Genomic DNA, 288,358 nt, shown 5'->3' with positions numbered 1-288,358 from the left:
TCTAAAATTGGATGCAATAATCCTAGGAAGCTAATTGATACTAATTAATAGTTTATTAAGCATGAAAAGAATAATATTCCTTCAATGGTGGTATAATACATGCCTAAGAGTTGGTAGGAATGTAGTAGATGTCATTCAATCATAGATAGACGGCTCTGGTGCTCTCTACCAATATGTATTTATTTGTATAGCACCATCTGCCTATCCATGTATCACTGTTTTGGCCAAACCTGGGGCTGGATCTCAGCACCTGGGAACCACTTGCCAGCTTCATTGACTAGAGGCTGCCATGCTCACACTCATCCATTCATGAATTGGGCCTGCTAGGCCCTGAGTTCAGATCTTAGCACTGCCAAATATTTAATTTTGGAGTAAGAAGCCGAGTGTAACACATGATTTCCTTTTCTGGGAAAGTCCTGGGTGTCAGATATGATAGAGAACATATCTACAAATCTAGATGCTATGTGGTAGGATGTAAACAATGTAATAAATGGTAGAGGTGTCATCCGAGTCAATAAAATAATTGGTAAATAAATGAATAAAACAAGACATAAAATGAATAACCACACCAAACACAATATGGACTGAATATCTGTATGAAAATATAAATTCTATCTTTAAAATGGTTATAAGGAGTATGTTTTCCAGGCCTGAGGCTTGAATTCAGGCCTAGGGAACAGGACTGACTTTCTTGTCTTCAAGCATGGTCAGATTCCCATCCCGCACAGTACTGCATATTTACCCAGACCTTGAGTACAAATCCTTGGCCTGGCAGAAAAAATGTCACGAATTGCGAACCAGGGAGCTAAATATTTTTTTTTTAATTGTGGGCTTTTGAGGAAGTTCCCGTATAGCAACATAGGCCTACAGTGTGAATCCCAGTCATGCCACTTCTGGATGGTGGGAGATCCTGAGAGACGCATTCCCATTCACAGGAATAACGCTTGAATGTTATCAATTTCATGGATGAATAGGTTGTTCATGAATGATACTTGAATAAAATTAGACTTCATGATTTCAGTCAGCTGATTGATTTTATTTAATTATCTTATGAAGCATTAAAAGAATACTATTTCTCACAGGGATGCAACAATTTCAGGACACTGATTTACTTAATAGTTTATTAAGGATGAAAATAATAACATTAATTACATGGAGGCATAATAAATATCCAAGAATTGATAGGAATGTAGTCTTTATATCTGAATTATGGATAGACATCTCTGACACTCTATAAAGACATATATTTATTAGCATACTACCATCTGGGTGTCACTCTATTCTTATTTTTTCAAAACCTGTGGCTTGTGTTAAGGTCCTAGGAAATGCCTGTCAATACAATTTGCCACAGGATGGTGTGTTGACACTCACCCATTTATGATTTGGGCCTTGTAGGACGTGAGTTCAGATGCCAGCCCTCCCACAAAATGAATCGTGGAGTAAGAAGTTGATGGTGACACATGTTTTCCTTTCCTTTGAATGTCCTGGGTGTCAGGTATAAGTGTAATACGTATGCAGACCTATATCCTATGTAATAAATGTAATCAATGTTCTATGTGCCATAATAATCAATAAAATAAACAGTCACTACATAAATGAAACAAAACATAAAATGAATAACTGCACTGAAAGCAATATGGAGTCAACATATGTATGTAAATATAAATCACATATTTAAAATGTACATGAATAGGATGTTTTCTAGTGCTGGGGATCGATTTCAGACCTGAGGTGTACACATGAATTTCTTGACTTCAAGGAGGCCAGCTTCCCCATTCTACACTGTGCAACAGAGTTACCCAGACTAAGAGTTCCAATCTCAGTCCTGGCAGAAAAAAATGACACCTTTATACTATGTGAGGCCCAATTCTTAGGTATTTCATTATGCCTCCATTTAATGAATGTGATTGCTTAAATGCTTCATAAAGTATTGAATAAAATTCAGTCTTCTATAATAAAATTGTGTATAATTTTATCGTAGAATCATTCAAAAACTGCCCATTCAGTCATAACATACATCACATTCCATTGATATTCGTATAGATAGGAATGAATTTCTAAGGCTCTCCTGCCATTTGGAGGTGGCAGGACCAGGATTCAAACTGTGAGCTCCAGCTCCCACCACTTAAACCCAAGGATAGGGAACTCACTGGTCTGTCCAAGAACAGCAAGATCAATGATTCAGCAGGAACCAGTGGCTCTCAGCAGTCCTCCTTGATATTTACAAGGCTGTGATAGGAAGATCATGGTCAAATTCACCCTAGGCAGGAAGGTCCTTGAAAGCCAGGTCCAACTTCAGTGTCAACAAAGCCAGAAGTAGAGCTGTGTGGCTCCAGTGGTAGAGTGGTAGTGCTTTTGCCTTCAGCAAAAACAGCTCATGGAATGTGCCCAGATCCTGCGTTCAAGGTCCAGGACTGGCAACAAACAGACATACACAACAATCTGTGCAACCATCCAGCTAAAGCAGGTCACCCTCTTGTACCCAACTGAATTGGACAGAGTTCCCTGGGAAAGGGGCTGGGGCCACCGCTGTCATCTTGACTCCGCCCATGCTGCCTGCATCACAGAATTCTGGCCACACCCCCATTTTTTCATGGTTCTTTCTGACCAATGCGATACAAGAATTGTAGCCATGCCCACATTCCATGCTGCCCAGCACCAAGATTCCCTCAGTTGGTTGACACTACCACCAGCAGTTGAGGAAGGTAGAGGCTGCTGAGTGGTGAGCAGGAGACTCAAGGAGGAGACTTTGGAGTAGAATAGGAAAGTGATGACCTAGTCAGTGAGTGGGAGAATAGAGGATTTCCCAGAGCCTGGTAATGTGGCTAGCCCATCTTTTCCATCCCAGTGCTCAGATGTCTGAAACAACAAGACTCCATGAGAGAGCTGCAGACAAGAAACTACTGCCAGAACACCGGCAGAAGAATCCTCCCATCAGACCTGCATCATTCAAAAAAAACAAAGAACACAAAAAAGGGAGGGATCCCCAAGACAAACACCACTGAAGAGCGTGATTCAACGGAGCACCTGGCCAAAGCTGATGCTGATTGCGGGCCTCCCTTGCCTTTGGACACAGTCACAGTCACCAGGGTCAGAGTGTCAATGTTCCCGATACTACCAAGGATCTGCAGAGGTGCTGGCCACATGTGATGCTCACCTGGATTGCAACAAAAGAAACCAGGAGCTCTATGCCAAGGTACAACCACTGAAGCAGGAAAAGACAGACCTGAGGGACTGACTGGAGAAAGAGAGGGAGAAGATAGCTCAGGTGCAGGAAGCACCAAAAACAAAGCTAGAGATCCACAAGCCACCCATACAGAGGTTGGTTTCAGCAGAAAGCGATTTACAATCTGCACCGGCCCAAGTCAAGCAGGCAGCCAATGGCAGAAAAATAGAGCAATGAGATCTCACCAGCCACCTGTAGGTCAAAAGCGGTGCATGGCAGAGCTGGAGATGGGGGCTTCTGTGGTCACTACTGCACAGAAGGAGATAGAAATATTCTTCAAACTGCTGAAAGATGTGACACTTCAGCTCGAGGAAAAGACCAGTAGTTTTGATGACCTGGAGCAAGTGAACACAGAATTTCAGGAGAAGCTGGAAGTGCTCTGGACACAGAAGAGTAACAGGAAGAACAGAATCTGCAAGTTCCAACAAGTGCTGGTGGGGCGTGGGTACTGAAGAGACTATTGGACAACCTGAGCTGGATGGTGAACTCAGCAAATCTGGAGAGAGACTCCTTCACGGAGGAGCTGAGCATTGACAGGTCTGCATGGAAGGAGGAGGTTCCTTGGCTCACCGACCAGGTGAACCAACTGACAGAAGAGAAGGAGCAAAGGATGAGGCAGGTTCTGGACCTAGAGAATGAGCTGGGGGAACTGAGGAGGAAGCTGGCAGAACCATCTCAGGCTGAGCGGCAGTTGCAGGCCCAGGAATACCATAGAGAGATGGAGTTGAAAAACCTGGAGAAACAACTTCACATCCAGGTCAAGGAAAACCAAAGGCTCTGTCTCCAGAATGCTGAGCAGCAGGAGCAATTATAGAGCCTGGAGGAGAAGTCCAAGGATTGGCAGGAGATCCCCGAGACCCCAAGATGCACATGTGTGTGCAACCCATAGCAAGAGGAACAGCTGGCTCTGTTGTGGGATGCTCTCCACAGGGTAAGTGGTGAGAAGTCCAGCTCATCAGCATCCTGGACTCAGAGTAGCAGGTGAAGAAACATCTGTGGGAACAGCTAGTCCACTCAGAGGATAAGATAGACAAATGTAAAGAGGTGGCTGAGAGAGAGAGAGAGAGCCAAGCATCTTGGGAGCTGCAAGAGCGGCAGGAGCAGTCCCAGGCCCATCTGCAGGAGCTCAGAGCCACCTGTGAGCAGCACATTGCCTCCAATGAGTGGCTGAACTCTGAAGAGGCCCTACAATAGACCCTGCAGAGGCAGACCCAGCTGCTGGAGCAGCTGAAGCAAGTGCATGGCCCAACCAACAGGGTGGACCAGGTGGTGCCCCCAAAGTGGCAGGACACTTTTAAGTGCCTGGAAGTGACCAGACTACAGGAGGAGAGGCTGCAGGCCCTGCTGAGCTTCCTGGCTTTTCTTGGGGAGGGGAAGCTGTGAGCCCTGGAGAAGAAAAAGGTGAGGAGGTGACTTCTCCCAACGTGACCATCGCAGAAGATGGAGACATGCCCCAGACCTAGAGTGACATGGCTCTATGAGCACTCTCAGAGGCTGAGTTCCACAGGGGGAAACTCCTGCAGGAGCGGCAGCCCTATCGCAGGCACCCTCCCAACACAGCAGCTCAGTGCAAGGTAGAGCTGGAGCCACAAACACCCCGCCCCATGAGCTGCTACCACAGCAGGCATGAGGATGGGAAGTGGGACACGTGGGCATCCGAGAAGAAAATCTGCTTCGTCCATGACCTGCATGATGAGGTGTACTTCCATAGTCCAGCAGATTAACTCCACCATCGATGCAGCTAGCTGTCGGCAGACATTTGCACCATAGAGGAGTCCCTAGTGGCGTGTAAAGAGCAGCTGTTCGTCCTGTATGAGCTGTGTTTAGAGAAAGCCAAGCATGTGTGCCAGCTCTCCCAGAAGATGGAGAAAGAAGAGAGAGCTGTGAGAGCTGCTGTTGGTCCTCGCAGGGGAAGGGGCTGACAGAATGCTCCAGATGTCTGCACAGGCTGAGCCCCCTGCCACCACGCTCCTTCAGACGCCTCAGGCTCCGGAGTGGGTGAAATGAGGCTGGAGCAGAAAGGTTTTGAAGAATTGCAACTTCAAGACAGCTTGGAAACTGCCAAAGGAGAGGTCGGGGTTCCCGACCACATAGAGGACTCCCCCACGGAGCACGTCTTGCGGCAGATGCCCCACAACCAGAGCAGCCTACAGCTGTAGGCTGCTGGAGGGCTTGGGCAAGGAGCACTCCCTCCTTTTCTTCTGTAGACTCATGAGGATGATAACTCTCTATGTGACATAATGACTCTCAAAATCCTCAGCAGTCACCAGAAGTAGGTTGCCAGTTTGCCTTCTCTCAGGCCTCAATCTGCTGGGTCATGGGAAGGGTAAACTGCGGGTCGGGTAGGGCAGAGGCAGCCAGGAGGTGGCCCAAATTCAAGGGACATCTAATGGACCATTGGTGGCCAGGGAAGAGGCCCATATTATGCTTATCACAAAGAATAATTTGTTTTCAAAGGGAAAAAAGCCTCCAACAAAGATTTGTTCTTCCAGTCCTGGGGCTTGAACTCAGTGCCTGGCCACTGTCCCTGAGCTCTTTTTGATCAAGGCTGTTGCTCTACCAGTTGAGCGCCACCTCTCCTTCTGGCTTTTTCTGTGTGGAACCAAACCCAGGGCTTCAGGCATGCTAGGCACACACTCTACAGCTAAGACACATTCTCAGCTAGGATGATACCCTGTCCTCCCAAACCCATATGGCCATTCCTCAGATAAATAGGAAGTAGGGGCTAGGATGACTATGAAGCACAAGTCTGGTTCACACAGAAATATTCCTCTGCCCCCGCTTTCTACACTCTTAGTTGAAGTTTCTCTTCTACCATTGGGGGATGAGAGAGGGAGAGGGGAGTCCTGAGAGAGGAGTACCAACAACAGTGCCCCCCTGAGCCCCACATCTTTCCCCAAACAAATGGTTCTCCAGATTCCGATCTTACCTGACTCTATGTGGAGTCTACACTGACTCCCCACCCCTGCAAGGCTCAGGATGAAATAAAGGTCAGTCCTGGCCTCAGCCCATACTTAGGGTGGAAGGTCTTAGTCCCAGACCCACTTCCACCTCTGACTGCCCGTGTTAGCCTGGACCACCACCACTCACCACTATGTTGGTGGTGATGACCTCACAGATGGATTCCAGGAAGAAGGTCTATGGCAAAGAGCAGAAACAGCAGGGTGAGCAGGGCAGAAGGAGGCGGGGAGATTGTTCTGGGATCTTCCTCCTTGAAGTACTCCTGTCCAGCCAGGACCAAGCTGACCCAAAGCATGGCCAAGGTCAGGGGGTGAGATGAGATGGAGGAGCATGGGACTAAAGGAGGTACTGCTTTTTCTTGGGGCACTTGAAAATTCCAATTACATTTGGCCCATGCTAATCCCAAAGCCAACATGCAATACCTCTCCTTGTTGTTGGCTGTGAGAATTGTCCCTGAGCTCTTTTTCTCGAGGCTGGCACTCATCACGAGCCACAGGGCAACTTCTTGTCTTCTGAAGGTTCAGCGAGGATAAGAGTCTCACACACTTTCCTGCCCATGCTGGCTTGGAACCATAATGCTACATATCTCAGCTTCCTGAGTAGCTCGGATGACAGGAGTGAGCTACCAGTGTCCAGCATGTGATACCATTTCAAGGCTTCTTGGCGTGTCTGTAAAAGGAGCCCCAAAGGGCCTGGAAAAACCTTGACACAACCAAGGAGCTGGGATGGGGGAAGGCTGACTTTCTATCCATTCTGTTCCCTAAAATCAAAGCTGCCAGGTGGTGTTGTATGCATCAAACTCTTAGGCCAACAACCACCAGGCTTAGTGGGGAAAAGGTAGAGAATACCCAAAGATTGCAGTGTAGAAATCCTTGATTTTGCATGCATGTGGTGTGTGTGTGTGTGTGTGTGTGTGTGTGTGTGTGTGTGTGTGTGTGTGTGTGTGTGAACTCCGGGCCTAAGCTCTACCCCTGAGTTTTCTTGGTCAAGCCTAGTGCTCTACCACTTGAGTCACAGCCCCACTTGCTTTTCTATGGTTAAATGTAGGTAAGAGCCTCAAGGACTTTCCTGTCCAGGATGGCTTTGAAGCATGATGGGGGCCCCAGGGAAGCAAGAGTAAACACAACACAGGTACAATCCCTATGGTGGGAGACTCCTGCTCCCTGGTGGCCAGACACGGGACATCGCCACCCCCCCACCACCGCCATAGTCCTCTACAGTTCAATTTGGGAAAGTGACCAGGTCCAAGCTGATTTTTGATCACCATGAATGCTGATGCCAGAGCAGGTCTGTTCCACCCTAGGCCAAGAGAGCTCCAGGAGGCCCGGCTCCGAGGGGCACAAGGAAGGGAGATGTCAGCTCCAGGCCAAGCTAAGAGCCTTTGCCCACGGACACCCCTACTTAGCCTTTCTGATCACTGTAAGGCCTGTCAAAGAACAACCCCCACCCCCCAAAAATCAAAATTGGAGCTGTGTCTCAAAATGGTAGAGCTTTAGCATTGAACCAAATAGCTCAGAGACAAGGCTCCCAAGCTTTGACTTCAAGACCCCCAGCTGACCCTCCTCCATAAAATACAGGTTAGCTAAATGTGAACTAGTAGGATTTATGAAGTATTTCTGAAGAATGGTGATACTGAAGAAAGCACACTAATTCTAATGACAGCTGAACTTGTGACGTTACAGCTATGTGCTGATTCCTTCACAGGGTGCTGTTTGCTGGGTCCTTCCCCCATGGGGGTTTTGTGCTGAGTCCTCAAAAAGGTGCTGTTTGCTGAGTCATCACAAAAGGTGCTATGTGCTGAGTCCCTAAGAGGGTTGGGCTGTTCTGGGTTTTCCAAAGGTACTGTGTGCAGAGTCCATTACACAATGTACTGTATGCTGAGTCCTTCAAACAGTGTGGTGTGCTAATTCATTCCATTCAGCACATAGCAGCACCCTTGGGAAGAGAGGGATGAGGTGAGTTTTTCGAGTGCTGTGTGCTGAGTCCTTTACACAGGGTGCTCTGTACTGTCCTTCAAATGGTGCTGTGTGCTAAGACCTTCCACAATTTGATTGTGCTGAGTCCTTAAAAATTGTGCTATGTGATGAGTTTTTCAAAGGGTGCTGTGCACTGAGTGTTTTACATAGTGTTCTACGTACTCAGCCCTTAGAGGGTGCTGTGTTTGGAGTCTTAACCCAGGATGCTATGTAATGAGTACCTGGGAAAGAGTGCTACATGCTTAGTTTTTCAAAACATGTCATGCACTGAGTCCTTTACACTGTGGGCTATGGTCTCCCTCCTTCAAAAAGTGCTGTGTGCTGAGTACTCTACAAAAGATACTATCTGCTGAGTCCTTCAAAGTTAACTGTGTGCTGAATCCTTTACACAGGGTGCTTTGTGCTGTTTTGGGAATTGTGCTGTGTACTGAGTCATTCCAAAGGTTGCTATGTTCTGAGTTCTTGAGTGGTAGTTATCCCCAACAATCACACACACACAAACACAATCACAAACACATATACACACACGAGGGTCACCATGCACCTGCTTGGTGTGTAGAGTGGGCGGGCATGGAAGAGAGTCTCCTCCAGCCATGGGGCTGAGGGGAGATTAGTTCCCCCCAGGCAGGTACTGGGGTTGGTGGGGAGTGCTATGCTGAGGCTGCAATTGCCATGGCCAGGAAGCTTCCTTGGCCTGGAAGGTTCAGAGCCCAGTCAGAGCTGGGATTGCAGTCAGGGGTGAGGGGGAGAACCCAGGGGAAGGGGGGTCCCAGGGGCACAGTGCAGTGGCAGCCAAGGCCAGGGACCTGAGGGGGTGGGTGCAAATGCACGGGCGGGGGTGGGGCAGCTGAGGAGAGGAGTGGAGGGCAGAGAGTGAGGTCAGAGAGAAGAGCAATCACATGCAGGAGGGGAAGCGGCTTCAGCAGCTGGCGTCCACTTGGATCATAGTGCAGATCCTGGCCAGGAGCAGACAGCACGTGGAGCCAACACGACAGGAACATTGCCGAGCAGCCCCATAGAGAAGAGGCGGCCATGGCGCCCCTGAGTCTGAGATCCTGGCGGGGGGAGCAAGGTGATAGTGGCTGAGGTGCAGCAATGGAGATGGTGGCTGCTTAGGCTGTGGCGGTGGTGGAAGTACTGTCTCCTGGGGAGGAGGCCGCTGAGGTGGTGGCAGAGTCTGCTGAGGAACAGGCAGCAACAGCATCTGAGGAGGAGGAGCAGAGGAAGCTCACAGCCTTGCCAGGCATCCTCAGACGCCCCCGCCCCCTCCCAGCAGTGCCGCATTTCACACATGGTGCTGCCAGCTCGGATCCTTGGTGCCTCTCTCAGTTGCCTGGCAGAAATGGCCGGCCCTAGCCTGCTTGCAGCCCCGACCTCAGACTCCAGGGCCCTCAAGCACCAGGTGCCGCCACCTACATCTTCTGCCCAGTAGCATACATAAGTGGCTGCCCCTTGGGGCCACACCCCGTGACCCCTGTACCTCATGACTCCCTGTCACCCCCCCCCAGTGGATCCAGACCTGCGCCTCCTGCCTCCCCTCTCCTGTCCCACCCACACCTGCCTCGTGTCCCACAGTCCACCCTGGCACTGCCACAAATGAGACCTAGTTGCTGGGGTGGGGTGTCGACCCTGGGATCCCACCCCCATCCCTAGTGGCCAGTGTCCCCAGGAAAAGGGGAGATGAAGAAATGGGTGAGGAGGAGACACCACAGAGCCCCTAGCCTGGAGCAGTGTGAGCCACACAGCCGCATATCTGCACCCTTCTTCTCCCTGGTGGGAACCTGATGGCTTTAGTCAGAGGTGGTTAGCAGCACCTCTCGGGGCTTTTCCTTTTTTTCTGGGGGTGGAGGGTGTTGGATGCAGAAGATAAGCCCCCTTATTGCTGTGGGAGCCCTTGTCTGTCTTCTGTGCTCAGTCACATCATCTGAGGAGGTTCCAGAAGAGCCCAGAAGGGAGGTGAGGGCACTGGGGGTCAGATAGGAGGTGAATATTTGGGAGGCGTGTTCCTACAACACACATACACCTGTCCTGCCCCCCCCACCTCAGGTGTTAACAGTTTTCCTAGGGTGATCACATTTCCCAGCTCTGCCAGCTCTGCTAGTGCTCCTGGTTCATCTGGTCTCCTCGTCCTCCTCAAGAATCCACCAAGTCACCCAGAAGCATCTAGGCTGGAAGTAGGGAGGTCCATCCATGTATATAGCCCTTAGGAACCCATCAAATTCCCCAACAATGCCCCCACCCCAGGTCAGACACCCCTCTGGAGGCACCATGACCCCTTCTTTGTTTTCTCTCCTGGTTCTGAGGAGCCATCAGTCTCAGCACGCCTTCACCCAGAGTCTTAGCATAGGGTTTTAATGAATGGGGACTCAATGCTGGTTGTTCCCAATGGGAAGGGTCTGTCCCTGGAGAAAGGGAGAGGCAGGGTGGTTCTGTGTTTTTAGAGCAATGTTCCCCTTGGTGGGATCCCCTGGTTCTGACCAGGGACCCCCATGCTAGAGCTTGTACATTTCCCATATGAGGAACCAACTAACTCGGGAGAGACAATGCTCTGAGTCTGTGTGTGAGAGAAAGAGAGAGAGAGAGAGAGATGGGGGAGAGAGGGAGAGAGAGAGAGGGAGGGAGGGAGGGAGAGAGAGAGAGAGAGAGAGAGAGAGAGAGAGAGAGAGAGAGAGAGAGAGAGAGAGATCATCTTTCTCCTTGTACAGACTGAATGTGCTCAGGTGAATGATCAGGTGGTAAATTGCAAGTGCTGCATGGATTAGTCTTCTGTCACCGGTTTGGATTTGTGTGTGTGTGTGTGTGTGTGTGTGTGTGTGTGTGTGTGTGTGTGTGTGTGTGTGTGTGTGTGTGTGTGTGTGTGTTGGGACAGTAAGGAGATGAGAACAATGAAAATATATTTAAGTCACCGTATCTAAAAAGAGCAAATGCATTTTATTTGTGTGTATGTGTGTATTTGTTGTTCTTTTATCATGAATGCCCAGTACAAGCCCAGCCACAAATTCTGTTTTCTCCTTCATCATTTTGGAGAAGGTTTCAGTAGATTTCCTTTCCACTTCTTTCCACCTCCCTCCTCCCCTTTCCTGTAGCCAACTGTAGCTGCTGGGCCTGTGTAGGTCTCCACTAGGAGATCTGTGGGAAACACAGACCAGAGTGGACACCTGTCCTTCTGTCTTCAGCCAGAAGGCTCATGAGTGTGACCACAGCCGCACTCTTCCATCCAGACACTCTGCTCTCGTGTGTATAGTTGGAGCTAATTCAAGGCTTGGGAATGTGTCTGCCAAACATAATTAGGGAATGAGATGTGGGGGAGGAGAGCAGGGGCTGTGAAGCGAGGAGGGTCTGGGAAGTGGTGAATGGTGTGATATGGCAGATGGCTCACCACGACAAAGGATGAGAGGGGAACCGTACCCAGGGCATTGATGGTGTCTGTGGGCATCTGGGCAGGGGGCTCCAGGCCCCCACTGGTGGCGTGGATTCCCTTCCGGGTCAATGCACTGTTGTGGAGTCCTCCCTGGAGTCCTGCAGGCTCCAGTCTGTGTCCCGCCTGAGCCATTTCCAGCTGAGCAGTGGTAGGCAAGTGTGTTCTCTCTGCTGGAGCCTGCTCAGTTTCAGGACATGGCAGTTATCTAGGGCTCTCTGACTGCCAGTTTCTGTAACCTGCTGTAGGCTGTCTGGAAGGAAAAGGGTCCACTGACTTTGGAACCCTTTAAGTTTGATTGGGACAAGTGAAATGTCATCTTTTCCAAAGTTTTTTCTTGAATTTGTTAATTTCCACTAACACCTGGGATTATAGGTCAAATTAGACAGACCATTTCAGCTGCCAAACAATGATGTTCAAAGCAGCACAGGTAGAGTTCCCTAGCCAGATGGTCTCCTGCTATGAACGTTGTGCCCTGACTGCCTTTCTCCAGCAGTTACTGATTAGCTCCGGCACTCTCTAGGGTGGACACCACAGTCTAGAATGTTGTGGGGAGCAGAGATTGTGACCTCACCATCCCCAGCCTGCCAGCTGTGAGCAGAGACAATTCCTAGCACCTGTACTGGACTATGGGAGATTCAGAGACCTGGGATGTCTCAAGGATCCTTTCTCTGCAACATGAAACTTGGGGGCCGGATATGGTAGACCATCCTGTCTGGCCCCAGGTAGTGGAGAGTATGCCCCTTGAGCCAGGCGTTTAGCTCACTGGAGCCTTGTTCACACCTGAGTGGGGAATTGAGTGCCACAAAGCTGGTCAGCAACTGGACAGAGATCTTTGAGAAGCTAGGCATCCCAGAGGCCCCAGAATCCAGCGAGTACATCGTGGCTCACGTCCTCAGAGCCAAAAGAGTTAAATGCTTTGCACGAGAAGGACAGGAAGAGGGAGTAGGGAGAACTGTTGGAGAGCTACATCATATTTTGCCCACCCAAGATGCTTACCAGAATCAGATGGGACTTTTCTGTAGTATTGTCGTAGACAGACGCTTATTTTTTTATCCAACACAGAGTTAGAGTGTGCGCCAGGCTCTGGGGGGGTGGGGTGGTTATAGATGATGAAAATTTCCAGTGCTGGTTCCACAACACATAAAGAAACCTTTGTTTGAGCTGGATGCCTGTGCTTCATGCCTGTCATCCTAGCTACTTAGGAGGCTGAGATGGGAAGATCGAGGCTTAAGTTCTGGGCAGGAAAGCCTGTAAGACTTTATCTCCAACTAACTACCAAAAAGAAAATGCCAGAAGTGGATGTGTGGGTCAAGCCTTAGTCCATTGGCCTTGAGTACAAAGACTCAGGGGCAGCACCCAGGCTCTGAGCTCAAGGCCCAGGAGTCAGAGAAAGGAAGGAAAGAGAGAGGAGGATGGTGGGAGAAAAAGAAGAAAGAAAGGGAAGAAGGGAGAATGTGAGCCTTGGTTTGGAGTCCCTGCATCAAGGCAGCCAACCATTCACAATCTCTGTGGGGACAGTTTCAGAGCTTAAAGACAGTATGTAGGACCAAGCCAATGACCCCTCAGCTACTTTATGACATCCAGGAGCTTTGTGGTCACAGACTGCAAAGGGAAGCATCCTCAGGTAGACCGTAGGGCTCAGGGTGTGTCACCAGGTTTCAAACATCCCCAGCCCCAACAAGTTTATTTTCTGGTCCAAGATCTAGGGAGGTTTTGGGGTGAGGGAGTGTCAAGGTGGGGGAGGTGGAGCAAGGAGGATGAAGAGGGACGACGATCCCAGGTCAGGTGTGTCAGGACATTGGAGCCATGACCTCGCCTGACAACCTCAACCGTCAGTGATAGAGCCTTCGACCCAGCCACATGGCTATTAAAAGTCCTGGCACCTTGGGTTCACCACTGACCACCTGGCTGTAATCTGCCACAGGATGCTTGTGCAGTACATCCTTGGGGACTTGGACATTCCTGGGCTCAATCTGAAGATGATACTGAGAAGACTGAGGCCTGGGTGACTCCATCTTGAGCTAGTGAGCATCTTCTGAGGTATGAGTTATGCAGCTGACAATGAACCCGACCTGGGAATGAACAGAAGAAGCAATTCCCAGGGGACTAGGAACATAAACAATCCTTGGGAAAACCGGAGGCAGGCAGGTGCTGGAGTGCTTGGTGACCCTGCAGTCAGGCCACAGGTGGTGTTTGTTTAAAAAAGGAACTCTGCAGTTTAGCACATATCCTCTTGAGACTCTCCTGTGGTGCATGCCAACCAGTTGAAAGAACGTCGACCCCCTTGATCTAACCAACAACTTGTTTCTGGTCCTTTCCCACTTTTTAGCGTGCCAATCATACTATAGAGTTATTTGGTGATTTTCCTGGGGTTTGTAGTGATTTGTTACAAGAAATTATGATGTACACAAAGCCCTACCTTCCCGAAAAAGTGTATGAAAAGTGTTGTAACTATGGGCTCGGGGCCTCTCAACATCATGGGCTGCTGCCATGGACACTGCGGGGACCAAGCTCAAGCTTCCAATAAAGACTCCTTTGCTTTTACATTGGTGATAGTCTCTGGTGTTCTTTTGGGTAAGGATTTCCGAGTTAGGCTTTACACAACACCCCCGGTGTTCATTCCTCCACCAGAGACAGAGGTAAGTGTGCCACTGGCACAGAACAGACAGGGAATGAGGATGGGAGTAGGGACCCATGTAGCCCCGAGACTTCCTCTAGGGGGCACTAGGACCTCTTGACTGCCATTCTCAGATGCAGAGGTGGGTTTCTCTTCTGGCTCAGCCTTTAGTCTAGATGGCAGATCTGGGATTCAGAGAGGGCCAGCTGAAAGTGGTGCAGGCTTGGGTAGAGGCTGGTGGGAAAACCAGAGGCCCTGCGCTCTGAGCAGTGTTGTTTTTGAGTATACTCACAACCCAGGAACATTACTGGGATGGATCAGGCCTTTTCTCCTTCCTGAGAGAGAGGGACATAGAGCCCTCCTGTCTGCTTCCCTTGGCTGTGAAATCCTTTTGTTGCCACATCCTGTGGTTGGATAACTAGACCTCACCTCACTGCCCAGTGTCAATGCAGGACAGTGAGAGTTCCTGAGTCTCTTATAAGGTCAGGGATCCTCAGTATGAGATTGTACTTGAACGTCCTAACTTGGTGCATGGTCAGTTCCATCTAAGATTGCCATGATGTAAGAGATAGAATCTAGAGAATCAGACCAGGATTGGGTCTGTTCTGGGAGTCTTGAGTATTATGTGTGAGCTTTGAGCTCCAGTGTGCCCATCTGCTTCCTTTTCTTGGGTGGGTCTTTGCTAGAAAAAGCTTGAAACTAGATACTGTGTCTTATCCCTTGTCTTTGATGCTTAAAGCTAGCACTCTACCATTTGAGCCACAGCTCCACTTGCAACTTTTTTGGGTGTTTAATTGGAGATAAAGAGTTCTCATGTACTTTGCTGAGAAGGATGCATCCAAATGCAGTCCTCAGATCTCAGTCTCCTGAGGAGATAGGATGAATGGTATGGAAAAGTATCTTTGGCCGGCTGCCAGTAACTCATGGGTGTCATCCTAGTTATTCAGGAACTGAGATCTGAGGATCTCGGTTTAAAGCCAGCTTGGGCAGAAAAGTTCTGTGAGACTTGATGTCGGTGGACCACCAGAGAATAGGAAGAGGCGCTGTGGCTCAAGTGGGAGAGTGCTCACCTTCAGCTGAAGAACTGAAGGACAGTGCCCTGGCCCAGAGTTCAAACCCCATGACCAACAACAACAACAAAAGAAGTGACTAAGTTTTCCACATAGCAGTGTGTACAGTAGGAAATGCCATGCTGGGCTATGAGACATTCCAGGTATGTGAGAAGCTCAATGTTTTGTCTACAGTGGGTCTGAAGTCGGAGTGCCATCTTCTCGGGGGTGGGATGTCATCTTAATGGAGGGAGTTCATGGTTCTCTTCTCAGAGACTGCTGAAGCCTTGGGCTGTCCATCTGTGTGTGTGTGTGTGTGTATGTGTGTGTGTGTGTGTGTGTGTGTGTGTGTGTGTCTGTGTGTCTGTGTGTGTCTGTGTGTGTGACTGTGTTTGTGTGTGTTTGGAGGTAGAAGAACTGGGCTTTGAACTCAGGGCCTAGGTGCTGTTCCTGAGCTATTGTGCTCAAAGCTACTGCTCTGACACTTGAGCCACAGCTCCACCTCTGGCTATTTGGTGGTTCACTGTAGATAGGAGCCTCACAGACCTTCCTGCATAGACAGGCTTTGAATCATGATCCTCAGATGTCAGCCTCCTGTGTAGCTAGGATGACAGACATGAGCCACCCGTGCCGGCTTTGCGTGTATGTGTGTGTGCGTCTGTGTGTAGAAGTGGGTTGTAACACGGAGCACTGGACCCTTTGGTAACTTATAACTGCTATCTTTGGGGGATGCATGGGTTTCTGGGCAGAGGTTTAGGGGCCTGGAAGGGTGGAACACGTGAAGGGGACTCAGCACCATTAAATTATAAGACCAAAGGATCTGTGTGCCCTGGAGATGTCTACTCCCTTAGGCCTGGTTGGTGGCAGAGAGAGTTCAGGAGGACCTTGGGGTGGGGCTCGCAGGGGGTGACTCCCCAGGGGGACAGACAGCATAGTCAGCCCTTAGTAAGGATGTAAGCCCTGTTAGTATGGAGTGCACTGGTATGGGTCAGAGACCGGTTCTTCTCATAATGACGTCTCATGTGTGAGGCTAACCCTATTTTAAATCTTGACCTGTGATCTTCAGATTTCAGTATCCTGAGTAGCTAGAATTACATGCTTGAGCCTCTGGCACAAAGCCTCTGATTCTTTTTGGTATATTAGGTTTTGTACTCAAAGCCTTAGGCTTGCCAATCAGGTCTTCTACCATGTGAGCTAAGCCTTTCTGTCTTGGGCATCTCCGAAATAGATAATATATGCTCAGGCTGGGCTGGATCACAGGCCTCCTATCTGTGACAAGCATTCACCAGCAGGCCTGTTCTTCTTTAGTTGGAATGCTAGACATGTAGTGCCATGCTCAGTCATTGGTTTAGATGGATTGTCCCAAACTCTTAGTCCATGGCAGCCGATTCTTGACCTAAGGTGAAGCTCTGCGTTGGGCCTCGACCATTGGTCCTCAGTCTCCTCCCGCGACAGTTGTGAGGAAACAAGGAATCAATACAGGGGGATCTCTGGGGCAGAGCCAGGCATAGAGGGAGAGGCTGTCAGATATGGTTCTTGGAAATTCTATGAGCATATGACAGGAAGATACCCAGAAAGCGCTCAGTTGGGGCCTGTTATTTATCGTGCAACAGGTACGGGATTATGAAACAAAACATGGCTCTCTTTCATCCTTACCCTATCCCCATGAGAAAAAGGATCTTTCACTGTGCTCAGTTTTGTAGCTGGGGAAAATGAGGCATGGAGATGCTAGGTGACCTACTCATGACCCCCAGCTGACAGCAAGCTCAGCCTGACTTATCTGCCATGTTCACTAGGACAGTGAATGTTATTCAGTCCCCTTCTTGTGGTGGCAAGTCCACTTCTTGTCAGTTGTGAGGCTTGAACTCTGGACCTGGGCACTGTCCCCGAGCTCCTCAGATCAAGGCTAGCACTCTACCACTTGAGCCACAGCATCACATCCAATTTTCTGGTGGTTCTTTGGAGATAAGAGTCTCACAGACATTCCTGCTTGGGCTGGCTATGACCCATGATCCTCATATCTCAGCCTCCTGTGTAGTTAGCATTATAGTCCTGTGCCACCGACACACGGCTAAAGTGTAATTCGGATTTTCTTTCTTTCTTTCTTTCTTCCTTCCTTCCTTTCTTTCTTTCTTCCTTCCTTCCTTCCTTCCTTCCTTCCTTCCTTCCTTCCTTCCTTCCTTCCTTCCTTCCTTTCTTTCTTTCTTTCTTTCTTTCTTTCTTTCTTTCTTTCTTTCTTTCTTTCTTTCTTTCTTTCTTTCTTTCTTTCTTTCTTTCTTTCTTTCCTTCTTTCTTTCCTTCTTTCTTTCTTTCTTTCTTTCTTTCTTTCTCTCTCTCTCTCTCACATTCTCTGTCTCTCTCTGTCTCTGTCTCTCTCCCTACCTATCTCTCTCACACAGGAACTGGTTGAATGGGTGCTGGAGGAGGTGGCCCAGGGTCCCCATGTGGCTGGGTGTCAAGGTGGCCCTCCCATTCTGGAGGTGGACTGTGGGTCAGGAGCTGTCTCGCTCAGCCTATTGAACTAGCTCCCTGAGGTAAGCCCTTCTGTGCCTGGGTTAGACTGTGTCGGATATTCATCGTCTGTCCCTCCCGCGAGTCCTTCCCCACTACCTTCTGCTAAGACAGTTAAAGGAAAGTGGATATAAGGAGGTGTCACCTTGTCTTCCTACCCAGCACGATCCTGGGCCTCTGATCCTCCCCACCGCTTATCTCGCCAGACCCTGGTTATAAGAAAATGAATCCACTCTATTTCTACTTTGCTTTGCTGGAGTGTGTTGTTTTGGGGTGGATGGGCAGTATGTAGAGGAAAGACCCTAGGCCTGATACCTCTTGGGGAACATTTGTTCTTGTGCCAGAGCCAAGTCATTGCTGTCAATAAGGAGGAAGCTGCCATCAGACTGATCCGGAACAATGCTCACAGGCTGTTGATGTATAAAACCCACCCATGTCGGCTTCCCACTCACCACAAGGGGGTGCAGTGTGGGTAGCCCAGAACTGGCCCTAGGAGATTATAAATGGAAGGTGGCAGTCAGGTGCTGGTGGCTCCTGCCTGTCATCATGGTTATTTGGGAGGCTGAGGTCTGAGGGTTGTGACTCAGAACCAGCCCAGGCAGGAGAGTCTGTGAGATTCTTATCTCCCATAAACAATCTCTCCCCATACACAAAAAAGCCAGATGTGGTGGTGTGGCTCAAGTGGTAGAGCCTTAGCCTTGAGAAAAAGAAGCTCAGGGATGACAACCGGGCCCTGAATCCGAGACCTAGGACTCACAAAAAATAAAATAAATTAAATGTTATCTTACCTGTTATCTTACTACTGAAAAGGATGAATTCAGTCTTCTCTCTGGTACTTGTAGCCAAAGATAAGGGGCTTCCTTTGATGTTCCTCTAAACCTCTCCTTCTCTTCATTATCTCTCCAGGCTTCAGTTGCAGGATAGAATTCAGATCATTCCACTCGATGTGACCTTACATACCCTCCCTACCCACCTTCCTTGGGGTGGGGATCCACGATGGACTCACCACTGAGAGGATAAGTCACCACAGAGATGGGTGTAGGTATCCCTGAAACTCATTCTCTCTCTATCTGTCTGTCTGTCTGTCTGTCTGTCTGTCTGTCTGTCTGTCTGTCTGTCTGTCTGTCTGTCTGTCTCTCTCTCTCTCTCTCTCTCTCTCTCTCTCTCTCTCTCTCTCTCTCTCTCTCTCTCTCCCCAGCAAAGATGCTGTAGATAAAGGACAACATAGCTGGTCATGATCATTTCCAGCCATGGCTGCTGCTGTGAAACTCAGTACAGATGTGCAAGACTGTCCTGAGACAGGCCCAAGGAGTCACAGAAAAACAGCTATCCATGGTTGGGATTGTGTCTTAGCAGTATTGGGCTCGCTAGCACACAGGAAACCCTTGATTCAATACCTAGGTACCACATACACAGAAAAATTAGGAAGTGGCACCTTGGCTCTGGTGAAAGAGCGCTCGCCTCCAGCAAAAGAAGCTCCTACACAGTGCTCAGGCCCCGAGGTCAAGCCCTAAGACTGTCAACATAAAACAGCACTCCAAGGGTCCTTGGTGATGGGTGGATGGCTATGCCCTGTAGTTTTTAGTAGATCCATCCATGCTTTGTGTCTCCTTCTTTGACAGTGGGGAACTGGACACTCCTTCTGCCCTGAAAACCTGGACCCGGTTATCAGCAACCCTCCCAACATCTTCCACCAGGACATGAAGCAGCTGGCTCTAGAAATACTCAGGTACCTGTTGGGTGGGGCAGGGGGATACAGGCAGGTCCCAGAAGTCCTAGTGGGTCTGATCTGCTCCGGATGACCAGACCATCCACAGGAGGCAGATGGGAACTTAGAGAGGGGTAGAGATGTGGAGGGGACCCTTTAATGCCCATGGCCCTAACCAGATTCCAAGCCTCCCTTTGCTGTCCCTGAGGGCGGTAGAGGAGTATCTAGTTGGTAGTGTCTAGAGGAGGACTAGGAGGAAATTCTAAAGAATGAGACACCATAAGCCCTGGGCTGGTGTCCAACACCTGTCATCCTGGCTATTTGGGAGGCTGAGATCCAGAGGATCCCGTTTCCCAGCTCAGGCAGGAAACTTCTCATCTCCAATCTCCAACTGGTTGTGGTTCCATGGCACAAATGGTAGAGCACTGGCCTTGAGCAAAAATAATCATCAGAGACAGTACCCAATCCCTGAGTTAAAGCCCCTCAACCAAAAAAAAAAAAAAAACCCAAAGAAAAGACACCCCTTGCCTGCAAGAGATAGTGAAGGAGTGGGAGTGCTGTGGTTGGGAGACCAGGTGCTGGCCTCAATGTACAGAAATTTCTAAGATATCCCCAGTTTTGCCCGAGTATGAAATCACAGCAGGGTGGGTGTTGCCTTACCAAGAACTCCAGAGGATGTTTCCTGTCTTAGGCAGGGAGTGGGGTGAATGTGAGCAGGGGTGGGAGGGTAGTGTCAATTTTATTCTCTCCATCCATGGAAATATGGTTTTGGATGCTGGTTCAAAGTCCGAAGCAAAGGACTGCATGTGATTTATAGCCTGACAAGTTGGGTTTCCCTGGGTATAAGAAGGTAACTGAAGCCGGGTGCTGCCAGTGGCTCACAACTGTAATCCTAGCTACTTAGGAGACTGAGATCTTAGGATCGCAGATCAAAGCCAGCCTAAGCTGATAACCGGAAGTGGTGTTATGGCTCCAGTGGTAGAGCGCGCACCTTCAGCTGAAGAGCTAAAGGACTGTGTGAAGGCCCAAAGTTCAAACCCCATGACCAACAACCAAAAATAAGGTAGCTGAATTTTCTGCATAGGAGTGTATAAAGTAGGAAATGCCATGCTGTGTTATGAGCCATTCCAGACTTGTGAGATGCTCTGTGTTTTTTCTACAGTTGGTCTGAGGACGATAGTGCTACCTTCTCGGGGGTTGGGATGCTCAGGGACTGCTGAGGCCTTGGGCTACTCCTGTGTGTGTGTGTGTGTGTGTATGTGTGTGTGTGTGTGTGTGTGTGTGTATTTTTCCCTCATCTTTCTCTGTCCCCTTCTTGGGCACCTGTCTGCCTCTTCCTGACTTCAGAGGGAGCCCTTCCTCCATGGCACCCTGCCTATAGCCCCCTATCTGTGTCTACAATGAGTCCTAAATTGCCAGAGACCTGTATATTCTAGCTTTTTGTTGGGGCCCAAATCTGGCTGTCCATAACTTTGGCCACCACCAGAGGCTTCTGGGTCAGCAGGGCCAGCTGACATAGATTCTCCCCTGCACATGGAGGAGAGGGGCTCAGTCACGCATGTCCTTTCCTTTTCCTCAGCTGGGCCTCTGGATGCATGTCCATCCTAGCAGGCTGGCAATGGAGTGGGGGAAGGGTGGTTGCCAATGCCTCTGGCCAACATCAGCCTGATAGCTGACTGAAGGCCGCCCAAAAAAGAGGACCTGGGGCTACATGGAAGGTGAGGCCAAGTTGTCTTCGAAGTACCCATTGGTGTCTAGGAAACGTAAAAGTACCTTATCGCAGGAAAGTCTATCTCCCCTCCCCCCCCCCCCTGCCCAGCTGAGCCTCTCAGATCCTTCTAAACAATTCCGGATAACCATAATACAGAGGCACAGACTAGATTCCAGGGTCAGGGTAGAGGGGGTGAGAGACTGGTATGGCCAGTACCTCAATGTTCTGGGGCATGAGCCTTGACCTGGTTACGTCCCCCTTGTGTAAGTTCAATTCTTAACCCAGAGCTAGCCACACACAGGCTACTTGTGACAGTGCTGTGGAAGTAGCAGGAACGGAAGTGAGATCTAGGATGACCAAAATCTGGATTTATGGCCTGTGGGGTTGGGGATGACAAAGGGTATTTATTTTTTAAAAAATCTCAGAGGGCTTGGAAGGTAGCTCAGTGGTAGAGCGCTTGCCTTGCATGCCTGAGGCCCTGGGTTTGATTCCTCAGCACCACATAAGCAAAAAGGAAAAAGCCGGAAGTGGCGCTGTGGCTCAAGTGGTAGAGTGCTAGCCTTGAGCTGAAGAGCTGAGGGACAGCGCCCAGACCCAGAGGTCAGGCCCCATGACCGGACCTCCCCCCCCAAAAAAAATCTCAGAACTGGAACTCAGGGTCTAGGCACTGTCCCTGAGCTAACACTCTACCACTTGAATCACAGCTCACCTTTCATCTTTTTTAGTAGTTTAGTGGAGAGAAGAGTCTCACGGATTTACTTGCCTGGGCTGGCTTCAAGCTGCCATTCTAAGAGTTCAGCCTATTGAGTACTTGATAGCTGGTATGAGACATTGGCATCTGCTAAAGATGTTTGTGTGTGTGTGTGTGTGTGTGTGTGTGTGTGTGTGTGTGTGTGTGTGTGTGTGTGTTTACCGGGACTTGAACTCAGAGCCTAGGTGCTATCCTTTAGCTTGTTTGCACAAGGTTGGTGCTGTACCGTGTGAACTAGTGTAACTTTCCTTCCCAGCTTTTTGATGATTCATTGGAGATAAGAGTCTACCCAGGCTAGCTTTGAATCTTGATTGATCCTCAGGTGTCAGCCATGAGTAGCTAGGATTACAGGCATAAGCCAATGGCACCCAGCTGCAAGGATGTCTTTTCATACACTCTTCTGTTCTACAGCTGTCTACTTGCCCTGGCCTAGACTTCTGATCTCTACATCAGCTCCTAGCAGCCCCTGACTGTGTGGAGAACATAAAGCTCAAACCTGATCCCATTTCTTTGTGCTCAGTGGAGGGTATGTTTTGTCTGAAGCCTGGGTTGGAGAAGTAGCTGAACATGGGTTCTCGGCTGGGACAGAGAGGTACTCTATTTTATCCAAGAAGGAAAGTGTGGCCAGTTAGATACTAATAGCTCATTCTTTCATATTCCTATCTCCTCAGAGGCTGAGATCTGCAGATTGCCATTCAGTGGCAGCCCAGCTAGAAAAGCCAGTGAGACTCTCTTCTGCAAATAACCACAGAAAGCTGGAAGAAAAGCTCTGGCCCAAGTGGTAAAGTGCTAGCCCTCAATGAAAAAACTCAGGGACAGAGCCTGAGTCCTGAGTTCAAACCCCTGTACAAATATGTGCACGCACACATGCATGCACACACACGCACACACACACACACACACACACACACACACACACACACACACACACACACACACAGAGGTGTTAATGATGAGCTGAGGTAGAACTGTGGGCAGTCCTGAGGCATAATCACAGTAAACTCTCAAGGCAGATCAAGTTGTTTCTCCCTAAGTCCTTCTTGAGCTGAGGGGTCTGGGTCATGGCAGTAAGTTCCATGGAACCTGCCCCTCCATTCATGCACGGGGCCACAGGACCAAGAGAAGGACACTATGGATGCTCTTTGTAGTTGGCCCACGATTTCAGACCTTCATCTGCCCCTGAGCACTGGTGAGGAAAGCAAGGCTCCAAGCCCTGGGACTCCAGGGGTAGTGACTGCTACAAGCAGCAACCAGCCACCCGTGGATTCCTAAGCCTACAAGTCTTTCATGAGCCCAACTCAACACCCGTCAAAGGTGTGCCTGACAGATTCACACTTTTGTGATACTTGTGTGAGTGGGCATTACCTGTTATGTCATCTTGCAGCTCCTGCCCCTCCTGGCCCAGAACCCTGGTATGAGACGTAGATTTACTGCTCAGATCCATACTGCACCCATGATAGATGCCATTGTGATGACTCGACTGATGACCTCCGTGCCCCAAGGTTTGACCCTTCTCTGATACTGTGGCCTACTCTGTAGGGAAAGATATCCAAAGAGGCTGCTCTGAAGACTGGTGGGACACCTAGACATTGCTAGTCCATCAGGGGCCCATTGGAAAATATTCTGCCACAGAGTGAGGTCCAAGCAGGCCAGTTGTTGGTCATGGGGCTTGAACTCTGGGCCTAGTTGCTGTTCCCCAGCTCTTCAGCTTACCACTTGAGCCACAGCGCCACTTCCAGTTTTCTGGAGGTTCTCTGGAGTTCAGAGTCTCCAAGACTTTCTGGCCTGGGCTAGCTTTGAACCGTGATCCTCAGGTCTCAGCCTCCTGAGGAGCTAGGAAGACAGGTGTGAGCTACTGGTGCCGGGCTGATCTGGAGTTTCACTACAGTGGACTAGGAGCTCCTGAAAGCTTTTTTAAAATTTTTTTAGGTGCCAGTACTGGGGCTTGAGCCACAGCTCCATTTCTGGCTATTGGTAATTCATCGGCAAGAAGAGTCTCAGTAACTTCATCCCTCTGATCTGTTTCCTGAGTAGCTAGGATTTACAGGGGTTGAGCCACTGGTGGCATTAGGCTAGAAGTTTTTGTTTTTTGGGGGGGTGTCCAGTCCTGGGGGTTGAACTCTGGGCCTGGGCGCTGTCCCTCAGCTCTTCAGCTCAAGGCGAGTGCTTTACCAATTGATCCACAGCACCACTTCCAGCTTTTTTCTTTTTGCTTATGTGGTCCTGAGTAATCGAACCTAGGGCCTCAGGCATGGAAGGCAAGCGCTCTACCACTGAGCCATCTTCCCAGCCCCTAGAAGCTTTTCTTAAGCAAGATTTCTTCCCTGCATTTGCCCTGACTCCTCCATGCAAAGGAGGTCTGACGGTCAGGAGCTGTGAAAAATAGGCTTCCAGCCACAGGAAATGGCTGGGGTCCATGGTGAAAAGACAAGATAATCTTCCCCCTGGGCCCCATTCTGGGACCCCAACCACTGCCCTACCTGAGACTCAAGTACAAACCTTGACACAGCCTTGAATGTCCTGCCAGACTTGTTTGAAGCCACAGAATCTTCATTCCACCCACACCACTTGCTCTAAACCACACCTCAGGACCGTTGCCCATGCTGGACCTTCTGCCTGAGGCTCTCTGTCCTCTTTCACATCTTAGAACTCCTGTGGAATTTTGGCACTGGTTATATCACCTCATGGAGCAAGTCTTTCCTTCCAATCTCCCTCTATTTTTTTTAGTATTAAGTTTCTTGAGTGGAACTTGTGCAGGCTGAGTGGCAAATGCTCTATCTTGATGTGTGTGTGTGTGTGTGTGTGTGTGTGTGTGTGTATATGTGTGTGAGGTTGTGTGTGTGTATGTGTGTGTGTGTGTGTGTGTGTGTGTGTGTGTGTGTGTGTGTGTGTGCATGTGTGTGCCATTCCTGGGGTTTGAATTCATGGCCTGGATGCTATTCTATCCCTGAGCCTTTGTGCTCAAGGATAGCGCTCTACTACTTGAACCACAGCTCTACTTCTGGCTTTTTGGGTGTTTAACTGGAGAAAAGTGTCTCATAAAGACTTTCCTGCTTGCAGTTGTCATCCTCAGATCTCAGCCTCCTAAGTAACTAAGATTACAGGGGTGAGCCACCAGCACCTGCCCTCTACCCTACCTCTAACCTATAACCTCGACCCTCCTCTGAGTCCCAGAACAATATATCTCACCAGGCTAACTTTTTTTTGCCAGTCTTGGGGCTTGAACTCAGGGTCTGGTCATGGTCCTGAGCTCCTTTTGCTCAAGGCTAGCACTCTACTACTTATGCCCCAGTGCCACTTTTGGCTTTTTCTGTTTCTATGGTACTGAGGAATAGAACCAAAGGCTTCGTGCATGCATGCTATCTAAGCACTCTACCACTAAGCCACATACACAACACAAGGCTCACTTCTAATGGGAGTTATGAAGGTGGGGTTTATTAGCTTACTCCTTTTGTTGTAGAAATCACTGACTATTTCATATCTTTGCCAATATTTGGGACCAGCCTGTGACTTGGCAATGAGGAATGAGCCCCGGAGGTCTAGGCTGACATCATACAGAGGGATAGAGAATATGAAGCCAGAACCTTCGACAACTCCTATAGCCTAGAACTGTGGTCTCCCTGGAGGTAGTGTCTGGCTTCTAGGTGTCCCAATGGGACACCTCGGCCAGAACATAATGCTTCAGTTCTTTAAATGGCAGAGAAGGATGCTTTGTTCAAGTTGCCAGCTCAGACTTAGTACTCTCTGAGGGCTTGTCCCAGCTTGCCCAGATTGGGTGTCTGGGCATGGGCAACCTGCCGAATGTTCATCATCCATACAATGATACAAGGAGTTATTGCCTCCTCTTTTTTTTTTTTTGGCAGGTCTGTGGTTGTACTATGAGCCTAGGCTCTGTCCCTGAGCTCCTTTTGCTCAAGTGTAGCACTCTGCCCTTGAGCCATAGACCCAATCATGGTTTTTCTTCTTCATGTGACCTCTTAGAAAGAAGGGTATCATGGACTTTCCCACCCGGGCTGAATTCAAATTGGCATTCTTTACATCTCAGGCTCCTAAGGAGGTAGGATTACAGGCAGGAGCCACTGACACCTTACTTTCTTTTCTTCTTGTTCTTTTTTTAAATCATAATAATCTGAAATCTTCATGGTGTCCTTCCAATGTTTTGCATTCAAATTAAATTACACGGGCTTGGAGTTTGAATGCTAGGTCTGCCACCCACAAATGGAGGGACATCCTGACAAACTCATTCTTGTTCATGTGAATGCTAATGGAATGCTATAAAAGTAATAATTAAATGTGCAGTTGCTTCATGATTCTATTTTAGAATGCCACAAAATAATTATTGGATTTATATCTTCCGTTCTAGCATCATGGTATGATTGAGGATATTGACTAATTTTTAATTAATGACTTCATAAGTATTCAACCAGGATACTTCATTAAATGGAAGCACAAATAACTAATAGTTGGAAATAATATATATAATTTAATATCCTCACAGTCCCTCTCTCTCTCTCTCTCTCTATATATATATATATGTATTATATTTATATATACATATATATCTCAATCTACACATCTATCAACATATATGTATATTTGTATATAATATACATAAATCATGATTCCTATGATCAAGCCACACTAGTCCCATATATATATATATATACTAGTCCCATATATATATATATATATATATATATATATATATATATATATATGTACTAGTCTCATTAAAAAAAAATATATATATATATGTACTAGTCCCATATATATGGGACAAATGTGGCTTGATCATAGGTCCTCAGAACTTCCTGGCAGCTCAGTTTGCCAGAGTCCGATCTGCTAAGACTGTGACCCCATTCATTGATTGGGCATTGTAGTCCATGAGTTGAAATCCCAGGATGGCTAAAAATTTATTCCTTGTAATAAGAAGCCAATTTTGACACATTGTTTTCCTTCTCTGCGAAAGTCCTTGGTCTCAGTATGATGTATAAAATATATCCTATGTGATATGATATAATAAAAGGAAAATGTTATATGTGTAATAATACTAAATAAATAAGGGTAATAAATGTCAACGCAGTAAACCCATGTATGTAAATAGATCTCATATATGAACATTATTTTTTCCAGTGCTGGGGCTTCAATTCAGGCCCTAGGAATTGGTCTGAATTTCTTGTCTTCAAGGACAGTGAGCCATTCCCCTTTACCCACAATGTCGCAGAGTTACCCAGACCCTGAGTTCAAATCCCGTGCCTGCCAGAAAAATTGTCCAAATTCAAGCCAGGGTATTATTATTATTATTATTTTTATTGCCAAGTACGGGACTTGAAGTCAGGTCTTGGCATCTCTGCCACTGCCAGCACTGGAATCCTAGGACCTGAGTTCAAATCTCGGGACAGGCAAAACCTATAAAAAATAAAAAGGAGAATCATAATACTGAGATGTTCAAGAAGGTAGTTTTACATTTTTATTTCTTTTGTATTGTAACCATCCTGGGTCTAAACGCCAAAGGCCAGAAAGTGTACATGACCTTGCATTGCTGATGTTTGGCAGCTATTAAGGAAGCCATAGCTGAAACAGGCAAATTAGGTCTGGAGGTCAAATCCCAGGACTGCCACTAATGAATGGCGGGAGATTCTAAGAAACCCTTTCCTATATGCATCCATAGGAATGGAATGTTATAAAAGTAACAATTAAATTAGTAGTTAGTGTACGATTATATTATAAAATTATACACAACAATTATACTACATTGACTATTTTTCAATTAATATTTTATTACGTATTCAATCATGATCCTTTAAAAAGGAAGGAATTTAATTACCAATAATCAGTAGTAATATGCTATATGCAGTTACATAGTATACAGACATCTCTCTCTTGTTGTATACATATACATCCATTTATGTGTCAACCAATCTATACATTTATCTGTTCATACTCTTGTCACTCCTGGGGCTCAGTGGTAGGGTGCTTGCCTAGTACGTACAAAGCCCTGGGTTTGATTCCTCACACTACCACGTGCACAGAAAAATCTGGAAGTCATGCTGTCCATCAAGCAGTCGAGCACTAGCTTTGAGCATAAAAGCTTAGGGACTGTGTCTAGACCCTTACTCAAGACCCAGGACTGGCACCCCAAAAAAGAAAATAGAATGTTCTAACTGCAACGATATAAGGATAGGACTGCAAATACCTCATCACAGAGCAAACAGGGAGTCTGGTGCTGAAAGCTGACATCTAACTTGACTTAGCCAGAAGTAAACCACTGCAACCTAGCCCCATGCAGCCCTGTCATCCAAGATACTCAGGGGCTGAAATCTGATACTGGTGGGTTTAAAACCCAGCCCTTGAAGGAATTCTGCAAAACTCTGGGCTGTGGCTCACAGTGGTAAAGCTCTCGCCTTGAGCAAATGATCTTACAACAATACCCCCAACCTTCCAGTGCATTCCCTGTGGCTGACTCCCAGCCCTCCCCAAAAGACCCATCCCTCTAAATCATTAGATGTGAATTTTGTGTGGTTTGTGACGTGTTTCTGAAAGCATGGTGATACCGATGAAAGCACCCAACTTCTAATGACTGCGTGTGGGATACAGCTATGTGATGAGTCCTTCATGAGGTGTGTGCTGAGTCCTTCATGGGGTTCATTCTTTCATCTGATCCTTGTAAGAGCTCCACAAGTAAGATGATGGTGCAGATGAGAAACTTGAGGCTCACCAAAATTACGTATGTATTGAAATCTAGTGAGTTGTCTCCTACAGACAATTATTTATTTTCCTCAGTCGTGAACCTTGAACTCAGGGCCTAGGCACTAACCCTTACCTGTTGGCTCATGGCTAACGCCCTACCATGTGGAGCCAAGGACCCTCTTGCAACAGAGAGTTAGATCTAGGCATCTGTAGCTGAGGTCTGTCACCCTGCCTACTCAAGAAGCTGAGATCTGAGGATCTGGGTTCCAAACTATCCCAGACACAAAGCGTCCCATGAGAATATTATCTCCTATTCATCACTTAGACACTTGAAGTGAAAGCTGGGCACCACTAACACACACCTGTCATCTTAGCTACTCAAGAGCCTGAGAGCTGAGGATTAGGGTCCAAAGCCAGCCTGGCAGGAAATTCTTGAGATAGATGCTACTCTCCAGTGACCCAACAAAAACCTGAAGAAATGCTGTAGCTCAAGTGGTAGCGCACTTGGCTTTAGCTGAAGAATCAAGGACAGCACCCAGGCCTAGACCTTCAACTCCTCCAACATACAAGAAGAGAAAGAAAGAAACCTGAAGAGGAAGCGTTAGACTGCTTTGCATGTATGAATCTTTGGGTTTTGATTCCTCAGTGCCACATCACTAAAACAAAAGCCTGAAGTGGCCCTGTGGCTCAAGTGGTAGAGTTCTACAGGAGAAACTCAGGTACAGTGCTCAGGTCCTCAAGTTCCAGGACAAGTGTATGCACACACACACACACACACACACACACACACACACACACACACATATATCAGAAGTGAAGCTGTTACACCAAATTGTGGTAAAGCACTGAGCTTCGGTTCTGAGCTCATGGTTAGCACCTAGGCCCTGTGTTCAACTCCAAAAACTAGCCATCCAGGGCTCAACTAGGAGGGGTCAAAGGTTTCAAAACCTGATGAGCTTCACCAGCCCTAGCTGACAGGAAGCATTGTGATATTACCCATGTTCTTAGATTCAGTGAGCTTCTGGAAACCTAAGGAGGCAACTTTGCCAATTAGGAATCTTTTAATTCGTTTCAGCTCTCTAGTTGTCTGCCAGAAGGACCCTTGAATTAATTGTAGCAGTTTGTTTCAACACTGGGACATAGTCTAACAAAGACAGGATAAGTACAAGGAACTTGGCCTGCCAGAGGAGGTGGCACAAATGAAGGTTTCTTGTCCAAAAGGAGCACTGGGGAAAGAGATAGTTTTGGATACAAAGAGGTCTTTTTCTCTTGGCCTTCAGAGCCCGCCCACACTCATCCTCACTAATTGCCCCAGATGGAGTTGTTTATTACACAGCTGTACAGGAGTGAGGTCTTTTGTCTGCCTGTTTCAACAATGAGGCAGACTTCCTCCAGCAGCCTGAGGTTTGCAGAAACCCTCAGGTTACACTGGGGACAGTGAGGGGAGCCCCAGAATATGCACTGTCTTGAAAGCACTCTCTGTGCTATGAAAAAATTTTATTCAAAGCAAATTTCCTAGCTGAGTGCCTTTCAACATAGGGACTCTGTATCTTCACGGATAGAAATACATGCATACATACATGGGTAGACATGGAGTTACTGTTTTTGGTTTTTGGCAAGTCTGGGGGTTATACGATGAGCCTAGGCACTGTCCCTGAGCTCCTTTTGCTCAAAGGTAGTGCTATGCCCTTGAGCCACAGCCCCACTCATGTTTATTTTTTGATTCCTGTGATCCCTTAGAAATAAGATTGTCCTGGGCTTTCCTGTCCCGACTGAATTTAAATTGTCATTCTCTACCTCTCAGACTCCTGCAGAGATAGAATTACAGGCAGGATCCACTGACACTTGGCTTTCTTTTCTTCTTGTTCTATTTTTCTCATGACAATCTGAAGTCTTCACATTGTCATTCTAATGGTTTGCATTTCTGAGTAAACTACTCAGGCCTGGAGTTGAAATGCCAGGTCTGCCACCTACAAATGGAGGGAGATCTTGAGAAAATCATTCCTATCCATGGGAATGCTTAATGGAATTTATAAAAGTTACAAATAAATTGAGAGTTAATGATTCTCTTATAGAATACCACACAAAAATTATTGGATTATGTCTTCCATTCTAACACCCTGGTTTGGTTCTCCTAATTAAAGAATACTGACTTCTTTTACATTAATACTTTAGTAAGTATTCAACCATGAGACTGCATTAAATGGAGACCTAATTTAATAACTAATAATTCTTAATATATATAATTTAATATCCTCATATTGTCTCTCTCATATATATAGCAAACTACACATCTATCTATCTATCTATCTACTGTCTTTCTATCTATCTATCTGTCTGTCTGTCTATCTATCTATCTACTGTCTTTCTATCTATCTATCTATCTATCTATCTATCTATATCTATCTATCTTTCTATGTCTATATCTATGATTATATCTAACAATCTATCTATTTATATATATATATATATATATATGTATATATATATATATATATATATATATATATAGCCCACTACTATGGCTTAATCTCAGGTCCTCAGAACTGGCTGGCAGCTCAGTTTGCCAATGGCTTTTGTTCTACAACTGACCCATTCATAAATTATGCATTGTGGCCTGTGAGTTCAAATCCCAGCATTGCCAAAAGTTTATATGTGCAGTAAGAAGCCAATTTTGACACATTTTTTCCTTCTCTGTAAAAGTCCTGTGTCTCAGTATGATGTATAATCCATATGCAAATATATCCATGTGATAAGATATAATAAATGAAAAAAATTATATATGTAATAATGCTAAATAAAATAAGCAATGAATAAAGAAGGGTAATAAATGTCATATGGAGTAAACCCATGTATGTAAAAAGATCTCATATATGAGTATTATTTTTCCAGTGATGGGGCTTGAATTCAGGCCCTTGAAACTGGTCTGAAATTTTTGCCTGCAAAGACGGTGAGCTTCCCCTCCCTCACAGTGCCACAGAGTTCCCCAGACCCTGAGTTCAAATCCCAGGCCTCCAGAAAAATGGTGCCAATTCCAAGCCAGGGCCTTAATTTTTTTGGCCAGGCCCGGGCCTTGAACTCAGCTTGTGGCAACTCTGCCTCAGCCTTGATCACTCTAGGCTGGGGTGCAGCCTCTAGACCCACAGCCCATCCTGAGATCCTAGGACCTGAATTCAAATCTTTGGAGTGGCAAAAAAGGTGAAGTGTTGGGAAGGTGGCTCAGTAGTAGAGTGCTTGCCTTGTATGCATAAGGTCCTGAGTTCAATTCCTCAGCAACACATAATCAGAAAAAAGCCGGAAGTGTTGCTATGGCTCAAGTGGTAAAATGATAGCCTTGAGCTGAAGAGTTGAGGGACAGTGTACAGACTCAGACTTCTGCCTGACAACTGACAAAAAAAAGAGGGTGAAGGAAGGAGAAGGATAAAACTGGGAAGTTCCAGATGGTGGTTTTACATAGTTTTTTTTTCCATTGAATTGTGACCATCTTGGGTCTAAATGACAGGGCCCGGAAAGTGTACGTGATCTTGCACTGCTGAAGTTTGATGGGCTACCAGGGAAGCCATAGCCCAAACCAGCAAACTAGGTCCGGGGTTCAAATCCCCGCCACCTACAAATGTCAGGAGATCCTAAAAAATGCATTCCAATAGACAGCCATATGAATGGAATGTTGTAAAAGTAACAATTACATTAGTACTTAGTGTATGTTTATATTATAAAATTATACACAATAATCATAGTACATTGCCTAATTTTCAATTAATACTTTATGAATTCAAACATGATACCTCAATAAAGGAAGAAATAATTTAATTATTGATAATTGGTAGTAATATAGTATATATAACTTAATAATATACAGACATCTCTCTCTTGTTTTATATATATATACATATATATATATATATATGTATATATATATATATATAAAACAAACCATATCTATTTCTACACTTGTCACTACTGGGGCTCAGTGGTAGAGTGTTTACCTAGGATGTATGAAGCTCTGGGTTCATTTCCACACTATCACATGCAAAGAAAAAGCCAGAAGTGGTGCTGTCACTGAACCACCAAAAACAAGTTAGAATGTTATGACTGCAACTATAGAATGACAGGGCTTCAAATACCTCATGACAGAGCAAGCAAGGAGTCTGAAGCTGATGGCTGATGTCTAACCTGACTTAGCCAGAGGTCAACAGCTACAAACCAACTCCATGGAACCAGATGCTGCTGGCTCACCCCTAACTGCTCGGGGATGAGTTCTGAAACTGGTGGTTTGCATACTCAGCCCTGGCAGGAAGTCTGTGAGACTTTGAGCTGAGGCTCAAAGTGGTAGAGTCCTAGCCTTGAGGAAAAGGTCTTAGGAGAGCACCCTCAACCTATGAGTGCAATCCCCAAGGCTGAGGACCCTCCCCTCCATTAACCACATCTTTAAACCATTAGATGTGAACTTTTGTGGTTTGTGACGTTTTTCTGAAAGAATGGTGATACTGATGAAAGCACCCGAATTCTAATGACAGCTTTTGGGATAGAGCTATGTGATGAGTCCCTCCTGGTGCGCAGGCTGCTGAGGTGTTATGTGCTGAGTCCTTCATGGGGTGTATTCTTTCATCTGGTCCTTGTTAGAGCTCCACAAGTAAGATGTTTGTGCAGATGAGAAAGTTGAGGCTCAGATATGTCCCCAAGGCAGGGCCAAATTTATGTATGTACTGAACTCTAGTGAGTTGTCTCCTGCTGACAATTGGTTTGGTTTCGTTTTCTCCATCATGAACCTTCAACCCAGAGCCTAGGCGCTTGACTTTCCTCTTGGGCTCATGGCTTGCACTCTACCATGCGGAACCAAAGACCCCCTTGTAGAAAGTGTCATGGCTTAGTTGTTTTTAGCTGAGGTCTATCATCCTGCCTGCTAAGGAAGCTGGGATTTGGGTTCCAAACTATCCCAGAAACAAAAGGTCCCATGAGACTATTATCTCCTATTCACCACTTAGAAACTTAAAGTGGAAGCTGGGCACCAGTGAATCGCACCTCTCACCCTAGCTATTCAGGAGCCTGAGAGCTGAGTATCATGGTCCAAAGCCAGCGTCGGCAGGAGATTCCTTGAGATGGTTATCTCCAAAGAAACACCAGAAAGCATGGAGGAGCACTGTAGCTCAAGTGGTAGAGTGCTAGACTTGAGCTGAATTGCTCAGAGACAGCACCCAGGCCCAGGCTTCAACTCCTCCAACTTACAAGAAAAGAAATCAAGAAACCTGAAGTGGAGTGATGGGAATGTGCCTTAGGGGTAGAATGCTTTGCATGTATGAAACCCTGGGTTTGAATCCTCAGTACCACATCCCTAGAAAAAAAGCCTGTGTGGCTCAAGTGGTAGAGTGCTGTCCTTGTACAGGAGAAACTAAGGTACAGTGGTCAGGTCCTGAATAAAAGCTCCAGGGCTGGTGTATGCACACGCACACACGCATGCACGCACACACGCACGCACACACACACACACACACACAAAAAGATACAAGAAATGAATCAGTGACACCAAATGGTAAAGCAAAGAGCTTCTCCTCTGAGCTCAAGGTCAGCACCCTGTCCCTGTGTTTAACCCAAAATCTACCTACCCAGGGCCCAACTCCGAGAGGGGAAAGGTTTCAATACATGATGAGCTTCACCAGCCCTCGATGACAGGAAGCATTATGATTTTGCACAAGTGCTTAGATTTAATAAGCTCCCAGAAACCTAGGGAGGCACCTTTGCCAATTAGGAATCTTATTAGGTTCAGCTCCCTAGTTGTCTGCCAGAAGGACTCTTGAATTAATTGTAGTAGTAGTAGTTCTTTTTCAACACTGGAACATAGTCTAACAAAGACAGGATGAGTGCAGGAAACTTGGCCTGCCATGGGAGATGGCACAAATGAAGGCTTCCAGTCAAAATGGAGCACTGGGAGAGGAAGAGCTTGGGGTGCAAAGAGGCCTTTTTCTCCTAGCCTTCAGAGCCTACCCACACTCATCCTCACTAATTGGCCCACATGAATTGTTTGTTACACAGCTGTACAGGAGTGAGGCTTTTTTTCCTGCCTGTTCTAACAATGAGGCAGATTTCCTCCAACAGCCTGGAGTGTGCAGAAAGCTTCAGGCTACACTGGAAACAGTGAAGGGATCCCAGGAACACGCACTGTCTTGAAAGCACTCTCTGTGCTATGAAATCATTCTATTCAAAGCAAATTTCCTAGCTGGGTGCCTTTCTTCATAGCGACTCTGGATGTTCACCGATAGAAATACATGCATACATACACAAACAAACAGACTTAATGGCTCATTTTTTGTTTGGCCGCTCCTGAAGCTTGAACTGTGAGCCTAAACATTGTCCCTGAGGTCCTTTTGCTGAAGGAAGCACTTTATTGTGTCTTAAACCATGAATACTCTAGGCTGGGGTGCAGCATTTACACCCACAGATGATCCAGGGGTCCTAGGACCGGAGTTCAACTCCTAGCACTGGCAAAATTCTATCAAAGCAACAAAAATGGAGGAGGAAAAATCAAGGAAGTTTTATACAACCATTTTACCTTTGTTTCCTTTGCACTGTTGCCATCCTGGGTCTCAATGACTCAGCTTGAAAATTGTACATGACCTTGCTTGGCCGAAGGCTGGGGGCTTTCAGTGAAGCCTGAGCCCAACCCAGACACCTAGGCCCTGAGTTTGATCCTGAGACTGCCACCTACACATGGCTGAAGATGCTAGGAAACTCATTCCTATCTATTCCTATCTATAGGAAGACAAATAGAATGTTTGGCATGTACTAATTGAATTACTAATTAGCTAGTCAATCTAGTATAAGATTGTACACAATAAATATAGGTCATTGATTAATTGAATTAATACTTTATTAAGTCTTCCACCATGATTAATTAATTAATGGATGCATAATTTTAGACCAAAAAATTGGTAACAGTAGAATATATAAGAATAAGTTATAGACATCACTTTATATAGAGAGTTATGCAATAGAATCTACACAAATATCTATCTGTCTCGGTATATATTTATTTATAGATGCATCTACATATGTAAATACACACACACACTGCAATCTACACATCTGTCTGTTTATATATTGCCACTCCTAGGGCTTGATCTCTGGTCCTCAAATTTGCCCGCCAACTTCACTTGCATCAGACTGGTGTGCTAACATTGACCCATTTATGAAGTGGGTCTTGTAGGCCCAGAGTTCAAATCACAGAACTGCCAAAAATCCTGGTGAAAGAAGCTAATTTTCCCACTTGTTTTCATTATCGGCAAGTCCTGGGTCTCAGGAATGATGGATAATACATAGGCAAATCTGTGTTCTATGTAATAGGATGTAAAATATATTATATGTGTAATCATACTCACTAAAATACACAAGAAATAAGTAAAACACAAAATAAAATCAATAACTATCTGAACCACAATATGCAGTAAACCTGTAAATATAAATCATGTATTTAAAATATATACAAATATTATTGTTTTCAAGTGCTAGGACTTGAATTCAGGCCCTGGGAGCAGGCTTGACTTTCTTGTCTTCCAGCATAGTAAGCTTCCCCTTCCCCCACAATGCTGCAGATTTCCCAGACCCTGAGTTCAAATCCCAGGCCTGGCAGAAAAAATGGCGTCAATTCCAAGCCACAGCACCTCATAATTTTTTAAATATTTTAATGTATTTATTTATTTATTTCTATTTTGTCAAGCACAGGGCTTGAACTCAGATAATGGCAACTCTGCCTCAGCTTCGATCAATTCAGGCTGGGTTGAAGCCACTGGACTCACAGCCGAACCTGGGTTCCTGTGCTCCAAAGACTGACAGGAATAAAAATAAATAAAACGACACAGATAAGGTTTCCCTTATTTGCAATAACTAGTATATGTCTGAGTCAAGCAGAAAAGGTCAGATAAGTTGATGTTAGGGAAATGAACCCAAAGATAAGTATTCAAAAGGTTTTTTTTTTATTTCATTCAATTGTGTCTAACATATTTATAAGATGATTTCTATGTTGCTTTGTATGTCCCTTCCCCACAGTATAACCCGTGCTTTCACTGTATTTGATGGTGGTATAATTTGTGTAGGGGAAGGGAAAAAACAAATCGTTTAAATAGGGATACAGGTGGACCTATTACAACAATGATATGTACAAGTCATTATGTCAAAAAACGAACTTTACAACATTGGTGGGGGGGAGGATCTGGTGGGGAGGCAGGGAGGGTATGGGAAGGGATGGGAAGGGGAAACGTAGGAGGAGGCAACAATGTTTGAAAAGAAATGTACTCATTATCTTGCCCATGTAATTGTAACCCCTCTGTACGGTATTTTTACAGAAAAAATAAAAATAAAAACAAAAAACAAATCGGCAACTTTCAGATGGCTTCCGGTTTTACATTTGTTTTCTTTGCAAGGTGACCATACTGGGTCTGAATGACATGGCTGAAAAGTGTTTCTAACCTGGCATTGGTGCAAGCTGGCAGGCTACCAATGAAGCCATAGGCCAACACGGCCACATAGGCCCTGTGTTCGAAGCCCGGTCTTAACCCCTACTAATGCAGGGAGATCCTAAGAGTCTGGTTCCTATATATAGGAATACCGATGGAAGGATATGAATGTCAAGGTTGAATTAGTTGTTCCTGAATGATACTACTATAAAATTAAACAGAGTGATTTTAGGAAGCGATGCATTTTAATGGATATTTTTTTGACACATTAAAAGAATACTATTAATTATATGGATGCAATTGTTTCAAGACAGTAGTTGATTTAATTAATATTTCATTAAGGATGAAAACGAAAATATTAATTACATGGAGGCATAATAAATACCCAAGACTTGCTAGGAATGTAGTTTATATAACTGAAGAATGTATAAACATCTCTGGCACTCTTTAAAGATCTATATTTATTTGTGTAGTACCACCTGCATGTCAATCTGTTCTTATTTGTCAACCCCTGGGTCTCGAGCTCAGGTGCTGGGAACTTCTTGTAAGCTCTATATGCCCCAGGCTGGTGTGCTGCAACTCACCCATTCATGTATTGGGCCTTGCAGGCTATCAGTTCAGATGCCAGCACTCACAAAATTGAATGGTGGAGTAAGAAGCCTAAGGTGACACGTTTTCCTTTTCTGTGAAAGGCCTGGGTGTCAGGTGTGAAGTTTCATACATAGGCAAAGCTATATCCTATGTAATACATGTAGTAAATGTTTCAGGTGTAATAAGAGTCAATAAAATAAATGGTAAATAAATGAATAAAACAAAAAAATAAAATGAATAACTACACTAAGTGCAATATGGAATCAACATACAGGGCTCGATCTTAGGGCCTGGGAACTGCCTAGCAGCTGAATTGGCTAGAGGCTGCTGTGCTGGCAGTCACCCATTCATGAACTGAGCCTCTAGGCCCTGAGTTTAGATCCCAGCACTGACAAAAATGTAATCATGGAGTGAGAAGCCGAGTGTGACATGTTTTCCTCTTCTTTGAAAGTGTTCAGTGACAGGTAGGATGTATAAATTTTATTCAAATCTATATGCTATGCAATAAGATCTCATAAATGTAAGAAATGAAATAGGTGGAAGAAAAACAGATTGAATTAGTAGTGAATCATTCTGGGATAAAAGTAGATGCAATAATTGTAGGACTTGGATTAAGTTTAATTAATATTTTATTGAGCATTAAGAGAATAAAAATTATATGGAGACATAATTAAATACCTAATAATTAGTAGTAACACACGATACATAAGTTAATTTGTCTCATTTATGAAATATGTAATTATATGTATGGATGTATGCACATATATGATAAATAATAACAGGATATTGAGTAATTATTCATTAATGCTTTATTAATTGTTCAACTGGGACACATCATTAAATGGAGACATAATTTAAAACCAATAATTGGTAGTAATATTATCTATAATTCAATAATATACAGACATCTCTCCTTTTCTGTATATAATACTTATATACAGGAAGCTCTATCTATTTATACCTCACTTACTCCTGCGGCTCAGTGGTTGAGTGCTCGCCTAGTAAGCAAGAAGCCCTGGATTGGATTTATCAGTGCTACATAAACAGAAAATCCAGAAGTTCTGCTGTTTCTCAATCTGGAGATTCACCTATAGGGATATATCCATCCATGTACAATACATGGAGCTACACGGTATTTTTTTTGGTGGGGGGCAGGTCCTGGGGTTGGACATTAATCCTAGCTGTTGTCCCTGAACTCCTTTTGCTTAGAGGTAGCACATTAAAATTGAGTCACAGCCCCATTTCTGGGTTTTTCTCTGATCTCATAGATATAATATTGTCAACTTTCCTACACTGGCTGGATTCAAACTAAGGTTCTCTACATCTTAGCCTTCTGAGTAGTTGGGACAGTCAGCAGCCACTGGAACCTGCCTTTCTTTTCTTCTCCATTTTTTACTCTGGACATCTGACTTCTTAACAGGGTCATTCCAATGGTTTGAATTTATAAGTAAACTACCCAATGTTCTTTATAGGCGCAATCTCTGAGAAGGATTTTCTCTCCTCATCTTCCCCTCTGGCCACAGGTTTGAAGCCAAAAATGAGAAATGAGTGTCCCAGGATTTGGGAGCAAATGTCTACAGGACATGCCAGTTCGGTCACTTAGCATTGAGCTGCAGTGAATTTACTATCTCAGGACGAGAAGACTGAAACCTTGAGCGATTTTCAGACGGTCTGCATTGCTCCTTTTGTCTATAAAATGACCTAATAATTATGAATGTTTTTGTCTACACCCTTAAGTATCTAGAACACACTAAAAGCATCTTCCTGTTTCTGTTTTTCTCTAGTTCCTCTCAAGATTTAGACTAAAGGTTTTGTGGAGTGGCATCTCAGCGAATCCCCAAGGAAAGGTGCTTAAATCCTCCTCAGGAGATAACCATTCAAAGCCAGCCTGAGCATGAAAGTATGTGAGCCTCTTATCTCTAATAAACTACCAGAAAACCAGAAGTGGAGCCGTGGCCCAGAGGGTAGAGCTCCAGATTTGAGAGAGAAAGCCAAGCAGGAGATACTTTACAGAGCAGGCAGGAAAGCCTGGGAGGCACTTATGTCCAATTATCGACCAGATGGCTGGACGTGGAACTCTGGCGGTGGTAGAGCCTCAGCCTTGAGCAAAACAGCTCATTGCATTGGGCCCTGTGTTTAAGCCTTGGGATGCCCACAAAAAATTCAAAGAGAGTGGAGTTCCGGGAAGATGGCTGAGGAGAAGCTGGAATCTGAACAAGCTCTTGCATAGAAAACAGTTTCAGAGTTCCAGTGAACAGTCCCAAGCCAGAGAATCACACCAAGTGTGCCATCACAGGACAGAGAGTTAGTCAAGAGAGGGGAAGCCAAACAGACACATCTGAGCGCCTGCCAGCAGCTGCTGCTGCGGTGGCAGGGTCGCGGCAGCGACCACCGCCGCCGCGGGGGCATACCTGAGACACAGTCCGTGACGAAGGAGCCAGACGCATTGGACGAGCAGATTCTACTCAACACCAGCAAGAACCGACAAGGAGCGGACAACTTCATCCTGCACTTTGCAGGCCAGAGACGACCCGGATCCAAGACTCGGCGTGAGTAGAACCCAGACTTCCTCACTCCTTCTCAGGGAGCAGAGGAGGGAAGGCCACCCCTCCCCACCCAGCGCCGGTGATCTCCATCTTGGATACCGACAAAGCTCGGAGGAGCGGCTAGCTCCAGCTCAGGCCTTGGAATAAAACTAGTCATTTAGCAGGTCACAAGAACTTAACGGCGAAGTGACCTCACAGACTCAGTTCCATCCAGGGAAAAGTCACCCAGCTCAGGCGCCAGCCATTGGAGTGGCTCTCCTCACCGGGTAACCAGAGCCAGAGGCTGCCCCTCCCTCTAGCAGCCACCACAATCAATTGAAAAACAGAAACCCTGAGAACGGCTCCAGGCTGGGTGCTGTGAGTTTTTTTTTCACAAAATAGCTCCAGGGAAAAGCTACTGTTTGTTGAAAGGCCTCAACTCTACCCAAAACCTAGCCTCATCACTGCATCCCCCTCTTGTGTGATTCTCAAAGCAGACCACCCTCCCAGTAAACTAACCTGGGAGGGGGATCTCAAAATCTTGGGTAAAGCAGAGCATTTTTCTGTCTGTTCCAACAAACTGACTTAAGAAACCAATCAAGCCACAGGACCTAAAGCTGACCAGAGACTCCAACCAGACTCTGGTTACAGACAAAAGGGAGATACAGGACTCTTTCCACCCCTCCCCCCCCCCCAAAAAAAAATCAAAGAACTTTTTTTTTTCTTCTTCTTCTTCTTTTCTTTTTTTCGTTTCGTTTTTTTTTTTCATTTTTTGTTACCTTATATATATAAAAAAATTTTTTGCTTCTCTAAAGCTTTTATTAATCTTTAATTTTTGCCTCTTCTGAAAAAATAATTGTTTTCCATTAACTATTTTTTTTCTCCTCTTATAATTTTTATTTTAGGAATACGTGAATGTGTGTTTTCCTTTCTTTTCTTGTCTTCTTTCTCTTTTTCTTTCATTCTTAATTATCTTTTTGTTTTTTGTCTAGCTCTACTGAACTTCTGATCTTTTCTTCTCACTTTCCTATCCTTTCCATCTTTTCCTCTTTGTTCTTCTTTATGTGACTTAACTCTTGTCCTGCACATCCTCAGATAAACCCGTAGTTAACCAGTAGACCCTATCCCCCATTGTGTACACACTTAATCCACAAACTTATTACTCAATTCAAAACCTCTGAGACTTAAATTCATTAATAGCAGTACTACCTTTTTATACCTATATAATATTTTAAGCATTTTTTTAAAGTTTTTCACATCTCCTCTATGTCCCTCCCTTTCTCTCAACATATTCATATTCCTCTATAAATAGATGGTCTTTTAATCTCTAAAATAACATTAATTTTTACGTTTCTATTTTTTTTTCTGGTCTCTTTTCATGCCCCTTTCCCTTTCTTCTTTTTCTATCTCTCTCTACTTGCATCCTACCCAACCTATTTCCTGCATTGTGATTAGGACATAGTTAACTCTCCCTGTGCCTCCCCACACCAATCTATTCCTATATTTACCCACATCTCTCCTTAACCCTAATAATTTCTGGTTTTCCAAATTCTTCTCTGCGGTTCGAAGCCCTTTAACATATAGTTGTTTGATGTCGAATAGATGTATCTGTTGAACTAGATTGTATCTGTAGACTATTGACTGTACAAATGCAAACTTTGGTTGATGGTTGCCTTAAGATAGTGTTCTAGCACAAAACTGGTGCTATCTTCATCTCAAATGGGCAGAGTAAGACGAAAAAACACAAGAAAAATGGCAAATTCGGGTATCTCAATTCCCAATCTTGATAATCAGGGGTAAGAACAGATAATGAATAATCCAGAGGAGAGTTCCCAAACAGCTCTACAAACACTGCTGGCAAACATGATAAATGAAAAGTTTGACAACGTACAAAGGACTCTGTATGAGCGTGATAGGGAGAGAGAGGAGGCATCCCAGAAGTTTATACAGGAATATCATAAGCGTGAGGAAGCTACTCAAAAACTGATACAGGATTTGCGTGAACAACTTGAGAATACTCAAAGAGAAAGGGAGGAATGGCATGAGCAGGCTGAGAACACTCAAAGAGATCTGCAGGAATCCCACGAATGGGAGGAAGCTAATCAAAGAGTAATACAGGAATTGAGAGACCAGGTAGAGAACACACAAAGATCACTAAAGGCATTCATGGAATCCATTAACAAAGAGCTGAAGGAAGTCAGGGAGACCTCAAAGGGAATGCTGAATGGAACCCAACAGAAGGAATGGGAGCACAAAGAAACCATAACCAATCAACTAAGTGATTTGAGGACAAACACTGAACACCAAATTCAGGAAGTAAAGAAATTCATACAAGACCTAAAACAGAGCTTCAACAAAGAACTTGAAGCCATCAAAGCTGACCAACTAGAAGGAAAAGAGATAAAAAACAATGTAGAGAGTCTTGACAGCAGGTTAGACCATGCAGAAGATCGAATCTCAGGAATTGAAGACAGCCTAGATATTATAGAGAAAGAACATACAACCATCCAAGACAAGTCCAAGAAATATGATAGATCTATCCAACACCTGGAAGACACCATCAGAAGGCCTAATCTAAGGATAATGGGTGTAGAGGAGCACCTAGAAACAGAAGTTAATGGTCTAGGAAATTTGTTTAACAGGATCCTAGCAGAGAACTTCCCAAACATGCAAAAAGATAGGCCTGTCCAGATACAAGAAGCCTTTAGAACCCCAAATAGACCAGACCAGAATAGGACATCCCACCGCCACATTATAATCCACACAGGATCAACTCAGAACAAGGAAAAGATCCTTAAAGCTGTCAGAGAGAAAAGGGTAATCACTTATAAAGAGAAACCAATTAGAATCACCTCAGATTTCTCAGCAGAGACAATCAAACAAGAAGAGCCTGGAATGATGTATTCCATGCCCTAAAAACAAACAACTATCAACCAAGAATACTGTACCCAGCTAAACTCTCCTTCATAACTGAAGGCCAAATAAAAACCTTCCATAGCAAAGAAAAATTGAAACAATACATCTCCACCAAACCAGCCCTACAAAAGATTCTTAAAGATGTCCTACACATAGAAAACCAACAAGACCGCAACAAAGGCCAAGAAACTGCACCCAAACAGAGAATCCAAGAACCATAGGAAGAACCCAGTTTTCGCAGCCCCCAAGAAGGTAGATAACATGGCAGGAACTCCCAAATACCTCTCAGTCCTATCTCTTAATGTTAACGGACTGAACTCTCCAATTAAGCGACATAGACTGTCTAGTTGGATTAAAAAACAAGACCCTTCTATCTGCTGCCTGCAGGAGTCACATCTTGCCTGTAAAAACAAACACATTTTCAATGTTAAAGGCTGGAACAAAATCTACCAAGCAAACGGACCGCATAAACAGGCGGGAGTTGCAATCCTAATATCAGATAAAATAGACTTCAAATTAAAATTCGTGAAAAGAGATAAAGAAGGTCGCTACATACTAATTAAAGGATCTCTCCTTCAGGAGGATATTACAATTCTAAATATCTATTCGCCAATCAATGGAGCACCCAAATTTATCCAAGAAACACTACTTTCCCTCAAATCCCATATAGATCCAAAGACATTAATTGTTGGGGATTTTAACACACCACTCTCCCCACTAGAGAGATCAACTCGGCAAAAACTCAACAGAGAAACCGCAGATCTAAACAGCTGCATAGATCAACTAGATTTAACAGACATTTACCGCACATTTCACCCAGCAGCATCGGAATACACGTTTTTCTCAGCAGCACATGGAACGTTTTCTAAAATAGACCACATTTTAGGCCACAAAGCAAACTTGTCTAAATTCAGAAACATTGAAGTTATACCTTGCATTCTCTCTGACCACAAGGAAATAAAATTAGAACTCAACACCAAAAGCCACCAAAGAAAGTCCGTTATCACATGGAGGCTGAACAACACACTGCTGAATCATGAGTGGGTCATGGAAGAGATTAGAAAGGAAATTCAAATGTTCATGCTATTCAACAAAAATATACACACAAAATACCAGCTCCTCTGGGACACAGCAAAGGCAGTACTCAGAGGCAAGTTTATAGCTCTGAGCTCCTACATCAACAAATTGGAGAGATCTGAAACTAACAATTTAATGACACATCTAAACCTCCTTGAAAAAGAGCAGCAAGATAAACCCCAATCCAGTAGATGGAAAGAAATAATCAAAATTAAATCAGAATTAAATGAATTAGAATCCAAAAAAACTATAGAGAGAATCAGCAAAACAAAGAGTTGGTTCTTCGAAAAATTTAACAAAATTGACAGACCCTTAGCAAATCTTATCAGAAAAAGAAGAGAACACACCCAAATTAATAAACTCAGAGATGAGAATGGAAACATCACCACGGAAACAAGCAAGATTCAGAACATTATAAGGGAATACTTCTCAAAACTTTATGCTAATAAGTTTGAGAACTTGACAGAAATGGACCTCTTCCTAGCAAATATTGACATGCCAAAACTAAACCAAGATGAGTTAAACTATCTTAACAGGCCCATATCAAGCATTGAAATAGAAACAGCAATAAGAGACCTCCCAGCTAAGAAAAGTCCAGGACCAGATGGTTTTACAGCGGAATTTTACAAGGCCTTCAAAGCAGAGCTCACACCAATTCTCCTCCAAATCTTCAATGAAATTGAAAGAGAATGCTTACTACCGAACACATTCTATGAAGCCATCATAACCCTCATCCCCAAACCAGGCAGGGACTCATCAAAGAAAGAGAACTATAGACCCATTTCTTTGATGAACATTGATGCAAAACTTCTCAACAAAATTTTGGCCAACCGACTTCAACAATTCATCCAAAAAATCATACACCACGATCAAACAGGATTCATTTCAGGGATGCAAAGCTGGTTCAATATACGCAAATCAATTAATATTATTCATCACATCAACAGGAGCAAGAATAAGAACCACATGGTTATCTCAATAGACGCAGAAAAAGCATTCGACAAGATCCAACACCCCTTCCTGATGAAGGTTTTGGAAAAATTAGGAATCCGTGGAACATTCCTCAATACAATAAAGGCTGTATATGACAAACCTACAGCCAGCATTATACTCAATGTTGAAAAACTAAAGCCATTTCCTCTTAACTCAGGAACAAGACAAGGATGCCCACTCTCTCCACTTCTCTTCAATCTAGTATTAGAATGCCTAGCTACAGCAATAAGACAAGATGCAGACATAAAGGGGATCCAAATAGGGAAAGAAGAAATAAAACTCTCCCTCTTTGCAGATGACATAATCTTGTATTTAAAGAATCCCATAGACTCCACTCCCAAATTACTCAAGCTGATTCAAAACTTTGGCAAAGTAGCAGGTTATAAAATTAACCCCCAAAAATCAATGACTTTTCTGTATGCCAACAATGAGAAAAGTATGGCTGAAATTAGGAAAGCAACTCCATTTGTAATAGCCCCACAAAAAATAAAATACCTAGGAATTAACTTAACTAAAGAAGTGAAGGACCTCTATGATGAAAACTTTAAAATCTTGAAAAAGGAAATCAACACAGAACTTAAAAAATGGCAAAACCTCCCATGCTCCTGGATTGGAAAGATTAACATCGTGAAAATGGCAATACTTCCCAAGGCTATCTACAAATTCAACGCAATACCTATCAAAATTCCCCCCTCATTCTTCAAGGAAATAGAAGAGGCAATCCAAAAATTCATATGGAACAATAAAAGACCCCGAATAGCAAAAACGCTCCTCAACGGAAAGAACACTGCTGGAGGAATATCAATATCAAATTTCAAACTCTACTATAAAGCCATAGTAATCAAAACAGCTTGGTATTGGCATAAGAACAGACCTCAGGACCAATGGAATAGAACTGAAAACCCAGAAATGAACCTACAGACCTATAGCCATCTAATCTTCGATAAGGGAGCTAAAACAATAGAATGGAAGACAGACAGCCTCTTCAGTAAATGGTGCTGGCAAAACTGGTTAACTACATGTAGAAAACTAAAGCTAGATCCTTATATATCACCCTGCACCAGAATCAACTCCAAATGGATCAAAGACCTTGAACTCAAAGCAGACACTCTGAAAACATTACAGGATGGAATAGGAGAAACCCTGGGTCTCCTTGGCTCAGGCTGAAATTTTCTGAATAGAGACCCGGAAACACAACAAATCAAAGAAAGGTTGGATAATTGGGATTGTATAAGGTTGCAGAGATTCTGCAGGGCAAATGACATAGCTAGCAAGATCAATAGAAAGCCCACGGACTGGGAGAAGATCTTTACTAGCCATACAACGGACAAGGGTCTCATATCTAAAATATACTTGGAACTCAAAAAATTAAACCACCCAACAACGAATCCTCAAAGAAACAACTGCCCAATAAGTAAGTGGGCGAAAGACTTAAAGAGAAGCTTCTCTGAAGAAGAAAGAAGGATGGCCAATAGACACATGAAGAAATGTTCAACATCCCTAGCCATAAGAGAAATGCAAATCAAAACAACATTGAGATATCACCTCACTCCAGTTAGAACAGCAAAAATCAAGAACTCTAACAACAACAGATGCTGGAGGGGATGTGGACAGAAAGGAACCTTACTTCATTGTTGGTGGGAATGTAAACTTGTTCAGCCACTTTGGAAAGCAGTATGGAGGTTCCTCAAAAGACTCCACATAGACCTCCCCAATGACCCAGCAATCCCACTTTTGGGCATTTACCCAAATGATCACAAACAAGGCCACACTAAAGCTACCAGCACAACTATGTTTATTGCAGCATTATTTACCATAGCTAAGATATGGAACCAACCCAGATGCCCCTCAGTAGATGTATGGATCAAGAAGGTGTGGTATATATACACAATGGAATTCTATGCCTCCATCAGAAAGAATGACATTGCCCCATTTGTTAGGAAATGGAAAGCCTTGGAAAAAATTATATTAAGTCAAGTAAGCCAGGCCCAAAGAAACATAGGTCCCATGGTTTCCCTTATTTGCAATATCTAGTATAGGTATGAGTCAAACGGAAAAAGTCGGAGAATGTGATGTTAGGAAAACGAACCCTCAAATATGTGTTTTAATGTTTTTTTTCTTTCATGCATGTGTTTCTAACGCATTTATAAGATTATTTCTTTGTTGCTTTGTATGTCCCTCCCCCACAGTGTAATCCCCGCTTTCACTATATTTGATGTCAGTATAACATGTGGAGGAGACGGGGACAAACAAGTCGTTTAAGGATTCAGGTGGACCTGTTGCAACAATGAGAAGTACAAAATGTCATGTCAAAACCAGCTTTACAATGTCGGTGGGGGGGGCAGGGGGGTTATGATTGGGTGGGGGGGGAGGGGGGAGGCTGGGAAGGGAGGTGAAGGGTAAACAAAGGAGGAGGCTGCAATGCTTGGTAAGAAATGTATGCATTATCCTGCCCATGTAATTGTAACCCCTCTGTACAGTATGTTCTCAAATAAAATAAAATAAAATTAAAAAAAAAATTCAAAGAGAGAAGGCCAAGTTATGTATCAATGTCCTACTTACTTACGTGTGTATATTACTTCCCTGAGTGCAAACAGATCATAGGCAATGCTTCTGCTTTTACTTACTGATTTATTTTTTAGATATGCTCGTTGCGCATACTGCACCATTCTCTTCATTTCAAGCCCATCGCTTTTCTCTTCCAGGGCTCCACACCTGCATCCTTATATGATGCACACTTAAGCTCTCAGCAGCCTTTATTTACATTTTATTATGAGGCCCACGCAGGAACAGTCACAAATCAGGCAGGGGAAGAGAAGATCAGGATTCACATTTATAACAGGTATTCAGAAAAATTAATTTGGGGATGAAAAATGGTAGGGTACTTATGTAAAAACTACCATTAAGAAAAAGATGAGGGGACTGGGAATGTGGATTAGTGAGAGAGTGTTTGCCTAGCATGCAAGAAGCCCTGGGTTTGATTCCTCAATAGCACATACACAGAAAAAGCCAGAATTGGTGCTGTGACTCAAGTAGCAGAGTGCTAGAGACAGTGCCAAGGCCTTGAGTTCAGCCCAAGAACTGCCAAAGAGATACCAGGTAAGTAGATAGACAGACAGACAGACAGACAGACAGACAGACAGACAGACAGACAGACAGACAGACAGACAGACAGACAGACAGACAGACAGACAGATAGATAGATAGATAGATAGATAGATAGATAGATAGATAGATAGATAGATAGATAGATAGATAGATAGATAGATAGATAGATAGATAGACAGATAGAAATATGATAGGTGAATCTGGTCTTGGATGTCAGTAGGAAAGAAGGGAACACTTCCCAACCATGAGGCCTTCTGCAGTGTGCCAGGACACCAGCATCGCCTTCACATAACCACAGAACAGGAAGACTGTCTCTCTCCCACTTCTAAGGCAGTGGAGGGCCCCAGAGTCAAGAGGGCAGAGCCAGGTTCTAACTCAGGTGCTTGGAGGCAGAAGAGAAAGGGCCCTGCCTCTCCTTGGACTAGGGATTTACATTAATGATGTGGAGAATGAAGGAAGGAGAATGGACTGGCAGAGGTAGAAGAAGGGCCTTCAAATCTGACAGATGGAGAGTCAAGAACCCACTCCCTAAGACCAAAAAGCAGGATATTTCTACTTTGTTCCTCCCCTCTCCCTCACTAAACTGGCTCTCTATTGGTAACCTAAAGATAGCCTGAGGCTCCCTTAACCTGAGGGAGGAAGGATAATTAGTCATTGTTTGAAGAGGCTGAGAAAAGCCTGACCCTTGTGTGACTCTAACAAATTTTTCAGGTTTCCCCCCATTGCTGGCTGTGCCTGGAATGAATGAAGTGGTTTTGCAGCTCACTTCCCTGTTGAGTGTGTACATTCTGCCTACTAATCCTTCAGGCCTAGATCTCTGCACCTAGTCCGTTTTTTTGAAACTGTTTCCTGTCCTTCAAATACAGTGTTACATTGGAGTTCTTCCTGCTAACAGGGCTAGGTCTTGGATCCTGAGAACTTCATTTATACCCAGCATGGGTCAATGATATTTCTTTCCTGCTTGTATAGCTTGAGAACTCTAAGAACATTTAGAGTGCAAGTAACTTCTCATCACGAAGGGAAATCCAGGAATTCTTGAACATGTGACCTTTCAGAAGACCACTCGAGGACACAAGATGATTACAATCTTCACGTGAGTGGCTGGGTAGATGGATCTGCTACACTTGAACCTTGAACTCAGCCTGCTCTCCCAGTCCATGTCCTTCTTTGTTGCTTGTCCTGTTAGCTCCTCAGGAGCTTCCAAGATAGAAATAGATTGATCAAACCCAAAGGGAGTTGCTGTCTTTTTCCTTCTTTTTCTGTCCTTTGCTTTAAATGTTTTGCAGGTCTTTGGGCTTGAATTGTGGATCTAGGCTCTTTCCCTGGGCTCCTTTGGCTCAAGGCTATCGCTCTGCCATATGAGTCCCTTTCTGCTTTGTCTGTGGTGAAGTGGAAGTCAGAGCCTCATAGACATTCCTGCCCTGGCTGTCCTCACCCTGTGATCCTCAGACCTCAGACTCCTAAGCAAGGGTGACAAGCATGAGCTTCTCTTGCGCTGCTAAGTTCAGAACTATAATGACATTGAAAATACAAGTAAACTGCTCATCATAAAGGGCTTGGGGTGATATTAACCCTTTCAACATTGGACCTTTCAGAACCCTGTCACACAAGGTTATACTCCTAGAGACAGAGAGCCTGAGCATTTAGATCTTCTATAATTGAACATTCAGCTCTGACTCCAATTCTGGTGTACACCAGCATTCATTTTCCAGAAAATGTTCTCATAATTAACAAATAGGAAAAGTACTTTGATTAACCCTCACTTTTTTCCAGGTATGTATCTCGAACTCAAGCCTGGGCACTATCTCTAAGTCCTTCAGCTCAAGGTGAACACTCTACCACTTGAGTCAAAGCTCCACATGGGGTCTTTTGGTGGTTCATTGGAGGTAAGAGTCTAACAGGCTTTCCTTGCCTAGGCTGTCTCTGAACTGTGGTCTTGAGGTCTCAGCTTCATGATTAGCTAGGGTTGTAGGTGTGAGCCACCCGCATCTCACCTATTGTTTTGCCAGTTCTGGGGCTTGAACGTAGGTCCGGGGTACTGTCTCTGAGCTTCTTTTTCTCAAGGCTAGGATTCTACCACTTGAGCCATTCCACAGCTTCTGGCTTTTTCTGAGTATGTGGCACTGAGGATTTAAACCCTGGCATTCATGCATGCTGAGCAAGCTTTCTACCTATAAGCCACATTCCCAGCTTCACTCTTACTATTTTATCCCTCAACTTGCCTATCCTCAAGAAAAAGCCTCTGAGTATAAATCATTTAAAGAAATCCCTGTGAGAAGTTGTCCACAGATGAATAAGACAAAGCTCATACTTGGGACAGACTCTAAACATGTGATGACTGTGACAAATGCCTCCATTTAATTATGTATCATGTTTCAACACTTAACAAGGTATTAATGAAAAATGACTCAATGTCCTAAATTATTGTGTATAATTTTATAATAAATTTATAAAATGTCATAAATATGTATGTAATAATACTAAATACATTAAACAATGAATAAATAAATCAAATAAAAATAAAATAAATAAAGATACAGGTGGACCTGTTGCAACAATGAGAAGTACAAGTTGTCATGTCGAAAACAAATTTTACAACTTGGGGGGGGAGGATTGGGTAGGGGGGAGGGAGGATGGGAAGGGTAAACAAAGGAGGAGGCTATAATGCTTGATAAGAAATGTACTCACTATCTTGCCCATGTAATTTTAACCCCTCTGTACAGTATTTTCACAATAAAAAATAAAAATAAAAATTAAAAAAATAAATAAAAAACAATGACAATAATCATAATATGTAATAAACACACATATGTAAGTATATATCATAAGTATTTTTCCATTGCAAGGCCATACTGCAGGCCTTGGGAACACTAGCCTGAATCTGTTTTCCTCAAGGACAGTAAACTTTGCCTTTACCCATGGTGCAAAAGAGTTACCTGGAATGTGAGATCAAATCCCAGCAATAGCAGAAATACTGGCCCCAATTCCAAGACAGAGACAATATTTTTGATGAAAGCAGTTATGTTTATTCAGTTCCATACTGAACTTTTCAAAAAAAAAGCAGTGTAGAATTTTGTATAGCTATTCAGACATCTTTCCTTTACCCCCAAAGTGCTTCTCTTAGCACTACATTGTTTATTTTTTGTATGATGTTTATTGTAAAAATGATGTACAGGGGGTTACAGTTATATGAGCAAAATAATGAGTACATTTCCTATTGAGCATTGTTGCCTCTTCCTTTGTTTTCCCCTTACGATCCCTTCCCTCCCATCTCCACAACTACCTCCCCCTGCCAAGATCTGTGACTTAATTTTTTAATTTTGGCTTGGCATGGGGTTTGAACTAAAGTAGTGGCTACTCTGCACCTTCCCTCACATTGGTTTGGATTTACCAAGACCCTGAGTTCAAATCCCAGGATAGGAAATAAAACTAGCAGAAATTCCAAATCAGGGAGCTTTATTTTTTTAATTTAGTTAAATAAATAAATTATGTATTTATTTGTTTGTTTGTTTGTTCTTTTTTTGCCAACCACTGGTCTTGAACTCAGATCATGGCAACACTGCCTAAGCTTTGATATCCCTAGCCTGGGCTGCAGCCTCTGGACCCATAGCCAATTCTGGGATCCCAAGCCAAGAGGGCTTTAAGGAAGAAAAAAAAAAGTGGAACAGCACCAAAAGTAGTGAGCCGCAGAGGGTTGGGAGTGGTTATAATTTGTTTCTTTGCAGGGTGATCCTACTGGTTCTGAATGACACAGCTGCAAAGTGGACCTGACCTGCCATTGCTGAAGGCTGGCGGGCTATCAGGGAAACCATAGGCCCACCTGTCAACCTAGGCCCCAGGTTCAAATCCCGGTCCTGACACCTACCAGTGGTGGAGATCCCAAGAGACTCGTTCCTATGCACAGGATACTGATTGAAAGAGTAGTTCGTGTATTGTTAGTCTAAAATTGGATGCAAGAATCCTAGGATGCTGATTGATCTTAATTAATAGTTTATTAAGCATGAAAAGAATAATATTCCTTCAATGGAAGTATAATAAATACCTAAGAGTTGGTAGGAAAGTAGTTGATGTCGTTTAATAATACATAGTCGGCTCTGGCACTTTTTCCATGTATCACTGTTTTGGCCAAACCTGGGGCTCAATCTCAGCACCTGGGAACCACCTGACAGCTTCATTGTCCAGAGGCTGCCAGGCTCACACTCACCCATTCATGAATTGGGCCTGCTAGGCCCTGAGTTCATATCCTAGCACTGTGAAAATTTAATCTTGAATTAAGAAGCCGAGTGTGACACATGTTTCCCTTTCTTGGGAGAGCTCTGCGTTTCAGGCATGATGAGAACACATCTAAAAATCTAGATGCTATGTGATAGGATATAAACAATATAATAAATGGTATAGGTGTCATCAGAGTCAATAAAATAAATGGTAAATAAATGAATAAAACAAGAAATAAAATGAATAATCACACAAAACACAGTATGGACTGAACATCTATATGAAAGTATAAACCCTATCACACTAAACACGATATGGACTGAACATCTGTATGGAAGTATAAGTGCTATCTTTAAAATGTATATAAGGAGTATGTTTTCCAGGCCTGAGGCTTGAATTCAGCCACCATACTAAGATGGTATGGAGGGAGATCCCAAGATATTAGTTTATGGACCTAGGAAGAGTTATGGAATGCGATTGATGTCATCTTTGAATCAGTAGTTCATGTGTGATGGAGTAGGAAATGATAGGCAAGAATAAGGGGGTATTGCTTATTTGCAATGAAGATTTGATGAAGCATGACAATAATCATCAGTTGTGAAATGGAGGCATCAGGAAAGATCCAAGAATCGGTAGTCACACAGTAGATTCAATTCCATCACAGGTGGCCATCTCTCCTACTCTCTCTCTATATGTACTTATTTGCATACTACCTTCAGCTTATGAATGGATGACTGCTGTGCACCCTCCCCCTACCCCCACCTGGGGGCTCAATCTCAGGTCCTGAGAACGGCCGCTCCTTAGTGGCTCACAGGCTGTTGTGTTCACGTGGACCCATTCACCTCTTGGGCCTGCTAGGCCCTGAGTTCAGAACCCAGCACTGCCAAAAGAATCATCCTGATGTCAGAAGCCAATCGTTGTGCCTGTTTTCCTTTCCTGTGCAAGTTCTGGGTCTCAGCTAGGATGGAGAATGCATGGGTTACCCTGTGGCCATGGGAATTGGTAGTCATCCATGTCAGCGCAGTTATACCTGTCATCATGTACTCAAGAAAATACACACTACATACATGAATAGCATACAAAATAGAGAATAACTACACTAAATGATCAATGCAATCCACACACAGATGTGAATATACATCCCATGTTTCAATGATGCATTGATGTCTATTGTGGCCTCCCTGGGGCTTGATCTCAGTTCCTGGGAACGGCCCAGCTCCTTCATGGCTCACAGGCTGGAGTGCGCACGTGGACCCATTGGCCAGTTGGGCCTCCTAGGCCCCAAGTTCAAATCCCAGCACTGACAAAAATTCACCCGGATGTGAGAAGCCAGTATTTGCACCTTTTTTTTTTCTTTCCTGTGCTGTGCATGTTCTAGGTCTTAGCTAGAATGGAGAATGCATAGGCAACTCTCGACTTATGTGAATAGATTGTCATCCAGGTCAACACAGTTATATTTGTCATTCTATACTCAAGAAAATACACACCACATCAATGAATAAGGCAAAATAATGAGAATGACTACACAGAATGCAAGGTACTGCCCACCCATGTATGGAAATAGAGGTCCTCTGTTTAAATTGGGAATTTATGACTATATTGGCCCCCACCCTGGGGAGATCAATCTCAGGTCCTGGGAACGGCCCAGCTGTTTAGTGGCTCACAGGGTGGTGTGCTCACCATGTCTCATTCACCAATTGGGCCTGCTAAGCTTTGAGTTCAAATCCCAGCACTGCCAAAAGCTTCACCCTGATGTGAGAAGCCAATTGATCCATCTGCTTTCCTGTCTTGTTAAAGTCCTGGGTTTCAGCGCAGATGGAGAATACTATATAGGCAACTCTATAACCATGGGAATATGTTGACATCCATGTCAGCACAGTTATATCTGTCATCGTACTCAATTAAACATACAATACATCCATGAATAAGACACAAAATAAAAAGAATAACTAACACTGAATGCAAGTTGCATAACATACCTGTAGGTAAAGAGAGATCCTATGTTTAAAAAAGGTGGGCTTGTTATTTTGTCCAGTGCTGGGGCTTCAAATCAGGCCCTGGACCTGGCCTGACATTCTAGTCTTCAAGGAGGGTGAGCTTCCCCTTCCATCACAGTTCAACAGAACTACCCAGACCTGAATTCACTTCCCAGCACTGACAAAATTTTCATCCTGATGTCAGAAGCCAGTCGTTGCAAATGTTTTCCTCTCCTGTGAAAGTTCTGGGTCTCATCTAGGATGGAGAATGAAAGCATATGCAACCCTATAACCATGGGAACAGGTTGTCATCCATGTCAGCACAGTTAATACCTGTCACCAATAAAATACACAATACCGGCATGAATTAGGAACAAAATAAGGAGAAGAAGTGCACTGAATGCAAGAAGCTGCCCACACATGTATGTAAATATAGATCCTATGTTTAAATTATGAATTTATGACTATCTGGCCCTCCCTGGCACTCGATGTCAGGTCCTGGGAATGGCCTATCTCCTTCATTGCTCACAGGCCTGTGTCCTCACCTTGACCCTTTCCTGAATTGGGCCTGCTAGGCTCTGAGTTGAAATCCCAACACAGCAAAAATATGAATCCTGATGTGAGAAGCCAATCGATTCACCTATTTTCCTGTGTTGCGAATGTCCTGTGTCTCAACTAGGATGGAGAAAGTATGAGAAACCCTATAGACATGGCAATAGGTTGTCATCCATGTAAACACTGTTATATCTGTTACTACTCAGTAAAATACACAATACCTCCATGGATAAGTCACAAAATAAGAAGTACACCGAACACAAGATGCTATCCACACATATATGTAAATATAGATCCTATGTTTAAACAATGAATTTATAACTATTGTGGCCCACCGTGGGGATCAATGTCATATCCTGGGAATGGGCTTCCTCCTTAGTTGCTCACAAGATGGTGTGTTTATATTGACCTATTTGCCACTTAGTCCTGCTAGGCCCTGAGTTCAGATTCCAGCACTACCAACAATTGGATCATGGAGTAAGAAGCTGAGTGTGAAACTTGTTTTCCTTTTCTCTGAGAGTCCTGGGTGTCAGGCATGATGGAAAACACTTCTACAAATCTAGATGCTATGTGATAGGATGTCATTAATGTAATAAATGGAATGGTTGTCATCATAGACAGTAAAATCAATGGTAAATAAATGAATACAACAATAAATACAAGGAACAACCACGCCAAACTTGTACGGACTGAACATCTATAGGTAAGTACAAAGCCTATCTTTATATAAATAGTATGTTTTCAGAGGCTGGGGCTTGAATTCAGGCCTAGTGAACAGGCCTGAAATTCTTATTTTCAAGTACGGTGAGCTTCCCCTTCATCCACTGAAGATTTACCCAGATCCTGAGTTCAAATCCAAAACCTGGCAGAATAAATGTTGGGAATTGCAAGCCAGGGAGCTAAATTTATTTTATTTTACTTTTTCCCAGAGCAGGGCTTGAACTCGGGTCGTGGCAACTCTGCTTCAGCTTCAATCACTCTAGGCTGAGGTGCAGCCACTGGACCCACAGCTGATCCTGGGATCCTAGATCCCTAGGCCTTGAAGGGAAAAAAAATCACAGGAAAATGTGGAGATGGCCTTTTTATGTTTTCTTCCTTTGTGAGGTGACCCTCCTGGATCCAAATGACACTGTTGCAAAGGGTATTTTACCTTGCACTGCTGAAGGCTGGTGGACTATCGGGGAAGCCATAGGACCATGTGGCAACATAGGCCCTGATTTCAAATCCCAGTCCTGACACCTACCAATGGCATGAGATACTAAGAGACTCGTTCCCATCCATAGAATGTTATCAATGTCAGGTTGAATGAGTTGATCGTGAATGATTCTCCTATAAAATTAGACAAGATGATTTGAGGAAGCTGATTGATTTTATTTAATATTTATGAAGCAGTAAAAGAATGCTATTACTTACAGGAATGCAATAATTTCAGGACACTGATTTAATTAATAGTTTATTAAGGATGAAACAGTAACATTAATTACATGGAGGCATAATAAATACCCCAGAATTTGTAGGAATGTATTCTATATAACTGAATAATGTATAGACATCTCTGGCACTATATAAACATATATATTTATTATTGTACTGTCATCTGCAAGTCAATCTGTTCATATTTTGTCAACCCCTGGGGCTTGATCTCAGTTCCTGGGAACTGCCTGTCAGCTCAATTTGCCCCAGGATGGCGTGTTGACACTCACCCATTCATGAATTTGGCCTTGTAGGCCATGCGTTCAGATGCCAGGACTCCAAACAATTAATCATGGAGTAAGAAGCTGATGGTGAAACATTTTTTTTCCTTTCCTGTGAAAGTCCTGGGTGTCAAGTATAAAGTGGAATACATATGCAGACCTATAATCCTACGTAATCAATGTAATCAATGTTCTATGTGTCATAATAGTCAATAAAATAAACGGTCAATACAAGAAAAAGACAAAAAAATAACTATACTGAGTGTAATATGGAGTGAACATATGTACATGAATATAAATCATATATTTAAAATGTACATGAATAGGATGTTTTTTAGTGCTGGGGATTCAATTCAGGCCTAAGGAACAGACTTGAATTTCCTGATTTCAAGGAGGCAAGCTTCCCCTTAACACACAGTGCAACAGAGTTACCCAGACAATAAGTTCAAATCCCAAACCTGCCAGAAAAAATTGCACCTTTATACTATGTGAGGTCGAATTCTTAGGTATTTCATTCTGCCTCCATTTAATGTATGTGATTGTTTAAATACTTAATGAAGTATTAACTAAAATCGATCAGTGTCCTAGGATATAATTGTGTATAATTTGATCCTAGAATCATTCAAGAACTACTCATTCAATCTTGACATTGATCACATTCCATTGGTAATCTTATGGATAAGAATGAGTTTCTTAGGTTCTCCTGCCATTTGGAGGTGGCAGGACCAGGATTCCTACTGTGGGCTCCAGCTCCCACCACTTCAACCCGAGGATAGGCAACTCACAGGTCTGTGCCACAACATAAGCAAGACCAATGATCAGGCAGGCACCAGTGGCTCTCAGCAGTCGCCTTGATACTTACAAGGCTATGATAAGAGGATCATGGTCAAACTCACCCTAGGCAGGAAAGTCCTTGAGACCCCTGTCCAACTTCAATGCCAACAAAGTCAGAAGTAGAGCTGTGTGGCTCCAGTGGTAGAGGGCTAGTCTTGAGCAAAAGCAGCTTACAGACTGCCCAGATACTGAGTTTAAGGTCCAGGACTGGCAACAAACAGACATACACAACAATCTAAAGCCGGTCACCCTCTTGTCCCCAACTGAATTGGACAGAGTTCCCTGGGAAAGGGGCTGGGGGAGCCACTGTCATCTTCACTCTGCCCATTCTGTCTGCATCACAGGATTCCAGCCACACTCCCATTCTTTCATGGTTCTTTCTGACCAATGGGATATAAGAATGGTGGTCACACCCACATTCTATGCTGCCTGATAGCACTGGGATTCCTCTGTTGGTTGACACCACTACCAACAGTTGAAGAAGGTAGAGGTGGCTGAGTGGTGATCAAGAGACTCAAGCCGTAGGAGGAGAGGTCTTGCTCAGCCCTGCCACACACATGCCCACGCCCTGGTCCCCTTCAGCATTCCATGTGGCACTGCATTTCAAACCGAGCACTGCTTGCTTGGACCCATGGCACCTCTTGGAGTCCTCAAGTGATGGCACTCCACAGGCAGGCTTGTGGCCCCGACCTGGTCCAGGTCCCCCTATCTCTGTTCCAGGCATGAGTATTTGCCATGCTACTGCCTTCGCTGCTCGAATCCACCCGGAGCTGCCTCCAACAGCTTCTCCCAGTAGCACATGTGAGTGGCCTCCTCCTGGGCCCATACCCTGTGACCCCCCACACCATGCGATCCCCCCCCCCCGACTGGACTTCCAGCTCCCCCATACCATACAGTCTGGCCTGGGCTCTGCCACAAATGTGCCCCAGGGGTGGGAGTGGGGAGTGACCAGAGTATCCCACCCCCATCCCTAGTTGCCAGTGTCAGAAGAAACAGGGAGATGCAGGGATGGGTGAGGAGGGGACACCACAGAGCCCCTGGCCTGGAGCAGTGGGAGCCACACAGCCACTCATCTGCACCCTTCATCTTCCTGGTGGGAACCTGGTGGCTTTAGTCAGACGTGGGGAGCAGCACCTCCACACTTGCCTTCTTGGGTCTTTTCCTTTTTTTCTGGGGGTTGGGGCATTGGATGCAGAAGGTCTCTCTTGCTGTGTGAGCCCTTGTCCTCTGTGCTTGGTCACCCTTTCACTTGAAGAGAGGGTCCCAGAAGAGCCCAGTAGGGAAGTGAGAGTGCTGGGGGTCAGAGCAGAATGTGAATATCTGGGAGGAACACCCCCCTAAACACACATACACATACACCCAGCCTGTCCCCTCCCCCAACTGTCAACAGTTCTCACAGAGTGATCACATTTCCCAGCTCTGTTAGTTTCTGCTGGTGCTCCCAGTCCATGTGGTCCTGGATTCCCAAGAATCTGCCATGTGGGCCAGAAGCATGTAGGCTGGAAATAAGTCCATGTATGTAGCCTTTAGGACCCCATCCATTTCCCCAATACCACCACCACCTCAGGTCAGACACACCTCTGGGGTCACCATGACCCCCTGCTTGTCTCGGGACTCCTTTACCCAGCGTCCTGGCCTAGAGTTTTGGTGATTGGGGAGTCAAGGGACTGGCCCTGGAGAAAGGGATAGGCACAGTATGCTGCATCATTAGAGTGGTGCTCCCCTTGGGTGGGAGCTCCTGATTCCTCCAAGGGAACCCCCGTGCTCTAGCTTGTACATTGTCCAACAAACTCTGGAGAGGCACTGCTCGGAATCTGTGTGTGTGTGTGTGTGTGTGTGTGTGTGTGTGTGTGTGTGTGTGTGGTGCTGCATCATTAGAGTGGTGCTCCACTTGGGTGGGAACCCCTGATTCTTCTAAGGGAACTCCTGTGCTCCAGCTTGTACATTGTCTCAGAAGAGGAACCAAAAAACTCCGGAGATGCACTGCTCTGAGATTGTGTGTGTGTGTGTGTGTGTGTGTGTGTGTGTGTGTGTCTGTGTGTCTGTGTGTGTGTCTGTGTGTGTGCATGAGAGAGAGAGAGAAGGAGAGAGACAGATATATCATCTTCCTCCTTGTATAACCTGACTGTACTCAGGTGAGTGATCATTTGGAAAATTGCAGGTGCTGCATGGGCGAGTCTTCTGTCACTGGTCTGGATTTGTGTGTGTGTGTGTGTGTGTGTGTGTGTGTGTGTGTGTGTGTGTGTGTGTAGAAGTGGATTGTAATATGGAGGCTGGGTCCTTTGGTAACTTCTGCCTGCTACCTTTGGGGAATGCATGGGCTTTGTGGCTGAGGTCTTGGGGCCTGGAAGTGTGAGACGCTTGAAGGGGACTCAGCAACCTTAAATTATAAGACCAAGGGACCTGTGTGCCTTGGAGCTTTCTACTCCTTTGGGCCTGGTTGGTGGCAGCTGGAGCTTGGGAGGACCTGAGTATGGGGCCCACAGGGGTTGGCTTCCCAGGGGGACAGAGAGCATGGCCAGCACTTAGTAAGGATGTGAGCCCTGCTGGTATGGAGTGCACCAGCATAAGTCAGACTCCGGGTTTTCTCATCATGACTTCTGATGGGTGAGGCCAAACCTATTTTAAATCTTTTGCTGTGACCTTCATATCTCAGCCTCCTGAGTAGCTAGGATTATACATATGAGCCTCTGCCACTGGGACTCTCGTTCTTTTTGGTGTATTAGGGTTTGAACTCAAGGCCTTAGGCTTGCCAGTCAGGTCTTCTACCACGGTATCCAAGCCTTTCTGTCTTGGGCATTTCCGAGATAGAGACTCACTCAAAATGTGCTCAGGCTGGGCTGGATTGTGGTCCTCCTATCTGTGACAGGTGTGCGCCACGAGGCCCGGTCCTCCTTAGTTGGGATGGTAGACATATAGTGTCATGCTCAGTCATTGGTTTAGATGATTATCTCAAACATAGTTTACAGCAGCCATAAAGATCTGGGTTGGGCCTCCACCATTGTACCTCAGTCTCCTCCTTGGACAGTTGTGAGGAAACAAGGGATCAATACAGGGGGATCTCTAGAGCAGGGCCAGGAACAGAAGGAGCGGCTGTCAGATACGGTTCTTGGCAATTCTGTGAGCATACGACAGTAAGATAACTGGGAAAGGGCTCAAATGGGGCCTGTTATTACTCATGTGACACGTACGGGTTTATGAAACAAAACATGGTTCTCTTTCAGCCTTATCCTATTCCCATGAGGAAGGAGATCCTTCACTGTGTTCAGTTTTGTAGCTGGGGAAAATGAGTCACGGAGAAGGCAGGTGACCATCTCATGACCTCCAGTTGACAGAAAGCTCAGCCTGACTTCTCTGCCATGGTCCCTAGGAGAATGTGTGGTATTCAGCACACTTCTTGTGGTGGGAAGTCCACTTCTTGTCAGTCGTGGGGCTTGAACTCTGGGCCTGGGTGCTGTCCTCAAGCTCCTCAGCTCAAGACTAGCACTCTACCACTTGAGCCACAGTGCCACTTCCAGTTTTCTGGTGGTTCTTTGGAGATAAGTGTCTCATGGACGTTCCCGGCTAGGCTGGCTATGAACCATGTTCATCATATCTCATAGGACTTTAGTCCTGAACCACCAGCACCCAGCTTAATTGTAATTCTGACTTTCTTTCTCTCTCTCTCTTTCTCTCACAGGAAGTGGTTGTATGGGTGCTGAAGAGGTGGCCCAGTGTCCCCATGTGGCTGGAACCCAAGGTGGCCCTCTCATTCTGGAGGTGGGCTGTGGGTTAAGAACTGTCTCACTCAGCCTGTTGAACCAGCCCTATGAGGTAAGCCCCTCTGTGCCCTGGCTAGACCGTGACAGTTATTCATTGTCCATCCAGCCTTATTGGACTTAATATTGCTTTCTACGTTCTTTTCTAGCAACTGGCCAAACTTATGATACATAGTTATGGAAAGAAAATATAATACCTTCTTAAGAAAGTCATTTAGAGCTCTGGGAATGTGGCTTCATGGTACGGTGCTTGCCTACCATGCATGAAAACTTGAGTTCAATTCCTCAGTACCACATAAACAGAAAAAGAAACACTGGAAGTGTTAGAGTGGTAGAGTGCTAGCCATGAGAGAAAGGAAAAGCTCAGGAATAATTCCCTAGCCCTGAGTTTAAGTTCCAGGACTATAGGACTGGCAAAAAAAAAAAAAAACAAAAAACATAAAAAAATTAGTTAGTAAATGCAAAATAAATAATCCATACTTGGAATATATATTGTTCCTTCCATACTAATACCTGACAATACTCCCTAATTCATGTACTTTACCTATATTAGGATACTATGTTGAAAAAAAAGTTTTGTTCATTAGGTCCCAACAATTAATGCTAGGAATGTGCTTAGATGTCAGGTGAAGATTAATTCTGGAAATTCAAAGATTCCAGGCTTTTGAGAGGTCACTGCTAATCACAATGAGAAGGATAGTCTAAGTGAGATTTGGAAATCTTTTTGGTCAGTCATGGCACCAAAAAGGCAGAGGCAAATTATCAGTTGGGACAAGAGAAGGAATAACTCTAGAAGGAAGGAACAAATGATAGTAACTAACGCATACCAGAAATCATTCTGGGGAACCATTCTTGGTTATTGAAGAACTAGTTATCAACCAGGTTAATTCTTCATTGCCTTTAGCATTTTAAATCTCTTAGGCTAGTTCTTAATCTCTGTGTGATAAATGTATCTTCTCTTATGTTGTTTTTCCAGACCTGATCCCTTTTGGTTTCTAAAAATCTAAGTCTCTCCTGATACTAAATACACCTACACAGATGGCAAGGGGTTGCTAATGTAAGGGTTGCATAGCTCAGGAGTCATTAATGTAACAAAATGGAATAGGAGGACTATTTATTGCTACCTCAATTTTTTCTGAAAAGCTGCCATGTCATCATTTGATTCAAATTTCCATTCTTTGTCCACATAGTGTCATTAAGTGCAGTAAATGGAAATATGAGCTGGGTGCTGTTGGCTTAAGCCTTTAATCCTAGCTAATCAGGAGGTTGAGACCACAGGATTGCGGTTCAAAGCCAGCCTGCTCTGGAAAGTCAATGAGAACCATATCTTCAATTAACCACCAGAACCCCAAAAGTGGTGCCATAACTAAAGTGTTAGAACACTGAACTTGAGATGAATAGCTGAAGGACAGCACCCAGGATCAGAATTCAAGCCCCATGACCAACAAAAAGTGCAAATATGACTTTAAGTTTACCCCAAAGGAAGGACAAGGTCAATCGTAATCTTCCAAAGCAGAAAAAAATAATACCAAAATGATTCAGTGCACTTACTTTTGCTGTTATTTAAGTTATGGCTTCTTCGCTGGACATATTCTCTTCTTTTAAAAATTGTCAAATATTAGCTTTATAATAAACATCATTTAGTATTTCTTGGTTCAAAAAATAAGTCTTGATACAGTTGATGTCACTTGGCGTTTTTTTGGCAGTCATGGTGCCTGAACTCTGGGCCTGGGCACTGTCCCTAAGCTCTTCAGCTCAGGGCTAGTGCTCTACCACTTGAGACACAGTACCACATCCAGCTTTTTCTGCTCTTGTGGTGCTGAGAAATCGAACCCAGGGCCTCATGCATTCAAGGCAAGCACTCTACTCCTCAGCAACCTTCTCAGCCCATCACTTGGCTTTCTTACTATTTCAGTTCAAAGCAAACCCAGGCAGGAGATTCTGTCAATCTCTTATCGCTAATTAACCACCAAAAAGTCCAGAAGTGAGGATTTTGCTCAAGCAGTAAAGTATTAGCTTTGGGGACAGGTGGGCAGGAAAGGCATCGATTCAGTGACATGTTCCAGCCTCCGAGAGCAAGCCTCAGAACCAGCACAAACTGAACAAACAAGCAAACAAAAAAACCCAGGTATTTCTTTGGGACACTCCCTAAAGGAGGACTGGTATGAGAAGAGACTGCTTTTGCTGATCATACTCACTGGATCCTGCCTTTTTGGAATCCTTTTTCCTATGGAGAACTCAGGACCAGAATAAAGGGATGGATAACTAAATCCTGCAACAAGCGAATCATCTCAGATGTGAAATATCCATCCATAAAGCACTTTAAAATCTCCATGTCTTTTTTTCTTTGCAGTAGAACACTTTTAAAACAACGTTATTTCCTTTTGTTCTATGCTGGCCCTCAAATGGCACATTATTTCCTTTTGTAATACTATCAACCAGAAGTTTATAAGCCAGTTTTATATGAGTAAAAAACGCACTCAAAAAGTCAGGGACAGAGTTTCCCTCAAGCCTTGGATCCTTTTCTTGTACAGTAAAAAGGAAAGCACAAATTAACTTGAACTTTGTCATATCTCTATGTTCAATTCCTCCCCTGGGATCAGTTTCCGCCTCCAGTAATAGTTACTTCTAGCAACAATTTATGGTGCTGCTTGAGGTATAATGAATGTTTGCTGGCTTCATTGAAAAAGCACAAGGACACCTTTGGACATCATGTAGCAGTGTTTCAGAGACAACTTAGTAAAAAGAAAATATGAAATTTATATTGCTTATAAATGCATTATCCATGAGTACATTGAGTTCAAACTTCAAAAGTGCTCTGTAAATTAAGGTGAATTTTAAATGGGAAGAGGGTTCTCAGATCATTTTTTTGTGAGTGTATGTGCTGTGCATTATTTTCCAAGTGTACATGAGTTAACAGTAAGAGAAACAATAGCAATAATAAGAGAAAGAGAAGTTCTGTGTTTTAGGGTTCAATACAATATAGAAGGATCTACAAATAAGACAACATTGAAACAATGAAGCCAAGTTCAGTATGTAGATTTACAGAAGTGATATAGAGAAAGCATTTCTCCTAAGTGGAAAATGAAGTATGAGGCCACTCCCTTTCTAAATCACACTTCCAATCGTGCAAATTTGTAAAAAGTAGAATAGAAGTATGATTCTGATTCCATGCAATTCAGATATAAGAGAATGGACTTAACTGGAAAAAGTCCATCTTGAAAGAGCAGGGATTATACTAGCAATGAACCTGGAGGCAAAGATCATATTTCTTTATATATATATATATATATATATATATATATATATATATATATATATTGTTGTTGGTGGTGGTGGTCGTGGCACTTGAACCCTGGGCACTGTCCCTCTGCTATTCAGCTCCAGGCTAGTGCTCTACCACTTGAGCCACAGTGCCACTTCCAGTTTTCTTGTAGTTAGAGAAAAGAGTCTCTGGGATTTCCTACGCGGGGTGGCTTTGAACCTCAATCCTCAGATCTCACCGCCACCCAGCTTAAGATCACATTTCTAACAGTGTACATTCAGCATATGTAATGCGTATGTTCATCGATCTTTATATGAATTCTTGAGTTAAAAATCTGGGCTACAGGTTAGACAACACTCACAAAAATGTTTGTAGTTTAAAAGTTGATACTCCTGGAAAAATAAAACTTAAGAATGTAAAGGAGTCTGGGAAATTCAGTTTGCATCCAGCCTGGGCAGAACAGTCTTTAGACACTATCTATAATTAACCAGCCAAAGCTGCATTGGAAGAACAGTTCAAGTGATGAAATACTACTCATGAGCAAGATTGTTGAATAAGAGCTTGAGGTTTTCCATACATGCATACAAACATATGCATACACACAGGGACACTTATATGTGCACCCACGAATACACAAATGAAACAACTCTCAGAATATGTAGAAAAGCTAGAAAGCAATAGAAAATATGTTCTGAGTAAAACTATAATCAAGTGATAAATTTTAATATTAAAAAGTCCTCTGGTGAACATTCTTCAAACAAGTTTGAGACTATTACATAGGTAGGGACCAGAGATAGTAAGAAAGTCAAGTAATCATTATTAAAGGGATCAGATCCATGGAGGAATGAATCAGAGACTCCTGCATGTGCATCCGAAAATGTTCATATACTGTGTCAAATGTTCGAACATCTTTCAAAACTGTACATAAACAATCTGAGCAGTCAATGGATAAGATCATCAGAGAAGTTCAGAATTGCTAGTGTGTTTCTAGATTAAATAAACCAACAAACTATGGCAGGGCAATCTGATACAAGCCTGGAATTCTAGCACTCAGACTAAGAAAGGAGATTAGAGAGTGGAATTACATAGTGATACCTTCACTGGACCAGGTAGTATAATTTTTGTCTCAATAAAACAAACCAAATTACAAGAAAGGAATACACAGTTGGAAGTTTGGGCTAATTTTGTCATTATGATTTGAGAAGTCAAATTTCCTATTCAAATGCAACTGATATATAATCCTCAGTTGTGTTTTAATCTCTCTTCATTACAGAACATTCTTAGATGCAAAATAGCTCATGATTCCCATCCAAAATTTGAAAAAGTAAGTAAGCATCATTCTGTTGGATGCCAAAGAAATGATGAAGGTTTACAAAATTTAAGCCCGGAGAAATAGCACAGTTCATCTAATGTAGGACTTTGTGGACCTTGCAAAATTAGAATTTAGATTCAAAATAAATAGTTTTTTTTTGTAATTCCATATTCTATTGGATACTATAAAATTCTTTTTAAGTAGAGGTTTTAACTGACAAATTCACAAATGATTCTGGCATTCTATTTGCCTAGAATATTCTTTCAAGAGAGTTATAATTAGAACTTAGTTAATAGATCATTCCAACAGTTCATGTATAAAATGATAATGTGAATAATTTAGACAGAGTTGCCAACAAATGGATGATATTAATTTATAAATTTAGAAAAAGCATTTTTGAGGGTTTGGTATAACATGGTATGAAGAGAATAATTGTGTGACATCTTCTTTCTTCTACTTATATGTTACACAGGAAGCAATTTCCTTAGTTATGTGCCTCTGTATACAATGAGAAAAAATGCTAGGTTTGGGTTCATTTTTATTTTATTTTTTTGGGGGGGAGTCAGGTCGTGAGGCTTGAACTCTGGGCCTCGGTGCTGTCCCTCATCTCTCCAGCTCAAGGCTAGCGCTCTACCACTTGAGCCACAGCGCATCTTCCGGCTTTATTTCTTTTTGCTTATGTGGTGCTGAGGAATCGAACCCAGGGCCTCATGCATGCAAGGCAAGCGCTCTACCACTGAGCCAACTTCCCAGCCCAATTTTTGTTTTTGTTTTATTGGTTTGACCTAGGGCTTGAACTCTGGGCCTTGACACTGTCTCTGAGCTCAAGGCTCCTTCTCTACCACTTCAACCTCAGTGCCACTTGTGTCTGGCTTTTTCTGAGAAGTTTATTGGAAATAAGATTCTAAGGGATCTTCCTGCCTGGATGGGCTTTGAACCATAATCTTCTTAACTTAGTATCCTCAATATCTATGATAGTTAAAAAATATAAATATAAATAATATTTGCAAGAGTTCTGATCTCAAGAATACCACAGGGGGAAAATTGATTCAACTGAGTTTATTGTGGTGTTCTTTGCAGAACAAGGAGGGCATCACAATACCAGAGGTGCAGTATTTTTTCACAGTAAAGATAAGCTATTCATGATGTGAAATAACGGAACTTTAAGGTGCACCTTACAAGTTGGAAACTGTTGGGCTAGGATGACTTTATGGCATAAAGCTGGGGAATGCTTACTCTTGAAGAATTATTACAGATGCTCCATAGTTTTATCTTCTATAAGAATGTGGCTATTTTTCTGTTGACTTCTCAATCTCTAATACTCCATTGGAAACTGCATCTATTGAAGAATTATATAACATGAAAACAAGTACTGTTTTGAATCTCTCAGGTATGGAAAGTTCAGAATTTGAAAATGAGTAGTTATTAGTCATAGGAATTTTGAACAACACATATATTCTGTCCTAACAACTTATTTATTTTTAAAAGTTATGGGTTTCCATAGAATTAAATTGTTTTCGGTTTTATGTGTGTGAAAGTGCTAAATTTATTTTTTCCAAAATATACAAGTATATTGTGAAAATATTGTCTAGTTGGATAACTTTCAAGTTGACGACCTTCTGATAAAGAAAGGGTAATTAAATCAAATTAGATGCCAAATAGTATTGATTTTTAAAATTTTACTATATAAAGAATAATATTAACTATACCAACATAGTGAAATTTTATTTTATGCAGCTTATTTTTTAAATTTAATTTTATTGTCAAAGTGATGTACAGTCGGGTTACAGTAATTGTAAGGTAGTGAATACATAACTTTTCCAACTTGTTACCCCCTCCCTCACTTTTCTCATAGTTTTCCTTCACCTATGTACCCTTCACAAGTTGTAATGTATATTTCCAACGTATTGTCTTGTGAGTATTGCTAATGCATCGGTTTGGCCTTTGTTATTTGTGTCACCATTGTGATGTTCCTCTTCCCTTCCCTAATGAAGGTAAATGTATACACAATACACAGGGTACCAAAATCAAATACAGCAAGGGATAAATCAAAGGGGAAAAATCAAAGAAAATAGAGATCACATAATACATAAAAACCAAAAACCGCAAATAAAAATCTCTGATTCCATATCTTGGAGTTCATTTTGTTCAACATCAGCTTATGTGGTCATATATATGCATAACAAAGCCACTGGAAAATAATAGTTGCATGGACACTATATCGTGAAAACAACGTGTTAACTGTTTTTGATGGTAAAGGTGGAATTGGGATTGGTGAATTCACGGTTTTGATATAGGAATTTCAAAAGAGTTTTAAAAATATGACACGTAAATTTTAATTGTTCAAACTTTTAAACAACATAGCCTATTAAGAAAATTTAAAATTGCCTGGGAAAATAGGCTTTCATGCAAAAAATCCATGGATAATTAGTGGAGAGGGAGCAATGTGAGTGAAGATGGCTCATTTTCACACTAAACAAACAAACCTCAGAAACCTTGCTGTAAATCCTGTAGCTTCCCTTGAAAACTGTCCTTACCCAGGAAATATTCTCTCACTGTGTGAAACAAGGTTATAGTGCAATTTAATTCAAATTTCTTTAAAAAGAGACATCAAAATTTGTGAATTGACCTTTAATTACCACACAGTAATTCTCTGAAAAAGATAATTTGGGTCAAAATATTTAGGGAGAAAGTGCCCTCCACAATGAAAAAAGGTATTGGGTTTACAGTTTTTGTTTGTAATACTTTCCACAATGTCTTTGCACTGAAGCACTGAAACACAGAAAAAAATCTGACTGGATACTTCAAACCAGTGATTTCACATTTCTAAGTGGCTCACAAATATAAATCCTTATTAAAATGAGATAGTGAATACATCTCTTATTACATAAGCCAAAAAGTTTTGGGTTCAGAAAAGAACTGAGCACATGGAAAAAGTAAGAAAACAGTGTTCTTAGAAGCCCTAGCTGAGCAAATTGGCTTCAGCAGTGGAGGGAGGCCAAAACTTTTTGATATAGATTGTAATATTTTTGCTACCTAAAGTGATTTTACAGAGCCGATTTGGCTCACTACAATGCAGAACTGATTTAATGAAGACATGAAAATAAATCCCACATCCAAAGGAGGAAACTTAAAAGAGTTTTAAAGGAGAAACCATGAAGATGTAGCAGTGGGGGAGGCCTTAGAGTCCTTCAGCTTCACTGCACTTGGAGCCAAGAAGCTGTGATTAATTGGAAATCAGGCAAGAGCTAAGAGGAGGACATAGAAGTAGGACATAGAAGCATTGTCCTTTGTAACAGAACATTGTCTTCCAAAGTATGGGTGATTTAACTTTTTTCTCTTCCATACATCTTGTTGAGCAAATGCAAGATTAAGAGAAAAATAATCTATTGAAATAATTTTGCAAAGAATAACTTCACTGTTCCTGATGTGGTATCTAAGAAGAGTCTGAAGAGAGAAGATAAAAGTGGAGTATTATGCAGTTTCCTCTAAGCGTCTTGTTAGCAAAACATATCTTTGAGGTTAGAAGTGATTGAACCAAAAAATGGTGGAGTACTTATGTCTGTGGGCACTTTAGACACAAGAAGACTTTCTTTTCTTTCTTTCTTTCTTTCTTCCTTCCTTCCTTCCTTCCTTTCTTTCTTTCTTTCTTTCTTTCTTTCTTTCTTTCTTTCTTTCTTTCTTTCTTTCTTTCTTTCTTTCTTTCTTTCTTTCCTTCTTTCTTTCTTTCCTTCTTTCTTTCCTTCTTTCTTTCCTTCCTTCTTTCTTTCCTTCTTTCTTTCTTTCTTTCTTTCTTCTTTCTTTCTTTCTTTCTTTCTTTCTTTCTTTCTTTCTTTCTTTCTTTCTTTCTTTCTTTCTTTCTTTCTTCTTTCTTCCTTCCTTTCTTTCTTTCTTCCTTTCTTTCTTTCTTCTTTCTTTTTTTTTTTCAGGTCCGGTCGTGGGACCTGAACTCTGGGCTTGGGCGCTGTCCCTCAGCTCTTCAACTCAAGGCTAGCGCTCTACCACTTGAGCCACAATGCCACTTCCGGTTTTTTTCTTTTTGCTTATGTGGTGCTGAGGAATCGAACTCAGGGCCTCAAGCATGCAAGGCAAGCGCTCCACCACTGAGCCACCTTCCCAGCCCGACACAAGAAGACTTTCAAGGTAAAAGAAAAAAGAAAAACGGATATCCAAATATTTGTGATCACAGTTTCTTGGACTGGTTTTTTTGTAGACAAAGTTTTACATTACAGTTTGTCCTGATTAACATCAATGTTGGGTTTTTATGGCAACCAAATGCAGGGGTGAAGTTAATGGACTCCCTTGAACAAGTAAACCGCATGATAAAAAAAATGGCAAATACTATTTAGTGAATTACTTTCACCCAAATACTTTTCCAGAAGAAAGAAGGAAATATATAACTCAAAATCAATTGACTTAAAAGTATGAAGAAAGAGTAGTGAAGAGAGATGAAAGAAAACATAGAGAATTGTTTTCTCTCCAGCCGAGTAATGGGTTCTTGATCTTTTCTCTTGCATTCTATCTTCACAAGCTATCAAGTGTGGCTCAGGACTGGAGTATCCAGTTCAGACAGAGGGAACTCGCAGAAGAAACATAACATTTGCAGCATATATAGGTGATTTATAACCTGAGACAATCTATTTAAATCTGTTCAAATTTCTCCCCTACCCCAAACTGCCCTCTTTGAATAGTTTTGTTTGCTTTTCCCAAGACAGCCCTTCATTAACTGCTTAAAATTTTGAGAGGTTATATTCATACTCTCTGGAGATTGCTGTTTGATTGTAATTTTTGTGTGTTTTTTCACTGAATTTGAAAAAGTTGTGCAAGTGTTTTAAAATTAAATATGTCCATCTAATTGTCCAATGCTCCTGGATCAGTTTCACTCCTTCTATCATTGTGAACCAACTCCTTTTCACCAACTCCTTTTCCAAGATTTATTTCATTTTTACCACTTCCTTTATCACATGTGTATATTGAAATTCTAGCTGTATTTGCCCCTTGTTCCATTTTTCATTCATTCTATGTATTTACTATTATTCCTCTCTGGCTTCAACTTCCTGATAGTCATTCTGTTAAACTGTCTGTTAATAGTTTGAAAGGTTTATATACATTCCATGGAGTTTCAATCCTGCATATACTTGAACTTATGTCAGCTTATATTTCCATAATTCATTCATCTGCAATAATAATTTGCAAGACTGGAGGCGTGAAGCACCTAGACATGATGTAATTCTCCTGCATTTGGAAGATTAATCTTTAGTCAACAACAAAGTTTAAAAATGGTTTAGAATGTATTCCAAATTACCAATTTTTACAAATGGCTTTGTACAATGGTGTGTGATTATTTTATTTTACATGGGATAATATTTTCTACTACATTTAAGTTTCGGGAAAAAAAAGAAAATTAAAATTTATTATTATAGAGTTATATGATAGAAATAGAAGACAGATTTTATGTTTTTCACATCTCTGACGAGTACCCATATTCAAGACTTACTATGTTAGACAGATAGGGAAAACAAAATAACATATGATAAGGCAACTATTTGTGACTTTTTAAAATGTACCTTATTAAATGATGAAATTTACTTTATTAGCTAACGTTTGGGTTTGAAATATGGGAGGCTGATATATTTAACAAATTTTGAAAGGCACCTAATGAGTAACACAAATGATGGGTGGTACTATTTCTACAGTTTAATGAATGGTTGAACCTGTTTGGCATTAGTGCTGTGTAAGCAAATCAATTCTATTGTAACTCTATCGCCACTAAGTATCATCTATTTGTCAAATGTTATTTTGGCGAATGTGATTTTTTTGGGGGTAGGTCGTGGGGCTTTAATTCTGGGCTTGGGCACTGTCCCTGTGCTCTTCAGCTCAAGCCGAGCACTCTACCACTTGAGCCACAGTGCCACTTCTGATATTCGAGTGGTTTATTGCAGATAAGAGTCTAACGGACTTTCCTGCCCGGGCTGGCTTTGAACCGTGATCCTCAGATCTCAGCCTCCTGAGTATTTAGGATTACATGCGTGAGCCACTAGCGCCTGGTTTGCGAATTTGATTTTTCAAAGATTACTTGAAAAAGAATACACTTTCAGGAGATTAAATATTTTGAGAATGACATTTTCATACCACAGAACCAAGTTTTACTGAAGTACCTGTGTATTTTTTTATTGTAAAAATACTGTACAGAGGGGTTACAATTACATGGGCAAGATAATGAGTACATTTCTTATCAAGCATTGTAGCTTCCTCCTTTGTTTCCCCTTCCCATTCCTTTGCATCCTCCCCCTGCCCCCTACCCCGACTTCCCCCCCCCCCCCGCACCAAAGTTGTAAACTTTGTTTTTGACAGGGCAACATGTATATCTCATAGTGTTATTAAGCACTAAGGATCTTCTCAATTAATGTTTTTTTTTTAATTACATTTGACCTCTAAGTCAAGTTTTCCTGGCCTTTATAGACAAATTGTGGATCTATCCTTCCAGGAGCTATTTTTCTGGCCCATTTATGCTGGACTGAAATCGTTCATTAATCATTAGGGGAGGGGTATTAAAAATAATCTTGTGACACTTTGTGATCTTGTTCACTCATATGGGCTGGTCATCTGTAAATTGAAAGTTTGAATCGCAGTACTTTCTCATAGATTTTGTGATCTCGTCCTTCATTTTAAGTTGACTTGCATTTGACTATTTCTTACTGCTAATTCCTGCTTCTTAAGGAATTCATTAATAAATATATATATATATATATATATATTATAAAACAATGTTGAATTCAAAATATATCTAGGAAAGAATGAAATAGATTATGGATATTATGCAAACACAGAATATAGAATATTTTAAAATATACTTTTTTCAGACAAGAACCAGAAATATCTTTAGTTTCTATAACACTCATTTCAACAGATAAGATCAAATTATTTCTGATTAAAAAATCACAAAATCTGCAGAAATCATTATAGATCTACACAAACAACTCAAATACATTTTGACATCAAAGTCAGGCAATTCACTTAAATTCCACGGAATTTTTACAGTAAGATATTGCTGTTATTTGGATTGTGAAAATATTTTATATGGACACAAAGAATGGACTGGCATTTTGATGTTTAAGAAACATAACTGATATCTTAGCTATGCTAAATAATGCTGCAATAAACATAGTTGTTCTGGTAGCTTTAGTATGGTCTTGTTTGATGCCCCTAAGTAGATGAATGGATTAAGAAAATAGAAGTCTATGGAATGGAATTTTATGCCTCCCTCAGAAAGAATGACATTGCCCCATTTGTTAGAAAATGGAAAGACTTGGAAAACAATATATTAAGTGAAGTAAGCCAGGCCCAAAGAAACATAGATCCCATGGTTTCCCGTATTTGCAATAACTACTATATGTCTGAGACAAGCAGAAATGGTCAGATAAGTTGATGTTAGGCGAAATGAACCCCAAGATAAGGATTCAATGTTTTTTCTTTCTTGCAATTGTTTCTAACATATTTATAAGATGATTTCTTTGTTGCTTTGTATGTCCCTCCACCACCGTATAACCCCTGCTTTATTTGTATTTGATGTTGGTATGATTTGTGGAGGGGAAGGGAAAAAACAAATTATTTAAATAGGGATACAGGTTGACCCATTGCAACAATGAGATGTACAAGACGTCATGTAGAAAACCAAACTTTACAACTTGGCTGGGGAGAAGGGGTAGGGAGGGGGGAGGGGAGTGGGGGGGAGATGAGAAGGTATGGGAAGGGAAATAAAGGAGGAGGCAACAATGCTTGATAAGAAATGTACTCATTACCTTGCTCATGTAATTTTAACCCCTCTGTATGGTGTTTTCACAGTAAAATAATAAAATTCAACAAAAAAAAGATACAAGAAAAGAAACTTAACCTAAACATTACAACTTAATAGAACAATTTGTACAGCCTTCCACAACTTCAAAGAGGTAGTGATACATACTTATCCTTTTGGTAATAACAAAGGCAGTTTCTTGCAAGATGTTCTTCAGACCTGGTTTGATATAATGGTTCAACAGAAGGAGATCCACTGTATCTTTGCTATCTATATTCCCAGCAGCAAGATGCAAGGGAGTCAAGAGGCGTTTAGTTTGAGCATTTGCATCTGCATCATGATGAAGTAAGAAAGACGCCACACTGGTATTATTCCACGAGTAAGCACTGCGCAGGGGTGTTCAGCCATTAACAATTATTGCATGAATATCTGCTGCTTGAGCCACCAACTCATGGACAATGTCTAAGTGTCCACTGTAGGCTTCCCCGATGAAGAGGGGTATATTCATTGTCATCCCTAGTATTCACATGAGTAGCTTTTATGGAAAATAGTCACCACACTCTAGTAAGCCGATTATTTTCAGCAGCCCAAAGAAGAAATTTTCTTGGATCCTACTCCATTTTTTTTTTCTTGCAATTGATACGATTTCTCACTTTTTCATTTTGTTACTCATCTTCATCAGAATTGCCTAACTAGGGACTTTCAATGCCAGTGGGAATAAGGTGTCCATGTATTTCCCCAATAGTTCATATTGGTTGAACTTGTGGGAAAAATACAATGAATTTTCTGCATCTGTTTTTTTTTCATGATGATTTATTTTCTCTTTTTACATTTTTATTATTCTAAGTCATTCTAACTAGAAAGTAGGGAATTGATGGAGAGCAGAGGAAAGATGTTCCTCCTTATTCAAAGGTACAGACTGAAAATAAGGATCAGTGTTGTCTTCATGTGCAGCTTCTTCCAGGAATGAGAAAATAGAAGGTGGCTCAGGGGTAGAGTGCTTGCCTTGCATGTCTGAGCAACGGCTGGTCACGTCCACTTTGTAGCCTTGCCATGCAGACCCATGGTACAAAGAAAAAGACGTAATACCCCAGCCCTCTGAAGTTCGCCACTTTTTGTGGTATCCTACTTTTTTTTCTTCCTGCAAATCCTCAGGGCCTAGGATCTCAGGATCAGCTATGGGTCCACAGACTGCACCACAGTCTAGGGTGATGGAAGCTGAGTCAGAGTTGCCACAACCTAAGTTCAAGCCCCGTGGTTGGCAAAATAAAGAATAAATAAAACAATTAATTAATTATTTAACTAAATTAAAAAGAAATAAAGCTCTTTCATTTGGAATTTCTGCCAGTTTCCTTCCTAAGCCTGGGATTTGAAATCAGGGTCTTGGTAAATCTGTAGCAATGTGAGGGAAGGTGCAGAGTTACCACTACTTGAGTTCAAACCCCGTGCCAAGCCAAAAATTAAAAAAAAAGTCACTGAACTCGGCAGGGGAGTAGTTGTGGAGATGGGAGGGAAGGGATGGTAGGGGGAAAACAAAAAAAAAGAGGAGGCAACAATGCTCAATAGGAAATGAACTCATTACCTTGCTCACATTACTGTGAACCCTCTGTACAACATTTTTGCAATAAAAATGTACAAAAAAAGAAACAATGTAGTGCTCAGAGAAGCACTTTGGGGGTAAGGTAAGGATGTCTGAAAAGATGTACAAAATTCTACACTGCTTTTTTTTAAATGCTCTGTATGGAACTGAATGAACATAACTGCTTTCATTAAAAGAATTAAGCCACTGTCTTCGAACTGGGGCCAGTATTTCTGTAATTGCTGTGATTTGATCTCACCCTCCAGGTAACTCTTTTGCACCATAGGTGAAGGCGAAGCTTACTATCTTTGAGGAAAACAAATTCAGGCTAGAGTTCTGAGGGCCCAGATGAACACCTTGCAATGGAAAAAAATATTTCTATACATGTGTAATATATGATATATACTTACATATGTATGTTTATTACATATATTTTTTATTATTGATTTTGTATTTTAATTTTTATTTGATTAATTTATTTATTGTTTATTGTATTTAGTATTATTATACACATAATATTTAGTACATGTTTTACATCTATTATAAAATGATTCACAATAATTTAGGACATTGACTCATTTTCATTTATACTTTATTAAGTGTTGAAACATGATACATAATTAAATGGAAGCATTTGTTACAGTCTTCACATGTTTAGAGTCTCTCCCACAGATGAGCTTTGTCTTCTTCATCTTTGGACACCTTCCTATAGGGATTTCTTTAGATGATTTATAATCAGAGGCCTTTTCTTGAGAATAGGCAAGTTGAGGGATAATACTGTAAGGGTGGGGCTAGAAATGTGACAGTGGTAAGGAGCTCGCTCAGCATGCATGAATGCCATGGTTTGAATCCTCAGTGCCACATACTCAGAAAAACCCAGAAGCTGTGGAGTGGCTCAAGTGGTTAAGCTCTAGTCTTGAGAAAAAGAAGCTCAGAGAGAGTGCCCAGGTCCTAAGATCAAGCCCCAGGACTTTCAAAAATAATAGGCCAGATTCTGGTGGCTCACATCTGGAAAACTAGCTTCTCAGGAGACTGGGAGCTGAAGACCACAGTTCAAAGAAAGGCTAAGCAAGGAAAGCCTGTTAATCCCTTATCTCCAATGAACCACCAAAAGACACGGTGGCTCATGTGGTACTGTTTGCCTTGAGCTGAAGGGCTCAGGGACATTACCCTGGCTTGAGTTCGAGACACACAACTGGAAAAAAGTGAGGGTTAATCAAAGTACTTTTCCTATTTGCCAATTAAGAGAACATTCTCTGGAAAATGAATGCTGATGTATACCAGAATTGGAGTCAGAGCTCAAGGTTCAAGTTTAGTAGATCCATATACCCAGCTTCTGAGACTCTAGCCTTATAACCTTGTGTGCTACAGGGTTCTGAATGGTCCAATGTTGAAAGGGTTAATATGCTCCCCAAACCCTTTGTGATAAGCAGTTGACTTGTACTGCAAATGTCATTACAGTTGTGAACCTAGCAGAGAATCAGTAGCTCACGCCCATCAACCTATCTTAGGAGGCTGAGGTCTCAGGATCACAGGGTAAAGTCAGCCAGAGTAGGAAAGTCTATGACACTCTGACTTCCACATCTGAAAGGTGAGATGTTCAAGAGCTTCCTGGGTTTCCCTTGGTGATGAGAAGTTACTTGCACTCTAAATGTTCTTAGAATTCTCAAGCTGTAGAAGCAGGAAAGAAACATTATTGACCCATCCTGGGTTCAAATGAAGTTCTCAGGGTCCAAGCCCTAGCCCTGTTAGCAGGAAGAACTCCATTGTATTACTGTATATGAAGGACAGAAAATAGTTGCAAAAGCCAGGCTAGGTGAAGAGACCAAGGCCTGCAGGATTAGGAGGCAGAATGTACACACTCAACAGGAAAGTGAGCTGCAAAACCACTTCATTCATTCCAGGCACAACCAGCAACGGGCAGGGGGGGAACTTCAAACATTTGTTAGAGTTACAACAGGGTCAGGCTTTTTTCAACCTCTTCAAACAATGACTGATTAACCTTCCTCCCTCAGGTTAAGGCAACCTCAGGCTATCTTTAGGTTACCAATAGAGAGACAGTTTAGTGGGGGAGAGGGGAGGAACAGAGTAGAAAAATCCTGCTTTTTGGTCTTAGGAAGTGGGTTCTTGACTCTCCATCTGTCAGATTTGAAGGCCCTTCTTCTACCTCGGTGAATCCATTCTCCTTCCTTCATTCTGCAAATCATTAATGCCAATCCCCAGGCCAAGGAGAAGCAGGGCCATTTCTCTTCTCTCTCCAAGCACCTGGCTCTCCCCTCTTGGCTCTGGGTCCCACAGCTGCCTGAGAAGTGGGAGAGAGACAGTCTTCCTGCTCTGTGGTTATGTGAATGCGATACTGGTATCCTGGCACACTGCCGAAGGCCTCATGACTGCTAATTGTTCCCTTCTTCCCTCTTGACATCCAAGACCAGATTCATCTATCATCTTTGTATCTATCTATCTATCTATCTATCTATCTATCTATCTATCTATCTATCTATCTATCTATCTATCTATCTATCTATCTACCCACTCACCTACCTACCTACCTACCTACCTATGCCAGTTCTCGGTTGAACTCAAGGCCTGGGCACTATCTGTAGCACTCTATTACTTGAGCCATTGCACCAATTCTGTCTTTTTCTGTGTATGTGCTACTGAGGAATCGAACCCAGGGCTTCTTGCATGCTAGGCAAACAGTCTCTCACTAATCCACATTCCCAGCCCCCTCATCTTTTTATTAATGGTATTTTGTACATATGTAGGCTGCCGTTTTTTCTCCCCAAGTTAATTTTTGTGAATACCAGTTACTTCTAAGAAACCTGATCTTGTCTTCCCTTGCCTGATTTGTGATTGTTCCTGTGTTGGCCTCATAGTAAAATGTAAATAAACCCTGCTGAGAGCCTAAGTGTGCATCATATAAGGACACAGGCCTGGTACCCTGGAAGAGAAAAGCGATGGGCCTGAAATGAAGATTATGATGCAGTTTGTGCAACAGGCATCTCTGAAAAATAAATCAGTAAATAAAAGCAGAAGCATTGCATATGGTCTGTTTGCACTCAGGGAGGTAATACAAACATAAGTAGGTAAGGCATGGATACATAACTTGGCATTCTCTCTTTGAATTTTTTGTGGTCATCCCAGGGCTTAAACGCAGAGCCTTATGCAATCCTGAGTTGTTTTACTCAATGCTGAGGCTCTACCACTGCCACAGCTCCACTTCCAGCCATCTGGTAGATAAAAATTGGACATAAGCACCTCTCAGGCTTTCCTGCCTGCTCTGGCCAGTATCTCCTGCTTAGCTTTCTCTCTCAAAGCTGGAGCTCTACCCTCTGGGCCACTGCTCCACTTCTGGTTTTCTGGTGGTTTATTGGAGAAAAGAGGCTCACAACTTCCTGCTCAGGCTGGCTTTGGACGGCGATCTCCTGAGGAGGATTCAAGCAACTTTCCTCAGGGATTTGCTGAGGAACCGCTCCTCACAAACCTTTAGTCTAAATCTCGAGAGGTACTAGAGAAAAACAGAAACAGGAAGATGTTTCTAGTGTGTTCTAGATACTTTAGTTCAGAAACACTCATAATTATTAGGTCATTTTATAGGCAAAAGGAGCAGTGCAGACTGCATGAGGATCGTTCCAGCTTTCGATCCACTCATCCTGAGACAGTAAATTTACTGCAGCTCAATACTAAGTGACTGAACTGGCATGTCCTGTGGATATTTGCTCCCAAATCCTGTAACACTCATTTCTCACTTTTGGCTGCAAACCTGTGACCAAAGGAGAAGATGATGAGAGAAAATCGTTTTCAGAGAAAGCAGCTATAAAGAACTTGGGTAGTTTACTTATAAATTCAAACCAATGGAATGACCCTGTTAAGAAGTCAGCTTGTCCAGAGTAAAACATGAAGAAGGAAAGAAAGGGAAGCTCTGAGGAGGCTGAGATGTAGAGAACCTTAGTCTGAATCCAGCCAGTATTAGAAAGTCCATGACACTGTTATTTCTAAGAGATCAGAGAAAAGCCCAGATGTGTGGCTGCGACTGAAGGTTAATGCATTACCTGAGCAAAAGCAGCTCAGGGACAATGCCTAGGCTCATAATCCAACCCCAGGACCTGCCCCCCCGCACAAAGGGCCTGTACCTCCATGTCTTTGCGTGTGTATGGATGTTCCTTTAGGTGTAGTTCCAGAGTAGTTATAATGAACAGCACCAAACTAGGAAATTTGTTTTAATACAATGATTTCATAGCATAGAGAGTGCTTTTGAAACAGTGCATGTTCAGGGACTCCCCTTACTGTTCCCAGTGTAGCCTGAGGGTTTCTCCCCACCCCATGCTGTGGTAAGAAGTCTCAGTCATTGTCTGAACAGGCAAACAAAAAAGGCCTTACCCCTGTACAGCGGTGAAACAACTCTATCTGGACCAATTAGTGAGGATGAGTGTGGGTAGGCTCTGAAGGCCAGGAGAAAAAGGCCTCTTTGTACCCCAAGCTATCTCTCTCCCTAGTTCTCTGTTTTGACAGGATGCCTTCAATTGTGTAACCTCCCTTGGCAGACCAAGTTCCCTGCACTTATCCTGCCATTGTGAGACTATATTCCCGTGTTCAGATACAGTGCTCAATATAATTCAGGAGTTCTTCTGGCCAAAAACTAGGATATTGAACCTAATGAAATGTTTAATTGCAGGCGATGATGGGCATATGATACCTTTCCTAGGTTTCTGGAAGCTTGGGATATCCAAGCACATATCGCATATCAGAAAGATTCGTGTCATCTAGGGCTGGTGAAGCTCATCATGTCTTGAAACATTTGACCTCTTCTTGTTGGGCCCTGGGTGGCTAGGTTTTGGGTTCAACACAGGACCTGGGTGCTGAACATGAGCTCAATGCAGAAGCCCAGTGCTTTACCATTCTGTGTCTCAGTTTCACTTCTGGTCTGTGTGTGTGTGTGTGTGTGTGTGTGTGTGTGTGTGTCCCTGTGTGTGCGTGCATACACCAGTCCTGGATCTTGAACTCAGCACTGTACTTGTTTTTCTTGAACAAGGATAACTCTCTCCCACTTGAACCACAGAGCTATTTTAGGCTTTTTTCTGGTGATGTGGTCCTGAGAAATCAAGCCCAAGGTTTCATATATGCAAAGCACTCTACCCCAAGGCACATTCCCAGTCCTCTACTTCAGATTTGTTAGTTTGTTTCTGCTCTTTTGTTGTTGTTGGTTGCAGGAGATGATGTATGGGCCTGCGTGCTGTCCCTGAGTTCTTCAGCTCAAGTCTGGTGCTCTACCACTTGAGCCACAGAGCCACTTCAGTTTTTCTGGTGGCCCATAGGAGCTAAGTGTCTCAAGGACTTTCCTGCCCCAGACTAGCTTTGAACCATGATCCTCAGATCTCATCCTCCTGAGTAGCTAGTATGACAGTCATGAGCCAAAAGTACCAAGCTTCCACTTCAGGTTTCTTAGTGGTCAATTGGAAATAATAGTCTCATAGGACTTTTTGTGTCTGGGATAGTTTGGAACCCAGATCCTCAGATCTCAGCTTCCTGAGAAGACAGCTATCGACCCCCTAGGTCATGGCACTCTGCTGAAAGGGGGTCTGTGGTTCCACATGTTGCAGTGGTAGCCATGTGCCCAAGAGGTAATGGTCAGAGCCTAGGCCCTGAGTTCAAGGTCTTCAGGAGACAAGTCTCTAGTCTTCAGCAATACATAATTTTGTCCCTGCCATGGAGACATATCTGAGCTCAAACCTCTTGTCTGCATAATCATCATCTCAGTATGTAGCTCTTACAAGGACCCAATGAAAGAATGCATCCTGAGAAGGACACAGCACGTGGCACTTTTCGCATGACTCAGCACACAGCATCCTGTGAAAGACTCAGAACACAGCACCCAATGCAGGACTCGGCACACTGCACCTTGTGAAAGACTCTGCACATAGCTCCCTGTGCAAGACTCAGCACAGAGCAACCTATGAAGGACTCAGTACTTAGCTCTATTCTACAAGCTGTCATTAGAATTAGGGAAATATTTGAAATGTACTGTGACATTATGAATATTGTGACATCACATTGCTAGATGTAATGACTGTTGTGTCACATTGTCACATCACAAATCTGTTCTGACTTCATCACGTTTGTGCCAACAAATGCCTTTGGAATCCTCACAATCACATTCTAAAATGATATACTCATTGTGAGTTAATGACAATTGAGGTCTGGCATGCCATTTTCACATCAGCAATCTACTGTGACATCACAAAGGTATTTTGAACTCATCACTATTATGGCATCACCAACTAATTGTCACATAACACTCTTATGACATAATTTGACATCATATTGCAATTGTGATATTATTGTACCATCATACTTTTACAAATCTATTATGCCCTCATCACATCTTAGAAAATACATGACCTTTGGGATATCAAGATCTTTCTATGAACGTGTTTCATTGTGAACTTGTAGCAATTGAAATTTGAAATAAGATGTGACATTACAAACTAGTTTTGACATCACTAACCCATTTTTATATCATTAACATTTTGAAAACTCAAACCTGTTAGGAATTTTAGCACTTTTAACAAAAACACATGGCCTTTGTGTCATCACAGTTCATTTGTGTAGGTCATTATGATTTCATTCTCATATCCTCACTATAAACTAATGACAATTAAGATCTGACATGCCATTTTGACATCACAAACCCTTTGTGACATCAACACCAATTTGACATCAGACTGTCGTTATGACACCATCAGCTCATGGTGACATCACCAAGCTACAGTGACATCATAGCATTGCCATTTTGCTGTGGTTTCATAATATTTCAAATGTGGCATATCAGTTGATATCAGAAACACATTGTGACCTCATAGCCATTGTAACATTATAAACCCTGTGTGACATCATAACCAGTGTCACATTACATTGTTATTATGACATCTTTAGCTTATGGTGACATCACAAAATGACAATGACATTATAGCATTTGCCATTATGTCATTGTGATATCATAGTCACATTATGAATGCCTGACCTGTGATTTCATTGTATTTGAAATGGGCATATGGGTTGATATCAGAAACTCATTGTGATGTCATAACCATTGTCACATCAAAATCCCTTTGTGACATCAATTTGGCAATGTGACATAACAAAGGCAATGTGATGCTACTAAGGCACCCTGATATCACAATGGTCATGAACTCACAATTGGTTTCTGATATCAACCAACATGCCACATTAGAAATAGAATCAAATAACATAATAGGCAAACACAACATGTATATGACATCAGAATGACAATGTGATGTTACAATGCTATGATGTCATTGTAGTTTTACATGTCAAAATGAGCTGATGGTGTCATAATGGCACCATGATGTCACAATTATGATGATGTCAGAAAAGATTTGTTATGTTTCAATGGTATGTCTGATGTCAGTTGTCATTAGTTCTCCATGAGGATATGGATACAAAAAAAGTTCTGTGATGTCACAGAGGTCACGTGTGTTTTCAAAGGTGGTAAGAGGTCATAATAGGTTTGTGATGGCACAATATGATCCATAATGTCCCAATGGAAATGAGATGTCACAATGGAAATGAGATGTCTTATTGGGTTTTTGATGTCACAGTGGTGATGAGGTCACAATGGTTTTGTGATGTCAGTTTATTTGTAATATCAGAATGATATATCCAATTTCAATTACTCATAATTCAATGTGAGGATACAAGGTGATAAAAGAAGCTTCATAGTATGAGGTCATAGCATGTGAAAACCCAATAGGACAGTGATTTTACAATGACAATGTGATGTCTCAACATCATGTTACAATAATGTTTTGAGGTCACAATTGGTGATGCCATACTGATGAGGGGTCACAATAGATTTGAGATGTCCCAAGGGGTTGGTGATATCACAATGGCCTGTAGGATCTCAATTGTCATTAACTCATCATGTGTATATGAGTTTGGGAAGAGATTCTGATGTCACCAAAGTATATGTAGTCACAAAGGTGAAGAACTAACAGATCTGAGATGTCCAAAGTGACACAATGGTTATGATGTCCAGTGGTGTGATATCATGATGTTACACTGGATTTTAGATATCTCATGTCATATCTGAAATATGAGGTCGAACACAGTATTTCAACTCACAAAGGGCCTAAGATATCACAATGGCATGTCACAAAAATTATGAGGACAGGAGAGGAATTTGATGTCACAGTGGGCTAGTGATATAACAAAGGCAATGTGCTGTGACAAAGAGATTTGATGTCACAAAGGTTATGAGTTCACAATGGTTCCTGATATCAACTCACATGGCACATTTGAAATTGAATGAAATCAAAGAATAGGCATTCACAATGGGTCTATGACATCCAAATGACAATATGATGTCAAGGCAGCAATGTTTGATAGGATATGTACTCATCATTACCTTGCTAATGTAACTGCAATCTCTCTGTACACTATAATTACAATAAATAACACACAGAAGAAAAAAAAGAAAAAATAGTATGGTGTCATTTGGGTTTGGTGATGTCACAATGAGATGATGATGTCATGATGACAATGTGATTTCACAGTCATAATTATTGCTCAAAGTATTTGTGATGATACAATGCTATGTGTGATCACAATTTCCATTAGTTCACTATGAGGATATGGATACACAAAGGGTCTGTGATGCCACAGAGATCATGCGTTTTTTTAAAGGTGCTAAGATTTCACAATAGTTTTGTGATGTCACAATGTGATTGCGAAGGCCCAACAGCAATGTGATGTCACAATGGGTTTGTGTTGTCACTGTGGTGATGAGGCCAAATGAGTTTGTGATGTCACTATGAGTTTGTAATATCACAATGACATGTGTAATTTCAATTTCTACTAGTTCACAATGAGGATACAATTTTGAAGAAAGAAATTTAAGCTCCAAAGACCTTGAGTTTTTAATCATAACTTGTGTGATATGCTGCCTTTAGTAAGCTTATAATGTTTTCAAACTCATAATAATTCTGGTATGACATACCATATTCGAAATTGACTCTGACATCATGAACATTGTGACATCACATTGATAGATATCAAGACCATGGTATCATATTGTGAACTCACAAATCTGTTAGGACTTCATCACATTTGTGCCAATACATGACTTTGGAGACAACACAGTCCCTTTTTGAACTCATATCTTCATTGTGAATTAATGACATTTGAGATCCGGTATGGCATGGTGATATTTCCAACCAATTGTGACAACATAAACCTATTATAGTAGAAACACATTGTGTTCTAATAACCATTGGGGTAGCACAATACCTTTGTGATCCCACATTTCCATTGTGATATTACTAGCCCACTGTGAAATTGCAATCGTCTCACACCCAATCCAGGAATTCAGTTGACATCTAGATCATGGTGACACTGATAGATGTTATGAGTAATTTGTCACATTCTGACAACACACACCTGTTAGGACTGCATCACTTTTGAGACAATGCATGCCTTTGGAGACATCACAGTCCCTTTGTGAGCTCATATACTCATTGAGAGTGAACGATAATTGAGATCACATGTATCATTTTAATAGCACCAACCTATTGTGACCTCACACACCTCTTGTAAATTCATCACCAATGTGACCTCACCAATTGTGATATCAAAACATTTTTAAGTCATCATATTGCAACATCCATTACCATTGTGATATCACTGTTCCATTGTGTTTTAAGAATCTAGTATGTCTTCATAGCATTTTAGAAAATTCATGGCCTTTTATATTTCAATCTTCTTCTATGAACTCATATCCTCACTGTGAAATAGTAGCAACTGAAATTGGACATGTGATTCGAGATGTGAGTTCACAAAACTATTGGATTTCATAAGCAATGTGACATCACAAACCCATTGTGAGCTTTCATTGTCATTTGACATCACTATCACATTGTGACATCCCAAACCTATTAGGACCTCTTAGCACCTTTGAAAAAACACATGGCCTTTGTGACATCACAATCCCTTTTTGTAACTATACCCTCATTATGAACTGACAATTGATATCGGACATGCCATTGTAACATAACAAACCCTTTGTGACATCACCAATGTGACATAACATTCTCATTATGACAGCATCAACTACTTTTGACATCACAAAACTATAGTGATAAGATAGCACTATGAGGACATAATTTCATTGTGATGTTATAGACAGATTGTGAATGTCTGTTTTTAATCGTTTTTTTGTGTGTGGGGGTCGTGGGTCGTGGAGCTTGAAATCTGAGCTTGGGTGCTCTCCCTGCTCTTCAGCTCTAGGCGAGCACTCTACCAGTTGAGCCACAGCGCCACTTCTGGTTTTCTAGTGGTTTTTATTGGATATAAGAGTCTCATGGACTTCCCTGCCTGAGCTTGCTTTGAACTGTTATCCTCAGATCACAGCCTCCTGAGTAGCTAGGATTACAGGTGTGAGCCACCGGGGCCCAACTTTTTCATTGTATTTCAAATTTGACATGTGTGTTGATATCAGAAACATAATGTGACCTAATAACCATTGTAGCATCATAAATCAGCAATGACATCAAATTGTTATTATCACACCATCAACTCACTGTGACATCACCAAATGATAATGGCATCATAGCATTATAAATCACAGTGACATTGTTACAAAATATATGTAACAGTGTGAAGGCCTAATCTAGGAATTCATTCTATTTCTGAATCCCATTTTGACCATATAATCATTATGATATCACAATCCTTTGTGACATCGCATTGCCATTGTGATATCATTAACCTGCTGTGTCATCACAAACCAGTCCTGTCCTTATAAGTTTTGTGACATGTTGCCATTGTCATATTTTAAGCCCTTTTTGAGCTCACAATCTGTTTTCAATCTCATGTTTCTGGTATGACATGTGATATCAGAAATCCCCTGTGACATCATACTGCCAGAGGTCATCACCATTGTGTCACATTGTGATATCACAAAACTGTTAGAATGGCATCACATTTGTGACAACACATGCTTTTGGGGACATTACAGTCCCTTTTTGAACTCATATATTCATTGCCAATTAATGAAAATTGAGATCTGCCATGCCCCTCTGACATCATGAACCCCTTGTGACGTCACAAACTTATTGTAACCTCATCATGAGAATGGCATCAACAACTAATTGTGGTCTTAAAGCATTGACATGACATTGTGGTATTGCCAGTGTGATATCACTGTCCCATTGTGTTTTACAAACCTATTATGGCCACATCACATCTTAGAATATTCATGGTCTTTGAGACTTCCATCTCTTTCTGTGAACTCCTGTACTTATGACCTCTAAGGCAAGGAGAAAAACCATAGAGTCACATTTAATATAATAAACCAATTTACACTAGAAAGGGGACTGTGATTACCTTATCCTGGACTTTATACCCAGGTCCAAGAGCAGCCTTAACCACAAAACCTCAGACCTCCAATGGGCACCCTTTCTTAATTGGTCTGCAAACCAACATCCAAAAAATTATCATCTCCAAAACTCCAAACTTCAATGGGCAAGGCATTTTACTTTTCCATTCCTCCCTCCTTCGCCACAGACCTGTCCTTTCTTCCTGGTCTTTCCCTTTTTCCCTTCCACCACTTTCTTCTTCTCTTCAGGCCACTCCACTCTCCACAGGCCTGCCCTACTCTGTGCCAGTGACCCCTTGCCAACCTTCTGCTCTCCTTCAACTTCCTCTCTTCTCAGATTTTTTCCTTCCTGCTGTCCTACCACTTTCTTCCATCCGGGTAGTTCCCATTTTTATCTCCCCTTCCAGTGCTCTGAAAATGCAACCTATACATAGGTTGTAACCCTCCTCACTCCAACGGGTCTCCTGCCTAACAGTTTTCAACCATCACGTCCCAAACTGCCCAATTTTCAATCAATTTTTGACAGCTCACCATGTGAGGTTTGACACCCCCACCTTTGGCAGCATTCCTCACACTCTCCGGGGGGCCAGGCCAAGAATTTAAAATGATAATCAGCTCCCACAGATAATTCTGTTCCCACTGGTTATTACAGTACCCTCAGAGTGAATTAGAAGAAATTGAAGTTGTATATGTCACTGTTATATTACAATCTTGATGAGACATCACTATCACATTGTGATCTCATCACAACGGTGACATCACAAACTCATTGTGATATCACATTGCCATTGTGCCACCATGATCACATTGTGACTTTCCAAACTTATTGTGATCTCAAAAGCATTGAAAAAATCATGGCCTTTGTGACATCACAGGCCTTTATGTACCCATATCATTTTGAGCTAATGACAATTGAGTTCAGACATGCCATTTTAACATCTCAAAAGCTTTGTGACATCATCACCAGTGCAACATCACATTGTCATTATTACAACATCAGCCCATCGTGACATCATAAAACAACAATGACATGGTAGCATTATGACATTACAATGTCATTGTGATGTCACAGATACCTTGGAATGCCTATTCTGTGATTTCATTCTATATCAAATGTGGCAGGTGAATTGATATCAGAAATCCATTGTGACCACATAACCATTATGACATTACAATACCTTGATGACACCATATTGGCATTATGATATCACTAACCCACTGTGACATCATAAAACTGTCTTATCCTCATAAATTTTTTGACATGCTGACAGTGTGTTATCTTTGGCTTCTCTGAGTTCATAAATTGTTTAACTCATAATACTTCAGGTATGACATGTGATATCAGAAATCCACTGTGACATCATGACCACTGTGATATCACACAGCCATATGTCATGACCACTGAGTCACATTGTGACATCACAAACCTGTTACGACTCATTAAACTTGTGCCAATATATTCCTTTGGAGACATCATTAACCCTTGTGAACTTATATATTCATTGTCAATTAGAGATCTGGCATGAGACTGTGACATCACTCACCATCCCATTGTGAAATCACAAACCTATGTGACCTCCTCACCTGCATGGCATCACCAACTGTTTGTGACTTCAAAAAAATACTATCTCATGTAATGGTAATATCACATTTTCAATGGGATTTTCACCATTGCATTTTCACCAATCTATTATTTCCTCGTATTTTACAAAATTCATGGCTTTTCTGATTTCTAGCTCATGTGAACTCGTATTTAATTGTGATCTAGTAGAATGAAATTGGACATGTAATGTGATATTACAAATTCATTGTGACATCACTATCCTTGTGTGACCTTATCACCACAGTGATATCACAAACTCATTGTGACATCACATTACCACAGTGATATCATGACCATCTTGTGACATCCCAAACCTGTTGTGACCTCTTAGCACCTTTGAAAAAGCACATGGTGTTTCTGACATCACAGTCCCTTTGTGTAACCACGTCTTCATTGTGAACAAAGGACAACTGACATCAGGCATGCCATTGTACCATTACAAATGCTTTGTGACATCATCTCGAGTGAGATCACGTTGTTATGATACCAACCGCCCATTGTGACATCCCAAAATGACAATTACATCATAGAATTATGACATCACATTTTCATTGTGAGGTCATAGAGACAATGTAATTGCCTATTCTGTGATTTCATTCTATCTCAAATGCGGCATATAGGTTGATTTCAGAAACTTATTGTGACCACATCACCATTGTGACGTTACAATCCCTTTGTGAACTCATATTGACCATGTGATGTTATTAATGCAATGTAACATCACAAACCTCTCTTGATCTTACAAATTTTGTAATAAGCGACTACCTTGACCTGGGCTGGATGCCCAGAGCTAAATGCAGCCTCAACCATGAATCCTCACACCTCCCAAGATCAACCCAGCCATTTGTTAACTGGTCTGCAAACAACCAGCCCCCAACATAATGAACGCCAAAGCTCTACACTTCAAAGGACAAGGCTTTTTCCTTTCTCTTCATCCTCCTTCTCTCCAGACCTGTCCTATCTTTCAGGTCTTTCCATTTTTTCCTTCAACCATTCCCTTCTTTTCTTCAGGCTGCTCTATTCTTGACAGACCTGCCCTGCCCTGTCCAGGTGGCCAGTTGCCGTCCTTCACCACCTGCTCTCGCTCAATTTCCTTTCCTCCCAGGTCTTTACGCTCCTGCAGTCTCATCACTTTTTCCTTCCAGGACTTTCCCCCTTTTCTTTCCCCTTCTGTTGCTCTGAACATGCATCCTATATATAGGCTGTACCCTTCCCCCACTGGAATATATTTCCTGCATAAGAGTTTTCAAACATAACTTCCCAAATGTCCATGCCAAATCACTTCTTGGCAGCTCACCATGTGGGGCTTGATATCCTATCTCCTTCAGCAGCATGTCCTTCCCCCACCAGTGGCATGCACTCCCCTCTCCGGTGGTCTAGACCAGGAGGCCATGATGACTATCTGTTCCCGTGGATTATAGGGGCACTGATAGTTATTACAATGTCCTCATGGTGAACTAGGAGCAATTGAATTGGGCAAATAATTGTGATATTACAAACTCGTGACATAACCAACCCATTGTGACCTCATCACCACTGTGACATCACAAAACCATTGTGAAATCACATTGCTGTTTTGACACCAGGATCACATTGTGACATCCCAAATCTATTATGACCTCTTATAACCTTTGAAAAATACATAGCTCTGTGACTTCACAGTCCCTTTGTATACCCAAATCCCTACTGTGAAATATTAACAATTGAGAATCATACATGACATTTTAACATCAAAAACAGTTTGTGAGATCATCACAATTGTGACATCACATTGAAGTTTTGACACCATCTGCTCATTGTGAAATCACAAAACAAAAATGATGTGATAGAATTAGAACTTCACATTGTCATTGTGACATCATAGACACAGTATGAATGCCTTTTCTGATTTTATTCTATTTCAAATGTGCCTGTAGGTTGATATCATAACCAAATCGTGAACTCATAACCATTGTGACATCACAATCCCTTTGTACATCACGTTGCCATTGTGATATCACTAACCCACCGTGACAACCCAAACCTATCCTGTCATCATAACTTTTATGCGCTGCAATTCTGATACCTTAGGCCTTTTTGTCCTCATAATCTGTTGACCTAGTTAGATTTCACATATGACATTTGATATCACAAATTCCCCGTGACATCATGACCATGGTGAGATCACAATGCCAGATGTCATAACCATTGTGCCAAATTCTGACATCACAAACGTTTTAGGATTTCAATATATTTGTGACAACACATACTTTTGGAGAAGCTGCAGTACCTTTGTGAATTCATATACTCATTGTAAGTTAAAGACAATTGAGAACCATCATGTAATTGTGACATGCCCAACACATTGTGACATCACCAATCTTTTGTGCCTTCATCACCAATGTGGCATCATCAACTAATTGTGACACCAAAAGAATATTTTGACATGATGTAGTGAGTTGATATTGCCATGGTGATATCACTGTCCCATTGTTCATTCACAAACCTAATATGACCTCATAACATTTTTAAAAATTCATGTCCATTAGGATTTCAAGCTCCTTCTGTGAACTTTATGCACATTGTGAAATACTAGCCATTGAAATGGGACATGTGTTTGAGATATTACAAAATCATCATGATATCAAAAACCCATGGTGACCTCATCACAACTGTATCATAAAGCTATCATGACCCCTAAGAACCTTTGAAAACACACATGGCATTTGTAACATCACAGTCCATATGTGTACCCATATCCTCATTGTGAACACATGACGATTGAATTCATATATGCCATTGTAACATCACAAAACCTTTGTGACCCCATTACCACATATTCATTATGACACCATTACTTCCTTGCAACATCACCAATTTACATTGACCTCATAGCGTTATGACATTATATTGCCATTGTGATGTTACAGACACATTGTAAATGCCTATTCTCTTATTTCATTCTATTTGAAATGTGGCATGTGGGTGGATATCAGAAAACCATTATGATCTCATAAATTTATGGCATCATAATCACTTTGTGACATCACAGTGCCATGGTGATATCACTAACACACCGTGGCATCACAAATCTGCCCTGTCCTCATAAGTCTTGAGATGTGCTGCAATTGTGATGTCTTAGGCTCTTTATAAGCTTGTAATCTGCTTTCAACCTTATAATATTTCAGTTATGATATGTGACATCAGAAATCCACTGTGACATCATGATCATTATGGCATCATACTGACAGACATCATGAACATTGTGTCACACTGTGACATCACAAGCCTTTTAGGACTTCATCACATTTGTGACAACACCTGCCTTTGGAGACACCACAGTCTGTTTGTGAACTCTTATTCTCTGTGATTTCATGACAAATGGGATCCTTTATACCATTTTGATATCACCAACCAATTATGACATCATAGACCTACGATTACCCCTTATCTGTATGGCATCAGAAACTAACTGTGACAACAAAACTTTTTGTGAGGTCACAATATAACATGATGATCATGACATCTGTCAGTGTGATATCACAATGGTCATGATGTCACAGTGGATTTCTGCTATCTCATGTCATACATGAAATATGAGGTTGAAAAGAAATTATGAGGGCAAAAGTTCTAAGATATCACAATGTCAGCATGTCACAAAAGTTATGAGGACAAGAGAAGTTTGTAATGTCACATTGTGTTAGTGATAGCACAATGGCACTGTGATGTCACAAAGTAATAATGATGTCAAAATGGTTATGTAGGCACAAAAGTGCGTTTCTCATATCAACTCTCATACCACAGAATCACAGAATAGGCATTCACAATGTCTATGATGTTAGAATGAGAATTGTTGTCATAATGCAATATGTCATTGAGTTTGATGATGTCACAATGAATTGAGTTTGATGATGTCACAATGAGCTGATGTTTCCATAATGAAAAAGTGATGTGACACTGTTGAGTATGTCACAAACACTTTTTGATGTTATAGTGGCATGTCTGATCTCAATTGTCATTACTTAACAACAAGGATATAGGTACACAAATGGACTGTGATGTTGAAAAGGGCATGTGATTTTTCAAAGGAGCTAAGAGGTCATTATAGATTTGAGATGTCACAATGGAATCATGATGTAACAATGACAATGTTGTCACAATGGCTTCGTGATGTCGTGGTGGTGATTATGTCAAAATGGGTTTGTGATGTCACAACGACTTTGTAATATCACAATCAAATTTCCAATTTCAATTGCTACCAGTTCTCAAGGAAGAGACTGTAATAATCAGCAGGGTTCCAGTAATATATAGGGTCCAATAATCAGCGTGGCCCCATCTCCTGGCAAACTGGAGCGGACAAAATATGCCACCAAAGAAGGTGGGGCATTCAGTGGGACGGGCTGGTGCATTAATCTCCACGTGTGGAGCTGTTAAGAATTTATTGGGCTGTGGGCAGTTTGGGATGTGACAGTTGAAAAATGTTAGGCAGTTGGAGTGAAGAAAGGGTACAGACTTCTATAGAAGGGAAAAGTCCTGGAAGGAAAAAAGTGGTATGATAGCATAAGGGGAAAACCTCGGAGGAGAGGATGTTGAGGGAGAGCAGGAGGTGAAGAATGGCAATTGACGACCCAGGCAAAGGAGTTCAGGCCTGTGGAGATTGGAGAGGCCTGAAGAGAAGAAAGAACTGGTAGAAGAGAAAAAGGGAAAGACCTCGAAGGAAGTATAGGACTCTGAAGGAGAGACAAAGGAAGGGGAGAAAAAGGCTTGCCCTTTGATGTTTGGAGCTTTCGATATCATAATTTTGGGGGTTGATGGTTTGGAGAACATTTATTATATTAACTGTGTCTCGATGGATTCTCTTCAACTATAGAGGTCCTAATTTTTAGAGACCCCATTGACATAATCCATTTGGATTGCATCAGGCCTTGGACCCAGAGAAAAATCCCCATAGGAGAGAGTGTCAGCACTCAGGTTTGAGAGTCTACCTCGAGTGTTTGTCTGCAAAGAACCAACATGGACAAAAGTCATTTAGGTACCACTAAGGACAAGTCTGGGCAAGCTTGTCAGCCTGTTTTGAGGACCCCCTCTAGAGGGAACTCTTTGAGAGGCCATGTAGCGTTTCCAAAGGAAGCCATCTGGAACCTCATCAAGAGTACATCTGAGGTTTCCTTAAGAAGCCATCTGAGACCTACTCTGGAGTTCATCTGGGGCCTTCTCCAGGGGCCATCTTGGACTTTCTCCAGAGGTCATCTGGGGCTTCTTCAGGAGGCCACCTGAGACCTCTTCAAAAGTAGTCATTGGGGCTTCGTTATGAGGCAATCTAGGACCACCACCTGAGGTCATCTGGAGCTTCTTTGGGTGGTCATCTCGGGTTACCTTGATGAGAAATGTATGACTATCTTTGGACCTCATCTGGGACTTCCTTGAGAAGCCATATAGGACCTTCTCTGGATGTAATCTGTGGCTTTCTCAAGAGGGTTATCTGGAACCTCCTCTGAAGTTCATATGTGGCCTCTGTGTGTGGCCATCTGGGAGCTACTCGAGAGGTAATCTCAGCCACATTGAGAGGACATCTGGACATCCCTTGGAGGTCATCTAACACTTCCTTGGGAAGCCATTTGAAACCTCCATGAGAGGTCTTTTAGGGCCTCCTAGGAATGACATATGTGACATCCTCCAAAGATCATCTGTGGCCTCCTCAAGAGACAATCTGGGACATTCTCTCTGTCATCTGGGACCTCCTATAGAGGTCAACATTGAGAGGTATGGGACATGTGGGTTGTCTGTGGCTATTGGTCTGTGTGTGTATGCTGATAGTTCTGTGTCCTGTATGCACCTCTGTTTACTCCTTTTCTCAGGATGGGAGAACAAGGCCTAAAGGTGTCATATTCAAAACATATTCTCCTCCAGGTTTACAGAATTCCTCAGAGGAAGATGCACTGATGTACTCTCTCTCCTTTTCTTTGCCATCAGCACCTCTAATGTTAAGTCCTCCCATACCAAAAGTGGTTACTTGTACCAGTCTGAGGTGCTACAATGTGGTATGTTACCCTTATTACCTTTGAGATAGGAACATGGAGGAGATGGTGGGCAAGCCCCATTTCTAATATATGTTCCCTTTACAACTAGTGACCTGTATAACTGGAAACAGCAAAATCCATCCTTTTCAGCAAAAAGGGGCTCATTACTTCATTAGAGACAGTAATTTTCAAACACAAGCACATCTGGGATGAGTGTCAGCAAATTTTACAGGCACTTTTCACCTGGTAGAAAAGGGAATGAATCCTGCTTGGTGATTTGAAAGTGGTCCTTCGACCAGAGAGTAGCCCCACTATTGAACCAGCAAGTCTTTGCACATACTTACCCAAGCTGAGACTAACAGCAATTGAGGTATGGAGCTGCTTACCTAATATTGCCAGGTTCTGTTAGCAGGGATACCGCAGTGGCTAAAAAGCCAAATCATCAATCTAAGGTGGGTGAGATTTTACAGTTCCCCAGTGAGTACCCTAATGCTTTTATGAAACTTCTCCCAGAAGCCTATAGGATATATAGGCCTATAGATCTTGAAGCCCTGGAGAATGAAAGAGTCCTCCTAAATATGGCATTTGTTACCCAGACAGCCCCAAATATTAGAAGAAAGCTTCAAAAGTTAGAAGGTTTTGAGGGAAAAGTTTATTCTAATTTGGAATTAGTCACACAGAGGGTGTTTGTTAACAGAGATACCCGGGAAAAAGAGTCTAAGAAGAGGGTTTGAGTTTTGGTAGGAGTACCAGAATAGGGATCAAGAAACCCTTGGCAAAGACAGTACAATTCATTTGCAAATAGCAATAGGGAACCTCTAGGACTACATCAGTGTGTTGGGGCTCTGAATTCCAACTATGTTCAATTTAAAAAGCAGCCCTCTGAACTTAAGAAATGTGGCAAAGAAAAAATTCCACCCTTCTATCTCAAAACATAGTCTAATAAAAGACTGAGTCTCCAATATGTACCAGTCAAAACCCAACAAGAGATTAAAAGCACATAGAAGAGCACATTGGAGAAAACAGAGAAAATTATTTGACGTGAAGAAAAGATTTGAAGATATAAATTAGGAACATGTGCGAGTCAAAAATGAGAAGAAAATCCTCAAAAGGAACCTCGGAAACACTCAAAATCAAATGAAATTCAAGTACATTAGCCTGGGTGAGCATGAGGCAAATTAGGGGACCACAGGTCAGAGGCAAACAAGCACAGGACAGCAATGCTGCCATCCTTGCTAACCACAAGTGAGGCCAAGAAGAGATCCTAATGCTGCATTAAGAAATCATCGCAATGACAAAGGAGCTGGACCTGATATAAGAATGTATTAGGCTGAAGTACATGTTGATTATAAGCTTTGAAGAGTGTCACCAGAAATTCAAAGCAACAGAGAAAGAAGGAAAGAGTAGTTAGCAGAGAAGATGGGGAAGTGCTGTGTCATAGAAGAGGAGGCCAGGAAAAGTGAACTGGAAAATATCAGGCTCAAGAAAGAGATTGGTACTATTCAGAAAGAGTTAAAGGACCACATGCTCTGACAGAGAGTGCCGGGGAAAGGTAAAGAACATTAGGAACAAAAACAGAAGAGCTAAACAAACAGTTGGAAGATCTGTCACAAAAATACACTAAAGTGGAAAACTAGAAAGAGAGACTACTAGAATAAAAAGCCAAAAAGACTGCTGAGATCTTCACCATAAATGTAATGCAGAAACTTCATGTCCCAATGGAACAGGTGGATGTGGGAAAAATTACCTCTCAATAGCACCTTTGTGAACTTAAGGGAGGAGCTGAAGAGCAAGCAAAGGTGTTGTGAGAAGGAGCAGCAGTTGGCTAGTCAAAGGAACTCTCCTGTGACCCTGCCAAAACACTTGCAGGTTAAGGAGCACATTGAGAACTAGAGTGGGATCACGAAAGCAAGTTTGAGAGAAAAGGAGGAGAATAAAATGGAAGAAGACTCCAAGGTTCAGAGTACAATACAGGAAGTAAAGAAACTAGAGACCCTAGGATACAGGGAAACATCTGAGCTGATCACGTAGCTTGGGAGACCACTCCAAAACCAGTTGGTTCTCTAAAACTACTAGTCGTTAAGATTAAAAGAAGAAGCAAACACAGTAGTAATAAGTGTGCAAATGTTGATACTGAACTTGTGAAAATAACATACAGGTTCAATCTTTCTGTCAGTTTACATATAGATATTTGCACCCAAGTAAATTGAATGAGGCCACTGCCTAAAACTCCTGAAAACCAGTGGGCCCTCAGCATGACAATTCTTTGTAATGCGTGTAGGTAATTTCCATCAGGTAAATGCTGGAAAGCTGGAACCTATGGAAAGAATTCATATATGAGGAACCTCAGATCATGAATTTGGGAATGTGGACTCCACAGATGTAAAGCCTGGAAAGTACAGCTATTGGTATCTGTTAGTAATAGTGGACAATTTTTCAGGCTGAGCTGAGGTGTGTAATAATTCCTTGATTTGGCTTACCCTTAGCTTTGGGGTCCAGAGATGGCCCTGCATTCATGGTCCAAGTTCTTAATTATTAACTAACACCCTAGGAATAAATTGGAAGTTACAATCTATTTATAGACCTTAGAGTCCAAGACACTAGAAAGAATGAATATGACCTTAAAGGAAACTAACTAAATTAAATACAGATACTGGCCATGGCTATGTAAGCCTCCTCCACTTTGCTCTCCTTTGAGCAAGATGTAGCTTCTATGTTAAAGGATTTAATCCCTTTGATATACTTTAGTGTAGACCACCCCCTTTGGTTCCTAAACTTGGGAAGGTTATATTAACAGAAATGTCTAACTACAGACTGCAGGCATTAAAACATATTCTTTTATGTACCTATCCTTTGGTAATCAAGGCCCACTGGCCACCTAAGAAAAACTCCACCTGAAAGGGAGGGGCCAAGATGGTGATGGAATAGCAGGGAAACACCTCAGCTCTCTCCAACGAAATAAAGAGTTCGGATTTCAATGCTCTGTTTCTCCAATTGACCCACAAAAAAGGCAATTACTCAGAGAGATACAGGAAGTGAAAAAAGAAAAGGGAAAACCCTACACAGACAGTAAAGTGGGAAGACCCTTCCCCCACCCGTAGTTGGTGATGGGGCTCCACTCTAAGCAGCTTAATTGGTGGGGTTTCAAGCCAGGCTCCATAAGTGACCAGGCACTGGAATGTCTGTGGACCACACACTCACAAGCATCCCAAGGCTCTCAGAAGACTGCCAAGAGGTGGTGGCAACCTAGAGAATACAAGCAGAAATCTCAGAAGGCAGAGCCAGCACGAAAACTCTCCTCACCCTCCCTGGCATAGCTCTTCCTGGCTGGTACAAGCAGCCCAATCCTATCAGGAGCAGCAGCAGCTGTCAGCAGTGGCGAATGACCCAAGACTGGCAACGTGGCACCTCTGTCCTGGTGGTTTAAACAGCCTAGCCTAACCTGGAGAAGCAACGGCAGCTGGCAGTGGTGGCAAACAATCCAGACTCCGGGCACAATGCCTCTTGACACTAGCCCACAGGAAGAGCCCAGACCAGCCTGGGGCGGCAGCAGTGAATGGGGTGGGGACAGCTGCAGTGAACAACTCCAGATCCGTGACGGTTTGTGCCTCTCCATACTGGTCCACATAAGGAGCCCAGCCTAACCTGAGGCAGCAGCAGTGGTTAACACCTGACTTGTGGTGGGGTGCCTGGCTTGCATAAGTTGCCCAGCTGATCCTGGGGCAGTGGCAGCAGCTGAGGCAGTGGCAAAAGCTGTGGCAGCAGCAGCGGTATCAACAGCAGCAGCGAACATCTCCAGACCCATAGTGGGGTGCAGCGCTTCTCCATACTGGTTTTCATAAGCAGCCCAGCCAGGCCAATGGTGGCAAAGGGGGTGAACAACCCCAGACTAGAGGCAGGGTGTGGTGCTGAACAACCCCAGAAAAGTCTCGTGAACTTTCCTGCCTGGACTGGCTTTGAACCTGAATACACATATCTGAGCCGCCTGAATAGTTAGAATTACAGGCATTCACACCAGCAAGGTCTTATTCTTGCCAACCCCCTATTTTTTTCTGAAATAGATCATTTCTTAGTTCATACTGGAATCAAACTAGTTCTCAATAATACGGCATGAAGTAGAAAAAACTTAAACACATGGAAATTAAACAGAACTCAGTTGACCAATACATGGGTCACAGAAGAAATTAAAGAAGAAATTAAAAACTTCCTACAATTCAATGAAAATGAAGAAACATCACAACGAAATCTATGGGATACAGCAAAAGCAGTCCTGAGGAGCAAATTTATTGCTCTCAGTGCACACATCAAGAAAACAAAGACCGGACTGGGAAAGTAGCTCAGTGGTAGAATACTTGCCTTGCATGCATGAGGCCCTGTGTTCAATTCCTCAGCACCACATAAGCAAAAAGAAAAAAAGCCAGAAGTAGCACTGTGGTTCAAGTGGTAGAGTGGTAGCCTTGAGCTGAAGAGCTGAGGGACAGTGCCCAGGCCCAGAGTTCAGGCCTCATGACCAGACCCCACCCTCCAAAAAAAGAAAAAAGAAAAAAAGAAAACAAAGATCAAGTAAACAATCTTATGATGCAACTAAAACTGCTAGAGAAACAAGAAAAATTTGAACCTAAATTTGCTAGACAGAAAGAGATAACTGAAATAGCTGAAATTAATGAGGTAGAGACTAAGAAAATTATAAATAAAATTAATAAAATGAAAAGTTTTTTTTTAAAGTCAATAAAACTGAAGGACCACTGGCAAAAGTAACTAACAAAATAAGAGAGGAGACCCAAATCAATAATACCAGAGATATCCCAGGAAAATTACAACAGACATCCAAGATATCCAAACAATTGTAAAGAAGTAATTCCAGACTCTAATCACAAAGGAAGGAAAACCTAGCAGAGAGGGATAAATTTCTACAGAAATTGAAATTTCTATTCCGCCCTTTCCTTTTCAGCCATGCTTCTCTACCATGTATTGTGGGGGCAGCAGTTCGGTAAACAAACATCTTTTCCTGCCTGAATAGCATGTGGTGTTCTCTTCATTGGCTTCCTAATGAAACCTACCTATTTCATATACCTTACATATGGTGTCATGATTCGGATGTGGTTTTTGAGTCAGAAATGTTAGAATTTCCTAACCACCACTTTTCTGTGAACCAAACTGCCTTGAGACTTTTAACCAATACCATTGTTGGCCTTCACATGCACATCCACATTACTTGTCCAGTCTGGTGAGTGAAACTACTCTCTATGGCTCTCTGTTGGTCAATCTCTCTGCAGATGTGGCACCATGACAGATAGCTCGTATGGTCTTTAGACGAAAGGCTGGTCAACTATGAAGCTGAGGATGCTAGGTTTGTGGGGCTTGGCCATTTCTCTTTAGAGGTCTCTGTGGAAAGTCGAGATGCTGCTTCTGCCTGGTCAGCTCTTCTTCATTCACCAGACTGACTCTCCTACACATTTACTGGGTGCTGTGAGTTATGCCCGAGCCGTGAAACCCCTTTGATATGCCCCCTGTGCTCTCTGGATAGCCAGAGCACCTAATGTTTTAATGCTATTCTCAGATTTAGACAATTATTGCCTCTGCAATGGTACATGGTCAGAAGTCTGTTTACTTTCCGGTTCTCTATGCTATTCATGTCCAACTTCTATATCTCTGTCTTTCTTTTCTACAACTTTTTTGATTGTGTCCTGAAGAATGGAATATGGGCTGGGTTCCAGGGACCCCCTCTGGGTTCCCTCTCAAAGGCTTGCCAAACTAAGCTTGATTTTTTGTTTAGGCTGTCTTTGCTTTTTTTCCGAAATTCTTGAGTTCACCATCTTGGCCACATGGTGGATTAAGGGTTTGGCCCCATCCAACACTTACCGCTCCACCAAGCTTACTATTCCTCCAACCACCTATTCTAATGTGCCTTGCTATCAAGTTGCTCTTTTCACAGACTCTGGTAACTGAGGCCCAACCATCTGATGTGCTTTGTTAGCAAAGATGTCTAAAAAATTTTGTCAAAAAATTTAGGTTTTGCATTTTGCCTTTTTTGTTTTGTGTTGTGTTGTAGTACTGACAACATGATTCTAAAATATTGGGCATATGTGTCCTAAGATTCTCTCATCTAATGAGTTTTTTCATTGCAGAATATTTGGTCAATTCTTGATAAGGACCAGGTAAGCTCTTCTTATTCTGTTTGATCTCCTTATTACTTTAGTTGGAAATAAAGGGCTTTTGTGGCAAAGATTGCAGTTTAAAGCCAGGCCGGGCTAAAAAATCCCTCAGACTCCATTTCCCAAATAACCTGCAATCAGCCAGGCAGGAAGCATTTGCTCAAACCTCTTATCTCTAACCAGCAAACACTGCAAGTGGTACTATAACTCAATGTGGTAGGAGCTAGCCTTGAGCAGAAGTGCTCAGGGACAGTGCCAGTTATGAGTTCAAACCTCCTTGAACACCAACTTGGACAAACAATCCCAGTAACAAGCACCTAGATTCAGCCAGTCTGGGGAACAAGGAAAAATGGAAAGGAGTAAGAGGAGATATTATCACATCATTCATTTTGTGCCTGCCCTTTGAAAATTAACCAGAGCCGGGAGATCAACAGAAGAAAGAAGACTGCCCATCTAATGTCAATACCTGTCTAACTTTCAACTGGAAAGGAATTTATATTCTTGTCTTTGTTACTTGACTTATTCTCTACCTAGTCACCAGATGTCAGAAATAGCTAGCGACATTTGTACCAACATTTTCAGCCCCAAGTCCTTCCTCTTGTTATTTATTTGCTCTATAGTATTTTTTCAGTCCCTCAATGCCTGAGTCTTCTCCAGACTTCATCCAAGAGACTTGCTTCCTCTCGACTTCATCTAAGCACTCAATGCCCAAGTGACAGCTGTTTCCTGCTGCCTTCTCCTAGAGGGGACCATATCTCAGCCTTTTACCCTTACTGTTGACACCCGTGAAAACAGGAAGTAGCCAGAGAGAATCTTCACCCTTTTTTCATAATTATCAAAAGGCTGGAATATAAGGTCGGAACAGGGACACCTTCCTCCCTCGTGGCTAAGTTTCAGCCCAGTATCTGTTACATAGGTAACTGGCAGACCTGGAAGCAGTCACTTTCCCCTCCTGCTAGGTCATATCCTGGGCCACCTGTGGTCACATGCCTCCCATCTGATCTTAAGAGGGTACCAGACCCTGAGGTCACATCTGGATCCAGTGTGGCCACACATTTCCCCCACCTGGCCACACCTTCTCCTGTCCGTGGCCTAGATAAGTCCTGGTCCAAAGGTGGGTCACCCCTTCCTTTTCAGCCATGCTTCTTCACCATGCATGGTGGGGGCAGCAGTTCGGTAAATAAATTCTTTTCCTGCCTGAAAAAAAATTGCCCAAACAGAACAAGAAGAAATAAATCAATTAAACATGTCAATAACCTACAAAGAGATAATAGAAGTAATCAGAAGTCTTCCAACTGTAAAAGCCCAGGACCTGATGGATTCACTACAGAAGTCTATATGGCCTTTAAAGAGGAACTAATTCCCATACTCCTCAAGCTCTTCAGAGAAATAGAAACAGAGGGAGTAATCCTAAACTCATTCTATGAAGCCAATATCACCTTCACACCCAAACCAGGCAAAGAATCAACAATAAAAGAACTATACACCAATCTCTTTTATTAAGACAGATGCAAAGCTCCTCAATAAAATTGCAGACAACAGAATCCAGAAAACTCACAAAAAAATCATACATTATAACCAAGTAGGCTCCATCCCAGAGATGCAGGGATGGTTTAACATATGTAAGTCAATAAATGTAATCCATTACATCAACAGATCCAAGGTCAAGAACCACATGAATATCAACATTGATGCAGAAAAGGTTTTTGATGAAATTCAGCACTCATTCATGCTAAAAGTTCTGGAAAAAAATAGGAATATATGGAACATTTGAAAAGACCATAAAAGCCTTACACGGCAGATCAAAGGCCAATATTATAATGAGGAAAAACTACAACCAATTCCTCTAAAAACAGGAAAAAGGCAAGGATGCCCAATATCTCCACTCTTCTTCAATGTAATTCTGGAATTCTTAGCCAGAGCAATAAGGCAAGAAGAAGACATTAAAGGGATCCACACAGGAGAGGAAGAAGACAAATTATCTATTTTTTTTCAGATGGCATTATTTTATAAATTAATGATCCCTAAAGCTCAGCCCCAAACTGTTAGAGCCTATAAACCAATTTGGCAAAGTAGCAGGATACAAAATTAACCCACAAAAATCAGTCGTCTTTCTGCACACCAACAATATACAGGCAGAAATGGAAATCAAGGAAACAACCCTATTCACAATAAAAAAGTATCTAGGAATTAAACTCACCAAAGATGTAAAGGGTCTATTTCATGGAAAGTGTAAAAGCCTTAAAAAATGAATCATAGAGTGTGAAGACTCAGTGTCTATGTTGAGGGGGCAGAATGATACAGGCCCCAGCCTCAGGATTATCTGAGGACTGTGTTTGGGATTAGGAAAGCTCTTGGCACGCCAGGCTAGAGAGGGAAAATGTTCTCTCTCCCTATCTCAAAACACATGTCACAGACTCCTGGGAGCGGAGGAAGTAGCTCTTCTGCTTTCTTAAGCATAGATGAACAGCTGGTCAAACATTTTCCTGAGATTGGTGAAGTGGTTTGAGCTTGCTCTAAAATAGTTTAGATAATAATATACCAAGACATTTTCTCATAGGTCAAGTAAAAATGTATCTGTTGAAATTTTTGTGTGAATGTCTTCTGACCAAATCTTGGCAAAGGTCATGCTTCTCGTCTTTAAATACCTACTAACAATAAAGCACAACATGCAGTGGCAATTGCTGTTTTCAATCTGCATCCCCTGTGTCCTGGTGATTTCCTGACCCTTACCAAGGGACCCCAGTGAACTAGACGTTGACAATTGGCGCCCAAACAGGGACCATGCATTGTTGAATTCAGGAAGGGATATTCAGGTAAGTACTTTTAATTGCAGGGTGATGGGACAAGTTAAATCTACTCCGTACTTACATATGCTTAAACATTTACTTGCTGCCTATGGCGTAAATATTTCTTCTTTTGACATAGAAATGTGTATTAATGTAGTTAGGGAATGGAATCCTTGGTTCCCTGATAAAGGAACATTAGATGTTGATAATTGGAAAGAGTGAAGAATAATGTAGAAAGAGCTGTTCGAGAAGGGGAAGAGATTAGATTTTGGTCCATTTGGGCTATTTTACATACCCTTTTTAAAGCTTTGATTGAGGAAACATTAATAGCAGACTTAAAGAAAGAGGCCACCCCTTCTATTGTAGATTTAAAATTGGACTCTGAGGTTAAGGACTCAATAGATAAGGATGCATTGCAATTAACAGAGAAAAAATAAGAGGTAAAAATGGGCTGAATAGGAACAAACTGAAAGTGTAAATAAAATGTCTGGGCAAATGGAATTGATTTTATCAAAATTACAACATATGGAGTTGGAAGTTAGCAGAGTGAAAGAAGAACCTGAGAAAGTGAAAGTAAAGCAGCCTTCGGCTCCTCCACTGGCTGATACAATTTTTACAGCGTCACTCCCTCACAAAACAGAGGACACAGACAGTGAGTTTGATGATGAAATGCCTATTTTTTCTTATGCTGTAATTCAACCACCCCCTATGAATGGTATAGCTCAACCAGCCAGATATGAAGGTGTTGCTGTTTATGATATTGGTAAACTTAAAAAGGCAATGATTTGTATAGACCTCAGTATCATTATGTTAAGAAATTGCTTAATGGGCTTGCTCGACATTACAATAATTTTGCTCCCGAGGATTGGAAGATGCTTTGTAGAGCCTTGCTTAAGAAACCTAAATACCTACAATGGCAAATGTGGTTTACTTAGTTATGTACAGAAAGGTCTAGACAAAATGCACAGAGCAGTAATCCACACCTACAGGTCATAACCTTTCCCATGTTGAGTGTAATAGAACAATAGGTGGATGCTTATATGCAAGTGAACTCTCCGAAAGAGATCCATGAGCAGTTACAAAACATAGCATGGGAAAGGATTCAGACAGTAAAAGATCATTATGGCTCTTGGACTAAACTAATTTAAAAAACTAATAAACCCTGTGTTAAATTTTTATCACAATTAAAATAGCACCTAAAAAATACAAAAAGAAACAGTGGTTAAATATTTAGGATATGTTATTTCCAGACAAACTGTGACACCTCAAAAATATCTTTATGACATGATCAATTACATACGTTAAATGATATTCAAAAGCTATTAGGAGATATTAATTGGATGCGACCAGCCTTAGAAATTCCTAATTATCAATTACATAGTTTGTTTTAATTGTTACAAGGGGAGCCTGATTTACATAGCAAAAAACTTTAACTAAGGAGGCTAAAAATAAATTACAATTTGTAGAGCAAAAAATAAAAAAGAAATGTTTTTACATCGAGTAACACTGAATCAACCCATAAATTTATATATTTTGGATACATGGAAATACCCAACAGGAATTATAGGACAAAATGAGCTACGATTAGAAAGGATTTATACACGGCATAGATTTACAAAGAATATTATGCCTTATGAACAACAGTTGACAATTATTATTCAACAGGCCAGGCAACGGGTATTTACCCTATCGGGGTATGATTTATTTAAAATTATTTTTCCTTTGCCAAAAGACCAAGTAAAATATTTGTTAAACATGTCTGAAATGCTACAAATAGCATTAGTAAAGTTTAGTGGGCAATTTTCCTATCATTTTCCCAAAGGTAGATTGTGGGATTGCTTGCATAAACAACAATTTGTCATTAATGATATAATTACCAAGGCCCCTATTCCCACTGCTCTTACCAGTTTTACAGATGGCTCCAAAACAAGAAGTGCTTATTGTGCAACAAACAAATATTGGGTACAAACAACTACTTTAGCATCAGTTCAACAAAATGAACTTTTGCTATTATTAATAAGGTGTTGCAAGATTTTGTGGGACATATTAATATTGTTTCTGATTCTGCCTATGCTGTAGTAGATGTGACTAATATAGTCACTGCTATTACATATTCATCTAAACCCCAGCTAAATCAGTTATTTAAACAATTACAAGCATTACTGAAACAATGTAAAGCCAAAGTGTTTGGAACTCACGTTAAGGGTCATTCTTCGTTACCTGGGTACCTTGTGTATGGCAATAATCAGGTTGATAAATTAGTTAGTTTTGCTTCTGCTGAACAGGATCATGCTCATTTACATACAAATGCTGGCCATTCACATATGCATTATAAAATACCTTATTCTCAAGCTAAACAAATTATTAAAAGGTGTCCTATCTGCAGACCAATGCATTTGAGAGTTGTACCTGCTAGAGTAAATACTCGAGGATTACCACCTAACAAGCTCTGACAAATGGATATAACCCATGTACAAGCCTTTGACCATTTTTCGTTTGTACATGTTACAATAGATACTTATTCCAAATTTGTTTGGGCTCCTGCCCTTATTGGAGAAACTGTTAACCATGTAATAGAATACTTCTTGAAAGCTTTTGACATTATGGGATTGCTTGCCAAAATAAAGATTGATAATGGACCAGCCTAAAAATATCAAATTTAAAAGATTTTGAGAACTTTATGATGTGGTACATATTACAGGAATAGAGTATAACCCCCAAGGACAAACTATTATTAAACGAGTTCATGGCACACTAAAACAACAAATTAAAAAATTAAAAAGGAGGAAAAGGTTGGATGAAGGTATGAATAACTTGTGGTTTTCCATGCAAAAACCTAAAATAATTTTACATCAAGCTCTTTTTGTTCTTAACTTTTAAACTTACCACAAGGAGATATTTTAACTAGAGCTGAGCGCCATTTTGAACAAATATCAAAAAAACATTAATTAAATGCTCCCACATGGATTAAGATTACATTGAAAGCAGAATGGCAACTAGGAAAATTATTACATAATGGGCGAGGATAGAGTTTTGTGTCTACACAGGATGGCAAACAATACTGGCTTCCTGCATGATGGATACAGACGCGGCCCAGTGAGGACAGCCCCATATCCTGCAAGGAATCGGCCACCAGTTGAGAAAGAATAAATCGCCACTGCCCACCTGGGGGCAGGTTTAAAAGTTGACTGGAGAAGGACAAAAGACGTTACAACACACTGGTAAACCTGTCACAACTGAGAACTTGTTCTGGCCATGTGTGCCCTGCTTACTATAAATTCTGTCCATGATAATGCTAATGTAAATTATTGGGCCTTTATTCCTAACCCTCCTTTATTGGAACCTGTTGTTTGGGGAGACATGGATATAACCGTCTATACTGTTCCTGCTGTTTTATCTCCTCCTTGGAATAATTTGACACTTTACAATAAGGATAATGATAGCTTTTTAAATTTTACTTACTATACTCATTCCTTGCCTGTTTTTCTGGAGCATCCTCCATGTTTACTTATGAATTGGCAACATTGGGTTTTACCTGGGAAACACACTTCCAATTCTAAAACACAGCTGCAGCGATTAACTACTTAGTCCATTAATAGTACCTGGGAAAGAGTCACCTTTGCTGGCGAGTTATCCTTACCAATGTGCCCTGATTTTACTTATATTGATTTAAAATATTAGCCTTTTGTGTGGCAAGAGTGTAGAGGAACATTTGGAAAAATGTTCAATAATTGTATTAATTGGGGAACTTTTGGACAATTTATTAACACATGTTCAGAATGGAATATTACCAGATGTGATTTATCAAACGTTAGTAGGATGCCGGATGCCATTAATGGATCGCTTACTGGAGCTCAATTGATGGCCTGGGGAGATGGGGGCATTATAGATGCTCAATGGGCTTTTATGTCTACCCACTGCTGATCAAACTCATCTTTGGAAGGTCGCAGCGGCGCTGAAACCCGATGCTACCAAATGGATTGTTTTCGGGGATGGCGAACTCTGCATCCACTTATAATATTACTTTGTACAAATCTTAAAATGTAACTGCTTGTGTACCTCTGCCTTATGTATTTTTAATGGGAAATTTTACATGTTATCCTACTATTTTTTGTTTTAATTGTCGCCTATATTCTTGCATTAATTCCTCTCTTAATTTTAATGACAGTGATAGTATTATGATTCTCCACAAAGAACTCATATTTGGCTACCTGTTAAATTAGGAAGAGAATGGTCCCAAAATCCTTTGGATAGTGTTGTTAATGAATTTTTTACCAAACTACTAAAACGTACAGAGCATATGATTGGAGCCATTATAGCTGTGATTTTAAGCCAAATTGCTATTACCACTGTTGCTGTGGTGTCTGGAATTGACCTACACACTTCCTTACAAACTAAACACTTTGTGAAAGAATGGCACCGGGATTCACATAAATTGTGGGTCTTACAAGCAAAAATTGATGCTCAATTACAAACACAGATTAATATTCTTAAACAGACAGTGGGATGGTTAGGAAAAAGTTATTGGTTTTGGAAAAATAGTTATTGTTAAAATGTGATTGGAATTCTACTACCTTTTGCATTACTAATGTAAAATATAATAAATCTATACATGATTGAAATGGACTACAGCAGTATTTATCTGGAAATTCTACAGGTGCTCAATTGATTGCTCAGTTACAATTTAATGTACATGATATTTTTGGTAAATAATTTGCCAATGATGATGCTTCTAATATTGCTGATACATTTATTAAACAGTTGGAAGGATTGGATCTGAAAGGAATACTACAAACCATGTCACATACTGCTAGTGGTATGGGAATTATGATTGTGATTATTCTGTTTGCACTTGTGCTGTTATATTTGATTTTTATGAACCCAATGCAAGTTTCTATGATAACCCTGTGGAAAGCTTTACTTTTAAAACAAAAGAAAAAAGAAGGAAATTGTGAAGACTCAGGGTCTATGTTGAGGGGGCAGAATGATACAGGCCCCAGCCTCAGGATTATCTGAGGACTGTGTTTGGGATTAGCAAAGCTCTTGGCACGCCAGGCTAGAGAGGGAAAATTTTCTCTCTCCCTATCTCAAAACACATGTCACAGACTCCTGGAAGCTGAGGAAGTAGCTTTTCTGCTTGCTTAAGCATAGATAAACAGCTGGTCAAGCATTTTCCTGAGATTGGAGAAGTGGTTTGAGCTTGCTCTAAAATAGTTTAGATAATAATATACCAAGACATTTTCTCATAGGTCAAGTAAAAATATATCTGTTGAAATTTTTGTGTGAATGTTTTCTGACCAAATCTTGGCAAAGATCATGCTTGCTTGTCTTTAAATACCCAGTAACAATAAAGCACAGCATGCAGTGGCAATTGGTGTTTTCACTCTGCATCCCCTGTGTCCTGGTGATTTCCTGACCCTTACCCAGGGATCCCAACACACTAGACCTTGACAATAGAGGATACCAGGAATAGAAAGATTTCCCGTATTCCTGGATAGGCAGAATTAATATGGTGAAAATGGCCATACTGCCAAAATTAATAAACACATTCAATGGTATTTCCAGGAAAATTCCAGTGACCTACTTTTCTGAAATAGAGAAAATAGTCCAAAAATTCATATGGAACAACAAAAGACCTAGCAAAGCCAAAACAATTTTAGGCAAAAGAAAGAATGCAGGAGAGATCATGATACAGGACTTCAAGCTATACAATAGAGCCATATTAACAAAGACAGCTTGGTACTGGCACAAAAAGAGACCCAAAAATAAATGAGACAGGTAAGAGGAACCAGAAATATAGCCACATATGGACAGTCAGTTGATATTTGACAAAGGAGCCAAAGACATACAGTGGAAGAAGCACAACCTCTTCAACTACTGGTGTTGGGAAAACTGGCCACATGCAGAAAACTAAAAGTGGATCCTAGCCTATCACAATGCACTAACATCAACTCAAAATGAATTAAAGATCTTAACATCAAGCCTGAAACTCTGAAACTACTTCAAGATTGAGTATGAGAGACACTTGAGCTTATAGGCATAGGCAGGAACTTCCAGAACAGATTTCCAGGGTCACTACAAATTTGAGAATGACTTGATGGTACTACCTTGAAACAAATAGTTTCTGCACAGATAAAAAATAGCAACCAAACTAGAAAGAAAGCCAAATAATTGGGGAAAAATATTTACCAACAATTATCTTGACCATGTAATTGTAACCCCTCTGTACAGTTTTTTCACAATAAAAATAAAATAAAATAAATATTTGCCAGCAATATATTAGACAAGGGTCTAATAGCCATTATATATGATGAACTTAAGAAACTAACTCTTCATAAATCTAACAAACCAATCTTAAAATGGTCAAGGGAGCTAAACAGATACTCCTCAGAAGAAGAGATAAAAAACAGCAAAGAAACACATGAGGAAATGTTCATAATCCCTGGTTGTAAAAGAAATGCAAATAAAAACAAATCTGAGATACCACCTTACTCCATTCAGAATGACCCATATCCTAAATTTAGCCAATGACAAATGCTGGAAGGGATGCAAAGAAAGAGAAACATTACTGCATTTCTGGCGGTAATGTATATTAATACAACCACATTGGAAAGCAGTCTGGAGGTACCTCAGAAAGCTAAATATCGACCTCTCCTATGAACTGGTCATACCACTCCTAGGCATCTACTATGAACAACAGGAACCAGTATGGAAAGACACACACCTCATTGATTATTGCAGCACTGTTCACAATAGCCAAGATTTGGAAACAACCCAGATGAGCCACTACTGATAAGTGTTTCCAAAAATTGTGGTACCTATATACAATGGAATACTATACAGCCTTTAAAAAGGACAAAATGATGGCATTTGCAGGGAAATGAATGGAACTAGACCAAATTATTTGAGTGAGGTAAACCAAGAACAACAAGACAAACGGCACAGGGTCTACCTGATATGTGTATGCTAAAGCCAAAATGCAAGGAGGTATGACAAAGTAAACAGGACTCGAGAAACAAAGGACAGCCACTCATTTTGTTGTATCACCATTAATGACTCCATGTTCTGGACCATGTAGATGGTAGAAACATGCACACAATGGCGGGAAGCCAGGAGGAGGAGCACAATAAGTGGAAAATGGTACAACATACAACAAAGTGGCCCATCAGCTGCACTGGACATAGAAGAAAAATAACTAATCAACCCAAACACAGTGATGGGAAGGGAGGAATGAGTGGGAAAGAGAGAGAGGGAATAGCCTACACTAAGCAAAAGGAAAAAATGTAAACATCATCTGAGGTGGGAAAAATAATTTGGATTGTCAAAGCTCATAGAATTAACAAAATTTAGACCATGATAACAATAATTTGCCTTGTCAAGATTAAAAAGTGTTTGTGACTTTACTAAGTATCACAATTCCACAATACTGTGAAATATGTGAAATATATGTAATCACCTATCTCAATTTTTCAAAACGTGTGAGAAGGGAAGGGTTATGAGGGATGAGTGACAATGTTGTCAGACACCTTGTATTCATGTACTGTTTTGTAGGATGGGAACTTCTTTGTAAGACTACTTAAAGATAATAATAATGAAAACTGTTTAAAAATAAATAAACATTAGGATGACGATTAAAAAGTTCAAATATAAAATAAGAAATTAAATGCAGTTGGAAGGAAAATTTCTTTGGGGAGAGTAATGTAGTGTATTCTATAGCAAGTCTCACTTCAGCATTAAATTCAAACGCTAGACCTCAAGTAACTGAAATAAACTAAGAAATTGAGTTGAAAAAAGAAAAGAAAGAAACTCCACCCACGCTTCCTTGCCTGGACAGTTTGTGTGTGTAAAACTGCATCATACTCCTGAATTGGAACCGAAGTTGCAAGGACCTTACTTGGTCGTGCTAACTTCACTGTTGCCTATTATATTAGCACGAAAAACAGCATTAGATCCATCAGTCTCTAGTGAAATAGGCAGTGGACCCATATACAGAGAAGGCTACAAGATGGACTGTGCAGACACTCAGAGGGTCCCTTAAGGATAAGACTTACTAAGTGTTAATTAGTAATAACTAGTGTTTTTTCTATAATTTACTTGTTTACAATTAAATTTACATTTTAAGGCTGTTCATTGGGTGGAGAGATGGGAATTTTTAGGATTTGGTAAGAAGGAATCAAGGATTTGATTTGACATGAAAACCAGTAGGGGATGTATAAAGCAGCAAAGCCCTAATAATCAGCATGACCCACTAATCAATGTGGCCCCAAGTCCTGGCCCACAGGAGTGCATGGGTCATGCCACAAACGGGGACAGGGCATGCTGCTGGAGGGGGTAGGATGTCATTCTCAAATGAGCTGTGAAGAAGTTATTGAGGAATGTGCAGTTCATGAAGTGATGGTTGAAAACTGTTAGGCAAAAGACCCACTGGTTCTGGGAGGGGTTCAACCTATATATAGGCTGCATGGTCAGCGCAATGGAATTGGAGAAAATCAAGTGAAGACCTTGAAGGAAGGAAGTGGTGAGATAGCAGGAGGGGAAAGACTTGGGAGAAGAGGAATTTGAGGGAGTGCAGGAGGAGAAGGATGCCAATTGGCCACCAGGCCAGAGAAGTATAGGCCTGTGGATAGTGGAGAGGCCTAAAGAGAAGAAGGAAGTGATGGAAGGGAAAAGGGAAATGAAGGACATGTCTATAAAGAAGGAGGGAGTAAGAGAAAAGGAAAAAGCCTTACCTATTGAAGTGTGGAGTTTCGAGATGATAATTTGGGGGGTTGGTGGTTTGCACACTAATTAACTATGTGCAGGGCTGCCCATTGGAGGTCTGAGATGTGGTGTTTGGGGCTGGCTTGTCAATGAGTGTACAGCGCAGGACAAGGTATATGCAGGCCCATTACTAGCGTAAATAAAGTTATCCTCAATGTGCCTTATTAGATTGTCTTGTGTTTTATGCAATGTAAGTATACGAGTTTACAAGTTAATAGTGTCAAAGGCCACGAATTTAGTAAAATGTTATGAGGTCATAATAGGTTTGCAAAACCCAACGGGACAATGATATCACAATGGCAATATGATGTCACAATATCAAGTCATAATAATATTTTGATGTCATAATTAGTTGGTGATGCCATAATGGTGGTGAGGTCACAATAGGTTTATGATGTAACAATGGATTGATGATGTCACAATGGCATGCTAGACTTCAATTTTCCTTAACTTCAAATGAGAATATAAATCCAGAATGGGATTGTGAGATCTACAAAGTTATGCATTAGCCCAAACGTTATGAACTCCCAACAAGTATGTAATGTCACAATGGATTACAATGTGCATGATATCTGACAAAGTGATGACATAATTTTCATGATATCAGAGTGCATTTCTAATATCACATGTCATACCTGAAATAAGTAAAAAACAGATTATCAGATCAAAAAGGGTTTATGTATCACAAGGGCATCATGTCAAAGTTATGAGGAGAGGACTGGTTAATGATGTCACACTGGTGATTCTGCTTCGAATGGTTTGTAATATTACAATGGTATAACTGATCTCAATTGTTAGACCACAATGAACAACTGAATTTTTTTGTCACAAAGGCCATATGCTGTTTCAGAGATGCTAAGAGGTCATAACTGATTAAAACGTCACAATGTGATGGTGATGTCACAATGGCAATGTGATGATGCAATAGGTTTGGGATATCACTGTGGTCATGAGGTCACCCATGGAATAGTGATGTCATTATGAGTTTGTAATATTACAATCACATGTCTGATTTCAATTGCTACTTGTTTACAAGGAGGGAAAGAATTCAAGGAAGGAGGTAGAAGTCCTAAAACCCATGAGTTTTCTAACATGTGATGTCATAATAGGTGTGTGAAAACAGAATGGTAGAGTAATATCACAATGTCAATATGATGTTACAATATCATGTCATAATAAAGTGTTAAGGGAATTCTGAAGAAGATGGTGGAGGAGAAGCTGGAAGCTAAACAAGCTTTCTCATAGATAGCAGTTTTAGTGTTCCAGTGAACAGTCCTAGGGTAGAGAATCACACCAAATGTGCCATCACAGTACAGAGAGTCTGTCCAGAAAGGGAAAATCCAATCAAGGAGACAGATCTGAGCACTTGCTATCTGCTGTGTCTTCAGCAGCAGCAGCGGCGGCCATAGCCATCATCTCTACAACAGAGAGATCCCAGGACAAAGGTGCCAGACACAGCGGACAGGGGATTTTACTCAACAGCAGCAAGAACTGAGAAGGAGCAAATACCTTCATCCTTCAGATTGCAGACCAGAGAGTGCCCAGGAACTAAGATTCTGACAGGAGTAGAACCCTGAAATACTCACACCTTCTCAGGAAGCAGAGGTGGGAATGCCAGCCATCTCCCCTTCCACCACTGGAAATCTCCATCTTTGATACTGACAAAGGCCCCACTGAGCAGGTAGCTCCAACTCAGGCCTTGGAAGAAAACAAAAGAGTCATTTTGCAAGTCACAGGAACTAGAAGGGACCTGCCAGGCTCAGTTCCACCCAGGGGAAAGTCACCCTGCCCAGGCAGGGAGAGCTCGGCCCTCAGAGAATTGACTTCCTTCACCATGTAAACAGAGCCAGAGTCTGTCCCTCCCTACAGAAGCCTAGACAAATAATTGAAATTCAGTAAACATAAATCCTGAGACTGGCTCAAAGCTGGACTCTGTGTCTCAGGAGCTAGCCTTTCAGGGAAAAGCTACTGTTTGCTGAAAGGCCTCAAATCTACCCAGAACCTAGCCTCATCACAGCTTCTCCAAACTAGAGGAAATTGCCATTTAACTCTTTTGGGATACTCAAAGCAGATCTCCCTCCCATTGAACTAGCCTGGGAGGAGGATCACAAAATCCTGCCTAACACAGAGCATGTTCTGCCCAAACAAACTGACTTAAGAAACCAATCAAGCTATAGGAAAACCAAACACCACAAACAGACCAGAGACTCGATGAAGAGACTGGTTATGGACACAGGGGAGATACAGGTTCTTCCCATTCCCCGCCCCCCTAAAAAAACTCAAAAAACCAAAGAAGTCTTTTATGATATTTTTAATTTGAATTTTTAAAGTGTTTTCTGTAAATATTTTTCTCATAATTTTTTTTGGTGTATGTGTGTGTGTGTGTGTGTGTTTAATATCTTTTGACCTTTTGGTCCTTTTTAATGTTTTCATATTTTCTCTTTCTTTTTGCATGGCTTAATTGCTGTTCTGCTCATCCCCAGATATATACCTGTTGTCAATTATTACACCTTATCCCCCATTTTGTACATAATTAGTACAGAAATTTATTACTCAATTCACAACCTCTTAGGCTTAAATTCTTTACGAGCAGTCTTATCTCTTTATACCTACATAATTTTCTAGTAACCAATATAAAAAATTATTTTTAAATTTTTCATGTCTACTTTCTCTCCTCCCCTCTTCTTGTCCTACTCTTTTCTTCTCTTAATATCATTTCTTTAAACTTACATAAATTGTGTTTCACTTCTTAAACTTGAATTTTTGTTTTCCCATTTTTTCTTTAAAATATCTCTCCTATAATTCTGCCCAATCCATTTCCCTCTCAGAGATTAGGACTTGGTTAAATTTACTCTCCTTTAATCTATCCACATCCCTCTAGTCTTATTTTTCCCCACATTTCTACCTAAAGCTAATAATTTCTGGTTTGCCAAATCCTTCTTTGCTGTTTGTAACCCATTAATCCATGGTTGTTTGATGTTGAATAGATTGTATCTGTTGAACTATATTGTATTTGAAGCCATTTTGATGGTGCGACTACAGGACTCTGGTTGATGCTTACCTTAAAATAGTATTCTAGCACAAAATTGGTGTTACTTTCATACCAAGGTGGCAGAATAAGCTGGAAGAACACAAGAAAAATGGCAAGTCCAGGTGTCTGAACTCCCACTCATGATAATCAGGTGACAGAACAGTTAATGAATAATTCAGAGGAGAGTTATCAAAAGCTCTACAAACACTGATGATAAACATGGTGAATGAAATAATTGAAAACTTGCAAAGGACTCAGTGTGAGTATGATAGAGAGCGAGAGGAGGCAAACAAAAATTAATACAGGAATCTTGTGAGCATTAGGGAGCTACTTAAAGATTAAAACAAGAATTGCATAAGCCGGTTGAGAACGGTTAAAAAGAAATACAGGGATAACATGAGAAGGCTAAAAACAGTCATAGAGAATTACAGGAATTGTGTGAATGTGAGGAAACTTATCAACGTGTAATACAGGAATTGAGAGGGCGGGATGAGTATAGATGAAGATCAATACAGGCATTCATGGAATCCATAAACAGACAGCTGAAACAATTCAGAGAGACCACAAAAGGAATGATGAATGGAGCCCAACGTAAGGAATGGGAGTCCAAGGAAACCATAACCAATCAACTAAGTGATTTGAGAATAAACACTGAAAACCAAATTAAGCAAGTAAAGTTGAAACAATATCTAAAACAAATCTCCAACAAAGAATTTAAAGCCATCAAAGTAAACCAATTAGAAGGAAAAGAAATAAAAAACAAAGTAGATAGACTTGACAGTAAGTTAGACCATGCAGAATATCGAATCTCGGAGATTGAAGACAGCCTGGATATTATAGAGAAAGAACATACAATTATCCAAGACAAATCCTAGAAATATGAAATTAGAAGGCGAATGTGAGGATACTGGGTGTAGAGGAGCACCTAGAGACAGAAGTTAATGGTCTAGGAAATTTATTTAAGAGAATCCTAGCAGAGAACTTCCCAAACATGCAAAAATATAGGCCTATTCAGATACAAGAAGCTTTTAGAACCCCATGTAGAACAGACCAGAACAGACCATCCCACCGTCACATTGTAATCTCCACAGGATCAATTCATACCAAGGAAAGGATCCTTAAAGCTGTCAAGGAGAACAGATCAGTCGCCTCTAAAAGGAAAACAATTAGAATAACCTCAGATTTCTCAGCAGAGATGAATAAAGCAAAAGCCTGGCATGATGTATGCCATGCCCTAAAGATAAGTAAGTATCAGCCAAGAATACTGTTCCCAGCTAAACCCTCCTTCATAACCGAAGGTCAAATAAAAAGAGACCATTGCAAAGAAAAATTGAAACAATAAATCTCCACCAAACCAGCTGTACAAGATACTTAAAGATGTCCTACACATAGAAAATGTACAAGACCACAGTAAAGGGTGAGAAACTGCATTCAAGGGAATAAAATTAGAACTCAACACCAAAAGCCACAAATGAAGTCCTGTAACACATGGAGGTTGAACAACACTGTTGACTCACAAATGGGTCATGGAAGAAATTAGAAAGGAAATACAAATGTTCATGATAATCAACAAAAAAAAAAACACAAATTACCAGCTCCTCTGGGACACAGCAAAGGCAGTACAGAGATTCAAGTTTATAGCTGTGATTTCCTACATCAATAAATTAGAGAGATCTGAAAACAACAATTTAATAAGACATCTGAACCTCCTTAAAAAAGAGCAGCAAAGATAAACCCCAATCCAAGAAATGGAAAGAAATAATTAAAATTAAATCAGAATTAAATGAATTAGAATCCAAAAACACCATATAAAGAATCAACAAAACAAAGAATTGGTTCTTCAAAAAATTTAACAAAATTGATAGACCCTTAGCAATTCTTACCAAAGAAGACAAAACACCCAAATAAGCTCAAAGATGAGAATGGAAACATCACCACAGAAACAACCAAGATTCAGAACATTATAAGGGAATACTTCTCAAACCATTATGCTAATAAGTTTGAGAACCTGGCAGAAATGGACATTTTGCTAGCTAATATCGACTTGCAGAAACTCAACCAAGATGAGATAAATCAAGCAACATGACCATAGCAAGCATAGAAATAGAAAGAGCAATAAGAAACCTCCCATCTCAGGAAAGCCCAGGACCAGATGGATTTAAAAAGGAATATTACAAGGCCTTCAAACCAGAGCTCACACGAATACACCAAAAACTCTTCAATGAAATTGACAGAGAAAGTTCGTTACAGAAATCTTTCTATTAAGCCATCATAATCCTCATCCCAAAGCGAGGCAGGGACTCATCAAAAAAGAGAACTATAAACCCATTTCTTTGATGAACATTGATGTAAAACACCTCAACAAAATTTTGGCCAATCGACATCACCATTTCATCCAAAAACTCACACACAACGATCAATCAGTATTTATTTCAGTGATGAAAAGCTGGTTCAATATATGCAAATCAATTAATGTAACTCATCACATCAACAAGAGCAAGGGTGAGAACCACATTGTTATCTCAATAGATGCAGTGAAAGCATTTGACAAGCTCCAACACCCCTTTATAATGAAGGCTCTGGGAAAACTATGAATCCAGGGAACATTCCTCAATACAATAAAGGCTGTATATGACAAACTTACAGCCAGCATTACACTTAATGGTGAAAAACTAAAGCCATTTTCTCTTAACATAGGAAGGAGACAAGGATGTCCACTCCGTCTGCTTCTCTTAAATCTAGTATTAGAATGACTATCTACAGCAATAAGAAAAGATACAAATAAAAAAGGGATTCAAATAGGGAAAGATGAAGTAAAATTCTCCCTCTTTGAGATGACATGATCTTGTATTTAAAGAATCCCATGGACCCACTCAGAAATTACTCATGATGATTCAAAACTTTGGCAAAGTAGCAGGGTATAAAATTAACTCTCAGAAATCAATGACTTTTCTGTATGCCAACAATGAGAAAAGCGTGGCTGAAATTAGGAAAGCAACTCCATTCATAATACCCCACAAAAAATAAAATACCTAGGAATTAACTTAATCAAAGAAGTGAAGGATCTTTATGATGAAAACTTTAAAAAGAAATCAAATCAGAACTTAGAAAGTAGTAAAAAAAAAAAAAAAAAAACTCCCATGCTCCTGGATTAGAAAGATCAACATCATGAAAATGGTAATACTTCCCAAGGCTATCTACAAATTCAATGTGATACCTATCAATCTTCCAAACTCATTCTTCAAGGAAATAGAAGAAGCAATCCAAAATTCATATGGAACAATACAAGACCCCGAATAGCAAAAACAATCCTCCACAGAAACAACAGTGCTGAAGGAATATCAATACCAAATTTCAAACTATACTACAAAACCATAGTAATCAAAACAGCTTGGTACTTGCACAAAAAAAGACCTCAGGATCAATGGAATAGAATTGAACACCCAGAAAATGAACACACAGAACTATAGCCACCTAATCTTGGAAAAAGGAGCTAAAAAATAGAATGGAAGAAAGACAGCCTCTTTAGTAAATTGTGTTGGCAAAGTTGGTTAATCACTTGTAGAAAACTGAAGCTACATCCTTATATATAACCCCGCACCAGAATCAATTCCAAATGGATCAAAGACCTCGGAGTCAAAGCAAACACCCTAAAAACATTACAAGACAAAATAGGAGATACTCTAGATATCCTTGGAACAGGACTAAATTTTCTTAATAGATACCCATAAATACAACAAATCAAAGAAAGGTTGGACAAATGGGATTGCATGAAATTGCAGAGCTTCTGCATGGCAAAGGACAAAGCTGGCAAGATCAATAGAAAGCCCATGGATTAGGAGAAGATCTTCACTAGCCATAAAAGGGACAAGGGTCTCGTATCTAAAATATACCTGGAACTCAAAAAATTAAATCCCCCAACAACAAATACTCAAAGAAACCACTGCCCAATAAATAAGTTGGCTAAAGACTTACAGAGAATCTTCTCCGAAGAGGAAAGTAGGATCGCCAATAGACACATGAAGAAATGCTCAGCCTTCCTAGCCATAAAAGAAATGCAAGTCTAAACAACACTGAAATACAACATCACTCTGGTTAGAATGGCTATAATCAAGGACTCTAATAATAACAGATCCTGGACGGGATGTTGGTGAGATTGTAAACTTGTTCAACCACTTTGGAAAGTAGTATGGAGGTTCCTCAAAAGACTCTACATAGAGCTCCTTGATGACCGAGCAATCCCACTTTTGACATTTACCCAAGTGATCACAAACAAGAACATACTAAAACTACCAGCAAACTATGTTAATTGCAGCATTATTTACCATAGCTAAGATATGGAACCAACCCAGATGCCCCTCAGTAGATGAATGGATCAAGAAAATGTAGTATATATACACAATGAAATTCTAAGCCTCCATCAGAAAGAATGACATTTCCCCATTTGTTAGGAAATGGAAAGACTTGGAAAAAATTAAGTGAAGTAAACCAGACCCAAAGAAATATAGGTCCCATGGTTTCGCTTATTTGCAATAACTAATTTATGTCTGAGACAAGCAGAAACGGTCACATATGTTGATGTTAGGCGAAATGAACCCCTTGGTAAGGACTCAGATTGTTTTTCTTTTTTTTTTTTCTAGTGTATTTATAAGATGATTTCTCTGTTGCTTTGCTTGTTCCTACTCCACGGTTTAACCCCTGTTTTCAGTATACTGGATATTGGTATTATTTTGGGAGGGGAAGGGGAAAACAAATAGGGATACAGGGTGACCCATTGCAACAATGATATGTACAATATATTATGTCGAAAAGCAAACTTTATAACTTTGGCGTGTGGTGGGGAGGTGCAGAGGGGGAGATGGGAAAGGATGGGAAGGGGAAACAAAGGAGGAGGCAACAATGATTGATAAGAAATGTACTCATTACCTTATTCATGTAATTGTAAACCCTCTGTGTGTATTTTTACAATAAAAATCATGAAATTATAAAGTAAAAATCCATGTCACTTTTTATTTTGTCGGTCATGGGGCTTGAACTCTGAGACTTGGCACTGTCCCTCAGCTCTTCAGTTCAAGGATACCACTATACCACTTGAGCCACGGAACCATTTCTAGTTTTCAAGAGTTATGTTGGAGATAAGAGTCTCACGGACTTTTCTGCCCAGGTTGGCTTTGAACCACTATCCTCAGATCTCAGACTTTTGTGTAGCTAGGATTACAGGCATGAGTCAACAAAGCGCAGATCCAAGACAATTTTAAAAAAGCAAGCTTATTATAACTTCTGGCTTTTTCCAAGAAACAATCTTACTTTATCAGCATTAGTTTATAACTATGAGTTACTTTTAGATGTAACTGTGAGTTTTTCAATAGAATCAAATATAAGTTTTATTATTACTAAGTATCTCACAAAAATCCACTGTAATTGATTTCCCCCAAAGTCAATTATTACATACTATATTACTCACTATTATTGTTAGAGTCTATATTAAATATAGTGTGAAGTGAACCATTTCATATAAATTAGTAGATGCTATTTTAGCATTATAAATTCACATCTGTGATTTTAAACGAAGGAAAGAAAATTTTTCAAGTTAAAATGAAATACGAATGTCTAGTGTGTCCCAACTGAACCTAAAATTCTGAGTTCATACAAACAAAATTATTTTCTTTCCACTAAAGACTTTGAAGTAACACTATTAGAAATAGTGAGGCAAGAGGAGGAAGAATTAAAATCATGGCAAACAACGTCTCCGTTATTCTGCTAACCCCTCCTCTTTGATGACCTGCCAATTCCCAGTTGTCACAAAGCTTCAAGTGTCTCTCTTAGAATTCTATTTGGAAAAGTTCTCAATCACTGATTCTTTTTGTACTTTCTGTTATATGAAACAAAATATAGACACAAAACAATTTATATATAATGCACATATATGTTGAAGTCACCACAACTGAAAAAAAAAAACAACAAAGTAGAACTCCCCCAGGAACAAAAACATGTTGTGTCCAGTTTTTTTTTGAAAGTACAAATAACTCAAATACATGTTAACTTGGAGTACAGCCATAAAGATAACTATGTCTCAAAAATACGGTTGTGTTCATTTGTAATTAAATTCATCTAGATGAACCTAATATAGCAAATCTCTTGAATGGATAAAATTGTTTAAAACAAATGTGACTGTATGAGAATTGAGATCGGCACAAAATTAAAAGAATAAAATAACAAAATCATGACATATTTTAAAAATTCAGAAATGCAATGAATAAGTCCAATAATATCCATATTGAAAACTGATTCCTACTGATTTAACAAGAAAAAAATATGCAACTATACAATCTGAGCAGTGTACATGAGTCTACATAAAATACTCCAAATTAAACTTTGTAGAAGACTGAATGTGGGTTATCTAAAGGAAAACTTCAACACATGATATAAATGAAATAAAAATCTCATGAAAAGAGAGAAGTAGTTACTGGAAAATACTAGTTTAATAAATGGTGGTCAAAATCTTTCTAGTACTGAAAAAATTGCACACCTATTTAGTTAGATCCTGAAAAAGACCCAAGTTACTCGAGCTGATTTGAAACTTTGGCAAAGTTGCAGGATACATCTGTAACATTTCTATGGATGTTGACTCTGGCAAGGAATTCATTTCCTCTTTGATCTGACAAATAAATATATGAAAGAGCATAACTTCTACAACTAAATATCAAGACCTAACTAAACATATAACCAGAAAAGTCATCATGTAAGCCGTATTGCAACTGGGGTAAAATTGAGATACCACTTCACCCCAATTAAAATGGCTATAATCAAGAACTCTAGTAACAACAGATGCTGGACGGGATGTGGACACAAGAGAAACTTACTACATTGTCGGTGGGAGTGTAAACTTGTTCAACCACTTTGGAAAGCAGTATGGAGGGTCCTCAAAAGACTCCACATAGAGCTCCCCTATAACCCAGAAATTCCACTTTTGGGCGTTTACCCAAATGTTCACAAACAAGACCACACTAAAGCTACCAGCAAAACTATGTTCATTGCAGCCTTATTTACCATAGCTAGGATATGGAACCAACCAAGATGTCCCTCAGTAGATGAATGGATCAAGGAAATGTGGTATATATACACAATGGAATTTTATGCCTCCATCAGAAAGAATGACATTGCCCCATTTGTTAGGAAATGGAAAAACTTGGAAAAAATTATAGCAAGTGAAGTAAGTCAGGTCCAAAGGAACATATGTCCTATAGTTTCTCTTATTTGTGATAACTAGTATATGTCTGAGTCAAGCAGAAAAGGTCAGATAAGTTGATGTTAGGGAAATGAACCCTAAGATATATATTCAAATGTTTTTTTTCTTTCATGCGATTGTTTTTTAACACATTTATAAGATGATTTCTCTGTTGCGTTTTATGTCCCTCCCCACTGTATAACCCCTGCTTTCACAGTATTTGATGTCGGTATAATTTTTGGAGGGGAAGGGAAAAAACAAATCGTTTAAATAGGTAAATAGGTGGACCCATTTCAACAATCAGATGTAAAAGTCGTTATGTCGAAAACGAACTTTACAAATTTGGTGGGGGGAGGATGATGGGGGTGCAGGAGGAGGATGGGAAGGGATGGGAAGGGAAAACCTAGGAGGAGGCTACAATGTTTGATAAGAAATTCACTCATTAGTTGCCCATGTAATTGTAACCCCTCTGTATAGTATTTTCACAATAAAAAAGATAAATCAGTCATACTGATTCTGTATTTATTGTAAATGTTGATTTTTACATTAATTATTTCCTTTAGTTTGTTATTTTTAAACATTGTGTTAAATGATGTATAACTTGGTAACTAATTTTGGTTGCCTCCTTAAATTTTGTTCTGAGTGTAATGTCTCACTTCAGTTCCTAACCCAGGAAATGATGTTGATTACAAAATAAATTCTAATAGCCACTGTTTATAATACACAAAATCTCATAAGCATGACACCAAAAGCATTGGTTAACATTTGGATATCAGGGTCTCATGACTGATGAGGCCTATCTGCATGAGTATCAATCATTGTACCTAGATTCCTCAGCCTAAATTTAGCCACTGTTTAAAAATGTTTATATTTTTGTCACCCATGAGAGATTAAGTCTGAATATAAAGCCCAAGGAAAATGATAAAGTAAGAATTTAGCTTTTCTGGATATAAAATAACAATATTCATCATAGAGCAACTCATTGGGTTAAAGTCAACCTATTTCTCCAAAACATTCTAAGTATTTCCTTAAAATGTGTATTATTCTCTTGAAAGGAATGGGGAATGTGAGAAGAGGACTAACCAAGCATTGCCTTCAAATATACGTAATTTAGATGTAGCTCTACAATTCGCTATAAGCATTACTGATAAAAAAAAGTTTAAATAATTGATTTTCTGGACAGATATAATATATACTAGCTTTATATACTAAACTACATTCAGAAAATGGTACATACCGATTAACTAAAGAAATTGCAAACTCATTCTTCAAGGAAATAGAAGAGGCAATCCAAAAATTCATATGGAACAATAAAAGACCCCGAATAGCAAAAACGCTCCTCAATAGAAAGAACACTGCTGGAGGAATATCAATACCAAATTTCTAACTCTACTATAAAGCAATAGTAATCAAAACAGCTTGGTATTGGCATAAGAACAGACCTTAGGACCAATGGAATAGAATAGAAAACCCAGAAATGAACCTACAGACCTATAGCCATCTAATCTTCGATAAGGGAGCTAAAACAATAGAATGGAAGAAAGACAGCCTCTTCAGTAAATGGTGCTGGCAAAATTGGTTAACTACATGTAGAAAACTAAAGCTAGATCCGTATATTTCACCCTGCACCAGAATCAACTCCAAATGGATCAAAGACCTTGAAGTCAAAGCAGACACTCTGAAAACATTACAGGATGGAATAGGAGAAACCCTAGGTCTCCTTGGATCAGGCAGAAATTTTCTGAATAGAGACCCGGAAACACAACAAATCAAAGAAAGGTTGGACAAAAGGGATTGCATAAAGTAGAAGAGCTTCTGCAGGGCAAAGGACATAGCTAGCAAGATCAATAGAAAGCCCGCGGATTGGGAGAAGATCTTTACTAGCCATACAACGGACAAGGGTCTCATATCTAAAATATACTTGGAACTCAAAAAATTAAGCCCCATAACAACAAATCCTCAAAGAAACAATTGCCCAATAAATAAGTGGGCGAAAGAATTAAAGAGAAATTTCTCTGAAGAAGAAAGAAGGATGGCCAATAGACACATGAAGAAATGTTCAACATCCCTAGCCATAAAAGAAATGCAAATCAAAACAACATTGAGATATCACCTCACTCTAGTTAGAATGGCAAAAATCAAGAACTCTAACAACAACAGATGCTGGAGGGGATTGGACAGAAAGGAACCTTACTTCATTGTTGGTGGGAATGTAAACTTGTTCAACCACTTTGGAAAGCAGTATGGAGGTTCCTCAAAAGACTTCACATAGAACTCCCCTATGACCCAGCAATCCCACTTTTGGGCATTTACCCAAATGTTTACAAACAAGACCACACTAAAGCTACCAGCACAGCTATGTTTATTGCGGCATTATTTACCATAGCTAAGATATGGAACCAACCCAGATGCCCTTCAGTAGATGAATGGATCAAGAAAATGTGTTATATATACACAATGGAATTCTATGTCTCCATCAGAAAGAATGACATTGCCCCATTTGTTAGGAAATGGAAAAACTTGGAAAAAATTATATTAAGTGAAGTAAGCCGGGCCCAAAGAAACATAGGTCCCATGGTTTCACTTATTTGCAATATCTAGTATATGTATGAGTCAAGAGGAAAAGGTCAGATAATGTGATGTCAGGAAAATGAACCCTTAGATATGTATCTTAATGTTTTTTTCTTTCATGCATGTGTTTCTAACGCATTTATAAGATTATTTCTTTGTTGCTTTGCATGTCCCTCCCCCACAGTATAACCCCTGCTTTCACTATATTTGCTGTCAGTATAACTTGTGGAGGAGATGGGGAAAAACCAGTTGTTTAAGGATACAGGTGGACCTGTTGCAACAATGAGAAATACAAGTTGTCATGTCCAAAACGAGCTTTACAATGTAGGTGCGGGGGGGGGGGGGGGAGGGGAGAAGAAAGGAGGGGCAAGGGAAGTATTGGGATTGGGGGGGGAAGGGGGAAGCTGTGATGGGATGTGAAGGGTAAACAAAGGAGGAGGCCGCAATGCTTGGTAAGAAATGTACTCATTATCCTGCCCATGTAATTGTAATCCCTCTGTACAGTATGTTCTCAAATAAAATAAAATTAAACTAAAAAAAAAAAAAAAAAAAGAAAGTCCTGGAAGAAAAAATGGCATCTCTATACTATGTGATGCCCAATTCTTAGGTATTTCATCCTGCCTCCATTTAATGAATGTGATTGTTTAAATCCTGCATAATTTATTAATTAAAATCAATCAGTGTCCTATAATATAATTGTGTTTGATTTTATCCTAGAATGATTCAAGGAGTGCCCATTCAATCAGGTCAAACATCACATTCCATTGGTATTCATATGGATAGGAATGAGTTTCTTAGGCTCTCCTGCCAATTTGAATGTGGCAGGATCAGGATTCGAACTGTGGGCTCCAGCTCCCACCACTTAAACTTGAGGATAGGGAACTCACCTGTCTGTGCAAGAACATCAACAAGACCAGTGATAAGGCAGGCACAAGTGTCTCTCAGCATTCCTCCTCATACTTATAAGGCTGTGATAGGAGGATCATGGTCAATGTCACCCTAAGCAGAAAAGTCCTGGAGCCCCCTTTCCTACTTCAGTGCCAACAAACCAGAAGTCAGGCCGTATGGCTCCAGTTGTAGAAGGCTAGCCTTAAGCAAAAGCAGCTCATCGACTGTGCCCAGATCCTTAGTTCAATATCTGGAACTGGACAGACATACAGACAGACATACAGAACAATCTGTGCAGCCATCCAGCTAAAGCAGGTCACCCTCAGCAGCCTTTATTTACATTTTATACTGAGGCCAATGCAGGAACAAGCACAAACCAGGCAGGGAAAGAGAAGATGAGGTTTCTTAGAAGGAATCAATATTCAGAATATTAAACTTGGGAACATAAAATGGTAGCATACTTATGTAAAAACTACCATTAAAAAAAAGATGAAGGGGATGGGAATGTGGATTACTGAGAGTCATTTCCTACCATGCAAGAAGACCTGGGTTCGATTCCTCAGTAGCACATACACAGCAAAAGCCAGAATTAGTTCTGTGGCTCAAGTAGTAGAGAGCTACAGAGAGTGCCAAGGCCTTGTGTTTAACCCAAGAACTGGCAAAGAGATAGCTAGGTAGATAGGTACGTAGGTAGGTAAGTAGATACATAGATACATAGAAACATAGATACATAGATAGATACATAAAAAGATGATAGATGAATCTGGTTTGGATGTCAGGTGGAAAGAAGGGCTTTCGTAACTGTTTTCTACCTTCAAATACAATGTTACCCTGGAGTTCTTCCTGCTAACAAGGCTAAGGCTCAGATCCTGAGAACTTCATTTGAACCCAGGATGGGTCAATAATGTTTCTTTCCTGCTTCTATAGCTGGAGAACTCTAAGAACATTTAGAGTGCAAGTACTTATCACCAACGGAAACACAGGAAACTCTTGAACTTTTGACATTTCAGCAGTGGAAGTCTGAGTGTCATAGACTTTCCTGCCCTGGCTGGCTTCACCCTGTGATCCTGAGACCTCAGCTAGGATGACAGGTGTGAGGTACTGGTGCTCTGCTAGGTTCAGAACTGTAATGACATTGACAATACAAGTCAAGGCTCATCACAAAAGGTTTGGGGAGCATATTAAACCTTTCAACAATGGACCTTTCAGAACCCTGTAGGACACAATGTTGTAATTCTAGAGTCTGAGAGGCTGGGCATATGGATGTGCTACACTTGAACCTGGAGCTCTGACTCCAATTCTGGTGTACATCAGCGTTCATTTCCAGAGAATGTTCTCCTAATCAGCAAATAAGAAAAGTAATTTGATTGACCCTCACTTTTTTCCAGTTGTCTGTCTGAAACTCAAACCTGGGCACTGTCCCTGAGCCCTTCAGTTCAAGGTGAACACTCTACCACTTGAGTCATAGTGCCACATGTGGTCTTTTTGTGGTTCATTGCAGATAAGAGTCTAACAGATTTTCCTTGCCTAGGCTGTATTTGAACTGTGGTCTTCAGATCTCAGCCTCCTGAGAAGCTAGGTATCCAGTTGTGAGCCACTGGCATCTGGCCTATTGTTTCTCACAGTCCTGGGGCTTGACCTTAGGGTATGGATACTGTCTCTGAGCTTCTTTTTCTCAAGGCTAGCGCTCTACCACTTGAACCACTCCACAGCTTCTAGGTTTTTCTGAGTATGTGGCACTGAGGATTCAAACCCTGGCATTCATGGATGCTGAGCAAGCTCTATACCAATAAGCCACATTCCCAGCCCCACCCTTAAAATTTTATCCCGCAACTTGCCTATCCTCAAGAAAAGGCTTCTGAGTGTAAATCATCTAAAGAAATCCCTTAGGAAGTTGTCAAAAGATAAATAAGAAAAAAGCTCACACTTGGGAGAGACTCTAAACGTGATGACTGTGACTAATGCCTCCATTTAATTATGTATCATGTTTCAACACTTAATAAAGTATTAATGAAAAACGAGTCAATGACCTAATTTATTTTGTATAATTTTGTAATAGATGTACAAAACATAATAAATATTATGTGTATAATAATACTAAATACAATAAACTATAAAATGTACAAAATAAAATAAATACAAAATCAATTAAAATCATAATATGTAATAAACATACACATGTAAATATATATTACACACATACAGAAATATTTTGTCTATTGCAGGTCCTTCATTCAGAACTCTAGTCTGAATTTCTTTTCCTCCAGGACAGTGAGTTTTTCGTTCACCCATGGTGCAAAAGAGTTACCTGGAATGTGAGATCAAATCCCAGCAATGATGGAAATACTGCCCCCAGTTCCAAGACAGTGACTAATTTTTTTAAAATCAAGCAGTTATGCTTATTCAGTTCCATACTGAACATTAAGAAAAAGCAGTGTAGAATTTTGTACATCTATTCAGACATTTTTCCCTTACCCCCAAAAGGCTTCTCTGAGCATGACTTTTTTCATTTTTTTATTGTAAAAATATCATACAGATGGGTTACAGTTAAATGAGCAAGGCACATTTCCTATTGAACATTGTTGCCTCCTCCTTTGTTTTCCCCATACCATCCCTTCCCTCCCATCTCCATATCTACTCCCCCTGCCGATCTCAGTGACTTAACTTAGTATTTTTGGCTTTGCACAGGGTTTGATCTCAAGTAGTGGCAACTCTGAACTTTCCCTCACATTGCGACACATTTACCAAGACCCTGAGTTCAAATTCCAGGCTAGGAAAGAAAAATGGCAGAAATTCCAAACCAGGGAGCTTTATTTTTTATTTAGTTAAATGATTAATTAATTTTTTAATTTAATCTTTATTTTGCCAACACAAGGGTTGAACTCAGGTCGTGCAACACTGCCTCACCTTCAATCGCCCTAGGCTGGAGTACAACCTCTGGACCCATAGCCGATTTTGGGATCCTAGGCCCAGAGGGCATGCACGAAGAAAAAAAAGTAGGATACCACAAAAATGCCGAGCTGCAGAGGGCTGGGGATTTACATTTTTTATCTTTACACGGTGACCATCTTGGTTCTGAATGACACAGCTGCAATTGGACCTGACCAGCCATTGCTGAAGGCTGATGGGCTATCAGGGAAACCATAGGCCTACCTGTCAACCATAGGCCCTGGGTTCAAATCCCGATCCTGACACCTACCAATGGCAGGAGATCACAAGAGACTAATTCTTGTGCATAGGAATACCTATTGAAAGAGTACTTCATGCTTCAGTGTAGTCTAAAATTGGATGCAATAATACTATCATACGGATTGATCTTAATTAATAGTTTATTGAACATGAAAAGAATAATATTCCTTCAGTGGCAGTATAATAAATGCCAAAAAGTTGGTAGGAACATAGTAGGTTTCATTCAATCATAGACAAACAGATCTGGTGCTCCTTTCCAATATGTATTTATTTGTATACCACAATCTGCCTATCCATGTATCACTGTTTTGGCTAAAACTGGGGCTGGATCTCAGCACTTGGGAACCACCTGAGAGCTTCATTGGCTAGAGGCTGCTGTGCTCACAGTCATCCATTCATGAATTTGGACTGCTAGGCCCTGACTTCAGATCCAAGCACTGCCAAAAATATAATCTTGCAGTAAGAAGCCGAGTATGACACATGTTTTCCTTTTCTGGGAGAGTCCTGAGTGTCAGGCATGATGGATATCATGTCTACAAATCTGGATGCTGTGATAGGATGTAAACAATGTAATAAATGGTAGCGGTGTCATCAGAGTCAATAAAATAATTGCTAAATAAATTAATAAAACCAGAAATACAATGAATAACTACACCAAACACAATATGTACTGAATATTTGTATGGAATTATAAATCCTATGTTTAAAATGGATATAAAGAGTATGTTTTCCCAGCCTGAAGCTTGAATTCAGACCTAGGGAACAGGCCTGACTTTCTTGTCTTCAAGCATGGTCAGATTCCCTGCTCTCACAGTGCTGCATATTTACCCAGACTTTGAGTTCAAATACCAGGCCTGGCAGAAAAAATGGCACGAATTGCAAACCACGGGGCTAATTTTTTTAATGGCGGGTTATTATGGAAGCCATTGTCCTGCATGACAACATAGGTTGTGAGCCCTGGAGAAGCAAAAGTTGAGGAGGTGACACCTCCACAAATTGAGCATCGCAGAGGATGGAGACATGCCCCAGACCTAGAGGGATGTGGCTCTGCGAGCACTCTCAGAGGCTGAAACCCACAGGGGGAAACTCCCACTGCAGGAGTGGTGACCCCTTTGCAGGGAGCACCACACGGCAGCTCAGTGGCAGACAGAGCTGGAACCACAGGCCTCCTGCCCCATGAGCTGCCACCAGAGCAGGCGTGGGGATGGGAAGTGGGACAGGGGGCATCCGAGAACAAAATCTGCTTCATCCATGACTTGCATGATGAGGTGGACTTCCATAGTCCAGCGGATGAGCACCACCATTGAGGCAGCCAGCTGTCGGCACACATCTGCACTGTCTTGGAGTCCCTCATGGCGTGTAAAAAGCAGATGTTCATCCTGGATGAACTGTGTCTGGAGAAAGCCAAGCGCGTGTGCTGGCTCTCCCAGGAGAAGATGGAGAAAAGAGAGCTGGGGGAGCTGCTGTCCCTTCTTGCAGGGGAAAGAGCGGATAGAAGGCTCCAGATGCCGGCACAGGATGAGCCCCCACCACTGCAGCTGCTTCAGATGCCTCAGGCTCTGGGGTGGGCAAAATGAGGGAGGAGCAGAAAGGTTTTGAAGAATTGCAACTTCAAGACAGCTTGGAAACTGCCAGAGGAGAGGTCTGGGCTCCCGACCCTGTAGATGACTCCCCTATGGAGCACATCCTGCTGCAGATGCCCCACATCCAGAGCCACCTACAGCTGGTAGGCTTGGTCAAGGAGTGCTCCCTTTCTTTCTTCTGTAGACTGATGTGGATGATGACTTTCTATGTGACATACTGATTCTCAAAAGCCACGTCAGCCACCAGAAATAAGTGGCCAGTCAGCCTTCTCTCAGGCCTCCATCAGCAGTGTGATGGGAAGGGTAAACTGAAGGTCAGGTAGGGCAGAGGCTGCTGGGAAGGGGCCCGAATTCAAAGGACATCTAATAGCCCATTGGTGGCCAGGGAAGAGACCCATGTTATGCTTATCTCAAACAATAAATTGTTTTCAAAGGAAAGAAAAGCCTCCAGCAAAGATTTGTTCTTCAAGTCCTCTGGCTTGAACTCAGGGCCTGGCCCCTGTCCCTGAGTTCTTATTGGTTAAGGCTGGCACTCTACCAGTTGAGTGTTTTCTGATAGTTCATCGAAGATAAGAGTCTCACACACTTTCCTGCCCAACCTGGCTTGGCACCATGATCCTCCAGATCGCAGCTTCCTGAGTATCTAGGATGACAGGTATGAGCCTCCAGTGCCCAGCTTGTGATGACTTTTGAAGGCATTTTGTCAAGTCTGTAAAAGGAGTCTCAAATGACCTGGATAGACCATGACCCAATCAAGGAGCTGGGATGGGGGAAGGCTCACCTTCTAGCCATTCTGTTCTCCAAAATTAAAGATGCCAGTTGGTGTTGTAGGCATCAAATACCTAGGCCAACAGCCATCAGGCTTAGTGGGGAATAGGTAGAGAATACCCAAAGATTGCAGTGTAGAAATCTCTGATTTTGCATGCATGTGGTGTGTGTGTGCGTGTGTGTGTGTGTGTGTGTGTGTGTGTGTGTGTGTGTGTGTGTGTGTGTGAACTCAGGGCCTAGGCTCTATCCCTGAGTTTTCTTGGTCACGCCTAGTACTCTGCCACTTGAGCCACAGTTCCACTTGCTTTATGATGGTTAATTGTAGGTAGGAATCTCAAGCACTTTCCTGTCCAAGGTGGCTTGGATCAAGAGTAAACACGACTCAGAAAGAATGACATTGCCCCATTTGTTAGGAAATGGAAAAACTTGGAAAAAATTATATTAAGTGAAGTAAGCCAGGCCCACAGAAACATAGGTCCCATGGTTTCCCTTATTTGCAGTATCTAGTATATGTATGAGTCAAGCGGAAAAGGTCAGATAATGTGATGTCAGGAAAATGAACCCTTAGATATGTATTTTAATGTTTTTTTCTTTCATGCATGTGTTTCTGACGCATTTATAAGATTATCTCTTTGTTGCTTTGTATGTCCCTCCCCCACAGTATAACCCCTGCTTTCACTATATTTGCTGTCAGTATAACTTGTGGAGGAGATGGGGAAAAACCAGTTGTTTAAGGATACAGGTGGACCTGTTGCAACAATGAGAAGTAAAAGTTGTCATGTCCAAAACGAGCTTTACAATGTCGGTGCGGGGGGGGGGGGGGGGGGGGAGGGGGGAAGGAGAAAGATTGGGATTGGGGGGGAGGGGGGAGGCTGGGAAGAGAGGTGAAGGGTAAACAAAGGAGGAGGCTGCAATGCTTGGTATGAAATGTACGCATTATCCTGCCCATATAATTGTAACCTCTCTGTACAGTATGTTCACAAATAAAAAAAAAAAAGAGTAAACACAACTCACAGGTACAATCACCATGGTGGGCAACTCCTGCCCCCTGCTGGCCAGACGTGGAACATGAGAGGCCGTGCCATTGTCCTCTAGATTTCAATTGGGGGAAGTGACCAGGGACAAACGGACTTTTGCTCACCATGGGTGCTGATGCCAGAGCAGATCTATTCCACCCTAGGCCAAGAGAGCGCCAGGAGTCCTAGATCCCAGGGGCACAAGGAAGGGAGAGGTCAGCTCCAGGCCGAGCTAAGAGCCTTTGCCCACAGACACCCCAACATGGCCTTCCTGATCACCATAAGATCTGACAAAGAACAACCCCTCAAAAAACAAAATTGGAGCTGTGGGTCAAAGTGCTACAGCTCTAGCATTGAACCAAAGAGATCAGGGACAGAGCCCCCAAGATTTGAGTTCAAGACCCCCAGCTGACCCTGCCCCATAAAACACAGGGTGGCTAAAGTAAACTTGTAGGATTTGTAAAGTGTTTCTGAAGAATGGTGATACTAAAGAAAGCACCCTAATTCTAATGACAGCTGAAATTGTGACATACAGCTATGTGCTGAGTCCTTCACAGGGTGCTGTTTGCTGGGGCCTTCCCACATGGAGTTTTGTGCTGAGTCCTCAAAAAGGTGCTGTTTTCTGAGTCATCCCAAAGGGTGCTATGTGCTGAGTCCCTGAGAAGAGTGGGCCATGCTGAGTTTTTTAAAGGGTGCTGTGTGCTGAGTCCCTTACACAACGTACTATATGCTGAGTCCTTCAAAAGGTGCCATGTGCTAATTTACCCCAAAGGGTGCTGCTATGTGCTGAGCCTTTGAGAAGTGAGGGAGGAGGTGAATTTTTCAAGTGCTTTGTGCCAAGACCTTAAAATAGGGTGCTTTGTACTGTCCTGCAAATGGTGTTCTGGGCTGAGTCCTTTGACAGTGTGGTATGTACTGAGTCCTTCCACACTGTGGTATGTTCTGAGTCTTTCAAAATTGTGCTATCTGCTCAGTTTTTTGAAGGTTGCTATGCACTGAGTGCTTTACACAGAGTGCAATGTACTCAGTCCTTCAAAGGGGGCTGTGTGTTTCTTAACACAGGATGCTATGTACTGAGTCCCTGGGAAACAGTGCTGTACGCTTGAGTTTTTCAAAGCATGCCATGTGCTAAGTCCTTTACACTGTGGGCTATGGACTCCCTCTTTCAAAGGATGCTGTGTGCTGAGTACTCTACACAGTGTACTATATACTGAGTCATTGAAAGGGAGCTGTGTACTGAGTCCTTTACACAGGGTGCTTTGGGCTGTTTTTTGAAGTGTGCTGTGTGCTGAGTCATCTCAAAGGGTGCTATGTTCTGAGTCCTTGAGAGGCAGTTATCCCCAACAAGCACACAAACACAAACACACACACACACACACACACACACACACACACACACACACACACACAGACAAGGGTCACTGTACACCTGCTTGGTGTGTAGAGTGGAGGGGGAAGGAGGAGAGTCTCCTCCCGTGGTGAGGCTGAGGGGAGATTCGATCCCCCGGGCAGGTACCGGGGTTAGAGGGGTGTGATGAGCTGAGGTGAGGCTACAATTGCGTGGCCTGGAAGACCTAGGGCCCAGTCAGGGCTGGGCTTTCAGCAGGGGTGGGGGTGGGGGCAAAGGGGAAGGGAGCATGGCAAGGGGAGGAGGGGTAGGACCCAGGGCACACTGTGTTTGCAGTGGGGGGCTGGTGAACTCCGTGGGGGCAAGGCAGCCCAGGAGAGGAGTGAGGGCAGAGAGAGAGAGAGAGAGCAGATCGAAGAGTGAGTACACACACAAAGGCAAGCAGCTTTATAGGCTGGCAACCTCCAAAATCTTAGTGCAGGTTCTGGCGAGGAGCACAGAGCATGTGTAGCCTGTGCAGCAGGACATTGCCACAGGCAGCTACTCGGAGGTGTGGTGGCCATGGCAGGCCTGAGTCTGAGGTCCCTGCCCAGGGAGTATGGCAGTGAAGGTGGCTAAGGCAGGGGCAGTGTTGGCTGATGAGGAGGAGCAGAGGCCATGTGCAGCCCCTACATACCCCGCAGACGCCAGCCTGTCCACTTCCTGCAGCATCGCGTTTCAAACATGGTGTTTTTGGCTCAGACCCATGGTGCCTCTCAAAGTCACCCAGCAGAGATGGCACACCCCTGGCTTGCTTGCAGCCCCTAGCAGGTCTTGGATCCCTGTCCTCGTACTCTGGGCCTGCATGCCTCTGGAGCCTCTGCCTACAGCTTCTCCCAGTAGCACACATGAGTGGCTTCCCCATGGGCCTGCACCCTGGGAACCCTCCTGCCAAAAGACCCTCTCCTGCTGACATGGACCTGCCCCTCCTGCCTCCCCTCTCCTGTCCTGCTATTGTGTGCCCCATGCCCCACAGCCTGTCATGTCCCTGCCACAAATGTACCCCAGGGTTGGAGAGTGGGAGTGGGTGTTGACTCCGGGATCCCACCCCTACACTAGTAACCGGTGTACCAGGAAATGGAGTGATGCAGGAATGGGTGAGGAGGAGTCGCCACAGAGCTTGTGGCCTGGAACAGTGGGAGCCAAACAGCTGCGCATCTGCACCCTTCCTCTTCCTGTTGGGAACCTGGTGGCTTTAGTCAGAGGTGGGGAGCAGCACCTCCACACCTGCCTTCTTGGGTCTTTTGCTTTTTGCTGGGGGTGGTGGGTGTTGGATGCAAAAGATAGGCCCTCCTTGCTGTGTGAGCCGTTGTCTTCTGTGCTCGGTCACCCTTTCACCTGAGGAGGGTCCCAGAAAAGCCCACTAGTTATGTGAGGGCACTTGGAGTCAGGTAGAAGGTGAATACCTGGGAAGAACACACCCCATCCGACATACATATACCTGACCTGTGCCCACCACGTCACCTGTCAACAGTTCTCACAGGGTGATCACATTTCCTAGCTCTCCCAGCATCTGCTGGCTCACAGTCCATCTGCTCTCCTAGTCCTTCACAAGAATCCCCGAAGTCACCCAGAAGCATCTAGGCTGGAAATAGGGAGTCTGTCCATGTATGTAGCCTTTAGGACCCCATGCATTTCCCAACACTGCCCCCACCCCAGGTCAGACACCCCTCTGGGACACTGTGACCCCCCTGCTTGTTTTTAGTCCTGGCTCTGAGGATCCACCTATCTCAGGACACCTTCACACAGAATCCTGGCCTGGGATTTTGGTGAATGGTGAGTAAATGCTGGTTGTTCCCAAGGGAAAGTGTCTGGCCCTTGAGAAAGGGAGAGGCAGAGTGGTTCTGCGTTATTAGAGCAGTGCTCCTTTGGGTGGGAGCCACTAGTTTGACAAGGGAATCCCTGTGCTCCAGCTTGTACCTTGTCCCAGAGGAAGAACCAACAAACTCAGGAGAGACACTGCTGGGTCTATTTGTGTGTGAGTCTGTGTGTGTGTGTGTGTGTGTGTGTGTGTGTGTGTGTGTATGCAAGAGAGAGAGAGAGAGAGGGATGGAGGAAGAGAGAGAGACAGAGAGAGAGAGAGGGAGAGAGAGCAGGAGAGAGAGAGTGAGAGAGAGAGGAAGAGAGACAGAGAGGGAGAGAGAGAAGGAGAGAGAGATCATCTTTCTCCTTATACTTGCCTGTCTGTGCTCAGGTGAGTGATCAGTTGGCAAATTGCATTTGCTGCATGGAGGAGTCTTCTGTCACAGGTCTGGATTTACGTGTGTATGCGTGTGTGTGTGTGTGTGTGTGTGTGTGTGTGTGTGTGTGTGTGTGTGTGTGTGTGTTCGGAGAACAGGGAGAACAATGAAAACATATTTAAGTCATTGTGTCTAAAAATAGCAAAAACATTTTATATGTATGTGTGTGTGTGTGTATTCTTTTTTCATCAATGCCAAGTATGAGTCCAGCCATAATTTTTGTTTTCTCCTTGAACATTTCATGGCTCCTTTGGAAAAATTTTCAGTAGACGTTCCTTTCCACCTACCTCTTCCCTATTTCCTCTAGCCCACAGTAGCTGCTGGGCCTGTGTGGGTCTCCGCTAGGAGGCCTGTGTGAATTGCAGACCAGAGTGGACACCTGTCCTTCTGTCTTCAGCCAGAAGGATCATGAGGCAAGTGTGAATGCAGCCGTACTCTTCTAGCCAGACAGTCTGCTCTCGTGTGTATAGTTGGAGCTAATTCAAGGGTTGGGAATGTGTCTGCCAAACATAATTAAGGAATTAAATGCGGGGAGGGGGGTGAGGAGGGCAGGGGCTGTGAGGCTAGGAGGGTCTGGAGAGTGGTGAAGGTGTGACATGGCACATGGCTCACCACGACTAAGGATGAGAAGGCAAACTTACACAGGGCATTGACTGTGTCCGTGGGAATCTGGGCAGGGAGCTCTGGACCCCCACTGATGACATGGATTCACTCCCGCGGCATTGTACCAGTGGTCAATCATCTCTGGGGTTCTGCAAACTCCAATCTGTGTCACGCCTGGGCAGTTTCCAGCTGGGCAGTGACAGGCACGTGTATTCCCCCTGTGGAGCCCGCTCGGTATCAGGCCGTGGCAGTTAGCAAGGGCTCTCTGAATGCCAGTTCCTTTTTTTTAAAATTTTAATTGTTATTTTTTGTGAACATACTGTACAGAGGGGTTACAATTACATAGGCAAGATAATGAGTACATTTCTTACCAAGCATTGCAGCCTCCTCCTTTGTTTACCCTTCACATCCCTTCCCAACCTCCCCCCGCCCCCCCACCCCTCCCGCACCAAAGTTGTAAAGTTCGTTTTCGACATGACAACTTCTACTTCTCAAAGTTGCAACGGGTCCACCTGTATCCTTAAACGACTTGTTTTTTCCCACCTCCTCCACAAATTACACCGACATCAAATATAGTGAAAGCAGGGGTTATACTCTGGAGGAGGGACACACAAAGCAACAAAGAAATAATCTTATAAATGAGTTAGAAACAAATGCATGAAAAAGAACATTGAAATACATATCTAAGGGTTCATTTTCCTAACATCACATTATCTGACCTTTTCTGCTTGACTCATACATGTAGTAGATATTGCAAATAAGGGAAACCATTAGACCTATGTTTCTTTGGGCTTGGCTTACTTCACTTAATACAATTTTTCCAAGCCTTTCCATTTCCTAAAAAATGGGAAAATGTCATTCTTTCTGATCGAGACATAGAATTCCATTTTGAATATATATAGCACATTTTCTTGATCCATTAATCTACTGAGGGGCATCTGGGTTGGTTCCATATCTTAGCTATGGTAAATAATGCTGCAATAAACATAGTTGTGCTGGTAGTTTTAGTGTGGTCTTGTTTGTAAACATTTGGGTAAATGCCCAAAAGTGGGATTGCTGGGTCATAGGGGAGCTCTATGTGGAGTCTTTTGAGGAATCTCCATACTGCTTTCCAAAGTGGTTGAACAAGTTTACACTCACACCAACAATGAAGTAAGGTTCCCTTCTGTCCACATCCCCTCCAGCATCTGTTGTTGCTAGAGTTCTTGATTATAGCCATTCTAACTTTGGTGAGGTGATATTTCAATGTTGTTTTGATTTGTATTTCATTTATGGCTAGGGTTGTTGAGCATTTCTTCATGTGTCTATTGGCCATCCTTCTTTCTTCTTCAGAGAAGTTTCTCTTCAAGTCTTTAGCCCACTTATTTATTGGGCAGTTGTTTATTTGAGGATTTGTTGTTGGGGGATTTAATTTTTTGAGTTCCAAGTATATTTTAGAAATGAGAACCTTCTCCGTCATATGGCTAGTGAAGATCTTCTCCCAATCTGTGGCCTTTCTATTGATCTTGCAAGATATGTCCTTTGCCATGCAGAAGCTCTGCAAATTCATGCAATCCCATTTGTCAAACCTTTCTTTGATTTGTTGTGTGTCCGGGTCTCTAATAAGAAAATTTCAGCCTGAGCCAAGGAGACCTAGGGTTTCTCCTATTCCATCCGGTAATGTTTTCAGAGTGTCTGCTATGACTCCGAGGTCTTTGATCCATTTGGAGTTGATTCTGGTGCAGGGTGATATATAAGGATCTAGCTTTAGTTTTCTACAAGTAGTTAACCAATTTTGCCAGCACCATTTACTGAAGAGGCTGTCTTTCTTCCATTCTACTATTTTAGCTTCCTTATCGAAGATTAGATGCCTATAGGTCTGTAGGTTCATTTCTGGGTTTTCAATTCTATTCCATTGGTCCTGAGGTCTGTTCTTATGCCAGTACCAAGCTGTTTTGATTACTATGGCTGTATAGTAGAGTTTGAAATTTAGTATTGATATTCCTCCAGCAGTGTTCTTTGCCTTGAGGAGCGTTTTTGCTATTCTGGGTCTTTTATTATTCCATATGAATTTTTGGATTGCCTCTTCTATTTCCTTGAAGAATGAGTTTGGAATTTTGATAGGTATCTCATTGAATTTGTAGATAGCCTTGGAAAGTACTGCCATTTTCACGATGTTAATCTTTCCAATCAAGGATCATGGGAGGTTTTGCCATTTTCTAAGTTCTGTTTTGATTTCCTTGTTCAAGATTGTAAAGTTTTCATCATAGACGTCGTTCTCTTCTTTGGTTAAGTTAATTCCTAAGTATTTTATTTTTTGAGGGGCTATTACAAATGGAGTTACTTTCCTAATTGCAGCCACACTTTTCTCATTGTTGGCATACAGAAAAGCCATTGATTTTGGGGGGTTAATTTTATACCCTGCTAATTTGCCAAAGTTTTGAATCAGTTGAGTAATTTGGGATTGGAGTCTATGGGGTTCTTTAAATACAAGATCATATCACCTGCAAAAAAGGGAGAGTTTTTTTTCTTCTTTCCCTCTTTGGATCCCTTTTATGTTTGCATCTTGTCTTATTGCTGTAGCTAGGCATTCTAATACTAGATTGAAGAAGAGAAGTGGAGAGAGTGGTCATCCTTGTATTGTTCCTGAGTTAAAAGGAAATGGCTTTATTTTTTCACCATTAAGTATAATGCTGGCTGTAGGTTTGTCATATACAGTCTTTATTGTATTGAGGAACGTTCCATGGATTCCTAATTTTTCCAAAACCTTCATCATAAAGGGGTGTTGGATCTTGTCGAATGTATTTTGTGCATCTATTGAGATAACCATGTGGTTCTTATCCTTGCTCCTGTTGATGTGCTGAATAATATTAAGTGTTTTGCGTATATTGAACCAGCTGTGCATCCCTGAAATGAATCCTGTTTGATTGTGGTGTACGATTTTTTGGATGAATTGTTCGAGTCGATTGGCCAAAACTTTGTTGAGAAGTTTTGCATCAATGTTCATCAAAGAAATGGGTCTATCGTTCTCTTTCTTTTATGAGTCCCTGCCTGGTTTTTGGATGAGGATTATGATGGCTTCATAGAATGTGTTTGGTAGTGAACTTTCTCTTTCAATTTCATTGAAGAGTTGGAGGAGTACTGGTGTGAGCTCTGCTTTGAAGGCCTTGTAGAATTCCGTTGTAAAACCATCTGGTCCTGGACTTTTCTTAGCTGGGAGGTCTCTTATTGCTGTTTCTATTTCAATGCTTGATATGGGCCTGTTAAGATGGTTTAACTCATCTTGGTTTAGTTTTGGCATGTCAATATTTGCTGGGAAGAGGTCCATTTCTGTCAAGTTCTCAAACTTATTAGCACAAAGTTTTGAGAAGTATTCCCTTATGATGTTCAGAATCTTGGTTGTTTCCGTGGTGATGTTTCCATTCTCGTCTCTGAGTTTATTTATTTGAGTGTGTTCTCTTCTTTTTCTGATAAGATTTGCTAAGGGTCTGTCAATTTTGTTAATTTTTTCGAAGAACCAACTCTTTGTTTTGTTGATTCTTTCTGTAGTTTTTGTGGATTCTAATTCATTTAATTCTGATTTAATTTTGATTATTTCTTTCCATCTACTGGATTGGAGTTTATCTTGCTGCTCTTTTCCAAGGAGTTTCAGATGTGTCATTAAATTGTTGGTTTCAGATCTCTCCAATATGTTGATATAGGAGCTCAGAGCTATAAAATTGCCTCTGAGTACTTCCTTTGCTGTGTCCCAGAGGAGCTGGTAATTTGTGTGCTCATTTTTGTTGAATAGCATGAACATTTGAATTTCCTTTCTAATCTCTACCATGATCCACTCGTGATTCAGCAGTGTGTTGTTCAGCCTCCATGTGTTACCGGACTTTCTTTGGTGGCTTTTGGTGTTGAGTTCTAATTTTATTTCCATGTAGTCAGAGAGAATGCAAGGTATAACTTCAATGTTTCTGAATTTGGACAAGTTTGCTTTGTGGCCTAAAATGCGGTCTATTTTTGAAAATGTTCCATGTGATGCTGAGAAAAACGTGTATTATGATGTTACTGTGTGAAATATTCCGTAGATGTCTGTTAAATATAGTTGATTTTGCAGCTGTTTAAATCTGCGGTTTCTCTGTTGAGTTTTTGCCAAGTTGATCTATCTAGTGGGGAGAGCGGTGTGTTAAAATCCCCAACAATTGAAGTCTTCGGATCTATGTGGGATTTGAGGGAAAGTAGTGTTTCTTGGATAAATTTTGGTGCTTCATTGTTTGGCGAATAGATATTTAGAATTGTAATATCCTCCTGAAGGAGAGATCCCTTAATTAGTATGTAGCGACCTTATTTATCTATTCTCATGAATTTTAATTTGAAGTCTATTTTATCTGATATTAGGATTGCAACTCCTGCCTGCTTATGGGGGCCGTTTGCTTGGTAGATATTTCTCCGGTTTTTAAAATTGAAATTGTGTTTGCTTTTATGGGCAACATGTGACTCCTGAAAGCAGCAGATAGATGGATCTTGTTTTTAATCAAACTAGACAGTCTATGTCGCTTAATTGGAGAGTTAAGTCTGTTAATGTTAAGAGATAGGACTGAGAGGTATTTGGGAGTCCCTGCCATGTTATCCACCTTCTTGGGCGTTGCAAAAACTGGGTTCTTCCTATGGTTCCTGGATTCTCAGTTTGGGTGCAGTTTCTTGGCCTTTATTTTGGTCTTGTTGGTTTTCTATATGTAGGACATCTTTAAGAATCTTTTGTAGGGCTGGTTTGGTGGAGATATATTGTTTCAATTATTCTTTGCTATGGAAGGCTTTTATTTGGCCTTAGATTATGAAGGAGAGTTTGAATGGGTACAGTATTCTTGGTTGATAGTTGTTTGTTTTTAGGGCTTGGCATACATCATTCCAGGCTCTTCTTGCTTTGATTGTCTCTGCTGAGAAATCTGAGGTGATTCTAATTGGTTTCCCTTTATAGGTGATTAATCTTTTCTCCTTCCTAGCTTTAAGGATCTTTTCCTTGGTCTGAGTTGATCCTGTGGGGATTATAATGTGACAGTGGGATGTCCTATTCTGATCTGGTCTATTTGGAGTTCTAAAAGCTTCTTGTATCTGAATAGGCCTATCTTTTTGCATGTTTGGGAAGCTCTCTGCTAAGATCCTGTTAAACAAATTTCCTAGACCATTAACTTCTGTTTCTAGGTGCTCCTCTACACCCATTATCCTTAGATTAGGCCTTCTGATGGTGTCTTCCAAATGTTGGATAGATCTATCATATTTCTTGGACTTGTCTTGGATGGATGTATGTTCTTTCTCTATAATATCTAGGCTGTCTTCAATCCCTGAGATTCGATCTTCTGCATGCTCTAACCTGCTCTCAAGACTTTCTACTTTGTTTTTTATTTCTTTTCCTTCCAATTGGTCAGCTTCGATGGATTCAAATTCTTTGTTGAAGCTTTGTTTTACATCTTGTATGAACTTCTTTACTGCCTTAATTTGGTGTTTAGTGTTTATTCTCAAATCACTTAGTTGTTAGGTTATGGTTTCCTTGGACTCCCATTCCTTCTGTTGGGTTCCATTCAGCATTCCCTTTGTGGTCTCCCTGACTTCCTTCAGCTCTTTGTTAATGGATCCCATGAATGCCTTTAGTGATCTTTGTGTATTCTCATCCTGCTATCTCAATTCCTGTATTCCTCTTTGCTTAGCTTCCTCCCATTCATGCCATTCTTGTAGTTCTTTTTGAATGTTGTCAGCCTGTTCACGCCATTCCTGCCTTTCTCTTTGAGTATTCTCAAGCTGCTGACGCAAATCCTGTATCAGTTTTTGAGTAGCTTCCTCACTCTCATGATATTCCTGTATAAACATTTGGATTGCCTCCTCTCTCTCCCTCTCACTCTCATACAGAGTCCTTTGCAGGATTTCAATCTTTTCCTGCACTGACCTATTGATTGCCTCCTCTCTCTCCCTATCACGCTCATACAGAGTCTTTTGTAGATTTTCAATCTTTTCCTGCATTGACCTTTTGTTTGCCTCCTCTCTCTCCCTATCACGCTCATACAGGGTTCTTTGTATGTTTTCAATTATCATGTTTGTCAGCAGTGTTTGTAGAGCTATTTGGGAACTCTCCTCTGGATTATTCATTATCTGTTCTGTCCCTTGATTATAATGCCATTTTTCTTGTGGTTTTCCGGCTTACTCTGCCCATTTGCGATGAAAATAACACCAGTTTTGTGCTAGAACAGTAACTTAAGGCAAGTATCAACCAAAGTCTGAATTTGCACAGTCAATAGTCTGCAGATACAATCTAGTTCAACCGATACCTCTATTCAATATCAAACATCTATATATTAATGGGCAATGGACTGCAAATAAGAATTTGATAAACCATAAATTATTAGGGTTAGGGAGAGTTGTGGGTAAAAAATAGGAATAGTGTGATGTGGGAAAGTACAGGGAGAGTTAACTTAACTAAGTCCTAGACTTAAAGCAGGAAATAGGTTGGATAGGTTGAAAGTAGAGAGATAGAAAGCAAGAAGAAAGAGAAAGGAATAAAAAAAGAGACTAGGAAAAAAATAGAAAAATAAAAATTAATAATATGCAGAAACCAGAACAAACTATTCAAAGAACATGAATATAATGAGAGAAAGGGAGGGATATAAAGGAGATGTGAAAAACTTAAAAATAAAAATACTTAAAATATTATATAGGTATAAAGAGGTAGTACTGCTATTACGGAATTTAAGTCTCAGAGGTTTTGAATTGAGTAATAAATTTGTGGCTTAATTGTGTACACAATGGGGGATAGGGTTTTAGAGTCAATTACAGGTTTATGTGAGGATATACAGAACAACAATTAAGTCCCATAAAGAAGAAAAAAAGAGGGAAAAAGGTCAGAAGGATAAGGAAGAAAGAAAAAAAAAGATCAGAAGTTCAGTCAAGCTAAGCAAAAAACAAAAAGAAAAAAAAATTTAAAGGGAAATAAAAAGAAAGAAAAACGCACACACACATGTATCACTAAAATAAAGATTATAAGGGGGAAAAAAGTTTCTAGAAAACAATTTTTTTCAAAAAAGTTAAAAATTAAAATAAAGTTTGAGAAAAGAAAAAAAAAATTGTTGTAAAACGTATGAAGAAGAAGAAGAAGAAAAAACGTTCTTTGATTTTTTGGGGAGGGTTAGGAAATATCCTGTATCTCCCTTGTGTCTGTAATCAGCCTCTGGTTGCAGTCTATGGTCGGCTTGTGGTCCTGTGGCTTGGTTGATTTCTTAAGTCAGTTTGTTTGGACAGGCAGAAAAATGCTCTATTTTACCCAGGATTTTGCGATCCTCCTCCCAAGTTAGTTCAATGGGAGGGGGGTCTGCTTCTATTACCACAAAAGAGGGAGATGGCTTTTTCCTCAAGTTTGGAGATGCTGTGATGAGGCTAGGTTCTGGGTAGAGTTGAGGCCTTTCAGCAAACAGTAGCTTTTCCCAGGGGCTAGTTTGTGAGAAACTCACAGAGCCCAGCCTGGAGACACTCTCAGGGTTTCTGTTTACTGATGTAGAGGCTGCTAAAGGTAGGGGAAGCCTCTGGTTCTGATTTCCCAGTGAAGAAAACCACCCCTAGGGCTGGCACCCGAACTGGGTGACTTTTCCCTGGGTGGAGCTGAGTCTGGCAGTTCACGCCATTAAGTGCTTGTGACCTGATAAATGACTCCTTTTATTCAAAGGCCTGAGTTGGAGCTAGCAGCTCCGCCAAGCTTTGTTGGTATCCAAGATGGAGATCTCCGGTACTGGGGGGGGGGAGGGGTGCCCTTCCCTCTTCTGCTCCCTGCGAAGGAGTGAGGACGTCAGGCTTCTATTCACGCCGAGTCTTGGTTCCTGGGTCATCTCTGGTCTGCGAACTGCAGGATGAAGATGGCTACTCCTTGTTGGTTCTTGCTGGTGTTGAGTGGAATCCGCTCGCCGGCCGCGTTTGGCTCTTTTGTCCCAGACTCTCTCTCTTTCAGGTATGGTGGTACGGCCACCGCTTCAGTGGAAGCGGCGGCCACTGCTAGCAAGAGCTCAGATCTGTCTCCTTGCCTGGATTTTCCCTCTCTGGCCTAACTCTCTGTCCTGTGATGGCACACTTGGTGTGATTCTCTGGCTTAGGACTGTTCACTGGAACTCTAAAACTGCTTTCTATGCGAGAGCTTGTTGAGCCTTGAGCTTCTCCTCCGCCATCTTCCAGGAACTCCTCTGAATGCCAGTTTCTGTAACCTGCTGTAGGCTGTCTAGAAGGAAAAGGGGACAGCTGACTTTGGAATCCTTTGATTGGGACAAATTAAATACCATGTTTTCCAGGGTTTTATCATGAAGCTGGCAATTTCCACTAACACCTGGGATTATGGGTCAAATTAGACGGACCATTTCAGCCACCAAACAATGACATTCAAAGCACCACAGGCAGAGTTCCCTAGCCAGATGGTCTCCTGCTATGAACATCATGCCTTGACTGCCTTTCTCTGGCAGCTGTTGATTCTATTCCTGCTCCTCTAGGGTGACCACCACAATCGAGGACATCGGGGGGGGGGCAGAGATTGTGACCACACCATCCCCAGCTTGCCTGCTGTGAGCAGAGATGATTCCCAGCATCTGCACTGGACTCTTGGAGATTCAGAAACCCGGGATCCTTCGAGGATCCTTTCTCTGCAACATGAATCTTGGGGGCCGGATATGGTAGACCATCCTGGCTAGCCCCAGGGGGAGAAGAGGAAGCCCCTTCAGCCAGGCCTTCTGCTCAAGGCAACCTCGTTCACATCTGTGTGGGGAATTGAGTGCCACAGAGATGGTCAGCCACTGGACAGAGATCTTTGAGAAGATAGGCATCCCAGAGGCCCCAGAATCCAGCGAGTACATCGTGGCTCACTTCCTTGGAGCCAAAACAGTTAAGTGCAGTGGCACCAGGAGGGCGGGAAGTGGGAGGACAGAGAACTGTGCAAGAGCTACATCAGGCTTCCCCCCCACCAGGATGCTTAGCTGTATCAGATGGGACTTTTCTGTAGTATTGTCGTAGGAAGATACTCATTTATTTATCCAAAAAACAGTTAGAGTGTGAGCCAGGCTCTGGGGGGTCCATAGACAATGAAAGGTTCCAGTGCTGGTTCCACAGTACATGAAGAATCCTTGGTTTGAGCTGGATGCGGATGCTTCACACCTGTCATCCTAGCTACTAAGAGGCTGAGATGGGAGGATAGAGGCTTAAGGCCGGGGCAGGAAAGCCTGTAAGACTGTTATGTCCAACTAACTAACAAAAACAAAACAGCAGAAGTGGATGTGTGGCTGAAGCTGTAGTCTGTTGGCCTTGAGTAAAAAGGCTCAGTCACATAACCCAGGTTCTGAGTTCAAGGCCCAGGAGTGAGAGAAAGAAAGGAAAGGGAAAGAGGAGGGAATTACAGAGAGAGAAAAGGAAGAAAGGAAGGAAGAAGGAAGAACATGCAAGCCTTGGTTTGGAGTCCCTGGATCAAGGAGCCAACCATTCACATCTCTGTGGGGACAGTTTCAGAGCATAAAGGCAGTATGTAGGACCAAGCCACAGACCCCTCAGCAACTTCATGACATCCAGAAGCCTGGTGGTCACCGAGTGCAGAGGGAAGCAGCCTCGATTAGACCCTTGGGCTCAGGGTGGGTCACCAGGTTTCAATCATCTCCGGCCCCAAGGAGTTTATTTTCTGGTCAGATAAGAAGGAAATGTCTAAGGGCTAGGGAGGTGTTGGGGTGATGGAGTGTCAAGAGGGGGGAGCAAGCGATACAAAGGAAGATGAAGAGGGAGGATGATCCCAGTTCAGGTGTGTCAAGACCTCGCCTGTCAACCTAGACCATCACTGATAGAGCTTTTGACCAAGCCACATTGCAATTAAATGTCTTGGTGCCCGTTGACCACCTGGCTATCATCTACCTCAGGATGCCTGTGCAGTATGACTTTGGGGACTGGGATTTCCAGGCTCAATCTGAAGGTCACATCCCCGGTGTTCATTTCTCAACCAGAGAAAGAGGTAAGCATGCCACTGGCACAGGACAGACAGGGAATGAGGGCGGGAGTCGGGTTCAGTGGTGCCCCAAGTCTTCCTCGAGTGGGCGTTAAGACCCTGTGATTGCCATTCTCAGAGGCAGAGGTGGGTGTCTTTGCTGGCTCAGCCTTTAGTCTAGATGGCAGATCTGGGACTCAGAGAGGGCCAACTGAAGGTGGGGAAAGGTTGGGTAGAGGCTGGTGGGAAAACTAGAGGCACTAGGCTCTGAGCATTGTTGTTTCTTTGAGGATACTCACCACCTAGGAACATTCCTGGGATGGATGAGCCCTTTTCTCCTTTCCAAGAGAGAGGGACCATTGGCCCAGAAATCCTTTCGTTCCCACATCTTGTGGTTGGATAACTAGAACTCACCTCACTGCTCAGTATTGAGGCAGTACAGTGAGAGATCCTGAGTCTTTGATAAGGTTAGGGGATCCTCAGTATGAGATTGTACTTGAATGTCCTAACTAGGTGCATGGTCAGTCCCATCTAAGACTTTCATGATGTAGGACATAGAATCTAAAGAATCAGGGCATGATGGGGCCTGTTCTGGGGGTTTTGAGTATTATATGTTAACTTCGAGCTCCCATGTGCCCAACTGCTTCTCTTTCTTGGGTGGGTCTCTGCTAGAAAAAGCATGAAACTAGGAACTGGGTCCTATCCCTTGGCTTTGATGCTGAAAGCTAGCACACTACCATTTGAGCCACAGCTCCACATTCAACTTTTTTGGGGTGTTTAATTGAAGATAATGAGTTCTCATAGACTTTGCTGCCAAGGGTTGCATGCAACTACAGTCCTCAGATCTCAGTCTCCTGAGGGGATAGGATGACAAGCATGGAAAATATCTTTCACTGGATGCCAGTAGCTCATGGCTGTCATCCTAGGTACTCAGGAGCTGAGATCTGAGGACCATATGTCAAAGCCAGCCGGGTCTGGATAGACCCTGAGACTCTTGTCAAAAGGAACTGACAGAAAACCGGAAGTGGTGCTGTGGCTCTAGTAGTTGAGTGCTTGCTTTGAGCTGAAGAGATGAAGGACAGCACCCAGACCCAGAGTTCAAGCCCCCACAACAGAAAAAAAGGAAGAAAGTAAGACATCTTTGCCTGCAAAGGGTGGGGGGGGGGTGGGGGGGCAGGCAGGCAGATGCTGTGTTTGGGAGACTAAGTGATGGCATCACTGTACAGACATTTCTATGAACTCCCCAATTTTGCCCCAGTTTGAAGAAACAGCTTCAGGAGGACGTGGCCTGTAGCAGGCAGGGATTGAGTGAATGGGTGCAGGGGTGGGATTGTTGTGTCTGTATTCTCTCCATTGAAGGTTGGATTTGGATGCTGGGTGTCAGAGTCTGAAGTGACGGTTTGCAAGAAGTTTGTGGCCTGACAAATTGGGTTTCCTCTGGGTATATAAAGGTGGCTGAAGCTGGGTGCCACTGGTGCTCACAACTGTCATCCTAGCTACTCATAAAGCTGTGAAGATCATGGTTCAAAGCCAGCTTGGGCAGGAAAGTCTGTGAGATTCGATGGCCAATGGACCACCAGAGAACAGGAAGTAGTGCTGTGGTTCAACTGGGGAGTGCTCATCTTCAGCTGAAGAGCTGAGGGACACTACCCTGGCCTGGAGTTCAAACCCCATGACCAACAACAAAATAAGAGGTGACTAAGTTTTCTGTATAGCTGTGTGTATGGTAGGAAATTCTATGCTGGGTTGTGAGATATTTCAGATATGTGAGAGGCTCATTGTTTTATCTACAGTGGGTCTGAAGTCAAGAGTGCCAGCTTCATGGGGATGGGATGTGACCCTAATGGAGGGAGTTCATGGTTCCGTTCTCAGGGACTGCTGAAGCCTTGGGCTATACATGTGTGTGTGTGTGTGTGTGTGTGTGTGTGTGTGTGTATCTGTATCTGTGTCTGTGTCTATGTCTGTGTGTGTGTTCGTCTGTCTGTGTCTGCGTCTGTGTGTGTTTGGAGGTAGAAAAAGTGGCCTTGAATTCAGGGCCTAGGTGCTGTGCCTGAGTTTTGTGCTCAAAGCTAGTGCTCTGAATCTTGAGCCACAGCTCCACCTCTGGCTATTTGGTGGTTCACTGTAGATAAGAACCTCACAGACTTTCGTGCATGAGCTGGCTTTGAACAGTGATCCTCAGATGTCAGCCTCCTAAGTAACTAGGATCACAGACAGGAGCCACTTGAGCTGGCTTTGTGTGTGTGTGTGTGTGTGTGTGTGTGTGTGTGAGTGTGTGTGTGTGTGTGTAGAAGTGGGTTGTAACAAGGAGCAACTGAATCTTTGATAACTTCTAACCACTGTCTTTGGGGGGTGAATGGGCTTTATGGCTGAGGTCTGGGGTTCTGGAAGGGTGAGACTTGAAGGGGACTCAGGACCGCTAAATTATAAGATGAAGGGATTTTTGTGCCCTGGAACTGTTCACTCCCTTGGGCCTGGTTGGTGACAGAGGGAGATTGGGAGGACCTAAGGGTGGGGCCCACAGGGGGTGGCTCCCCAGGGCAACAGGGAACCTGGCCAGCACTTAGTATGGATGTGAGCCCCGTTAGTACGGAGCATATTTGCATGGGTCAGACTCTGGGTCTTCTCATCATGACGTCTGATGGGAGAGGCCAACCCTATTTTAAATATTGACCTGTGATCTTCAGATCTCAGCCTCCTAAGTATCTAGCATTATAGGCATGAGCCTCTGAAAGCGGGCCTCTGATTATTTTCGGTATATTAGGGTTTGAACTCAAGGCCTTAAGCTTTCCAGTCAGGTCTTCTACCACAGGAGCCAAGCCTTTCTGTCTTGGTCATTTCTGAGATAGAGACTCAATATATGCTCAGGCTGGGCTGCATTGTGGTCCTCCTGTGACAGGAATTGGTCACCATGCCTGGTCCTTCTCTAGTTGGGATGCTAGACATATAACGCCATGCTCAGTCATCGGTTGGTTAGATGGATTGTCCCAAACTCTTAATCCATGGCAGCTGATTCTTGACCACAGTTGAAGCTCTGCATTGGCCCTCAACCCTCTGACCTCAGTCTCCTCACAGGACAGTTGTGAGGAAAGAAGGGATCAATACAGGGGGATCTGTGGGGCAGAACCAGGCATTGAGGGAGTGGTCATCATATATGGTTCTTGGCAATTATGTGAGCATATGACAGGAAGATACCTGGAAAGAGCTCAGATGGGGCCTATTATTTATCGTGATGCAGGTATGGGATTATGAAACAAAACATGGCTCTCTTTCATCCTTACCCTATCCCCATGAGGAAAAGGATCTTTCACTGTGTTCAGTTTTGCAGCTGGGGAAAACGAGGCATGGAGAAGCTGGATGGCTTACTCATTTCCCCCAGCTTACAGGAAGCTCGGCCTGACTTCTCTGCCATGCTCCCTAGGACAATGAGTGCTATTCAGTCCACTTCTTGTGGTGGGAAGTCCACTTATTTTCAGTTGTGGGGCTTGAACTCTGGGCGTGGACGCTGTCTCCAAGCTCCTCAGATAAAGGCTAGCACTCTACCACTTGAGCCACAGCACCACTTCCGGTTTCCTGGTGGTTCTTTGGAGATAAGAGTCTCACAGACATTCCTGCCTGGGCTGCTATGAACCATGATCCTCATATCTCAGCCTCCTGTGTAGTTACCATTATAGGCCTGTGCCACTGACACCCGGCTAAAGTATATTTCTGACTCTCTCTCTCTCTCACTCTCTCACAGGAACTGGTTGAATGGGTGTTGGAGGAGGTGGCCCAGGGTCTCCATGTGGCTGTGACTCACGGTGTCCCTCTCATTCTGGAGGTGGGCTGTGGTTTAGGAGCTGTCTCGCTCAGCCTGTTGAACTAGCTCCTTGAGGTAAGCTCCTCAAGGAGGATCCCGGGATAGACTGTGATGGTTATTCCTTGTCAGTCCATCTGGTGAGACCTTCCCCAATACCCTCTGCTAAGACATTAAAAGGAAAGTAGATGAGGAAGTGTTCCATTGTCCAACTGCACAGCACGATCCCAGGCCTCTGATCTTCACCGCCACCTATCTGGCCAGACCCTGATTATAAGAAAATGAATTCACTCTATGTCTACTTCGCTTTGCTGGGGTGTGTTGTTTCGGGGAGGGGGGGCAGTGTGCAGCGGAAAGAACTGAGAAATAATATCTCCTGGGGAACATTTGTTCTTGTGACAGAGCCAAGTCATTGCTGTGGATAAGGAAGAATCCGCCATCAGACTGACCCAGAACAATGCTCAAAGGTATGTAGGCTGTTGAAGTATCAAACCCATCCATGTCTGCTTCCCACTCACAACAAGGGGGGTGCAGTGAGGGTGGCCCGGCACTGGCCCTAGGGGATTATACATGGATGGTGGCGGTCAGGTGCCAGTGGCTCTCACCCATCATCCTGGCTATTCAGAAGGCTGAGGACTGATGGTTATGACTAAGAGCCAGCCCAGGCAGGAGAGTCTGAGGGATTCTAATCTCCCATAAACCACCTCTCCCCCCACAAAAAGGCAGATGTGGTGCTGTCGCTCAAGGGTTAGAGCCTCAGCCTTGAGTAAAAGAAACTCAAGGCATGAATCCAAGACCTAGGACTCACAAAAAAAAATAAATGAATAATGGGCACCTGTTATCTTACAACCAAAAAGGATGGATTCAGTCTTCTCGCCGGTACTTGAAGCCAAAGGTAAGGGGCTTCCCTTGATGTTCCACTAAACCTCTCCTTCTCTCTATTATCTCTCCCGGCTTCAGTTCTGGGATAGAATTCAGATCATCATACTTGGTGTGACCTTATGTACCCTATCCTACCCACCTTCCTTGGGGTGGAGATCCTGGATATATTCACCACTGGGAGAATGAAGCACCAGAGTGATGTGGGTAGGTATCCCAGAAACTCAAACACATACACACACTCACCTAGCCAACTCAGACTAACCTTTTCCAAAGGCACTTTATCTCCTTGGATTAACTGACCTAGGAGAGGAACTTGATCCCCTGTAAATGATTATTTTAACTAGGGCTTGCTAGTTGACATGAGATAAACAAAATCTCAAAAGAAAGGCCCTGGTGCCTGTCACCTCTGGCTCAGGATCACACCTAACAACCTGGCTACTCGAGAGGCAGAGATCTGAGGATCAAAAATTGAAGCCAGCCATAAGCTGCAAAGTCAGTGAGACTCTACTCTCCATGGAACCACCAAAAAGCCAGAAGTGGAGCTGTGGCTCAAGTGATAGAGTACCAGCCTTGAGCACAAAAACTCAGAGAGACAGCTTCCAGACCCTCAGTTCAAGCCCACACAAAGAAATGGCCCCATTTGTTGCCCCCAGATTGCCTGGGCCTCGAGTGCCTTGTCACAGAGTTAAATACAGCACCGGTCCTTGGGTAGTATATCAGAGCCTTCAGAAAGAAATTGGATGGTGGAAGCCAGGCCTTCCCCTTTGTGTGCTCTCAACCCACATCAACTGGAAGGCAGAGCATAACAATACTGGCAGCTTGCAGAGTGGAAAAGATCCTCCTCTGCCAGGGTTTTTGGAGTGGGCTTCATAGAGACAGCACTTGGAATTGGGTATTGCTTAACAAGGAGGATCTGTCAAGAAGCACAGAGAGCAAAGATGCTGTAAATAAAGGACAACATAGCAGAGTGTGTTCATTTCCAGCCAGGGCTGCTGTTGAGAAACTTGGTAAATATGTGCAAGACTGTGCTGAGACAAGTCCAAGGGGTCACAGAAGAACAGCTTTCCAAGGTTGGGATTGTGTCTTAGCAGTACTGGGCTTGCATGGCACACAGGAAACCCTAGTTTTGATTACTAGGTTCCGCATACACAGAAAAAGCCAGAAGTCGCACCTTGGCTCAGGTGGAAGAGTGCTGGCCTCGAGCAAAAGCAACTCGGGGACAGTGCCTGGGCCACGAGGTCAAGCCCCAGGACTGTCAATATAAAACAGCATTCCACGGGACCTGGGTGACAAGTGGATGGCTATGCCCTGTAGCTCTTAGTAGATCAATCCATGCATTGTGTCTCCTTCTTTGACAGCGGGGATCTGAACACTCCTTCTGTCCTGAGCACTCCTGGACCCACGTATCAGCAACCTTCCCAACATTTTCCACTAGGACATGGAGCAGCTGGCCCCAGAAATTCTCAGGTACTGGTGGGGTTCGGCGGGGGGATACAGGGCAGGCTGCCAAACACCTAGTGGTCTGATCTGCCCCGGAAGACCAGGCCATCCAGAGGAGGCGGATGAGATGTTAGAGAGGTGTAGTGATGTGAAGGGGGCCCTTTAATACCCATGGCCCTACCCCAATTCTGAGCCTCCATTTGCCATGCCTGAGGGAGGTAGAGGAGTGTCTAGGTGGTAGTGTTTAGAGGAGAATGAGTTGGAAATTCTAAAGAATGAGAAACCATAAGTCCCGCTCTGGTGGCTCACACCTGTCATCCTGGTTACTTGGGAGGCTGAGATCCAGAAGATCTTGTTTCCCAGCCGAGGCAGGAAAGTCCCATGAGAGTCTCATCTCCAATCTCCAACCAAAAGTGGTGCCATGGCTCAAGTGGTAGAGCACTGTCCTTGAGCAAAAATCATCATCGGGGACAGTACCCAAGCCATGATTTTAATCCCCTCAACCAAAAAACAAAAACAAAAAAGAATGCACCCCTTGCTTGCAAGAGATGGTGAAGGAGTGCGGTTGCTGTGGTTGGAAGAACAGGTGCTGGCCTCACTGTACAGACATTTCTAAGAACTCCCCAGGTTTGCCCCAGTGTGAAGTCACAGCAGGGTGTGCATTGCCTTACCAAGAACTCAAGAGGTTGTGTCCTATCTTACCTAAGGAGTGGACGAATGAGAGCAAGGGTGGGAGGGTAGTGTCAATTTTATTCTCTCCATCCAAGGAAGAATGGTTTTGGATGCTGGTGCCAAAGTCTGAAGTGAAGGGTTGCATGTGCTTTGTGGCCTGACAAGTTGGGTTTCCCCTGGGTCTAAGAAGGTGGTTGAAGCCAGGCGACGCTGGTGGCTCACAAATGACATCCTAGCTACTCAGGAGGCTGAGATCTGAGGATGACAGTTCAAAGCCAGGTTGGGCAGGAAAGTCTGAGAGACTTTATCTCCAGTGAACCACCAGAAAACCGGAAGTGATGCTATGGCTCCAGTGGTAGAGTGCACACCTTCAGCTGAAGAGCTGAGGGACTACACACAGCCCAAAGTTCAAACCCCATGACCGACAACCAAAAATAAGGTGGCTGACTTTTCTTCATAGCAGTGAGTACAGTAGGAAGTGCCATGCTGAGTTATGAGCCATTCCAGATGTGTGAGAGACTCTGAGTTTTGTCTACATTTGATATGAGGACTGTAGAGCCATCTTTCTGGGGGTTAGGATGTTCAGGTGATCAGGGACTGCTGAGGCCTTGCCTTACTCTTGTGTGTGTGTGTGTGTGTGTGTGTGTGTGTGTGTGTGTATTTCCCTCATCTCTGTCCACTTCCAGGGTGCCTGTCTGCCTCTTCCTGAACTAGGATGGTGCCCCTCCTCCCTAGTAACCTTGCATTCAGCCCCCTATCAGGGTCTACAATGAGTCCTAAATTGCCAGAGACCTGCATATACCAGCTTTTCTTTGGGGCCCAAGTCCGGCTGTCCATATCTTTGGCCGCCTCCAGGGGACTCTGAATCAGCAGGGTCAGCTGGCATGTGTTCTCCACTGCCTCTGGGGTGGCAGGGTCAGTAATGCGTTGTTCAGTCATTTTCCTCTGGCTGCATATCCCACTCCCAGCAGGCTGGCAGTGGAGTGGGGGAAGGGTGGTTTCCAGTGGCTCTGGCCAGATCGACCTTGATAGCTTACTGAAGGCTGCCCAAGCAAGGATGATCTGGGGCTACATGGGAGGTGAAGCCAAGGTTGCTTGGAAGTGTTAGTAAGTATCAAAGAAAAGTCAAGGTACCTTATCACAGGCAAGTCTATCTTCTGGGCCCAGCTGGGCCTCTCAGGTCCTTCTAGACAATTCCGGATGCCCAGAATACAGAGGCACAGACTTTAGATTCCAGGACCAGGTAACTGTGGGATAAGGGACTGGTATGTACCAGTATCTCAATGTACTGGGGCATTAGCCTTGACCTGGCTATGCCCCACTTGTGTAAGTTCACTTCTTAGCCCATGGCCACACACCAGCTACTTCTGCTGTGGAAGTGGCAGGATCAGAAATGAGATCTAAGATGACCAAAATCTGGATTTATGGCCGGAGTCGGGTGGGGGGGTGTCTTTAAAAAATCTTAGAGCTGGAACTCAGAGCTTAGCACTGTCCCTGAGCTACCTTTGCTCAAAGCTAACACTCTAACACTTGAAACACAACTTAGGTTTCATCTTTTTTAGTAGTTCAGTAGACAGAAGTTCCTCACATATTTTCCTACCTGGGATGGCTTTATGTTGCCACCCTAAGAGCTCAGCCCCTTGAGTAGCTAGGATTGCTGGTATGAGCCACGGGCACCTGCTAAGGTTGTGTGTGTGTGAGTGTGTGTGTGTGTGTGTGTGTGTGTTTCCCAGGGCTTAAACTCAGAGCCTAGGTGCTAACCTTTAGCTTGTTTGCACAAGGTTGGTGCTGTACCACTTGAACTACAGTAGCTCACTTCCCATCTTTTTGGTGATTTATTGGAGATAAGAATCTACCCAGGCTAGCTTTTAATCTTGATTGATCCTCTGGTTTCAGCCTTGAGTAGCCAGGATTATAGCCACTGGCATCCAGCTGCAAGGGTATCTTTTCATACTCTCTTCTATTGTAACAGCTGTCTACTTGCCCTGGCCAAGATCTCTGACCTCCATAACAGCTCCCACCAGCCCCTGATTGTGTGGAAACCACAAAGGTCAAACTGATCCCACTTCTTTGTCCTCAGGGGAGAAGGTTATGTTTCGTCTGAAGCCTGGGATAGGAGTGGTGGCTGTAGATTGGTGCTTAGCTGGGAGAGAGGTAGTCTGATTTAGCCAAGAAGGTAAGTGTGGCCAAATGCTAATAGCTCATGTCTCATATTCCTAGCTCCTCAGGAGTCTGAAATCTGAGGATTGCCATTCAGAGGAAGCGCAGCAAGAAATGTCTGTGCGACTCTCCTCTCCCAAGAACCACCTGAAAGCTGGAAGAAAAGATGTGGCTCAAGTGGTAGAGAGCTAGCCCTGAATGAAAAAAGTGAGGGACAGAGCCTGGGCCCTGAGTTCAAGCCTTAGTACCAAGATGCATACTTGCTCATCCACACACAAACACACACCACACACACACAAACACACACACATACACACACATACACACACATACAGAGGAAGGTAGTAATGATGAGCTGAGCTAGAACTGGGGGCAGTCCTGAGGCATAGTCAAAGTAAACTCTCAAGCCAAATCAAGTGGTTTCTCCCTAAGTCTTTCTTGGGCTGAGGGGTCTCTGCCATGGCAGTAAGTTCCATAGAACCTACCCCTCCATCTGTGCATGGGGCCATAGGACCAAGGGAAGGACACTAGGGATGCTCGTTTGTAGTTGGCTCACGATTGCAGATCTTAATCTGCACCCAAGCACTGGTGAGGAAAGCAGGACTCTGAGCCCTGAGATTCCTGGGATAGCGACTGCTACAAGCAGCAGCCAGTAGGCTGTGGATTCCTGAGCCTACAAGGCTTTCATGAGCCCAACTCAACACCTGCCCAAGGTGTGCCTGACAAATTCACACATTTGTGATACCCGAATGAGTGGACGTTATTTGGTGTGACATCTTGCACCTCCTGCCCCTCCTGGCCCAGAATCCTGGTCTGAGATGGCGATTTACTGCTCAGATCCACATTGCACCCATGACAGATGCAATTCTGATGATCTCCATGCCCCAAGGCTCGATCTTTCTCTGTTACTGTGGCCCGCTCTGTATGCAATGGCCTCCAAACAGGCTCCACTCAAGACTTGTAGAACACCTACACATTGGGAGAACCTCAGGGGGCCAACTGGAAACTACTTTGCCTAGAGCCACACAGTGAGGTCCAAGCAGACCAGGTGTTGGTCACAGGGCTCGAACTCTGGACGTGGGCTCTGTCCCAGCTCTTAAGCTTACCACTTGAGCTACAGAACTACGTCCGGTCCTCTGGAGGTTCCTTGAAGATCAGAGTCTCCCGGACATTCCTGCCTGGGCTGGAATTGAACTGTGATCCTCAGATCTCAGCCTCCTGAGGAGGTAGGAGGACAGGTATAAGCCACAGGTGCCCAGCTGATCTGGCCTTTCACCAGAGTGGACTAGGAGCTCCTGAAAGCTATTCTTTATTTTTCTGTGCCAGTACTGGGCTTGAACTCAGGTTCTGGTCTCTGGTCTCTTAACTTTTTCCCTCAAGGTTAGCACTCTCCCACTTGAGCCTCAGCTCCATTTCTGGTATTTGGTAGTTCATTTGCAAGAAGAGTCTCACTAACTTTCCTCTCCTGATCTGGCTTGACCCTCGATCTCTATCTCAGTCTCCTGAGTAACTAGGATTTACAGGGTTTGAGCCACTGGTGGCATTGGGCTAGAAGCTTTTCTTAAGCAAGAGTTCTTCCCTGCGTTTGCCCTGACTCCTCCATGCAATGGATGCCTGAGGGTTAGGAGCTGTGAAAAATAGGCTTCCAGCCACAGGAAATGGCTGGGGTCTCTGGTGTAAAGCCAAGCTAATCTTCCCCCTGGGCCCCATTCTAGGACCCCACCCTCTGCCCTGTGACTCAAGTACAAACCTTGACCCAGCCTTGAATGTCCTAACAGACTTTTCTGAAGCCACAGAGCCTTCATTCCAACAACACCACCTGCTCTACAGCACACCTTAGGACCTTTGTCCATGCTGTAACTACTGCCTGAGGCTCTCTTTCCTGTATCCACATCTTAGAACTCCTGTAGAATTTTGGCACTGGATATATCACCTCCTGGAACAAGTCTTTGCTTCCCTTCTACCTCTTTTGTTATATTGAGTTGGTAGATATGGAATTTTGCAGGCTGACTGGCAAATGCTCTATCTTGGTGTGTGTGTGTGTGGTGTGTGTGTGTGTGTGTGTGTGTGTGTGTGTGTGTGTGTGTGGTGTGTGTGTGTGTGTGTGGTGTGTGTGTGTGTGTGTGTGTGTGTGTGTGTGTGTGTGTGTGTGCCTCTCCTGGGTTCGAATTAATGGCCTGGATGCTATCCTATCCCTAACTTGTGTTCAAAGCTAGCACTTTACTACTTGAACTACAGTTCTATTTCTGACTTTGGGGGTGTTTAATTGGAGAAAAGGTTCTCATATAGACTTTCTTGCCTGCAATTCGGATCCTTAGATCTCAGCTTCCTGAGTAACTTCCAAGGGTGAGCCACCAGCACCTGCCTTCTACCCTACCTCTTACATATAACCTTGGCCTTCCTCTGAGTCCCAGAAAAAATATGTCTCACCAGGTTCACATCTTTTTGTGCCAGTCTTGTAGCTTGAAATCACGGTCTGGGCAAGTTCTTGAGCTTCTTTTGCTCAAGGGTATCACTTAAGCCACAATGCGACTTTTGGCTTTTGCTGTTTATGTGGTACTGAGGAATCGAACCGAGGATTTAGTGCATGCTAGGCAAGCACTCTACAACTAAGCCACATTCGCAGCCCAAGGCTCACTTCTAACGGGAGTTATGAGGGTGGGATTTATTGACATACCTCTTTCGGCATAGAAATCGCTGACTATTTCATATCTTTACCAAGATTTGGGAGCAGCCTGTGACTAGGCAATGAGGAATGATAAGTGAGTAATAGTGACCAGGCACCAGAGGTCTAGGCTCACAGCCTACAGAGGGATAGAGAATATGGAGCCAGAAACTTTGACAACTCCTACAGTCTAGGAACTGTGGTCTCCCTGGAGGCAGTGGCCGTCTTCTAATTATCCCAATGGGACACCTCAGCCAGAACATCAAGCTTCAGTTATTAAATGGCATACAAGGATGCTTTGTTCAAGTTGCCGGCTCACACTTAGTACTCTTCAGGGCTTGTCTCAGCTTGCCCAGGTTGGGGGTCTGGTCATTGGCAACTTGCTGAATGCCCATCATCCATGCAACATCCATCCATACACAGAGACATGGAGTTATTGCCTCCTTTTGGGGGGGGCAGTTCCGTGTTGTACTATCAGCCTAGGCCCTGTCCCTGAGCTCCTTTTGCTCAAGGGTATTGCCACCGCCCCATTCATGTTTTTTTTTTTTTTTCTGTAATCTCTTAGAAATAAGAGGGTCGTGGACTTTCCTGCCCCGGTTGAATTCAAATTGGCATTCTCTACATCTCAGCCTCCTGAGGAGCTAGGATTGCAGGCAGGAGCCCCTGGGTCCTAGTTTTCTTTTCTTCTTCTTCTTTTTGTAATCATAACGATCTGAAATCTTCACGGTGTTATTCCAATGGTTTGCATTCGAAGAAAACTACCCAGGCTTGGAGTTTGAATGCCAGGTCTGCCACCCACAAATGGAAGGAGATCCTGACAAACTCATTCCTATTCATGTGAATGCTAATGGAATGTTATAAAAGTAATAATTAAATTTGCAGTTAATTCATGATTCTATTTTAGAATGCCACGCAAAAATTATTGGATTTATATCTGCCATTGTAGCACCATGGTGTGATTTCCCCTAATGGAAGGATATTGAATACTTTTTAATTAATGCTTCTATAAGTATAAAACCAGGATACTTTATTAAATGAAGGCATAATTTCATAACTAATAATCGGTAATAATGTATATAATTTAATATCCTCACATTCCCTCTTTCTTTATGCATATATATATATATATATATACACATCTATCTATGTATCTATCTATCTACCTATCTATCTACCTATCTATCTATCTATCTACCAGTCTACACAATTGATCTGTTTATACTTTTGTCACTACTGGCACTACTGGGGCTCAGTGGTATAGTGCTTGCCTAGTACATACAAAGCCTTGGGTTCAATCCTCACTACAATGTGCATAGAAAAATCCAGAAGTTGTGCTGTCACTCAAGCAACGGAGCACTAGCTTTGAGCATAAAAGCATAGGGACTGTGTCTAGACTCTTACTCAACACCCAGGAATGGCACCAAAATAAGATAGAATGTTCTGACTGCAACTATATAACGATTGCACTGCAAATACCTCATCACAGAGCAAGCCAGAAGTCTGATGCTGACAGCTGCCATCTAACCTGACTTAGCCAGAGGTAAATGGCACCAAAATAAGATAGAATGTTCTGACTGCAACTATATAACGATTGCACTGCAAATACCTCATCACAGAGCAAGCCAGAAGTCTGATGCTGACAGCTGCCATCTAACCTGACTTAGCCAGAGGTAAACGGCACCAAAATAAGATAGAATGTTCTGACTGCAACTATATAACGATTGCACTGCAAATACCTCATCACAGAGCAAGCCAGAAGTCTGATGCTGACAGCTGCCATCTAACCTGACTTAGCCAGAGGTAAACGGCTGAAACCCAGCTCCACAGAACCAAATGGTGCTGGCTCCATCACCTTTGTCATGCAAGATACTCGGGGGCTGAGATCTGACACTGGTGGGTTTAAAACCCAGCCCTGATAGGAAGTCGGTGAAATTCTGAGCTGTGGCACACAGTGGTAGAGTTCTAGCCTTGAGCAAAAGATCATAGGACAGTACTCCCAAACTTTCAGTGAAATTCCCGTGGCTGACTCCACCTCCCCCCAAAAACCCATCCCTCTTAATCATTAGATGTGAACTTTATCTGGTTTGTTATGTGTTTCTGAAAAAATGGTATTGAGGAAAGCACCCTAACACTGACAGCTTGTGGGATACAGCTATGTGATGAGTCCTTCATGAGGTGTTATGTGCTGAGTCCTCCACGGGGTAAATTCTTTCACTTGGTCCTTGTAAGGGCTCCAGAAGTCAGATGATTGTGCAGATGAGAATCTTGAGGCTCAAATATGTCCCAATGTCAGTGCCAATTGTGTATGTACCTAACTCTACTGAGTTGTCTCCTGCAGACAATTGTTTTGGTTTATTTTTCTTGGTCGTGAACCTTGAACTCAGGACCTAGCCACTGAACCATGTGGAGCCAAGAACCCCCTTGCAACAGAGTGTTACAGTCTAGGCATCTGTAGCTGAGGTCTGTCATCCTACCTACTCAGGAAGCTGGTATTTGACAACCTCGGTTCCAAACTATCCCAGACACAAATGGTCCCATGAGACTATTATCTCCTATTCACCACTTAGAAACTTGAGGTGGCAGCTGGGTGCCAATAACTCACACCGTCATCCTAGCTACTCAGGAGCCTGAGAGCTGAGGATCACTTTCCAAAGCCAGCCTGGGCATGGAATTCCTTGAGAGGCTTCTCTCCAGTGAATTAACAAAAACCTGCAGGGGTGCTGTAGCTCAAGTGGTAGAGCACTTGTATTTAGCTGAAGAGGGCAAGGACAGCACCCAGGCCTAGACTTCAATTCTTCTGACTTACAAGAAAATAAAGAAAGAAACCTGAAGTCGATTGCTAGGAATGTGTCTTAGGGTAGAGTGCTTTCATTCTATGAATACCTGGGCTTGATTAGTACCACATCACTAGAATAAAGCCTGAAGTGGCTCTGTGGCTAAAGTGGAAGAGTGCTATCTTTGTACAGGAGAAACTCAGGTACAATGTTCAGGTCCTGAGTTCAAGCTCCAGGACAAGTGTATGCACACACATTCGTGCACACACACACACACACACACACACACACACACACACACACACACACACACACACACAGATACCAGAAGTGATGTTGTGACACCAAAAGTTAAAGCACTGAGCTTCTGTTCTGAGCTCATGGTCAGCACCCAGGCCCTGTATTCAACCCCAAAACCTAGCCACCCAGGGCCCAACTAGGAGAGGTCAAAGGTTTTAAAACTTGATGAGCTTCACCAGCTCTAGATGACAGGAAGTATTGTGATATTACACATGTGCTTAGATTTAGCAAGATTCCAGAAACTAGGAAGGCACCGTTGCCAATCATGAATCATTTTATAAGGTTCAGCTTCCTTGTTGTCTGCCAGAAAGACCCTTGAATTTATTGTAGCAAGTTATTTCAACACTGGAACATAGACTAACAAAGACAGGATAAGTGCAGGGAACTTGGCCTTCCACAGGAGGTGGCACAAATGGAGGCTTCCTGTCAAAATAGCACTGAGGAGAGAGATAACTTGAGTTTCAAAGGGGCATTTTTTCTCCTAGGTTTCAGAGCCCACCCACACTCTTGCTCACTAATTGGCCTAGATGGAGTTGTTTGTTACACAGCTGTACAGGTGTGATGATTTTGTCTGCCTGTTCCAACAATGAGGCAGACTTCCTCCAGCAGTACCTGGTGTCGAGAAAACCTCAGGCTACACTGGTATCGGGGAGCCCCGGAACATGCACTGTCTTGAAAGAACTGTCTGTGCTACCAAATCATTTTATTCAAAGCAATTTTCCTAGCTTGGTGCCTTTCATCATAGGGATTCTGGACCATCACCGATAGAAATACATGCATACATATATGGGGAGACAGGGAGTTACTTTTTTTTTTGGCAGGTTCAGGGGTGGTATTATGAGCCTAGGCACATTTCCTGAGCTCCTTTTGCTCAATGGTATCGCTCGGTCCTTGAGCCACAGCCACACTCATGGCAATTTTTTTTATTTCTGGGATCCCACAGAAATAACAGTGCTGTGGACTTTCTTGTCCTGGCTGAATTCAAACTGGCATTCTCTACCTCTCAGACTTATGAAGAGCTAGGATTACAGGCAGGCACAAATGACACCTGGCTTTCTTTTCTTCTTGTTCTTTTTTCATTGTGACAAACTGAAATCTTCACAGTGTCATTATAATGGTTTGCATTTTGAAGTAAACTACCCAGGCCTGGAGTTCGAATGCCAGGACTGCCTCCTACAAATGGAGGGAGATCTTGAGAAAATCTTCACTATTCATGTGAATGTTTAATGGAGTGTTATAAAAGTAATAATTATATTTGCAATTAATTCATGATTCTCTTATACAATGCCACACAAAAAGTATTGGATTATGTCTTCCATTCTAGCACCACGGTGTGATAGTCCCAATTAAGGAATACTGACTACATTTACATTAATGCTTCAATAAGTATTCAACCATGATACTTCATTAAATGGAGGTATAATTTAATAATAATTCATAATATATATAATTTAATATCCTCACATAGTCTCTCTCTCATATATAGCCAACTACTCATCTATCTATCTATCTCTATATCAATCTCAATCTCTATATCTATATCTATCAACCACTACTATGGCTTGTTCTCAGGTCCTCAGAACTGGCTGGCAGCTCAGTTTGCAAAGGGCTTTTTCTCTACACTGACCTTTTCACGAAAAAATAAGGGTAATAAATGTCATAGGGAATAAACCCATGTATGTAAATAGATCTCATATATGAATATTATTTATCAGTGCTGGGGCTTGAATTCGGGCCCTGGAGACTGGGCTGAAATTGTTGTATTCAATGATAGTGAGCTTCTTCTGCCCCACAGTAACACAGAATTGCCCAGGCCCTGAGTTCAAATTCCAGGTCCTCCAGAAAAATGGTGCAAATTCCAAGCCAGGGCCTTAATTTTTTTTGGCCAGGCCTGGAGCTTGAACTCAGCTTGTGGCAACTCTGTCTCAACTTCTATCATCCTAGGCTGGGGTGCAGCCTCTGGACCCACAGCCCATCCTAAGATCCTATGACCCGAGTTCAAATCTTGGGACTCGGTAAAAAAAAAAAAGGAGAAGTGCTGGGAAGGTGGGTCAGTAATAGAGTGATTAGCTTGCATGCACAAGGCCCTGGGTTTGATTCCTCAGCACCACATAAGCAGAAAAAATGTAGAGGTAGTGCTATGGCTCAAGTGGTAGAGCGATAGTCTTGAGCTGAATAGTTGATGGACAGCACCCAGATTCAGAGTTCTGGGCCCAATTCCGAAAAAAAAAAAGAAGAACAAAGAGCGGGGGTGAAAAAGGAGAAGGATACAACTGAGAAGTTCCAGAAGGCGGTTTTACATAGTTTATTCCTTTGCATTGCAACCATCCTGCTTCTAAATGACAGGGCCCAGAAAGTGTACATGACCTTGTACTGCTGAAGTTTGATGGACTATCATGGAAGCCATAGCCAAAACCAGCAACCTAGGCCCGGGGTGCGAATCTCTGGACTGCCACCTACGAATGGTGGGAGATCCTAAGAAATACATTCCGATATACATCCATACAAATGGAATGTTGTAAAGTAACAATTACATTAGTAGTGTATGATTATATTATAAAATTATGCACAATAATTATAGTACACTAATTTTCAATTAATACTTTGTTATGTATTCAACCACCATTCTTAAATAAAGGAAGGAATAATTTATCGATAAGTGGTAGTAATATAGTATATAAAATCAAATAATATACAGATATCCTTGTCTTGTTTTATACAAACAATCTATATATCTGTTTCTACATTTGTCATTCCTGGGGCTCAGTGGTAGAGTGCTTGACTAGTACATACAAAGCCCTGGGTTCGATTCCTCTCTACTGTGTGCACAGAAACATCCAGAAGTCATGCTGTTACTCAAACAGCCGAGCACTAGCTTAGCATAAAAGCTTAGGGACTGTGTCTAGACTCTTACTCAAGACCCAGGAATGGCATAAAAAAAAGATAGAGTGTTCTGACTGCAGCTATATAAGGATAACACTGCAAATACCTCCTCACAGAGCAAGCTGGGAGTCTGAAGCTGATGGTTGGCATCTAACCTGACTTAGCCAGAGGTTAACAGCTGCAACCCAGCACCATGGAACCAGACACTGCTGGCTCACCCTTAGCTGCTCGGGGGATTAGATCAGACACTGGTAGGTTGAAAACTCAGCCCTGGCAGGAAGTCTGCCCGACTATAAGCTGTGCCTCAAAGTGGTAGAGATGTAGGCTTGAGGAAAAGATCTCAGGACAGTACCTCCAACCTATGAGTGCAATCTCCGAGGCTGATGACCCTATCCACAAAAAAGACCTTTCTAAACCATTAGATGTGAACTTGTGTGGTTTGTGACATGTATCTGAAAGAATGGTGATACTGATGAAAGCACCCAAATTCTAATGACAGTTTGTGGGATACATCTATGTGATGAGTCCTTCCAGGGGTGCTAGGTCGTTCATGGGGTACTGTGTGCTGAATCCTTCACAGGGTCCTACATACTGAGTCCTTCATGAGTTTTATTGGTTCATCTGGTCCTTATAAGAGCTACAGAAGTAAGATAATTGTGCAGAGGCTCATATATGTCCCCAAGGCAGGGCCGAATTTATGTGTACACCGAGCTCTAGTGACTTGTCTCCTGCAGACAATTGTTTTGGTTTAGTTTTCTCCATCATGAACCTTGAACTCAGAGCCTAGTTGCTGACTTTCTTCTTGGGCTCATGGCTAATGTTCTACCATATGGAGCCTAGGACATCTTTGCAGCAAAGTGTCAAGGCTTAGGTGTCTTTAGCTGAGGTCTATCATCCTGCCTGCTCAGGATGCTGAAGATCTTGGTTCAAAATTATCCCAGATCATGGTCCAAAGCCAGCCTGGGCAGGAAATTCCTTGAGATGGTTATTTCCAATAAACTACCAGAAAGCCTAAAGGGGTGCTGTAGCTCAAGTGGTAGAGCACTACACATGAGCTGAAGAGGTCAGAGGCAGCACCCAGGCTGAGACTTCAACTCCTTCAACTTACAAGAAAAGAAAGAAAGAAACCAGAAGTGGAGCACTGGGAAATTTTCTTAGAGGTAGGCTGCTTTGCATGTGTGAAACCCAGGGTTAAATTCACAGTACCACATCCCAAGGGAAAAAAAAGCCTGAAGTGGCTGTGTGGCTCAATTGGTAGAGTGCTGTCCTTGTACAGGAGAAAAACTCAGAGTGGTTAGGAACTGAGTTTAAACACCAAGACTGGTGTATGCACACATACACACGCACACACACACAAACACACACACACACACACACACACACACACACAAACGGAGGCACCGTTGCCAATAATGAATAATTTCATTAAGTTCAGCTCCCTAATTGTTTGCCAGAAGGACTCTTGAATTAGTGGTAGCAGTTTGTTTCAACACTGAAACGTAGGCTTACAAAGACAGGATGAGTGCAGAGAACTTTGCCTGCCACGGGAGATGGCACAAATGAAGACTTCCTGTCAAAACAGAGCACTGGGAGGAAAGATAGCTTGTGGTGTAGAGCACATGGACAGCAAAGATGACACTGAGAGGGGGTTGAGTGGACAGAACCTAATTTACTGTAGAGCACATGGGCAGCAAAGATGGCACTGGGAAAGAGTAGAGTGAGCAGAACCCAATTTACTGTAGAGCACGTGGGCAGCCAAGATGGCGCTGAGAGAGAGTAGATTGGGCAGAGCCCAATTGATCTTCCGATCAGTGCCTAAACAGCCCGTGAAGGCTCAGGTTAATGATAGGGGGTGAACTTGACAGTGATTGGTTCGTCTTCCACCCTTGCCATGCCACCCACCCTTTTTGGCTTTAAAAAGGGCTGCTCTCTGTTAATAAAAGAGTTTTTCTTTTTTTTTAATTTAATTTAATTTTTTTTGTGAACATACTGTACAGAGGGGTTACAATTACATCGGCAGCATAATGCATACATTTCTTATCAAGCATTGCAGCCACCTCTTTGTTTACCCTTCACATCCCTTCCTAGCCTCCGGCCCAATCTCCCCCCTCCCCCCCCCCCCCGCACCAACTTTATAAAGCTCGTTTCGACATGACAACTTGTACTTCTCATTGTTGCAACAATTCCACCTGTATCCTTAAACGACTTGTTTTTCCCCATCTCCTCCACAAGTTATACTGACATCAAATATAGTGAAAACAGGGGTTATACTGTGGGGGAGGGACATACAAAGCAACAAAGAGATAATCTTATAAATGCATTAGAAACAAATGCATGAGAGAAAGAAAAACATTAAAATACATATCTAAGGTTTCATTTTTCTAACATCACATTATCTGACCTTTTCTGCTTGACTCATACATATACTAGATATTGCAAATAAGGGAAACCATGGGACCTATGTTTCTTTGGGCCTGGATTACTTCACTTAATATAATTTTTTCCAAGCCTTTCCATTTCGTAACAAATGGGGAAATGTCATTCTTTCTGATGGAGGCATAGAATTCCATTGTGTATATATACCACATTTTCTTGATCCATTCATCTACTGAGGGACATCTGGGTTGGTTCCATATCTTAGCTATGGTAAATAATGCTGCAATAAACATAGTTGTGCTGGTAGCTTTAGTGTGGTCTTGTTTGTAAACATTTGGGTAAATGCCCAAAAGTGGGATTGCTGGGTCATATGGGAGCTCTACGTGAAGTCTTTTGAGGAACCTCAATACTGCTTTCCAAAGTGGTTGAACAAGTTTACATTCCCACCAACAATGAAGTAAGGTTCCCTTCTGTCCACATCCCCTCCAGCATCTGTTGTTGTTAGAGTTCTTGATTTTTGCCATTCTAACTGGAGTGAGGTGGTATCTCAATGTTGTTTTGACTTGCATTTCTTTTATGCCTAGGGATGTTGAGCATTTCTTCATGTGTCTATTGGCCATCCTTCTTTCTTCTTCAGAGAAGTTTCTCTTCAAGTCTTTAGCCCACTTATTTATTGGGCAGTTGTTTCTTTGAAGATTTGTTGTTGGGGGATTTAATTTTTTGAGTTCCAAGTCTATTTTAGATATGAGACCGTTTTCTGTTGTATGGCTAGTGAAGACCTTCTCCCAATCCGTGGGCTTTCTGTTGATCTTGCTAGCTATGTCCTTTGCCATGCAGAAGCTCTGCAACTTCATGCAATCCCATTTGTCCAAACTTTCTTTGATTTGTTGTGTTTCCGGTCTCTATTCAGAAAACCCTCTTTGCAGATGACATGATCTTGTATTTAAAGAATCCCATAGACTCCACTCCCAAATTATTCAAGCTGATTCAAAACTTTGGCAAAGTAGCAGGGTATAAAATTAACCCCCCAAAATCAATGGCTTTTCTGTATGGCAACAATGAGAAAAGTGTGGCTGAAATTAGGAAAGCAACTCCATTTGTAATAGCCCCACAAAAAATAAAATACCTAGGAATTAACTTAACCAAAAAGTGAAGGACCTCTATGATGAAAACTTTAAAATCTTGAAAAAGGAAATCAAAACAGAACTTAGAAAATAGCCAAACCCTCCCATGCTCCTGGATTGGAAAGATTAACATCGTGGAAATGGCAATGCTTCCCAAGGCTATCTACAAATTCATCGCAATACCTCTCAAAATTCTAACCTCATTCTTCAAGGAAATAGAAGAGGCAATCCAAAAATTTATATGGAACAATAAAAGACCCCAAATAGCAAAAACGCTCCTCAACGGAAAGAACACTCGTGGAAGAATATCAATACCAAATTTCAAACTCTACTATAAAGCCATAGTAATGAAAACAGCTTGGTACTGGCATAAGAACAGATATCAGGACCAATGGAATAGAATTGAAACCCAGAAATGAACCTACTGACCTATAGCCAACTAATCTTCGATAACGGAGCTAAAACAATAGAATGGAAGAAAGACAGCCTCTTCAGTAAATGGTGCTGGCAAAATTGGTTAACTACTTGTAGAAAACTAAAGCTAGATCCTTATATATCACCCTGCACCAGAATCAACTCCAAATGGATCAAAGACCTCGAAATCAAAGCAGACACTCTGAAAACATTACAGGATGGAATAAAAGAGTTTTTCTACCTGCTGGATTTGGCTCCCCGCTGTGTCTGATTGTCTCCCAGGCTGAGGGAGGCTGGGGAACGGGCGAGCGCCACACTTACCTTTGCTAGGACCCCTTCCATCTTTTGTGGGACGGACGAAGACCCAACATTGGGGTAATAAGAGGCCTTTTTCTCCTGACCTTCAGAGCCTGCCCACACATATCCTCCCTAATTGCCCCACATGAATTGTTTGTTACAGAGCTGTACAGGAGTGTGGCTTTTTCTCTACCTGTTCCAACAATGAGGCAGACTTTCTCCAGCAGCCTGGGGTATGAAGAACCCCTCAGGCTACACTGGGAAAATTGAGGGGAGCCAAGGAACATGCACCATCTTGAAAGTACTCTCTGTGCTATGAAATCTTTCTATTCAAAGCAAATTTCTTATCTGGGTGCCTTTCTTCATAGGGAATCTGGATGTTCACCGATACAAATACATGGATACATTCACAGACACATGGAGCTACTGGCTCTTTTTTTGTGGCAATTCCTGAGGCTTGAACTGTGAGCCTAGATATTTTCCCTGAGCATCTTTTGCTCAAGGAAGCATTTTATTGTGTCTTAAACCATGATTACCCTAGGCTGGGTGCAGCTTTTACACCCACAGATGATTCAGGTATCCTAGGAACCAAGTTCAACTCCCAGTTCTTGCAAAAAAACAAAAACAAAACAAAAACAAAAACAAAACAAAAAACCCCATCAAACTAACAAAAACGGAGGAGGAAAAGACCAGGAAGTTTTATACAACAGTTTTACCTTTGATTCCTTAGTACTGTGACCCTCCTGGGTCTCAATTACTTGGCTTGAAAATTGTACATGAACTTGCATGGTCGCAGGCTGGAGGCTGTCAGTGAAGCCTGAGTCCAACCCAGACACCTAGGCCCTGAGTTCGATCCCGGGACTGCACACAGCTGAAGATCTAGGAAACTTGTTCATATCTATAGGAATACAAATACAATGTCTGAAATGTACTAATTAAATTACAAATTAGCTAGTCATTCCAGTATATGATTGTAAGCAATAAATATAGGTCATTGATTAATTAATACTTTATTAAGTCTCCTACTGTGATTAATTAATGGAGTTATAATTATATACCAAATAATTGGTAATAATATAATATATAAAAATAAGATACAGACATCACTCAATAACTGGCCCGTACTGCGACCACGTGAGGCAGGACAGACTTGCCGAGTGGTACTAATCGGATGAAGGACCCACTAAGTTCGTCATAGCAGGAGTGAGACAAAACCTGAGTGAGCTTCTACCTGATATTATAGACCGAGTCCAACAGAGTGTTCTCCGCAAGTCACCAGCAGGGGACCTCCGAGATCAGTTTGTAAAGCTACTGGTTTCGGAAAGGATGAATGCAGACCACCACACAGCCTGCATGGGATTGAGAGAGTGTTCCCTGAGCACATGGGTGGTGGCCTCCCAGGATGTGGAACACAACAGCCCCAGGCCCAATCACTATCTTTACCTTTACAGGCTCAGACATCTGCAGGCTTTTACCCAGGCTCTGGCATGCCAGGGCCAAGGAACCCCAAGACCATCAGGGAGAGGGACTTGTTTTAAATGCCGACAAGAGGGCTCCTTTAAGCGGGACTGTTCAAAACAATCCCCCCTGCCCTCCACCCATTGCCAACCAGCCCGGGGGGTCCAAACCACTCCCTACACCCTGCCACAGGTGCAGGAAGGGATACCATTGGAAAAAGGATTGTCGATCCAAATTTGATTTAGATAGGAAGCCTTTAAGCTAGGGGAGGGGCATCCTTCAGCCCCGTTAGCTCAAGGAGGATCCCCCTCTGCTGTAAGGCCCAGGCAGCCTCATGGCAGGACGACCCAGGCCCATTGGACCATACCCCTGAGGGAAGGATTCCACCCTAAAATGAGTATTTTCATAGGTGTAAAGCAGTTTCACTGCCTAATTGACGTGAGGGCATATTGAACCATACTCAGGGAGGAGGAAGTTCCCTAGGACTAGAAGCTTGCACACGGGCCCCCGATATTGGGGGTAGGGGGCAAATCCCTCCAAAGAGTCGGTCGCCCTTATGAAATGGACTAGCTAAGATGGAGAGCAGGGAAAGATATGCCCTTTAGTGACAAAAAACCTCACCGCCAATTTACTAGGGCAAGACATGCTAAGACAAATGGATGCTGTGGTCACTACAGACCATCGAGCATCCTATGATGATATCCTGGATGGAGTAAAATCACAAAGACTTAAACAGGATCTAGAGGGAGTTAAGAAAAAGAATTTTTTAAATTTCATAAGTACAGAGAAGAACATAAGGAACCCACTTGGGTGCACCCCCAATCCTAAAGGCAATTGTCCCCCAAGTACCTCCCATTAGGTGGAAACCTAGAAGCCCTATTTGGGTGGAGCAGTGGCCATTGACCTAACCTAAACTTGTAGCATGCCACTTTTTGGTGGAGGAACAGATAAAACTTGGGCACATACTTCTTTCTGTGAGTCCTTGGAATGCACCTGTATATTTGTTATCCGAAAAGCATCCGGGCTTGGTTCATGCTCCAAGATCTACATAAGGTAACTGAAAGGATAGAGCTAGTAGGAATTCCCTAAGAGGAATGCCCTGGACTCCCGCTTCAGAATATACCTTGGTTGTAATTGATATTAAAGATAGTTTTTTTTTTTTTGATCCCCTTGCATCTGGATGACTGCAAGAAATTTGACTTCTCCATCCCTTCTCTTAATTTTTTCCCATCCTGATCGGGGGTTTGAATGGACGTTGCTGCCACAGGGAATGGCCAATAACCTGGCCTTTTGCTAACAATACTTGGCCACACTTTTAGGGCCTGTGCTGGGTTCAGACACCTCCCTTGCCTATGCCTACATGGATGACATAATTCTGGGGCACCAAGACCTTGGCCGCCTGGAGGGCCTTCTAGCCCAGGTTCTCATCATATTAAAAAAGGGGGTTTTTACCATAGCCTTAAATAAAATTCAAATGGTACCTCCTTTTAAGGTGTTCGGATCCCACCTTACCTTGACTCAGGCCAGGCCCCTTAAGCCTTTGCTGGATATTCCAGCATCTCTGTCCCTAACCCAACTTCAAAGTCTTTTAGGGGAAATAAATTGGCTGTTTCCATGGGTTCCCATCCCTAAAATAGTCTTGTGCCCTTATTCACCCGACTAAAAGACAGGACACCCCAAGAAGTTATTATAATTACAAGCAGCCATCAGGCAACATTTTTACAGTTCCAAAGAGCCCTAGATGAACTTTCCCTGAAAAGGTATTGTATTCTTAAGCCCATTTCCCTCTCGTTGTTTGCAGGTGTTACATTGATTTCTGCAGTTTTAAGTCAAAGGGGGGGAGCCATTAGAGTGGGTTCACACTCCCCTGGGGGGCACACCTCAGGTGTACTCTCAGGCAGACCAACTTGCCGATGCTATTATCAAGGGAAGGACCCAATCCCAAAGGCATTATGTCCTTGACCCTCACTCCATTGTTTTTCCTTTTCGGATGGCAGACGTTGAGTGTTCACTTGAGCCAATGCTCAACTTGCTCTCTCCCTGGAAGGGTTTCTAGGTCAAATTGACTGCCATTATGGGTCATCTAAATGGACCGTCATGTTATGGTGACATCCCCTCATAATGCCTTCTCTATTTTCTCTTACACCTATTCCTGGCACTTTCCATGTTTTTACTGATGGAGGTAAAACAGGCTCTCCGTATGCAGCCTTTGAGGAGGAACAAAAGACCCCAAGCCAACAAAGATTTCAACCTTGTCAAGGGTCAGCACAATAAAAAGAAATGTTTGCTGTAATTATGGTCCTTCGGGACATTCAAAAACCCCTTGATTTGTATTCTGATAGTTTATATGATTAACTTGCTCCCTCATATTCCCTAGGCACATATTAAGCTGGATGGAAACCCTGTTTTACCATTTTGGACACCCTTAAGTGCCTATTAGATGGACGGGGAGCCCCTATTCATATTCAACATTTGAGAGAGCATTCAAAACTTCCTGGGTTTTTATCCATGGGCAATAATTGGACAGACCAGTTAGCTACTGGCCCACAAGCTTTAATGTTACAAGAGGCCACCCGTTTACATGATTTAACCCACAATAATTGGAGAGGTTTTCAACATAGATTTCCTCAGATTCCTGTAAAGGACCTCAAAAGGATAGTACATACCCGTAAAACATCCCAGCCCTTCTTAAAAGAACCCCCGCTCCAACCACCAGGGGTAAATCCCAGAGGCCTCAAACCCAATGTCCTCTGGCAAACTGATGTGACTCATTTTCCAGCCTTTGGTAAGCTTAAATATATATTTGTTTCTATAGATACCTATTCAGGAGCATGTTGGGCTACAGCACATACAGGAGAAAGAACTAAACATTCAGAAGCACATTTTCTTCAATGCTTTGCTACCTTGGGTCTACTAGCACAAGTTAAAACTATAATGGACATTGTTTTGTTAGTAAAGCAATGTCATAGTTCTTTGACAGATGGCATATTACTCATACAGAAATCCCTATAATCTCCAAGGCCAGGCAATTATAGAAATAAGTGGGAGTTAACCCCCATATATAGTTACAGATAGCTTTCTTTACCATTAACATTTTAAATTTTTCAAAAGGGGCAATTGAATCCAGGTTTTAGAAGCACTGGGGACAACTAAATCCTAAGCCCCAAGTGAAAGTCAGGTGGAAGGACCCCCTGACACAACAATGGAGCAGACCTGACCCCCTAGTTACCATGGGCAGGGGATTCAGATATGTTTTTCCCATAGGAGAGATAGCCCCCATTTGGATCCCAGCCAGGAACTTTAAGTTTTACCCATTTCTTCTATACAGGAAGAAGCCCAAGGATAAACTAACCAACAAGGAAAGTAAAATGGCTATGCTGGTCGAGGCTTGTGTTTAGAAGAGGGAAAGCTAAAAAGATAATTACTGACCATCTCCAAGGGCAATCAGCCCTTGAGAAGCTCTTGCGTTCTTTAACAATTGCAGATGGTGATACTCCAGCTGTTGGCTGTCCTGACACTCCTAGTCCTGGCAATGGCGCTACGGAATCCACATCAACCTCAATGACTGACCTGGGCAGTGATCAAATGGAGAAATCATCAACAGCACCAATAGAGAAGCTGTCCCTTCGACCTGGTGGCCTGGGCTTCATTTTGACATCTTTGACCTGGCTAGAGGATCCTGGGATGTTGGAGATTGAGACCCCCTTTACCAAGGATGGCCTGAGTGTGGGGGCCCACGAGGATGCACTGTGCCTCATGTGAGGTACCCCCAATATCCAGGCTGCTCCCATGCTTTAAAGAGGTCAACCTTATGAGATAGTGACTTTATATATGTCCCAGAAGTAATCGAACTGCTTAGGACATTTCTAACTGTGGTGGGGATGACGTTTATTAACTTTACTGAGGAGGGAAAAAGGATAACTAACTGGGAGATGAGCAGGATGTGGGGGTTGCGGTTATATCGAAAAGGGTGGAGCCCAAGAGATCCAACGCATGGCTCTCCGTGTCTATTATGATAAGCTCAGTGCTGAAGATTACTCCATATTTTAGGTTAACCACGGAAAGAGGAGGTGCCAATTGGGCGAACCTCATAAGAAGTGCCCTGACCTGAACCTCAGCAAAGAGGTGGGTTTGCCATTATAAAAGGGGGAATCTGTAGAGCACATGGACAGCAAAGGTGGCGCTGAGAGGCAGTTGAGTGGGCAGAGTGGGAGTTGTTTATGTTAAAATCTGACTGTGTACCACAATCAGGCAAAGTGACGTCTGTAGTTGAATAGCTAGAAAGACAGCAGAGAAAGTCGAGAAAGCTTAGGTGCATGATAGGGTGACCTCTACAGTGATTGGTTGGTTCCTTTTCTTCCCCTTCCATGCCACGCGGTTTTTTGCTTTAAAAATTGCTTGCTGCATGGTGATAAACGAGTTCCTGCTTGACTTGACTCCCTGCTGCATCTGACTGTGTCCGGGGATACGGGAGGCTGGCGAATGGGCTAGCAGCACACTTACCTTTCCAGGGACCCCATTCATTTTCCGCGGGACAGATGAAGATCAAACAGGTAGGAGGAGAACAAAGGAGGAAGCAACAATGCTCAATAGGAAATGTACTCATTACTTTGTTAATGTAACTGTAACCCCTCTGTACAACATTTTTATAATAAAAAACATACATAAATAATGTAGTGCTCAAAGAAGCACTTTGAGGGTAAAGGAAGGATATCTGAATAACTGTACAAAATTCTACATTGCTTTTTTTTTTAATGTTCAGTATGGAACTGAATAAACATAAGTGCTTCCATTAAAAATTTTAAGTCATTGTCTTGGAATTGGAGCCAGTATTTCTGCCATTGAAGGGATTTGAGCTCATTTCCAGGTAACTCTTTTACTCTATTGGTGAAGGGGAAGCTCACTGTCCTTGAGGAAAAGAAATTCAAGCTAGAGTTCCCAGGGCCTGTATTGAGGCCCTGCAATGTAAAAAATATTTCTATACATGTGTAATATATGATATATATGTACATATGCATGCATATTATATATTGATTATTATCATTATTGATTTTGTATTTATTTTATTTTATTCATTTTATAGTTTATTGTATTTAGTATTATTATACACATAATATTTATTATGTTTTATACATCTAGTATAAAATTGTACATAATAAATCAGATCATTGACTTGTTATTCATTAATACTATATTAAATGTTGAAACATTTAATGATACATAATTAAATGGAGGCATTAGTCACAGTCATCACATGTTTAGAGTCTCTCCCAAGTATGAGCTTTGTCTTAGTTATCTTTTGACAACTTACTATAGGGATTCCTTTAGATGATTTATACTCAGAAGCCTTTTCTTGAGGATAGGCAAGTTGCGGGATAAAATTTTAAGAGTGGGGCTGGAAATGTGGCTTAGTGGTATAGAGCTTGCTCAGCATGCATGAATACCAGGGTTTGAATCCTCAGTGCCACATACTCAGAAAAACCCAGAAGCTGTGGAGTGGCTCAAGTGATAGAGTGATAGCCTTGAGAAAAAGAAGCTCAGAGACAGTACCCAGGCCCTTAGATGAAGCCCCAGAACTGGCAAAAACAATAGGCCAGTTGCTGGTGGGGAATTCTTGGAACCCTAGCTTCTCAGGAGACTGAGATCTGAAGACCACAGTTCCAAGACAGCCTACACAAGGAAAGCCTGTTAGACACTTATCTCCAATGAATCACCAAAAGACCTCACATGGCACTGTGGCTCAAGTGGTAGAGTGTTCGCCTTGAGCTGAAGGGTGCAGGGAGAGCACCCAGGCTTCAGTATGAGAAAAACAACTGGAAAAAGAGTGAGGGATAATCAAAGTACTTTTCCTATTTGCTAATTATGAGAACCTTTTCTGGAAAATGAACATTGATATACACCAGAGTTGGAGTCAGGGCTCAAGGTTCAAATATAGCAGATCCATATGCCCAGCCTCTCAGACTCTAACATTATAACCTTGTGTCCTACAGAGATCTGAAACGTCCAATGTTGAAAGGCATAATATGCTCCCCAAGCCCTTTGTGATAAGCACTTGACTTATATTGTCAATGTCATTACAGTTCTGAACCTAGCACAGCACCAGTAGCTCAGGCCCATCACTCTAGCTCAGGAGACTGAGGTCTCAGGATCACAGGGTGAAGCCAGCCAGGGTAGGAAAGTCTACGACACTCTGACTTCCACTTCTGAAAGGTCAGAAGTTCAAGAGCTTCCTGTGTGTTTCCCTTGGTGATGAGAGGTTACTTGCACTCTAAATGTTCTTAGAGTTCTCAGGCTATAGAAACAGGAAAGAAACATTGTTGACCCATCCTGGGTTCAAATGAAGTTCTCAGGATCCAAGCCTTAGCCCTGTTAGCAGGAAGAACTCCAGTGTAACACTGAATTTGAAGGACAGAAAACAGTTTCAAAAGCCGGGCTAGGTGAAGAGACCTAGGCCTGCAGGATTAGGAGGCAGAATGTACACACTCAACAGGGAAGTGAGCTGCAAAACCACTTTACTCATTCTAGGCATAGCCTGCAAAGAGGAAACCTCAAACATTTGTTAGAGTTACACCAAGGTCAGGCTTTTCTCAGCCTCTTCAAACAATGACTAATTAACATTTTTCCCTCAAGTGAAGGGAGCCTCAGTGTATCTTTAAGTTAATAATAGAGAGCCAGTTTCATGGGGGAGAGGGGAGGAACAGAGTAGAAAAACCCTTCTCTCTGATCTTAGGGAGTAGGTTTTTGACTCTCTGTCAGATTTGAAGGCCCTTCTTCTACCTCTTCCAGTCCATTCTCCTTCCTTCATTCTCCACATCATTAATGCAAATCCCCAGTCCAAGGAGAGGCAGGGCCCTTTCTCTACTATCTCCAAGCACCTGAGTTAGAACCTGGCTCTGCCCTTTTGGCTCTTCTGCTGCCTGAGAAGTGGGATAGGGACAGTCTTCCTGCTCTGTGGTGTGTGATGGCGATGTTGGTGGCCTAGAGCACTGCAGAAGGTCTCATGACTGGGAATTGTTTCCTTCTTTCCTCCTGATGTCTAAGACCAGATTCGCCTATCATCTATCTATCTATCTATCTATCTATCTATCTATCTATCTATCTATCTATCTATCTATCTATCTATCTATCTATCTATCTATCATCTACCTACCTACCTAGTGAGCTAGCTATCTAATACTAAATCAATTCTTACTTTTATAACATTCCATTTGTACGGATGTAACATCGGAATGCATTTCTTAGACCATCCCGCCATTCATTAGTGGCAGTCCCAGGATTCGCCCTCCAGGTCTAAGTTGCCGGTTTCGGCTATGGCTTCCCTAATAGCCCACCAAACATCAGCAATGCAAGGTCATGTGTACGTTCTGGGCCTTGTCATTTAGACCCAGGATGGTCACAATTCAAAGGAAAAAAAAAAAGTAATACCACCTTCTTGAAATTCTCAATTTTATCCTTTTCCTTATTATTTTTGCCAGCCCTGAGATTTGAACTCGGGTCCTAGGAAACCAGGGTTGGCTGTGGCAGAGGTGCCAAGACCTAAGATCAAGCCCCGTGCTTGGCAAATAAGTAAGTAAGTAAATAAATAAATAATAAGGCTCTGGCATGCAATTTGCATCATTGATCTGGCAGGCCTGGGATTGAACTCAGGGTCTGGGTAACTCTGGAGCGTTGTGGGTGAAGGGGAAGCTCACTGACCTTAAATACAAGAAATTCAGACCAGTTCCCAGGGTCTGAATTAAAGCCTTAGCATAATATTCATATATGAGATCTATTTACATACATGGGTTTAATGCTTATAAGGTTTATTACCCTTATTTATTTAGTATTATACATATAACACTTCATTTATTACATCATTTCATCTAGATTATATTTGCATATAGATTATACATTGTACTGAGACCCAGGACTTTCACAGAAAAGACAAAAATTTGTCAAATTGGCTTCTTACTTCATGAATAAATTTTTGGCCTTGCTGGATTTTAACTCACAGCCTAGAATGCCCAATTCATAAATGGGGTCTCAGTCTTAGCACACCAGCTTCTAGCAAACTGAGCTGCCAGAAAATTCTGAGGACCCTAGATCAAGCCAGAGTAGTGCCCAATATACACATTGATAGATATGTATGTGTGTGTGTGTATATATATTTATATTTATAAATACATATATATGTGTGTGTGTAATATAGAGGAAAAGAGGGAATGTGAGGATATTCAATTATGTATATTATTACCAATAATTAGTTATTACATTATGCCACTATTTAATGAAGTATCATGGTAGAATACTTATAAAAGCATTAATTAAAAATTAGTCAATATCCTTCCATTTCGGGAATCATACTATGGTGCTAGAATGGAAGACATAAATCCAATGATATTTGTGTGGCATTCTAAAATAGAATCATGCATTAACTGCAAATTTAATTATTTCTTTTATAACATTCCATTAGCATTCACAAAAATAGGAATGAGTTTGTCAGGATCTCCCTCCATTTGTGGGTAGCAGTCCTAGCATTTGAACTCCAGGACTTGGTAGTTTACTTCGAATGCAAACCATTGGAATGACACCTTGAAGATTTCAAATTGTCATGATTAACAAAAGAACAACAGGAAGAAAAGAAACCCAGGTGTCAGCGGTTTCTGCCTGTAATCCTAGCTACTCAGGATGCTGAGATGTAGCGAAAGCCAATTTGAATTCAGCCAGGGCAAGAAAGTCTGCAACAGTCTTATTTCTAAGAGATCACAGGAAAAAAAATAACACCATGAGTGGGGCTGTAGCTCAAGTTGCAGAGTGCTTCCCCTGAGCAAAAGTAGCTAAGGGACAAGGCCTAGGCTCATAGTTAAACCCCACACCTGCACCCCCCCCCAAAAAAAGGGAGCAGTAACTCCATGTCTCTGTGTATGGATGGATGATGTATGGATGATGGGCATTCAGCAGGTGGCCCATGTCCAGCCGCCCCTGGGCCGGCTGGGACAAGCCCTCAGATAATATTAAGTATGAGCCGACAGCTTGAACAAAGCATCCCTCTGCCATTTAATAACTGAAGCCCCGAAGGCTTTGCCTGGGCTGGTGTGTGCAATGGATGCATTATGTTCTAGCTGAGGTGTCCCATTGGGACACCTAGCAGCCAGCCACTGCCTCCAGGAGTAGTCAAAGTTTCTGGATCTATATTCTCTATCCCTCTGTAGGATGTGAGCCTAGGCTTGTGGGGCCTGGTGGCTCTCACTCATTCATCATTCCTCATTGCCGAGTCATTGACTGATCCCAAATCTTGGCAAAGTTATGAAATAGTCAGCGATTTCTATGCCAAAGGGTAAGCCAATAAATCCCACCCTCATAACTCCTGTTACAAGACAGCCTTGGGCTTCAAATATGGCTTAGTGGTAGAGTGCTTACCTAATAGGCACGAAGCCCTGGGTTCAATTCCTCAGTACCACAGAAACAGAAAAAGCCAAACGTGGCACTGTGACTAGCCTTGAGCAAAAGAAGCTAAGGAACATGCCCAGACCCTGAGTTCATGCCCCAACACTGGCAAAAAAATAAAAGGGAGCCTGGTGAGACATATTCTTCTGGGACTCAGGAGTGCCGTGGTTTGAGGAAAGAGGTAGAGGGGCAGGTGCTTGTGGTTCACCCCAGTAATCTCAAGCTACTCAGGAGGCTGAGTTCTGAGGATGACAATTACAAGCACAAAGTCTATATGAACAATTTTGTCCAATTAAACACCCAAAAAGCCAGAAGAAGAGTTGGGATTCAAGGAGTAGAGTGCTAGCTTTGAGCACAAACGTTCAGGGATAGTGTCCAGGCTATGAATTCAAACCCCAGGACTGGCACAGACACACAGACACACACACAGACACAGACACACACACACACACACACACACACCAAGATAGAGCATTTGCCAGTTAGCCTGCACAATTTCCATATCTCGAGGGAAAAAGGAAGGGAAGACTTGCTCCAGCAGGTGATATAACCAGTGCCAAAATTCCACAGAAGTTCTAAGGCGTGAAACAGGATAGAGAGCCTAATGCAGAAGGTACAACATGGGCAAAGGTCCTGAAGTGTGGTGTAGAGCAGGTGGTGTGGGTGGAATGGAGGTTCTGTGGCTTCTAGACAAATCTGGCAGGACATGCGAGTCTGGGTCAAGGTTTGTACTTGAGTCACTGGTAGGGAAGAGGATGGGGTCCCAGAATGAGGCCCAGGGGGAAGTTTAGCTTGACTTTTCTCCATGGACCTCAGCCATTTCTTGTGGCTGGAAGCCTATTTTTCACAGCTCCTGACACTCAGGCATCCTTTGCATTGAGGAGTCAGGGCAAACGCAGGGAAGAACTCTTGCTTAAGAAAAGCTTCTAGCCCAATGTTAACAGTGGTTCAACTCCTGTAAATCCTAGCTAATCAGGAGACTGGGTTCAGAGATCGTGGGTCAAAGCCAGTTCAGAGGAGGAAACTTAGTGAGACTCTTCTTGCCAGTGAACTATCCAAAGCCAGAAATTGCGCTATGGCTCAAGTGGTAAAGTGCCAACCTCGAGGGAAAAAGTTAGGAGACCAGAGCCTAGCCCTGAGTTCAAGGCCAGTTCTGGCAAAAAAATAAAGAAAAGCTTTCAGGAGCTCCTAGTCCACTGTTGTGAAAGGCCAGATCAGCCAGGCACTGGTGGCTCATGCCTATCCACCTAGCTCCTTAGGAGGCTGAGATGTGAGGGTTGCAGTTCAAAGCCAGCCCAGGCAGGAAAGTCCGGGGACTCTGAAACTCCAGAAACCTGGAAGTGGCACTCTGGCTCAAGTGGTAAGCTGAAGCTAGGTGACAGCAACCCATGACCAACACTTGGCCTGCTTGGATCTCACTTTGTGGCTCTAAGCAGAGTATTTTCCAGTGGGCCCCTGAGTTTCTCCCAATGTCTAGGTATCCTATAAGTCTTGAAAGCAGCCCATTTGGAGGCTTTTGCCTACAGATTGAGCCACATTATCAGAGAAGTGTCCAGCCTTGGGGCATGGAGGTCACTGTCTGGCTCATCAGAATGAAATCTGTCATGGGTGCAGTGTGGGTCTGAGCAGTAAATCAATGTCTCAGACCACGGTTCTGGGCCAGGAGGGGCAGAAGAAGGTGGCATGGCAGGTAAAGCCTACTCATGTAGATATCACAAGAGTGCAAATCTGTCAGGCACACCTCTGGTGGGTGTTGAGTTGGGCTCATGAAAGAGTTGTGGGTTGAGGAATCCACAGCCAGCTGGCTGGTGCTTGTAGCATTCGCTATCCCTGGAGTTCCAGGGCTCACCAGTGCATGAGGTCCAATGAAGGTCTTCAGTCGTGGGCCGACTACAAAAGAGCATCCATAGTGACATTTCCCTTGGTCCTATGGCCCTGTGCACGGATGGAGGGGCAGGTCCCATGGAACTTACTGCCATGGCCCAGACACAGTCAGGGGCTGCTGGGAGCTGATGTGTACTGTAGTTCAAGTGGTAGAGCACCAACCTTGTGCAAACAAGCTAAAGGATACCACATAGACTCTGAGTTCAAGCTTCGGTAGACACACGAACACACACATACACACACACACACACGCAAATACACACACACACACACACACACACACACACTCATGCACAAAAAAGCACACACAACAACATCCTTAGCAGGTCCCAATGGTTCATACCAGCAATCGTACCTACTTACGATGTTGAGCTCTTAGGATGGCAGCTTGAAGCCAGTCCAGGCAGGAAAGTATGTGAGACTCTTCTCTCCAGTAAACTACTAAAAAAGATGAAAGGTGAGCTGTGGTTCAAGTGACACAGTTTTAGCTTTGAACAAAGGAAGCTCAGGGAAAGTGCCTAGGCCCTGAGTTCCAGCTCTAAGATTTTTTTTACAGACACCCTTTGCCTCTACCTCACAGCCAATCAGGCCATAAATCCAGATTTCGGTCACCCTTGATCTCACTTCCACTCCTGCCACTTTCATAGCACTGCCACAAGTGGCCGGTGTGTGGCCAGCACTGGATTAAGAGAACTTTTAACAAGAGGGGCATAGCCAGGTCAAGACTAATGCCCCAGAACATTGAGGTATTGGCCATACCAGTTTCTCATGCCCCAGTTCCCTGTACGTAGAATCTAAAGTCTGTGCCTCTGTATTCTGGGCATCCAGAATTGTCTAGAACGACCTGAGAGGCCAAGCTGGGGCAGGAAGTTAGACTTTCCTGCGACAAGTTACGTTGACATTTCCTAGACACCAACGGATACTTCCAAGCCACTTTGGCCTCACCTCCCATGTATCCCCGGACCCTCCTTGCATGGGCAGCCTTCATTCAGCTATCAAGCTCAAGTTGGTCAGAGCCACAAGAAACCCCCTTTCCTCCACTTCACTGCCAGCCTAAAAATAGGGACATGCAGCCAGAGACCCAGCTGAGAAAAAGAACAGGACATCGCATGACTAAGGACCCCCAGAGGCAGGGGAGACCCTATGCCAGCCGTCCCTGCTGGCCCAGAATCCCCCGGAGGTGCCTAAAGATTTGGACAGGCCAGACTTGGGTCTCAAAGTAAAGCTGAAATGCAGGCCTCTGGCAATTTAGGACTCATTGTTGACCTTGATAGAGTGCTAAAGGACAAGGTCGGCATGGAGGAGGGGCACCATCTGAGGCAGAAAGGGTCAAACAGGCAGCCAGGAAGTGGTCAGAGAAAGAAGAGGGAAAAATACACACACACACACACACACACACACACACACACACACACACACACACACACACACACAAGTAGCCCAAGGCCTCAGAAGTCCCTGAGCAATCTGAACATCCCACCCCCCAAGAAGATGGTACTACTATCCTCAGACCACTGTAGACAAAACTCATGGCCTCTCACACATCTGGAATGGCTCATAACACAGCCTGGAATTTCCTAAATGTACACACGACTATGCAGAAATCTCAGCTACCTTATTTTTGGTTGTCTGTCATGGGGTTTGAACTCTGGGCTTGTGCACAATCCCTCATTTCTTCAGCTGTAGGTGGGCCCTCTACCACTGGAGCCACAGTGCCACTTCTGGCTTTCTGGTGGTTCACTGGAGATAAAGTCTCACAGCTTTTCCTTCCCAAGCTGGCTTTGAACCAAGATCATCAATCAGATCTCAGCCTCCTGAGTATCTAGGATGACACAGTGTGAGCCACCAGCGGCGCCTGGCTTCAGCCACCTTCTTAGACCCAGGGAAAACCCATCTGGTCAGGCCACAAACCACATGCAACCCTTCAGTTCAGACTTTGACACCAGCATCCAAAACCGTTCTTCCATGGATGGAGAGCATATAATTGACCCTAATATCCCACCCCTGCTCCCATTCACCCACTCCCTGCCTGCGACAGGCCACGACCTATGGAGTTCTTGGTAAGGCACCACCCATCCTACTGTGGTTTCACACTGGGGCAAACCTGGGGAGTTCTTAGAAATGTCTGTACAGTGAGGCCAGCACCTGGTCTCCCAACCACAGCAACCTCACTACTTCAACATCTCTTGCAAGCAAGGAAGGGGTGTCTTTCTTCCTTCCTTTCTTTGATTTTTGGTTGCAGGGTTTGAACTCAGGGCTTCAGTACTGTCCCTGAATTCTAATTTTCCTTAAGGCCAGTGCTCTACCACTTGAGCCACAGTACCACTGCCAGTTGCAGATTGGAGATGAGGCTCTCATGGGACTTTCCTGCCTGGGCTGGGAAATGAGATCCTCTGGATCTCAACCTCCCGAGTGGCCAGCATGACAGGCGTGATATGACAGGTGTGAGCCACCTGCACACGGCTTAAGGTGTCTTGTCCTTCAGAATTTCCAGCTAGTCCTCCTCTAGATGCTACCACCTAGACACCCCTCTACCTCCCTCAGGGACAGCAAAGGGAGGCTCAGAATCTGGGTGGGGCCATGGGCATTAAAGGGCCCCCTCCACATCACTAGCCCTGTCTAAGCTACCATTTGCCTCCTATTGATGGCCTGGTCGTCCAGGACAGATCAGACCCACTAGGAGTTCTGGTGCCTTCCCTGTATCCCCCTGCCCCAATCAACCAGTACCTGAGAATTTCTGGGGCCAGCTGTTGCATGTCCCAGTGGAAGATGTGGGGAGGGTTGCTGATAATGTGTCCCAGGGTGTCCAGGGCAGAAGGAGTGTCTAGCTCACTTCTGTCAAAGAAGGAAACACAAAGCATGCATGATCTATTAAGATCTACAGGGCATAGCCATCCACCGGTCACCAAGGTCCCTTGGAGAGCTGTTTTATGTTGACAGCCCTTGGGCTTAGCCTTGGGGCCTGGGTGGTATCCTCAAGTTTCTTTGGCTCCAGGTGAGCACTTTCACCTGAGCCACGATGCCACTTCTGAGATTTTTTTGTATGCAGGACCCAGGAATCGAACCCGGGGTTTCCTGCATGCTAGGCAAGCCCTCTACCTCTAAGCACAATCCCAGCCCTGCATAGCTATTCTTCTGTGACCCATCAGGCCTGTCTCCAGACAGTCTTGCACATCTCTACCGTGTTTCTCACCAACAGTCCTGGCTGGAAATGAACACGCTCTGCTCTGCTTTCCATGATCTGCTGCAACTTTGCTCTCTGTGCTTCCTGTCAGCTCCTCTTTGTTAAGCAAGACCCCCTTTTCAAGTGATGCCTCTAAGAAGCCCATTCTGATCACCTTGGCAGAGCTGGAACCTCTCTGCTCTGCAGGCTTCTGGCCTTATCATACCCTGCCTTCTGTCCAGTGTGGGTTGAGAATGCACAAAGGGGAAGGGCTGGCTTCCACCACCGGATTTCTGAAGGCACTGATACACCACCCAGGGACAGGTGTTGTACCACACTCCGAGATAGGGCCCTCGAAGCTCAGGCAGTCTGTGGGCAACAAGACGGGGCCAATTCTTTGTGTGGGGTTGAACTCAGGATCTGGGAGCTGTCTCTGAATTTCCATGCTCAAGGTTGGGGCTCTACCACTTGAGCCACAGTTCCACTTCAGGCTTTTTGGTGGTTCCATGGAAAGTAGAGTCTCACAGGCTTTCTAGCTTATGGTTGGCTTCAAACTGTGATCCTCAGATCTCAGCCTCCCGAGTAGCTAGGATGACAGTGTGAGCCTTGGCCCCGGGTGAGGGGCACCAAAGGCTTTTTTTTTTTGCTCCCGTTTCAACTAGCAAGCCCAAGTTAAAATAATCAGTTTCAGGGGATCAAGATCCTCTCCCAGGTCAGTTAATCCAAGGAGATAAAGTGTCTTTGGAAAAGGCTAGTCTGAGTAGGCCTAGTGGTGTGTGTGGGTGTGTGGGTGTGGGTGTATGGGAGTGTGTCGGGGATACCTACCCCCATCTCTCTGGTACCTCATCTTTCCAGCAGGGAGTGCATCCAGAATAGTCACCCCAAGGAAGACGAATGGGGGAGGGTACCTAAGGTCACATCCAGGGGGATGATCCGAATTATGCACTGCAACTGAACCTGGACAGATAAAGGAGAGAAAGAGAAGTTTTGGGGAACATCAAGGGAAGCCCCTTATCTTTGGCTACAGGTACCAGTGAGAAGACTGAATCCATCTGTCTTGGTCGTCAGATAAAAGGTATACACATTTCATTTATTTTATTTGTATTTTGTGAGTCCTAGGGCTTGGATTCAGGTTATCTCTGAGCTTCTTTTGTTCAAGGCTGAGGCTCTACCACTTGAGCAACAACACCAAATCTGGCTTTTTTGTGTGTGGGTTTTGAGGGGGAGGTTTTTCTTGGGAGATAAGAATCTCACGGACTCTCCTGCCCGGGCTGGCTCTGAGTCACGACCATCAGACCTCAGCTTCCCAAATAGCCAGGATCATGGGCAGGAGCCACCAACTCCTGACCGCCACCATCCATTTATAATCCCTTAGGCCCAGGGCTGAGCCATCCACAGTGCACCCCATTGTTGGGAGTGGGAAGCAGACATGAGTGGGTTTGATACTTTAACAGCCTTCCTATCTTTGAGCATTGTTCTGGGTCAGTCTGATGGTGGCTTCCTCCTTATCCACAGCAATGACTTGGCTCTGTCACAAGAACAAACGTCTCCCGGGAGGTTTCAGGTCTAGGGTTTTTTTTTCTGCACTCCGCCCCCCTAACCGAAATGACACACCCTAGCAAAGGATAGTAGACACTGAGTGTTTTCATTGTCTTATAACCAGGGTCTGACCAGATAGGTGCGGGTGAGGGTCAGAGGCCCAGGATAGTGCTGGGTAGGGGGAGAATGCCTCCTCATCCAATTTCCTTCAATGGTCTAGCAGAGGGATTTGGGGAAGCACTCATGGGATGGACAATGCATAACCATCATGGTCCAGCCAGTGCACAGAGGGGCTTACCTTATGAAGCTGGTTCAACAGGGTGACCGACACAGCTCCTGACCCACAGCCCACATCCAGAATGAGAGGTCCACTTTGGGTTCCAGCCAGATAGGGATGCTGGGCCACCTGCTCCAACACCCGTGCAACCAGTTCCTGTGTGAGAGAGAGACAGAGAGAGAAATAAGGCCAAAATTACACTTATGCCGGGTGCCAGTGGCTCGGGCCTATAATCCTAACTACACAGGAGGCTGAGATATGAAGATCATGGTTCAGAGCTGGCCCAGGCAGGAATGTCTGTGAGACTCTTATCCTCAAAGAACCACCAGAAAACCGGAAGTGATTCTGTGGCTCATGTGGTAGAGTACTAGCCTTGATCTGAGGAGCTTGGGTACAGTGCCCTGGCCCAGAGTTCAAGCCCCACGACTGACAAGCAGTGGACTTCCCACCATAAGAAGTGGACTGCATAGCACCTACTGTCCTAGGGAGCATGGCAGAGAAGTCAGGCCAAGCTTCCTGTGCGCTGGGGGTCATGAGTAGATCACCTGGCTTCTCCATGCCTCATTTTCCCCAGCTGCAAAACTGAATAGAGTGAAGGATTTCCTTCATCATGGAAATTAGGTAATGATGAAAGAGAACCATGTTCTGTTTCATTATCCCACACCTATTGCATGATTAAGAGCAGACCCGATCTGCCACATTACCTCCCGCTGAATCTCCCTGAGAGATCATGCCAGGCAAAGCATAAGCTTCATGGAAGCATGCCTGCAAAAGGGGGTGTTGGTTCAAGGCTTCCTATACACTTGGCTGCACCTTTATTGCCTCTACCTTTATTCTTACTGTATTCTTCTTGGCTGTGCATTTGCTGCCTTTATTCTTGTTTTGGCTATTTTTCTATTGATCCGCGAACAGAGCATGTTGTTTCTTTCCAGTCCAATAGAGACGGCTTCTCTAAATAATAAAGACTAGGACCAAAGATTAGATGTGGGCAATTCCCCATTCAATATATCATCTGATGGGACGCTGCCTCCAGAAACTCCTGCAACTTCAAAAGCAGTTTTGCGGCTCCCTCATAGTAAATATAGAAATATAAAATTTCCAGATATGTTACAATAGGCAGAATTAATGAATTAAACTAAACCAGAAGGACTTATCCCAAAAGCACAGAGAGTTATAGAAAAAGGGACCTCTGATAATAAAAGGAAAAGAAAGATTGCCACAACAGTTATGACTAAGTTTGGTCCAGCTTACGTTATAGGGAATAGATGGTGGTTTCCCACCTCTTTCATTTGGAAATATGATGGCTGACTTATTAACTAGAGAAACCATCATGCTTTATTTGTAATTAATCACCTTAATACTAATGAACAAAAACTTACACTTAAGAAATAACATTGGAGCGAAATTGGATTTAAAGTTCAGCCAAAAGTTAAAAGGAAAGATTTGCTCACAGGCACCTGGAAAGGGCCTGATGTATTAATCACCTCGGGAAGAGGGTATACATGTGTGTTTCCACAGGATGCCGAGTCACCCATCGTGTACCCCTACAAAGATAAGAGAAACCCAGCAAAAAAAAAAACAAAAACAAAAACAAAAACAGAAGATGCAAATGAAGAATACGATGCAGAAGCTCAAAAGTCTTCACCTTTCTCCTCAACAGGCAAAGACAACAAAAGAAGCTCAACCACCAACCTGGGAACAAATTAAGAAGCTCACCCATTCTGCGGAGGAGATTGTGGTTTCTACGGGAAAGACTATCACTGTTGAAAATATGTTTCTTCCTATGCTTGCCATTATTGCTATGCAGTCAGTGTCTGTTTCCGGAGAACAATACTGGGCATATGTTCCTAATCCTCCTCTTCTATATCCCGTGGGATGGGAGGGATGAAGATATAATATAAGTAACGACAAATAATAGTGACCTGCTAGGGGGTTTGGAGGACTATTCTAATTCTCATATGACTTCTCAAACAATTAATTATGAAGGAATGACAGATACCACTCCAATTAGTATAAAGCTATCAGGAGAAAATCTCCCTGGGTGTTTGCCTATAAACTATAGAACTTTTTTGACTGATGCCCTTGATCAATCCAATGATAAAAAGTTCAAAAAAAGATTGATGTGGGAAATTGGCATGATGACATTAGACTTTCATACTTATAATGAATCCTTTTTCATTCCCAAGAGGAATATACGTTTAGGTAACTGCCTACAAAAATATCATGACAAGGATCAGTTTGGGGATACATTAATTACCTCACCAAAATGGTCGGAATGTGGATTTCAAAAGGCTTCTTTTTTATAACCCTATTGGGCGCCAGATAGTATTTTTGATTTTTCCATTGCTAACCCTGATTATGATTATGCCTCCTACTTAAAACATAATTCATCAAAGTTTAATGGCTATGCTCCTGATATGCACGGGGAACCCCTGAAAAGATGGCTCACTCCAGGGTGGGTGGCTTCCATTTTGGTGAGTCACTCTCCCTTTCACAATAAAACGGGCATTCAGCTGGATTTGTTCAGACTTTTTGCAGCAAAAAACATGATTTTACTGAAAAAGCCCAAGGAAACTAAGAGTACTGGAATTAGGGTAAGAGCGTGTGTGGGTTATCCTATGGGAATTTTAGCTGGAAAACTAGATAATTTAATCATTATTAATCAAGGAAAATCTTATTATATTAGTTGTAAGGATTTTATTTTTACTAATTGTTTTATTTCTTCTCTGGGTAAAACATATTCTATAATTTTTATTTTAAAAAGACCTTCGTATGTAATGTTACATGTAGATCTATAAAATGACCCTTGGTTTAAAAATTCTGCTTTACAAATGTTGAAAACTCTGGATATTATGTTGCAGCCAAAACTCTTCATTGCGACCTTGATTTTAGGAATAAGTGCTTTAATAACAATAATTAGCTCTTTAGCGATTTCTACAGCAACCTTAGTAAATGAAGTAAACACTGCTCATTTTGTTACTGATTTAAGCAAAAATGTTTCATTAGCCCTAGTAAAACAATAAATTATAGATAAAAAGTTAGAAATGAAAATAAATGCTCTGGAGGAAGTGGTTCTGTCTATAGATCAGGAAGTTCAAAATTTAAAAACACAACTCTCAGTTAAATGTCAGGCTAGTTTTAAATATATCTGTGTTACTGCTCTAAAATATAACTTTTCTTTTAATTGGAATGCCACCAAAAATCATTTGTTAGAGTTTGGGTAGATAAAGATATCTCTAATGTTATGGAGGATTTACAGGACAAAATTACAGCAGTAGTAAAGCTCATTCAGATGTAAAAATTTTACAATCTTTGGCAGCGTTAAGCATAACGTGGAGGCCCTCAATCCTCTGGATTGGATTCATGTAATAATTATAATTGCTATTGTCAGATCAATTCACCCAATTCTTATTCTTATATTTCCAGTCATTTTCCGGATGATCTTTAGATTTGTCTCTTCTGTGCACCAAGACATTCATGAGCTTCAATTAAAAAATAAAAAAGGAAGAAATTCCATGACACCTCCTGCTGAATCTACGTGAGAGATCACGCCAGACAAAGCATAAGCTTCATGGAAGCATGCCTGCAGGAAGGGGGTGTTGGTTCAAGGCTTCCTATACACTTGGCTGCACCTTTATTGCCTCTACCTTTATTCTAACTGCATTCTTCTTGGCTGTACATTTGTTGCCTTTTTCTCGTTTTGGCTATTTTTCTATTGATCCACGAACAGAGCTTGTGAAGCCACTTCCCCTCGTGCCTGTCCTCGCTACTCTCTGCTCTCTCTCTCTACCTCCGCTTCTCTCGCGGGCTGCCTCACACCCTTTGCACATGCGCACCTGCCCCTACGAGACCCTGGCCACTGCTGCCTCCACAGTGAGGCCCCTGAGCCCTGCCTCCTCCTCCCCTTGGCCCAGTCCCCTCTTCCCCTTGGCTCTGCCCCCTACCCTTGCCCACAAGAGCAGCCCTGACTGGGCCCTAAGACTTCCATGGGAATTACAGCCTCACCTCAGCTCAGCACTCCCCACCTACCCTAGCACTTGCTCAGGGGATCGAGTCTCCCCTCAGCCCCACGACAAGAGGAGACTCTCCTCAAAGCCTCTCCACTCCACATATCAAGCACATGCACAGTGACCCAGTGAGAGAGAGAGAGAGAGAGACAGAGACAGAGACAGAGACAGAGAGAGAGACTGAGAGACTGAGAGACTGAGAGAGATTGTTGGGGAAAACTACCTCTCAAGGAATCAGAACATAGCACCCTTTTGGATGACTCAGCACACAGCATACTTCAAAAAACATCACAAACCACCCTGAGTAAAAGACAGCACAATGTGCCCTTTGAAGGACTTAGCATATAATAGCCTTTGGGATGACTCAGCACACAGCACCCTTTAAAGGAGGGAATCCATAGCATGCAGTGTATAGGACTCAGTGCATGGCACACTTTGAAAAACTCAGCACGTAGCACACTTTCCCAGGACTCAGCATATAGCATCCTGTGTTAAATCTCCATACACACCACCCTTTGAAGGGCTGAGTATGTAGCACCCTGTGTAAAACACTCAGTGCAGAGCACCCTTTGAAAAACTCAGCACATAGCATAGTTTTGAAGGACTCAGCACATACCACCTTTTGGAAGAACTCAACATACACCGCTATTTGAAAGACAGTACAGATCACTGTCTACAGGACTCGGCACATAGCACTTACCTCATCCTCTCTTCTCAAGGATGCAGCACATTACACCCATTGAGATAACTCAGCACACAACCCTCTTTGAAGCACTCAGCAAAAGTACCCTGTGTAAAGGACTGGGCCCACAGCACCCATTGAAAAATTCACCTTTCCCTCCCTTCTCAAGGGGTCAGCACATAGCACCATTTGGGATGAATTAGCATACCACACTTTTGAAGGACTCAGAATAAAGTACATTGTGTAATGGACTCAGCACACAGCACCTTTGAAAAATCCAGCACAGCCTACTCTTCTCAAGGACTCAGAACATAGCACCCTTTGGGATGACTCAGCACACAGAATGGTATTTGAAGACTCAGAAAAAACACCCTATGCGGGAAGGACTCAGAAAACAGCACCCTGTGAAGGACTCAGCACATACCTGTATGTCACAAGTTCAGCTGTCATTAGAATTAGGGTGCTTTCTGCAGTATCATCATTCTTCAGAAACACTTCACAAATCCTACTAGTTCACATTTAGTTAATGTGTGTTTTATATGGAGGAAGGTCAGCTGGGGGTCTTGAACTCAAAGCTTGGGGCCCCTGTCCCTGAGCTCTTTGGTTCAATGCTAGAGCTCTACCACTTTGATTCACAGATCCAATTGTGGTTTGGTTTTTTTTGGGGGGGGTTGTTCTTTGACAGGCCTTATGGTAATCAGGAAGGCCAAGTTGGGGTGTCCATGGGCAAAGGCTCTTAGCTGGGCCTGGAGCTGACTTCTCACTTCCTTGTGCCCCTGGGAGCAGGGCTTCCTGGAGCTCTCTTAGCCTAGGGTGGAACAGATCTGCTCTGGAATCATCACTCAGGGTGAGCGAAAGTCAGGTTGGCCCTGGTCACTTCCCCAAATTGAACTCTAGAGGACGATAGTCCTCCATGATGGCAGAGGGATGCATGTTTCACCTCTAGCTACCAGGAGGCAGGATTTGTCCACCATAAGGATTGTATCAGTTGTATTTACTCTTGTTTCCCTGGGGCTCCCATCATGCTTTGAAGCCACCCTGGACAGGAAATTCCTTGAGACTTACCTACAATTAACCATCGAAAACAAGTGGGGCTGCGGCACAAGTGGCAGAGCACTAGCCTTGAGCAAGAAAACTCAGGGATAGAGCCTTGGCCCTGAGTTCACACACACACACACACACACACACACACACACACACACACACACACGCACGCACGCACGCACGCACGCACGCACGCACGCACGCGCACACACCACATGCATGCAAAATCAAAGATTTCTACACTGAAATCTTTGGGTATTCTCTACCTTTTCCCCACTGAGTCTGGTGGCTATTGGCCTAGGTGTTTGATGCATCCAACACCACCTGGCATCTTTAATTTTGGGGAAGAGAATGGCTAAAAGGTCAGCCTTCCCCCACCCAGCTCCTTGACTGGGTCAAGGTCTATCCAGGCCCTTTAGGTCTCCTTTTACAGACTCGCCAAGATGCCTTCAAAAGGTATCAAATGCTGGGCACTGGTGGCTCATGCCTGTCATCCTAGCTAATCTGGAAGCTGAGATCTGGAGGATCACGGTTCAAAGCCAGCCTGGGCAGGAAAGTGTGTGAGACTCTTATCATCGATGAACCATCAGAAAACAAGAAGTGGCCCTGTGTCTCAAGTGGTAGAGTGCTAGCCATGAGAGAAAGAGCTCAGGGACAGTGACCAGGACCTGAGTTCAAGCTCCAGGACTGGAAAAACAAATCTTTATTGGAGGCTTGTTTTCCCTTTGAAAACAATTCCTTCTTTGTGATAAGCATAGAATGGGCCTCTTCCCTGGCCACCAATAGATGTCCCTTGAATATGGGCCACCTCCCAGCAGCCTTTGCCCTACCCAACCCACAGTTTACCCTTTCCATGACCCAGCAGATGGAGGCCTGAGAGAAGGCCACCTGGCCACCTACTTATGGTGGCTGCTGAGGCTTTGGAGAATCACCATGTCACATAGTCATCATCTACATCAGTCTACAGAAGAAAGGGAGGGACTGTTCCTCACCTGAGCCCATGAGCTGTGGGTGGCTCTGGATGTGGGGCAGCTGCGCCAGGATGTGCTTTGTGGGGGAGTCCTCTATGGGGTTGGGAATCTTGATTTCCCTTCTGCTAGTTTCCACACTGTGTTGAAGTGGCAATTCTTTAAAACCTTTCTGCTCCTCCCTCTTTTCGCCCGCCCTGGAGCCTGGAGTCATCCAAAGCGGCTGCAGTGACAGGAGGCTCAGTCTGTGCTGGCATCTGGAGCCTGTTGTCCATGTCTTCCCCTGTGAGGAGTGACAACGGCTCCCACAGTTCTCTCCATTTCTCCATCTTCTCCTAGGACAGCTGGTACACATGCTCAGGTTTCTTCTGACACAGCTCAGCCAGAATGAACATCTGCTCTTTACATGCCATGAGGGATTCCTCAACAGTGCGATGTGTGCCGACAGCTGGCTGCATCTATGTTGAAGATCACCCGCTGGACTATGGAAGTCCATCTTATCAGGCAGGTCGTGGACAAAGTATATTTTCTTCTCGGACTCCCACGCGTCCCGTTTCCCATCCCCACACAGCTGTGGTGCCAGCACATGGATGGAGTGCCTGTGGCTCGATCTTTCTCTGGCACTGAGCTGCCAGGTGAACCTGGTGCCTGCAGCAGGCCTGCCACTCCTGCTGCAGGAGTTTCCCCCTGTGGATTTCAGCCACTAAGAGTGCTCACAAATCCATGTCCCTCTCGGTTTGGGGAATGTCTCCATCCTCTGCAATGGTCATGTGGGGGGGAGTCGACTCCTCACCTTTTGCTTCTCCAGGGTTTTAGACTTCCCCTTCCCCAGGGAACGCCAGGAAGCTCAGCTGGGCCTGCAGCCGCTCCTCCTGTGGTCTGATTACTTTCAGGCACTTGAGAGTGTCTTGCCACTTTGAGGGCACCACCTGGTCTCCCCAGTTGGTCGGGCTGTGCACTTTCTTCAGCTGCTCCAGGAGTTGGGTCTGCCTCTCTATGTGCTGCTGCAGGGCCTCCTTCTCGGAGCTAAGCCGCTAATTGGTGGTGATGTACTGCTCATAGACGGCTCTGAGCTCCTGCAGCGGGGCCAGGGACTGCTCCTGCTGGTCCTGAGATGCTTGGCTTTCTTTCTCTCTCAGCCACTTTTTTCCATTCGTCTCTCTTCTCCTCTGTGTGGACCAGCTGTTCCCGCAGGTGTTTCTTCACCCGCTGCTCTGTGTCCAGGATGCTGGCGAGCTCCTCCTCCTCACCGCTCACCCTGTGGAGAGCCTCCCACAGCAGGGCCAGCTGTTCCTCCAGCTGTCTGTCACACACATATGCATATCATGGGGTCTCGGGGATCTCCTGCCAATCCTTGACCTTCTCCTCCAGTCTGCACAATTGCTCCTGCTGCTCTGCGTTCTGGAGATGGAGCCTCTGGTTTTCCTGGATCTGGATGTGAAGTTATTCCTCCAGGTTTTTCAACTCCATCTGTGTGCAGTAGGCCTGGGCCTGCAACTGCCACTCAGCCTGAGATGGGCCATGGTTCTTCCAGTATTCTCTAGGCCGAACACCTGCCTCGACCCTCGCTCCTTCTCCTTGGTCAGTTGGTTCACCTGCTGGGTCAGCTGCCGGGCCTCCTCCTTCCATATGGTCCTCTCAATGCTCAGGTCTTCTGTGAAGTTGTCTATCTCTAGATTCGCTGTGCTCACCAGTCAGCTCACGTTGTCTAGTAGTCTCTTCAGTTCCTCATGCCCCACAAGTGCTTGTTGGAACTTGCAGATTCCTTTCTCCCTGTTGTCCAGAGCACATCCAGGTTCTCCTGTAACTTTGAGTTCACTTGCTCCAGGTCATCGAAGCTTCTCACCTTCCTTGAGCAGAAGGGTCACCTCATGCAGCTGTTCAAAGAACATTTCAGTCTCATTCTGTGATCAGTAACCACAGAAGCCAACATCTCCAGCTCTGCCACACACTGCTCTGCGGCCTGCAGGCAGCTGGTGAGAGCTTCGTGCTCCCTTTCTGTGTCATTGGCCACCTGCTGCATGCAGGCGGGTGCACATTGTAAATTGCTTTCTGCGGAAATCAACCTCTGTATGGGTGCCTTGTGGATCTCTAGCTCCATTTTAGGTGCTGCATGCACCTGAGCTATCTTCTCCCTCTCTTTCTTCCATTGATCCTGCAGGTCTGACTTTTCCTGCTTCAGTGGTTGGATCTGTTTTCTTCTTTTGCTGGGGTCCAGGGTGGGCACCACGTGTCGGTAGCACCTCTGCAGATCCTTGGTAGTATCAGGACCATTGACACTCTGGAACCTCGTGGCTGTGACTGTGTCCAAAGGCACAGGAGGCCCGTGGTGGGCATCACCTTTGGCCGGACCCTTCCCTTTTTCATGTTCTTTGTTTTCTTGAATGTTTCAGGTCTGTCAGGAGGATTCTTCTACCGGTGTTCTGGTGGCAGTTTCATCCCCACAGCTTTCTCATGGAGTCTTGTTGTTTCAGACATCTGAGCGCTGGGATGGGAAAGATGGGCTGGCCACCTTCCCAGGCTCTGGGAAATCCTCTCTTCTCCCACTCACTGATTAGGATGTCAATTTCGTACTGTACTCCAAAGTCGCCTGGAGTCTCTTGCTCACCACTTAGCCACCTCTACCTTCCTCACTGCTGGTAGTGGTGTCAACCAACAGAGGGAATCCTGGTGCTTTCGGGCAGCATGAAATTTGGGTGTGGCCACCATTCTTGTATCCCATTGTTCAGAAAGAACCATGAAAGAATAGGGGTGTGACCAGAATACTGTGATGCAGGCAGAATGGGCAGAGTCAAGATGAGAGCAGCTGCTTTCCAAGGAAACTCTGTCCAATCCTGCTGGGGACACGAAGGTGACCTTCTTTAGCTGGATGGCTGCACAGATTGTTCTGTATGTCTGTTTGTTGCCAGTCCTGGACCTTTAACTCTGGATCTGGGCACAGTCTGTGAGCTGCTTTTGCTCAAGGCTAGCCCTCAACCTCTGTAGCCACACGACTCTACTTCTGACTTTGTTGGCATTGAAGTTGGACAGGGGTGACTTTGACCATGATCCTCCGATCACAGACTTGTAAGTATTAAGGAGAACTACTGAGAGCCACGGGTGCCTGCCTAATCATTGGTATTGCTGATGTTCTTGGGCAGACTTGTGAGTTCCCTATCCAGAGGATTAAACGGTGGAAGCTGGAGCCCACAGTTTGAATCCTGTTCCTGCCACCTCCAAATGGCAGGAGATCCTAAGAAACTCATTCCTATCCATATGAATACCAATGGAATGTGATATATGTCATGATTGAATGGGCAGTTCTTGAACGATTCTAGGATAAAATAACACACAATTATATCCTAGGACTCTGATCAATTTTAAACTAATACTTTATGAAGCATTTAAACAATCATATTCATTAAATGGAGGCATAATGAAATATCTAAGAATTGGGTGTCACATTGTATGAATGTGCCATTTTTTTTTGCCAGGACTGGGATTGGAACTCATGGTCTGGGTACCTTTGTTGCACTGTGTGGGAAGGGGAAGCTCACCTCCTTGAAGTCAAGAAATTCAAGTCTGTTTCTTAGACCTGAAATCAATCCCCAGCACTAGAAAACATCTTTTTCATGTATATTTTACATACATTATTTATGTTTACATACATATGTTGACTCTTTATTGCATTCAGTGTAGTTATTCATTTTATTTTTTGTTTTATTCATGTATTGGCCATTTATTTTATTGAGTATTATGGCACATAGAACATTGATTACATTGATTACATAGGATATAGGTCTGCATATGTATTCCACTTCATACCTGACACCCAGGAATTTCACAGAAAAAGAAAATGTGTCACCATCAGCTTCTCACTCCATGATTCATTGTTTGGGAGTATTGGTGTCTGAACACAAAGCCTATAAGGCCAAATTCCTTAATGGGTGCATGTCAGCACGCCATCCTGGGGCAAACTGAGCTGACAGGCAGTTCCCAGGGTATGAGATCAAGCCCCTAGGGTTGACAAAATAAGAACAGATTGACATGTAGATAGTATTATGCTAATAAATATATATCTTTATAGAGTGCCAGAGATGTCTACACATTATTCAGTTATATAGACTACATTTCTACCAATTCTTGGCTATTTATTATGCCTCTATGTAATTAATGGTATTGTTTTCATCCTTAATAAACTATTAAGTAAATCAAGGTCCTGAAATTATTATATCCCTGTAAGAAATTGTATTCTTTTAATGCTTCATATTAAATAAAATCAGTCTACTGAAATTATGATGTCTAATTTTATATGAGTAGCATTCACAATTAGCTCATTCAACTGTGACATTGATAACATTCCATCGTTATTCCTATGGATGGGAATGAGTCTCTTAAGATCTTCCACTATTTGGAAGTGGCATGACTGGGATTTGAACTCTAGACCTATGTTCCTGAGCGGGACTATGGCTTCCTCAATAGCCTGCTAGCCTTCAGCAATGCAAGATGAAGTACCCTTTGGAGCCCTGTCATTCAGATCCAGATGGTCATGGTGCAAAAGAAGAAAATGTAAAAATGCAATCATGCAACATTTTTTTTCTTTGGTCGGTCATAGGGCTTGAACTCTGGGCCTGGGTACTGTCCCTGTGCTCTTCAGCTCAAGGCGAACACTCTACTGCTTGAGTCACAGTGTTACTTCCGGGTTTCTAGTGGTTTATTGGAGATAAGATTCTCACGGACTTTCTTTCCCGGGCTGGCTTTGAACTGTGATACTCAGATCTCAGCCTCCTGTGTAGCTTGGATTTCAGTTGTGAGCTACCGGCGCCCGGCTCTGCCACTTTTTTTCTGTGCATATTTTTTCCACTTGCAAGGCTTGGAGATCTAGGATCCCAGGATTGGCTGTGGCTCCAGTGGCTGCACCCCAGCTTAAGATGATGGAAGCTGAGGCAGAGTTGCCATGACCTGAGTTCAAGACCTTGCTTCGCAAAAAAAAAAAAAAAATTAGCTCCTTGGCTTGCAATTCATGCTGTTTTTTCTACCAGGCTTTGGATTTGAACTGAGAGTCTGGGTAACTCTGTAGCACTGTGGACGAAGGGGAAGCTCACCATGCTTGAAGACAATAAAGTTGGGCCTGGTCCCTAGGCCTGAATTCAAGCCTCAGCCCTGGAAAACATACTATTTATATTTATTGTAAAGATAGTATTTGTATTTACTATAGATGTTCAGTCCATATCCTGTTAGTTGTGGTTATTGATTGTATTTTTGTTTTATTCAATTATTTACCATTTATTGACTGTGATGATATGCATTCCATTTATTATACTGATGGCATCCCATCACATAGTATCTAAATTTGTAGACGTGTTCTCCATCATGTCTGACACCCAGGACTCTCAGAGAAAAGGAAAACAGGTGTCACACTTGACTTCTTATTCCAAAATTCAATTGTTTGCAGTGCTGGGATCTGAACTCAGGGCCTAGCAGACCTAATTCAACACGGCAACCTCTAGCCAAGGAAGCTGCCAGACAGTTCCCAGACCCTGAGATTGAGCCACAAGGGTGGACAAAATAGCCATACATGGATAGGCAGGTGGCAGTATACCAATAAATATATATTTGTATAGAATTCTAGAGACATCTACTTAGGATTCAATGACATCAACTACATTCCTACCAACTCTTATGTATTATTATGCTGCCATTGAAGGAGTAGTATTGTTTTCATGCTTAATAAACCATTCATTAAGATCAATCAGCCACATGAAGAAATGTTCAACATCCCTAGCCATAAAAGAAATGCAAATCAAAACAACATTGAGATATCACCTCACTCCAGTTAGAATGGCAAAAATCAAGAACTCTAACAACAACAGATGCTGGAGGGGATGTGGACAGAAAGGAACCTTACTTCATTGTTGGTGGGAATGTAAACTTGTTCAACCACTTTGGAAAGCAGTATGGAGGTTCCTCAAAAGACTTCACATAGAGCTCCCCTATGACCCAGCAATCCCACTTTTGGGCATTTACCCTAATGTTTACAAACAAGACCACACTAAAGCTACCAGCACAACTATGTTTATTGCAGCATTATTTACCATAGCTAAGATATGGAACCAACCCAGATGCCCCTCAGTAGATGAATGGATCAAGAAAATGTGGTATATATACACAGTGGAATTCTATGCCTCCATCAGAAAGAATGACATTGCCCCATTTGTTAGGAAATGGAAAAACTTGGAAAAAATTATATTAAGTGAAGTAAGCCAGGCCCAAAGAAACGTAGGTCCCATGGTTTCCCTTATTTGTAATATCTAGTATATGTATGAGTCAAGCGGAAAAGGTCAGATAATGTGATGTCAGGACAATGAACCCTTAGATGTGTATTTTAATGTTTTTTTTCTTTCATGCATGTGTTTCTAAAACATTTATAAGATTATCTCTTTGTTGCTTTGTATGTCCCTCCCCCACAGTATAACCCCTGCTTTCACTATATTTGATGTCAGTATAACTTGTGGAGGAGATGGGGAAAAACCAGTTGTTTAAGGATACAGGTGGACCTGTTGCAACAATGAGAAGTACAAGTTGTCATGTCCAAAACGAGCTTTACAACGTTGGTGCGGGGGGCGGAGGGGGGGGGGGCGGGAGGGGGGAAGGAGAAGGATTGGGATTGGGGGGGGGAGGCTGGGAAGGGATGGGAAGGGTAAACAAAGGAGGAGGCTGCAATGCTTGGTAAGAAATATACGCATTATCCTCCCCATGTAACTGTAACTCCTCTGTACAGTATGTTCACAAATAAAATTAAATTAAATTAAAAAAAAAAAAAAAAGATCAATCAGCATCCTAGGATCATTGCATCCCATTTTAGATTAGACTGATGCCCGCAGAAACTTATACATTCATGAGTTTGCAAACATTCCATTGTTATTCCCGTGCATAGGAACAAGTCTCTTGGGAAATCTCCCCACTGGTAGGTGTCAGGACCAGGATTCAATATCAGGGCCTTCGATGACATATGGGCCTGTGGCTTCCGCCATAGCCCGCTAGCCTTGGCCAATGCAAAGTGAAGTAAACTTATAGCTTTGTCATTCAGACCCAGGTTGGTCACCATGCAAAGGAATAAAATGTAAAAAGTCCATCCCGCAGCTATTTTCCAGTGCGGTTTTTTTTTCTTTCTCCTGCAAGGCTTCAGGGCCTAGGATCACAGGATCGGCTATGCGCCTACGGCAGCCCACCACCCTAAAGTGATCGAAGCTGAGGCAGAGTTGCCCTGAACTGAGTTCAAATTGCTTGGTTGGCAAAAAATAAAATAAAATAAAAATAATAAATAATAAACCACCCTAGCTCAGAATTAGCACCATTTTTTCTGCCACAGCTGGGATTCCAAGTCAGATCTGGGTAACACTCTAGCACAGTGGGTGAACAGGAAGCTCACCATCCTTGAAGACTACAAGGTCAGGTCTGCTCCCAGGGCCTGAATTGAACCCCAGGTCACCTTCACTCTGCAGACCACCGAGTTCGGACCCAGCATGGTCAACATGCAAAGGAAAATGAACATAAAAGCACCAGGTGGAACTTCCTGCCACTTTTTTTTCCCCCTTCGTGGCTTTTTTTCTCTGCAAGCCCTGGGATCCTAGGATGCGATGATGAGTTGTAGGTCCAGAGGCTGCAGCCCAGGATGATTGCAACTGAAGCAGAGTTGCCACGACTTGTGTTCAAGCTCTGAGTCTGTTAAAAAATTTTGAAGGAAGCACCCTAGCTCCAAATTCGCCCCATTTTACTGCCAGAGCTGGGATTTGAACTCAGGTCTGGGTAACTGTTATACTGTGGGGGAAGGGGAAGATCACCATCCTTGAAGACTACAAGTTCAGGCCTGCTCTCAGTGCCTGAATTGAAGCCCCAACACTGGCAAAAATCATATGTCCACCTATTTTACACATAGGATCTATTTACATACATGTGTGAAATGCATCAGGCTTTCAGTGTAGTTATTTATTTTATTGTGTGTCTTAGAGATGCATTTTGTATTTTATTGTGTATGATGACAGATACAAATGTGCTGACATGCATGAAAACCTATTCCCATGTCTATAGAGTTGCCTATGCCTTGTCCATCCTAGATGAGACCCAGGACTTTCACAGGGCCGGAAAGCAGGTGAACTGATGTACTGCTCACATCAGGATTCATGTTTTGGCAGTGTTGTGATTTGAACTCAGAACCTAGCAGGCCCATTTGGCGAAAGGGTCAAGGTGAGGACACTGGCCTGTGAGCAACTGAGGAGCTAGACCGTTTCCAGGACCTGACATTGAGCACCAGGGAGGCCCCGGATAGGCATAAATTCATAATTTAAACATAGGACCTCTATTTATATACATGTTTGGACAGCATCTTGCGTTCGGTGCACTTCTCCTTAATTTGTGTCTAATTCATGGAGGTAATGTGTATTTTACTGAGTATGGTGACAGTTATAACTGTGCTGACATGGATGTCAACCTGTTCACATGGCTATAGAGTTGCCTATATAGCATGCTCCATTCCTAGCTGAGAAGCAGGACTTTCGCAGCATAGGAAAAGAGAAGGATCACTTGGCTTCTCACATCAGTATTCATCTTTTGACAGTGCTGGGATTTGAACTCAAGGCCTAGAAAACCCAAGTGGTGAATGGGTCATGGTGAGTACACCAGCCTCTGAGCCAATAGAGGGTTAGGTCCATCCCGGGACCTGAGGTTGAGCCCTGGTGGGGGCCATTATTGTTATAAATTCATAATTTACAGAGATGATCTCTATTTACTTACATGTGTGGAATGCATCACGCATTCAGTGTAGTTATTCTCTTTATTTTGTGTCTTAATCAGGGATGCATTTTGTATTTTATTGCATATGATGACAGATATAACTGTGCTGATAAGGATGGCAACCTATTCCAATGTGTATAGAGTTGCCTATATAGCATACTGTGTCCTAGCTGAGACCCAGGACTTCACAGCACAGGAAAACAGGTGCAACAATGGGCTTCTGAAAGAAGCATTCAGGTTTTGGCAGAGTTGGGATTTGAACTCAAATCCTAGCAGCCCCAATTGGTAAAAGGGTCAAGGGGAGGACACTGGCCTGTGAGCAACTGAGGAGTTAGGCTGTTCCCAGGACCTGACATCGAGCCCCAGGGAGAGCCAGGATAGGAATAAATTCATAATAGAAACAGGATCTGTATTAACATATTGGTATAGACAGCATCTTGCGTTTGGTGCACTTCTCCTTAACTTGTGTCTAATTCATGGAGGTATTGTGTATTTTACTGAGTATGGTGACAGATATAACTGTGCTGACATTGATGGCAACCTGTTCCCATGTTTATAAAGTTGCCTATGCATTCATTCTCCATCCTAGCTGAGACCAAGGACTTCCACATGAGAGGAAAACAGGTGCAAAGACTGGCTTCTGACATCAGGATGAAACTTTTGTCAGTGCTGGGATTTGAACTCAAATCTGGGTAACCCCATTGCACTGTGGGGAAAGGGGAAGCTCACCATCCTTGAAGACTAGGATGTCAGGCCTGGTCCAGGGCCTGACTTGAAGCCCCAGCACTGGACAAAATAATAAGCCCACCTCTTTTAAACATAGGATCTCTACTTCCATACTGGGGTGGTATGCATCTTGCCTTCAAGGTAGTTTTTTTTTAAATTTTGAATCTTATTCATAGATGTATTGTGTATTTTATTGAGTATGGTGACAGGTATATCTGTGCTGCCCTGGATGACAACTGATTCCCATGAGTAGAGAGTTGCCTATGCATTCTCCATCGTAGCTGAGACCCAGAACTTGCACAGCACAGAAGAAGAGGTGCAACAACTGGTTTCTCACATCAGGGTGAATTTTTGGCAGGGCTGGGATTCAAACTTGGGGCCTAGGAGGCCCAACTGACCAATAGATCCATGTGAGCACACCAGCCTGTGAATCACTAAGGAGCTGGGCCTTTCCCAGGAACTGAGATCTAGCCCTAGGGAGCCCAAAATAATCCTCAATGCATCATTGAAACATGGGATGTCTATTCACATCCATGTGTGGACTTCCTCCTGCATTGAGGTTAGTTATCCTTTCCATTTTGTGTGTTATTCATGGATGTATTGTGTATGTTCTTGAGTATATGATGACAGGTATAACTGGTCTGGCATGGATGACAACCTATTCCTATGGCCACAGGGTGGCCCATGCATTCTCCATCTTAGAGGAGACCCAGGACTCGCACAGGAAAGGAAAACAGGTGCAATGATTGGCTTCAGACATCAGGATGAATCTTTTGGCACTGCTGGAATCTGAACTTGGTGCCTAGCAGGCCCAATAGGAGAATGGGTCCACGTGAGCACACCAGCCTGTGAGCCACTAAGGATCTAGGCCATTCCCAGGACCTGAGATCGAGGCCTGGAGTGAGGTGGAGCACAATCGTTGTCCATTTATAAGCTGAAGGTAGTATGCAAATAAGTACATATTTGAATAAAGTAGGAGACATGGTGACCTGTGATGGAATCCAATTTACCCTGTGACTACCAATTCTCAGATCTTCCCCAATGCCTCCATTTCTTGACTGTGATGATTATTGTCACACTTCATTAACCCTTCATAAAAAATAATGGATACCCCATGAGTCTTGCTTATCATTTCCTACTTGCATCCTGCAGGAACTACTCATTCAAGGATGAGATGATCATATTCCACACTTCCTAGGTCTGGAAACAAGTACTTTAGGATCTTCCACCATTCCCACAATATAGGGGGGCTGACCCGGATTCCAACCCATGGCCTCCGTTGAACGGTTGGCTGTAACTTCCCCGATAGCCAGCAGGCCTTCAGCCATGCCAGGTCACCTTCACTCTGTAGGCCACCGGGTTCAGACCAACATGGTCACTATGCAAAGGAAATAAACGTACAAGCACAAGGTGGAAATTCCTGCTGCTTTTTTCCCCTTTTGGCCGTTTTTTGTTTTTTGTTTTCCTGCAAGCCCCGGGCTCCTAGGGTCCGAGGATGGGCTGTGGGTCCGGAGGCTACAGCCTAGGATGATTGCAGCAAAGGCAGTGTTACCTCGACTTGAGTTCAAGGCCTGGGTTTGGCGAAAAAAAACATAAATAAATAAAAAATTATGAATGAAGCACCCTCGCTCAGAATTAACGCCATTTTATTGCCAGAGCTGGGATTTAAATTCAGGTCTGGGAAACTTTGTTGCGCTGTGGAGGAAGGGGAAGATCACCATCCTTGAAGACTACACGGTCAGGCCTGCTCTCAGGGCCTGAACTGAAGCCCCAACACTGGCAAAAATCATATGCCCACCTATTTTACACATGGGATCTCTATTTACATATATGTGTGGAATGCCTCATGCTTTCAGCATGTGTCTTAGTCAAGACTGCATTTTGTATTTTATTGAGTATGATGACAGATATAACTATACTGACATGGATGGCAACCGATTCCCATGTCCATGGAGTTGCCTATGCTTTCTCCATCTTAGCTGAGACCTAGGACTTTCACAGGACAGAAAAGCAGGTAGATCTATGGGCTTCTAATATCAGGATTCATGTTTCGGTACTGTTGTGATTTGAACTCAGAACCCAGCAGGCCAATTGGCGAAAGGGTCAAAGAGAGGACACTGGCCTGTGAGCAACTGAGGAGCTAGGCTGTTCCCAGGACCAGACATCGAGCCCCAGGGAGGGCCAGGATAGGCATAGATTCATGCTTGAAACATAGGATCTATATTGACATATATGTGTGAACAGCATCTTGCATTCAGTGCACTCCTTTTCCTTATTTTGGGTCTAATTCATGGAGGTATTGTGCATTTTGCTGAGTATGGTGTCAGATATAACTGTGCTGACATGGATGATGACCTGTTCCCATGGTTATAGGGTTGCCTATGCATTCATTCTCTATCCTAGCTGAGACCCAGGACTTCCACATGAGAGGAAAACAGGTGCAATGACTGGCTTCTGACATCAGGATGAAACTTTTGTCAGTGCTGTCATTTGAACTCAGGTCTGGTTAACTCCATTACACTGTGGGGGAAGGGGAGCTCACCATCCTTGAAGACTAGAATGTCAGGCCTGGTCCAGGGCTTGATTTGAAGCCCCAGCACTGGACAAAATATAAAGCTCATCTCTTTTAAACATAAGATCTCTATTTACATACAGTTGTGGTATGCATCTTCCATTCAATGTAGTTTTTTTTTTTATTTTGAGTCTTATTCATGGATGTATTGTGTATTTTATTGAGTATGGTGACAGGTATATCTGTGCTGCCATGGATGCCAACCTATTCCCATGGTTATAGAATTGCCTATATAGCATTCTCCATCCTCGCTTAGGTGCAGGACTTTCACAGGTCAGGAAAACTGGTAGATTGATGGACTTCTCACATCAGGATGTATCTTTTGTCAGTACTGGTATTTGAACTCAGGGCCTAGCAGGCAAAATTGGTGAATGGGTCAAGGTGAGCACATCAGCCTGTGAGCCACTAAGGTGCTAGGGCGTTCCCATAACTTGACCTTGAGCCCCAGGGTGGGGCTGGTGCACCATATTCATCCATTCTTATGCTGAAACTTGTGTGCTAATGAATACCTATTTGTATAGAGTAGGACATGTGGCTCCCACATGAGAGGAAAACAGGTGCAATGACTGGCTTCTGACATCAGGATGAAACTTTTGTCAGTGCTGTCATTTGAACTCAGGTCTGGTTAACTCCATTACACTAAGTCTAATTTATCCATAGGTACCCCAGTGGCTCACATCTGTAATCCCAGCTATTCAGAGGTGAGAAGTGGAAGATTAAGTTTCAAAGCCAATCCAAGCAGAAAAGCCTGAGAGATGTCATCTCCAATTAACTGGCCAAAAACCAGGCAACAGGGATGGCTGAATTGGTAGAAAATCAGCTATGAAAAACAAAGCCAAGAAAGAGCAAGCTGAGTTCAAGTGCAGGGAGAGGGGGTTTGGGGCATAAAGGGGAGAGAACTCCTCCAAAAACAGAGAACAAACAACAGTACACAAATCCCACCTAATTTAGGGTACCAAACAAAGGGAAAAAAAGATCAAGCTTGTGCAGTTGTATAACTTTACATGATCACATATGTTCTTAGGTACACTTCAAAGCTATGTTTCTACTAATATATATGTATATGTTAATAATGTATATGTTGTGTATATATATTAATAATGTATATATATGTGAATAAACTAAGAAACCAGCCAATGAATAAATACTTCTGAATTAGTGCCTTAACCATGGCATTATAAATTATTTGTACTAAAATTATATTCCAAGTTTCTTTCTTCAGAATCAATCTTTAAGACGTTTGTTCATGTGCCAGGCACATGAGGCCCATGCCTATCATCCTAGTTACTCAGGAGGCAGAGATCTGAGGATGGTGGTTCAAGGCCTGCTCTGGCAGGAAAGGCCGTGAAACTCTTATCTCCATTAAACCACTAGAAAACTGGAAGTGGTGCTGTAGCTCAAGCAGTAGATTGCACGCCTTTGGTCTGAAGAGCACAGGGATAAAGCCCAAGCCAAGAGTCCAAGCCCCACCACCGAAGAAAGAAGTTTGTTCATACAAAATTCTAACGTTCTAAGCTTTAGGAAACTTTTCTTCCAGGGTCTTATGCTCTTTAGGCAACTACTCCACTGCTGGGCTACATCCCAATCCCAATGTTTTTGTTTTTAATTTTACAATCCAGGTTATTCCCAAAATGCTCAAAAGTTCCTACTCTCCTCACACAAGTGACTTTTTATCCACAAACCCAACCTTCTGTGGTATGAAGACACCCTAGTATATTTCGTGGTAGGCACTGAGGAAAACTCACACAAATTGCAGACAGTTTATAATTACAAAAGTAACTCTGAATAGAAAAAACATCAGTTGCCAGGTGCCGATGACTCAAGCCTGTAATCCTACCTACTCAGGAGGCTAAGATCTGAGGGTCACAGTTAAAAGCCAGCCCAGGCAAGAAAGTCCATGAGACTCTTATCTCCAATAAACCACTAGAAAACCGGAAGTGGTGCTGAGGCTCAAGAGGTAGAGTGCTTGCCTTGATCTGAAGAGTGCAGGGACAGCGCCCAAGCCCACAGTTCAAGCCCCAGGACCAACCAAAAAAAAAAAAAAAAGAAAGAACATCAACTCTTCCAACCTTCTAGGGAGAAATAATGTCCTCATTTTCATTCTCACTCTTCATGGCAGATGACCAAAATAGAAACACCAATGTGCTATGCTAAAATGTAAAAGTTTAAACCCCTTTTTTGAAAAACTCTCATGTTTTAAAATCAAAATGTATCAAATAAAGGCAAAGTGAACTTTAAAAAAATATTAAAAATGCTAATGAAGCTCCCTGGCTTGGAATGTGTGACATTTTTTGTCTGCAAGGCCTGGGATTTGAACTTGGGGTCCAGGTACCTCTGTTGCACTGTGGGGGAAGGGGAAGCTCACTGTGCTTGAAGACCAGAAAGTCAGGCCTGTTCCCTAGGCCTGAATTCAGGCCCTAGCCCTGTAAAACATACTCCTTATATACATTTTAAAGATAGTATTGAACTTCTATTCAGATGTTCATTCTATATTATGTTTGGTGTAGTTATTGATTGTATTTTTTGTTTTATTCATTTATTTGACATTAATTTTATTGACTGTGATACCTAACCATGTATTATATACCTAACCATGTATACCTAACATCCTATCACATAGCATTTAGATTTGTAGACTTGTTATCCATCATGCCTGACACCCAGCACTCTCACAGAAACGAAAAACAGATGTCACACTTGGCTTCTAACTCCAGGATGAAATTTTTGTCAGGAGCTGAGATCGAGCATCAGGGGTGACCAAAATAGCCATAGATGGATAGGCAGGTGGTAGTATATCAATAAATTTGTATTAGTACAGAGTGCCATAGCCATGTATCTAGTATTCAATGACATCTACTACATTCCTACCAAGTCTTTGGTATTTGTTATGCCTCAATTGTAGGAATATTATTCTTTTTGTGCCTAATTAACCATTAATTAAATTCAATATGCATCCTAGGATTATTGTGTCTAATTTGAGACTAGACCGCTGCACGGACTACTCATTCAATCATGAGTTGGATACCACTCCTTCTGAACTTCTATGAATGGGCAGGAGTCCCTTGGGATCTTCTGCCATTGGTAGGTGTCAGGACGGGGATTTGAACTCAGGCATTCTGTTGTGTGGTTGGCCTATGGCTTTTCTGACAGCCAGCCAGCCTTCAGCAATGACAGGTCACCTGTGTGTTGAAGCCATGTCATTCAGACCTATGATGGTCACCATGCAAGGAACCAAAGCCACGAAACCACCTACCATGTGCGGCTCGAGGCTTTTTTTTTTTTTTGGTGCCATTTTCATTATTTTTTCCTGTCAGACCTCGGGTCTTAGGATTCCAGGATCAGCTTTGGTTCCAGAGGGTAGTGTGATAGAAGCTTAGGCAGAGCTGCCACGATCTGAGTTCAAGCCACATGTATGGCCAAAAAAAAAAAAAAAAAGAAAAAGAAAGAAAAAAGAAAAAAAAAATAAGACAACTAAAAAAAGTAAAAAAAAAAAAAATTACTTAACTCCCTGGTTTGCAATTCGTGGTATTTTTTTCTGCCAGGCCTGGAATTTGAACTCAAGGTCAGGGTAAATATGCAGCACTGTGGGGGAAGGAGAATCTCATCATGCTTGAAGAGAAAAAGTCAGGACTGTTCCCTAGGCCTGAATTCAAGCCTCAGTCCTCGAAAACATACTCTTTATATAGATTTTAAAATAGGATTTATACTTCCATACAGATATTCAGTCCATATCATGTTTGATGTGGTTATTCATTTTATTTCTTGTTTTATTCATTTATTTACCATATATTTTATTGACTTTGATGACACCAATACCATTTATTATATTGTTTACATCCTATCACATAGCATCTAGATTGGCAGATGTAGTCTCCATTATGCCTGACACCCAGGACTCTCCCAGAAAAGGAAAACATGTGTCACACTCAGCTTCTTACTCCAAGATTAAATTTTTGGCAGTGCTGGGATCTGAAGTCAGTGTCTAGCAGGCCCAATTCATGAATGGGTGAGTGTGAGCGCGGCAGCAGCTAGACAATGAAACTGTCAGGTAGTTCCCACATACTGAGATCGAGTCCCAGGTTTGGCCAAAACAGCAATATATGAATAGCCAGACGGTGGTATACAAATAAATATATATTGGTAAAGAGTGCCAGAGCTGTCTATCTATTACTGAATGACCTCTACTACATTCCGACCAACTCTTAGGTATTTATTATACTGCCATTGAAGGAATATTATTCTTTCCATGCTTAATAAACTATTAATTAAGATCAATCAGGAGCTCGGAAGGTGGCTCAGTGGTAGAGCGCTCGTCTTGCATGCATGAGGCCTGAATTTGATTCCTCAGCACCACATAAGCAGAAAAAAGAAAAACCTGGAAGTGGTGCTGTGGCTCAATGGGTAGAGTGCTAGCCTTGAGAGAAGAGCTGAAGGACATTGCCCAGGCCCAGTTTTCAGGCTCCATGACTGGACGCCGCCCTTCCCAGAAAAAAGATCCATCAGCATCCTAGGATTATTGCATCCAATTTTAGACTTGAGTGATGCACAAACTACTCTCTCAATCGAGTCTCTTGTGATCTCCTGCCATTGGTAGTGGTCAGGACTGGGATTTGAAAATGAGGCCTATGTTGACAGGTCGTCCTGTAGCTTTCCTGATAGTCCACCAGCCTTCAGCTATGGCAGGTCAGGTCCACTTTGCAACTGAGTCACCGCGCAAAGAAAAAAAAAAGTAAAACCTCCATTCCTCTGCAACTTGTGACTTTTTGTGCTATCCCACTTTTTATTTCGTCCTGCAAGCCCTCTGGGCCTAGGATCCCAGGACTGGCTGTGGGTCTGGAAGATGCACCCCAGCCTAGGGTGATTAAAGCTGGACAGAGTTTCCACGCCCCGAGTTCAATCCCCATGGCTGGCAAAAGCAAAAAGAATAAATACAAAATTAATTAATTATTTAACTAAATAAAAAAAAATCTCCCTGGTTTGAAATATCTGCTAATTTTCTTTCCTAGCCTGGGATTTGAACTCAGGGTCTTGGTATATCTGTAGCAATGTCAGGGAAGGTTCAGAATTGCCAATACTTGAGTTCAAACCCCATGCCAAGCCAAAAATAAAAAATTAAGTCACTGACCTTGGCACGGGGAGCAATTGTGGAGATTGGAGGGAAGGGATGGTAGGAGGAAAACAAAGGAGGAAGCAACAATGCTCAATAGGAAATGTACTCATTACCTTGTTCATGTAACTGTAACTCTCAGTACAACATTTTTACAATTAAAAATGTGCAAAAATCCCGAAAAAATATAATGCTCAGAGAAGCATTTGGGGCGTAAGGGAAAGATGTCTAAATAGCTGTACAAAATTCTACACTGCTTTGCTTTTAATGCTCAGTATGGAACTGAATAAACATGACTCCTTCCATTAAAAAAAATCAAGTCACTGTCTAGGAACTGGGCCAGTATTTCTGCCATTGCTGGGATTTGATTGCATTGCCCAGTAACTCTTTTGCAACAAGGGTGAAAGTGAAGCTCACTCTACTTGAGGAAAAGAAATTCAGGCTAGAGTTCCCAGGAACTAAATGAAGGCCCTGCAATGGAAAAAATATTTCCATGCATGTGTAATATATGATATATACTTACATATGTATATTTATTACATATTTTTATTTTTATTATTGATTTTGTATTTATTTGATTCATTTATTGTTTATTGTATTTAGTGTTATTGTACACATATTTTACATGTTGTACATGTATTATAAAAATATACAAAATAAATTAGGACATTGACTCATTTTTCATTAATATTATATTATGTGTTGAAACAAAATACATAATTAAATGGAGGTATTTGTCACAGTCTTAAGATGTTTAGAATCTGTCCCCAGTATGAGCCTTGTCTTACTTATCTATGGACATCTTCCTATAGGGATTTCTTTACATGATTTATACTCAGAAGCCTTTTCTTGAGGATAGGCAAATTGAGGGATAAAATTGCGAGGGTGGGGTTAAAATATGGCTTAGTGGTAAAGAGCTCGCTTAGCATGCATGAATGCCAAGATTTGAATTCTCAGAGCCACATACTCAGAAAAAGCCAGAAGCTGTGGAGTGGCTCAAGTGGTACAGTGCTAGGCTTGAGAAAAAGAAGCTCAGAGACAGTACCCAGGCCCTAAGTTCAAGCCCCAGGACTGTCAAAAACAATAGGCTAGATGCCAGTGGCTCACTCCTGGAAACCTAGCTTCTCAGGAGGCTGAGATTTGAATACCACAGTTCAAAGACAGCCTACACAAGGAAAGCCTGTTAGACTCTTATCTCCAATGAACCACCAAAAGGCCTCATATGGTGCTGTGGCTCAAGTGGTAGAGTGTTCACCTTGAACTGAAGGGCTCAGGGACACTGCCCAGGCATGATACAAGACACACAACTGGAAAAAAAGTGAGGATTAATGAAAGTACTTTTTCTATTTGCTAATTATGAGAACATCCTGTGGAAAATGAACACAGATGTGACCAGAATTGGAGTCAGAGCTCAAGGTTCAAGTGAACACATCCATATACCCAGCTTCTCTGACTCTAGCATTATAACTTTGTGTCCTACAGGGTTCTGAAAGGTCCAATGTTGAAGAGATTAATATGATCCCCAAGTCCTTTGTGATAAGCAGTTGACTACTATTACAGTTCTGAAGCTAGCAGAGTACCAGTAGCTCAAGCCCATCACCCTAGCACAGGAGGCTGAGGTCTCAGGCTGAAGCCAGCCAGGGCAGGAAAGTCTATGACACTCTGACTTCCACTTCTGAAAGGTCAGATGTTCAAGAGCTTCCTGTGTTTCGCTTGGTGATGAGAAGTTACTCGCACTCTAAATGTTACTATGATGTGTCTTTCCTGCTTCTATAGCTCAAGAATTCTAAATGTTCTTAGAATTCTTGAGCTATAGAAGCAGGAAAGACACATCATTGACCCATCCTGGGTTCAAATGAAGTTCTCAGGATCCAAGTCTTAGCCCTTTTGGCAGGAAGAACTCCACTAAAATACTATATTTGGAGGACAGTAAACAGTTTCAAAAGCCCTGCTAGGTGAAGAGACCTAGGCCTGCAGGATTACAAGGCAGAATGTACACACTCAACAGTGAAGTGAGCTGCAAAACCACTTCATTCATTCCAGGCACAGCCAGATAGGGGGAAACCTGAAATATTTGTTAGACTTACAGTAGGGTCAGGCTTTTCTCAGCCTCTTCAAACAATGACTAATTAACCTTCCTCCCTCAGGTGAACCGAGCTTCAAGCTATCATTAAGTTCATAGTAGTGAGCCAGTTTAGTGGGGGAGAGGGCAGGAACAGAGTAGAAACACCATGCTCTCTGGTCTTAGGGAGTGGGTTTTTGACTCTCCATCTGTCAGATTTGAAGGCCCTCTTCTACCTCTTCCAGGCCATTCTCCTTCCTTCCTTCTCCACATCATTAATGCAAATCCCCAGTCCAAGGGGAGGCAATGCCCTTTCTCTTCTGCCTCCAAGCACCTGAGTTAGAACCTGGCTGTGCCCTCTTGGCTCTGGGGCCTTTGGATGCCGGAGAAGTGGGACAGAGATTGTCTTCTTGCTCTGTGATTGTGTGAAGGCGATGCTGGTGTCCTGGCACACTGTAAAAGGCCTCATGACAGGTTTGTTCCTTTCTTTCCTTCTAACGACCAAGATCAGCTTCATTTATCATCTATCTATGTATCTCTGTAATTATGTATCTATGTATCTATCTATGTATCTATGTATCCATGTATCTATGTATCTATGTGTCTGTCTATCTATCTATCTATCTATCTATCTATCTATCTATCTATCTATCTATCTATCTATCTATCTATCTATCTATCTATCTATCTATCTATCTATCATCAATCTACCTACCTAGCCAGCTAGGTATCTTTTTGCCAGTTCTTGGGTTGAACTCAAGGCCTGGGCACTGTCTATAGCGCTCTACTACTTGAGCCACAGCATCAATTCTGGCTTTTTCTGTGAATGTGCTATTGAGAAGTCAAACACAGGGCTTCTTGCATGTTAGGCACTCTCACTAATCCACATTCCCAGGCCCCTCATCTTTTCTTAATGGTAATTTTTACTTAAGCATGCTTTCATTTCACGTTTAATTTTACGTTTAATTTTCTGAATACCGGTTACTACTATGAAACCTGATCTTATCTTTCCCTGCCTCATTTGTGGCATTGGCCTCTTAATAAAATGTAAATAAAGGCTGCTAAAAGCTTAAGTGTGCATCATATAAAGACAGAGGCCAGGAACCCTAGAAGAGAAAAGAGATGCGCCTTAAGTGAAGGGAATGATGTAGTATGCACAATGAATATATCTGAAAAATAAATCAGTAAATAAAAGCAGAAGTATTACATGTGCTCTGTTTACATTCAGGGAGGTAATTTACACACATAAGCAGGTAGGGCACTGATTCATAAACTTGGCCTCCCCTTTTTGAATTTTTTTTTTGGCCATCCCAGGGCTTAAACTCAGGGCCCGATGCGTTCCTGAGCTGTTTTGCTCAAGGCTGAGGCTCTACCACCACCACATCTCCAGCCATCTGGTTGTTAATTGGACATAAGCACCTCCCAGGCTTTCCTGCCTGGTCTGGACTGAATCTCCCACTCAGCTTGTTCTCCTAAAGCTCGAGCTCTACCCTCTGGGCCACTGCTCCACTTCTGGTTTTCTGGTGGTTTATTGGAGATAAGAGTCTCACAGATTTTCCTGGTCGAGCTGGCTTTGGATGGCAATCTCCTGAGGAGGTTTCAAGCGGCTTTTCTCAGGTATTCGCCGAGGAGCCTCTCCACACAAACCCTTAGTCTAAATCTCAGGAGGTACTAGAGAAAACAGAAACATGCAGTTGCTTCTAGTATTCTCCAGATACTTAAGGTTGGAGACACAAAACACTCATAATTATTAGATCATTTTATAGGCAAAAGGAGCAATGCAGACAGTATGAGGATCGCTCCAGCTTCGGTCCTCTCATCTTGAGACAGGAAATTCATTTCAGCTCAATACTAAGTGACAGAACTGGCAAGTCCTGTGGAATATGCTCCCAAATCCTGTGACACTCATTTCTCACTTTTGGCTTCAAATCTGTGACCAGAGAAGATGAGGAGAGAAAATCCTTCTCAGAGAAAGCAGCTATAAAGAATATTGTGGTAGTTTACTTATAAATTCAAACTATTGGAATGATCCTGTTAAGAAGTCAGATTGTGCAGATTAAAAAAATGAAGAAGAAAAGTAAGCCAGGTGTCAGTGTAATCCCAGCTTCTTAAGAGGCTGAGATGTAGAGAATCTTAGTTTGAACCCAGCCAGCATAGGAAAGGACACGACATTTTTATTTCTAAGAGATCCCAGAAAAACCCAGAAGTGAGGCTGTGACTCAAGGTTAATGCACTACCCTTGAGTAAAAGGAATTCAGGTGCAACATCTAGGCTCAATGTTCAACCCCTGGACCTGCCCACCCCCAATAGAGCCTATACCTCCATGTCTTTGTGTATGTATGGATGTAGTCCTATAGGCAAATCTCCAGAGTAGATATGATGAATGGCGCCAAGCAAGGAATTTTTTTCAATACAATGATTTCATAACACAGAAACTACTTTTATGACAATGTATGTTCCAGGGCTCCCTTCACTGTTCCCAGTGTAGCCTGAGGGTTTCTCTGCATCCCAGGCCTGCTGGAAGAATTCTCCCTCATTGTCTGTACAGGCAGACAAAAGGCCTCAGTCCTGTACAGCTTTGTAATAACAACTCCATCTAGGCCAATTAGATAGGATGAGTGTGGGTGGGCTCTGAAGGCCAGGAGAAAAAGGCCTCTTTGCACTACAAGCTATCTCTCTTCCCAGTGCTCTGTTTTTACAGGAAGCCTTCATTTGTGCCACCTCCCGTGGCAGTCCAAGTTCCCTGCACTTATCCTGCCTTTGTGAGACTATATTCCGGTGTTCAGATACAGTGCTCAATATAATATATAATGAAATATATAATGAAATATTACATTGCCGGTGATGATAGGCCTATGATACCTCTCCTTGGTTTTCCGGAAGCTTGAGAAATCTAAGCACATGTCTGATATAACAAAGCTTCCTGTCATCTAGGGCTGGTGAAGATCATCAGGTTCTGAAATTTTGACCTCTCCTAATTGGGCCTTGGGTGGCTAGGTTTGGGGGTTAAACAGAGGGCCTGGGTGCTGACCATAAGTTCAGTGGAGAAGTCCAGTGCTTTACCATTTTGTGTCAGAGCTTCACTTCTGGTCTATGTGTATGTGTGTCTGTGTGTCTGTGTGTGTATGTCCATGTGTGTGCACACATACAGTCATGGAGCTTGAACTCAGCACTGTACCTAATTTCTCTTGTACAAGGATAGCCTTCTCTCACTTGAGCCACAGAACCACTTCATACTTTTCTAGTGATGTGGTCCTGAGTAATCAAGCCCAGGGTTTCATATATGCAAAGCACTCTACCCCTAAGGCACATTCCCAGCCTTGTATTTCAGGTTTGTTAGATTGTTTCTGGTTTTTTTTTTTTATGTTGTCGGTTGTAGGAGTTGAAGTCTGGGCCTGGGTGCTGTCCCTGAGCTCTTCAGTTCAAGTCTTGTGCTCTACCACTTGAGTCACAGCTCCACTTCATGTTTTCTGGTGGTCCATTGGAGCTAAGTGTCTCAAGGACATTCCTGCCCAGGCTAGCTTTGAACCATGATCCTTAGTATTTTTTTTTCTCCTTATTTAGAGAATAATTTATTAGTTTCTGTAATCAAACCCATGTAGGTAAGACCTTACATATTTAATACAGTGCATTTACCCCTGTACAAATGGAAAAAAATTAAGTTTAACATTTCTAGACCAATATGGCTATTAATTTCTGTACAATGCCAACTCAACACGGTAAACTGGGATACTTTTTCCAAAGTTGACAGTACAGGTAAAGTTTCCAAAAATTCAAATTATATATATGTATGTATATATATATATATATATATATATATATATATATATATATATATATATATATATATATATATAGACCAATAATAGCAGTATGTTATGCATCAATAGCAGCAACAGCTTTTCCAGCTTTGAACCATGGTCCTTAGTTCTCATCCTCCTGAGAACCTAGGATGATAGTCATGAGCCACAAGCACCAAGCTTCCACTTAATGTTTCTTAGTGGTGAATTGGAGATAATAGTCTCATGGGACTTTTTGTGTCTGGGATAGTTTAGAACCCAGATCCTCAGATCTCAGCTTGCTGAGAAGGCAGGATGACAGACCTCAGCTATCGACCCCTAGGCCATGGCACTCTGCTGCAAAGGGATCCTTGGCTCCACGTGTGGAGTGCTAGCCTTGAGCCCAAGAGGTAAGGGTCAGAATCTAGGTCCTGAGATCAAGGTTCATGACTGAGAAAAAAAAACAAAGCAAAACAATGGTCTGCAGGAGACAACTGACTAGTCTTCAGTAATACTTAATTTTGTCCCTTCCATGGGGATATTTCTGAGCCTCAATATTCTTATCTGCGTAAGCATCTCAGTTATGGAGCTCTTATAAGAACCAGATGAACGAATGCACCTGTGAAGGACACAGCACATGACACTGTTTGAAGGACTCAGCACACAGCATCATGTGAAAGACTCAGCACCCAGAACCCAATGCAGGACTCAGCACACTGTAACCTGTGAAGGACTCAGCACATAGCACCCTGTGCATTACTCAGCACAGAGCACCCTATGCAGGACTCAGCACATAGCTCTATTCCACAAGCTGTCATTAAAATCAGCGTGCTTTCTTCAGTATCACCATTCTTTGAGGAACATTTCACAAACCACACAAGTTCACATCTAATAGTTTAGTGGGGTGTTTTTTTTAGGGGGGGAGGTTACCCATGGGGCTTGAACTCAAATATAGGGATACTGTTCTAATAACATTTGTTCAAGGCTACAGCCCTACCACTTGGAACTACGTTTTGAAGAGTCTCACAGACTTCCTGCCAAGGGCTGGGTTTTAAAGCCCATGAGCAGCTAGAATGACTGAGGTAAGCCAGCATCGTCTGGTTTGGTGCAGCTGGGTTGCAGCGATTTACATCTGGATAAGTCAGGTTAGGTGGAAGCTGTCAGCACCAGACTCCTACCCTGCTCTGTGATGAGATATTTGATGTCTTGACCTTCTATAGTTGCAGTTAGAACAGTCTACCTTTTTTGGCGGCAGTCCTGGACCTTTAGTAAGGGCTTAGACACTCTCCCCAAGCATTTGTGCTCCAGGCTAGTACACAATTGATTGAAAGAAAGCAGAACTTCCGGTTTTTCTTTGTATGTGGTACTGAGGAATGGGAGCCAGAGCTTCCTGCTTACTAGGCCAGCACTCAATCACCCAGTCCCAGGAGTGCATGAGGTATAAATAGAAATTGCTGTATATAAATATTATATATACAAATGAGATATGTGGTCTGGGAAGGTGACTCAGTGATAGAGCGCTTGCCTTGCAAGCATGAGGCCCTGAGTTCGATTCCTCAGCACCACATAAGCAGAAAAAAAGCCAGAAGTGGTGCTGTGGCTCAAGTGGTAGAGTGCTAGCCTTGAGCTGAAGGGCTGAGGGACAGCGCCCAGGCCCAGACTTAAGGCCCACGACTGGACCCCCCCCCCAAAAATAAAGAGAGACAGAGGTATGCATATTATTAAATTATAGCAAATAGTACCACCAGTTATTAGGTATTAAATGATGTCTCTATTTAATGATGGATCCCAGTTGAACAATTAATAAAACATTCATTATTACTCAATATACTGTTATTGTTTATCATATATGTACATACATCCATACATAGGATTACATATTTTATAGAATTAGACGTCTGTTTATAATTAATTTATGCATCATGTGTTACTACCAATTATTAGGTATTTAACTATGTCTCCATTTACTTTTCATTCTGTTAATGCTTAATAATATAGTAACTAAACTTAATCCACATCCTATAATTATTTTGTCTAATATTATCCCAGAATGATTCACTACTAATTCAATCTGTTTTTCATTTATTATAGTGACAATTCTTCCACCTATGACATTTTTACCTTTATGATATCCTATTACATAGCATATAGATTTGCATATGAATTATACATTATACCTGACACCGAGCAATTTCATAGAAAAGGAAAATATGTGTCACTCTCAGCTTCTTACACCAAGATTGCATTTTTGGCAGGGCTGGGATCTAAACTCAGGGCCTAGAATGCTCAGTTCATGAATGTGTGACTGTCAGCACAGCAGCCTCTAGCCAATTCAGCTGCCAGGCAGTTCCCTTGCCATGAGACTGAGCCTCATATGTTGACCCATATTGCGCTTAGTGTAGTTACGCATTTTATTTGTTGTTTTATTCATTTATTTACCATTTATTTTATTGACTGGTATTACTCATAGAACATTTATTACATGGGATATAGATTTGCCTATGTAAGAAACTTCACACTGGACACCAGACACTCACAGAAAAGGAAAACATGTGTCACCAGTGCTTCTTACTCCACGATTCAATTTTTGTGGGTGCTGGCATCTGAACTCAAAGCCTACAAGGCCCAATTCAAGAATGGGTAAGTGTCAGCACGGTCAGCCTGGGCCATATGGAGCTGACAAGCAGTTCCCAACACCTGAGATCCGGCCCCAGGGGTTGACAAAATAAGATAGATTGACATGCGGATGGTAGTACACAAATAAATATAGATCTTTATAGAGTGCCAGAGATGTTTATACATTCTTCAGTTAAATAGACTACATTTTTAACAATTCTTGGGTATTTATTATGCCCCCATGTAATTAATATTATTGTGATCATCCTTAATGAATTATTAATTTAAGTAACCACTATCACAAAACTATTGTGTCCATGTAATTAATAGTATTCTTTAATGTGTCAAAATATTCTTTAAAATCCATCGGCCTCCTAAAATCACTAATTTTATAGTAGTATCATTCAGGAACAATTGATTTAATCTTGACATTCATAATCTTCCATCAGTATTCCTATGAATAGGAATGAGACTCTTAGGATCTCCCACCATTGGTAGGGGTCGAGACCGGGTCTCGACCACAGGGCCTATGTTGCAGTGTTGACCTATGGCTTGCCTGGTAGCCCACCAGCCTTCAGCAATGTCAGGTTAGAAAATTTTCAGCAATGTCATTCAGACCTAAGATGGTCACCTTGAAAAAAAAAATGTAAAACAGACAGCCATCTGCAAGTTGCCAGATTTTTATCTGTGTCATTTTATTTATATTTTTCCTGTAAATCTTTGGGGCCCAGGAAACCAGGTTCGGTTGTGGGTCCAGTGGTTGCACCCCAGCCTAGAGTGATCAAAGATGAGGCAGAGTTGCCACAACCTGAGTTCAAGCCCTGTGCTTGACAAACTAAAAATATATAAATAAATTCATTAAAAATATTTTAAAAATTATGAGGCTCCTTGGCTTGGAATTCACGCCATTTTTTCTGCCAGGCCTGGGATTTGAATTCAGAGTCTGAGTAAATCTGCAGGATTGTCAGGGAAGGGGAAGCTCACCGTGCTGGAAGACAAGAAATTCAGGCCTGTTCCCAGGGCCTGAATTCAAGTCTTAACCCTCAAAAAATAATATTCATTTACATTTTAAATACATGATTTATATTTGCATACACATGTTTACTCATATTGCAGTTAGTGTAGTTATTCGTTTTATTTTATTTTTATGAATTTCTTGTGTATTTTAGTGAGTATGATTACATATATAACATTTTTTACATCCTATTACATAGGACATAAATTTGCCTATGTATTATACATCATTCCTGAGACCCAGGAATTTTGACACCCATAAGGAAAACTAGTAGGACAATTGACTTCTTCCACCAGGATTAAGTTTTTGGCAGTTCTGTGATTTGAACTCCGGCCCTAGAAGGCCAACTTCATGAATGGTTCAATGTTAGCACACCAGTCTGATGCAAATGAAGTTGTCGGGCAAATTTGAGGACCTGAGATCAAGCCCTAGGAGTGGCCAATATATAAAAAGATAGATATATAGATTGCAGTGGGTGTATTTACATATGAATATGGATCTATAAATAATTGTATACAGAGACAGACATTTATGTAGATTCTAGTGTATAACTCTATATAAAGTGATGTCTATATCTTATTTTTGTATATTCTATTACTACCAATTATATATTCTATTACTACCAATTAGTTGGTCTAAAATTATGCCTCCATTAATTAATCACGGTAGAAGACTTAATACGGTATTAATTAAATTATTCAATGACATATATTTATGCATACAATATTATACTAGAAAGTCTAGCTAAATAATAATTCAATTTGTACATGTCAAACATACTATTAATGTTCCTATAGATAGGAACGAGTTTCCTAGGATCTTCAGTTGTGTGTAGGTGGCAGTCCGAGGATCGAACTCACGGCCTAGGTATCTGGGTTGGGCTCAGGCTTCACCAACAATCCGTGAGCCATCGGCCATGCAAGGTCACAAACAATTTTCAAGCCGAGACATTAAGACCCATGGTGGTCACAGTGCAAAGGAAACAAAGGTAAAATGGTTGTGTAAAACTTGCTGGATTTTTCCTCCTCCATTTTTGTTGGTTTGATGTATTTTTGCCAGTGCTAGGAGTTGAACTGGGGTCCTAGGATGACTGGATCATCTGTGGGTGTAAATGCGGCAAACCAGCCTAGGGTAATCATGGGTTAAGACACAATACGGTGCTTCCTTGAGAAAAAGAAACTCAGGGATAGTGCTTAGGGTCACAGTTCAAGCCTCAGGACCTGCTACAAGAATAGAGCCAGTAACTCCATGTGTCTGTGTATGTATGCATGTATTTCTAGCAGTGAACATCTAGAGTTGCTATGAAGAAAGGTATGAATGGAATGATTTCATAGCACAGAGAATGCTTTCAAGACAGTGCATGTTCCAGGGCTCCCCTCACTGTTCCCAGTGTACCCTGAGGGCTTCTGTGCACCCCAGACTGCTGGAGGAAGTCTGCCTCAATGTTGGAACAGGCAGACAAAAGGCCTCACTCTTGAACATCTGTGTAACAAACAATTCATCCGTAGCAATTAGTGAGGATGAGCAAAGAGTGAGGATGAGGGCAGACTCTGAAGACCAGGAGGAAAAGGCCTCTTTGTACCCCAAGCTATCTCTCCTCCCAGTGCTCTGTTTTGACAGGAAGCCTTCATTTGTGCTGCCTCTCGGGGCAGTCCATGTTTCCTGCACTCACCCTGTCTTTGTTAGACTATGTTCCAGTGTTGAAAAAAATGGCTACAATTAATTCAAGGGTCCTTCTGGCAGAAAACAAGTGAGCTGAACCTAATGAAAAGATTCCTAATTGGCAAAGGTGCCTCCCTAGTTTTCCGGATGCTTGCTAAATCTAAGCACTTGTGCAAAATCACAATGCTTCCTGTCATCTAGTGCTGGTGAAACTCATCAGGTTTTGAAACCTTTGCCCTCTCCTAGTTGGGCTCTGGGTGTTTGTATTTTGGGGTTTAACACAGGGCCAGGGTGCTGACCAAGAGCTCAGAGCAGAAGCTCTTTCCTTTACCATTTAGTGTCACAGCTTCACTTATGGTATCTGTGTGTGTGTGTGTGTGTGTGTGTGTGTGTGTGTGTGTGTGTGTATGTCTGTGTGTGTGTAGGTGTGTGTATGTGTCTGTGTCCGTGTGTGTGTGTGCAAACACCAGTCCTGGAGCTTGAACTCAGTACCTCAGCTCTGTACCTGAGTTTCTCCTGTACAAGGATAGTGCATTACCACTTGAGCCATAAAACCACTTCAGGCTTTCTTTTTTCCTAGGGATGTAGTACTGAGGATTCAAACCCAGTGTTTCATACATGCAAAGCACTCTACCCCTAAGACACATTTCCAGCACTCCACTTCAGGTTTCTTTCTTTCTCTTCTTGTAGTTGGAGGAGTTGAAGTCTGGGACGGGGTGCTCAAGTCTAGCACTCTACCACTTGAGCTACAGCGCCCCTTCAGGCTTTCTGGTGGTTCACTGGAGATAAGCATCTCAACGAATCCCTGCCCAGGCTGGCTTTGGACTGTGATCCTCAGCTCTCAGGATTCTGAGTAGCTAGGATGACAGGCATGAGTCACTGGTGTCCAGCTTCCACTTCAAGTTTCTAAGTGGTGAATAGGAGATAATATTCTCATGGGACCTTTTGTGTCTGGGATAGTTTGGAACTCAGATCATCAGCTTCCTGAGAAGGCAGGAGGACAGACCTCAGCTAAAGACACACTTTGCTCCAAGGGGGTCCTTAGCTACGAGGTAGAGTGCTAGCCATGAGCCCAAGAGGAAAGTCAGTGCCTAGGCTCTAAGTTGAATGTTCATGATGGAGAAAACTAAACCAAAATAAATTATTTCTTCCTTTATTTAAGTATCATGGTTAAATACATAATAAAGTATTTATTGAAAATTAGTCAATGTACTATGATTATTGTGTATAATTTTAATATAATCATAAACTAAATACTAATACAATTGTTACTTTTACTACATTCCATTCATATGAATGTCTATCGGAATATGTTTCTTAGGATCTCCTGCCATTTGTAGGTAGCAGTCCCGGGATCCGAACCCTGGACCTAGGTTGCTGGTTCAGGCTGTGGCTTCCCTGATAGCCCACCAAACTTCAACAATGCAAGGCCATGTACAGTTTTCGGGTCCTGTCATTTAGACACAGGATGGTCACAATGCAAAGGAAAAAAAAATGTAAATCTGCTTTCCAGAATTTCCCAGTTTTATAATTCTCCTTTTTTCCCCCATCTATTTTTGTTTTTTTTGTCTGTTGTGGGGCCAGAAGTCTGGGTCTGGGCGCTGTACCTCAAATCTTCAGCTCAAGGCTACCGTTCTACCATTTGAGCCATAGCACCACTTCCAGCTTGTTTCTGCTTATGTGGTGCTGAGGAATCGAACCCAGGGCCTTATGCATGCAAGGCAAGCACTCTACTATTGAGCCACGTTCCCAGCCCTTCACCTTTTTTTTTTTTGCCAGCCCGAGATTTAAACTTGAGTCCTGGGATCTCAGGATGGATTGTGGGTCCAGAGGTTGCACCACAGCCTAGGATAATCAAAGCTGAGGCAGAGTTGATACAAGCTGAGTTCAAGCCCCGGGCCTGGCCAAAGAAAAATAAGTTGGAATTTGTACCATTTTTCTGTCAGGCCTGGGATTTGAACTCAGGGTCTGGGTAACTCTGTGGCTCTGTGGGGGAGAGGAAACTCACCATCATTGAAAACAAGAAATTCAGACCAATTTCCAGGGCTGAATTCAAGCCACGGCACTGGAAAAAATAATATTCATGTATGTGATCTTTTTACATACATGGGTTTACCCCATATGACATTTATTACCCTTATTTATTTATTCTTTATTTTATTATTATTACATATATAATATTTATTAGATTTATTAAATCGTATCACATGGATATATTTGCACGTGGATTTTACATCATCCTGAGACCCAGGACTGTTACAGAGAAGGAAAAAAATATGTCAAAAGAGGCTTCTTACTCCACCTATAAACTTTTGGCCATTCTGGGATATGAACTCACAGCTCACAATGCCCAATTCATGAAAGTGTCAGTTGTAGACAAAGCCTTTGGCAAATTGAGCTGCCAGCCAGTTCTGAGGATGTGTGATCAAGCCATAGTAGTGGCTTAGATATAGATTTAAATATAGATATAGATAGATAGATAGATAGATAGATAGATAGATAGATAGATAGATAGATGTGTAGTTTGCTGTCTCTCTCTATATATGAGAGAGACAATATGAGGATATTGAATAACATATATTGTGAATTATTAGTTATTAAATTAAGCCTCCATTTAATGAAGTATCATGGTTGAATACTTATTAAAGCACTAATGTAAAAGTACTCAGTATTCTTTAATTAGGAGAATCATACCATGGTGCTAGAATTAAAGACATAATCCAATACTTTTTGTGTGGCATTCTTTAAGAGAATCATGAAAAAATGAGGATTTAATTGTTACTTTTATAACATTCCATTAAGTACCCCCATGAATAGGAATTATTTTCTCAAGATCTCCCTCCATTTGTAGGTGTCAGTCCTGGCATTTGAACTCGAGGCCTGGGTAGTTTACTTCGAAATGCAAACCATTAGTATGACACTGTGAAGATTTCAGATTGTCATGATAAAGCATAGAACAACAAGAATAAAAGAAAGCCAAGTCTCAGAGGCTCATACTTGTAATCATAGCTCTTCAGGAGGCTAAGAGTTAGAGAATGGCAGCTTGAATTCAGTCGGGACAGGAAAGTTCAGGACACTCTTATTTCTAAGGGATCACAGGAATATAAAAACCCATGAGTGGGACTGAAACTCAAGAGCAGAGCACCACCCTTGAACAAAAGGAGCTCTGGGAGAGTGCCTAGGCTCATAGTACAAGCCCTGGACCTGCCAAAAAAGAAAAAGCCAGTAAATCCATGTCTCCCCATGTATGTATGCATGTATTTCTATTGGTGAAGATCCAGAGTCTCTATGTTGAAAGGCACCCAGCTAGGAAATTTGCTTTGAATAGAATGATTTCATAGCACAGAGAGTGCTTTCAAGACAGTGCCTGTTCCAGGGCTTCCCTCACTGTTCCCAGTGTTGCCTGAGGGTTTCTGTGCACTCCAGGCTATTGGAGGAAGTCTGCCTCATGGTCTGGACAGACAGACAAAAAGGCCTCATTCCTGTACAGCTGTGTAACAAACAACTCCATCTGAGCCAATTAGTGAGGAAGAGTGTAGGCAGAATTTGAAGGCCAGGAGAAAAAGGCCTTTTTGTACTCTAAGCTATCTTTCTCCCCAGGAAGCTTTCATTTGTGCCACCTCCTGTGGCAGGCCAAGTTCCCTGCACTTATCCTGTCTTTGTTAGATTATGTTCCAGTATTGAAATAACCTGCTACAATTAATTCATGGGTCCTTCTTGCAGATAATAAGGGAGCTGAACCTAATGAAAAGATTCCTAATTGGCAATGGTGCATCCCTAGGTTTCCAGAAGCTTGCTAATCTAAGCATTTGTGCAAAATCCCAAAGTTTCCTGTCATCTAGGGCTGGTGAAGTGCATCAGATTTTGAAACCTTTGACCTATCCTAATTGAGGCCTGGATGGCTAGGTTTCGGGGTTGAACACAGGGCCAGGGTGCTGACCATGAGCTCAGAAGAGAAGCTCAGTGCTTTACCACCATTTGGTGTCACAGCTTCACTTCTGGTATCTTTGTGTGTGTGTGTGTGTGTGTGTGTGTGTGTGTGTGTGTGTGTGTGCACGCACGCATACACTTGTCCTGGAACTTGACCTCAGGACCTGAGCATGGTTCCTGAGTTTCTCCTGTACAAAATAGCACTCTACCACTTGAGCCACAGGGCCACTTCAGGCTTTTTTCTAGTGATGTGGTAGTGAGGATTCAAATCCAGGGATTCATACATGCAAAGCAGTCTAAACCCTCCTCTTTAGGTTTCTTTCTTTCTTTTCTTTTCTTGTAAGTTGGAAGAGTTGAAGTCTAGGCCTGGGTGCCATCTATCCTAGAGCTCTTCAGCTAAAACCAAGCACTCTACCACTTAAGCTACAGCACCCCTTCAGGTTTTTGGTGGGTCACTGGTGAGAATTGTCCATCTCAAGGAATTTCCTGCCCAGGCTGGCTTTGGACCATGATCCTCAGCTCTCAGGCTCCTGAGTAGTTTGGATGACAGGCGTTAATCACTGGTGCCCAGCTTCCATTTCAAGTTTCTAAGTGGTGAATAGGAGATAATAGTCTCATGGGAACTTTTGTGTCTGGGATACTTTGGAACCCAGATCCTCACATCTCAGATTCTTGAGTAGGCAGGGTGACAGACCTCAGCTACAGACGTCTAGATCATAACTCTCTGTTGCAAGGAGCCACGGGGTATGCACTGAAAATTTGGGGGTACTGTTCTAAGATCTCTTGCTCAAGGCTAGATCTCTACTACTGTGAAACACAGCTCAGAGTTTCACAGATCAGCCCCTGAGTAGCTTGGATGACAGTGGTGAGTGAACCAGCAGCTTCTGGTTCTGTGGAGCTGGGTTGCAGTGGTTTATCTCTGGCTAAGTCAGGTAAGATGGCAGCTGCAAGCACCAGACTCCATGCTTGTTCTGTGATGAGGTATTTGCAGTACTATCCTTATATTGTTACAGTCAGAACATTCTTTTTTTTTTTTTGGTGCCAATCCTGGGTCTTGAGAAAGGGTCTAGACACACTCCCGAAGCTTTTATGCTCAAAGCGAGTGCTCAACTGCTTAAGCAACAGCACGACTTCTAGATTTTTCGGTGCACAAGGTAGTGAGGAATCGAACCCAGGGCTTTGTACGTAGTAGGTGAGCAATCTACAAATGAGCCCCATGACTGACAAGTGTATGAACACATAAATATGTAGATTGGTAGATAGATAAATAGATGCATATGTATAAAACAAGAGAGAGATATATGTATACTAGGAAATTGCATATAAAATTTTACTACCGATTATTGCTATTTAAATTATTCCTTCCTTTTTTAAGTAACATGATTGAATAACTAATAAAGTATTAATTGAAAATTAGTCAATGTAGTATAACTGTTGTGTATAATTTTATATAATCCAAAATTTAATTGTTCCTTTTTTCTTTTATTTTAAATTGTGAAAATACTGTACAGAGGGTTTACAATTACATGGGCAAGATAATGGGAACATTTCTTATCAAGCATCATAGCCTCTTCCTTTTTTGTTTCCCCTCCCTGTCCTTTCCCATTCTCTCCCCGCCCCCACCCCCCTACACAATCATCCCCCAATGCCCCCCACCCCCACCACAGTTGTAAAGTTTGTATTTTGACATAACGACTTGTACATCTCATTGTTGCAATGGGCCCACCTGTATCCCTACTTAAATGATTTGATTTGATTTTTCCCTTCCCCTCCACAAAATACACCAACATCAAATACAGTGAAAGCAGGGGTTATACCATGGGGGAAAAACAAAGAAATAATCTTATAAATGTGTTAGAAACAATCACATGAAAGAAAAAAACCATTTGAATACATATCATAGGGTTCATTTTCCTAACATCAACTTGTCTGACATTTTCTGCTTGACTCAGACATATGCTAGCTATTGCAAGTAAGGGAAACCATGGGAACTATGTTTCTTTGGGCATGGATTACTTCACTTAATATAATTTTTCCAAGTCTTTCCATTTTCTAACAAATGGGGCAATGTCATTCTTTCTGATAGAGGTATAGAATTCCATTGTGTATATATACCACATTTTGTTGATCCATTCATCTACTAAGGGGCATCTGGGCTTGTTCCATATCTTAGCTATGGTAAATAATGCTGCATAAACATAGTCGTGCAGGTATCTTAGTGTGGGTCTTGTTTGTGAAAACTTGGGTAAATGCCCAAAAGTGGGATTGCTGGGTCATAGGGAGGCTCTATGTGGAGTCTTTTGAGGAAACTCCATACTGCTTTCCCAAGTGGTTGAACAAGTTTACATTCCCACCAACAATGCAGTGAGGTTCCCTTCTGTACACATCCCCTCCAGCACCTGTTGTTATTATAGTTCTTGATTATAGCCTTTCTAACTGGGGTGAGGTGGTATCTCAATGTTGTTTCGATTTGCATTTCTTTAATGGCTAGGGAGGTTGAGCATTTCTTCATGTGTCTATTGGCCATCCTTCTTTCCTCTTCAGAAAAGTTTCTCTTGAAGTCTTTAGCCCACAAATAAGTGGGCAGTTGTTTCTTTGAAGATTTGTTCTTGGAGGAGTAAATTTTTTGAGTTCCAGGTACATTTTAGATATGAGACCCTTGTACATTGTATGGCTACTGAAGATTTTCTCCCAATCCGTGGACTTTTGATTGATCTTACTAGCTATGTCCTTTGCCATGCAGAAGCTCTGCAATTCCATGCAATCCCATTTGTCCAACCTTTCTTTGATTTGTTGCGTTTCTGGGTCTCTATTAAGAAAATTTTGGTCTGTCCCAAGGAGAACTAGGGTTTCTCCTATTATACCTTCTAATGTTTTCAGAGTGTCTGCTTTGACTCAGAGGTCTTTGATCTTTTTGGAGTTGATTCTGGTTCAGTGTGATATATAAGGATCTAGCTTTAGTTTTCTCCAAGTAGTTACCCAATTTTGCGAGCACTATTTACTGAAGAGGCTGTCTTTTTTCCATTCTATTTTTTAGCTCCCTCATCGAAGATTAGATGGCAATAAATCTGTAAGTTCATTTCTGGGTTTTCAATTCTATTCCATTGGTTCTGAAGTCTGTTCTTGTGCCAGTACCAAGCTGTTTTGATTACTATGGCTTTGTAGTAGAGTTTGAAATTTGGTATTGATATTCCTCCAGCAGTGTTCTTTCTGTTGAGGATCGTTTTTGCTATTTGGGTCATTTATTGTTCCATATAAATTTTTGGATTGCGTCTTCTATATCCTTGAAGAATGAGGTTGGAATATTGATGGGTATCGCATTGAATTTGTAGATAGCCTTGGGAAGTATTGCCATTTTCATGATATTGATCTTTCCAATCCAGGAGCATCAGAGTTTTTGCCACTTTCTAAATTCTGTTTTGATTTCCTTTTTCAGTTTTGTAAAGTTTTCATCATAGAGGTCCTTCACTTCTTTGGTTAATCCCTAGGTATTTTATTTTTTGTGGTGCTATTACAAATGGAGTTGCTTTTCTAATTTCAGCCACACTTTTCTCATTGTTGGCATACAGGAAAGCCAATGATTTTTGAGGGTTAATTTTATACCCTGCTACTTTGCCAAAGTTTTGAATCAGCTTGAGTAATCTGGGAGTGGAGTCTGTGGGATTTTTTAAATACAAGATCATGTCATCTGCAAAGAGGGAGAGTTTTACTTCTTTTCCTATTTGGATTCCCTTATGTTTACATCTGGTCTTATTCCTGTAGCTAGGTATTCTAATACTAGATTCAAAAGAAGAGGAGAGAGTGGACCTCCTTGTCTCCTTCCTGAGTTAAGAGGAAATGGCGTTAGTTTTTCACCATTAAGTATAATGCAGGCTGTAGGTTTGTTATATACATCCTTTATTGTATTGAGGAATGTTCCATGGATTCCTAATTTTTCCAGAACCTTCATCATAAAGGGGTGTTAGATCTTGGCAAATGCTTTTTCTGCATCTATTGAGATAATCATGTGGTTCTTATCCTTGCTCCTTTTGATGTGAAGAATTATATTAATTGATTTGCATATATTGAACCAGCTGTGCATCCCTGAAATGAATCCTGTTTGATCGTGGTGTATGATTTTTTGGATGAATTGTTGAAGTCAATTGACCAAAATTTTGTAGAAATATGACATTTATTACCCTTACTTATTTAGCATTATTACACATATAACATTTCTTTTATTACATCATATCACATAGGATATATGTAAATATGGATTATACATCATTCTGAGACCATGGACTTTCACAGAAAAGGAAAACAATGTGCTAATATTGGCTTCTTACTGCATGAATAAATTTTTGGCCATCCTGGGATTTCAACTCACAGCCTAGAATGCCCAAACCATAAATGGGGTCACAGTCTTAGCAGACCAGCCTCTGGCAAACTGAGCTGCCAGGAAGTTCTAAGGACCTGTGATCAAGCCACAGGAGTGCCTGATACTTAGATAGATAGGTAAATAGATAGATAGATAGATTGATAGATAGATAGATATAGATAGAGATATGCGTACATGGATATATATATATATATATATATATATATATATATATATATATATATACAAAGAGAGGGACTGTGAGGAAATTAAATTATATATATTATTACCAATTATTAGTTATTAAATTATGCCTCCATTTAATGAAATATCACTGTTAAATACTTATAAAAATATTAATTAAAAATTATTCAATATCCTTAATCATACCATGGTGCTAGAATGGAAGACATCAAACCATTATTTTTTTGTGTGGCATTCTAAAATAAAATCATGAATCAATGGCACATTTATTACTTTTTTTGGGGGGGTCCAGTCGTGGGGCCTGAACTCTGGGCCTGGACGCTGTCCCTCAGCTCTTCAGCTCAAGGCTAGCGCTCTAACACTTGAGCCACAGCACCACTTCCGGCTTTTTTTTTCTTTTTGCTTATGTGGTGCTGAGGAATTGAACCCAGGGCCTCAGGCATGCAATGCAAGCGCTCTACCACTGAGCCATCTTCCCAGCCCCACATTTATTACTTTTATAACATTCCATTAGCATTCACAGGAACAGGAATGAGTTTGTCAGGATCTCGCTCCATTTGTGGGTGGCAGTCCTAGCATTCGAACTCCAGGCCTGGGTAGTTTACTTTGAATGCAAGCCATTGGAATGACCTATTGAAAATTTCAGACTGTTATGATTGAAAAAAGAACAACAATAAGAAAGTAAGGTGCCAGTGGCTCCTGCCTATAACCCTAGCTCCTCAGGATACTGAGATGTAGAAAATGCCAATTTAAATTCAGCTGGGGTGGGAAAGTCTAGGACACTCTTCTTTCTAAGAGATCACCGGAAAAATAAACATGAATGGGGCTGTGACTCAAGGGCAGAGCGCTACCCTTGAGAAAAAAGAACTCAAGAACAGGGGCTAGGATCATAGTACAGCAGTGTACATGCCCTCCCCCCAAAAGGCTGCAATAACTCCATGCATGGATCTCTGTATGGATGATGGGCATTCAGCAGGTTGCCCATGCCCAGCCGCCCCAACCTGGGCAAACTGGGACAAGCCTTCATAGAGTACTAAGTGTGAGCTGGCAGCTTGAACAAAGCACCCTCTTCCATTTAATAACTGAAGCCCTGAAGGCTTTGCCTGGGTTAGTGTGTGGAACGCATGCATAATGTTCTGGCTGAAGCATCCCATTGGGACACTTTGCAGCCAGCCACTGCCTCCAGAGAGTCCACAGTCCCTAAACTGTAGGAGTTGTCCAAGGTTCCCTCTCCATAGTCTCTATCCCTCTGTAGGATGTGAGCCTAGAGCTCTTGGGCCTGGTGGCTATCACTCATCTATCATTCCTCATTGCCAAGTCAAAGGCTAGTCCCAAATCTTGGCATAGACATGAAATAATCAGTGATTTCTTTGCCAAAAGGGGTAAGTCAATAAATCTCACCATCATAACTCCTGTTAGAAGTGAACCTTGGTCTGCGAATGTGGCTTAGTGGTAGAATGCTTACATAGCATGCACGAAGCCCTGAGTTCCATTCCTTACTACCACAGAAACAGAAAAAGCCAAAAGTGGCACTATGGCTTAAGTGAGAGAGTGCTAGTCTTGAGCAAAAGAAGCTCAGGAACATACCCAGACCCTAAGTTTAAGCCCCAAGACTGGCAAAAAGAAAAAAAAGTGAGTCTGGTGAGACATATTCTTCTGGGACACACAGGAGGGCCGAGGTTATAGGTAAGAGGTAAGGTAGAAGGCAGGTGCTGCTGGCTCACCCCTGTAATCTTAGCTTCTCAGGAAGTTGATATCTGAGGATCCCAATTACAAACAGAAAAGTCTATATGAGACATTTTTCTCCAATTAAACAGCCAAAAACCGAGAAGTAGAGCAGTGGTTCTAGTAGAAGAGTGCTAGTCTTGAGCACAAAAGCTTAGGGATAGGACAATGTCAAGGCCATAAATTCAAACATCAGGACTGGCACACACACACACGCGCATGCTCGCACCTGTGCACGCGTGTGTGCGTGCACGCACACACACACACACACACACACACACACACCCACACACACTCAACACACCAAGATAGAGCATTTGCCAGTCACCCTGCACAAGTTCCATCTATAGCAACTCAATAATAAAAAAAAAAAGAGGTAGAAGGGCAGGAACGACTTGCTCCAGGAGGTGATATAACCAATGCCAAAATTCCACAAGAGTTCTAAGGCGTGGAATGGGACAGAGAGCCTCAGGCAGAAGGTCCATCATGGCTGGACAACGGTCCTTAGGTGTCGTATGGAGCAAGTGGTGTAGGTGGAATGAAGGTTCTGTGGCTTCAGACATTCTGGCAGAACATTCAAGGCTGGGTCAAGGTTTGTTGAGACACAGGTAGGGCAAATGGTGGGGTACCAGAATGGGGCCCAGGGGAAGATTAGCTTGGTTTTTCACCATGGACCCCAGCCATTTCCTGTGGCTGGAAGCTTATTTTTCACACCTCCTGACCCTCAGGCCTCCTTTTCATGGAGGATTCAAAGTAAACACAGGGAAGAATGCTTGCTTAAGAAAAGCTTCTAACACAATGCCAGATGTGGCTCAACCCCTGTAAATCCTAGCTACTCAGAAGACTGAGATCAGAGATCATGGGTCAAGCCAGCTCAGGTGAGAAAAGTTAGTGAGACTCTTCTTGCCGATGAACTACCAAGAGCCAGAAATGGAGCTGTGGCTCAAATGGTAGAGTGTCAGCTTTGAGGGAAAATGTTAAGAGACCAGAGGCCAGACCCTGAGTTCAAGCCCAGCATTGACACCTAAAAAATAAATTAAAACTTTCAGGAGCTCCTGAAAGGTCAGATCAGCCAGGTGCTAGTGACTCACACCTCTCCTCCTAGCTTCTCAGGAAGCTGAGATATGAGGATCACAGTTCAAAACCAACCCCAGGCAGGAATTCTGGGAGACTATGATCTAAAAGGAACGTCCTGAATACCGGAATTGGCCCTGTAACTCAAGTGGTAAGCTGAAGAGCTGGGGGACAGCACTCAGACCAGCGTTCAAGCCCCATGACCAACACCTGGCCTTCTTGGACCTCACTCAGTGACTCTAGGCAGAGTATTTTCTAGTGGGCCCCTGAGGATCTCCCAATGTCTTGGTGTCTTACAAGTCTTGAATGCAGCCTCTTCTGAAGCCTTTTCCTATAGAGCAGGCCACAGCATCAGGGAAGGATCGAGCCCTGGGGTTCGGAGGTCATCAGTCGGGTCATCAGAACGGCATCTGTCATGGGTGCAGTGTGCATCATACCATGCAATTGACATCTCAGATCATAGTTCTGGGCCAGGAGGGGCAAGGGCTGCAAAATGGCACAGCAGATAACATCCACTCACATGAGTATCATAACAGTGTGAATCATCAAGCACACCTTGAGCGGGTGTTGAGTTGGGCTCATGATAGACTTTTAGGCTCAGGAATCTAAAACCAGCTGGCTGCTGCTTGTAGCAGTGGCTATCTCTGGAGTCCCAGGGCTCAGAGCCCTGCTTTCCTCACCAGTGCTTGGGGGTATATGAAGGTCTGCAATGGTGGGCCGACTACAAAGGAGCATCCATAGTGTCCTTCCCTTGGTCCTGTGGCCCATGCATGGATTGAAGGGCAGGTTCCATGGCACTAACTGCCATGGCCCAGAACCCTCAGCCCAAGAAGGATAGGGAGAAACTACTTGATTTGCCTTGGGAGTTTACTATGTCTATGCCTCAGGCCTGCCCACAGTTCTAGCTCAGCTCATCATTACTACCTTCCTCTGTGTGTGTGTGTGTGCTTGTGCACACATCTTGGTACTAGGGCTTAAACTCAGGGCCTGAGCTCTGTCCCATAGTTTTTTGTTCAAGGCTAGCACTCTACCACTTGGGCCACAGCTTTTCTTCCAGCTTTCAGGTGGTTATTTGCAAAATGGAGTCTCACAGACTTTTCTAGCTGGGCTGCCTCTGAATGGCAATCCTCACATCTCAGCCTCCTGAGGAGCTAGGAATATGAGAATATGAGCTATTAATATCTTGCCATGCTTTCCTTCTTGGCTAAAACAAACTACCTTTCTCCAAGCCGAGCACCCATCTAAAGCTACCCCTCCTATCCCAGGCTTCAGATGAAACATACCCATCCTTGATCTAGGCCAGGGCAAGTAGACAGCTGTTATAACAGAAGAGAGGATGAAAAGACATCCTTGCAGCTGGGTGCCAGTGGCTCATGCCTGTCATCCTAGCTATCCAAGGCTTACACCTGAGGATCAATCAAGATTCAAAGCTAGCCTGGGCAGACTCTTATCTCCAATAAATCATCAAAAAGGTGGGAAGCAGAGCTACTGTAGTTCAAGTGGTACAGCAACATCCTTGTGCAAACAAGCTAAAGGATACCCACCTACGTTCTGAGTTCAAGCCTCACTGAACACACACACACACACACACACACACACACACACACACACACACACACGCGGACATCCTTAGTAGGTGCCAAGTGGTCAAAAATGCAATCCTAGCTACTCAAGAAACTATGCTCTTAGGATGGCAACTTGAAGCCAGCTTAGGCAGGAAAGTATGTGAGACTATTCTCTCTACTAAACTACTAAAAATGATGAAAGGTGAGCTGTGATTCAAGTGGTAGATTGTTAGCTTTGAGCAAAGGAAGCTCAGGGACAGTGCCTCAACCCTGAGTTCCAGCTCTAAGATTATTTTTAAGACACCCTTTGCCTCCACCCCACCCCCAATCAGGCCATAAATCCAGACTTCAGTCACCCTAGATCTCACTTCCATAGCACTGCCAGAAGTGGCTGGTGTGTGGCCAGCACTGGGTTAAGAAGTGAGCATACACAAGGGGAGCATAGCCAGGTCAAGGCTAATGCCCCAGAAAATTAAGGCATTGTCCATACCACTCTCTCATTCCCCAGTTCAATGGCCCTGGAATCTAAAGTCTGTGCCTCTGTATTCTGGGCATCTGGAAATGTCTAGAAGGACCTGAGAGGCCCAGCTGGGGCCAGGAGATAGACTTGCCTGTGATAAGGTATGCTGACATTTCCTAGACACCTACGGATACACTTCCAAGCCACCTTGGCCTCACCTCCCATGTAGCACTGGATCCTATTTGCTTGGGTGGCCTTCAGTTAGCTATCAAGATCGAGTTGACTAGAGCCCCTGGCAATCCCCCTGCCTTCCCCCACTCCACTGCCAGCCTGCTGGGAGGGCTGTGCAGCCAAAAATCCAGCTGAGGAAAGGACAGGACATACCATGACTAAGCCCCATGCCAAGACCCAGGGATACCCTAATTCCAGCTGGCCTTGCTGACCCAGAATCTCCAGGAGGCGGCCAATGATTTGGACAGGCCAGACTTGGACCCCAATGAATATCTGGAATGCGGGTCTCTGGCAATTTAGGATTCATTGTAGACCCTGATAGGGGGCTAAAGGCAAGGTCGGCATGGAGGTGGGGCCCCATCAGAGGTCAGAAAGAGACAGACAGGCACCCAGAGAGGGGACAGAGAAAGACGAGGGAAAAATACACACACACACAAACACACACACACACACGCGCACACACACACACACACACACACACCATGACACATACTGAACTAGACAGAACAGAGGCCCAGGAGCAAGATGGATGGGACACAATTAGAGGAGAACAGACAAAAACTTTCATTGATAGATGGATAGGCATTCAGACAGGGAGACAAAGACAAAGACAGCCAGAGCAGTGAGAGAAAAAGCACTGGCCGACCAATCAGAAACAATCAGGTGGAGAGACAAACAGAGCAAGAGATGGCAGAGGTGCATGTCATGAAAGACTCAGAGAGCCCCAGAAAATTCAAGAAGGAGAGAGGGAAGTAAGATGCCTTTTCTTGGTGACAGTGGGCCCAGTGGGCTCTGGGAAGACAACCACGCAGAACCCCCAGAAGCCATTTGAAGGCCACTACCTCCTCTCTATGTCTCCCTAGGGTGGGGCTATGCTTCCCCCAGGTACACTGCCAGTCAGTGCCAACCTTGTTCATGTAAGACCAAGCTCAGCTAGGAAGCTTAAGGAACCTGCAGCTAACACCTAAGGCTCATGTACCTGAACAGTCAAAAAGACATGACAGTCAACCAGAGTGACTACCATGATCAGCAGTCACACAGATGGGCAGACACGTTGGCTGAGAAGCTGTATTGGGAATATGGCTCACAAGGCGGAAATTCAAAAGCAAGCACCTTTAGGCCCCTGGCAGAAAAGTTCATCCTGCCCTAGTGGCTGGGCCTTTTTCCTTTTGGTCCCCCCAGAAGCCTTGCCTGGTACTCTAGAGCCCCACCCTGCCCTCTTGTGTTTCCTACATCAGGGCTTTCATTCCAAAGGCCTACCTCTTCAGTATTCTTGCATTCACCAGATTGCTGGTGTGTAGTGCATGGTCCATGCCCTTTGAGCCAACCCTAAGCTCCTCTCAAGTGTTCTAAGAGGGCCTGTTCTCTATCTGTGCTGGGTGTCTAGATTAGAACATTCTCCCATGCACTCTAATAGGCTGCACATCTCATTTCAGCTTTCTGTCCCTGAACCGCATCTTTTCAGTGGGCCACCAGCTTCTCCCTTATAACATATGTACGTGGCCTGGCACCGATGATTCGTGTCTGTAATACCCAGCTAGTGAGCAGGCTGAGATCTGAGCATCGTGGTTCAAATCCAGCCAGGGAATGAAGTTCACAAGTATTTCTTCTTCAATGAAGCACCAAGTATATATATATATATATATATATATATATATATATATATATATATCATTCAAGTGTTAGACTGCCAGCCTTGAGCAAAAGAGCTCAGGGACAGCATCCAGACCCTCAGTTCAAGTCCAAGTACTAGCACATGTGCACACGTGCACATGAACTCATGAGAACATATGTGTTCATATCCAGACTTCCTGGCTGGGTTTACTCAGCTTAAAATCCTTTCTTGGCTCAGAAACCATGAACCACCTCCTGGTCTCATGATGCCTCAGGTTTCTCCAGTTAAGGCTACTTGATATGGGATTGGTACATGCACTGGAGCAGTCGGCAATCACGGCGTCGCCATGTGGAAGAGTTTGAGAGGCCAGTGAAGAACTATCCATGGGGGTCTGTGCAGAATGAGGTGCTAAGACACACACACCCTGCCCAGAAATTAGAGATATACCATTCCTGATTTCAGACATTCATGGCCTCTCAGAGATGTGTCAGGCTTGGCTTCATACAATCTCATTCCATCCTAACACTAGGGACTCTTAGAGAAAGAGAGAAGACCTCCAACATCTCTGGTGTGTAAACTCTCCCTTCCTTTCAAACGAGAACTGGTGCCTGGATCTCTCTATCATTTGCCTTTCCAGTTGGAGTGTTCCAACGGGCTGGTCTTTCTCTTCCAGAAGGAACTAAGCCCCTATCCTAGACTGTCTTCTAAGGGGTTTCTTCCAGAAGTGATTCAGTTGGATTGCTAGCATGGAAGGAAACAGGTCTGGTTGGCTGAAGGAAGGACTCAAGGAGCAAGACCCTTTGTGTTAGCCCTTCTCAGTCCTGTTCGGGAGCCCATAGCTGGCCACAGGGCTCAGGTCACTGGAGGGGAAAGGCACATTCCTCATAGATCCCCAACCCTGACCTTCTTCCTCCGGTGTAAAGGAATGCACCCACTTGACATGGCCACTGAAAGGGGCCAATGTGAGGCGTGAGGGGAAGGTGGAGCTCATGCAAACCAGGTCTGAGTGCCTTCTCTCCTCTGAACTGGGATTAGTGGCTAGTGCAGGTGCAGGCAACCTCCTCAGAATGCCATCTGAATCCCTAATTATGGAACCAAGAGAAGATGTAGGTCCACAGTCATCTTGGACTCTCTCCTTGTCAATATTTAGGGTCTCAAAGCTTTAGATCTCAGGAGAAACCTGAGTCCCCTACAGAGTTTCTATGGGAGAAAAGCCTACCCAAGTCGGGTCCTAGCTTACTAATGTTGGGCAACCTCGCTTTTCTATCATTCATCGGAGACAAAATGCATGAATGTGTGTGTGTATATATACTCGTGTGTATTTATAGTCTACATGACCAAAGTCAAAAAAGTCCAGTACAGAAAAAGGGCATGTATAAATACATACACATATGGCAAATATATTGATGCGAATATACATAGAGAGAGGAGAGAGGTGCATAGTCCCAGGACCCAGGCCCTGGTGTCATGCACATTAGGGGGGTTCCAGCAGCAGAGTGGAGTTCAAAGAAGTGGTAGTATGGAAAGACATTTGAACCTGCTCAGGCCTGCTACCCAAACTGTTACTCAGGAAGCTGACATGGAGAGGATCGCAGTTTGAATCCAGTCGGGGCTTCAAAGTCCCTGTTCCATGAACCTTTCAAGCTTATATTGTTTTCTAATTTTCTGACAGAACTGCAGGGAGGCTCCACCACTTGGTTTGCCCACCAGTCCCCAGGCCTTTGGCAAGACCAACCGCGGACTCCCCGCATTAGGTCACAACCACCCCTGCTCCCTGCATTAGGTCACGACCCTCACTGGGGCTTGACCCTTGGGCAACACCTGCACCACCCCTCCGTTCGATGGCCAGTACCGGCGCCTTGGGTGGGACTAACACAGGAGCTCCACCCCTCTGTTTGGCTGCAGGCAGAGGTGCTTTGGGTGACACCTTCATTGGGGCTCCGCCCCTAGGCTCAGCCCCCAGTACTGGCAACCTGGAGAGACGGCCAGTGGGCTCCGCCCCTTAATCAGTTGATGGTGATGGTGCCTTGGGCGACATCAGCACTGGGGCTCTGCCCCTCAGACTGCCCACCAGCAGCGGCCCTTTTGACAACATCCACGCCTTGGCTCTGCCCATTCGTTCACATTCCTGCACTGCCCAGTAGGCGAGACCTGCACAAGGGTTCCGCCCCTTAGTTCGCCTGCCAGCACCAGCACCAGCGCTTTCGAGGAGGTTCACACCTGGAATCTGCCCCTTTGGCTGCCTAGGGTGGGACCCGCAGTAGGGATCTGTCCCTTATGTAGCCCGCTGGCACTGGGGCTCTGTTCCTAATATTGCCTGCTTGCACCCCCTGCCTGGGGCAGGACCTGCACCCGGGCTCTGCCCGTCAATTCACTCACAAGCAGAGGTGTCTTAGGAGGGACCGGCAACTATACCTGGGCTCCACCCCCTAGTTCAGCCTCCGGAATCCCCTGCCTTGGAGGAGACAGCATGGGGTTCCACCCCTTCGCTGGCACCTGCTGGCACTTGGGCTCCACCTATCCATTCTTGCCTGCAGGCACCAGCATCATTTGACAAGACCAGCCCCAGGGCTCAGCTTCCTAGCTCGCCTGCCAGCAGAGGTGCTTGGGGCGGTTTCTGCCATGGGACTCTCTCGCAGGAGTGCCTTGGGCAGCACCCGAACTAGGGCCCCATCCCATCGGTTTGCCCACCAGTACCCGCACCTTGGGCAGGACTCATCCTTTAGGTCTCCCGCCATCCCCTAGATTCAGGGCAGAACATATGCAGGAGCCTGACCAGGCCCACCCACTTCCTCCTGCTCCCACCTGCATCACAGGACAGACTTGTGCCAGGGCCCTGCCCTTTCAGGCTTGCTGACATCTGTTTCCTGAGCTTGGTCCCGCCCCATTTTTCCTGCTGCTGCTCGGATCCCAGTTAAGACCCACAATCCAGTGCCTTGTTCCCAGGAGGCCTTTTGCAGCCCTGGTACCCCAAGCAAGACCTCCAGGCTGAGGACCCAGCAACTCTTCCTCCTTCCCATGTCAGCCCATGAGAGTGGGACAGCTCCAGAAGTCATTTTCTGGAAAGCAGCGTATGGCCCTGCACCAAAGGAAGTCATGCTGGGAACAGGCTGGGAAGCTGGAAGGTAAAACATGGGTGATCCATTGTGCTACTGTCCTGCATGGCCTCTGAATCCCATGGGCTTTCCTATCCAGACCCAGTGAGAACTGATAAGAGCCCTTGACAGAGGAATGAGGAGCTGAGCCAGCCAAGTGTGCTTTTGCACCCTTGGGGAGCGGGGCTCTCACAAGAGATTTGTGGGTTGGGAGTAGAAGGGGGAATGGGGGCCTGCACCTGGAAACTTTGCCCCAGGATAGGCTGCTTTGGAAGTAGCAGGCCCGGAAGGGATGAGGTTGGAGCAAGCTCCAGGACTGGGAACTGACTCTTGATGGCCCATGGAGCATTTGCCATTCTGAGAGGGCCGGGCTGCCCAGGAGGGTTGGGATAAGTGGAAGGGGCATGAAACTTAGGACAGGGGTAGGCCAGGAATGGAGGAGGTGGGGCCGATGGGGGAAATGTAGGAGCAAGGAGGGAGCAGATGGGGAGGGAGTCTTGGTGTTGTGCCTGCTGGGCCCCTAGGCCCCTATGGTTCGGAGAAGCAGGAGAGGGACTGGCGGGGCAGGAGAGGCAGGAGCAGTCAGTGAGAAAGGGCTGGCCAAGTGGGGAAGAGAAAGGCAGGAGTTCTGGGCTTTCTCAATGAGAACCAACCAGGGCTGCCAGGGAGGGGCAGCAAATGGGGAGCAGGCCAACCCAGCAGTGTGGAAGGGGGAACTCGGGGCTGCTGCCATCTGCCTGGGGGGGGGGCTAGGCCTCCAGCAGGCTTTGCTACAGCACATCCGACCATACCAGTGGGGCCACGGGGCACAGCAGCATCAGTGGGTGAGGCCTACCTCCTCCCAGCAAAACATCCTGGGAAGGGGGAATGTAGGAGATAGGAAAGGCTGCCCTCAACCTGTGGGTCCCTTCTGACTCCTGAGGCCTCTCTAATTCAGACCCACTGTGGCTGACATGGCCCAGGAGCCAACAGAGAGCCTTGGCTCTGTGTGTGGCTATGGCATTGAGAGGTCATTTCCTGGGGAAATGGGCGAGCCTGGGGGAATGAACTCAAGTCATATCTGGGAGCAGTGGAGGGGGGAGCCTCCCACGTGAATGCAGCCCAGCTTCTGGATTTCCCACACAGATCAGACTTGGTTGCATAGGGCTGGGCAGCCAAGAGGGAGCCAAGAAGGAGCTGGGGATGAGCGTGGGGGGTGTTGGGGAATCAGCTGGTGACCTCCCCAGGTGGGGTGAGGAAAGGCATCTCCAGAGGAAAGGGGTTGGGGTAGGCAACGTGCACCTGCAGAGACCACAGCAGAAACAGGCCAGGAAGGAAGAGGGGGAAACGTGAGCCAGGTGCTTGGGCCTACCCATGCCCCACCAGGGAGTCCATCTCTCCTAGTGAGCTGTCTCCCTGGAGTTGAGGGAGAGGTGGAATTGTGCCTTTGGCTCCCTAGGTGGGGAGGGGGCAGGGGCATGTCCCACAAGCCTTATCCAGCCATGGAGAGGTCCTTCATGCACGGGGAAGGTGGAGAGGGAGAGCACAGTGCAGAATAAAGCCCAGAAAGGAGCAATGGAGGATGCATGGTGTACAGGGAGCACCCTCTGGCTCAGCAGTGGAGCAGGGAAGAGCTGGCGGGGGGGGGGGGGGGGGGGGGGGGGAGGGAGAGAGTTGTGAAAAGCCCCATCTGGTGCTGGGCACAGAAGTGTGGGAAGGCTCCAGTGGGCCTGTTGTCTTAGGGGCAGGTACACTTATGGCCTGGACTGCTGGACGTGCAGGAACTGGGGCCTGGAGAAACAAGAAAGGGGGGAGCAGTTAGCATCCAGGCTTGGGGGCATGGGACAGGGGGTAGGAATGGCTGGAGAGCATGAGGCCCGTGGCGGCCATGGAAAGAGAAGGCCAGGTGGACTCTAACTCCCACACGAATCCTGGCACAAGGAGAGAAGGAGGGGTGGGTTGGCCCGGCTCTGGAGCCAGTTCCAGGCCCAGAGTGATGGCTGTGGCATGCCCCTACATAGTGGGAGGGGAGGAGGCCTCTGGGGACAGATATAAATGAACTTTCCTGTCCGTACCCAGAAGCCTTCAGGAGCCAGGGGTCAGGGACGGGATTAAATCATCTACTTGAAAAGCATTTTGTAATATCCTATAGAATATGAAATTACAAACAAAAAACATTATTTTAAATCTAAATTCTAATTTAGCCAGGTCTACTAAATCCAACATTAGATGAACTTTGCTATTTCTCCAGGCTTAGGCTTTCATAATCCTTCATAATTTCTTTGGAATCCAACAGAATGATGCTTACTTTTTCAAATTTTTCGTTGGGAATCATGAGCCATTTTACATCTGGGATTGTTCTGTAATGAAAAGAGTATTTAAAACACAACTGAGGATTATATATGAGTTGCATGTCAATAGGAAACTTATCTCAAAACATAGCGACAAAATTAGCCCAAACTTCAAACTGTGTATTCCTTTCTTGTTGTTTGGTTTGTTTTATGGAGACAAAATTATGCTACCTGGTCCAGGGAAGGTATTGCTATGTAATTCCACTCTCTAATCTCCTGTCTTAGTCTCAGTGCTAGAATTTTTGTTTTATATCACATTGTCCTACCATGGTTTGTTGGTTTATTTAATATAGATACAGACTAGCAATTCTGAACTTCTCTGATGATATTATCCATGAGATTGACTGCTCAGACTGTTTATGTACAGTTTTGAAAGATGTTCTAACATTTGACACAGGATATGAACATTTTCAGATGCACCTGCAGGGGTCTCTGATTCATTCCTCCATGGATCTAATCCCATTAATAATGATTACTTGACTCTCTTACTATCTCTAGTCCCTACCTATGTAATAGTCTCAAACTTTTTTGAAGAAAGTTCACTTGAATACTTTCTAATATTAAAAATTATCACTTGATTCTAGTCTTACTCAGGAAATATTTTCTATTGTTTTCTAACTTTTCTACATATTCTGAGAGTTGTTTCATTTGTGCATTTGTTTGTGCACATATAAGTGCCTCTGAGTGTATGTGTATATGTATGTTTGTATGTATGTATGCAAAAGCCTCAATCTCTTATTCAGCCATCTTGCTCATGACTGGTATTCCATCTCGTGAGCCCTTCTTCCAATTCAGCTTTGCCTGGATAATTATAGGTAGTGTCTCAAAGCCTGTCCTTCCCAGGCTGGATATAAACTGAACTTCCCAGACTCCTTTATATTCTTAGGTTTTATTTCTCCAGGAGTATCAACTTTTAAACGACAAACATTTTTGTGAGTATAAAGTCTGAGCTGTAGCCCAAATTTTTAACTCAAGAATACATATAAAGATAGATGAACATACACATTACATATCCTGAGTGTACACTGTTAAAAATGTGATCTTAAGCCCGGTGGCAGTGAGATCTGAGGATGGGGTTCAAAGCCAGCCCAGCTAGGAAAGGCCCAGAGACTCTTTTCTCCAATTAACTACCAGAATCCTGAAATGGCACTGTGACTCAAGTGGTAGAGCACTAGCCTTGAGCTTAATAGCAGAGGGACAGTTCCCAAGCCCAGAGTTTAAGCCCCACTACCATAAAAAAGAGAGAGAAAGGAAAAGAAAGAAAAAAAGAAAAAGAAAAGTGATCTTAGCCACCAGTTCATTGCTAGTATCATTCCTGCTCTCTCAACATGGCCTTTTTGTTCCAGTTATGTCCATGCTCTTATATCTGACTTGCTAGGAACCGAAATTATACCTCCACTGTAATTTTCACTAATTTACATGATTAGCTACCATGATGAAAGAGATGAAAGAGCCTCATAAGTCATGTTCCACTTAGTAGTAATGCTTTCTCTATATCACACTCATAGATTGACATGTTGGCCTTGGCCTTATTGTTTCAAAGTTGTCTTATTTGCAGAGTCTTCTATAGTGTTTTGAACCATTATACTTAAACACAGAACTTCTCTTTCTCCTATTATTCCTATTGTTTCTCCTAATGTTAACCTATGTACACTTGGGAAAGAATGAACAACACCCACACTCACAATAAAATGTTTCTGAGAACCTTCTTCCCAATTAAAATTGGGCTTAATTTACAGAGCATTTAGGAAATTTATACTTAATGTACTCCAGGATAATGTTTTCTTTCATTTTTTTTATTGTGGGTTTGTTACATAAGTAAGCTAATGAATACATTATCTAACGAGCATTGTTAGCTCCTCTTTTATTTGTCCCTTGCCATCCCTTTTCTCTCCCCCTCCCCAACTCCTTCCTCCCCTCCCCAAGTTGTAAAGTTTGTTCTCTACATGGTGTCTTGTTCATCTTATTGTTACAATGTTTCATACTTTATCCTTGTTTCAGCATTTTGATATTTCCCTTCCCATCCCCACATTAGGAAAATGTAAGAGCAAGAAGCAGATCACCAAACTCAAATACAGTGAAAAAATACCTTGGAGGATGAAAATAGAACAGAAACAAACAAACGACATAGTAGGGCTGGGAAGGTGGTTCAGTAGTATAGTGCTTGCCTTGCATGCATGAGGCCCTGGGTTCGATTCCTCAGAACCACAGAACCAAAAAGAAAAAAGCCGAAAGTCGTGCTGTGGCTCAAGTGGTAGAGTGCTAGCCTTGAGCTGAAGAGCTGAGGGACAGCGCCCAGGCCCAGAGTTCAGGACCCACCATCGGAACCCCCTCCCAAAAAAAGACATAGTACATGTTAGATACATTAAAAAATAGCAAGAAAGCAAAAAAAAGTTGTGTCCCTATCTTGGGATTCATTTCACTTATCATCATCTTCTATGGCGATATGTACATGGATAATTTTTATAAGCCATGTAAATGCCATATTTTCTCATTTCTAAGTTGTGTCTGAAACATGTGTTACCTCATGTCCAAAGATGTACTTGTGCTATTTCAATGAAGCTAGAAAATATTCATTTTTACTGGGAGCAGCATCATAGATTGTTATTGGAAGTAGATGGAAGGAAGTGTTATGGGCAGTGGTAAATGATTCCAAGACAGGAATTGAACATAGAGAAATGACAAAGTTCAAGATAATTTGTGCTGTTCTTTTTACTGAACAAGAAAATAATCCAAGACTGGAAGGAAAATCTGTCCCTGACTTTTTCGAGTGTGTTCTTTACTCATATAAAACTTTTCTGTAAACTTCTAGTTGGGAGTATTACAAAAAGAAACAATATGCCATTCGCAGGCCAGCATAGAAAAAAAAAAACGAAGTAACTTTGTTTTAAAGAGTTCTACTGCAAAGAAAGAAAGACATGGAGGTTTTAAAATTTCTTATGCATGGATATTTCACTCCTGACATGATTGTCTTGTTGCAGAAGTCCTTTATCCATTCCTTTAATCTGGTCCTGAGTTTGCCATAGCAGTAAAGATTCCAAAAAGCAGGATGCAGCGTGTATGATCAGCAAAAAGAGCCTCTTCTCAAACAGTGTTAAACGATGGTCCCAAAGAAATATGTGGCATTATTTTTTTTGTTTAGTTTGTGCTAGTTCTGGGGCTTGAACTCAGAGGATGGACCCTGTCCCTGAACAATTGTCTTTCCTGCCCACCTGACCCCAAAGCTAGTACACTATTGCTTCAACAAAAACTCCACTTCTGTTTTTTTTTTTTGGTGTTTAATTAGAGATAAGAATTTGACAGACCTCTCTTGCCAGGGTTGGCTTTGAACTGTGTTAGTAAGAAAGCCAAGTGACATCAATTATATGGACTTCTCATTTGAGAAATATTAGATGAAGTTTATTATAAAGCTAATATTTGACAATTTTTAAAAGAAGAGAATATGTCCAACAAAGAAGCCATAACAAATAACAGCAAAAGTAGGTACACTGAATCATTTTGGAATTAGCATGAGGCTTGGACTCTGATTCTGGGCAATGTCCCTCAGCACTTCAGCTCCAGTTGAGTGCTTTATCACTTTATCTACAGCACCACTTCCGAGTTTCTGTTGGTTAATTGAATTTAAGAGTCTCATGGACTTTGCTGACCAGGCTGGCTTTGATCTACAATCCTCTTGTCTCAACCTCCTGAGTAGTTAGGATTACAGGCGTGAACCACCAGCACCCGGCTCATATTTGCATTTATGTGCACTTAATGACATTATGTAGACAAAGAATGGAAATTTGAATCAAATGATGTGACATTGCAGGTTTTCAGAAAAATTGAGGTAGCAATAAATATGTCCTCCTTTTCCATGTTGTTACATTAATGACTCATGAGTTATGGGACTCTTACATTAGCATCCTCTGCTGTCTGTGAATGTGGACTTAGTATCAATAATTGTTAATAGAGAAATAGAGAAAGACAATTTTTTAGAAAGCAAAGAAGATCCGGTATGAAAAAACAACATAGAAATAGATACAACTTATCCCACAGAGATTAAGAACTAGCCTAAGAGATTAGAATGCTAAAGGCAATGAGGAATAAGCATAGTTGATAACTACTTCTTCAATAACCAAAACTGGTTCCCTAGAACAGTTTCCGGTATAATTATTTATTATTATCATTTATTTCTTCCATCTGGAGTTATTTCTTCACTTCTGTCAAAACTAATAATTAGCATGTGCTTCTTGGTGCCATAACTGAACAAAAAGTTTTCCAAATCTCACTTAGACTATCCTCATTGTTATTAGCAGTGACCACTCAGAAGCCTGGAATCTTTGAATTTCCAGGATTAATCCTCACCTGATATCTAAGCACATTCCAAACATTAATTGTCGTGACCTATTAGCAAACCTTTTTTTGTTTTGTTTTCAACACAGTATTCTAATATAGGTAAAGTATATGAATTAAGGACTATAGTTAGACATAGTTGGGAAGAACAATTATATATTTCAAGTATACTTTCTTTATTTGTCATTTACTAGCTAAATGACTTTTTTTGCCAGTCCTGGGGCTTGAACTCAGGACCATGGAACTGTCCCGGAGCTTTTCAGTTTTTTTGCTCAAGTCTAGCACTCTACAACTTGAGGCACATCACCACTTCTTTTTCTGTTTATGTGGTACTGAGGAGTTGAACACAGGGTTTCATGCATGATAAGCAATCTCTGCCATGAAGCCACATTTTCATAGCCTTAAATGACTTAAGATGGCAATTACTTTTTCATTCCATTATTTTAATTTAGACTGGACGGTAGAAAAGGAAGTGGAAACCAATACTAAGTCCAGTAAGGTTGACATTCCTATCACATCACTAAGGAAGTACAGTGTTAAGAACTGCAGGACTCATAAGGCTGTTTCATGTAACATTATTATGGGGGGGAAAAACATTTAACAGTCATCTCCGATATCCAAAACATACTGCTTCACTTTCAAGGTCAAGAGCCAAACGATTTGTTTTTCCCCTTCCCCTCCACAAATGACATCAAATACAGTGAAAGCAGGGGTTTACTGTGAACGAGGGACATACAAAACAACAAAGAAATAATCTTATAAATGTGTTAGAAACAATGGCATGAAAGTAAAAAAAAAAAACATTTGAATACATATCTTTTGGTTCATTTCCCTAACATCAACTTATCTGAACTTTTCTGCTTGACTCAGACAAATACTAGTTGTTGCATATAAGGGAAACCATGGGACCTGTTTCTTTGGGCCTGGCTTACTTCACTTAATATAATTTTTTTCCAATTCTTTCCATTTCCTAACAAGTGCCATTCTTTCTGATAGAGGCATAGAATTCCATTGTGCATATATACCACATTTTCTTGATGTTAGGTGAATGAACCCCAAGATAAGTATTTAAATGTTTTTTTTTCCTTTCACACAATTGTTTCTAACATATTTATAAGGTGATTTCTGTGTTGCTTTGTATGTCGCTCCCCCACAGCATAACCCCTGTTTTCACTGTATTTTATGTTGGTATAATTTGTGAAGGGGAAGGGCAAAATCAAATCGTTTAACTAGGGATACAGCTGGGCCCTTTGCAACAATGAGATGTACAAGTCGTTATGTGGAAAATGAACTTTACCACTTTGGTGTGGGGTGGTGGGAAGGATTGGGTGGGGGGCTGGGTGAGGATGGGAAGGGATGGGAAGGGGAAACAAAGAAGGAGGCTACAATGCTTGATAAGAAATATACTCATTATCTTGTCCATGTCATTGTAACCCCTCTGTACAGTATTTTCACAATAAAAAAATAAAAAAGAGCCAAATATCTCAGCCTTTTATTGATTGAGTGTGATTCCAAGGAAGGAAGAAGGAGGATGTGGAAGTTGATGGTGGGAAAATATGTATATTGGCTCTCTGTCCACATTTTTTGCATTTTTAAAAAGTGCTACTGATGAATTCGCACATAAATATAGTTGACTATGCTATCGGCACAAGATGCAGATAAATGAAGATATTTCTTCTGATGGATAGTCACATATATTAACAAAATCCAGTTCTGGAAACAAAAGAGACTAGGTAAGAAAGTACAAAGTATTGTTCCTAGCAAAACAAAAATGTAATATTGAAATGATTACTCCAGATTTCTTTGATATTTTACGCTGTCTCAGTATCAAAATGTTCTCTAATTCTAGTAATATCCAAGCATAAAAGACATAATTTGAAGATATCAGTAGTTTTAGAAACAAAGGTACATAATACCTCCCTTCCTGCAAAGACATGTGATGGCAAGTATGATTGATTGTATTATAGTTCTCTTCTTTTTCTTCTTTATCTCAAGTGTTGAATACCTTGGCATATTATTCTGTCCTGCATCAGCTTCCTGTAGGTGAGATTTACCTCTACTCTGCAATGTCAAGATGGGTCATGTGACATACTTAAGCTTACAAAATTGAACCAGAAGTGGTCAAAGGTTATTTCTAGGGGAAGATTTCTATCTCCTTGTCTCTGTCTAAGAACTAACTTCTTTTCGCTTAGCTATAAAAATAGCATATATACAGAGGAAATCTTCTTTCAACTTATATACTGGGAGAATATAGCATGTGAAATTGAGGCAAAACTCAAACACAGCAAGAATTAAACTAATATTAGAATATGATATATAAGATATTAGTTTCTCACCATTTTTGTATACCTTTATGATAGTTGACTACAGCACACCAAAATTTAACAAATAATAAATAAGTACTAAACAAATAGATAACACTTTCTGTTTTATGCTATTACATTTTTTAATAAATAAGCATTATCTATGTGATCACTTGGGGGGCTAACTTTTTTATAACTGTGTTTAATCACTTTAGACCACTGTATCTAATATCCACAATCACTATCCAGACCTTGTGATTGAGATAAGGAAGAACAAAATATCTAGATTTCACCTTCTCTTTTGCTCTTCTCCTTTTTCTAGTGTGAATTCTCATCCTGTCTCCAAATTCTCCTATTAATAAAGGAAGAATGACACATTGTGGATATCAAGCAAAAGGCTTCAAAGCCAGAATTTCATTCTTTCAGAAATAGATGAAGTAAATCAGAGTGGCAAGAAGAAGAATAAAAACATGACTATTTTCCCTTTCTGGCTTCTGTCATAGAGTCTGAACATGACTCTAAATAACTAATACACCATTTGCTTTGGCTAACTTTTTAAAAATATAGTTTTTTAAATAAATAGAATTTTCAAAATTAAAAAGAATATTTCTAAAATAAATAGTAATTTGTCGTTTGCTTTTAGGAGGTATGAAATAAGACTGCATTAACATTGTGTGAGTTGACAGGCTAAATTTTATCAGAATCTAAACATAATGAAAAATAGATGATTTTAATATACATAGTTTTTATATACATTTTTAACATGACATACACACAGAGACATCTTTTTTCTTCTTTTCTTCTCCACACTGATTCAACTTCAACAAGCAGTTCATGTAATTCAAATAACTGTGTTTCTTTCAGAACTAGATTAGACCCAATAATGTTAGAAGAAAAGAACCAGTATTGGGTGGTGCGTTCTTTAAAAATAGCAGTCAGATAAATATTAACCATAATTCCAAAATAATAACAATCAAATGCTCTTGAAAAGAGATTTTTAAGCAAAGTGTATAAAAAGTGATAGTTCCAGAACTGTTTCAAGAGCTGCTCTTTAGCGTTTAAGATTTCTTTTACATGACAATGTTTTAATCAGGATTAAATGCTTTCAGGAACTAAATTTTTTCTAGTTATATTTCATTGAAGAAATATGTTGTTCAAAATTAATGAAAGGATAACATAAGATAGTAGAAAGAATGCTTACACACTCATTTTGGTAGGCAGTAAAATACCTTCTCAAAATATACATAGTCCCCATACATCTAATCCCTCAAATGTAGATTTACATTTTATATATAATTTTGTAAAACAATCACCTTTCATTACCCAAGGAACACAAATTTGAATAATTATCCGATGGGGAAAGTATACTCAAACGGGTACTTAAAAGTTCCAGCTGTAGTTCAAAGGGACATGATTAGGTAAGAACCATCAGAAAGATGTAAAGATGCTACATTAGAAGATAAAGGAAAACCACCCAGATTCTGAAGTTTGTGGAAAGCAGAACAGGAAGTAAATGACTTTTCCACTAGAATCATCTGAAAAATATTTTAGCTCTGTAGATGGCTTGATTTTAATCTAGTGAGACTTCTTTTAGATTTCTTTCCTTTAGAAGTGTAAAATGAAAATATTCATTATTCAAGCCAATTAACTTGTAGAAATTTTTTTGCAGGAGATTTGGTTTTGTAAACTAACTAAATTTCGGCCTTTTCCTGATGCAACTACAGGGATACCACATGTCCTAGTTTCTGAGAATAAGAAAAAGTTGCCACCGGCTTTGTACACGTGTATGATGTAAATTCTACTAAAGGCCTTCATTAATGAAGTCTGGAAATTCTAAATAATATCTAAATAAGAAGCTCCCTAACTTTATTTTCACATTTTGGGATTACTAACTACTAAACTTATGTAGAAGGCTAGCGTAAGAATATGGAAATGAAATCTGTCTCCTAATATTATAAAGAAAATTTATGTCATTTTGAATTATAGTGTCTAAAGTAATACAAAATATGATGACAGAAACAAAAACTAAATTTCCTATTCTTCCTAACTTTCCAACAGAAATTAGAGAATCCAGTGAAGATATAGATTCCCAGGATGTCATAGGATGTAATAGGATCACTAGATGTTGAAAAAGAAGATAACAAAAATGGGTCCCCTGGAACAATGTGAAACAAAATCTACACCTACAGATTGTGATATAGCTAGAAAATAGTTTCCACTATGCTAAGTCTTTGGTATTTTATGTTTCTTTTCACAGCAACTTTCCACACTTAGGAAATGACTTTTTATTAATACTCAAGGGTTTGCAGTTATAACCCAACAACTAATAAAGATTCTAAATGTAAACAAGCATGATTCTAAGAGTAACCAAAGCTACTTGTGTTGCTATAACTGATAAATAAGAATGATCTTGGGGAATAGTCAAACAATCTTGAACTTTTACATATCTTTCCTCTTCTCCAACATGAGAAATCCTAGTCAAGATATGTAAAACATTAATAAAGGAATTTTATATTTTTTATCATTCACACTAAATCAAATACACTTTTCCTCTTTGCAAGCCTGACTTTGAAAGAGTCAGAACCTCACAATTATTTTATAGCAAAACGTTATTGCTTTGGCTTAGTTACTTTCCTGCTTTTGGGTGTTGCTCTCTATAATTTTGGCAACAACATAGAAAAACGATATAAATTCATTATGCTTATGTTGGATTGTTCAGTCAAGCTGTTTTCAAACAAAGTTTTCTTTTCTCTTCTTCATTGCTAATTCAAGTTTAATTATTGCTCTTTGAATGATAATAAAAAGCATGAAATTTTAAGGCATATTCTCATTGAAACCGGTGAAAACAGGAGTGTATGCGATTGTTTTTCATTGTTTTCAAGTATTTTCCTTGGCTATTTTCATTATTGCCTTTGTTCCAGTCTTCTAATCAGGAACACAGGGTTACACAAAAAGATCTTCCTAAGATATAAGATGTTGGACAGAAAAAAAGATGTATAATTAAAGATTTTCATCTCTTAAGAGACGGAAAAGCTCAGAAGACATTTTGCTAATACTGGTATGGTTAAGATGATTTGAATGTTTTGGTTCTTAAACTAAGTGAAATGCATGTAAAATGTTACACTTGTTCCAAACAATGATTATGGCTTATAATTTTCTGATCTAATGAGATGAAACCTTTTACAAGGTTTGAAGACATATCGATTTTAGGGTAGATGGGTTAATGTTAGAAACCCTAGGGAGATTAATAAAACAGCACTGCCTATCGCTTATCAGTTAATTATACTTATGGCATATAAGTGTATAAACATACAAATATGAATTGACTGAGAAATGTGTGATTTACACAATTGATTCAATGACAACTAAAACCAGAAAACACTGCTCTACATTTATATAAACTATTATATCTAGTGAAGATTTAAATTTTTTAGAATTTTTTTTCTCTTTTTTTGTTATTTTAGTTTAATATTGTACAGAGGGGTTACAATCACATGGGCAAGGTAGTGAGTAAATTTCTTATCAAGCATTGTAGCCTCCTCCTTTGTTTAACCTTCCCATAACTTCCCATGCTCCCTCCATCCCCACCCAATCCTCCCCACCCCAAGTTGTAAAGTTCGTTTTCTACATGACAACTTTTACTTCTCATTGTTGCAACAGGTCCACATGTATCCTTATTTAAACGACTTGTTTTTCCCCTTCCCCACCACAAATTATACCGACATCAAATACAGTGAAAGCAGTGGTTATACTGTAAGGGAGGGACATACAAAGCAACAAAGAAATAATCTTATAATTCCGTTAGAAACAAATGCATGAAAGAAAAAAAACATTTAAAATACATATCTTAGGGTTCATTTTCCTGACATCACCTTATCTGACCTTTTCTGCTTGAATCATACATATACTAGATATTGTAAATAAGGGAAATCATGGGACCTATGTTTCTTTGGGCTTGGCTTACTTCACTTAATATAATTTTTTCCAAGTCTTTCCATTTCCTAACAAATGGGGCAATGTCATTCTTTCTGATGGAGGCATAGAATTTCATTGTGTATATATACCACATTTTCTTGATCCATTCATCTACTGAAGGGCATCTGGGTTGGTTTCATATCGTAGCTATGGTAAATAATGCTGCAATAAACATAGTTGTGCTGGTAGCTTTAGTGTGGTCTTATGTGTAAACATTTGGGTAAATGCCCAAAAGTGGGACTGCTGGGTCATAGGGGAGCTCTATGTGGAGTCTTTTGAGGAACCTCCATAATACTTTTCAAAGAGTTTGGACAAGTTTAAACTCCCACCAACAATGCAGTAAGGTTCCCTTCTGTCCACATCATCTCCAGCATCTGTTGTTATTAGATTTCTTGATTTTTGCCATTCTAACTGGGGTGAGGTGGTATCTCAATGTTGTTTTGATTTGCATTTCTTATATGGCTAGGGATGTTGAACATTTCTTTATGTGTCTATTGGCTATGCTTCTTTCTTCTTCAGAGAAGTTTCTCTTTATGTCTTTCGCCCACATATTTATTGGACAGTTGTTTCTTTGAGGATTTGTTCCTGGGGGATTTAATTTTTTGAATTCCAAGTATATTCTAGATATGAGACCCTTGTCCATTGTATGACTAGTGAAGATCTTCTCCCAATGTGTGGGCTTTCTATTAATATTGCTAGCTATGTCCTTTGCCATGCAGAAGCTCTGCAACTTCATGCAATCCCATTTGTCCAACCTTTCTTTGATTTGTTGTGTTTCCGGGTCTCTTTTAAGAAGATTTCGACCTGAGCCAAGGAGACCTAGGGTTTCTCCTATTCCATCCTGTAATGTTTTTAGAGTGTCTGCTTTGACTCTGAGGTCTTTGATCCATTTGGAGTTGATTCTGGTACAGGGTGATATAGAAGGATCCAGCTTTAGTTTTCTACAAGTAGTTAACCAATTTTGTCAGCCCCATTTCCTGAAGAGGCTGTCTTTCTTCCGTTCTATTTTTTTAGCTCCCTTATCAACTATTAGATGGCTATATGTCTGTAGATTCATTTCTGGGTTTTTAATTCTATTCCATTGGTACTGAGGTCTGTTTTTGTGCCAGTACCAAGCTGTATTGATTACTATGGCTTTATAGTAGAGTTTGAAATTTGGTATTGATATTCCTCCAGCAGTGTTCTTTCCGTTGAGGAGCGTTTTTGCTATTCTGGGTCCTTTATTGTTCCATATGAATTTTTGGATTGCCTTTTCTATTTCCTTGAAGAATGAGGTTGGAATTTTGATAGGTATCGCATTGAATTTGTAGATAGCCTTGGGAAGTATTGCTATTTTCACGATGTTAATCTTTCCAATCCAGGAGCATGTCCACACTCTCCACTTCTCTTCAACCTACTATTAGAATGTCTAGCTACAACAATAAGACATGATGCAGACATAAAGGGTATCCAAATAGGGAAAGAAGAAATAAAACTCTCCCTCTTTGCAGATGACATGATCTTGTATTTAAAATATCCCATAGACTCCACTCCCAAATTACTCAAGCTGATTCAAAACTTTGGCAAAGTAGCAGGGTATAAAATTAACCCTCAAAAATCAATGGCTTTTCTGTATGCCAACAATGAGAAAAGTGTGGCTGAAATTAGGAAAGTAACTCCATTTGTAATAGCCCTCAAAAACAAAATACCTTGGAATTAACTTAACCAAAGAAGTGAAGGACCTCTATGATGAAAACTTTAAAAACTTGAAAAAGGAAATTAAATTTTTTAGAATATATTTTAATATTTATGTCAAAATATGTTTATTTTTAACTTTTTTCGTTTATTTTCAGTCATGGGGCTTGAAATCTGGGCCTGGACACTGTCCCTCATCTCTTCAGCTCAAAACTAGTGCTCTCTGTCTTGAGCAACTGCCAGTTTTCTGGTGGCTCATTGGAGATAAGAGTCTCATGGACTTTCCTGTTTAGGCTGGCTTTGAACCATGATTCTCAGCTCTCAGCCTCCTTAGTAGCTAAGATTACATGCATGAGCCGCTAGCACCTAGCTACACAATTAGTTTTTACCTATTTATGAAGTATTCAATGGTAATCCCATTCAGGTATATGTTGTGTAACATTTCTTTTTAGTGAGAATGCTCAAAATCTTATCTTCTGGCTCTGATGAAATATCTACTCTTAACTATAATCATTTTACATCTTGTGGTATACAATAATTAGATTTACTTATAGTCATGGAAGTCTGCTAATTAAAGTTATATAAAACATGATTTGTAAAGTGAAAGAAATTAATGGTTCCATTACTTGTTTTAAGAACAAAATTATGCCTTTTGTTTCCAATTATATTTCTTGGGAATGTGTAATATTCATTGATTTAACTTAAAATTGATAACAGTTACATTATATCAAATTGATTCAAACTTATATTTGAAAATTGCACACTTAACACAAATATGCTTCCACTTTCTTCTAACACATAATTAAAATAATGGTAAAGTAAAACTTGGTGTTTGCGGCTCATGTGTAGAATCCTAGAAACTCAGGAGGCTAAGACCTGAAGATTTGGGTTAAATGTCAGTCTAAATAGACAAGAAGCAGAAGGTGAAGATGTGGCTCAAGGAATAGATTGTCATCAACCATGAACAAAAAAATACAAGAGATACAATAAACATTGAGTTCAAGCCCTATAAATGTCATACACACACAAGACAACTACAAAAAATATTATGAACATCAATAATGAAGACAAAATAGTAGAAAAGATCATGAGAAATGTGCAAACATCTGGAAGACAGAAATCATTTGACAGAATTTTGATTCATGAGAGGGAAAAGTCACAGTCTCATTTGTACAATCTCATTGTAGTCATTTCAATTGAAACCTGGCTATTGGGTAATATTTGAAAGAGCAGACTGGATTACCTGACATAGCAAACATTGCCTGTGACTATGCACCATCCCACTCTAAAAATCTAAAATCGTTCTTGTTAATATAAAAAGAATCTCATGTTAGAGACTGTTTTGTTCACACGACTGGGGTCCTTATTTTGAGGCTTAAGACCAGTGCTTTTGTTTATAACCACTCCTGCTTTACACCTCTTCCTTTGTGCAGCTTTACATTACTTCGCTGGCACCAAACCAAGTCTTTGAACTACACCCCCCCCCGCCTTAATCCCGCCCTTTCTCCAGCTACAACTCATTCTACATGTTATCTGTGTTTAACATTAGTTGTTTTCTTACTAATCCCCATCAGAAAACACTTGTATTCATGTAAAACCATAATAAATAACCTAGTTATAAAATGCAGTAAGGGTTTAGCATTGGCTGAGACTCTCATCTATAAGTTTCCTCCCTAATAAATCTGTGCTACACTATCACTTTTTTTCTTCATGGCTTTTGAGTCTGACAAATGATTGATTTTGTTTGATGTAATCTCATTTATCCAGACTTACTTTGGAAGTTGTGACCTGTGCCAAGGAGCCCTCGAGTTTCCTCTAACTCTTACTGTAACATTCTCAAGGTATCTGGACTTACATTGAGTTCTGTGATCCATTTGGCATCAATTCTGGTGCAGGGGGATATATAAGGATCTAACTTCAGTTTTCTGAGTAAAGCCAATTCTATCAGCACAATTTTTTGAAGAGGCTGTCTTTCATCCATCCTGTGTTTCTGGCTCCCTTATTAAAGATTAAGTGCCTATAGGAGTGGATTCATTTCTGGGTTTTCAATTCTCTTGTATTGATGGAATTCTGTGCTTCCATTTGAAAGAATGGCATTACACTATTCCTGAGGAAATGGAAAGACTGGAAAAAAATGATATTAAGTGAAATAAGCCAGGTCCAATTAAATATATGCTGCATGGTTTTCCTCATTTGTAATAATTGCACCATGTCCATAAATCTACAATTTAATACAACAGATAGTAAAAGACAAATAATTACACTTGGACATGATTAACTAACAGCCCTCTAAGCATTCGCATGGCAAGAAGAAGGGAAGCTATTCTTAGGAGAGGATCACAATGGCTCAATACCAATGTGCATATGATGAGATAAATGTTGCTTATTGTAATGAACTCTAAGAATCAATCATACATGTGAATTACATATATATGTATATATTTTTAAAAGGTGTCATAAAAAACCGACTTCTCTGTAAACTCAGCAGCAAGATTCTACGTATAGAAGATAAAATTGAGGAAAGTTTTCAACACATGAACTAAAATATGTAGTGGAAAAGGTGAGAGAGAAAAGATAAGATGAAAAGTAGAATAGCTAACTATTGAAGAATTCATAAACAATTTCCAAAACTGTACGAGAGCTGGAATACTGCTCAGATGTAGAACTAGACTAATATGTACAAAGCCATGGGTTCAATCTCCAAGAACAATAAGTTAATAAATAGTATTAATACAATAATTATTTGAAATAAATGCTTTCATATTAGAGAGGCCTGAATCCTCAAACAGTAAACAAATACTCTCAATTCTTGTACCTAATTACGACATGAAACTACAAGTATGAAGAGGAAATAGTTTCCTTTTCTATCATTTCCTTTCTGTTTTCTTCTTTTCTTTGTTCCTTTGGCACTACTGGTGCTTGAAGTTTCTAAGGATCTAACCACTTTAGATTATTTTTCAGGCCAAATCTCCATGAGCGATGATATCTACCTATGGCTTCCAAAAGTGTGAGATAACAAGGAATTTACACTATATCTAGCTTATTTTTTGGTAATTTTTCACGAATTTTGTCAAAACTGGCCCTGATATTAGTCTTCTAAATCTGTCTTCTGATTAGCAAGGTATGATTCATCTGAAACTTGAACCTAGACTATTTTTCAATGTAAACATTCAATGTTGACTTCTGTTTTCTAGATATCATTAAAGTCTACTGAGGTTAATATGGATCTTTATGATGTTATGATAACACAGATAAATCCGTTGAATACTTTTTCCAACTTATTTATATATAGTATGACATCACAAGTATGACATTAATATTTCACAAATACTTCAGTTATTTTAATTACTTTGTGCACATATTAAGTCCAATATATTTTTATCAATTATATGAATATCCCATATCTACAGATACATTACTTTACCAAAAATAAGTCTGTTTCATGTTTCCCTTTAATAATTAAACCCACTACTTCTCTTTGTCCCATCCCAAACCTGTTTCATCCTGGCAACCGACTTCTATACCATGCAATAAATAAGCTATTAAGATTACCTTCAAATCTATGGTAGATTATTCCCAGTTATTTTATGCCTTAATATTGTATTGTACTCACTCGAGTTGCCTTTGGGTTCTGTTATTAGAGAATGTAGCAAAATTCGTTTCCCATTTACCTGAAGAAAGCCTGAATTGATTTCCATTTCTTTGACTAGAGGAAATAATGCTGTTATTATCCTGTGACTAGAGGAAATAATGCTGTTATTATCCTGTGTTTTGGCTTTTGGGTGAATGTTACATTTTATTTCTATGAGACAAAGCCTGAAGAGCTCAATTCCTGTGCTATGGTGTGGGTGGTTGCATATTTCATATTCTAGGAACCTGTCAAAATGTTTTCAGAATTAACTTTCCAATTTGACATTTCTACCAGCATTCAGTTTCTCTGTTTTTTGATATCAGTATTAAGGTCATTATGGTTTTATGTTAAGTAATTCTCATACATGTTCTGTGATGTCATTTTATTTTAATGTGCATTTATTTGAGGATTGATGATGTTTTACTTGTGTTTCTTTTACACAAGATGTATTTTGCTGGTTTTGAATTGATGTTCTTATTAGTTTTTGAGAGTTCTATGCACGTCTAGATTTGAGGCATTCTTCAGTTATAAGATATGCAAATATTTTATCCTTGACTATGAGTACCCTTCATCATCATTATCAACATCATCATCATCATCATCATCTTCATCACTATTAGAATTACTACCATTACTTTTGTACATGTATGTACCGTCTTGGGGCTTGAACTCAGGTCCCTGAGATTTGTTGCATTTTGTTAACAATTAACCCTTTGAGTCATACCTCACATCTGTGTTTTGCTGATTAATCAGAGTTAAGAGTCTCAGGGACTTTATTTTGTGGTCTGGCTTCAAACAGCAATACTCAAATCACAGCGTCCCAAGTAGCTAGGACGAAATTGATGAGACCCTGCTCCCAAATTCTATTCACTAATTGTATATGAGCTTTCATAGACCAAATTATTTTACACTTTTATTGAGTTCGACTATATCAAGTTTTCCTTTCCTATAATTTTAATGTGTAAGTTAAGAATGCTTCATCTCCAAAATTGTCAAGACATCTTTCTTTGCTTTACGTTTACATCACTCCTTTTGTTTTATATTCATGTTTTAATCCTGCTTGAAGGTAATATTTCAATAAGTCAATTTTCACTCTTTAATTCTCCCCAATACTGTCTAACCTATCACCACTTATTAAAGAGAATTTCATTCCACAAATACTTAGTTTTACCCCTTATTAAATATTCCTTGATAATAATTATTTGGTTCTAATATGGTGCCTTACAGACCCATTGAGCTGTGTAATCTTTCCTCTACAAACATAACATTTTACGCTAACAGGTTTAATATTCGACAGAGAAATATGTTCCAGTTTATTTTCCTTTGTCAATGAATCAAAGAGTGCTGGTCAGGTGTTTTTAGAAATTGTCATAAACCTATAAATAAAACTGTGATGCTGGGTGCTGTTAGCTCATGCTTGTAATTCGAGCTGTGTACAAGGCTGAGATCTGAGGATTGCGGAACAAGAATGTCTGAAAGACTCTTACGTCCAATTAACCACCAGAAAGCCAGAAGTGGCACAGTTGCACAATAGGTAGAGCCCTCACTTTGAGCTGAAGAGCTGAGGGACAGCACCTAGGCCCAGATTTCAAGCCCCATGAATGATCAAAAAAGTAGGGAGGCAATTTATATCTTTGTTCAATTGTATCCTCCAATCCACAAAAATGATATGTCCCCATTTATTCAGATTTTTATTTAGATTTTTTAATTTTGCTTTTATATTCAGCATTGTATAATTTTCAATGACGGTGGGTGAATATCACTTTAATACATTTTGACAGTGTGTAGAGTTAGCACAAAGAAATTCACAGTAAACAGTTGAGAAGTAAGGGACAATGGGAATGGAGAAAGACAGAAACAGGTTAATCAGGCCCTTGATCAATATGTGAGTGTGTAAAATATTTCAATAAGATTTCTTTGTACAATTAATATACGCCAATTAATAAATATCTTCCAAAGGCATTGGTATTCAATATGACATAAAGGATAAATACAGTTTCTGTGGTGAAATGAAAGAAAGATACAAATAAGATACAGACAAATAAAAATAATACACATATGTCTATATACATGTACATACACATCTGTATATTCATATATATGTATGCATATCTATAGGTATTTGTATATATACACATATTAAGTATGAATATATATGTATATGTACACATAATGTGTATACATATACATTTATTTAAAGAGACACATCAGAAATATGTTAAGAGCATATTAATGACAATGAAAATCTTTAGCCATCCTGAATAAGTTATCAAAAAGTCCAAATACTTATAGTAATTGTGTAAACAAACTAAAACATTTGGTCAACATTCTGAGGGCTCATGGCTCATCAGACTAGAAGTCTGTTGGTATCTAAGATAATACTAAAATGTTAAACTTGAGCCTATCTTTAAGACTGCTTAATGCTATTGTTTCTTAGAGTCAGTATTCTCTTTGTTGTTGTTGTTGGTGGTGGTGGTGGTGTTGTTGTTGGTGGTGGTGGTCTTGGTCGTGGGCCTTGAAATCGGAGCCTGGGTGCTGTCCCTCAGCTATTCTCCTCAAGGCTAGAGCTCTACCACTTGAGCCATAGCGCCACATCTGGTTTTCTGATTGTTTATTGGAGATAAGAGTCTCATGGACTTTTCCTGCCCAGGCTGGCTTTGAACCGTGATCCTCACATCTCAGCCTCCTGAGTAGCTTGGATTAAAGGTGTGAGCGATCGGCACTGGGCTTGAGACAGTATTCTTAGTATAAGTTAAAAATAGAAGTGGTTTGGAACCAAGCTATAGAAGACTGTCTTTTTGGTTTCAGAAGAGAGCTGTCAGGTACCTTATGAGTAAATAGATTTAGCAAAAATTGAACATATAAGTCCACATGGAATGCTACAAAACATTTTTGCGAATTCCAAAAATGTTAAGGACATGACTGTAATAATTACCTTGTTAGTAAAGAACATGATTGAGCGTTCTGTCTTTATTGTTACTGTTGTAATGTACAACGTCATTTTATTCATTTTTGTTGTTTCCTTTGTATGTTCTTTCCCCTATGGCATATCCCCTGTTGCCACTATACTCGATTTTGATACCGTGCATCTTGCATACACACACACACACACACACACACACACACACACACACATAAAATCTGGGGAGAGGAAGGTGAATTCCAAAATGCTGAAACAAGGACACAGGATGACCCACTGCAACAAAGATACCCACAAAGACAGTATATTGGAAACGAACTCACCACTTCATGCTGCGAGTGGTGGGATGATAGGAATGTAGGAGCTGGGGGAAGGAAGGAATAGTGGGACAACAACAAGGAAAGCTAGGGGTAACAATTGTCAACAAGTAATGTACTCATTGCCTTACTCATGTAACTGTAACCCTTCTGTACAACATCTTAACCATAAAATAAAGTAAAATCAATAAAGGATATGTTTGGCAAAAAAAATTAAATGATAACTTACAGACAAATGAAAATAATAATATACATATGTCTATATACATGTACATACACATCTGTATATTCATATATATGTATACATATCTATAGGTATTTGTATATATACACATATGAAGTATGAATATATGTATATGTACACATAATATGTATACATATACATTTATTTAAAGAGACGAATCAGAAATATATTAAGAGCATATTAATGACAATGAAAAACTTTAGCCATCCTGAATAAGTTATCAAAAAGTCCAAAGACATATCTCTATAGTAATATAACAACAACAAAGGGAGACATGGAAAGATCATAACATACCTAGACATTGCATACATATAGAGATTAGGGGAAATAGAAACAACAATAAGATAGCCCTGCACAACCACTATGTAGAAATTGGAATCCTTATACATTGGTGCTTGACACTTAAAATGATACAGTCAGTTTCTTAAACATACTGGCGATCTTTAAGATATTACACATAGAGTACACATAGAGTTGCCTCTATGATCCAGGATGTTGAATCATAATTTTATATACAAAATATGTTTCAACATAAGTCCAATGTGACACATGTACAAGAATATACACAGCAAAACATTTTACAATACCATATAATAAAATATTGAAATCCCCATTGAAGATGTTATACCAATATACACATGCATATAAAACAGTATGCTCTATCCATGAGAAAAATTTGCATGGACTTACTTTGGAAACAGTAATATTACATGGGCTAAATGGATAAAATAGATTATATTTTCTGATTACATGAGCTTTTTAATGTTGGCACATCTGTAGATGTAGAATATGAAATAATAGCTGCTCAAGGGGAGGGTAGGTTGAAATGATGACAGGAAGTAATTACTGATAAATATTGCAGTACTTTGAGAGAGTAGTGATGATAAAATGTTCTAGAACTGAGGGTGATGTTCTTACACCAACTCTTTAACATTCTAAGAATCATTGTATTTTATCGAAGAATTACAGAGTACATTTGCATTAACCTTAGGAAAAATTTTAGAATAGTAGTCAGTGAATCTGAGTGATAATTTAGAATTTAAAAGCACAGAATTCTGTAATGTATAAGTTTAGTATGTTGATGAATGAGACTATCAAGAAAATATGATCTGTGATATATTCTCTGAGTGACTATACATGATATTGTGAGTGAGTGAATATTCTAAAAAATTATGTAAATATAGGGATGAGAGAGAATTGAGAGGGATGAGGGATAATGATCATCAAGATGCATTGTACTGGCCATGGAATGTAGCTTAGTGGTAGACTGCTTGCCTTGCATGTGTGAAGCCCTGGGTTTGATTCCTCAGTACTACTTAAACAAAAAAAAAGAGATGGAATTGGCACTATGACACAAGTTGTAGAGTGTTAGCATGAGGAAAAGAAGCACAAAGACATTGCCAAGGCCCTGAGTTCAAACCCCAGGGCTAGCCTAAAAATAAAAAAGATGCATTGTATTAAGCCAGGCACTAGCAGCTCACACCTGCTGTCCTAGATACTCAGGAGGCTGAGGATTGAGGTTTGAAGCCACCCCAGCCAGGAAAGTCTTTGAGATTCTTATCTCCAATTAAATCTCAGAAAAATCTGAAAGTGCTGCTGTGCCTCAAGTGGTAGATTTCTAGCGTTCATTCAGAGGAGCTCAGGGACATCGCCCAGACCCAAAGTTCAAACCTCAGGAGAGAAAAAAAAATTAAAAAACCTCAATAAACACTATTCATAAACTGCTTTGTCAAACAGCAATTTCCATAAAACCACTTCAAGTTAATTAAAAAATGTGATTAGAATAAAATACAAGTCATTTTGGGAACAAGACATAGAATTAAAAGGTTGTTTACAGGGGACAAAGTAAATTTTATATCATGCAGTTTGGGTTGAAATGTTCTTCAGTCTTCTTACATCATTTATTAAATTGACAATACTACCAATAATAGGTCAATTTCCTTGAGGAACAGGGTGAATTCTGCTGTCTTTTCATAGCAAACAATAGTGTTGAATTGTTTGCCTCTTATTGAAGTATATTTAATATTTTAAAGTAGATTTGTCCTAATATAATATTAATTTAATCAATCATTTCATTAGGGCGATGTTGGTCAGATTTTTTTCCAGTAAATTTTATCCCTTATAATAAATGAAAGCATGCTGTGTCAATCTCCTAATAATATAACAAAATACTTTATAAAATTAACATAAAAGAAGGAAAGATTAATCTTGGCTTCTGCTTTTATACATTTCAGTTTATGTTTCATATCATCATTGCTTTGGTTTGGTGGTGGCACATTACCCAATGTCAGGAACCTGTGATGGAGTATGTTTATTCACGGAAGCCAGGAAGTAACGAAGAGGAGGAATTGAAGTCAGGAAAGGGAGAAAGTGGAGGAGGGGAAGAGGGAGAGGGAGAAGGAGACAGGGAAGTAAAAGAAAGAAGAGGAAGAAAGGATTTTGATCTTAGCATCCTTTTTGATCACTCTTTCTCAGTGACCAAATCTCCACGACTATGCCCACTTGAAAGGGTGCACCTCTTTATGGCAACATAGTGAAAGCTAATTATTAATCCCAATCTTTTATGATTTCAGATTTAATTTCTAGAGTGGTGCATAATATTTCTATACAATTGTGATAACTACAACAGAATATTTAGGGATACCTAAATATTTACTTGAATTAAGCAGAGAAGCTATTTGGCATAGAGGTCGTTTGGTTTTACCATTGCTGGAGAGATGAATGAAATATTTTGAGTGCAAATACCTTTTATTTAACAGATAAAGAAGCTTCAAGAGATTTCATTTTTAACCTTCAAAAATGACTATTTCATCTAACTCATAATGACTTGAATTTTTCATAATTTTATGGCATTTCCAATCAAGTATTTGTCCTCTATAGTGAGGTTCTTTCTTGCCAGTTGAAAGAAAAGTGAATATTATCACGATCATTTATTTCTTAGTTATTCTATAGAGAGCAGGCATATTATGAATTTCCTGCCATTCAAAAATAAGTTATATTCAAGTCTATTGGAATTATTGGATAAGTGATGGATTATTTTGCTTTAGTTATCTCATATTGAGATTAATTCAATTTATAAAAATAACTGTTGACATAAAATACACAAAATTCAGTGTTCTCTGAAATTACTTGTTACTCAAACCTCAGAAATACATGACCAATAACTGAGATTTTTATATACTCAAAAATTTTATGAATCTACATTTTTATGTCAAATATAGTTTAGGTTTAAAGGAAGAGAAAATCATGTGACCACAGTAGATAATATTTAATTCAATGTAAAATTGCTTCATTCAGCATGACAGAGCCTATTGCTTTTAGCTGACATGAAAAATTTGATTAACTATCCCTTTTTTGCTTTTAAATAGTAGAATATTTCAATTTGTCCAAAGATTCTGTCATTTCAACTTTTGAGTGTATATTTTTTTTAAAAAAATGAAAACTATTTTTCAAATTGCAGGTTCAGGTTTAATAACTAAATAAATATCTAAATGTTAATTTGTTAATTTGAGCCCCTAGAATTCAAATAATATGAAATTTAATTTAGTCTTGGATACATTAAATCTGTGCTGAATATGGGTGTCTCAAGCTTGTAATCCTAGCTACTCAGTACTCTGGGGTTCAAAGCCCACACACATCACAACACACATGCATATATCACACACAAATCACACATGCATCACAACACACAAACACACACACACACACATACACACACACATACACAAAGCCAAAAATGGAACTGTGACACAAATGATAGAGCAATATCTTTGAGGGGAAAAAAAAAACCTAAGGGATACGTCTCGAGTTCAAATCACAAGAAACACACACAAAATATTATACCAAAATTTTTATTTTAGTTTGAAGAAATAAACAATATCATGAAAAGTAATATTTGTCATATATCTTGCAATGTTTGTGAAGCTGTTTTAGTATAATTTGTCTTAAGATAAATATAGGTTATTAAAATTAATATTAAGCTAGTTAATATATATAATTACTCATAAAACCTCGGAGTACAACAGTAGGTATTTTTTCCATAGCCATAAAAATATTCTGAGTAAAAGAAAGAAGGGAAGATTGGAAGAAAGAAAGAAAGAAAAAAAGAAATAAAGAAAAAAGGAAGGAAGGAAGGAAGAAAGAAAGAAAGAAAGAAAGAACGAAAGGAGAGAAAGAGAGAGAGGTAGGGATGGAGGGAAGGAGGGCGGAAACAAAGAAGGAAGGAAGGAAAACAGGAAGGAAGGAAAGAAGGAGGGAATGAAAGAATGAAGGAACGAAGGGAGGGAGGGAGAAAGGAAGGGACAAAACAATTTAATTTATAAAATCTGTTATTAGTCCAACATAAACTTCATGTAATTAACCCTTTATTAATTTTAAGTTTGCAATTTTCACTTCTTCTCATGTTCTCCATGCATGGATGAAACCGCAAATGAAGCATCATAAATAACCAGGTGAATCTGTTTGCATCTGTAGTAATATGTATGCGAATCTTTTTCTCATTTTCTATACATTGCAAGCAATTTACACTTAAGTTATAAATATTCTAAAAATTGATGTAACCAAAGGATGTTAATATATTATATAATGTGAATACTGTATTTATAATGCTATTAATATTACACTCTTCATATTATATTAATTATAAAAATTTTATTATGTATTTTATCAGAGAAATTAGAATCCTCTGATTTTGGTGTCTGTGGGAGGCCTAATAGTAGAAAGTAATTACAATCAAAGGAGATCTGTATTTGTTGGCTCAAATGAATATTTCTGAAAGCAATTAACTCATCGGAGATTGTTCAAATACATCAGAAGGACCTTAGAAAGGCTGTACATGGCATAACATGGCTACATATGATGTGGTTCAAGAGCCACTAAACTATCATACTTCACCTTGCCATCACGATAATTATTCCCATTGTAAGAAGAATCATTCACTAAGTCACATGATATAAGCTTGTCCTTAAGTTATTATCTTCTATGAAAAAATATCCAAATGATACACTACACTGAGTTAAAGCAAAAGTTGCAAAGTGTATTGGACGATGTAATTCCTTTCAGTTACACATGTTGAAATTCTATTTCCCTTTCTGGTGACATTAGAATCAGCCTTTCATAGATGACACCACAATAATCATCCTGATAAAAGGAGCCCAATATAATTACTCTGCCATGTGGATGTCCAGCAAATAGATTAAGATGAACCAGAAAGTAGAACCCCATAAGACAAGGAATTGCTTTGAACAACCATTTTTATAATCAATGTTCAAGCTTCTAGAATATAGGTAATATATTTCTGATGGTTTTATGCGACATACCTTGAAGAATTCACTTATAAAAGCCCAATGGTTGACAAAAAGCACAGTAGTTTGAGTTAAATATCAAAAATTCTGATAAAAAAGGATTCATAATATTTTATTATTTGAAATTTATTCTCCAAGTCCCCAAGTTAAAAATATTCTTAAATGGGAATTAAATTGAGGTTCAACTCTAATCAAATATCATAATTAATTTTTCAAATATTTTTATTATCTTTAAGTAGTTGTACAAAGGAGTTGCCATTCACTAAACAGTTTATCATAATTAATATTCCAAATATTTTTTATTATCTTTAAGTAGTTGTACAAAGGAGTTGCCATTCATTGAAACAGTTTATGGATACAGTGCATCTTGATCAATGTCATCACTTTAAACATTCTCATTCACCCCTCCCAATCAACAAAAGTCCTTATATATCTCAATATTATGTTATCGAATTACTTGCCATTTAGCAAAGCAGTTTATGTGTACAAGCACCTGGAATTGTGTTATCAATTCAACATCTTCTCATTTAACACCATGCCTTCCTTTGTATATTTCACTTCTGGGAAGTAAACAATGGATTCTTGCCTGTATTCTATTCTTTTCACCTTCAATTTCCTACCCCTCTCAAATTGCCCCCCCCCCCGTACTCTCTTGCAGTACACATATACTGGAAATTATTTTGTTGGGTTTTGATTAGTCTTTTAAGAAACTTAGGGTATTTTCACTCTCCATGAACTCTGACACTTCAGATAATTCATTTGTACCTCCTTGCATACCATCCAGTGTGTTTACTTTTACATTAATAAGCACCTTGTACCTACCACAAATGAGGAAAATCATGCAACCTAAGTTTTTCTGGGTCTGCTTTATTTCACTGAATATGATTATTTCTAAGTGTTTCATTTTCCTTACGAATGGTGCTATATTATTCTTTCTTATGGATGAACAGAACTCCATTATGTATGTATATATGTATGCATATATGTGTATATATACATATGTATATATGTATGTATGTATGTATACATATATATGTATATACATACATACTTGTGATTAGGGATCAATAAAATTATATATATATAACTTATATGTTTATATAATACATATATACATATGTAATTCTTGATCTCTTTTTTCAATGAGAGTCATCTGAGCTGATTCCATATGTTGGCTACAGAAAATAATGTAACATAAACATGTTTGTTCCGATAGCTTCAGTGCGGCCTTGTTTCTGCTTTATTGGATAAACGCTCTTAAGTGGAATTGCTGGATCATAGGTAGCTCTCTATTCGGTTCTGTTGGCAACTTCCAGTGTTTTCCAAAGTGGGTGAACAAGATCACATTCCCACAAACAGTGTAATAGAGTTTCCTTTGGGCCACAACCCTATCAGTATCTGTGATTGTTCATTTTTTCATGACATTGTAACAGGGGTGAGATGAATCTCAGTTGTGTTTGGATTTGCATTTCTTTTATGGAGAGAGATGTGTATATTTGTCATTCTTACTACTTCTAAGAAGTTATCTTTAAATCTTTATCCCATATATTAATTGGGTTCTTGTTTGTTTGAGGATTTATTTTTGTTGGGTTTAACTTATTGATCTCTAACTTTGGGTTAGTTATGAAAACCCTTGTCTAATGCTTAGCTAGTAAAAATATTCTTCCATTCTGTTCTCTTTATATCCTGCTAACTTTTCTTTTGCTATGATGAAACAACTTCACTATGAAGCAATTCCATTGATCCAGAAAAAATAATATTACACCAATCATAAGGAAATGGAAAGACTTGGAACCAACTTATAGAAAGAAACTTTAGAAAACAAAACTTATAGAAAGTAAGACTCAAATATATATAGGTTGTCTGATTTCCCTCATTTGTTGTATTAGAATGTGCCTATAATTCTACAAGTAAACACAGTTGGATGGTAAAAGAAAGAACATTACACTTAGACATCATAAATTACAAAAGATTCTAAACATTTATACAGTGAGCTCAAAGGAGGATGCTCTTTGGAGAGTATCACAAATTCTCAATAGTTATATGAATATTATCATATAAAATAATGTTCATCAAAATGACTTTCAAGAAATGATAATGAGGGTTCTTTTATTGTTTTGATTTTTCCTTCTGTCTTCTGAAGCTGGTTGTTTTTTTGCACCTTTGGTCTTATATGTAAGTTTGAAAAGTGCAAGGGGGAACAGAAATGATGGGACAAAGGGTGAACAAATGCAGCAGTGCTACTCAATAGACACTACATTAAAATTGAACTATACAACGTGGGGGCAGGGAGGTTGAAAGGGAAAAACTGGGAGAAGATGAGGGAAGAGGTGACACTGTTCAAAAAGAAATGTGCTCATTATCTGACTTATGTAATTGTATCCCTTCTGTACATCATTTTTACAAATTAAAAATGGACCTCATAAACAAGCCAGAGTAGATATACTAATATTAGATAAAATAAGCTTTAAATTAAAAGTGGTATGAAAGTAAAAAGAGGCAAAGAGGGACCTTAAATATTGATAAAGAAAAGTCTCCATCAGGGGGATATAAGAATTCTGGGCTGGGAATGTGGCTCATGCAAGGACTTGCCTTGCATCCATGAGGCCCTGGGTTCAATTCCTCAGCACCACATAAGCAGAAAAAAGCCGGAAGTGGTGCTGTGGCTCAAGTGGTAGAGCACTCACTTTGAGATGAAGAGCTGAGGGATAGTGCCAGGCCCAGAGTTCAGGACCCATGACCGGCCCAAAAAACAACAACAAAAGAAGAATTCTAAATATCAATGCCCTGAATCCTAGAGCTTCTAAATTTTTCTACAAATACCACTTACCCTAAAATTATGCATACATTCAAACAGATTGTTGGTTGATTGAACACATCATTTTACTTCTGGACAGGCCATCCAGGTAAAAACTTAGCAAAAAACCTTTAGAGATAAATAACTCCATTGACAAGCTATAACTAACAGATATCTACAGATAATTTAACCTAGCAGCATCACAATATATATTCCTCTCAGCAACCCATGGAATGTTCTCCACAACCCATGGTATGTTCTCCAAAATAGATCATATCTTAGATCACAAGGAAAATCTGTGAAATTCAAAAATAAAAATGAAATTCTCCTTGAATCCTGACAGACCACAATGGGACCAAATTAGATATCAACATCAAAAGGCATCACAGAGAATTCTGAAACTCACAGAGACTAAATAACACATTGTTAAATCATCAGTGAGTCACTGATGGGATATGGATGGCAGTTCCAACGTTTATGGAATTCAGTGAAAGTGAACACACAAAATACTGCCTCCTCTGGGACACAACAACACAGGCAATACTCAGAGGAAAATTTATAGCTTTGAGTATGTGTCTCAACAAACTAGAACAATCTTGAATCAACACTAATGATGCACTACTAGGTCCTTGAAAAACAGGAACAAACCAAACCAAAAACGGTAGACAGAAATAATACAAATTAGATTAAAGAAATACATGAATCAGAGTCTCAAAAAACATACAAATAATCATAATTGACTTTTATCTACTAGTAGCTCACAAATTTGCCCAATGAATGTCAGTGTAGCTATTTTCAGAGATAGACTCAACCGCTCAAACCAGTGAACAAAACAAACTACTAGGATTCTAAGAAACAAAGATTTGTTTGCCTTTAAATAGATTTACTCTGTTTTTATTATTAAGGTGATTTAAGAGTGATTATAATTACATGAGTCAGGTAATGAGTACATTTCCTTTTATGGAATGTCTTCAGTTCCTTTACTTGTTCCCAGTACTACGCTACTGTCCTCACCCATGTGTTAGATCATTCACTTTCATCAATGTTCAATGAACTCCACTGCTGCCATTTGTCACCGATTTCCCTAAAGCTCTGTGCCCACCCTCCACCTTCTTGAAGACGTAAAATGAATACACCAGACATAAGGTAAAGAAGACAGAATCATCACAAACTATAAACAACAACAACAGACACAAAACAAAAAAGGAGTCTTCTGTTTCCATATCTCATAGTTTGTTTTAGTTATGTAAATCATGTTTTATAAATATAATTATTGTTTATTGTAAAGTCAATTCAGGGATTGAAGTGTGATAACTTATAAGTTTGCTTTCTATTTAATAATGCTTTTTATTTTAACATTAAATGTGTAACACAATTCAAGTCCTAGTGTAATCTGAAGGTTTAGATTTAAAGTTAAATTTTCAAAATGTCTAATAGTTCTATTTTGGCAACCAAAATGAAAAACAGGAAAGTTTTATCCTCAAGAATTAAATAACTTCATGTACAAAAAGGTAAAATAAATGTAATATTAATTTTGTGGAAGTAATAAATCAAATACAATTGCAATGCATCAATTCCATAGGTTATGAGAACTATTGATAAAATTAATACAACTTGTTTTAACGAGATTACTTAACACATGAAACAAGTGATAATTTTCTTTTCTAGGTGAAGTGGATAAAGAAATTAAAGCCCAAAGATTCCAGTGTCCTGTGTGCTTAATACGTGTCAATTTACACATATGCTTTGCTCATCTCAACGTTAATTGAAGATAACTGAGAACAGGACTAGAATGGAAAGAATCACTCAAATATTTACTTTTATTTTGTGACTAAATATGATTTTTTTATATCTCTTTATTTTATTTCAAAAATATTGTAAATTTATTTAAGTCACATCAATAATAATGAGAAATAATCAGCCCCTAGCTATTTAAAAGACAATCAATAAGAAAGGAAACAACAAACATAAAAATTGAACCTCATTTTTAAATGGTCTTTGTATATTGTGGTTCTTTGTAATTGTGGATTATGTGACTATCCCATGAATCTCGGCTAAAATCACTACGGCTACTGGAAGGAAATTTCAAAATATAGTGCAGCTAACACTGCTGTGCAGTTGCTTGTTGGTTTCATTACAGTAGCAGCAGGGCATAAAATGTGCAAAGGAAAAAATTCTACTACTTTGCAGGCAAGAATGTGATGAAAAGCATACTGTTATCTTCTTAGATGAAATATGAAGACCACACTTTAAAAGCTTACTAAACGATCAGCCCTTTAAACAACAATGTCATTTTTAAGGCACTCTAGACAATTCAAGTCCTTCTTCTCCCCACAAACATTACTGCCATTCACAAATCATTGCCAAGGTGAATTTGCAGTTCTTTTAGATATTTCAAATGGCTTATGAGTAACATAAACAATAATTCCAGTTTTTGATAAAATTTAATTTACAATCAGCAAACAAATCAGATTCAACTCCATAGCATAACCTTCAGGAAAAATGAATTAAGGAATATGGCATGTACTTTGTAATTTAATATTAGACATTAGAGCAAAATGCCAGAAAAAGAATCTGCAAGAAATAAACAGAAGTCTTTGATAAGATATTAAAGATTATCTAGGGACAAGTAATTTTACCTACATTTCTTATTATATGATAGCATATTATTTTTAATTTAATTTTATTTTATTTGAGAACATACTGTACAGAGGGGTTACAATTACATGGGCAGGATAATGCATACATTTCTTACCAAGCATTGCAGCCTCCTCCTTTGTTTACCCTTCACCTCCCTTCCCAGCCTCCCCCCTCCCCCCCCCCCAATCATACCCCCCCTCCCCCCCCCACACCGACATTGTAAAGCTGGTTTTGACAGGACATTTTGTACTTCTCATTGTTACAACAGGTCCACCTGAATCCTTAAACGACTTGTTTGTCCCCGTCTCCTCCACATGTTATACTGACATCAAATATAGTGAAAGCGGGGGTTACACTGTGGGGGAGGGACATACAAAGCAACAAAGAAATAATCTTATAAATGCGTTAGAAACACATGCATGAAAGAATCAAAAACATTAAAATACATATTTGAGGGCTCGTTTTCCTAACATCACATTCTCTGACTTTTTCCGCTTGACTCATACCTATACTAGATATTGCAAATAAGGGAAACCATGGGACCTATGTTTATTTGGGCCTAGCTTACTTCACTTAATATAATTTTTTCCAAGCCTTTCCATTTCCTAACAAATGGGGCAATGTCATTCTTTCTGATGGAGGCATAGAATTCCATTGTGTATATATACCACATTTTCTTGATCCATTCATCTACTGAGGGGCATCTGGGTTGGTTCCATATCTTAGCTATGGTAAATAATGCTGCAATAAACATAGTTGTGCTGGTAGCTTTAGTGTGGTCTTTTTTGTAAACATTAGGCTAAATGCCCAAAAGTGGGATTGCTGGGTCATAGGGGAGTTCTATGTGAAGTCTTTTGAGGAACCTCCATACTGCTTTCCAAAGTGGTTGAACAAGTTTACATTCCCACCAACAATGAAGTAAGGTTCCTTTCTGTCCAGCATCTGTTGTTGTTAGAGTTCTTGATTTTTGCTGTTCTAACTGGAGTGAGGTGATATCTCAATGTTGTTTTGATTTGCATTTCTTTTATGGCTAGGGATGTTGAACATTTCTTCATGTGTCTATTGGCCATCCTTCTTTCTTCTTCAGAGAAGCTTCTCTTTAAGTCTTTCGCCCACTTACTTATTGGGCAGTTGTTTCTTTGAGGATTTGTTGTTGGGTGGTTTAATTTTTTGAGTTCCAAGTATATTTTAGATATGAGACCCTTGTCCGTTGTATGGCTAGTAAAGATCTTCTCCCAATCCTTGGGCTTTCTATTGATCTTGCTAGCTATGTCATTTGCCCTGCAGAAGCTCTGCAACCTTATGTAATCCCATTTGTCCAACCTTTCTTTGATTTGTTGTGTTTCCAGGTCTCTATTCAGAAAATTTCGGCCTGAGCCAAGGAGAGCCAGGGTTTCTCCTATTCCATCCTGTAATGTTTTCAGAGTGTCTGCTTTGAGTTCAAGGTCTTTGATGATAGCATATTTTTATCTGCTAATCAGAGAGACTCAAAAAGATTTTTAAATATGATATGAATAATGCATCGTCATGAATGAATGAAATCAGGAAGTAGATGGCTCAAGAGCTGGGTGGTTTGTTAAATATTCTCATTATTTTGAATGATCTGGTGTTTTTTGTATGTGTGGAATTATGAATGTATTTTATGTCTGGGCAGGAAAGTTTGATTATTATAACATTGTCTGATATCCAATGTAAGGAACCTAATCAGAGTGATAAATATGTGTGTGTTTGTGTGTTTGTGTGTGTGTGTGTCTGTGTGTCTGTGTGTGTGCCTGCAAGTCTGTGTTTAAAAGGAAGAATCTTATTATGCTCAGGGTATATATTTAATTCTATTAGGTATACTACATTAATGACAGCAGATAAAAGTAATTAACATTTTGTGCCATATGTTTGTGTTCATATGATTGCATGAAAAAACTAAAAAGTTATGTTTGGGGTATCAGTTTTGTGAAAGGTCAGCTGAAATTATAAACATTTGGAATCATCAGAAAGATATCAATGGCAATCTTTTCAGTGTAGATCAATTTTAGACAACACTTGCAAGAATATGTAATCTTATATGGAAATGCAATATTTATTGATTTTTTTCCATAGCTACAGTATTCTATAAATTTGTAGGAAAACCAGTTAAATTATGGAAACATAAAAGTAATGCGATTATTTATTGCATACAGTATTACACTTTAGTTTCATTGTCAAAATACCTTTATTTCAACTGTATAGGAAGGAAAACCCTAAATATTACAGTTCGTGCCATATTTCATTGGGAAGCTTTGTCTGTATCGATAAGTTTATTTCTTTTGGTTCTGCTTTCCTATTCATAACTCTGTTTCTCATACTATTCTTCTAAGGACTTTTTCTTTCTTCCCATTTAGGCTTCAACATACCTCATGCTCTGTTTGTTTGCTAACAGTAGTCAGTCTACCATTTGAACCATGTCTCCCGCCCAGAAATTTTTGTAGTTAATTGGCGATAGAACCTTATGAACTTTACTACCAGCCTGAAAACCATTATCCTCCAAGTCTCATCCTTCTTAATCGCTAGGATTATAGAGATGTGTCATGGACCCCAAGAAGCAATGACTTTTCATGTCTTATAGATTCCACATGTTTGCTAGTAATTGTAATAATAAACTACCATAGATTGGGTAGCGTTAACACTGTAAATACATTGCCTCTGAGTTTGTGGAACTAGAACTCCAACGTCAGAGTTGGCTTCGTCCGAGTCCTCTTTCCTTGGGATATTCAAGGCCTTCTGCTTCTCTTGGAGGACACTTCAACTTAAATGCTACCTTTGAGATTCTGTTTCCAAATGCAGTCACTTTCTGAGGCAATGGGTTTTTGATCTTTAGTATGATGTCAGTGGGACAGTATCCAACACATAACAAATTACTTAATGGATAGAAGAAAATCTCTAATAAGAAATTATTTGGTTTGGACACAGAAGTTATGGTTGTACTTTTAAAACAATTAGCAAGAGAGGTAAATGTTTTATTAGAGCTTGTAAAACCAGTATGAAGTCTTGACCTTAGACATGCCAAATTCTTACCCTGGCACACACTTAAATTTCTAGCGGTACTGGGGGATTGAACCCAAAACCCTGTACTTGTGAAACAGCATTTCTACTACTGCCATACTTGCCGATTGTAATTGGATTGCTTATTTTGAGGTAGTATCACTATGCCTGGGCCTGACTGGACTGTGGTAATCTTAACACAAGTAAAAAAGTTTGCACCCAGCAAATGGTTAGAGTTTCTGAGACTTCTTTTTGTGCTAGGCTTGCCTGGAACTGGAATCTCTAATCTGTTTCCCAAGTAGATAAGATTACAGATTTGAGCCACTTTATCCAGTAAAAGTATATTATTTGATAATATCGTGATATTGCCTATATTTGTGATTAACATACATAACTAATCTTAAATTTCTCCCTCTTTTGTTTAATACTCTGAGTTGAAAACATTGGCTTACTTGATATACATGGCTTTGTTTTGGATGGAATTCCATAAGAATCCAAAAAAAATCTCCCAAAAGTTTATGTCAAAAATCATGGAAAAAAGGCTACAGGTTGGAAAAAAAATGATCCTTAAGTTATAAATGCAATATATTTATAGTGTTAGTCAATGCTTTCTTAAGTATGAGAAGAGAAGAAAGGCAGAAATGGAAGGATGTCAGATATAATTTTGATAACCTACTAAGTCTCTGTAGAAATTCTGTAGTTGTCACTTCATGTTAACTTCCTTTCTTAAAGCTTCCTTTATTACAACCCTGTGGGTTGGACTGATTGGTTACTCTCTCCAGGAAATGAGGCTGATTTTAGAAGGCTGATGGTGTGTTAAATAAGGAATGATGAGAATGAGCACAGATATTGTCACAGAATGAGCCAACCAGGTTCAACTGCTGACCAGCAAAACAAAGCTAAGTATCAAATCTGATGATCCACATTGGAAGATACATAGATAGATACGTATACATATACATTTATTTGCATGCATGAAATAGTAAATCTCCATTTGAATATAGAGAAACTTGACCTGACAATTATTAAATTATATCAAACTGGTTGCAGGAAAGATACAGAAAAATATCAATAGTTAGCATAGATTTTGCATAGATTTTTTTAAAGGGTGAAAATTCTTTCTTCATAATATACTTTACACATACCCTTAGTATGTTTTAAGTATTTTTACATTGTGGTAGGAACATCTCTACAATGCTGAGAATTGGAATTACACACAATATGCAACATGGGTAGGCACTGGTGGTTCGAGGATTTAATCTTAGCTAGTTAAGAGACTGAGATCTGAAGATTACAATTTGAAGCCAGCAAGGGTAGGAAAGTTCTTTTGACTCTTATCTCCAATTAACCACAGAGGCAAATGGAGTTCCAGTTCAAATTGTATGTCGATCATTGGCCTTGACCACAAAAGCACCATTCAGACCCTGAGTTTAAGCCCTAGGATCAAAAGAAACAAAACACATAATACAACATGCAGTTAGATATTTTATAATGAGGCACATTTTTATGTACTCTACATTGTTAGAAAGACTAGACTTCTCTGTTAGCTTTATAACCTACCATAATAAGTGATATTGTCCATGTATTAAGCAGAAAGGCTTACTCAGATTTACAAGTTTGAAGATTTCAGTGTATGTTCAGTTGGTTTTATTGCTTTGGTGGCCTGTGCCAAGACTATGTCAAGGTGGGGAGTATGTCAAAGAGAAATGTTTGTGACCTAGAATGATTAAAATATAAAAGAAGAAAGTAGATGAGAGACTATGTTTTCATGGGTTTCACTCTGAAGAACTCAATCTCCAGAAGAACTATTCAGGTATTCTCCACAGTCTGGGAGGGAATGGAAAGCCATTTTTCTTTCACACATAGGTCTTTCTGGGGCATACTAAAATCAAATGGCAACATCTTCACCAATAACAGAATATTAGTCCATTGTGATTTACAGAATAAGTTTCCTGGCATATATTTTCTTTTGTACTTCTTTTTGTGGGGGTGATATAAATATTTTTTTCCAGAAAAGCAACCTGGTTTTAATCATTATCCACCAAATTTATGCTGTCATATAATCAGAGAGTATTTTTGAATAAATTAACACAATTGTAGGCTCATTTTATGCCAACACAAAATATAAACACTAATTACATTTTCACTGAACAGCCACTCATCAAAAATCATGAAATAATAAAGTCCAAGTCCATGTCAATTTTTTTGTCAGTTGTGGGGCTTGAATTCTGGGCCTGGTCACTGTCCTCAGCTCTTCAGCTCAAGGCTACCACTGTACCACTTAAGCCACAGTGCTGTTTCTGGTTTTTAGGTGGTTTATTGGAGACAATTGTCTCACAGACTTTTCTGCCTACGCTGGCTTTGAACCACTATACTCAGATGTCAGATTCCTGAGTATCTAGGATTACAGGCATGAGCCACCAAATCTTAGATCCAAGTCAATTTAAACAAGCAATCTTAGTGAAACTTCTGGCTTTTTTCCAATAAAAGTCTATTTTTTCAACATTAGTTTATAACTATGAGTTATTTTTAGATGTAACTGGGAATTTTTTGATAGAAACAAATACAATTTTTACTATTACTAAGTATCTCACAAAAATCCAGTGTAATTGATTTTCTACAAAGTCAATTATTTCATACTATCTCACATTATTATTATTACATTCTATATTGCATATCATGTGAAGCGAAAATAGAAAATAGTTTGAATAAGTTCATATAAATTAGTAGATGTTATTTTAGCATTATAAAGTCACATCTGTGGTTTTAAATGAAGGAAATAAAAATGTGAAGTGTGTCCCAAATAAACCAAAAATTCTGAGTTCATACAGACAAAATTATTACCATTGGAAATAATGAGGCAAGAGGAGGCAGAATTCAAATCACGTCAAACATTATCTGTTATTCTCCCTCATCTTCCACTAACAAGACCTCCCTGGTCCCAGTTGTCACAAAAATTCAAGTGTCTCTCTTAGAATTCTATGTGGAAAAGTTCTAAGTCACTGATTCTTTTTCTACTTTGTGTTATATGAGACAAAATTTAGACACAAAACAATTGAAATAAAATGCACACATATGTTGAAGTCACCACAGCTGGAAAAACAACCAAGAGATTGGAATTCCCCCAGGAACAAAAACATGTTATACCCAGTTTTTTAAAGTACTAAAACCTCAAATACATGTTAATTTGAGTAGAGTATAAGGAAAACTATCTCTCAGAAATAAGGTTGTGTTAATTTATAATTAAATTCATCTAGATGAACTTAATATAGCAAATCCCTTGAATGGATCAAATTGTTTAAAACAAAAGTAACTGTATGTGAAGTAAGATCTGCACATATTTAAAAGGAAAAAATGCTACAGTATCAAATCACAAACAGCATGACTTACTTGAAAAGTTCAGAAATGCAATGAATAAGTCCAATAGTATCCATATTGAGAACTATCTACTGATGTAACAAGAACAAAATGAGCAAATGATAGAATCTGAGGAGCATACATGAGTGTACATAATTTAAAACTACTCTAAATTACAGTGTAGAAGACTGAATGTGGGTTACCTAAAGGAAACCATAAACACATGATATAAATGAAATAAAAAAAATCTAATGAAAACAGACAATAGAAGTAATTTCTGGAAAAAATATTATTTTAATAAATGGTGGTCAAAATCTTTCTAGGACTGACAGAATTTCACACCTAATTGGTTATATCCAAAAAAGACCCAAGTTACTCGAGCTGATTTGAAACTTTGGCAAAGTAGCAGGATACAATTGTAACATTATTACGGATTTGACTCGGGCATGGAATTCATTTCCTCTTTGATCTGACAAATGAAGATATGAAAGAACATAACTTCTCCAACTACATATCAAGACCTAACTAAACATATAATCAGAAAATTTATCATGCAAGCTGTATTGCAAACTGGCGTATAAGAAAAATCAATCATACTAATTCTGTATTTATTTTAAATAATTTTTTCCATAAATTATTTCCTTTAGCTTGCATTTTTAAAACATTGTGTTAAATGGTGTTTAACTTGGTAACTAATTTTGGATGCTTCCTTAAATTTTGTTCTGAGTATAATGTCTCACTTCAGTTCCTAACCCATGAAATGATGTTGATTACAAAACAAATGCTCATAACCACTGTTTATAATACACAGAATCTCATAAGCATGATTTCAGTAAGCATAGGTTAGTTAACATTTTGATATCACGGTCTCATGACTGATGAGGCAGATCTGCATGAGTATAGTTGTACATAGGTTCCTCAGCCTAAATTTAATCACTGTTAAAAAATGTTTATATCTTTGTCACTCATCAGAGATTTAACCTGAGTATAAAGCCTAAGGAAAATGATAAGGTAAGAATTTAGCTTTTCTGAATATAAAGCAAAGAAAAATCCAGCATAGAGTAACTCATTGGTTTAAAGTCAACCTATTTCCCCAAAACATTCTTATCATTTCCTTACAATGTGTATTATTCTCAAGACGGGAAATGGGAATGTGAGAAGAAGACTAACCAAGTATTGTCTTTGAATACAAATAATTTGGATGTACCTCTTTATTTCATTATAGGCTTTTTGGATAAAAACTGTTTGATTAATTGATTTCCATGTCAGGTATAACATATCCTAGTTGCATATACCAAACTACATTCAGAAAATGGTATGTAGCGATTAAGTAATGAAAACATATTCAATAGCAAAAAGTATATACTTATAGCGATAATATTTTTAAGAGTGTATAGAAAATATTCTAATATAATAATTAATTGGATTGACCAATTTCACATTGACAACAACTAACTAGAATATTTTAATGATAAATCGACAAGATTGTCTTTCTAAAGGAGCAAAACCAATTTCTCCTTTCACTTTATCAGGGAAAAAACTGAACAAAAATTGGAAATTAACATATAAATCTATAACAACTGGAATGATTTTTTGTCTTTTTATTAGCAAATATTAATGTCAAAAAGTATTTTGTTATGTTATACACATAGGTTCATATAATGTAGCTTGATAAATTTTATTCATTTTATTAATTTCATAATCCTATTTTTATACTTTTATTATGCCATCATACTAACATAAACTATTTGAAAATATATACTCCACAATATTTCTCTTTATCTCCTCTCTTACTTTTTTCTAAATTTAATCAGTTCCATCCTTTTTACCTTAGTCATTCATTTTATTTTCTAGGTCTAGAGACTGCATATGAGAAATCTAGTATTTGTTTTTCACAGTATGGCTTATTGCTTCAATATGAAGGTTTCCAGTTTTATCTATTTTCTTTAAGATGCTATAATTTCATTATTATGTCTGGCTAACTAATATATCTTATGTATATATGCATATACATTACAATTTCTTTATTCAATTAATGATTAAGGAACATGTAGCTTAATTCTGTAGTTATTTATGTTTTTTATATGGGAGAAGGAAGAAAGGAAATAATGAGGTTTGGACTGAGAAACATGCTCTTTAGGCAGGCACTCTAGTATTTGAAACATCATCTCAGCTGATTTTTTATAACTATTTCAATAATGTATTATATCTAAAAAATAAAATGTAATTACATTTGAAAAGGTGTTCTTTTTCAGTATCTATATTATTACCTATTACAGTGATACATTTAGCGTGTCATGTGAGTGTGGGGATGTATGTGAGCATGAAAATGCATGCATGTTTTTATATGTAGCTGACTCTAAGGAATCTGAATTTATGTGAGATACAGGATTCAAAAAAAGGTTTCAGACCTGTAAGTTGCTAAATTGATGTATATGTCCAGTATGTGGAGTGTGATTTCAAGATCACATTTTTGTAGGTTTCATATCAAGTAAGTAGATGTTTCTAATCCAAAATCATAAGGAATAAAACAGCTACTCTGTTTCATAATCATCCAATCTTAGTACTCCAGACATTGTAATAAGTGGAAAAATTGCTTGAAAGTATGATGCGTCAGTAGTAAGCCTTTAGAAACTCTACATTTTCCCCAAAATCTTCAGATGTACTCTTTGGATATTAATTACAAATCTATTTATAAACATATAAATATAATATGATCTTATATATGTAAATATATTTATATAAGGGAATATACATTAATTATATTTAGATGTGTACCATAAATATTCATTTATATTTAAATGTAATTCATCGCATCATATATGTGTGTATATATATATGTTTTCTCTTCTTTGGTCAGTCATGGGGAGTCAACGTCTAGTGCATTGGGGTCCCTGGGTAAGGGTCACAAAATCACCAAAACACAGGGGATGCAGAGTACAAACAGCAATTGCCTCTGCATGCTGTGCTTTGTTGTTAGTGGGTATTTAAAGACAAGCAAGCAGGATCTTTGCCAAGATTTAGTCACAAGACATTCACACAAAAAATTTCAACAGATACATTTTTACTTCAACTATGAGACAATATCTTGGTATATTATTATCTAAACTATTTTAGAGCAAGCTCAAACCACTTTTCCAATCTCAGGAACATGTTTGACCAGCTGTTCATCTGTGTTTAAGCAAGCAGAAGAGCTACTTCCTCAGCTCCCAGGAGTCTGTGACATGTGTTTTGAGATAGGGAGAGAAAACATTTTCCCTCTCTAGCCCGGCATGCCAAGAGCTTTCCTAATACTCAAACACAGTCCTCAGATAATCCTGAGGCTGGAGCCTGCATAATTCTGCCTCTTCAACATAAACGCTGATTCTTCACAATTTCCTTTTTTCTTTTGTTTTAAAAGTAAAGGTTTTCACAGAGTTATCATAGAAGCTTGCATTGGATTCATAAAAATGAAATATAACAGTACAAGTGTAACAAAATAATAACAATCATAATTCCCATGCCACTAGTAGTACGTGAAATAGTTTGTAGTATTCCTTTCAGATCCAACCCTTCCAAATGTTTAAGAAATGCATCAGTGATAGTAGAAGCGTCATCATTTGCAAATTGTTTACAAAAAATATCATGTATATTAAATTGTAACTAAGCAATCAATGGAGCAGCAGTAGAATTTCCAGATAAATACTGCTGTATTACATTCCAATCTTGAATAGATTCATTATATTTTACATTAGTAATGCAAAAGTTAGTAGAATTTCAATCACATTTTAACAATAACTGTTTTTCCACAACCAATAACTTTTTTCCTAACCATCCCACTGTCTGTTTAAGAATATTAATCTGTGTTTGTAATCGAGCATCAATTTCTACCTGTGAGACCCACAATTCATGTGACTCCCGGTGCCATTCTTCCACAAAGTGTTTAGTTTGTAAGGAAGTGTGTAGGGCAATTCCAGACACCGCAGCAACAATGGTAATAGCAATTAAGCTTAAAATCATAGCTACAATGGCTCCAATCATATGCTTTGTACGTTTTAGTAGTTTGGTAAAAAGTTCAATAACAACATTATCCAAAGGATTTTGGGACCATTCTCTTCCTAATTTAACAGGTAGCCAAATATGAGTTCTTTGTTGTAAAATCATAATACTATCACTGTCATTAAAATTAAGAGAGGAATTAACACAAGAATACAGGCGACAATTAAAACAAGAAATAGTAGGAGATAATGTAAAAATTCCCACTAAAAATACATAAGGCAGAGGTACACAAGCAGTTACCTCATAACATTTGTACAAAATAAAATTATAAGTGGACTCAGAATTAGCTGTCCCCGAAAACAATCCATTTGATAGCATCATGGGTTTCCGCTCTACTGCGACCTTCCAAAGATGAATCTGAACAGCAGTGGATGCAGCCATGAAAGTCCATCGAGCATCTGCAATGCCTCCTTTTCCCCAGGCCATCAATCGAGCTCCAGTAAGCGATCCATTAACGGCATCCGACATCCTAGTAACATTAGATAAATCACATCTAGTAATATTCCATTCTGAATATGGGTTAATAAACTGTCCAAAAGGTCCCCAATTAATAAAATTATTGAACGTTGTTCCAAATGTTCCTCTACACTGTTGCCACACAAAAGGCTGATATTTTAAATCAATATAAGTAAAATCAGGGCACATAGGTAAGGATAACTCGCCATCAAGTTGACACTTTCCCAGCTACTATTAATGGACCAAGTAGTTAATCACTGCAGCTGTGTTCTAGAATTGGAAGTGAGTTTCCCAGGTAAAACCAAATGTTGCCAATTTATAACTAAACATGGAGGAGGCCCCAGACAAACAGGCAAGGAATGAGTATAGTAAGTAAAATTAAAAAAGCTACCATCATCCTTACTGTAAAATTTCAAATTATTCCAAGGAGGAGATAAAACACCAGGAACAGTATAGACGGTTATATCCATGTCTCCACAAACAACAGGTTCCAATGAAGGAGGGTTAGGAACAAAGGCCCAATAACTTACACTAGCATTACCATGGACAGAGTTTACAGTAAACAGGGCACACATGGCCAGGAACAAGTTCTCAGCCATGACAGGTTTACCAGTGTGTTCTAACCTCTTTTGTTCCTTCTCCAGTCAACATTTTTACCTGTCCCCAGGTGGGCAGTGGGGATTTCTTCTTCCTCAACTGGCGGCCGATTCCTTACAGGATACAGGGCTGTCCTCACTGGCTGCATCTTTATCCATCGGGCAGGAAGCCAGTATTGTTTGCCATCCTGTGTAGACACAAAACCATATCATCGCCCATTATGTAATAATGTTCCTAGTTGCCATTCTGTGTCCAATGTAATCTTAATCCATACAGGAATATTTAAATAAGGTTTTTCTGATATTTGTTCAAAATGGCTCTCAGCTCTAGTTAAAAATATCTCCTTGTGCTAAGTTTAAAAAATTAAGAACAAAAAGAGCTTGATGTAAAATTATTTTAGTATTTTGCATGCGAAACCACAACATATCCATACCTTCATCCAACCTTTTCCTCCTTTTTCATTTTTTAATTTGTTGTTTTAGTGTGCCATGAACATGTTCAATAATGGCTTGTCCTTGGGGGTTATATTCTGTTCCAAATGTATGTACCAAATCATAAAGTTCACAAAATCTTTTAAATTTGATACTTTTATAGGCTGGTGCATTATCAGTCTTTATTTTGGTAGGCACTCTCATAATGGCAAAAGCTTCCAATAAGTGTTCTATTACATGGTTAATACTTTCTCCCATAAGGGCAGAAGCCCAAACAAATTTGGAATAAGTATCTATTGTAACATGTATATAGGAAAAACAGCCAAAGGCTTGTATATGGGTTATATCCATTTGCCAGAGCTCATTAGGTTGTAATCCTCGAAGATTTACTCCAGCAGGTACAACTCTCAAATGTATTGGTCTGCAGATAGGACATGTTTTTATAATTTGTTTAGCTTGAGAATAAGGTATTTTATGATGCATATGTAAATGGCCAGCATTTGTATGTAAATGAGCATGATCCTGTTCAGCAGAAGCAAAACTAACTAATTTATTAACCTGATTATTGCCATATACAAGGTACCCAGGTAACCAAGAATGAGCCCTAATGTGATGTACAAACATTTTGGCATTAAGTTGTTGCAGTAATGCTTGTAATTGTTTAAATAATTGATTTAGCTGGGGTTTAGATGAGTATGTAACAGCAGTGACTACATTAGTCGCAGTGACTACATTAGTCACAATTCCTACAGCACAGGCAGAATCAGTAACAATATTAATATCTCCCACAAAATCTTGCAACACCTTAATAACAGCAAAAAGTTCATTTTGTTGAACTGATGCTAAAGTAGTTGTCTGTACTCAATATTTATTTGTTGTCCAGTAAGCACTTTTTGTTTTGGAGCCATATGTAAAAATGGTAAGAACAGTGGGAATAGGGGTCTTGGTAATTATATCATTAATGACAAATTGTTGTTTACGCCAGCAATCCCACAATCTACCTTTGAGAAAATGGTAGCAAAATTGCCCAATTTACTAATGCTATTTATAGCATTTCAGAAATGTTTAACAAATATTCTACTTGGTCTTTTGGCAAAGGAAAAATAATTTCAAATAAATCATACCCCGATAGGGTCAATACCCATTGCCAGGCCTGTTGAATAATAATTGCCAACTGTTGTTCATAAGGCATAATATTTTTTGTAAATCCATGCCTTGTATAAATCCATTCTAATGGTAGCTCATTTTGTCCTATAATTCTTGTTGGGTATTTTTATGTATCCAAAATATATAAATTTATGGGATGATTCAGTGTTACTCGATGTAAAAACATTAGTTTTATTTTACAAATTATAATTTTATTTCAGCTTCCTTAAAGTTCTTTTGCTATGTAAATCAGGCTCCCCTTGTAACAATGAAAACAAATTATGTAATTTATAAGTAGGAATTTCTAAGGCCATTCGCTTCCAATTAATATCTCCTAATAGATTTTGAAAATCATTTAACATATGTAATTGATCACATCGTAAAGACATTTTTTGAGGTGTCACTGTTTGTCTAGAAACAACATATTCTAAATATTTTACCACCGTATCTTTTTGTATTTTTTCAGGTGCTATTATTAATCCAAAATCTTTAAATATAGAGGGTAAGCACTGTAACAGCAATTCTAATTCTGTCATATTTGGTCCTGCAAATAAATTATCATTCATATAATGAGAAATATAAATGTGAGGCCATTTTTGTCTAACAGGTTTTAAGGCCTTATCAACATATATCTGACATATAGTTGGGGAATTCATCATTCCTTGGGGCAACACCTTCCATTGGAAGCACTGATGAGGGACTTGTTGATTTATTTGTGGTAAAGAAAAGGCAAATCTTTTACAATCTTTTACATGTACAGGAATGGACAAAAGTTCTGAATAGACATGTTTTCCAATAGCCTGAAAATCGCCAGTGGCTTTATAAAGTTATGTTTAATACCACTTCTATTCTGGCTTAATGCTTTCTGAACAGAAGTCCTTAGAGAAATGCAATTCAAAATTAATATGATACTACTTCATAACTATTATACTCATTAAAAAATCAGAGGAACCTGGTGTGGTGGTAAAGGCTTGTAATTCCAAGTATTTGAGAGGTTGGAGTAAGGGGATTTGAGTCTAAGGCCAGTCTAGGGTACTACACATAGTAAAATCATGCCCTTTCAAAAAACTAAGAAGGTAATAATGTTGGTGAGAGTGTAGAAAAAAAGAAAATTTTCTACACTCTTGGTCAAAATACAGGTTAGTATTCTCATTATAGAAAGTAGTATGTAGTTTTCTAAGAAATGCAAACTTGAAATATCTGATCCACCGATAATGTGATTATTTCTCTATGGGTAACTGATAAATGTATCTGTAGTTCATTATTATTCACATTATTCACAACAGCCGCCAAGATAAAAATCGAAGTTAAGTGTTCAAGTTCAGACTAATAAAGCAACTGTGGTGCATGCACAAATACATTTTTCTGTTTCATACTTAAAATAGCAAGAGACTTCTCCCATTAGCCACAACTTACAATAACCTAAAAAATGTATTCATATCAAGAAAAATATTGTCTTCGTTATCTTTGTAAAACAACACAAACACACATACACACACACACACACACACACACACACACACACACACACACACACCAACCTCAAACATTTAAAGAGAATTTTTTAAAAAGTAAAGCAAAGTGGAATTGCTGGGGCATTTAGGTCACAATGTAGAGGATAGTAGATATACAGGATGACCAAGTAGAGAGTTGTAATATACAACATGAGGATACATACAGGGGACAACACTGGCCTTACATAGGAATGAAGATAAGTAAGTAGGAGTTGTTCTTCCTCATAGGGGTTGCTCTTTCAGTTGTTCTTACTTCAGTAATGGATAAGATGAACATAAGCCTTTAAGTATAACTGCCTGTTGCCCCATTTGTCAGGAAATTAAAAGACTTGAAAAAAATTATATTAAGGGCTGGGAAGGTGGCTCAGCGGTATAGCGCTTGCCTTGCATGCTTGAGGCACTGGGTTCGATTCCCCAGCACCACATAAGGAAAAAGAAAAAAGCCAGAAGTGGCACTGTAGCTCAAGTGGTAGAGCGCTAGCCCTGAGCTGAAGAGCTAAGGGACAGGCCTAGAGTTCAGGCCCCACGACTGGACCAAAAAAAAAAAAAAAAAAAGATATTTAAGCCGGGCGCTGGTGGCTCACGCCTGTAATCCTAGCTACTCAGGAGGCTGAGATCTGAGGATCGCGGTTCAAAGCCAGCCCGGGCAGGAGAGACCGTGAGACTCCTATCTCCAATAAACCACCAGAAAACTGGAAGTGGCGCTGTAGCTCAGGTGGTAGAGTGCTCACCTTAAGCTGAAGAGCTGAGGGACAGCACCCAGGCCCAGAGTTCAAGCCCCACGACCAACAACAACAAAAAAAAATTATATTAAGTGAAATAACCTAGGCACAAAGAAACGTAGGTCCCATTGTTTCCCTTATTTTTAATAACTAGTATATATCTGAGACAAACAGAAATGGTCAGATAAGTTGATGTTAGGTGAAAAGTACATCAAGATAAGAACTCTTTTTTTATCTTTCTTGCTATTGTTTCTAACATATTTATAAGGTATTTCTGTGCTGCTTTGTATGTCCCCCCCCCCCACGGTATAACCCCTTGTTTGCACTGTATTTGATGTAGGTATAATTTGTGGAGGGGAAGGAAAAAATTGTTTAAATAGGGATACAGGTGGACCCATTTCAACAATGAGATGTACAAGATGTTATGTCAAAAAACTGACTTTACAGCTTTGGCACAGGGCAGGGGGAGTGATAGGAAGGGATGGCAAGAGGAAACAAAGGAGGAATCAACAGTGCTTGATAAGAAATGTACTCATTACCTTGCCCATGTAATTGTAACCCCTCTGTACGGTATTTAACAATAAAAAATATTAAGAAGATATATTATATTACACCTGATACAGTGGCTACATACTTCACTTTATTAGTTAAATAAATGTTAGGCCTCCTCAAAAAAAGGAAATAATAACAAACAATATAGCAATAATGTATGCTCAACATAGAACAAAATGTCAAATTAAAATACAGGAAATTTTCCTTGAAGTAAACTAATTATTACAAATAAGGGAAACCTTGAGACCTATGTTCCTTTAAGTCTGGCTTACTTCAGTTAATATGATTTGTTCCAAGATCTTCCATTTCCTTACAGATAAGGTGGTTTCATTGTTTCTGATGGAAGCATAGTATTCCATATATGTGTATGTGTGTATGTGTGTGTGTCACATTTTCTTGATCCATTCTTCTACTGAAGGGCATCTGGCTTGATTCCATATCTTAGCTATGGTAAATAATACTGTGATAAACATAATTGTGCTGGTAGCTTCAGTGTGGTCTTGTTTGTAGTCACATGGTTAAATGCCCAGAAGTAGGATTATTGGGTAAAAAGGGGAGCATTATTGTGCACATAAGGATAATCTTATTAGATGAGCAGAATAACTCAATAGCTATGTTCATATGACCGTATAAGGTGAAATGAACTCCAAGACATGTTCTTTGTTGTTGTTGTTCTTAATGTACTACGTGATTTCTTTTCATCCTTTTGTGTTTTCCCCAGCAATGGTTTATCCCCTGTAGTCATTGTATTTGATTTTGATACCCTGGGTATTAAAACTAGGGAACTAGGGAAATAGGGAAAGGAAAGGGAAAAAATAAAATGGTGAGACAAAGGACAAAGGGGGAACCTATGC

This window comes from Dipodomys spectabilis, unplaced genomic scaffold (assembly GCF_019054845.1).
Source record: "Dipodomys spectabilis isolate Male_0828 unplaced genomic scaffold, ASM1905484v1 ptg000449l, whole genome shotgun sequence".
NCBI lineage: Eukaryota > Metazoa > Chordata > Mammalia > Rodentia > Heteromyidae > Dipodomys > Dipodomys spectabilis.
The sequence above is the reverse complement of the archived record's forward strand: the minus strand, read 5'-3'. Positions refer to the sequence as shown.